The sequence below is a fragment of the Schistocerca serialis genome, chromosome 1 (assembly GCF_023864345.2).
Source record: "Schistocerca serialis cubense isolate TAMUIC-IGC-003099 chromosome 1, iqSchSeri2.2, whole genome shotgun sequence".
In the NCBI taxonomy this organism is placed as follows: Eukaryota; Metazoa; Arthropoda; class Insecta; order Orthoptera; family Acrididae; genus Schistocerca; species Schistocerca serialis.
Window position 1 is genome coordinate 543,607,085 of NC_064638.1, and position 288,358 is coordinate 543,895,442.

The window sequence follows — 288,358 nt, forward strand, 5'->3', positions numbered from 1 at the left end:
CTGTCCTTTGTTTGAGAAGGAACATTCATCAGTAAATAGAACACTGGAGAAGAAGTTCAGTTTGGTGAGGATTTGCTCCTGTGTCCACTGACAGAACTGTAAAAGATTCTGGAAATCACTGACATGCAATTCTTGATGTAGGTGTACATGGTATAGATTGAACCAGTGACATGTAAGAATACGATGTACACTGGTTATAGGAATGTTCAAGCTGTCACGTGCTCACGCGTGTATTTATAGCAACGGAAGTGAGAACAATAAGTTTGGCAGCTTCATCTGTGTGAGTGCTACGACGATTTTTTCATTGTTGTTGGTTGAAACTTCCCATTTCCTGAAGCGTTGCAACAAGACAAGAAAACATCCATCAGGAGGGTGGGTTCTTGTCAGGATATCACTCTCTGTACAGTTCTGCTGTCTGCATAGCATTTCGCCTACCTTCAACAACAGCAGCAACAACAACAACAAAAACAATAAAAGAAACGCTATGTTGACACAGTTTGTAGGAAGGACTGCCTTTACTGTATGCCTTCTCTAGACAACAGTATTTAAAAGGACTAACTTCTGGACTAAATGTACCCGTACATAATAAAACAGTATTGCAATTATTGTTCTACTAACTTACATTCCCGATAATGGATAGCATTTCTACCTTCTCTTCATTGGTGTACACTCTACTCTTACAACTCTTCAACTGATGATGGTTGACAGAATGATGGGTGTGCATTCTACTTATATTTACATTTGTCCTCTGTCAACGTCACCACATGAATGTGTTCCATTACCCCGAGTACCTGCACTGCTGGAAGTGTCAATGTCAATGTTGTGTGATGTAATTAATAACATTGTGTTTCAGTGAATGGTACACTGTGATACATTTTTGAATAGTTATTTAGGAGAGGAAATGAATCACCAAATAAAAAATACAGGTTGCCACATAAATAAGTCTTACCATTGTTCATATCTTCGTAAAAAACAAAGCTGCAATGAAGGCAATCATGCTGATTGATGTCCCCTTGACAGCTAAAGAACATTTTCTTGAAACATTTTGTAATTTGCATCTGGACAAACAGTTATTTATGGTGGTCAAGATAAATGGGACACTCTGTATACCACTCACAATTGCAGTCATAATGACAAAATCATATTAATTACACCACAAATAAAGGCATTCAGACAACATTACTCATATGCTCCCTACACAAACTGAATGGGAAAAAATCCTAGTAACAGGTAGAATGGGATATGCCATATGCATGCACTTCACAGTGGTTTGCAGAGTATATGTGTAAATATAGAAATATAGCCTTCTTAAATTAGCCAATGATTTGTAATGACTCTGTACAAATACTATAACAATTACACAATTATTATAAACAGCCAGAAGGATACAACTCTAGATGTTCTCTTGAAAATGTGTCACTGAGGATAGCAAAAACATACATTCGTCATGATGCGCATAGCAAACTCATCTTCCCCCTCCCTCTTCCCTTTGCATGCTAATGTCTTGACAAAGTGTTACAAAAAATAAATTACTGAAATTTAATGTAAAAGTATCTTGGATATATAGGGAGGCCAGAAGCAGTCTGAAAATCTTGTAAGATGGTTGAATAGTATGTTGCTCTGAGAAACAGCTCTTAAGAAAAAAATTTGAACCATTGTAATATTTCTGATTTAATCAGAATTGGCGCTAGCCTATCAGGTCATTGTGCGTGCCAATTCAAGCACTTGCGCATGCTAAAGTGCAGTAATGCACAGAAATCTGCAGGTCTGTAAGTTACCACTTGTTGAAATGCTCATTATCAGTTAAAATGTGCCTTTTTCAGAAGTGATGCGTTTCAGACAGGCTGCTTGAATCTGGGCACCCTTGCAGTGTACATTGAACTTTTTTCTTGACAATTATTTCTCAGCAGAACCTACTCTGCAACACATTTACAAGCTTTTCAGACTGTTTCTGATCACTCAGTATAGCACTGATGATGCCTTATAATCACATCATAGATATTTGAAATTAAACACATTTCTTTCTTATTTACAGTGTCAGCCATTACATATAGAGGATATAATAAAGTTTACTTATTTTGGAAATTTTCACTGATTAATGTGCTACTGTATAATGATATTAAGCAATTTTCTGTCAAAAAAGGTTCCATCTATTGTGCAGAACAAGAAAAACTGATTGGCTTTAATAATGAAACAATGGAAAATCCAGGATGGAATAACAAGAATGGTGCCCAACACAACGTACTTCACTTCATTGTATGCTTTAGAGCCTGTGTGACTAGGAACATTCCTACCAACACTAACTTTTCTGAACTGCAGAGGTGGAAACTCCCCATGCAATATACCCTACATTCCTGTAGCCCCCTGTGGCCTCAGACTTTGCTAATACCTGTCCTTCATGCATTTTTCCCCTTTCCTGCTCCTACTCCTGCTCACACAGGCATCTATCCCAACAACATGCCCACTGCTCTATCTCTTTTTCTCCCCTCCCCCCTCCTCTACTTCTCTCCTTTTCTGCCCCCCCCCCCCCCAAAAAAATACCTCACAATTGCATCTACCATCCCTACCCTGCCCCATCATACCCCTAAATGCTTCCACAAGCAGAGAAGAAGGCCTGTGGCCTGAAATCTCACTTGTGTAGCAGTCTGTTTGTGTGCCTGTCTGCAACTCAATGTCTACTTTATAAAGTTTCAATAACTGAATTTCTTATAAACATCTGACAATGGTGACTACAGTTGCAACACGATTTGCAGAAAAAAATCATTCACAGTTGGAAAACGATAGTAATGCTTGAAGGTGAAACACATTCAATTCAATTCCATTTATTAGCGTCCTTGTAGTACATCATCGAAATGATATAGGACTTGTCAATAAACATTACAATTTAAAATACATATACATGAAAATTTGTAATTGAATTTACATGTCACTTAGACATTACAATTTTAATAGAACTTTTAGAACATTAACATAAAAATACACAAGTAGGATAACAAAGTACAAAAAAAAAAGTTAGTGATTCTCACATCAAAGATTATTTACATTCTTACATTAACAGTTTCACACTTTCATAGAAACAGCAAGTATTTAAATGTGAGCAATTACACATATTTAGTACGTCAGGGAAATATTAACTGCGCTTTTATTGTCAATGATTCACAAACTCTTCAATACTGTAAAAACTATTGCTTAATAACAAGTTTTTTAATTCTCTTTTAAATATGTACAGTTTTGGTATTATTTTTAGTTCTTTGGGGAGAGCACTGTAGAGGATTTTGGGTTGGTATAGTACACTTTTGTGATACATAGCTGTTTTATGAATTTCTCTGTGGAAATCATTCCTATTCCTTGTTTCGTAGTTGTGAAATTCTCTGTTTAATGTAGAAAATTCCTCGCGTTCTTTTAAGAAACATATGCTTTCATATATGTATAAAGATGGTAGTGTCATGATTTTTAATTCTTTGAAAGCTTGCCTACAAGAGTCTCTATATCCTATACCTTTTATTATTCTGACTGCCTTCTTTTGTAGTCTAAATGAGTGTTTTGTTAGACTGATGTTCCCCCAAAACTGTACACTGTATCTTAATAAACTGTGCATGAATGAGAAATAAACACATAACACTGTTTTAATATTACATGAGCTTTTAAGCATTCTAAGAATATAACATGTTTGACTTAATTTTTTGTTCAATGATATTACATGCTTTTCCCATCTTAAGTGTTCATCAAACCATACTCCCAAGAATTTAGTGTATGATGCTTGTTCAATCTTACACTTACCCAGTTCTACTGCAAGGTTAGTTTTTATTTTATTTGTAATATTTCTGAAGTTGATCCACGTTGTTTTTTTGGCATTCACAATGAGTCTGTTTTCATTAAACCATCTGTCTGCTTCGTCTGTTGCTAATGTGACTTTTTCCTGTAAGTCAGCTTCACTATTTGCTTTAACAAACAAACTTATATCATCAGCAAACAGTACTGCCTCTGCTTCAGATAGATGACTTGGTAGGTCATTGATAAATATTAAAAACAGTAATGGCCCTAATACAGATCCCTGGGGTACTCCATACAAAACTCTCTCGAATTTGATGAATATGTCCTATCTGCCTGGCTTATCTCCACCTTCTGATACCTGTCTGACAGATATGATTCAAACCATTTGTGGGCAACTCCACGTTTCCCATAGGCATATAACTTCCTAAGCAGTAACTTATGATCGATGACATCAAAGGCCTTTGATAAGTCTAAAAACAATCCACAATTTAATTCCTTTCTGTTTATGGAATTTAGAACAAGTTGCAAAAAATTGAAGATAGCTGTTTCAGTTGATTTATTTTTACGGAAACCATTTTGCGCATTAACCAATATTCTATTCTTAATAAGAAATTTGTATAGTCTCTGATACATTATCCTTTCTATTATTTTTGAGAAACCTGACAAATTGATAAAGGCCTAAAGTTACTAACATCATATTTATCACCATTCTTGTAAAGTGGCTTTATAGTAGACATTTTAAGTTTTGATGGGAACACCCCTGTCTTAAAAGATTCATTTATAATTTCAGTGAGATGCGAGGCTATGTTTCTTGCACTTTGCTTAATGACTTTGTCAGGAATCCCATCACACCCACATGACATTTTATTTTTTAACTTATTTATAGCATTTAGTACCACTGGATCAGATACTGGATAAAGGAACATTGCCATGTCATTCATGGGGATTTTTACCTTGCTATTGGAATTGCATTTAGTTTTAATTAAATTTATGGCTATATTTGTGAAATGTTCATTAAATATGTTGGCAATCTGAATTCTCATCCGCAGCGAGATGCTAAAATGATTAAGTTGCATAAGCATGAAAATATTTGACCATTTTGTAGTAATCTGAATAAAAAATACCTTAAAAAGAAATTGAAATCATATCGCCTTGATAATATCTGTTACTAACCAGAAAAATTTCTCACCAAATACAATTATATATAACTACACAGCCATTTATTTCTTCAACTTGCAGTCCACAGCTAAAGTCATTTAACATTATAAAATACCAAACTGACTTAACAACAATTTTGCAAATGGCCAAAGTGTAGCCAGAAAAAAACTTGAAAAGTGTAGCATACGTATTATCACTACAACATTTCATCCTATTTCACATGAAAACATGTTATTGTGCAAATTTATAACAAATTAAATAGCAGATACTGGTAAACAAATAGTTGCATTGATTAATTTGTGGCATTCATTTTAAAGGGCAGCAAAACAGCTTCATAGGTTATTGGTTTTTGTGGAAGTGTAGGTGAATGGATACAGAAATAGCTTTCTATTGAAATATAATTATTCCGAGACTAAATGATAACTCATTTCCATTTGAGAACTGTTTTCATTATTTTCCAAATTTACAGACTTTTCCAGAGAATAATGAGGTGATGATACTATATAAGAAGAAAATCTTAAGCTGAAGAAATACAATGAAATATTATGAATCTTGTAAATTGCACATTGTTGAGGAGTCTATTTAAATAAACCCACAGAAGGTTACATAATAACCCAGTTATCCACTGTCAAAGAGTTGCACTGTACTACAAATTGTACAACAAGCATCAGACTATACATAAATAATTTATATTGTTTTAAGAATTCCTTTCAGAATCACTAACAAAATCAATACAGGCTACACCTCATGTTCCATTGTGGACATACCACTGATATCCTGCAACATGATGTGCAAATGTCCGTACTGCTTCAAAGAATGGAGTGACATACTGCCGTATATCCAAAGGAGATGGATGAAAACGTGTTGTACCAGCAGGAGGCATTTCTACAGTGTAAGCAAAAGAAATGTTTGCTATGCCCATTACCCAATCATCACTGCCACCAGCTGCACAATCTGGAAATAACACAGGCAAGCTGTGATACAAATAGAGTTGAATCTAAAATGTAATCAATTCATTAATTTATTTATTCATTCAACACATCCAATTGATTCCACTATGAAACTGATTCCTTAAGAGTATGCATTGTGTCAAGGCACACATCAACAAAGTGGCCTAGCTTCAAGATACTATGCAATGATTGTCTGGTAAAGGGAGGAGAAAGGTATCTATTCACCATATAGTTGAAACACTGAATAAATGGCAGGCACACACACATACACACACACACACACACACACACACACACACATTGTATCCACTACCCAAACTGCAGCCAATCATTAGTTAACAACTATTCCCCATGAACCAAATTCTGTATTGAATTATAGTATATGTAGCAATTTTATTAAGACATTTTTTCAAAGGTAACTGGATTCCTAGCATTCAAGAAAGTCTTCTGAAAATTACCTGTTCATCACATTAATTTTGATTATGAATCCACTGGTCTATGACAAAAAAACACAGGGCATATTCAAGGAGCTCATTTGTTAGAACACTTACAGGTAAGATTATTGGGCAGATGCAATCAATACTTGAAGAAACCAGAACAGATCTTTATACACGTTCAACATGTTAATTCCAGAAGTCTCAATTGCAATCAGAATATGTGAAATGCTGAAACTACATGAAGAGGTCTGTCAACTAAGTCTGATAGTAAATCAGATTAATTTACCATTACAGAACCAGAGAATAATCTTAAAACTATGAAATATCGTGGACAGTAAAACATTGTACAAAAGCAAGGTCCAACATGCATATGTAATGTCATGTAAATGTATTGGGGTCAACTTTTTTCAAGTATTTGGCATCCACACAAGATGATATATGAGATCTGTTCAAAAAATAAATGAACTTCATCTTTTTAAACTTTATTCTCAATTTTAAAGATTATTGGTTCTTATCTGTTTCAAAGTACTCTCCTTCCCTATTCAAACACTTTTCTCAGTGGTGTTTCCATTTCATAAAGCAGTCCAGGGTAGCTTCATTTGAGATGACCTTTAAAGTCTGTGACTAATTTGCTGTGATGATGTCAGTACTATGAAAATGGCTTCCTTTCAGTACTGATGTCTATTGCAAAATAAGAAGCAATTGCAAGGGGCTAGACCTGGTGAGTAGGGAGGCTGTAGGAGGACATCTGATTTTTGGCACAAAAATAATGAATTGACAGTGTGTGTATGTTTGTGTGGGTGGGTGCACTCTCATGGTGCAAAGTTCATGAGTTGTCTCACCTCAACTTTGGACTCTTTTTGTGGATTTTTTCATTTAACCACTGCAAAATGCCTTGATAGAACACATGGTTCATTAGTACACATGGTTCATTGTTTCAGCTTGAAGCAGAAATTCAATATGTACAATTCCGTAAAGGTAAAAAAAAAAAAAAAAAAATCAGTGAGCATCACATTGGACTGAGACTGACAAGCTTTCTTGGTGCATGGAGATCCTCTGCCAATTAGTTTCAATGTTTGCACTTCTGTCTCAATGTCATAGCTATAAATCCAGCATTCATCTCCCTTTAATATTCTTTGCATGAATACTTCATCATCATTGGTGTGTTCAAAAAATTACCGACATACATCCATTTGATTTTATTTCTGTTGCTGAGTCATAAATTTTCCAGGACTCAGTGCATGTTCAACTTTCCCATCAAAATTTCATAGGATGACCCTGTTGAGATACTAATCTCTTCTGTGATTTCTCTGACAATCAGCAATTTGCATGAATCAGACCATTGATTTTTTTCAACATATGAGTCATCAATTGAAGCAGAAGGCCTACCCATTGACTGGAAACTACTTTCAAATAATGAAAACCATTTGTAACATTGTATACAACTGGAAGCATCAGCTCTCTAAGCTTGTTTCAAAAGCTGAAACGTGTTCTGTAGAATTTCTCCCCAGTTTCATGCAAAATTTTACATTGTGTCATTGCTCCAAAAAATCACAGACTTCAAAAATCACCACTAACACCTAAAGTGTTGCACTCAAATAATAATATCATATAAACTAAAACAAATATAAATGCTCCAAAAACATATAATTACAAAGCATGTAATGTGCAAGGTGGTGCTACCAACTGCATATCACTAAATACCCCTGTTGGTGCCTGATTTCAAATGTTCTGTTATTTTATGAACAGACATCACAGTAGACAAAGCAGCAACTCCTCAACAATCTGCAGTACCATTAGAGAGCAAGTTGAAACACATGTAGTTGGTATCATCTCCTACTCCATGAACACTACACTATGTCACTAAGATACATGCCCACAGGTGGAACCTGATATAAAGGCTGCCACAGAGCCCATACCCCCTCACCAGATTCAATAGGACCCAAGTAAGCCAGAGAAATGGCTGTAAGGGTTTCATTAAAAATAAATGCTCTTCATCAGTCACCACAAAGCACACTGAGCATCCTTTGGCATGCCTCCAGAACTAACAACAAGGCTTTGAGTCCCATTGACTGAAGATTTCTGTTGATTGGCCATGCGCCACATGCAGGGAACTATATAGCTAAATGCCATACTGCTTCTCCTTAGCCATCACCCCATCTCACTAGGACATATACACTGGTTGAAACCTGCCCAAGCACTTGATATTATTCCAAAGGGGAGAGCCAATCAACACTACCCAACTTACATACTAAGAAAGAACAACTTGTACAGGTGCACTTGATGTTAAGTTCCTTCTCCAGTTATTTGTCTGTCCCCTGCCTGGTAGCTGTGAATTCTGTCAGCAAGTAGCAAAATAGCAATGTATATGACACAGTGCCATTTATTCCTAGGAATGATGCACTGCTCAAAAGATACCAAAGTACAGTGATCAGAAAATGAGAAAAAGATCATTGTAAACCAATTCAGTTCAATTCATGAACAAACTGACCTTTTCCTCTTATTTGTTCTCAAGATACTTGAAAAATATTGTGCAAAAAAAAAAAAAAAAAAAAAAAAAAAAAGAAATCCCAGAAGATAATTGTAAGGTTTTCTGCCTGAAATAGCTTTATTGAATTGCAGTTTTCAGTTAGTAAACTAGAAAGCAGGTAGTTCATGTGTGCATACTCTAGTAAGTAGACAACACCAACTACTCAGGGGGAAAGCAAAATTTCTTGAAGAACATGGCAATGGAGACCCATATTAGTTGATTACCAACAGACCACCTTATAGAAGCATTTATTGATATGGCAGTTCATGGCACACTGCTGCATCTGAAATATTGACTTTCTATATTGAGAATATTTTTATTGTTTAGCTCCACTGATTAATGGCATTTCACAAATTCCACCCATAACACAATAAACAGTGAAGAAGCATACAGATTATGATGGAAATAGAAAGGAACGGTGACCCACTATTTTTCTCAATGTGAAGGTGCACAGGTCATTACTTGCATACACAGCCAGCAGATATGAGCATGTATGTCCCAACATCACCCACAGCAGAAATTTTTTATTTATTTATTGTTCCATGGGACCAAATTAAGGAGAAGTATCCATGGTCATGGAACGAGTCATTACCCTTTTTTATTTAGAACCGCTCGGCCACAGCGGATGGCAAAAAGCAGTTATCGTCCTTCAAATAGTCAAGAAGATCACATAGCAGTTTTTATTTACTATTTATTTATTTATTATTTGATATTACATCCATTCACTAATAGGATTCACTGATTCTATGGTACAGACAACATTAAGTTAATATTACACTGCATTGAAGTTAATTAGTGTCTGTTTTATATTATATATGGAAGGTTTCACTCATTTCAAAGTATTTCTCAATAAAAACAAAAACATAGTATAAGGGCCGGTTTACGCCTACTTTAGCTGTAGGTTTACATACAAATTTAAGACATTTCTTTAAGTATTAAATGAAGAATTTAGGTTGTTTTCATTACACATATATTTAGTAGTGACATATCTACTTGGGGAATTAAATGTTTTAAGTTCTATCTTTTATTTCCTGTCAAAACGCATGAAGTATGTATCGCGCATACATGATCTTGGGTCTAATCTTTTGTGTATACAAGTTTTGATTTTTAATGTTAGTTTAAGTGCATTACATTACTATATTAATAGTATATATGTATATTAGTGGTCCACATAACTTTAGTGGCTTTTTGTGACCTGTAGTTAATAGAATATTACTGTTATTGCCTAGACAAATTTTGTAAAAAATATTGTAAACAACCATGAGCGAGAAGTGTTTGAGATGCCATAGGAAAGTCAGTTCTGTGGTTCTGTGCACCTGTTGTGGCAGATGATTACATTGGGGTGAAGGTAGTGGCATGGGAATCGGGGAAGTAAATGGGTCTCTTCCATGGTATTGCAGATTATGTTCAAGGGATTGGAAAGTAGCAGAACGGGAAGGGAAGACTAGAGCCCTTCAGGCTGAACTGGATAGTGCTAGGGAGGAACTGAACTGATGAGATTAAGGAGGGAGGAGGGTGAAGACAGGTGGGAAGTGGCAGTAAGGAACAGGGGCCACAGAAAGAGCACAGTATCAGACAGTTTTGTCATTGGCACAAAAAATAGATTTGCCTTGCTACCTCAGTCAGCAAAGGAAGAGGCTCAAGTACATGTAAGTGTAGTCAGCACTCAACAGACTTTCACTAGGAAACCAACTGTTGCAAAAAAAGTAGAAAGTAGGAGGAAAGTTCTGTTGTTAGGTAGTAGCCATGGAAGAGGTGTGGGTCAGATCTTGCAGGAAAAATTAGGTGACAAGTACCAGGTCACAAGTATTTTCAAGCCCAATGCATGTCTTAGCCAAGTGATAGAGGATGTAGAATGATTGTGCAAGGGTTTTACAAAGCATGGATCATGTTGTGGTAGTGGGTGGAGCAGGAAACAGTATTGATAGGGATAAAGGCTACAATATTAAGTGTGACCTGGTAAAAATAGCATCTGCAACGAACCATACAAATGTTGACTTGGTTCCTGCTTTCATGCGGCGGTATGACCAGTCCCAAGTGAACAGCTCTGTCAGGACGGTAAATATGGAGCTAGATCAGCTACTTTGGAAGCCTTCTTTGTCAGGCATAGCTTTGGTTCCCGTTGATGGTATTCACAAGACATGGCCTATATCTCAGTAGGAAAGGGAACGGTAAACTGGCTAGGATGATAGCAAAATCTTTAAGGGAGGGGGGGGGGGGGGCACTGAAACTCATGGGAGTACTTTTTTAGGCTAATATCAGCATACAATCATCCTACATTAATTGAAATTAAGCTTAATGAGAAGTTCAAACAGGCAGGTACTGGAGACGTGAAAATATCACAATATTCTCATAACAGTACAGTGAAAAATAATGTTAGTATTTCACAAGATTCACATAACAGCACAGAGGAAAATAATGTTAATCTATTGCATCAGAATATCAGGGGATTAAAACAAAAGTAGATGAGCTTCTTGTTTGTTTAGAAGATTTCGAAACTGAGGGTGGAATAGATGTACTATGCCTGTCCGAACATCATATATTCACAGATAAGGAAATGATAAATGTAGGTGGGTATAATCTTTCAGCACACGTAAGTAGAGACACTATGGAGAGAGGAGAAGTTGCCATATATGTTAAAATCAGTCTCAGTGTGAAAAATTTGGAAACTAAAAAATTTTGCATAGAGCAACATATTGATGTAGTGGCTTCAAACATATAAAGATGACCAAATGTAGTGGGAAGACACCAAATGTAGTGGGTGGAGCCAGGTGGTGCTGTATTAAAACTCGGCGAGAACTTTCCAAATGATTTATTTGCTTCCACTACAGTGCTCCGTTCAACTCGGTCTGCATCACAGGGCCCTGCAATGCTGAGGAAGCACCCCAGCAGCCTGTGTGACACAACACTGTGTCGTGCCAGCCTTGCATGCCAGCTGCAGAGATCCGATTATGTCAGGATGGCTGCACCAGCAGCCAACACAGTGGCCACTGCCCTCGTTGTTTCCATGCTGCTCTGCCGGGAGCCGTAGGCCAGCTCTGCTGCTGCTTCTTGACTCGCTGGCATAGCTGAGAATGCGACGGCAACAACTGCCCGCATCTGATTCTGTGGCCCACGCCTCGGAAGTCTCTGGCGTAAGTTGGGAGCCAAGACCACTGCCCGTGGTAGCAAGCCGAAGAGTGTGCGCCCTGGCTGTCTGGGGACCCCACGTCGGCCCCAGAGGGTCAAACCAACGACCCGCCATGGACTGGCACGCTGGTGCCCAATCTGTTGTTGTGTGTAGCCAGCGGTGTGTCATGCCTCGCGATCTAGGAGAGCTGCCACACTTGAATGACTGTCATTAGAAAAGAACAGCTATTTATACTCGGCTGCGCACCACTTCACATCACGAACGCATAACACTTAGGTTGGCCAGTGTCCCCCTACTGCCTATGACTTGCACAATGGAAACTGCTGTGTGTGCCCTCTCTGGCAGTTCTACATCCCCATGGCCTCTATTTGCTTTTGCAACTGCTGGTATGTGTAACTCATTGCAATCTGGCCCACACTTGGCAGTAACTCGTGCTCCGAATATCACAGAAAACTAACTTTCCCTATCCTGAACAGTGGTGCTGCTACAATATAGAAGCATGTGCATGTGAGCTAAAACTAAATAATGGCACTTTTATAATTGTAACCTTGTATAGGTCCCCACTGGGAAATTTTCAACTATTTTTGAAAAACTTGGACTCTTTGTTGTGCTACCTGTCAGACAAAAGAAAGCAATTTATTGTTTGTGGGGATTTCAACATAGATTTTCAGAGAGTCTGATAGAAAGCTTGACATTGAAGTATTGCTTGGTTCTTTCAATTTGACATCAGTTATTGATTCTTTTACTTGGGTGGTACAGGAAAGCAGCACTCTGATAGATAATGTTTTCATAGACCAAGATAAATTTAATCAAATAAAAGCTTTTCCTGTTAAGAATGGTCTGTCTGATCATGATGCACAGGTAGTTACAGTATATGATATAGCTCCATACAGTAATGCAAAACAGTCTTCCAAAATAGTGCAGTCTATTAACAATTAAACAATTCAGAATTTTAGGTAAAGCTTGCAACAATTAGACTGGGATGAGGTGTACAGGGAACATGATGCTAATTTAAAATTTAACCTATTTCATGATACCTTTGTGAGTATATTTGAAAACAGTTTCCCTAACAAAACAGTGAAATATAATTATAAGAAAATATGTAAAAAGCAATGGCTTATTAAAGGGATAACAATATCTTGTAATTAGAAAAGAGAAATGTATCTTATAGCTAGGAGAATTAATGCTCCTGAAACAGTGAAACATTATAAAAACTACTGCATTTTAAGTTATTAAAAAGTCCAGAAGTATGTGCATTATGTCTGAGATTAGCACATCTAATAATAAAATTAAAACATTTTGGAATATTGTGAAAAGGGAAACAGGGCAACCGAGAGCACAGGAAGACTGTATTTCTAGCTAATACAATGAAAAATATATCTAAAAATGAAGATGATGGGACTTACCAAACAAAAGTGCTGGCAGGTCGATAGACACACAAACAAACACAAACATACACACAAAATTCAAGCTTTCGCAACAAACAGTTGCTTCATCAGGAAAGAGGGAAGGAGAGGGAAAGACAAAAGGATCCTGATGAAGCAACCGTTTGTTGCGAAAGCATAAAAAGGGGATAGATCTGATGCTAACAACTACTGTCCAATCTCACTTCTGAGAGCTTTATCCAAAATTCTTGAAAAAGTAATGTATTGTATGTATGTTTGTGTTTGTTTGTGTGTCTATCGACCTGCCAGCGCTTTTGTTTGGTAAGTCTCATCATATTTGTTTTTAGATATATTTTTCCCACGTGGAATGTTTCCCTCTATTATATTCATATCATTAATACAATGAAAAGTTTGATAACATAAAGTCAGAAGTAGAAATCATTTTTAATAATCATTTTTTAAGTGTTGTAGAGAAAATAGGATCCAGCTATTCATTAGAAAATGCAAGGCAGTATATGGAAGAGGCAGTACCTATGCAATTTGATTTGAAATTCAACTCATCTCTCCTACTGAAATTAGGAAAATAATAAATTCACTCAAAAGTAAAAGCTCACATGGAATTTATGGCATTTCCAACAGAGTACTAAAAACTTTTTCCCAACAAATAAGTAGAATTCTTAGCCACATATGTAGTAGCTCACTGAAACAGGGAGTTTTTCCAGATAGACCGAAATACGCTATTGTTAAACCATTGCATAAAAAGGGGATAGATCTGATGCTAACAACTACTGTCCAATCTCACTTCTGAGAGCTTTATCCAAAATTCTTGAAAAAGTAATGTATTGAAGAGTAACATCACATATTTGTAAAAATGAAGTACTAACAAAATGTCGATTTGTTTTTCAGAAAGGCTTTTGAACAGAAAATGCTATATATGCTTTCACTGATCAAATGTAAAATGCAATGAATAACCGAACATCAACCATTGGGGTATTTTGTGATCTCTCAAAGGCTTTTGATTGTGTGAATAATGAAATTCTTCTAGATAAACTTAAGTATTATTGTATGAATAGGACAGTGCACAAATGGTTTAATTCATACTTAACTGGAAGAATGCAGAAGGTTGAAATTAACAGTACAGATAGTCTACATAAACCAGCAGAGTCCTCTAACTGGGATGGTATCAAGAATGGTGTCCCACAGGGTTGAGTCTTGGGTTTTTTATTCTTAATATATATTAATGACTTGCCACTCTATATTCATGAAGATGCAAAGTTAGTTCTTTTTGCTGATGATACAAGTATAGTAATCACACCCAAGAAGCAAGAATCAGCTGAGGAAATTGCAAATAATGTCTTTCAGAAAATTATTAAGTGGTTTTCTGCAAATGGACTCTCATTAAATTTTGACAAAACACAGTTTATACAATTCTGTACAATAAGTGGCATAACACCATTGATAAATATAGACTATGAACAGAAGTCTGTTGTTAAGGTAGAATACTCAAAATTTCTGGGTGTGTGCATTAATGAGAAATTGAATTGGACGAGACACATCGATGATCTGCTGAAATGGTTAGGTTCAGCTAGTTATAAATTTTGGTGATAAACATATCAGTAAATTAGCCTACTATGACTATTTGCATTCACTGCTTTCATATGGCATCATATTTTGGGGCAGTTCATCATTAAGAGAAAAAGTAGTCATTGCGCAAAAGCATATAATCAGAATTAATGCTGGAGCCCACCCAAGGTCACCTTGCAGACATTTATTTAAGGAAATCAGGATATTCACAGTACCTTCACAATACATATATTCACTTATGTAATTTGCCATTAATAACCCATCCCAATTCAAAAAAACAGCAAAGTGCATAGCTACAACACTAGAAGAAAGGATTCACTATTCTGGATTAAATCTCACTTTGGCACAGAAAGGGGTGAATTAAGCTGCCACAAAAATCTTTGGGCATTTGGCAAAAAGTATTAAAAGTCTGACAGATAGCCAACCAACATTTAAAAGCAAACTGAAAGAATTTCAGAATGACAGTTCCTACTACTCAATAAATGAGTTCTTAGATATGAAGTAGTAACTGTAAAAAAATAAAAAAAAACATTAATTAATTATTTTGTGTAAAGAAAACTTATGTTAAAGTGACACACTCCACATCATTATGAAATGTTGTATTCATGATCTATGGAGCAAGGATTGATTTATGTGTGTATGTAAAGAAATAATTGTATAAGATACGTACCAAATTCTGTGTTAATGATGACAGTGAAGAAGCCATTAGCAAAATGAGCTTCATAATGAACGAGAGTGACAAAGACAATGACACCTAAACAACCACACACTAATCTTTAATCATACTTACCTGGCAGTGCGAAAAAAGGCTTTTCCAATTGTGCACCATGCTTATCTGTCACAGTAGTACAATGATTAAAAACCTGATGGAGTCCACCAAAGATGCGGTTGATAAGTGGCACACACTGGGAGTTTGTGAATATTATGAGTGAAGATTAGCTCACACTGAAGAGGTATGATGACCTATCTGTACATCGCTAAAAGATTACAAACACCACACACTGCTTGGGCAGCATACAATAAGAAATCAGTAATTATACACAAAAAATTATTTGAAGAAGCAGTCACTTAGTTTCAGAAAGAAAATATGAACGGTAATTGAAATAGGCAGTCTGACTGCCACAGTAAATGGATGATGATTACATGCTTTCTTCATCTTCCTGACCAGCAATTATCTGCATCCTTCCATGGCTACCCCTCCATATACATCTGTAAATCTATCTGCAAAAGGAACACAAAATAGCACCCATCCTGACTGCCACCAGACAGTTCATGATAAACAGCCACAAGCCAGAAACATGTCCCTCCTGATTTTCCAACAAAAATGTTATTCTATGAGTAACATCAGTTCACCTCATTCCCACTCTGGGTCACTTCAGGAGTGCCTGAAACATTCATTCAACAATTTTGCAGTATAACAAAACATACAATCCAGAAGAAATTTTGTAATAAATCTGTGTCTGAACATACTGAATGACTCCCATGCCATGTTAGTTAGTTAGTTACAGGTGCTCAATTGTGTTGAATGATGCAGTCGCCATCCCTGAATTGTTCAACAGTGGACAGGAAGAAGGTGCTTAAAACATCAATGTAGGCCTGTGCTGTGATAGTGTCATTTAAAACAACAAGGGATGCAAGCCCTCTCCATGAATAACACCACCACAACATAACACCACTTCCTCCTAATTTTACTGTTGGCACTACTGGCAGATGACATTCACCAGGCATTCACCATAACCACACCCTGCTGTGGGATTCCCACGTTGTTTATCATGATTCTTCACTCCACACAACATTTTCCAACTCCCCTGCAAGGTCACAAAATGTGGGCCTACTGTGACTAATTCAAGTTTTCCAGGGTCACAGTGGCACCAGTCTCTGGGTTAGACGTAACTTTCACTATGTGGACCATTGGTGTTTGGTTACATCAATTAGTGTCCTGAGACGCCCTCAACTGAAATTCTCTTCACTTCTGCATGTTATTCGGCATATGTTTGTTACTTTGCTGGTCAAATTCCACTGTTATTTAGTTCTCTGTTATTGTTTTGCATTTGCCAAGCAACCAGGTGATTATTGCCGGTAGCTTGTGTCTGCACATATTGTACAGGCTGACCATACGCTACTTCTAATTGTTTTTGCTAATTTTTTTTCCTATTTCTTTTATATCCACCTTTGTATTTACGGCTTTCTCCATTGCCATTGTGATTATCATTACCATTAACATAGGTCTGTGTGGGGTAAGTTTGTCATCAGTGTTGTTTTATGAAGCCATTGTTTACTTGTTGGTCCATAACTCTCTGTGTTGCTACCAGCGTATTAACAGGCTTGGATTGTACTGGTCTCTCTTCATATATTAAATCTAGTGAGTCCAGTACAGATAGAAAGTATTCAGTGTCATGTTCCAGGATGGTAATGAGTTTTTTCCTAATGTGGGCAGCAAGATGGCTCTTTAAAATATTCAGCATGTCTACTTGAGATATTGGATTCATCCAGTATCTGGTTTTATTCAAATATTTTTCAAAATAGCCCCTTATGCTTCCATACTTACTATTGAATGGAGCTCGGTTGAATACTTCACATCTGAGTCTCTCTTGTATGGCCCCAGACCAATACTTATTCAGAAATGCTCTCTGAAACAGTTCATAATAATGGTAACATACTGCCATGTCCATAGCCCATAGCAGAATGTCACCCTGTGTGTGTCCAACAACAACTCTAATTTTCTGGGCTTCGGTCCAGGTATGAGGTTATTGACTGCAAGAGTCAACCGCCTCATCTTTGAGAACGAACTTCTTTGAAAACTGTTGATCTCAGTGTGTTCCAAACTCTGTATTCGAGTGGATGTGTTTGTACAGACATGATCAAAATAAAGTTAATTCATTATAAATGAGCGAATACTTAATGTTGGGTTCAAGATTACTGTACGTAACATCTCGATCCCCACACTGCTGACCCCAACACTCAAAAACGCTGCTTACAATGCCAGAAATGTGTACTGGAACATTGTCATTGACAAACAAAGCAGCAACCCTTTGTCGGATTTCTACGTCCATCGACTTCGCATCGTGCCGCATCTGGATGCAGTGTACAGGAAGTGTAATTAGTGTGTAAATTCCCAACTCTTGTGTGAATTGTGATTTTTGGTAACTTTCATCTCCTTCTCACACATCAACAACGCGACCAAGGTGCACACGTCATCCGCCGAAACCTGCTCAATGTGTCGGTAATTTCACTTCCGGACAGTGCAGTGCTCCTTCGCTGATTAATTTGGACTATTTTGACCTGCTTTTGTGTAATGAATTAACTTTGTGCAGTGCTTCAATATCGGTCAATCATGCTAAACAATGGACTGCAACAAACAGGGACTATGTTGCAAATCCCAGTTCACACGAACTCCGAACTACGGCTAAATCGCATGCCTGGTCGAATTCACAGGAACAATTTCATCAAGGATCAATGACAATGCACCAATTACACCAACGACAATGCCAGCTAGTTCTCAGTGCAGCACCGGATGTGCCACGCGTCCCTCTACACAGCACCTGAGCCGCACCGACTGTGCTCAACCGCTACCGACAGCAATGTCACGGCCGCCGCCTACTGGCTCACTGACCTCGACCCAGTCAAAACAAACAGCTGCATGAAATATGATCCCTTCTGCCTTCTGCTTCCACCATGCCATCAGCAGCATGGCACAGTCAACCTGTGGATGCCTTCCGTGCCTCCTTCCCTCCACTGGTCGTGCCTACCAAGACATCGAGAAACGGTCCAATCGTGCCTCGCACTAGCGCTTGCCACAACACTATCGGTCACGCGCAGCTGTGCCATCAGCCGGCCGGGTGCACTCACGCCTCTCATCATCCTTACCGTGCTCCGCACTAATGGGGCGTTCTGTGGTGGTTATCGACTGCAAGAGTCGACTGCCTCATCTTTGAGAATGAACTTCTATGAAAACTGTTGATCTCAGTGTGTTCCGAACTCTGTATTCGAGTGGATGTGTTTGTACCAACATGATCAAAATAAAGTTAATTCCTTATAAACGAGCGAGTACTTAATGTTGGGTTCAAAATTACCATACATAACATCTCGATCCCCACAAGGTAAAACATTTTGAAATGCTCTGATAAAGACCACAAGCAGTGTTCTTTTCCTTTCGGAAGTAAATATCGTAAATTGTTGATGCCTAAGTAATCCCCCATCTACAAGTAATGTTGACAAACATGCTGCACTGTCAGTAACAGGTGTGTTTATGTTTGCTTGTGGGGTAGCACATGGCAACTGTGCTTGCTCGTGAGGTGCAACTGCCGATAAGTGTTGTTGCATTGTGCAACCTTCGCTATTTTGCTTTGATGGGCTAACCCCACATTGTGGGTAACCAGTGAAGATATCTAACTTCTCTAAAAGCATAGGTTTGTTTCCTGTCATATGTTGTTTTGGAATGTCAGTTCTTTTAGCAATACTGCCTCATAACTTTTCCTCTGCTACCTAAGTCTACTTTAGCTAGAAGTTTGCTTTCTTTCCCTTTTAGAGCTTCTTCTACTGTATCTACATAAATTTTGCATTCTGACAATACCATTCCAGTTAGGGTGCTGCCCTCATTCAGCATCCTGGCTTAGTTTTTTTCAGTTATTTCCTTTATATCTGCACGCAACTTATCTCTATGTTTTTTGGCAAATTCTAATTCTAAAATTAACTGATCTTTTACCATTGTGTCCATTTGGGATTGTATTTCCTGCATTTGAGAATATGCTTCACTAAGATGGACCTATCCATTGGTGGGGAGGCTTGCGTGCCTCAGCGATACAGATAGCCGTACCGTAGGTGCAACCCCAATGGAGGGGTATCTGTTGAGAGGCCAGACAAACATGTGGTTCCTGAAGAGGGGCAGCAGCCTTTTCAGTAGTTGCAGGGGCAACAGTCTGGATGATTGACTGATCTGGCCTTGTAACACTAACCAAAATGACCTTGCTGTGCTGGTACTGCGAACGGCTGAAAGCAAGGGGAAACTACAGCCATAATTTTTCCTGAGGGCATGCAGCTTTATTGTATGGTCATATCATGATGGTGTCCTCGTATCCTCTTGGGAAAAATATTCTGGAGGTAAAATAGTCCCCCATTTGGATCTCCGGGTGGGGACTACCCAAGAGGACGTCGTTATCAGGAGAAAGAAAACTGGGGTTCCACGGATCGTAGCGTGGAATGTCAGATTCCTTAATCGAGCAGGTAGGTTAGAAAATTTATAAAGGGAAATGTATAGGTTAAAGTTAGATATAGTGGGAATTAGTGAAGTTCGGTGGCAGGAGGAACAAGACTTTTGATCAGGCGAATACAGGGTTATAAATGCAAAATCAAATAGGGGTAATGCATGAGTCAGTTTAATAATGAATAACAAAATAGGAGTGCCGGTAAGCTACTACAAACAGCATAGTGAACACATACCTGTGGCCAAGATAGACACGAAGCCCATGCCTACTACAGTAGTACAAGTTTATATGCCAACTACCACTCCAGATGACGAAGAAAATGAAGAAATGTATGATGAAATAAAAGAAATTAATCAGATAGTTAAGGGAGACGAAAATTTAATAGTCATGGGTGACTGGAATTCGGTTGTGGGAAAAGGGAGAGAAGGAAATGTGGTAGGTGAATATGGATTGGGGCTAAGAAATGAAAGAGGAAGCCACCTGGTAGAATTTTGCACAGAGCACAACTTAATCATAGCTAACACTTGGTTCAAGAATCATAAAAGAAGGTTGTATACATGGATGAAGCCTGGAGATACTGACAGGTTTCAGATAGATTTTATAATGGTAAGACAGAGATTTGGGAACCAGGTTTTAAATTGTAAGACATTTCCAGGGGCAGATGTGGACTCTGACCACAATCTATTGGTTATGAACTGTAGATTAAAACTGAAGAAACTGCAAAAAGGTGGAAATTTAAGGAGATGTGACCTGGATAAACTGACTAAACCAGAGGTTGTACAGAGTTTCAGGGAGAGCATAAGGGAACAATTGACAGGAATGGGGGAAAGAAATACAGTAAAAGAAGAATGGGTAGCTGCGAGAGATGAAGTGGTGAAGGCGGCAGAAGATCAAGTAGGTAAAAAGACGAGGGCTAGTAGAAATTCTTGTGTAACAGAAGAAATATTGAATTTAATTGATGAAAGGAGAAAATATAAAAATGCAGTAAATGAAGCAGACCAAAAGGAATGCAAACGTCTCAAAAATGAGATCGACAGGAAGTGCAAAATGTCAATGCAGGGATGGCTAGAGGACAAATGTAAGGATGTAGAGGCTTATCTCACTATGGGTAAGATAGATACTGGCTACAGGAAAATTAAAGAGACCTTTGGAGAAAAGAGAACCACTTGTATGAATATCAAGAACTCTGATGGAAACCCAGTTCAAAGCAAACAAGGGAAAACAGAAAGGTGGAAGGAGTATATAGAGGGTCTATACAAGATTGACATACTTGAGGACAATATTATGGAAATGGAAGAGGATGTAGATGAAGATGAAATGGGAGATACGATACTGCGTGAAGAGTTTGACAGAGCACTGAAAGACCTGAGTTGAAACAAGGCCCCAGGAGTAGACAACATTCCATTAGAACTACTGACAGCCTTGGGAGAGCCCGTCCTGACAAAACTCAACCATCTGGTGAGCAAGATGTATGAGACAGGCGAAATTCCCTCAGACTTCAAGAAGAATATAAATATTCCAATGCCAAAGAAAGCAGGTGTTGATAGATGTGAAAATTACCGAACAATCAGTTTAATAAGTCTTGAATGCAAAATACGAATGCAAATTCTTTACAGACGAATGGAAAAACTGGTAGACGCTGGCCTCGGGGAAGATCAGTTCGGATTCCATAGAAATATTGGAACACGTGAGGCAATACTGACCCTATGACTTATCTTAGAAGCTAGATTAAAGGCAAACCTACATTTCTAGCATTTGTAGACTTAGAGAAAGCTTTTGACAATGTTGACTGGAATACTCTCTTTCAAATTCTGAAGGTGGTAGGGGTAAAATACAGGGAGTGAAAGGTTATTTACAATTTGTACAGAAACCAGATGACAGTTATAAGAGTCGAGGATCACGAAAGGGAAGCAGTGGTTGGGAAGAGAGTGAGACAGGATTGTAGCCTCTCCCCGATGTCATTCAATCTCTAGATTGAGCAAGCAGTGAAGGAAACAAAAGAAAAATTTGTAGTAGGTATTAAAATCCATGGAGAAGAAATAAAAACTTTGAGGTTCACCGATGACATTGTAATTCTGTCAGAGACAGCAAAGGACTTGGAAGAGCAGTTGAATGGAATGGATTGTGTCTTGAAAGGATGATATAAGATGAACATCAACAAAAGCAAAATGAGGATAATGGAATGTAGTCAAATTAAGTGGGGTGATGCTGAGGGAATTAGATTAGGAAATGAGACACTTAAAGTAGTAAAGGAGTTTTGCTACTTGGGGAGCAAAATAACTGATGATGATTGAAGTAGAGAGGATATAAAATATATACTGGCAATGGCAAGGAAAGCGTTTCTGAAGAAGAGAAATTTGTTAACATCAAGTACAGATTTAAGTGTCAGGAAGTCGTTTCTGAAAGTATTGTATGGAGTGTAGCCCTGTATGGAACTGAAACATGGACGATAACTAGTTTGGACAAGAAGAGAATAGAAGCTTTCGAAATGTGGTGCTACAGAAGAATGCTGAAGATTAGATGAGTAAATCGTGTAACTAATGAGGAGGTATTGAATAGGATTGGGGAGAAAAGAAGTTTGTGGCACAACTTGACTAGAAGAAGGGTTCATTTGGTAGGACTTGTTTTGAGGCATCAAGGGATCACCAATTTAGTATTTGAGGGAAGCGTAGAGGGTAAAAATCATAGAGTGAGACCAAGAGATGAATACACTAAGCAGATTCAGAAGGTTGTAGGTTGGAGTAGGTACTGGGAGATGAGGAAGCTTGCACAGGATAGAGTAGCATGGAGAACTGCATCAAACCAGTCTCAGGACTGAAGACCACAACAACAACAACAAGATTTTGTAACTCACCTGCAAGTTTATAGTCTATGGATGTTACTTTTATGTTAATGTATTTATATTGCGGGACATGTCGGTAACTATTTCTTGTTTTAGTTGTTTACTGAGCTCTGTGAACTTACCTGGTAATTTGTCAGATAATTAAGTGAGTATAGTTTTGCTCACCTCACTGAACTGCTGACTAATACTATTCTTGAAATTGTTAAATGCCTGATTTTTCTGTGCAAACTGTTGTCCTATATTTTCCAGAAATTCCTGTTGTTTTGTAAGCTGTTGTGTTATTAGTTACATGAGTTGTGTCAAATTGTGGGTGTTACTAGTATATAAATTGCTTTTTTGAACTGTGTCCTGTTCTTTTATTTCTGATGCAATGAGTAAATAGTCAGAGGAGGTTTCACTGTTGCGCACTTCAGTTTCACTATTTGGAAGAATGTTTCCCGGTGAGAACTGAGAAATTGTCTCATCAAGTGTCATAAAAGTGACATTATGATTATTTATATCACGAGTGTCATCAATTCTTAATAGTGTGATGTAACCTGGTTGTTTGGTAGCCATGGGCCAGTTCATGAATTGGCGCATTACTTGCAACTGTTGCCAAGCTCGGATTTCCGCCATCTTGGCTTATGGCATTTTGTTATGAATTTGACTCCATTGTGAACGCGGGTAAGCTACTACAAACAGCTTAGTGAACGCATTATTGTGGCCAAGATAGATACGAAGCCCACACCTACTACAGTAGTACAAGTTTATATGCCAACTAGCTCTGCAGATGACGAAGAAATTGAAGATATGTATGATGAAATAAAAGAAATTATTCAGATAGTGAAGGGAGACGAAAATTTAATAGTCATGGGTGACTGGAATTCGAGTGTAGGAAAAGGGAGAGAATGAAACGTAGTAGGTGAATATGGATTGGGGCTAAGAAATGAAAGAGGAAGCCGCCTGGTAGAATTTTGCACAGAGCACAACTCAATCATAACTAACAACTGATTTAAGAATCATGATAGAAGGTTGTATACATGGAAGAACCCTGGAGACTAAAAGGTATCAGATAGATTATATAATGGTAAGACAGAGATTTAGGAACCAGGTTTTAAATTGTAAGACATTTCCAGGGGCAGATGTGGACTCTGACCATAATTTATTGGTTATGACCTGTAGATTAAAACTGAAGAAACTGCAAAAAGGTGGGAATTTAAGGAGATGGGACCTGGATAAACTGAAAGAACCAGAGGTTGTACAGAGTTTAAGGGAGAGCATAAGGGAACAATTGACAGGAATGGGGGAAAGAAATACAGTAGAAGAAGAATGGGTAGCTTTGAGGGATGAAGTAGTAAAGGCAGCAGAGGATCATGTAGATAAAAAGACGAGGGCTAGTAGAAATCCTTGGGTAACAGAAGAAATATTGAATTTAATTGATGAAAGGAGAAAATATAAAAATGCAGTAAATGAAGCAGGCAAAAAGGAATACAAACGTCTCAAAAATGAGATCGACAGGAAGTGCAAAATGGCTAAGCAGGGATGGCTAGAGGACAAATGTAAAGATGTAGAGGCTTACCTCACTAGAGGTAAAATAGATACTGCCTACAGGAAAATTAAAGAGACCTTTGGAGATAAGAGAACCACTTGTATGAACATCAAGAGCTCAGATGGAAACCCAGTTCTAAGCAAAGAAGGGAAAGCAGAAAGGTGGAAGGAGTATATAGAGGGTCTATACAAGGGCAATGTACTTGAGGACAATATTATGGAAATGGAAGAGGATGTAGATGAAGATGAAATGGGAGATACGATACTGCGTGAAGAGCTTGACAGAGCACTGAAAGACCTGAGTCGAAACAAGGCCCCCGGAGTAGACAACATTCCATTGGAACTACTGACGGCCTTGGGAGAGCCAGTCCTGACAAAACTCTACCATCTGGTGAGCAAGATGTATGAAACAGGCGAAATACTCTCAGACTTCAAGAAGAATATAATAATTCCAATCCCAAAGAAAGCAGGTGTTGACAGATGTGAGAATTATCGAACAATCAGTTTAATAAGCCACAGCTGCAAAATACTAACACGAATTCTTTACAGACGAATGGAAAAACTAGTAGAAGCCGACCTCGGGGAAGATCAGTTTGGATTCCGTAGAAATACTGGAACACGTGAGGCAATACTGACCTTACGACTTATCTTAGAAGAAAGATTAAGGAAAGGCAAACCTACGTTTCTAGCATTTGTAGACTTAGAGAAAGCTTTTGACAATGTTGACTGGAATACTCTCTTTCAGATTCTGAAGGTGGCAGGGGTAAAATACAGGGAGCGAAAGGCTATTTACAATTTGTACAGAAACCAGATGGCAGTTATAAGAGTCGAGGGACATGATAGGGAAGCAGTGGTTGGGAAGGGAGTAAGACAGGGTTGTAGCCTCTCCCCGATGTTATTCAATCTGTATATTGAGAAAGCAGTAAAGGAAACAAAAGAAAAATTCAGAGTAGGTATTAAAATCCATGGAGAAGAAACAAAAACTTTGAGGTTCGTAGATGACATTGTAATTCTGTCAGAGACAGCAAAGGACTTGGAAGAGTAGTTGAACGGAATGGATGGTGTCTTGAAGGGAGGATATAAGATGAACATCAACAAAAGCAAAACGAGGATAATGGAATGTAGTCAAATTAAGTCGGGTGATAATGAGGAAATTAAATTAGGAAATGAGACACTTAAAGTAGTAAAGGAGTTTTGCTATTTGGGGAGCAAAATAACTGATGATGGTCGAAGTAGAGAGGATATAAAATGTAGACTGGCAATGGCAAGGAAAGCGTTTCTGAAGAAGAGAAATTTGTTAACATCGAGTATTGATTTAAGTGTCAGGAAGTCATTTCTGAAAGTATTTGTATGGAGTGTAGCCATGTATGGAAGTGAAACATGGACGGTAAATAGTTTGGACAAGAAGAGAATAGAAGCTTTCGAAATGTGGTGCTACAGAAGAATGCTGAAGATTAGATGGGTAGATCACATAACTAATGAAGAGGTACTGAATAGGATTGGGGAGAAGAGGAGTTTGTGGCACAACTTGACCAGAAGAAGGGATCGGTTGGTAGGACATGTTCTGAGGCATCAAGGGATCACCAATTTAGTATTGGAGGTCAGCGTGGAGGGTAAAAATCGTAGAGGGAGACCAAGAGATGAATACACTAAGCAGATTCAGAAGGATGTAGGTTGCAGTAGGTACTGGGAGATGAAGAAGCTTGCACAGGATAGAGTAGCATGGAGAGCTGCATCAAACCAGTCTCAGGACTGAAGACCACAACAACAACAACAACATGTGAACAGTGTGTAACAAACTTACAAAAAAAAAAGGTTTTATAAACAAAATTTTGTTTGTATCAGTACTTTTCAATTATAGCAGATTTATATGCATAGTCATTAATGATCCTGATTATTCTCTGATATGGCTTTACAGAGTTTGAATGAATTATTTTGCATTCTTGTGACAGCATTATACAAATTTTCATCTTTTCTATAGAAATGTTCTGTCCATAAAGGATATTAATTGGAAGGAAAAGAGATTATCTACTGTGAGAGGGACGGTGCCAGGTGCAGCCCTGTAAGCATACAGCATAGCAGCTTCCTGCCTTAACCACTGAAATCCACATTTGTAGGCAGATTTTAATTTTAATTTGCTCCTTCGAGTTGTTAATAGAGCCAATTTCTCAGACATGTAACAAATGCAATAAAGGCCTCATTAGTTTCTTGCAATGTTAAAATGGATCATTTATCTTAAAAAAAATTTATCTCAATAAATGAATGGTCTGTTCATATTCCACTTGATGCCACCCTGTCACAGTTGCCATTGAACAGTAGAAAAACAGACATTTTTAAAGAATGAACTTTAGCCGGCATTAATATCAACAGACCCTCAACATTCAGTACATATATTCAGAGTTTAAATTTACGTACTTCTTTTACTTGTTACTGCCATTGTGCATATAGCTTGGTAGGACAATACTGGTTCCAGATTGCCCCTATTCTGCTCACAGAAATTATTCTTGTCTGGTTCGACCCTCTTCATGCAGGATTCTCAGCACGTTGAGGAGAAATGAACAGATGGGTACGGTTGTTGCTAATGTACAAATAAACTTTTCTGTCTAAATCAGTTTCCATTACACCTTTTAATCTGCATGGTTTTTACGAACAAAAAGCTCATTGCAATTCACAAGATAATTACCACACATTTTTGTATTCTTAAATGACTGGCAAAAATCAATTTTCATGTAAAGAACTTACAGTCCATGATAAAGCAAAATAATATACTGCTTTGTAAATTTATCTGTACTCAAATGATATGCTTAATGAACTGAAAAATCAAAAATTGTAATTGTAATTAACTTATTTAACAAAACTAATAAAATATTTCTATTTCTTTCCATTACAGAAATATATAAAATGCAGAGTTGCAGGCAGCTGTGGTTGTTGTACGTGAATAAAAAATTTTCTAGTAACCATGTCATGAAAACTTGTATTTTTATTGTGTCTGTTCAAAGTTATATGAATCTAAATTTTATTCTGTTCAAAGAAGTAATGGTAATAAATATGAGAAGAAGTTAACTGCAAGTCTGGTATCATCTACATTCTTTAGAACACTTATTCACACCATCAATTACCCAGACCAGAATCTGCAGATATAGTTGGTGTCACAAACGATAGCAGTCAAGTTTAGGCTCATTCTGCACATCAACATCACACATTCGCTGAAAGCTAATGAGTCTTCAGTAGCAGTGTGAGCACTCTGCTGTTAATGCTATTGTGAGCATTAAACATCATCATAGTAAGTTGTTTAGTGAATTTGTATTCCATTTGTTGTGAGTTGACACCACTGATAGCGGTGGTAAGTGATAAATTCTACAGAAGCAAGTGAAAGACATAATTTGCGGGATATATCCTTCCTTCAAGCAGAAAGCATGCACATGTACATATTGCAACTGTTGTTTGGAATTGTCAGTAGTGGAATCCCTGTCTATGCATTGACATGCACAAACGGCCATCATTCATGGATCAGACTGTAGACACCCCAGTTCTTCATGGAGGACAATACTAAAAATCAAAAAATCAGATGACTATCTATAATTTCAATTTGACTGTATATTCTGCTTTGTTAAACCTACCTGCTACATTATGTATACCTGTAAATCAGGTTTGTCACTTGTGATAGAAATTTTAAATTCTGAATCAATTATTAATCACATAACAAACAGACTATCACATTTGGTGAAGGTGAGCTGGGATTACGTTTGTATGAATTTGAATTTCCACACCAGGAATCCAATTTTCAAGTAAAATGTCTCCCATGTATGAGAATATACACAATGGATGTACAAGTTGTAGATACTGGGTTGATGTCATATGGAAGTTTGGGTCTGGCCCTGATTCATGTTCAGATAGTTCAGTAAGGTAACCACTCACAATAAACAGGAAATCTGGGTTTGAGTCTCAGTCCAGCAAAAATTTCATTGTTGTCGATCTGTACAGTAGTACAAGCTTATATACCTACTAGCTCTGCAGATGATTAAGACACTGAAGTAATGCATGGTGGCTTAAAAGAAATTACTCAGATAGTTAAGGGAGAAGAAAATTTAATTGTGATGGGGGACTGGAATTCAATAGTAAGGAAATGGAGGAGAAAGAAAAATTGTAGGTGAATATAAACTGGAGGAAAAGAATGAAAGAGAAAGCCACCTCACACAATTTTGCACAGACCATAATTTAATTGTCCCTAACACTTAATTTAAGGCTCATGAAAGAAGGGTGGATATTGGGAAGAGACAAGGAGACACTGGAAGATTCCAGATTGGTTATATAACGGTAAGACAGAGATTTCAAAACCAGATTTTAAATTTTAAGACATCTCCAGGCACAGATGTAGACTCTGACCACAATTTATAGGTTATGAAATGTAGATTAACCCTAAAGAAATACAGCAAGGTACAAAATTAAGGAGGTTAGACACGGATAAATGAAAGAACCAGAGATCATTGAGAGTTTCTGAGGGAGCATTAGGCAAAGGCTGACTAGATCACAGGAAAGGAAAGCAGTAGAAGACAAATGGGTAGCCTTTAGAGATTAAACAGTAAAGGGAGCAAAGATCAAATAGGTTAAAATTCAAGACCTAGTGTAAATCCTTCGATAACACAAGAGATATCATATTTAATTTATGAAAGGAGAAAATACAAAAATGCAGCAAATGAATCAGGTGAAAGGGAATACAAAGGTCTGAAAATGATATTGACAGAAAATAGAAAGTGGCTAAACGAGAATGCCTAGAGGACAAATATAAAGATACGAAAGTATATTTCAGATGGCAGATGGTAGATACTGCCTAGAGAAAAATTAGAGAGGCCTCTGGAGAAAAGAGATGCATCAGAAAGTAACCAGTTTTGTGACATATCACAAGTTTCTAATCAGGAGTGAATTATTGAGTCTCAACTGAGGGCTTTGGTAGTTCAGTTTCTGAATCTCTGCATATTAATCTAATTATTTGCACACAGTTCTTACATTTTCCTTCATGTCTACAATACAGGTCCATAGCACCTGTTGACTGTCCTTGTTCATCTGTGTAGTGCAGTTCTCCATGGTCTTTGGTATTGATAGGGACTGCAATTGCTATGTGCAGATGTGAGCTGAGTTGGTGACACTTTGCTCTCAGCTTCTGCAGCTTCAAGCTGTGTAACTGAAGTCACACAGCTTGAAGCTCCAGTGGACGGGCATCACTGTTGTGGGCCGACTGTGTGGATCCAATGAACGTCCATCACATCTAAGTCTGCTGATTGGTCCACGTCGGTGACCAGCCCAGTTGCTGCTCTATCTGAGGTTGACCACTCACATGTGGTCAAGTGAGAGGTCACTTTGGGGTGTGGCAGGCAGCAAAGGACTTTCCAGGGGGCTGCATGTAAGATTTTGATAGTTAGTCAGACAAACAGGTTCCAGCCAGATGCAGTCACTTGTCCTGTTTCAGAGGGAACCTCTCAGCCTGTTTGATCCAGGCAGTCACAGAGGGTGCAATTATTTGTCATTGGAAGCTCCAGTGTTAGGCATGTCATGGGGCACCTTAGGGACATGACTGCCAAGGAAGGGAAGAAAGCCATTGTGACTCCTTGCGTATACGGGTGGAGTCATTCCAGACATGGCAAGGTTCCTTCCAGATGCCGTGAACGGCACAGGGTACAGACAACTGCAGGTGATAGCTCATGCCAGTGTCAACGATGTGTGTCACTTTGGATCAAAAGAGATTCTCTCTGATTTTGAGTGGCCAACAGAAGTGGCAAAGGCTGCCATTCTTGCTTGTGTGATGAAAGCAGAACTCACCAGTTGCAGCATAGTCAACAGGACCAGTTGGAGGCCTTTGGTACAGAGCCAAGTGGAGGGTCTGAATCAGAGACTCAAACAGTTCTGTGACCATGTCAGCTGCAGATTCCTCAACTTGTGCCGTAGGGTGTTCGGGTTCCCCTGAATAGGTCAGAAGTTCTCTACCCACAGGAGGTGACTGCATGGGTAGCTGGGGCTGTGTGATATGGATTGGGCAGTTTGTTTAGGTTAAAGGGTCTGAGGGAAACACAAAAAGTGGTCCAGTCTAAAAAGGATACAGGTCAAGCAAAGAAAAAATGTAGATACAAGAGCCCTCCGCAAAACAGTTGTAAATTGTCGTAGCTGTGTTGGGGAAGTATCAGAGCTCCAGTGTTAATAGAAGGCACTTATGCTCAAATCAATATAGGCACTGAAAGCTGGCTAAAAGCTGGAAATAAATTCAGCCAACATTTTTGCAAAAACCCAACAAAGTTCTGAAAGAATAGGCCGAATACGTTAGGCGGTGGCATGTTTGTTGCTGCTGGAAGTAGATTACCTTGTAGCGAAATCGAAGCAGATAGTTCCTGTGTGTTAGTATGGCCAGAGATCCATCTTTGCAACTGGAATAAAATAATAATTGGAATCTTTTACTGGCCGGCCAACTCAGATGAAACAATTGCTGAAAGGCTCGAAGGAACTAGAGTTTAATTTGAAACGTACACCCAACTCATACAATTACAGTTGGTGGTGACTTTAATTTACCCTCAATATACAAGTGATAATATATGTTTAAATCCAAAGGTACATAAGTAACAAAGACAGGAAACCCTTCCCAGCCCCTTCCCCAGGATCCCTACTTCGACAATACTTGAGTGAGAAGCCGGAGGAGGTATGATGTTAAACATCTCCTGCAGAATGGACATCCTCACCTTTACCTTTGAGGTCCTTGAAGAAAGGTGTTAGCAACTCCTATGAAACAGAAAATGCTGAAGAATCAGTTACACTCATCTGCAAGGGTGGTTTGAAAGGTGTGGTGTGTGTGTGTGTAGTGTTAGTCACATTTGTATCTACACTACCCACCCCTTTCAAAATTGATATAAACCCTCCCCATCTACATCACCTCTCATAAAAGGTATAAAATTTTCTATAGTAAATAGACAATTATCCACTATGATCAAATAGTTATTTCCCCAATCACTTCATATTTCATTATTCTTAAATATAATACTCTATTCTGTTCATTCCTTCTTGATGTCACTCTGTTTACATAATACCATCATATTATTCCATCTACTAGAGTACTATTCTGTTTGTTCCATTTTATGTTTAGAGATCACTGTTTATTAATGATTCTCTTAAATTAGTCACAATCTTTTAGTCATATTCTGTCACTTAAACACTGACATTATAGGATAGTTTAAAGGTTGTGAATAGATTACAGAATAGTTGAAGATTTGAAGGGAATTTGGTGTAGGAAAACTAATGTGGAAATAACACTGAAAACAACTCAGGAACTGACAGTCGTTACTCCGCCCATTAACACAGAACGTTAACATACCTGGGGGACAGATGAGACTCCGCCTGGATCTCATGGATCTGACATTAACCTCTCTCGATTGCTTATGGAACAATACTTCTCATTAAAATTTATGTGAAAGTCTCCCCACAGCAAAACAATTACCATTTTACTATGAAGCATTATTCTATTTTTAAATCTGTCCTGGACAAATTCAAATTCTTTCCATGAGTCATCCCTAACTTTGTTATTATCATTAAGTTTGGCAGAAGCAATAGTCGAAACATTTCCAGATATGACACTCCCAGTAACTTTTCAATCTATAATTTGTTCAAATCGTTCTGCCAAACTACATACATTTATAATATCAAAGTTAGATATATTCTCTTGGAAGTATCTATCGTCATTATCCACTCAGGTACAGACACCTGTAATTTTCAACTGAATAATCAGCATTAATTCCTTAGGCTGATCGACACACTGTTTTAAAGTATTCATTCTCTACTTTTCAGCCTCGAACTTAACATTACATACATTTTCAAATGATCCTAACTTTTCATTGATTTTGGATATGATCATACTACATTTTTCCTCAATATTCAATTCTAACTTTTTTGTTGAATCCTGAAATGGCTCATCCTGTACCTGGTTAAACTCAGTAAATAGTTGTTCAACATGAGTATTCAAAGGACTGGTTAGTTCACTCTTTAAATCTAACTTAAGATTCTCGACTTTATTATTCAGAGTGTCAAATTCAGTCTTTAGCAGACTTATATTTGTTGCTTGACTGTTTAAGATTTCACTTTGGCTACTTAAAACCTCTCTCTGAGCATTTAGTTTGATGTTCAGCAGTGTATTTACTGAATCTAACTTAAGACTTTGAGCACTTAAAGTTTCATTCAATTCCTTTCTTAAAGAAATGCTCAGTTCCTGTCTTAGTGAAGCATTTTGAGCATTTAGTTCTTGTCTTAAATAAGCTAAATCTGCCCTCTCAGCGTCTAACTTAATATTTAGTCCTTTTCTTAAAGAAGTTTTTGATCACTTAGATCTTTTCTTAAAGCCACTGAATCTGATCTCTAGGCTTAAGTAAATTCACTATCTCAGGCCAATCTGACACCTCTGTAGTCACTGTCATAGCCATGGCTGGTTCTGGAGTTTCCATTTTTCTAAATGCTATCCATATCCCTATTGATTTTTGACGTAGTGATCATTGAAAACAACATCGCCTCTAACTGTAGTAGCTACAGTGCTATAGTTTTTGAACAGTTTCTTTTTATTTTAATTTCCTACTCGAACAATTATTGTCTTTCGCTCACCCGGGGTAGAGTTTTAGGCTGCATCGGTGAGCAGGTTTAGAATCATCACTGGTGAATAGCACAGGCGCCAGCAGTGTCAAACATTGGTTACGGTGTTGGTGTTGGCAAGCAGACACGAAGTCAGCAATGGTGAATGGCAGCTGTTGCAGTCAGCAATGGTGGTGGGTTATTGCGTCAGTGTTGGCGGATGATTACTGCGTCAACATCGGTGGCTGGTTACTGCGTTGGCATTGGCAGCTTACTGCATCACCACTGACGGCTGGTTACTGTATTGGTGTTGGCTGGTTGCTGCGTTGATGACGGTAGCTGGCTACTGCGTGTGTGAGAATTCCTTCCTCCCCACATCCAAATCTTCTTAATCGAAATATTTTCTTCATCTTCTTTTGTGTAGTATTTATTAAATCATTCATCCCTTTTTCTGTTTGGGCCACACCCAATTCTGTGGAACAATTTCTCAATCTCGTTACTACTGGTTGTTATGGCAACTCTCAATATCTTCTTGTCTCAATTTACTTCAAAAATTCCTCCTTTCTGAGTCCTGATCATGCCGGTCACCATGGTCTTGCAGTTTCCAGCGACTAGAGGAAGCAGTGTGGTGCTGGTGTGCAAGACTCACACGTCCCCTTCATCACTGGACTTACTTGGAGGTGCTTTTTCGATCTTCTATCCAGGATATCTGGCTGCGTCACTCTCCCCAACTTCTTCTCTGAAGATATGATGCTGTTTGGAGGAATTTTCTTTACTCTTAAAATGATTCCATACACTCAAGGTACTTTTAAATCAATCCCACTATATTTTCACTTCCACAAACTGAACACCACATAACATTTTTCACATAAATGAATCATATTTCGTAAGCCCAATGACTCGCACTCCATCAGAAACTATTAATCACTTTTACAATAAATAAAGTTCATATAAATGAATCATATTTCATAAGCCCAATGACTCGCATTCCATCAGAAACTATTAAGTACTTTTACAATAAATAAAGTTCCAGAAATCTCTCAAAGCTCTCACAAGTCCACCATCAGCATCTCTAGAGTGTCAGTAAGTAAGTAAGTAAGTATCTTTTTCTTTTCTTATAACATAATTCAACTGTTCACAATAATGACTGATGTAGCACCGTGATGGAGTAAGGTGTCCTTGCTCCTTGAGCTGGGCATGTAGCTTCTGTGGCAAGTGTGGCAACCACTTGCCCATGTAGATCAACCATCCACATTGTAGCATTCTCTTGATACACGTCCGCCCTGTGCACACAGAAAGCCGACACGGGGTAGACACTCTCCCATCTCTCACTCTCATGTGTAAAATATCGGGTGTTTGACACGGTGCAAGACTGAGGGTCTCTAGAATTTGCATCAAAATTCTCGAGGCTCTGCATCATGGATCAAAATGACCTGAGAGATTTTTCTTTTGCGTAACTTCTTTGGAACATGACCTTCTGAAACTCACCAGAGGCATATATTTTCCTTTATTGTTGAGCTGTTTCAGATAGTGTGTTCAAAGTCATTAGTGCTTTCATTGCTTCACCTTAAATTACCATTATTCAGCATTTGATCTGATGTGACTACTGGCATTCCACTGTTTTTGCACCTGTGACCTAATGTGTATGTGCATGTTTGGCCATAAAATAAAGAGGCTAAGAGAGATCAAATAACTGAATTTCTTCTTTTCTGCCTAAATAAATCAAATTGCTTACCAGTTTTATTTTTATATCATATTTTCTTCTCTTAGTCAAAAGGAAAGTGACATAGCTGTTTTTTTTTTCTGACACAAAATGCCTAAAATATTGACTGATGAATAAATTATTGCAGGATTTTTGGAAAGCTGATGATGAAGCTGTGGGACAGTTCTCTGAGTTTGAAGAAGACAGTGTTGAAGAAAGTGAACATGTTTCTGATTAAGACTTTCTGCTGCTTCAGCTGATGAAAAGGTGCTTCTGAAAAATAATCATTTTTTTCTGGACAGAGACAGTAAAAGTAAATGGAACCGTCATTTACTCAAAGGCTCTGTACTAGAAAGCACAGTATTACTACCACACATTTACCTGGATTTCAGGGCACACCAAAGGGAGCCAAGGCACCAGAGGAAGCCCTGTTGCTTGAGAACATAATTTGCAGACTTGTTATGACACTAACTTGTACATAGCCTGCCTGGCTAGCTGTATGGTCTAACGCACTGCTTCCCAAATGGGAAGGCATGCCGGTCCCCGGCACAAATCCACATGACAGATTAGTGTTAAGGTCCGGTGTGACGGTCAACCTGTGGGTGGTTTTTAAGGCAGTTTTCCATCTGCCTCGGTGAATGCGGGCTGGTTCCCCTTATTCCACCTCAGTTACGCTACACGAACACTGTCTCCACATACACGTACACCATAATTACTCTACCACGCAAACATTGGGGTTACACTCGTCCAGAATGAGACGTTTCTGAGGGGGTTCACTGGGGCGCTGAACTGCACAACAACCCTGGGTTTGGTGTGGAGTGGCAGTGGGGTGAGTGGACTGCTATGTCAATCCTAAGGGCCCGGGTTTGATTCCCAGCTGAGTCAGAGATTTCCTCTGCTCAGGGACTGGGTGTTGTGTTGTCCTAATCATCATCATTTCATCCTCATGAATGCACAAGACACCAAAGTGGCATCAAATCGAAATACTTTCACCCGGTGAACAGTCTACCTGATGGGAGGCTCTAATCACACAACATTTACATTTACTGATGTGACCTGTTGTGGAGTTGTGTACCACTGAGGCCTACAGTGGGAATGAAGCCTCTCCAGGTCCTCAGTTCAATACAGCACAATACAACTTGTACATTATGAAAATTGCCACAAATTTTGAGAAGAGCTTGACACTTAAGTTACAGATCAAGTTGAAATAAAGGCATTTCTTGACTTATCACTGTTTCCTGAAACCTACAGAGTTTCTCATTTCCATTTCATGGGTATGTGGTGGCAGAACAGACCTGACCATGTCTTCTCAGATATTTTTGTTCCTCTCCATTTGATTTGATAACACCAGTGAGAAAAAGAACTCTGACAATATGGCTGCTACTCATGAATTTTCTGGTACTAATACAGAAAAATTAACGAAAGCCTACACCCTAGCAGAAATACGTTGGCCAGAGAACAGGAAGATGGCTCCTTGCTATGTTCTTCCACTTTCTAAATGTATCTGCTCTGAACTCATATGTCATTTACAAATTGAATGCTAGTGAAAAGGTACAAAAAAGAATATTTCTGAAGGAGCTTGCAAACAGACTTATAATGGGGAGCATTTTCAGGGAGAGCCATACATCCTGCAGTGTTAGGGATCAAATAATTTTTTTCTGTTGGCCAGAGGTACAGAACTACTACAACAGCAGCAGCAGGATTGGTGGCTTGTAACACATGAGGAGACAGGATCTGGATTAACATTGCACTAATAGATGAGATACCCCATCTGCCAAACAACAAATGACAACAAGCTTCAAACAGAGTGTACTAATTGTATGGAACATGTATTCAGAGTACATTCCAAAGTTATCTACACAAAATTCTTAGCTCAATGAAATACTTTTAAGGCCCAAAAACTCTATAGAGGGTCATCCACAAAGTAAGTTCCATTTCTATTTCTATCCACAGGAGTGCTACAATAACAATTCTGAGCATGTGCGGCAGTTACTCTGACTCAAAGAAAAGACATGTGTGCCATTTTCAGATCGCTGCTGCTGATGTGGTTTTGTAGTGCTTCTTTATAATGTCAGCTGTAACTGAAAATGCCACCATGTGTGAAATCAGATCCGTGATTCATTTTCTAGATGCAAAGAAAGTTAAACCAAAGGAAATTCATTGGCAAATCTGTGAAGTTTATAGACAAAATGCTATGAGTGATTCAATGGTTAGAAGATGGGTCAGACTGTTCAATGAAGAACATCATCAAGTGCACAATGAAGAATGAAGTGGACAGGCGTCTGTGGTTACTGATGAACTGGTTCACACAATTGAAGAGAAGACTAAGCACAATCGTAAGTTTACACTTAGTGCCCTTGCTATGGAAGTTCCACAAATCTCATTATCACTAATTAATGAAGTTGTTACTGAAAAACAGAAATTTCGAAAACTTTGCTCACATTGGATACCCAAAATTCTTACTGAACAACACAAATAACAACAGATGGGCAGTGCACTTCAGTTTTTGACACACTACAATGAAGAAGGCGATGGTTTTCTTTCTCGGATAGTCATGGGGGGTGAAACTTGGGTATCATACGACACCCCTGAAACAAAATGGCAACCAATGGAATGGAGGTACACTTCATCCCCAACTAAAGTTAAGCCTAAGCAAATCTTGACCCCTAGAAAAGCTATGTGCACCATATTTTGGGACAGAAATGGCATTTTGCTGATTGATTTCTTACCAAGAGGCCAAACAATCAATGCACATGGTTACTGCAAGACCATTAAGAAATTGCATCATGCAATACAAAACAAGCACCGAGAATTACTGTCAAAAGTTGTTTTTTTCTTTTTATTCATTAGTAACACAGATTGTCCATAAGTCATAATATTTCTTTTTTCTACTCTGTCCACCATGATGAATAAACACTGTCAAACTGCAGCCAAGAGCAAAGGGGACATCCTATGACACAGATCCTTCCCTCCACCCCGAGATTCTCTGAACTGCACAGATGGGAGTTAGCCTTATAATGCAGTCTCCCTCCTTAAATCATACTGGCCTTAGACTACAATAACACCCTAAATCCAACAGTTTCCAGCCCTTCTGTCCTATCACCTCCCACTTCATGTCTCCTCACCCTGCTGCTCTCTGCCAATTCTCTCACCACTCTTTTCCCCTTCTCTGTTCCTCTCCCTTTATGCTTCCCATTTCTATACCCCTCTCCCCCACCCCACCCCCGCCCTTCCCCAAAGCCGTCCAACACCACACCTGGCAACCTGGTCCTACCACTATCTAGTCTACATGCTATACCTCCACCTTCCCTGTCCCACTCTGGATTGTTGTCTCATTGCATTCCGGCTGGATGTGAGGTGTGCTTGTTTGCAAGAATGTATGTTTGTTTTCCTTTCTGAAGAAGGCTTAGGCCAAAAGCTCGATGTGTAACAATCTTTTTGTTGTGCCTGTCTGCAAATAAATATCTCATATTTACAGTGAGTAGCAACCTTCCCCATTTCATAACACAGTTGATAATCTGACCTGAACTTTCCATATATCAGTTCAGTATATTTAGTAACTTCAAATCCAGGGTGATAGAAATTTTTTAATGTAGTACAGTTTTTGCATGAACCTCAGAAATATATGTTACAAAACTTCTGGAAAACAGTTTTCTAAACATCAAATTGTTCAACATCACTTTGAAGACTGCTCTATGTATGAATTAATAGTACCTCATATTTTGAATCTATATAAATGAAGGCAAGCAAAACACTTAAATATTTTGATTGTTATTTCAATATTTCTAAAGTCATTATTTAAACTCAAACTGTCAAGTATTTACATGGGCAAGTTTAATATCCAATGGGAAATGTTTTGCTATATATATTCTTTGTTTGCACAGAATATGTTTCATACTAAGTGTTTTGAATATTTAATTCTTCACTGGATACATTTAAATGTAAAAACAACAATTATGTATGATTTTTGTGTGGCTGTTCCTAAAATATTTAAGGAATAGTGTTTTGTGTGTTAGAGTTCCAGTTCAAGTCAGTGACAGTAGTTTTGTACAGCTTTGATGTTCAGTATGTCTTACTCTAGACTGTATTTGATAACATGAGACTACAAGGAAGGTATTGTTTCATTGCTTAATTGGTAAGCATACCTGTTCCTCTACCCATGCAAGAAGAAAAACATCACAATGATAAAGATGAGTATTTTGAAGGTCTGTATACTCCTACCATGAAATTATATGTTATGACATAATTAGCAGCATAATATTAATGTAAAACTGACTTTACCTACTGAGGGAAGGCATATCAGACTATGCATTAACTTTTGTGCCTCGGCCAACCTGAATACAGTACCAGAATTTATTTGGGTTTTGTGAGATTTATTTTGGTAAGGTTCTGCACAGTTACTAAAAGATCCAAGCATTGCCCATTTGACAGCCATTACATTCCATTCAGCATATTTCTGTCTATAGCTCTATGATTTGTTTATGCAGTAACCATTATTTCTTTAGAAGTTCCTCCAGAGAGATTACTTGTACCACAAAGAGTTGCTCCCCTCATGAACTGACCAATTATTCTTTTAAATTCCACTACATGCTCCTCACCAGAGCTAAATCCTTTGAATTCCCTTTAAACATGTCTGCCTCTTTATGTAGATTTTTTAATGAACATCTGAAATTTCCAACTTGATTTATTGGCATTTGTACTTTAGTGATCATTGGTGCTACAACTGCCTTTTTGTCACTGATACTAGTTTCACTGTGGACATTCTCACAGAAGTCAGGTCTATTTGATGTCATTAGATCTAATACATTTCTGTCATATTTTAGTATTTGAACTACTTGTTCCTAGCAGTTTTTCAGAGAAGACATTTACTGTTATCTCACTGCATGTTTTGTTATGTTGACCACATACAAAACCATAAACATCCTAATTCATTGTCCAATGATTGAAGTATCTCTAATGATGAATGATGTATTGGGGAACACTTGTACTAACAAAGTCAGGTTTTCTCTAAAGTTTTTGCCTTCATGCATGCATCAGTGGTGGTCAGTAGGAGGATTAAATTATGAATTTAGGCCCATCCTTGATACTACATCTTTCCCAAATAATCTTGCATGCAGCTTCGTTTCTGTCTCAGTGATTTTGATTATTATTTTTACTGTTACAAATACAAATATGCCACTGCCATTTCTTATCAGTTGATTCTTTTGAAACACTTTCATTTACTCCAAAAGTCTCATTGGTACTAATTTCAGGCATGAGCCAACTTCCTCTACCTAGTATTATTTGACTTCCATTGTTTCTTATTACTCCTTCAAAACCTTGATACTTTGCTGTAAATGCTTCAACAGTTGATAATAAGCTTTTAATCATTTCATCTGTTGCAGGCTTTCTTTGTGTATTACACTAAAACTTTGCAATCCCCTACAGCTATCATTATTTGGATTAGATTGGAAACCACCTAAGGTAAAAGAGAAACTTGTATTTGTTCCATATACGCAGCCGCTTGTAAAGGGACATCATTATCTAGCATTACTTTTCCTCACCAGAAGTAGTCGATATCAGAAATATTTTTGGAATTTTAGACAGGTCAATATTATCTCAGCTGTTTTTCTGAAAAATTTCATATAATTTTATACAAAAAATGTTTCATTTCAAGTTCAGAAACTATGGAACTGAATTATATTCATTTTGTTGTTACAATCAGTATGTACTGGCTCTTAATGTACAGTTAAAATTATTATTATTATTTTTTTTTTAGAAACATTTGAAATTATGAAATATTTCGCACACTTACAATTTCCATTATTAATTACTCAATCTGGTACTGTTCGTTATGTTTATTTCTAGATTCATTTATAAAATAATAGAATAAACTACTAGAAATTCATTTGTCAAGAAAAACTGTAAACCCTTTGGAATATTGTTATCACTGCAGATAAAAGAAAGTCATAAACATGTCTCTGATGCATTTGGATGTGTTTTTGTATTTTGAAAGAACAATGTAATTTTGGCTTTGTTAATGTGAAAATTCTAAGGACAGTGTGATATAGTAAAATGTGATGCAAATGAACACTGAAAAAAAAAAGTTTGCACAGGCATTCTTCAAATTTATTTACATCAATTGGAACATGAGAAACTTTCAGCTTCAAGAATCAGACCCCTAGACATGAAGAACTGGAGCCAACTGCATGAGAAAAGAAGATAAGTAAAAAGTTTATCATAAATCTCACTCCTCTTGAATCTTACCAGAAGACTTAGCCATAAAGACTGTTGTGACAACAAAGAATGGAGGGGTAGAGTACAAGCTCTTGATGTTTGGTGCACATTTAACATTTTAGGGGGAACTTACAGTTTCCAGCACTATGGTGCAAGTCCAGAATGTAATAGTCTAACTTAAAATGTAAACTTTCATGGCCTGAAATGTCACAATTAGTAAAATGTTCCAGATTATTATGTCATCATTGAATGGATTCCACCTTAAACCCAATGTTTCATCCCCGTCTATAGAGATATCTTCAAGGGGGTTGTAGCTTCTTTGAATATCCAATTCACACCCTCGCTGCTCACTACTGACTACAGCAAATTTCCACTTCCACATGCTTCTGTGCAATGGTGTGATGTCACATCTTTCGAATATGTGAGCACAATTGGTTGTTGTCAACTGTCGTCATCTGCCGTTGCAATCACCCCATGGTGAAAGACTTATTAACATCTTCTTCAGGACCAGATGTCATTCAATTTCATCCCCTCTTCCTTCCTACTGAAATTCCTGCGGTGATTTACAATCCCCTATGGCCTCTTTGTATAACCTTTCCTGGTATCCACTTATAGCTGCCAGTACTTGAGTCCTACCAAAATGAATGTGGTGGTCTCCTGGCTGCAAAACATGCACTGCAACAAGGTGGGGACAAAACATTGGGTTTTAAGGTGAAATCCATTCGACCATGGCATAATACCCTGGAAAATGTTACTAATTGTAATAGCCTATCTTGCCAAAGAGCCTTTGAAATTTATAGAGGGGTTGGCCAGTACTTACCTCAGCTCAGTACAGCCGATAGATACACAAAACAGAACAGAAAATTTATGTTCCTAGCTTTCGGAACTTTGTTGCTTCATCAGGGAGGAGAGAGGGGAAAGAAAGGGAAGAAGGGAAAGCGGATTCAGTTACTCACAACCCAGGTTATGAAGCAACAGGGAAAGGAAAACAGGGAGGGTAGCAAGGATGGAGGCATGGTTGTCAGAGGGAAGCCAAAGATATTCTACTGTAAGTACTGTGCCAGCTTCAAACCAAAGAGGATGCATACAGAAGTAAAGAGGTATATAGTATAAAGATAAACGCAACTATGTAGGATGAAAAGATGCGTGAATGGCTAAAGAGGAAAGGGAAAGACGAGAAGACTGAAAAGTAAATGGGAGTGAGGTTGTTTAACAAAGGTTCATTCCAGGGGGATGGCGGGATGTGTTGGAGTGCAAGTTCCCACCTCCGCAGTTCCGAGGGTCTGGTGTTGGGTGGGAGAAGCCAAATGGCACATACGGTGTAGCAGGTTCCTAGGTCACTAGAATTATGCTGGAGGGGATGCCCTGCTACTGGGTATTGGACATCTCCTAGGCGGACAGTTCGTCTGTGTCCGTTCATGCGCTCAGCCAGTTTAGTTGTTGCCATACTGATGTAAGAGGCTGTGCAGTGCAGGCATGTCAGCTGATAAAGGACATGTGTTGTTTCACATGTGGCCCTGCCTTGAATTGTGTATGTTTTACCAGTAGTGGGGCTGGAGTAGGTGGTTGTGGGGGGATGCATGGGGCAGGTTTTGCAGCGGGGTCAGTTACAGGGGTAGGAACCGCTGGGTAGAGAAGGTAGTCTAGGAATATTGTAGGGTTTGAGAAGGATGTTACAGAGGTTAGGGGGGTGATGAAAGGCAACTCTGGGTGGTTTGGGGAGAATTTTGTCAAGGAATGATCTCATTTCAGGGGTTGACTTGAGAAAGTCATATCCCTGGCGGAGTAATTTGTTGATGTATTCGAGGCCAGGATAATATTGGGTGACAAGGGGGACACTATTGTGTATCTATCGGCTGTACTGGGCTGAGGTAAGTACTGGCCAGCCCCTCTATCCCTTTGTTAGTATTTGTTTCACATCTTTATGAGATTTTCCATTAATCATTAGCCTTTGAAATTTCTGTTTCAAGCCTTTTCCTCAGCTCAGAACCATAGGGATATGATTAGTTCTGATGACAATACAACAGATTGTGAGCTTAGTTGAAACTCATCAAGTAAGACTGGTCCCCTCAAAATTCTCCATCAGCCACTGGAATGAAAAACATACAATCTCAGACCCCCGGTAACAGGCACTGTTTGTCTAATGTGCACCACAATATGCAATTGGTTGCTCCTGGTGTTCTCAATGGCTGCCAGGACAACCTTTCTGTCATATCAAATAAAACCCCCAGGTTCATACACAGAAGTAATCCTCCTCATCTTCTGCTTTCATTTCTGGGTGGCATACCATCATTTGTTGTACATTTGAACTGCCAACATTTTACAGACCCCTAATCTTCTGCACTGCTTTCCTCTGGTGTTGGTAAGTGCAGACTTCTCAACAGATAAAGTGTGTTTCACTGGTTCAGTTTCAGCTGAAGACATCATGTCAGACTTATTGTTTATGAGGATAGGAGTAATACTGTGGGATTTCCTGCATCCCAAAGCAGTATTTGATCTCAAACACGAATTAATTAACCAGTTTTGATCTGATGATCATCATATTGATCGATCCCCTTATACTTAGAAATAGATGCTAATAAAATTTATAGCCATTATTTACATTCTCACACAGTATAGAAACGTGATAAAGCAGGGATGAACACTCATTGTCCATAAGAACATAATATATAGTCATCACTAGCACAGTGTGTTAATGATAGACATCAAGCGTTATGAGTGTTCATCACAGTTCATCACAGTTCTGTCATGTTTTTATATTATGTGGCAATGTCAATAATTGCTATAAGTTTTATTTGCATCTATTTCTAACTTTAAGGACACTAGACCTATCACTGACACATCAGTCACAGCCAAGTAGAAATACAGTGACAGGCCCTGTGCTTCTTGCAGAAGAGACACTATCCATTCGTGAGCAGAGTACTTGAGGTATGTTTGGTACCTCTGGTATATGACTCTCAGCAGTTTGTTCAACACATCCATCTGGCACAGCTTCTAATAGCTTAATAGCAATCAGGTCCATTCCAGCTGCTTATAAATAGCAGTTAATTAATTCCATGCCTGAGAACAACAATCACAGTGGGACTGCTTTCTGACTGGTGCTATGTGTATATGAACACTAAACAATTAATTTTAAAGGAATCTCAGAGATGCTGTTCTAAATTCAGGTCTATTACAAAACGAAAATGGTTTGTATTATAATGAGAAAAAAAACTGAAGAAAATGTTATGGATTCCTTTAAGGTAATTTTGTGGCTTGAACTTCTGTCAAGGTAGCCCCCACATTTGTGTAACAACGTTCAAAACAGTGCTAATCAACAACAACCATTGGATATGACAGCTACAATATGCACAACATAACAGTGGTTGACTTTGAGAGCTAAGTTTATGCTGCAAGCATAAAATTTCAAATACTCACTAACAAGAAACGGGTCAATCAGAAGAAAAAGTGGAAATATTACACTAATCATGTAAGTACCTACACTACAATCAGAGAAATGACTTTCTAAAAATAATTTGCTCCTCTGTAGATTATCCAAGTGTAGTTACTAATTTTCTACTCATAAAACACTCATAATCATCATAAAAATACTAAAAATATGTTTTATCATATAAATACATACTAACATTAGGGGGCATCACTGAACAATAATACTGTTGCCAAAACTTCGAAGAAGCACAAATGTAGTTTACAGTTGTCAAAATAGTGCAAATTTAGCATGCCACATGCAGACATTTGAAAATGTACAAAATATCATGCTGTACAGACACCTTGACTCAATCAGTGACAGATAATGTGAAAATGACACAAACAGTGTAATATAAATGGTGAACCAGAACTCCCCTCATAAATTTTCAGAGGATGTTCAAGTCTAACTTCTGAGTATTGTTGTATAAGGGATCCAGGATCTCCAGTGGCTCACAACAGAGTTGTTTTTCATTTAGTATCTTGCCCCAGTTACCTTTGTATCTGTATTGCACTGGAAATAGTGGACAACAGGCCACATATTGATGGTGTGTGCCGTGTGTCTTGTTTCCATTTGCTCATGGTACCTGCTGTTGACAGCAGTAGTACCCATTTTGTTCTTCTTCACTTACAAGATTTTTATTTGTTTATTTCTTACACCATGGATCCAACTGTGAGAATATCATGTGAATGTACTGTGTGCCAATTTTTACATTGTCAACAATAAGTATTAATATACTATGTTTAAAAGTAAAGATTAGAAAGTTATGTAACTACTACAATGATCCATAACACAATATGATGAAATGAGAAAACTTAGGCCTACAGATTACAAAGTATAAAACATAGTAAATTAAATATGAAAAGATCATGTAACCCAGAGAGTTAAATATAAGCAGTTGACATTAAAAGAGTTACATATGTGACAAGAATCTGCAGCTTAATGTTCAATTTACATGATAATACACCTTATTTTATTTTAAGGCATTTTCTCACTGTGTTTCATAAACTCTTCCAAACTGTAAAATGACATGGCTAAAAGAAATTGCATTAGAAGCTCTTTAAATGTAGATTTGTTGGCTATTTCACATTTGATTTCTGGAGGAAGAGCATTAAATATCTTTATACCAGAGTACTGTACACCCTTTTGCACAACCTTCAAATTTTTTACCTATTTCATTCAATATTACTTGGTTCTGACTTACCTCTATTTCTTTGCAATGTTAGTTGTGCATTAACAGTAATACGCAGGAGTATGTATAGGTTCACTGATGAAGAATTGGCTGGGACAAATCTCATGTGTTGGTTCACTGAATTCCGTGGAAGAGTGAAGCAACAACACTATGCTGAGCTATTCTCATGGTGACAGAAAACACAACAGTACAGTATTTTGTCTGACAAAGGCATCTTCACTGTTATAAAGTATTTTCACATTAATAAGTGTGTCTGTGGCAACAAACTGAATGTGCCACAGTTACATTATTACTCTGTAACTGGCTGCTGGAAATGTGCGTTCCTTAAACCAAACTACTCAGAAGGTATTTCTGAACAACTTCTGTAAGACTGTAGGTGGAGTTTTGATTCACTCTGTATATGTAACCATATATGATTTGATGTTGTTGTTGTTGTTATTGTTGTGGTCTTCAGTCCTGAGACTGGTTTGATGCAGCTCTCCATGCTACTCTATCCTCTGCAAGCTTCTTCATCTCCCAGTACCTACTGCAACCTACATCCTTCTGAATCTGCTTGGTGTATTCATCTCTTGGTCTCCCTCTACGATTTTTACCCTCCACACTGCCCTCCAATACTAAATTGGTGATCCCTTGATGCCTCAGAACATGTCCTATCAACCGATCCTTTCTTCTAGTCAAGTTGTGCCACAAACTTCTCTTCTCCCCAATTCTATTCAATACTTCCTCATTAGTTATGTGACCTACCCATCTAATCTTCAGCATTCTTCTGTAGCACCACATTTTGAAAGCTTCTATTCTCTTCTTGTCTAAACTATTTATTGTCCATGTTTCAGTTCCATACATGGCTACACTCCATACAAATACTTTCAGGAATGACTTCCTGACACTTAAATCTATACTCGATGTTAACAAATTTCTCTTCTTCAGAAACGCTTTCCTTGCCATTGCCAGTCTACATTTTATATCCTCTCTACTTTGACCATCATCAGTTATTTTGCTCCCCAAATAGCAAAACTCCTCTACTACTTTAAGTGTCTCATTTTCTAATCTAATACCCTCAGCATCACCCGACTTGATTCGACTACATTCCATTATCCTCGTTTTGCTTTTGTTGATGTTCATCTTATATCCTCCTTACAAGACACTATCCATTCCATTCAACTGCTCTTCCAAGTCCTTTACTGTCTCTGACAGAATTACAATGTCATCGGCGAACCTCAAAGTTTTTACTACTTCTCCATGAATTTTAATACCTACTCCATATTTTTCTTTTGTTTCCTTCACTGCTTGTTCAATATACAGATTGAATAACATTGGGGAGAGGCTACAACCCTGTCTCACTCCCTTCAAAACCACTGCTTCCCTTACATGCCCCTCAACTCTTATAACTGTCATTTGGTTTCTATACAAATTGTAAATAGCCTTTTGCTCCCTATATTTTACCCCTGCCACCTTCAGAATTTGAAAGAGAGTATTCCAGTCAACATTGTCGAAAGCTTTCTCTAAGTCTACAAATGCTAGAAATGTAGGTTTGCCTTTCCTTAATCTAGCTTCTAATATAAGTCGTAGGGTCAGTATTGCGTCATGTGTTCCAATATTTCTGCGGTATCGAAACTGATCTTCCCCTAGGTCAGCTTCTACTATTTTTTCCATTCATCTATAAGGAATTCGCGTTAGTATTTTGCAGCCGTGACGTATTAAACTGATAGTTTGGTAATTTTCACATCTGTCGTCACCTGCTTTCTTTGGGATTGGAATTATTATATTCTTCTTGAAGTCTGAGGGTATTTCGCCTGTCTCATATATCTTGCTCACCAGATGGTAGAGTTTTGTCAGCACTGGCTCTCCCAAGGCTGTCACTAGTTCTAATGGAATGTTGTATAGACCCTCTATATACTCTTCCACCTTTCTGCTTTCCCTTCTTTGCTTAGAACTGGGTTTCCATCTGAGCTCTTGATATTCATATAAGTAGTTCTCTTTTCTCCAAAGGTCTCTTTAATTTTCCTGTAGGCAGTATCTACCTTACCCCTAGTGAGATAAGCCTCTACATCCTTATATTTATCCTCTAGCCATTCCTGCTTAGCCATTTTGCACTTCCTGTCGATCTCATTTTTGAGACGTTTGTATTCCTTCTTGCCTGCTTCATTTACTGCATTTTTATATTTTCTCCTTTCGTCAATTAAATTCAATATTTCTTCTGTTACCCAAGGATTTCTACTAGCCCTCGTCTTTTTAACTACTTGATCCTCTGCTTCATCCCTCAAAGCTACCCATTCTTCTTCTGCTGTATTTCTTTCCCCCATTCCTGCCATTTGTTCCTTTATGCTCTCCCTGAAACTCTGTACAACCTCTGGTTTAGTCAGTTTATCCAGATCCCATCTCCTTAACTTCCCACCTTTTTGCAGTTTCTTCAGTTTTAATCCACAGTTCATAACCAACAGATTGTGGTCAGATTCCACATCTGCCCCTGGGAATGTCTTACAATTTAAAACCTGGTTCCTAAATCTCTGTCTTACCATTATATAATCTATCTGAAATCTGTCAGTATCTCCAGGCTTCTTCCATGTATACAACCTTCTTTTATGATTCTTGAACCAAGTGTTAGCTATGATTAAGTTGTGCTCTGTGCAAAATCCTACCAGGCGGCTTCCTCTTTCATTTCTTAGCCCAATCCATATTCACCTACTACGTTTCCTTCTCTCCCTTTTCCTACTACCGAAGTCCAGTCACCCATGACTATTAAATTTTCTTCTCCCTTCACATCTGAATAATTTCTTTTATTTCATCATACATTTCTTCAATTTCTTCATCATCTGCGGAGCTAGTTGGCATATAAACTTGTACTACTGTAGTAGGCGTGGGCTTCCTGTCTATCTTGGCCACAATAATGCGTTCACTATGCTAGCTTACACACATTCCTACTTTTTATTCATTATTAAACCTACTCCTGCATTACCTCTATTTGACTTTGTATTTATAACCCTGTATTTGCCTGACCAAAAGTCTTGTTACTCCTGCCACCGAACTTCACTAATTCCCACTATATCTAACTTTAACCTATCCATTTCCCTTTTTAAATTTTCTAACCTACCTGCCCGATTAAGTGATCTGACATTCCACGCTCCGATCCGTAGAACACCAGTTTTCTTTCTCCTGATAATGACGTCCTCTTGAGTAGTCCTCGCCCGGAGATCCGAATGGGGGACTATTTTACCTCTGGAATATTTTACTCAAGAGGACTCCATCATCATTAACCATACAGTAAAGCTGCATGCCCTCGCGAAAAATTACGGCTGTAGTTTCGCCTTGCTTTCAACCGTTCGCAGTACCAGTACAGCAAGGCTATTTTGGTTAGTGTTACAAGGCCAGATCAGTCAATCATCCAGACTGTTCTGTTACCCCTGCAACTACTGAGAAGGCTGCTGCCCTTCTTCAGGAACCACACGTTTGTCTGGCCTCTCAACAGATACCCCTCAGTTGTGGTTGCACCTACGGTACGGCTATCTGTATTGCTGATGCACGCAAGCCTCCCCACCAACGGCAAGGTCCATGGTTCATTGGAGGTCATATGATTTGATATACAACTCATTTTCTCTACAGTATAATTTTTCATTCCATAAAATGAGGAAATCATCACAAAAAGCATACCATGACATAAATTTGAATTCAATAATTACATTTTTTTTCTGATAATGAAATATAAGCCAAAGAGCTGCTTGTTCTCAATAGTTCAGTACAATGGCAAACAATAACCACTTTTGTACACACAGTCCCCTTAAGAACACCCCATACCATAAATGTAATACAACATGTCATGTGTTTGACAGTTATCTCTAGCATTTATAGCTCAGCGGCAATTATATCATAATTTATTATTTATTTATTAATTTTTAGTCATTTGATGTGATTATGCATAGTAGATTGTTAATATTGAACTTATTAACTTTTAACTGTAAAGAAAGTAATTGGTAAAATGAATTTTAGATGCACCAATAGTAACACTAAAAAGCTTAATGTGACAGATTTTTGTTCTTCAAATATTGTGACTCATGCAAAAGTATGAGCCATTCCATTTTTCTTAGTTACATAAGGGTGTAAAAATAGTGAGATACTTACATAAAGTATTTTCTGAAGAACCAATCACAAACCTCGGGCCACCAGCTTTCATCTGAGCTAAATTTGCACTTTCTGCAATTGCTTGCTTTAGAAAAAGAATATCAAACATTAATACAAAGTAAGGTGCATGAATATACAATATTAAACATGACAGATTTCACTGAAGATTAGTCCTTTCAATATATTATACTAGTGTGTATTATGTGGGTCTATGCTTCCTGCATATTCACCAGAATAACAGATTTCACTGAAGATTAGTCCTTCCAAAATATGCTAGTTTGTGTTGTGCGGGTTTATGCTTCCTGCATATACACTCGTGGAAATGGAAAAAAGAACACATTGACACCGGTGTGTCAGACCCACCAAACTTGCTCCGAACACTGCGAGAGGGCTGTACAAGCAATGATCACACGCACGGCACAGCGGACACACCAGGAACCGCGGTGTTGGCCGTCGAATGGCGCTAGCTGCGCAGCATTTGTGCACCGCCGCCGTCAGTGTCAGCCAGTTTGCCGTGGCATACGGAGCTCCATGGCAGTCTTTAACACTGGTAGCATGCCGAGACAGCGTGGACGTGAACCGTATGTGCAGTTGACGGACTTTGAGCGAGGGCGTATAGTGGGCATGCGGGAGGCCGGGTGGACGTACCGCCGAATTGCTCAACACGTGGGGTGTGAGGTCTCCACAGTACATCGATGTTGTCGCCAGTGGTCGGCGGAAGGTGCACGTGCCCGTCGACCTGGGACCAGACCGCAGCGACGCACGGATGCACACCAAGATCGTAGGATCCTACGCAGTGCCGTAGGGGACCGCACCGCCACTTCCCAGCAAATTTGGGACACTGTTGCTCCTGGGGTATCAGCGAGGACCATTCGCAACCGTCTCCATGAAGCTGGGCTACGCTCCCGCACACCGTTAGGCCGTCTTCCACTCACGCCCCAACATCGTGCAGCCCGCCTCCAGTGGTGTCGCGACAGGCGTGAATGGAGGGACGAATGGAGACGTGTCGTCTTCAGCGATGAGAGTCGCTTCTGCCTTGGTGCCAATGATGGTCGTATGCGTGTTTGGCGCCGTGCAGGTGAGCGCCACAATCAGGACTGCATACGACCGAGGCACACAGGGCCAACACCCGGCATCATGGTGTGGGGAGCGATCTCCTACACTGGCCGTACACCACTGGTGATCGTCGAGGGGACACTGAATAGTGCACGGTACATCCAAACCGTCATCGAACCCATCGTTCTACCATTCCTAGACCGGCAAGGGAACTTGCTGTTCCAACAGGACAATGCACATCCGCATGTATCCCGTGCCACCCAACGTGCTCTAGAAGGTGTAAGTCAACTACCCTGGCCAGCAAGATCTCCGGATCTGTCTCCCATTGAGCATGTTTGGGACTGGATGAAGCGTCGTCTCACGCGGTCTGCACGTCCAGCACGAACGCTGGTCCAACTGAGGCGCCAGGTGGAAATGGCATGGCAAGCCGTTCCACAGGACTACATCTAGCATCTCTACGATCGTCTCCATGGGAGAATAGCAGCCTGCATTGCTGCGAAAGGTGGATATACACTGTACTAGTGCCGACGTGGTGCATGCTCTGTTGCCTGTGTCTATGTGCCTGTGGTTCTGTCAGTGTGATCATGTGATGTATCTGACCCCAGGAATGTGTCAATAAAGTTTTCCCTTCCTGGGACAATGAATTCACGGTGTTCTTATTTCAATTTCCAGGAGTGTATGTTAAAAATATTACTGTAAGCTAGTACTAAACATTCTGACAGTTGCCATCAAGTATTCATTTCTGAGACTGGGGATCAACATAATGGTTCAATTTTATTAAAACTAGTACTTGCACGACATCTGGGCAATTCTGAGCATGGTTCAATGGACTGACATTGGCAAGATCGCCTCAGACTCTGATGACAAGAAAGTAGAAAATATGTTTCCAGAGAATTCTTAGAAAGACTCATAGGACTTATAGGTGGTCTATTAACTTTACAGAGTCCAAAATGTATGGGTGATAGAGGGTCTTAAGCTAAGTATTTTGATGTAGAGAACCACTAGCTGAAAGCTGATATTTCATTACAAGGTCTTGAATGAGCAATGTATATGAGGCACATGTTTATAAATTGCTTATATTTGACAACTAATAATGCCCTTGAACATTGTAGTTGGTGGAACTACCTTGATAAATGATCACAATAATCTATGATACATTGAAGGAGGAGTTTAACACTGCTTACATTCCAAGAGTCTTTGTCAAAGCTAGAGTATCACTCACTACAGAGCCTTAAGTAAGGAGTAAATGAGTACTGGTAACAATGCACTGATGTTCTGAGTCACTGATAGGCTCATAAACAAAACTGAGAACATGGTTAGTAAATCCTCCAACAGAGCTACAGAGTACACAAACACAGATACTTGTATGGCTACATTGTCACAGCTGACTAGAATGTGCTTGAACTGCAATTCAGTCAGTTGCAGGGGATGTGTTGGGCGGAGTGAATAAGGGGAGAAATGAACCAAGGAATGTGAGGAAGGATTGGTAAAGGATGGCTGACAGATGGAACTGGAAGGAAGCATGTATGTAAAATAGGAATGTGGCCACAGTACATGATATGGGGGAGCGGCTTGGAAGGTGAAGACAAACAAAAGAAGAGGGAGAATGGAGGAGAGGAACCAAGTGCAGGTTGACAGAATCTACTGTTCTAGGGTGTGAAACAGAAGTTAGCAGAGGCTGAAGCCAAAATGGGTACAAGATTGAAGGAGATGTCATGAGGATAATTGCAGTCTACATAATTCAGAGAAGTTGGTGTTGGAAGAAAGGATCCAAGGGACATGGGTTGTGAAACAGCCATTGAAACTGAGCATGTTGTGCACTGAAACATGTTCTGCTATTGGGTGGTCAAATTTGTCCATTGCCACAGTTTGGCAGTGGCCATTCATGCTAGTGAACTAACTTGTGGTATTGTCCACATATAAGTAAAATGCTGTGCAGAAACGACAGAGCTGGTAAATGATGTGACTGCTGTCACAGGTGGTCCCACCTTTGATATAATAGCATAAGCTTGTCATGAGACTAGAATGGGATGTGCCGCATGGGTGTAACAGACTAAACTCAAATCTGGGTCTTCCACTGGTTTATGACTCATGTGATAAGGGATTGGGAATCAGTGTTGTGTAAGGATGGACTAAGATACACATCCTTGCCACAGGGATCATAATCCCATGAAGACACAGATGCAAGACTTTTCCACCACACCAACACTACTCCAGTCGAATCACAGGCATATCCTATTATATTAGAGGCAGGATTACCTGTGAAAGCACTCATATACTGTATCTGATCTGCTGTAATTCCTGCACAGCATTATACACTCTAAGATAAAAAAAAGATGTACCAAGAAGGAATTATCCAAATTGGATGGAAATCAGTAGATGTGATGTACATTATATATATGTACAGCAAAATAAATGATTACAATTTCAGAAAAATCAGATGACTTATTCAAGAGAATGAGCTTTACAAACTGAGAAAGCCAATAATGTGTTTGGTCCACCTCTGGCCCTTACACAAGCATTTAATTGGCTTGGCATTGATTGACAGAATTGTTGGATGACCTCCTGAAGGATATCATGCCAAATTCTGACCAACTGTAGCATTAGGTCATCAAAATCACAAAATGGAGGGCCCTGCTCATACTGCTTCAAATGTTCTCAGTTGAGGAGCCAAATTAGGGTTTGGCAAGCATGAAGTCAAGCAGTAGAAACTCTCACCATATGCAGGCAGGTACTATCTTGTTGAAATATAAGCACAGGGTGGATTGCCATGAAGGACAACAAAATGGGTCATAGAATGTCATTGACATACCATTGTATTCTAGGGTGCTGTGGGTTACAACCAAAGGGTTTAAGCTATGAAAAGAAATGACAACCACATCATCACTCCTGGTTGTCATAAAGTATGGCAGGTGACAGTCAGGTTGGTATCCCTCCACTGTCTGGAGTATCTTTAGACAGTTATAGGCATCTCCAAACATGTATTCACTGGTCATCATGGCTCAGTTTGAAGCAGAACTAATCACTGAAGACAACTGTACTCCAGCCAGTGATATTCCAAGCTGAAGACATGTCTGGAGGTGCCCCAGAATTCACTAGGATAATAACCTGAATATCACCCACTATAAGGTCTGACAACAGGAAATTATGGCCTGGGGTGCCTTTTCTTTCATGGCAGGACCATTTTGGTTGTCATCTGTGGCATCCATACAGCACAGTGGTATTTTGATGATATTCTATGTCCTGTTTTTTTGCTGTTCAAGGCAAGCCATCCCAGGCTTACATTTCAACAAGATAATGTCTTCTATTTGTCTTTGTACTTGCTAAACCCTACCTTGGCCAGCAAGGTCGTTGGATCTTCCACCAATTGAGAACATTCAGAGCATTATGGGAAGGACCCTCAACCCAGCTTGGGATTTTGATGATATAATGTGCGAGCTGGACAGAATTTGGCACAGTATCCCTCAGGAGGACATCCAACAACTCTATCAATCTATGCCAAGGCAAATAACTGCTTGCATGAGAGCCAGAGATGAAGCAATGCGATATTGACATGCTCAGTTTGTGAAGCTCTTTCTCTTGAATAAATCATCCATTTTTTCTGAGATTGGAATCATTTGTTTGTCTGTATATGTACATCACATCTACTGATATCCATCCCTCACAGATATAATCCCTTCGTGATGCATCTCTCTCTTTGCCTCTCTCCCTCTCTCTCTCTCTCTCTCTCTCTCTCTCTCTCTCTCTCTCTCTCTCTATCTATCTATCTATCTATCTATCTATCTATCTATCTCTATCTCTTTCTCTTTCTCTCTCTCTCTTTTATTTTTTATTTTTTTAGTTTTAGAGTGCGTATGAGCATGACCACAAACCAGTTATATGTATGGCCGCCACCAAGAGCAGAGTTGACCATCCAGTGACAGTATGTGCTGCTGAGCAAAACATTCTCTTTTTCAATGGATACTTCACATACCATGCCCTCTGGATTCTTTCCCACAACACTAAATTCTCTGGATTACATAGATGATAGCTGTCCTTGCAACGCACCTATCCACTTCATAATCTCCCTGGCCTCAATTCATGATAGATTCAGCCTCACATCCACCTCCACAGTCTTCTTTGTCCTCTCTCCTATCTCTCCCTTCCAATCCAGTTCACTGCATCACTGTGAATTTCATCCAACTTCCCCTGCCTATGGCTAAAATGAGCTCATAGTGTAGTCATCAAAGACAATGTAGAAATACAGGTGTAAGTTTATTTATGTGCATTCTACAGCCATCCAAAAAGTACCATTATTCTCAGTGTTGTTTATGTGCCATTGACAAATCAGCATCTCAACAGTTTGATGAGTTCTAAGTTTTACTCCTTCAGTATGTTACATTGCACCAAGAACTTTCCATTACCAATATCTTTAGAGGAATTTTTGGATATGTGTTTAATGTAACCTGCAGAAAGGTACAGAGCCTGGAAAGCCAAACAAATCCACAAAGATAAATTTCACAACAAACTAACTAGAAGAAATTTATGACTGTGGATAAAATGGACAAAAAACTTGGCTGTTAAAGTCATAGAACTGTACAAGGTTCTAGAAAAATAATTGTACGTACAGTAGAAACTGAGGAAATGCTGTTGGGTCAAATAAGCACACATCAATTGTCCCTTGTGGTGCACAGTTCAAAGAATGTAGTGGGGCACGTACTGGCTGAACAACCATTGTATGCTTAGTATAATCAGTATTTATAATCAATGTGGCCAAATCATTATGTACATAGAGTACAGTTCTGTCAATGTCCGCCCCCAGTAGCTGAGTGGTCAGCGTGACAGAAAGTCAATCCAAAGGGTCCGGGTTCGATTTTCGGCTGGGTTGGAGATTTTCTCCACTCAGGGACTGGGTGTTGTGTTGTCCTAATCTTCATCATTTCATCCCCATTGACGCGTAAGTCGCCGAAGTGGCGTCAAATCGAAAGACTTGCACCCGGTGAACGGTTTACTGGACGGGAGGCCCAAGCCACACAACATTTACATTTTAGTTCTGTCAATGGATTATTAGGTACCATTTCAAATTTTCTACAGTTTGCAGTACTAGGTTCATGGTCAAGTGGTAGCATCTTTGACTAGTAATCAAAACAACATGGGTCCTGGGTTGGAATCTACCCAAGCTAGAATACTGAATAAAAATCATCAGTAAAGGCACCTAGAAACTTCCAGCACTAGAATTCAGCCTCATTCTTCCAACTGCCATGCCAATGAGGCACAGGAGCATGCTGAGTTCAAGGTACCCCCTTGCCCTTTGGGTGCAAAACTGCCACTAAAAGGCAGAAGAATTGGCAATGGCCAGCATGAGGATGCAGAAGGCAATATAAACCACTACATTATAGATATATAAAGTGTATCTACCAGACAAGCAACCAGTAATTGAAAGTGTTATGGTGATCTTTCTATTGGCAAAAGATTCCTAAACTGGTATAACAAAAGTATGATTCAATATGAATAGGAGTATAGCATAGACACTGAGTTAATGTGAATGGTTCAGGGTTGTTCTCAGAAGATTTGACAGCAAACCAATGCCGACAACAATAGTTCAAGCATACATGCCAATGTCACTAACAGAAGATGAACAGATAGAGAAAATATAAGAAGATACTGAACAGGTAGTTCAGTATGTAGAGGGAAAGGGAAATCCAATAAATGTGGGGGATCCTTATGCAGGTGTAGGAGAAGGAATAGAAGAAAGAGTTAAGGGAGAATATGGCCTTCATAATGAAAAAGGGGAAAGGAGAAAGACTAATTGAGTTCTGCAATAACTTTCAGTTAATAATTACAAAAACACTGTTCAGAAACAATAAGAGGAGGAGATATAACTGAACAAGTCCTGGAGATACATGAAGTTACCAGTTCATCAGAGATTCCAAAATCAGATACTGCATTGTAAGATGTACCCAAGATCAGTTAGAGACTCAGATCACATACAATTTAGTAATGGTGAGGATTAGAGTGAAGTTTAAGAGAATGGTATGGAAGAATCAGCATGGAAAGAAGCAGGATACATGAGTACTGAGGAATGATGAGACACATTTGAAGTTCACTAAATATGTGAATACTTTGACAAAGAGTACCACAGTAGACAGTTCAGTTGAAGAAGCATGGATATCTTTAAAAAGAGCAATCATAGATGTTGGAAGGACAAAAACTGGTACAACCAAGTTAACCATGAAGAATTTTTGGGTAACAGATGATATCCTTCAGTAGATCAATGATAGAAAGAAGTACAAAAATGTTAAGGAAAAGACAAATACAGCAATATAAATCACTCAGGAATGAAAAAAATAGGACAGCAGGGAAGACAAGGTGAGATTGCTGCAGGAAAAATGTGAAGAAATAAAAAAAGGAAAGATTGTTGGTTGGACTGATTCAGCATATATAAATTCAAAAACAAGCCTTGGTGAAAGTAAAAGCAATATTGCCAACATTAAAAGTGCAGTGGTAATTCCTCTGTTAAATGCAGACAAGAGAGCAGATAGGTGGAAAGGGCACACTGAAGGTCTCTATGAGGGGAAGAATTTGTCTGATGATGTGATAGAAAAGAAACTGGAGACATAGGGGATCATGTATTAAATTTAGAATTTAAAAGAGCTCAGGGAGACTTGAGACCAAATAAAGTAGAAATGATACATAACATTCAATCAAAATTTCTAAAATCATTGAGGGAAGTGGCAACCAAATCACTATTCAGACTGGTATGTAGAATCTATGAGACTATCTATGTACAACCATACTTTTGGAAAAATGTGGCCTATTCAGCTCCAAAGATAGCAAGAGTAGTTAAGTGCAAGAACTATCACACTATCAGCTTAACAGCTTATGCATCCAAGGTGCTTGCAAGAATAACATAGAGAAGAATGGAAATGACATTTGAGGAACTTTAAATGACAGTCAGTTTGGCTTTACTAAAGGTAAATGTAGCAGAATGACAACCCTCATATTGCAATTGATAACAGAAGCAAGACTGAAGAAAAATTAAGACTAGATCATAGAATTTGTCAACCTGAAAAACTGTCTGACAGCTTAAAATTGTGCAAGATGTTTGAAATTCTGAGGGAAACAAGAGTAAGAAATATGGTAAGGCAAATAATACACACTATGCACAAGAATGAAGAGGAAACAAAAATATTAAAATTCAGGATGAAAGGATATAAATGATAAGATTTGCTGATGAAATTAGTATCTTCAGTGAAGATGAAGCATTACAAAATCTGCTGTGTGGAATGAATAGTCTGATGAGTATAGAGTATGAACTGAGAATAAACTAAAGAAAGACAAAAGTACTGAGAAGTAGCAGAAATCAGAATACTGAGGAACCTACATCAAAACTGATGATCGCAAAGTGCATGAAGTTAAGGAATTCTGATGCCTTGAAAGCAAAATAACCCATTACAGACAAGGCTAGGCGGACATAAAAAGCAGACTAGCACAGGCAAAGAGAGCATTTCCAGCCAAAAGAAAACTACTAGTATCAAACATGGGTCTTAATTTGAGAAAAGAAATTTCTGATAATGTATATTTGGAGTATACTATTGAATGGTAATGAATTATGGACTGTGGTAAGTGTGGAAGAGAAGAGTATCAAAGCATTTGAGATGTGGTACCATTGAAGAATGTTGAAAATTTGATGGACTTATAAAGTAAGGAATGTGGTGGTTTTCCCTGGAATTGGCGAAGGATGTAACACATGGAGAACAGTGACAAGAAAAAGGGACAAGATAACAGAAATGTCTTGAGTGCTTCTCTGGGATGTAGAGGTTGGCACAGGAGAACAATTCATGGTGCACAATATCAAAACCGTCAGAAGATTCATGATGGTCACTATCATCTGTGATGGACCAACTGACACGATAGCTGAGCTTGTAGTGTTGAAAATTCGTATGCAATGTTAATCTCAGATATCAAGCAATGATGCTTGAATAACTTATGGGAGAGAATTGTACAAGAAGAACAATTAGGACCTTGATTCTTGAGGATTTCTCAGTTCTTGGATTTTCACCAAAGTTGTCATTTTATCTTCCGATTGTATCTTGATAACTTCCCTAGTTGTCTGTCAGGATTAGAACAGTAACAAAATCTGTGTCCAACACTTAATAATGTCAACCAGGGGAGTTGTCAAAATAGATGTAAAGATGAAATGACACCTCAGTTGCAAATCCAAACATGTGTAAACCATAGCAGTTCTGTATTTGGTTCCACCCAATTTGAACAGTGATGCTACCTGAGTTCAACTGAGATAAAGATGAAATGACACCTCAGTTGCAAATCCAAACATGTGTAAACCATAGCAGTTCTGTATTTGGTTCCACCCAATTTGAACAGTGATGCTACCTGAGTTCAACTGAGATATGCTGCTACACTTGTTGGAAACTGTACATTTTGTTTTCTATAAGTGGACATAGTTTTGGTATGATGCTCTACCATGCCACTTTCATATGAATATCTGTGAGCACATGATTATGAAATATACTCGTAAGTGGACTAGGAAGGGATATCCTATGTCAAGGACATCATGACTCCCAGATCTCATTCCCATGGTTTAATTTCTGTGTTGTTCTATGAATTTCTTGTATTAGGGGCCTCAGTAAAAAGAAGAGAGTTACTTGTTGGTAGAGTACTAGTTGTATGTCTCATTATACAACAGATTATGGGCTTATTAGAGAAACTGCAGCAAAATTTTATGTATTGTTGTAATATGCACTGAGAATGGCTGGCATCTGTATTATGTTCAAGTTCTTGTATGCATTTCTTATGGTGTTACCATTTTTTTTTCAACCTCTTTACCTTCTATATAAGAGTAATTTAAGAAACACATATCTAAACTGAAACAGAAAGGAAGGTAATATATTCCAATGGTACTACAGAAAAAGGTACATGGACATCAAATCACCTCCATTTATAAAATTTACAATGGTAGTAGCTTAAAAATGACTGACAACATCTCTGCACTTACATAAATAATTATTGCTTCATTCTAGAATTTACAGAACACAATTAAACTGCTATGTTTATTATTTTCTGATCTTGCTTAGTGATTGTTTAGTTTTCTTCATATTTTGCTTTTGATATTACAAAACAGTACAAACAAAAGCCTGATGTACAAAAGAAATGTTAGTTTTAAGGCCAATTATTTTAATAAGAGCAGTGTCATCAGCAATCACAATTTTTATTAACTATCACAATATCTATCATAACAGAGATTTGAAAAAAAATCACTGTTGTTAGTATCAAATCTTTAATTGGCAGTAATTTCACTGAACAAATAGTTCATGTTAGTAAAACCATTTGTTTCACATTCTTCCTCTGATGGAAAACTTTTATGCAGTGTTTAACCATAAACTGTCAAGCCTGAAAAAAGAATAAGAAAAATGAATATGTACTTATTGTTAGTACCCCAATTACTGGGAAGAATGTTCATTCACTTAGAAATATTTCACTCTGTAGGGAAGTACACTGTTGTGAATGAACTAGACAGGTTAACTCTTACGTGCCTCATTGGGACCCTCGATTTACATAGGAATTTCTCTTAAATGATGAGATACCCAAAAAAGTCTTGTGAACTCCCTCACATCTTCCATCTGTTAACACCAAGCCCCTATCCTCCTAACTCCACAGAAGTCCTCCTGTATAGGCCTACTTTTCGTGATAAGCACTCTTGAATCAAAGAACATTACAGATGCTGACAGCTGTAACCTTCAGTTTATTTCTAGAACGAGTATTTCACTATGCAATAGAATGTATATTGTTGTGAAACTTCTGATAAGAGTAAAATATTTGTAACAGTGGGACACTGGTTTCCTTGGGCTCTGCTATCAACTGTGCTACACAGGCATCATACACAACCTTTTCCATGACTTATACATAACATTACATCCTTCCAAATACTTCAGAGGTCTTTCACAATAGCTCACTGGATTAACACCCCTAGGAAAGAGAAATTTACAGAGAATAACATATCTACAGTCTGTGATTTGTTTATGAGGAATTTGGAATTCGGTGATGGGAGTTGGGATATGAGATTTGCCTGATTACCTCTGTCAGTAAGAAATTTGCTAGTAAAAGACAAGGGCATTAGTTTGAGTCTTGATTCGCATAAAGGTTTAATTAGGCTGGAAATTCACAAAAGCATACATACTGCTGTAGAATGGGAGACTCATTTTGCAAACAGACTGTAGGCAGTTGCTAAGCCTTAAGACTAAAATGGCAGGAAGAGTCAACATGGCCACGGTCATACTGTTTTCTTCAATGTCATATCAATTTTTTTTTTTACTTCATTCATAAAACAAGATGCATTTTTATAATTTCTGCTCCTCTTTATGATGGTGTTTTAGGATTTACAAAACATTCATATTTTCTTGGCGATCTCTTTTGGTATGCCTACAACAGCAGAAGGGGTCAGTCTGACATTACTGAAATTTCTGTTCTGAATATATGTAAATAATCCAACAATGAAGAAGTAATCATAAGCTATCATACAGACTTGATGCTGCTCATTGTCGCTTCCTGGCACATGCACATTCCTGTCTGCCACAGTATTCCTTCTCATCCTATATGGTAAGTCTCCCCTGACATGCGGTTCTGGGTAACTTTCCCAAAATCTTCCCCTTTTCCTAGACCTCTTCAGTCCTTTTCCTTCACCCTTCTACCTTCCCCTTCAATCCTTCTGCCTAAAGGAGGAGCCACTGGCTCTGAAAGTTTACCAATTACAACAGTCTTTTAAGTGTGTGTTCTGCTGCCACTGCGAGTGAATTTTTTATCTCTCCAATTACATAACAGTATACTGTATATCATGTCATTCAGGTAATATTCTTTGTTCCTGAAAGATGTTTTTCAACATGTTTTGTCAGAATAGACATTCTGATGGGGGTTGTTTTGAGGGAAGAGACCAAACTACGAGGTTATCAGTCTCATCGGATTAGGGAAGGAAGTCGGCCGTGCCCTTTCAAAGGAACCATCCCGGCATTTGCCTAGAGCAATTTAGGGAAATCACGGAGAACCCAAATCAGGATGGCCGGACGCGGGATTGACATTCTGATGAAGAAATGTTATGCCTCTTAGAGAATTCTAACATTGAATCCAAAACTGACTTCACTGATGAAAATGAGGGTTTTTTATCAAGAATGACAAAGATGCAGACGTTGTGAATGAGGAAGGATTTTATTTTTCACAAAGCAATGCTATGTCTCCCAGAGAAATACACATAATGAAATGCTTAAAAAACAATGATCGGACAGTGTCAGTTGAGGAACTGGAAAAATTGATGCCCTTATGTTTGGGGCACCTGCAGATGTTCTTTGACACTTTCTTGGGGGTCTACTTTCATCAAGGATATTATTTCAAGCGACAGATTTCAGGAGCTTCTCAGTTTCCCCCATTTCAATTGAAAATCAGCTTGAGTTAAATGCTTGTTAGCCAACAAATTTGGGCTTGTATCTGAAATTTGGTGAAAGTTCATGGAAAACATTACTTGTCATTACTGCCCTGTATAAAACATAACCATAGAAAAGCAACTAGTACAAAGAAAAACAAGATGCAGGTCCACTCAATTTACACACAAAAGACTCGAAAAATGTGGTCTAAAATTCTAGGTTGCTGCCAATGTAGTGACAAAAATTATATGTAATACTTTCTGATTCTTCAGAAGAGAGGATATGTGTAGAGACGAGCAACTACTTGGAGAGTACATCATTCTGTGTCTCATGGAGCCATTTCTAAATCGACGAAGAAACTTGATGACAGATAACTTCTTTATGTCTCTTCAACTTGCTAAGAAGCTTAAGGGAAAGAAAACTCCATTATTTGGTATAATGAATAATGTCTGTCATGAAACTCCTCATGAGGCAAACAAGCCAAATGATGAAATACACTCCACCACCATCATGTGCAAACTGACAACACAAATTACACCATGAATGTATACGAATAAAAGAGGAGTCAAAATGTCATTCTCATGAGTACATTGCATACTGAAGTAGCAATAAGCACAGAAAACAGAAGAAACATGAAACCACAACATTATTCAATGCATCAAAGTAGAGGGTGGACATGGTTGATCAACTCACCTATAAATATACCAAAAAGGTTGCATGCAGGAGATGGCCAATGCATTTCTTCTACAACATCTTGGACGTGGTGGCAATAAATACATTGGTCATCTACAAAATACTGACAAACAAGAAAATGGAAAAGAAGGAGCTGTTATTTCAGGCAGCAAATGAACTCAAAAGAATGAAAGAAGAGGATGAAGAACAAACAAAAGAAGAGGATCCAAGATCAAAATCATCTAGAAAGCAGGCAAAATTAGTCTCTGCAATGGCAAAAAGATAAGCAAAAACTGTGGAAACTATCTCAATCCATGAAAAATGTCTGCATAAAACAGATATCACCTGTGTCAAGTGCATCTAGCAGATTCCAATGACTTGATTAAAGAGTATAACATGTTCATGTGTAGAACACATAGAAGTATAGTATGGACCATACATAGCGTATGTGACTTAAAGGCTTGAGTTATAGGAAATTGGGCACACACACCCTTCTGCTATGTTTTCTTCTCCCAAAATTTATTATTTTCTACCAAATTTCTTGTTGTTGTTGTTGTGGTCTTCAGTCCTGAGACTAGTTTGATGCAGCTCTCCATGCTACTCTATCCTCTGCAAGCTTCTTCATCTCCCAGTACCTACTGCAGTCTACAACCTTCTGAATCTGCTTAGTGTATTCATCTCTTGGTCTCCCTCTATGATTTTTACCCTCCACGCTGCCCTCCAATACTAAATTGATGATCCCTTGATGCCTCAGAACATGTTCTATCAACCAATCCCTTCTTCTGCTCTAGTTGCACCACAAACTCCTCTTCTCCCCAATTCTATTCAATACCTCCTCATTAGTTATGTGATCTACCCATCTAATCTTCAGCATTCTTCTGTAGCACCACATTTTGAAAGCTTTTATTCTCTTCTTGTTTAAACTATTTATCATCCATGTTTCACTTCCATACATGGCTACACTCCATACAATACTTTCAGAAATGACTTCCTGACACTTAAATCTATACTCGATGTTAACAAATTTCTCTTCTTCAGAAACACTTTCCTTGCCATTGCCAGTCTACATTTTATATCCTCTTTACTTTGACCATCATCAGTTATTTTGCTCCCCAAATAGCAAAACTCCTTTACTACTTTAAGTGTCTCATTTCCTAATCTAATTCCCTCAGAATCACCCGACTTAATTTGACTACATTCCATTATCCTCATTTTGCTTTTGTTGATGTTCATCTTATACCCTCCTTTCATGACACTGTCCATTCCGTTCAACTGCTCTTCCAAGTCCTTTGCTGTCTCTGACAGAATTACAATGTCATCAGTGAACCTCAAAGTTTTTATTTCTTCTCCATGGATTTTAATACCTGCTCCAAACTTTTCTTTTGTTTCCTTTACTGCTTGTTCAACGTACAGATTGAATAGCATCGAGGAGAGGCTACAACCCTGTCTCACTCCCTTCCCAACCTCTGCTTCCCTTTCATGCCCCTCGACTCTTACAATTGCCATCTGGTTTCTGTACAAATTGTAAATAACCTTTCGCTCCCTGTATTTTACCCCTGCCACCTTCAGAATTTGAAAAAGAGTATTCCAGTCAACATTGTCAAAAGCTTTCTCTAAGTCTACAAATGCTAGGAGTGTAGGTTTGCCTTTCCTTAATCTTTCTTATAAGATAAGTCATGGGGTCAGTATTGCCTCACGTGTTCCAACATTTCTATGGAATCCAAACTGATCTTCCACGAGGTTGGCTTCTACCAGTTTTTCCATTCATCTGTAAAGAACTCACGTTAGTATTTAGCAGCTGTGACTTATTAAACTGATAGTTCGGTAATTTTCACATCTATCAACACCTGCTTTCTTTGGCATTGGAATATTTATATTCTTCTTGAAGTCGGAGGGAATTTCGCCTGTCTCATACATCTTGCTCACCAGATGGTTGAGTTTTGTCAGGACGGGCTCTCCCAAGGCTGTCAGTAGTTCTAATGGAATGTTGTCTACTCCTGGGGCCTTGTTTCGACTCAGGTCTTTCAGTGATCTCTCAAGCTCTTCATGCAGTATCATATCTCCCATTTCATCTTCATCTACCTCCTCTTCCATTTCCATAATATTGTCCTCAAGAACATCACCACTGTATAGACCCTCTATATACTCCTTCCACCTTTCTGCTTTCCCTTCTTTGCTTAGAACTTGGTTTCCTTCTGAGCTCTTGATTTTCATGCAAGTGGTTCTCTTCTCTCCTTAGGTCTCTCTAATTTTCCTGTAGGCAGTATCTGTTTCACCCCTAGTGAGATAGGCCTCTACATCCTTACATTTGTCCTCTAGCCATCCCCGCTTAGCAGTTTTGCACTTCCTGTCGATCTCATTTTTGAGATGTTTGTATTCCTTTTTGCCTGCTTCATTTACTGCATTTTTATATTTTCTCCTTTCATCAATTAAATTCAGTATCTCTTCTGTTACCCAAGGATTTCTACTAGCCCTCGTCTTTTTACCTACTTGATCCTCTGCTGCCTTCACTATTTCATTCCTCAAAGCTACCCATTCATCTTCCACTGTATTTCTTTCCCCCATTCCTGTCAATTGTTCTCTTATACCCTCCCTGAAACACTGTAGAACCTCTGGTTCTTTCAATTTATCCAGGTCCCATCTCCTTAAATTCCCACCTTTTTGCAGTTTCTCCAGTTTTAATCTACAGTTCATAACCAATAGATTGCGGTCAGAGTCCATATCTGCCCCTGGAAATGCCTTACAATTTAAAACCTGGTTCCTAAATCTCTGTCTTGCCATTATATAATCTATCTGAAACCTTCTAGTATCTCCAGGGTTCTTCCATGTATACAACCTTCTTTCATGATTCTTGAACCAAGTGTTAGCTATGATTAAGTTGTGCTCTGTGCAAAATTCTACCAGGCGGCTTCCTCTTTCATTTCTTAGCCCCAATCCATAATCACCTACTATGTTTCCTTCTCTTCCTTTTCCTACTGTCGAATTCCAGTCACCCATGACTATTAAATTTTCATCTCCCTTAACTACCTGAATAATTTCTTTTATCTCATCATACATTTCATCAACTTCATCATCATCTGCAGAGCTAGTTGGCATATAAACTTGTACTGCTGTAGTAGGCGTGGGCTTCATGTCTATCTCGGCCACAATAATGCGTTCACTATGCTGTTTGTAGTAGCTTAACCGCACTCCTATTTTCCTATTCATTATTAAAGCTACTCCTGCATTACCCCTATTTGATTTTGTATTTATAACCCTGTATTCACCTGACCAAAAGTCTTGTTCCTCATGCCACCGAACTTCACTAATTCCCACTATATCTAACTCTACCCTATCCATTTCCCTTTTTAAATTTTCTAACCTACCCCCCCGATTAAGGGATCTGACATTCCATGCTCCGATCTGTAGAACGTCAGTTTTCTTTCTCCTGATAACGACGTCCTCTTGAGTAATCCCCGCCCGGAGATCCGAATGGGGGACTACTTTACCTCCAGAATATTTTACCCAAGAGAACGCCATCATCATTTAATCATACAGTAAAGTTTCATGCCAAATTTCTTATAGCTCTTATAATAATGTCAACACTGTTAGGTAGGGACACAGAAACTGCAAATCAATAAATAATCCTATTCAAATTTAACTTCATTACTCCGTACATTCTTTTGATCACTATGCATCCAGTTTGGCATCCTTACCTTATCAGAGTTTCCATGAGAGATCTTGTTTATTGCATGGAAACTATGTTAATTATAATATATTACTATAACACTACCAGATAGATTTGGGGTAAGCTAGGAGACACAAATATTTCAGCATAATGATCTATATTAATAGTGCAATATTCCAACATTATAGCAACATATTTTATTTGATGTAACACTAGTTACTTTCTGTGATAATTAGTATGGAAGTACTTGAACAGCTGCATTTTCTGTGTCAAGTTCTGCTCACATGCTTGTGTCATTCTGGGCTTTGAATCCATGCTTTTGTTGTATGAAGTTTTCTGTGACACATGGTATACAGCATTCATTAATTAATGTCTTAATTATTAATTTTGCATAAATTAATATAATTTTTAATGTAGCATAGATTTGTGTCAGTAAGGGGGTTTACATTGGATAAGCACAAATAGTTTCATGTGTTTTTCAAAGCTACTTGCCCATACTATTTTTCATAAACTAAATTCCAGTTGTGATTTGTAGCTCATTAAAAACAGTTGCAACTAACCTAGTCAGGTTTCAAAAGATTATATAGTGATGGAAATAGCAACTTATTCGTACACCAATCTTTATAAGACCCAACTCCACCACAAAATAATCAGTCTACCACAAGATTGTGATGAACAAAATCATTAGAGTCAGCAGTTGGAAATCATTCAAGTTACATCCTGTAACAGAGTCTGCTCATTATAATGAAAAATGTACTGTGTTCAGTTCAAATTTTGCATCCAAGATTTCATTCAGTAGTTATATAATGACTGTAACTGATTATTATCTTTGGTGGTGAAATTATGTGATGCCAGTGATTGTGTCAGTCTCTAACAATGACTTGTTACGGTAGTTCTAAGTATTGAGACTAAAGTCTTGCTGTGCACTCATAGCAAATTTTGATAATTCCACTCAATATGCCAAGCATTGTAATATCTGTTCTAGACCCAAAATATTTCTCAAGTTCTGTGGGACCCATACCAAACAGAAGCAATGGGGGTATTGAACATATACAGAGAAGGGTTGCATAAATGATCACATGTTTGTTTGACCCACTTGAATATATTGCACAGATGTTGAAAGAAATGAAGTGGCAGACTTGAAAATGAATGTAAACTACCCTGAGAAAACCTCCTTGCAAAGTTTCAAGAACTGGCTTTAATTGGAGTACACTAAAATTACTACATTTTGTTCCCATAGGAACTGTGAAGACAAGATTACATTAACTACAGCACACATGGAGGCAGTTAAACCACCATTCTTCCAACTCCATATATCAATTGAACAGCAAGAAATTCTAGTAACTGGTACAATGTGACATACCCTCTGTCCTGCACCTCACAGTAGTTTGCAGAATATAGATGTAGATGTAGAATTTAGTACTATACTAGTTATAATGTGAAGTAATTATTTGTATAGCTCACAATTACATACTCCAAAGGAAAGTACTGTTTCATTTATATATGAAAATATTTGATGCAAGTTCAAAATAGGAATATTAGGAACGCCACCATTCTAGTGTTAATCTGTGACATCCTTTATTCAAGGAGTCCAGCAAAGTATACAGGATATCTTGATGAGTTTAGAAGGTGAAATACAACAAGGGGGAATAACTTGACTTGCTCTGATTACACTTGTAAATGCTATTTTTTTTTCTTTTCATTTTTATTTTATGTACTTGATACATATGTAGATGTAGGTGTGTGAATGACCTCTACTTTTGATGGTGGAGCTGTAATTCTAGTGCACAGGATGGTGTTCAGCTTACGCCTCCTGGGTGCAGTTACAATAAGGCAGTGGATAAGGATGAAGTGGATGCCTTCTGATAAATCAAGAGTGTAAGACTGGTGTAAGTTTATTTCCAAGTTGACAACAATAATAACAATAATGACACACCAAGTGTCAACTATTGGTCGTGATGAATGTTGTGGTTGTCGATTTCAGTGAGCAGCCTCTGTGGCATAGTCGGTCCCTGGTGTAGTACCAGCATATCCCATTGGCAGGATGACACCTGTAACTGCCAAGTCATGGCTCCAACACTGACATCATATATCTGTGGCGGTCTCTGGGAGGATACCTTTGGTGGCTGGCATGGGTGGATGTCTCAGTGTGGCAAGTACCAAGGTGAACAGAGTCCAACTGTGAACCCCAGCGCATGTTGTAGTGTCAATGCTGGCAGCTGAGGAAAATGCCCTCACAGGGCAATGAGAAACAGAAGATTTACCCACACAGCACAATGACCCCTTGCAGGTAGTTGATACACGTGTGAGCCACACCCAAGTATGCAGCCTCCAGTAGATGGAACTCAACCAGCAGATCACCCTCCAGCTGGAATGTACTAAGTCAGCAGCAGTTGGTCTTAGGAGCAGCTGGTTGATCTGCAGCTATTGAAGATAGTGCCTAGTGGAGACAACTTGATGACTCATTTCAGGATGATGACCAGCACAGGCTTCACCTTCTAGCTGTCTCCAGGCAGTGACTAATACTGATGGCATAAAAAGGGCAGCATTTATGTGACACTGGTCTGCCACTATTTTTGAAATGGCGACACTGTCTCTCCATTCAGTAATGGCAGAATTGAGGACCAAGGCAAGGTTGTTAGGCAATCATGATATAACTAACATACTGTCCCAAACTTTCCACTGTTGTCAGCAGTGGCTGTGCCACAGCTGTGTAGCAACTGCACTTTGTACAAGACATTGGTGATGACTTCTGCAATGTCAGCATATTCTGAGTATGGCTTCTTGTGCAAAAACATACTGGTCCCTGTCCCTGAAGTTTCTTGTGACACACTGCAATGCTGATTTTCTGCTAAGTTGATCACTGGACTTTTCCTCTTGGCTAAAAAGATACAGTCCAACAGATCACGGGATACCAATTCGATTCTACACAGAGTACGCGAAAGAACTTGCCCCCCTTCTAACAGCCGTGTACCGCAAGTCTCTAGAGGAATGGAAGGTTCCAAATGATTGGAAAAGAGCACAGGTAGTCCCAGTCTTCAAGAAGGGTCGTCGAGCAGATGCGCAAAACTATAGACCTATATCTGTGACGTCGATCTGTTGTAGAATTTTAGAACATGTTTTTTGCTCGAGTATCATGTCGTTTTTGGAAACCCAGAATCTACTCTGTAGGCATCAACATGGATTCTAGAAACAGTGATCGTGTGAGACCCAACTTGCTTTATTTGTTCATGAGACCCAGAAAATATTAGATACAGGTTCCCAGGTAGATGCTATTTTTCTTGACTTCCGGAAGGCATTCGATACAGTTCCGTACTGTCGCCTGATAAACAAAGTAAGAGCCTACGGAATATCAGACCAGCTGTGTGGCTGGATTGAAGAGTTTTTAGCAAACAGAACACAGCATGTTGTTCTCAATGGAGAGGCGTCTACAGACGTTAAAGTAACTTCTGGCGCGCCACAGGGGAGTGTTATGGGACCATTGCTTTTCACAATATATATAAATGACCTAGTAGATAGTATCAGAAGTTCCATACGGCTTTTCGTGGATGATGCTGGAGTATACAGAGAAGTTGCAGCATTAGAAAATTGTAGGAAATGCAGGAAGATCTGCAGTGGATAGGCACTTGGTGCAGGGAGTGGCAACTGACCCTTAACATAGACAAATGTAATGTATTGCGAATACATAGAAAGAAGGATCCTTTATTGTATGATTATATGATAGCGGAACAAACACTGATAGCAGTTACTTCTGTAAAATATCTGGGAGTATGCGTGCGGAACAATTTGAAGTGGAATGATAATATAAAATTAATTGTTGGTAAGGCGGGTACCAGGTTGAGATTCATTGGGAGAGTCCTTAGAAAATGTAGTCCATCAACAAAGGAGGTGGCTTACAAAACACTCGTTCGACCTATACTTGAGAATTGCTCACCAGTGTGGGATCCATACCAGATCGGGTTGATGGAGGAGATAGAGAAGATCCAAAGAAGAGCGGCGTGTTTCGTCACAGGGTTATTTGGTAACCGTGATGTTTAACAAACTCAAGTGGCGGACTCTGCAAGAGAGGCACTCTGGATCGCAGTGTAGCTCGCTCGCCAGGTTTCGAGAGGGTGCGTTTCTGGATGAGGTATCGAATATATTGCTTTCCCCTACTTATACCTCACGAGGAGATCACAAATGTAAAAATAGAGAGATTAGAGTGTGCACGGAGGCTTTCAGACAGTCGTTCTTCCCGCGAACCATACGCGACTGGAACAGGAAAGGGAGTTAATGACAGTGGCATGTTAAGTGCCCTCCGCCACACACCGTTGGGTGGCTTGCGGAGTATAAATGTAGATGTAGATGTAGATGTAGATGTAGATCACTGACTGTATGTTGTTGTTGTTGTGGTCTTCAGTCCTGAGATTGGTTTGATGCAGCTCTCCATGCCACTCTATCCTGTGCAAGCCTCTTCATCTCCCAGTACCTACCGCAACCTACATTCTTCTGAATCTGCTTGGTGTATTCATCTCTTGGTCTCCCTCTACGATTTTTACCCTCCACACTGCCCTCCAATACTAAATTGGTGATCCCTTGATGCCTCAGAACATGTCCTATCAACCGATCCTTTCTTCTAGTCAAGTTGTGCCACAAACTTCTCTTCTCCCCAATTCTATTCAATACTTCCTCATTAGTTATGTGATCTACCCATCTAATCTTCAGCATTCTTCTGTAGCACCACATTTCAAAAGCTTTTATTCTCTTCTTGTCCAAACTACTTATCATCCATGTTTCACTTCCATACATGGCTACACTCCATACAAATACTTTCAGAAATGACTTCCTGACACTTAAATCTATACTCGATGTTAACAAATTTCTCTTCTTCAGAAACGCTTTCCTTGCCACTGCCAGTCTACATTTTATATCCTCTTTACTTTGACCATCATCAGTTATTTTGCTCCCCAAATAGCAAAACTCCTTTACTACTTTAAGTGTCTCATTTCCTAATCTAATTCCCTCAGCATCACCCGACTTAATTCAACTACATTCCATTATCCTCGTTTTGCTTTTGTTGATGTTCATCTTATATCCTCCTTTCAAGACACTATCCATTCCGTTCAACTGCTCTTCCAAGTCCTTTGCTGTCTCTGACAGAATTACAATGTCATCGGCGAACCTCAAAGTTTTTGTTTCTTCTCCATGGATTTTAATACCTACTCTGAATTTTTCATTTGTTTCCTTTACTGCTTGCCCAATATACAGATCGAACAACATTGGGGATAGGCTACAGCCCTGTCTCACTCCCTTCCCAACCACTGCTTCCCTTCCATGCCCCTTCTGGTTTCTGTACAAAATGTAAATAGCCTTTCGCTCCCTGTATTTTACCCCTGCCACCTTCAGAATTTGAAAGAGAGTATTTGAGAGAATTTGAAGGAGAGAATGTTTCTGGAAAGCTCTCAGCACTCTGCTTATGCTTTAAATACATGTACATTACTTTTGAATTTTTCTTATTCAAAGTATTTGCTGAATACTTAACTAATACCTACTTCCTAAGGTTCATCCATTCAACAGATGATGCACAAATGGAGCTCAGGTGGGTAGGCAGTAATTATCTTCAAATACATGCAAGATGCACAAAGATAATTCCAGGATGGTAGCTGAGAGATGAAGAGCTGGTCCTGAGACATCAAAAGTTGTTCCATTGATTAGCTAACCACTGCCCTGCAGGCACCTAGGTTGACCACACTCACAACAACTCACAACCACCACTTCAGGTTCATACTTGGAATATATACAGTGTGTCCCTACTTTTGTGAAATGAGGTTTTGGTGCCAGGTTGTCCCATGGGCACCCTTCCACTCCTGTTCCTCCTAGAAATAATTGTGTCACATGTACTGTGTCAGTGTGGATCTCTTGGGTTGGGCATATCACTACCAGCTCTTTATGACAGTGGCAGCATTAATCCACTGACATTGTCATACATTCTTCCCTTCTTTGGAATTTAGCTGTGCCCTTTTCATTCTAATTTGCATGTGTCTCACACATCACTGTGTAAGGGTGGACTATACAACATTCAAACTGGATGTTGGAATTCACTACAGGAAACTGGACCAGTACATACAAGTCGAACACTGTCATGTCAATTCCTAACATTGCAGTGTGGTAAAACAGTGATAAAAGTTCTTTCATCCTGTGTGGTGGTGAGCTATAATGCAGCTGGTAGTAATTCTGTGCCTTTGGTGGCCCAATCAGCCACTGTTTGGGAGGTAAGAGTGTAGGTCTCAACTGCCCATGCACTGCATGATCTATGGCCTCCTGAAGCTCTGCTATTTCTAGTTGAGCAACCCATATTTTGCTAGCCAGTGACTGCAAGAGTCTTGCTACAACTAACTTGGTGTCCAGCAAATCTAGCCAGGTCTGTATAATTTTTAGATCCTGATTCACTGCACCAATGTTCGTTTCATGTAGCCTGTCTGTTACACTGTTAGCTTCCATAGCACCTGAGTATTATTTAATACACCTTGGTCTAAGTATGTCAATTTTATAGCATGCCACTGTATTAGAACCTTATTATCATCTGATATTTCTCTCATCTGTAGCAAAATTTCATTCAATTCCTGGATATTGCTGGTATCTGCAAATGCCTCCTCCAGCCTTCACACTGAGTTCCACACATTCCTTTCCCCACTTCCCAAGCACTGTATGTTTGTTTTAGCATTCACCAGTGGCTGGTTAACAATGATGTGTTTCTGTCTGGAAAACAGGATCCCTCCCTCCAGTGTCATTGATCTTGTAATGTGCCTACTCCTTCCTTATTGAAGAGTTACAGAGCTTCCATAACTATAATGCACCTAATCGTCCTTGCTGGTGATGCTGCCTGAGGAAAAGAAGTTTTAATCATTCTCTCTCATCTACTTGGAATACCCATTGTCTGCAATGCACAACCATAAATACACTCTCTGGTGACCCTACATTACGTTACTATATTCTCTCCTGTCATTCAGAGGCCTTGATGTTAACTGTTTGCTTCAATTTCCAAGTATACTTCAATGTTCTTGTGAATTTCTGTAGAGATTCTCCATTCTTTCCCATCTTTGGTTTGATTACATCAGACTGTAAGGTATTTTGGTACCAAGTTGTATAACAACACATCTTGTGTCTCTGTATCACACACTGGAAAGTAGCCCAGTCATTATTATGTTTATCAATGTAGCAACTCAGCATCTTTCCCCTAGTTTGATGTATATATTCTATCCTTCAATTAAACTGTGAGGATAGTGGGCTCATCCTCAGTTGTGAATGTGTACTAAATGACAGCTTCATCAGCTCTGACATAAAATTGGTGCCAAGATGATTATTGCCAAGCTTCAACAACCAATTATTTGCCACTGCACATGATAACATGTCTGTCTGTTGCTTTGGAATACTAATAACAATAACAAAGCAAGAAAAAATGATCTATAATAATCAGGACATAGCGGTTTCCCAGAAGTATCTGTCTAAAAGGTCCTAAAATATCCATTCCGGTTATCTTGAAAAGTTTAGTTGCCTCAGAAAACCTCTGTAATGGCACCTGTTGATGGCTTGGATACACATTGTTCACATGGCACACAGTTTGTCATATACTCATCAATATCCAAATTTCATGTTCTCCACCAATGATGCTCACCTTCTCTGGTGTGTGGTGCTATGACCCTTAGCATCTAGACAACACATGATCATGCTCTTCCTCTAATACATCCTCGTGCAAAGCAGCAGCCACCAATGTGAATGGCCCAAAACTCGTCCTACGTAACTCCACATGATGAACCCTGAATTTTGGTTGCTCTGTGAAAATTTTGCAGCCTGCAGCAGTAGCTTGTGCTCTATGCCACTCTGCAATATTACAACCCACTCCCCATATTGTGCAAACCTTTCTGGTAAGCCTATCTGCATTACCATGTCTTCTACCAGGTTTGTGAATCCCTCAGAGTCTAACTCACTCAGTTTTAAGGTCCACAGTGTAATCTACTTCATGGATCCTTCAAACCTAACAACCACTTCTGTGCCATATCATTTGTTAATACCTTAAACTACTTTTGATGCCAACAACACTGGGAGTATATTACACTGCATATCATGCTTAAAATGTCTGCTTCTTAGCAGTAGAGCAATTTTTCTCAGTGTTTCTCAATTGTCAATGAAGCATAAGCAACTGGATGCTTATTAACCTGCATTTCCTAACTCAGACCACAACCTGCCACAAGATGGTAATATCACATGATAGTACAAATTTCTTTTCGTAATATGAAAAAATTAACACAGCACTAGCAGTTATTAACTCCCAATATTTGAAATGTGGCTTGACATTCTGCTGTCCATTGGAAACTGATGTCCTTTTCTACAAATTTGTGAGTGTCTATGCAGTATTTGGTAATCCCATCATGAACTTCCTATAGTAATAACCAGTTCCTAAAATTGACAATAACTCCTTGCTTGCTTTTGGTGTAGGAAATTTCACACTCACCAATCTCACAACCATTTTCACTCCATCTTAGCTAATCATATCTCCCAAGTAATCAACTTCTTTTTATGTAAAATGGCACTTTTGAATGCACATGTTCTTCCATATCCTTTGCAAATGTGACAGTATCACTGAGGTACACTGTGAGCGTACAAGCTGTGGCAGGAGATTAGAGCAGCAGTTTCCCGTTGCAGAGCACATGGCTGATGGTTGCTACGGGGCCATGGCGAGCAGCTAGCATGTATGTGGCATTTCAGAAACCTGAGTGGATACTTGGCAGGGGTGCTCTTGGAGAAATTTATATGCCACAGAAAAATTGATAAAATAGAAGTAAGAGTGACACAGAGGTGCGAGTTGGCACTCATGGATAGAAAAATGTGTACAGCTAAATTATCTAGACTTGCTACAAAAATATATAATAGTTTAAAAGTTATTGTTGTCTTAATAATTGTAAATTTATGAAAGTTCAAAAGCTAATATCTCAGCAATGATTCGGCCCATTAATACGAACAAAGTGTCTTATTGATGTGGCTAGTAGAGCTGCATCGAGCAATCATAGCCAATTTAGCAAAACATGTACCAATTTTGAATGAGAGGCCAGAATATGGGATTCGACTAAGAGTAACTGTGGTTTTGGTAATAAATAAATTTAACAGGACGAAACTGGAGGCAACATTCTAAAGTTTAAAAAGGTAAATGAGTGATTAAGTATGTATTTTTATTTGTTTATTTATGTTTAGTATCAAAAAATCCAGGAAAAGCAATACCCTGCCACAAGAACATTTTTGTGAAAAACAGTGGCAGACACAAAAAATTGGACTTTAAATTGTTATTACCCAGAAAATTTCCATATTTTTCAATGTATCATATGTGTTTTTGTGTTTGGTGTTAGAATATTCATAATTTTTGTCAAACACTGTTTTGAGTTAGACAGTCATTTCAAGGGTGCATAGGGCAGCCATCTTTGAGGACACTTGGGTTTGAGCATGAGCGATGCTGAGAAATGCATGTGCCCCCCACCTGGGGGTAGCAGTGGGTTGGTAGCCACATTTGGAGACAAGTATGTATGTAGCTACATTCGAAAGTGATCAAGTGGAGTGCAATATAGTGGATTAGGACAGCAGACAACAGTGTATTTTGTGAAATGTGAACAGACTGTCGAGTGTCATTATTGGGACAAATGAATTTTATACTGAACTGTTGTAGCAACGGTTATTAAAGGCTGCCCTTACATAAAAGTCCCACAGACTGCATTTTAAGTGTTTACTCAATACATTGAAGAAAAATAAACTACTTGTTCAAATTATAAATTGACAAGTGACTCAATATTTTGAATTTCACAACAATACCTGCCTGAATTGTGTTGTTATATTTTATTTAAGCTTAGAAACTGAGTTTATGACAGGTGTGAGCTGGCACCCAGTGACAAAAAATGTAAGCAAACATTGAGACCAGCCACATCTCTGGGCCACTCAGTTAAGCTGAGTGTAACAAAATATATATTTTCATGCCATAGCACATGGGGGCTTGATCCAAACTATTCAAACTTCAATGTGTAGTGCCCAGTACCGTCATAATGCCATACATTGTCTTAGCTTCAACCCCCTCAAAATTCCATACAACAACAGCTGAAATGTGGCTGGTGCATCCTTTAAACCAAACGACCTTCACCAACACTAGTGCTAATCCCAAGGAACTGTAAATGCAGTCTTTGCTTGCTCCTCTGGCACCATTCCTAGTTAATATTCATTGTCTGAAGTTACCTAGGGTCTCCATAATATTCAGTATCAGATACGTATCTATAAATGTCCTACTATTCAAGTAACAACAATCATAGCTGAATCTACATTTCTTTTTCCCATGAAAAAAATTTTTTCAGCTCAATGATAACAGGTGCACTCACAAACTAATGCTTTCCTCAGTGATGCCATCATTCAATTGTTGGTTAATGATTTCTTCCATATTTTGTAGTAAGTGATTGGTAGTACATTATTTTTATCCTGTGACCATGAGATTTAAAAATATACTCAAATTCTAACAACAGCTTCTTGATTGCTACTCTCTCCACTCCTACCAAATGTTCCATACCAACAAGTAATATGATTATATCATCAGATTGCTTATATTTAAGGTCCTAACTTGACCTATGTAGATAAGTCTTGTCCATAAAATCTAAATTGGCCACTAACAACACTTTCAACAAACTTCTATCATTGGCACCAAAATTATCCACACTCACTGATGAGCTCTACTTGCTCACAAGACATTTACCATACATGTATGACACTTCTGAGCAAAAAAAGAAAGCATCACCTCCTACCTAGCTCAACACTGTCTTCGAGTGGTTCTACCACACAATCAAGTGATTTTTTGACTAGGAGTTCTGTTCTCACACTCGCAAAAATTAATTTTCCTGCATCCCGTGGCACTTTATTACACAAACTGAGTCTAAATAACTTTGTATGCCATGTAACTGGTTTATCTTTTGTGACAGATGAACCATGCAACAGTACATCATTGACAAAGCTTCCCCCAGTTGGACCAATGCCTCGCCAAGCTCAGCCATGTGTTACTGGAAATAAGTTTTGCATGTTGTTTATGTAGGAAATATAACCCTGAGGTCATGCAGTACTCATCACCTACTTGAGACAAAACCGATACTTGCCCAGAACTGCTTTGTTACTACCTGAAAACTTAACATTGTCAAACTTAGTGACCCTGCATCATTATCACCAATGTCACATAACCTATATCATGGAGAATTTAACTACCTCTTTCCAAAGAGGTCTAGACTTGTCACAGACATATGAGCCCTTATGTCTAATAATAACTTTCCCAGATCATGTAAGAAACAGATTGCCCGATTGCTTGATCTAGCAGGCAACCCTTGTCAGGGAACGGCCACCAGACGGCAACAGCATTGCACCCTTACTTGTGGAATCAACCACTAGATGGCACTCCGTGCTGTGAAATATGTGGCAACATCGGCCGAACGCATGCAGCTTTCCACTATTTGGTGTCTGTGAAGTACAGCTGTTTCTGACATACCAGTGGTAGTGGATCGAGTCGTCATGTCGAGGGCCTGCGAGTATATCAACTGTGGAAGGAATAGACGAACAAATCCTGAATTAAAAATGTTCAGATTTCCCGTCAAAGATAAAGAAACGTTACGTGAGTGGATTTTAAATTCAGTTAAATCAATAAATTAGTTGTTGTTGTTGTGGTCTTCAGTCCTGAGACTGGTTTGATGCAGCTCTCCATGCTACTCTATCCGTGCAAGCTTCTTCATCTCCCAGTACCTACTGCAACCTACATCCTTCTGAATCTGTGTAGTGTATAGATCTCTTGGTCTCCCTCTACGATTTTTACCCTCCACGCTGCCCTCCAATACTAAATTTGTGATCCCTTGATGCCTCAAAACATGTCCTACCAACCAATCCCTTCTTCTAGTCAAGTTGTGCCACAAACTTCTCTTCTCCCCAATCCTATTCAATACCTCCTCATTAGTAACGTGATCTACCCACCTTATCTTCAGCATTCTTCTGTAGCACCACATTTCGAAAGCTTCTATTCTCTTCTTGTCCAAACTGGTTATTGTCCATGTTTCACTTCCATACATGACTACACTCCATACAACTACTTTCAGAAATGACTTCCTGACACTTAAATCTATACTCGATGTTAACAAATTTCTCTTCTTCAGAAACGATTTCCTTACCATTGCCAGTCTACATTTTATATCCTCTCTACTTTGACCATCATCAGTTATTTTACTCCCTAAATAGCAAAACTCCTTTACTACTTTAAGTGTCTCATTTCCTAATCTAATTCCCTCAGGATCACCCGATTTAATTTGACTACATTCCATTATCCTCATTTTGCTTTTGTTGATGTTCATCTTATATCCTCCTTTCAAGACACCGTCCATTCCGTTCAACTGCTCTTTCAAGTCCTTTGCTGTCTCTGACAGAATTACAATGTCATCGGCGAACCTCAAAGTTTTTACTACTTCTCCATGAATTTTAATACCTACTCCGAATTTTTCTTTTGTTTCCTTTACTGCTTGCTCAATATACAGATTGAATAACATCGGGGAGAGGCTACAACCCTGTCTCACTCCTTTCCCAACCACTGCTTCCCTTTCATGCCCCTCGACTCTTATAACTGCCATCTGGTTTCTGTACAAATTGTAAATAGCCTTTCGCTCCTTGTATTTTAACCCTGCCACCTTCAGAATTTGAAAGAGAGTATTCCAGTTAACGTTGTCAAAAGCTTTCTCTAAGTCTGCAAATGCTAGAAACGTAGGTTTGCCTTTTCTTAATCTTTCTTCTAAGATAAGTCATAAGGTTAGTATTGCCTCACGTGTGCCAACATTTCTACGGAATCCAAACTGATCTTCCCCGAGGTCCGCTTCTACCAGTTTTTCCATTCGTCTGTAAAAAATTCGCGTTAGTATTTTGCAGCTGTGACTTATCTGTCAACACCTGCTTTCTTTGGGATTGGAATTATTATATTCTTCTTGAAGTCTGTGGGTATTTTGCCTGTCTCATACATCTTGCTCACCAGATGGTAGAGTTTTGTCATGACTGGCTCTCCCAAGGCCATCAGTAGCTCTAATGGAATGTTGTCTACTAAATTAGTTACGAGTAAGAATTAATGAAGAGCCCTAAGCATTCGATCCTATCTACATTTTGTCGATCTTATATTCTGATATAATGTGGCAGCCCTTCCTGTACAAGAATCATATCATATAATTTTTAAATGAAATCTTTGCTGCAATTTGGACTTTTTTAAATGTTCAAAGACAAGTGTAGTAGAACTGTCTCAAAACAGAAAATTATAAAAAATATGTAGTTTATTCATATTGTATTTAAGTACCAAATAAAGATTCTCTGTTAGGCTGCACAAATAAGTTTCATTGCCTTTCCTTGATCACTCTACCACGTTTAACTAGAAAGAAGTAATGTGTTAAATCTGAGCAAAACAGTACTGCTTGTGACAATAGTAGATGTGCTGACCGCAAAGTTAAGATGTTTACCATCACAGAATTTTTTTTTACTCACGATATTTAAAGGTTCACAATTTTTTTTTTTTTTTCGAAGATATCATTGTTAAGTGCGAACATGAAATTATATTCGTTTACAACTAACAGTAAGCAAATGCAAAATGTGGTTATACTTAAGAGCGCTTACAGAAATACTTAGAAAGGAAGCAAAATTTGTTTCTTAAACTTATTTACAGTCTCAATGTGAAAAATATCTTGTAGTTATAACTCACCTAATCCCTATACATACTTTATGCAAAATAAATAATTATGTCGGTAATGTCAGGACGCGAAACCCACTGCTCAGTGCAATATTTGTCAGTAAATTAACGGATTATATTTCAAAGACGTTGAGGTTTTGAAAACTTTCTAGTGTTAACTTGCATGTGGAGATCTTTTTTACCACCATAATCCATATCAGAAGAGCTGTATGACAAAGAGGAAATAGACGGCATGGAAGGCGAGTGTAAAACCTATGCAACTGCAATACAGTCTGGATTTAAACAGTAACTCAGGAGAAATATTTGTGTGTTACTTTTCATTTATTTAATTTCGCATATGATTGTGAGAAGTATCCCTATAGTAGAAATAAACTTGGTTTGTAGAATTACAGGAGCTAATCTACATTCTTCGATTGAAAACTCGGGAAAAACCATAGCCAATCATAGTCTACAGTCAGCTGTGTGACGAATGCATTTTGCGCGCAACGCTCTAGCTGGACACAAATCAGCATCATTCATGTCACCAAATATACAGTGTTGCCAATTCCGCGAAATGGACAGGTCAGTTAGTGTTGTAGCATCACCTGCGACATCTGTTGACCGACGGGAAAACTATTTTTACGGTTGCCTGTTCCGCCGTAAGGACGGTCAATCTGTTTCTTACGTGATCTGGGAACTTATGCTCTGTACTGTCTTTTGTCAACTAAGCAACATACTGCCTCTGTACACATCCTCATAGCATTGAAACTTACTGGGAATGACATATGATAGATTTGGAGTTTCGCTTGGTGTTTAATGACCAATGCTACATCCACTCCCTTTACACCTAAAATTCTGCTCACAATGCCCATCAAGTCCACACATTTTACACTGTGGTTGTTTTCATCCCTTCTGAATGTGACCTGAACATTCAAATCAAAGCAGTAGATAAGATGTCCCTTCTGCCCCATATTCCCATTACTGTGTCTATCTCTCCAAGTTCTGCGCCACCCTGATGGCACCAGCTAGGTGCCTTGGCAATTCTGCCCACACAGTCTCAACATATTGGGTGGCAGTCCTCTTAGAAATGCACCTAGAGCCCTATGTTCTGCTTCTTGCAGAATAATTTTTTCTGATTCATAATTCCCTGACATTTCATAAGTACTTGCATTAATCTTTCACATTCTATCCACAAAACTTTCAACAGACACATTCTGCCTTCACAATACTCTATTTAATTGCTCAAAAAAAATCCGAAGCTTCTTACAGTGGTCCATCAGACCCTCAAACATCAGCACATTAAATCTTCATAATACATAACAAATGCCTCTGCTTCCCCTGTCAAATGCACCATGGTCACCTGTAACAACTGCTCATCTGTCCAGAAACTCAGCCTAGGAGCTGACAATAGGACATCCACAAAAGCTAACACATCCTCCATTACTCTGACCAAAAAGGGACTAGGCAAGCTGGGGCTACTGATTTTAATGATGGATTGGTAAGAATGGATGAGACCCTGTCCTCTCTTACAGCATTCAATTTGTGATACCCTTCCCTTAGTATAGTAATTAGAAAACGTGTTCTTTTTCTTCATGATATTGAAAAATAACATTGATCATTTTATAGCAATGTATTTCAGTTTTAAAAAAGGGACCATCACACAGTATATTAAAATTTTTACTTAACTTTAAGGTGGTGTTACCATCTAAAGGCCTTTTGTAGTGTGCAGTTTTGATATCATTTGTTAGGTACGGGGTGTTCGGCAACAAGGCATGAAGCTAATCTTTTCATTACACAATAAATTTGGCTTTATTCACAATCACATAGAGATGATCAACATTCATTTTCAGAGATTCAAGACACAAGAATAATACATACTAGTTAAGACCATTTCCATTCTTCCATATTGTGAAGAGCTTTATGCACATTTCCACTGTTAACCCCAAAATCACTCTGATACCATCAGCAACAAGAGACAATAATATAAGACATGCTATTGTTTCTCATACCTTCCAGAACATTCTACAAGCCAGTACTATACTAGTGTGTCTTCTGATTTTATATTCTACATCAGATTTAATTTGTTAAATTTTTCTTGAGAATATGTATTTCTTTCAAGACTTTTAAGTATGACAGTTGTTGGTAATATTTATAAAATGTTCACAATATTCAGCCTTTAAACTTCTTGTCATATTGGGATGTCACTTACCTATTGATATAAAATTAAAAAATATGAACATATATAAAAAACGAAGATGCTGTGACTTACCAAACGCGAAAGCGCTGGTAGATAGACACAATAAAAAACACACACACACACACAACTTTCAAGTTTTCGCAACCCAAGGTTGCTTCATCAGGAAAGAGGGAAGGAAAGCGAAAGACGAAAGGATGTGGGTTTTAAGGGAGAGGGTAAGGAGTCATTCCAGTCCCGGGAGCGGAAAGACTTACATTAGGGGGAAGAAGGACAGGTATACACTCACGCGCACACATGCGCACACACACACACACACACACACACACACACACACACACACACACACACACACACACACACGCACACACACGCGCGCACACACACACACACACACACACACACACACACACACACACACACACACACACACACACACACACAAAAAGTCTTTCCGCTCCCATGATTGGAATGACTCCTTACCCTCTCCCTTAAAACCCACATCCTTTCGTTTCTGGTAAAACTTCATCCGATGAGTGTGACTAAGCAAGCTGGGATCTCTTTACTTCCTCTCTTGTTTTGCCATCTGCCTCCTTAATATTATTTTACTTTTATTTTTGCCTAATTACCTTTAATATACATGAGCATAATCTGAATTTCCATAAAAGAGAAAGGTTGATGCTCAGTCTTAAAGAATATAGCACCAGGCCTAATTTTGTGATTAGTTTTGTGTATGTAATGTATTTCCTAATATATTTTGACCATTCCTAGTTAATACCTTTGTTATAGGGTGAAATCAGTAACTGTTTCATGACTTAGGTTCTATTGATGACTTATAAACAAACATAAATTGTGTACTAATTATAAACATTTGGAAGAAGAACTACTAGGTTTGTTAAAGTATTTGTCTCCATTTGAAAACGTATTAGCAAATCCAGCCCTTAATTAACTCTAAAATAATTACCAGGTTTGTCAAAAGTATTGTTTGTATAACTATATCTGTTAATTTCTTTATTTAAACAAATAATTCGGCCTAACTTTTGTGGTAGAGGAAACTGTTAAAAAGAAGGAATTTTTCAATGTATTCAGTTAATTGAATGAGTTATGTTTTAATTGTAATTTCTGTAACTTAAACACTGAAAATTGTATAGTTTCAGTGCCTATTATTGTGAGGATATATAAAGGCCCAATTTTTGGTCCAGCTGATTTTCAGAGGGAAATTATGTACTTTTTCAAGTAGCAACAATGCATCAACTTTAACAATGGAATTAGTGTAACACAAATAGGTCATGGATTAAAACAATGACAGTGTCTGTTCAATTTATTTGAGAAATAGTGTCACACATACCTTATTATTCTGCATGAACTGTGAACTGTGTGGTTACGTATTAACTTCTCATAGATATTCAACAGCAAACTATTGTAGTAGTATGCTGATGTTTGCCTGCAACCTATCAATTAGGCTTATCATTTGCTGCAGCACTGGAATATAAGATCTATTTCCATTCACACTTTCCTCTTCCTTATTGAAGCTGGCATCATGTTTGTGGATTTCTATGGCTTCCCTGAACAAGTGAGTGCTTCCTTACTGAAGCTGTCATCATGTTTGTGGATTTTATGGCTTCCCTGAACAAGTGAGTGGGGTAGTTCTTCACTGCAGCAAGAACTTCTGTGTTGGCAAATTTTATTATGTGGTCAGTCTCTCTCAGAGAGCCTCTGTGTCATATATGTTCAGTGATCTTGGTGTTGATGGATCATCTAGTCATTCCTGCACAGACTTTTTCACATAAAAAAAAGTCATGTGACTAGGGCCTCCCGTAGGGTAGACCTTTCGCTGGGTGCAAGTCTTTCGATTTGACACCACTTCGGCGGCTTGCGCGTTGATGGGGATGAAATGATGATGATTAGGACAACACAACACCCAGTCCCTGAGTGGAGAAAATCTCCGACCCAGCCGGGAATCGAACCCGGGCCCTTAGTCTGTCGCGCTGACCACTCAGCTACCGGGAGCGAACACTTTTTCACATGTACGGGGTGTACAGTACATTTCTGACAGAGCATGTGGATTGCTTTTGTCCTTTGCCAATCTTAGGCACACTTTGCTCTTCTTTATTGGTTTGAAAATGGTCTTTATGTCATGTTTGGACCCTATATGGCTGATTCTGTCCATCATCCTGGAAATGTGTGGTAGAAATACCTAGCTGATCTCCCTTCCTTCTGACATGTCACTTCTCTATGTATTTGATTTTGTGACACTTCCAGTCCAAGTGGTGGAGTACCCATTGCTCCTCAGAACATTTTCAGGTGTTGCACATTGCGTCTGAGGTCCTGAAACTCACATATTCATCTTACATGTATTTTGAGCATATTAATCATTCCCCTTTTTTGCTCAGATGATGATTTAATGGTTTGTGTAGGGCTGGCACGTGTGTGTGTGTGTGTGTGTGTGTGTGTGTGTGTGTGTGTGTGTGTGTGTGTGTGTATGTATGTGTGTGTTCAACGCATGTTGGTGGGGAGAAGACAATTTTCATTGTCATTGAGGAGAATAGTACATAATAAGCAGTTTTTAGTACATACATATCCTTACAATAATTGTTAATCATGTTTATGGCAAATACATTCTTTGACAGCTTACAGACTAAGGAATCTATATGCATATCCCATTTGAGGTTGTCCTGGATTATTGTTGCCAAGAATTATGTCCATTTTGTCCTTTTTACAGTGTCGGTTCCTATAGATAATTACATGCCAGATTCTTTTTGTTTCCTTGTGTTAAATTCCATTATTGCAGTCTTTGAAGCACTTACATTTAGATGGCTTCCATTGACATACTTGACTATTTCATTGGCTACACTGTTGCACAGCACCTCAAGACAATCATAGGCATTGTGTTTGTACACAATTAATGTATCATCTGCGTACTATTTTTTTCTTTTTTTTGTATTTAGGAGAACAATACTGTATATTATTAACACAAATCAAGAAAAGAAGGGGACCCAAGGCAGGACCTTGAGGCACTCCATATTCGATAGCAATAATTTTGGATTTGAAAGACACACTGTTTGTTTTAAGCAAGAGAAATCGTTTTCTATTCCTCATATATCATTTTATCAACTCATAGGCAGTTCCTCTAATACACAGCAGGTTCCACAGCTTGTCAAGTAATATGGTGATGTTAGCACAGTTGAAAGCTTTTTCTAGATCAAGGAACACTCCACCAACATATTCCTTGTTCTCTATGGTAGTTATTATTTTGTCTATTAATTGTGCTGCAGCTACTGAAGTTGACTCATTTTTCATAAATCCATTTTGATTTTCAAATATTAAGTTGTACTGACTCACAAATGTCATTAGTCTAGCATAAATAACTTTCTCAACTACCTTAGAAAATGCAAGTAAGATTGAGATGGGGTGGTCATTTTCAATTTTAGCTTTTTCACCTTTCTAATGAATCAGGGATACTTGTGCTACCTTTAGACCATCTGGGAAACAACATGATACAATTAATCATTTACCACTGTGATTATGGCATCAGATATTTTGTCTATACATCTTTTCAGTGTGTTGATAGACAATCCATCATAGCCTGCTGATTTCTCTCTATTGGCAAGTGAAACAGGAAACTAGTAGTGGTAGCACTGTGTGATGGCTTGCAAAGTATGTGCATAGTGTGAATCACCTAAAATTTGCAATGCAGATGTTATGGAAATGGAAAGTGCTATCGATGTGTGGTTTTCACAGAATGGGTTGGTAGTCATGAGCTCATATTGTTAACCAAAATAAAGATTGCAATAATGCTTAGAAAGTGTATTTTTTGTGCAAACACATACTTCTTTAAATGGAACAATGCCTATTGACATTAAGAAACTAAAGTAGGGCAAATAAGAATGTCAGTGGTGTTTGTTGCAGGATTATAATGCAAATCATTTATGAGATATCATACTTCGAAAAGTTCCCACACTGACATCTGTTTGTGCTATTCAGTCTGTGTAGTTGCTTGGTACAATGTTGTTACATTTGCTTACATTGTGTTTGCATGTTCCTTGAGTGCATTGTGACTTACTAGTTAGTTAGTGTGTGACATTCCAAGCAGGTGGTCATGAGTGGATGATGGCATTTACTAATGCAGACAAAGCACATATGCTCACAATGTATGGAGAACAAGAACATAGGAAGAATGTACTTCATTCTTCTATGTGTGTGTGTGGAAAGATATCCTAATATACATAAACCATCTCAGCAACCAGTTATGTGACAGCGGTAGTGTAACACCTACACAACATAACAAATGGAAGCAAGTGATGTTATAGCTGCTGGTGCAGCTGATCCACATGTTAGCTCTGTGCAATCACATGAGGAAGTGGCATGACTCAGGCAAGTATCCTGTGCATTCTCCATTAACATAGGTTCCATCCACATCACATCTGTCCCCATTAGGAACTGCAAGAAAACATTTATGAGAATAATGTTAACTTGCATACATGGGCATTATAACAAGATACTCCAGATATATCTGTGTCTTATTTAGTGATGAAGTCACATTTACCAATCATGGCCAGATAAAGGGCCGGAATATTCACTGTTGGCCAATTAACAGTCCCTGGTGGCTCTGTTAGGGGGAACATTACTTTCCATGGAGTGTAAATTTATGGTGTGGAATAGTGAACCATCAGCGCATAAGTCCATTTTTCAGAGACAGAACAATGAATGCACATAAGTATCACAACCCCCTATAGCCCATTTCATGTAGGATGGTGCTTCCGCACATATAGGATGATCTATAGAAAAACATGGAGGGGATGAGGTTTGTGCATGCAGAGCAGCAGAGAGTGGGCAATCAGAGTCCGTGTTGCGGAACTGCATTGTTGTGGACAACAATCATGTTCATTTGCCTTCGGTACATTGTATTATACCTTCAAATCTGTGAGGGAATAATACTTTTAAAATTGATTTTGATCATTCATCTACATGAGAGAAATCTTATCTGTGAGTCTTGAGGTTGTGTCCGCTGCTCCACAGCAATTGTCTGTGTGATGTTAAAGGTGAGAGCAGCTGATACAGCTTTGTGAAGACATCAACTACAATTTTTCTCAAAACAATAACTGTCTAACAACAAGAGTATTGAAAATAGTTGCAATAATTGCCATTTATTGCAATTTGGATTATATTCTAAGTAAAAATTAAATACATAAACAAATAAAGTTCAAACTCAAACAAAAATCATTTTATTCGTTTGACAACTGCTTCTAGTCCATATAATTTTGTAAATATGTATAATGCACATATGTTGGTGTGCTTTACTGCAGTTCAATGTAAAACACTATATGTATAAAAGAATTACTGGTAGCAAACACAAGTGCAAAAGACTATCATAAAGATCATCAGTGTGTTGCTGTATTTTTTGGTGTCAGCAGGCATAATGAGTTTAAACTAACTCATTTGACACTACAGAGGGAGAACACATTTATGATCTACTGAACAATGTAACAATTAACCATCATCTGTGAATAACTCAATGGAATGCTGACTGATAACATCAAAAACCACCAACATCTCAACACGTAACTCTCCATTTCATTTTAAGGTACTTTCAAATTCATGCCAGAAAAATGACAAGGGTTTGTGTGTCCAAATACTGGAGTTTTTTACGAATTCATATCCAGCCACATTCTCATGAGTAATACAACAGGATGGGAAAAGCTTAACTTCTCCTTGGGCAATGTGTTGAACATTACAGTCTGAATACTTCACAGGCTACATATTCATAATCAATAAAAGCTACGAAGTTCTCATGCATAATGTATGCAATTGATATGTTGACAAAAACGTTTTTAAACTACAAGTCTTTAAAACCAAGGAAGATCATTACTTTACTCTGTTTCAAAGGCTACACTGTAATACCATCTGCTTTCTGAGTCCATGTCCAAACTAACTGATTGTAAATTTAGGATGATGCATTCAAGGCTTTTATCCATCTTCACTTCCTTGTCAAAGTCTTATTTCTGAAACTGTTCAGTGTGACACACACAGTGTTCCAATGCAGTCTATTGTTTCATGCACAACCCTCTCAGAGTCTGTTATCTTGAATGTTTTGTTTTTTTTTTTCCCCCATGTAGCTTGCAACCTGTGCTCAGATTAATTGTATCAGATTATACTGACGGTAATATGTCAGGGTTCCCTGGTGCTCATACTTGGTAATTTCTCTGTAACACCCAAATGTTAACTGGCACAGTAATTAGAATGACTGACTGTGAAGCTAGGTAGGGCAAGAATTATTCAGTGAATCACTTCTTGAAAGTAACAGCATTCATTTCCGAATGGCTTTCCTTACACCTAAATACAAGTTTACTCTCAGGAGCCAAATGAGAAGAAGAGCCAGCATACAGAACAAGTATCCAAGAACCTTTTCGTAAAGGGAACTTTAAAATGGCCAGTACCATCACTGATTTTCCAGCTGATATTAATGACATGATTCTGATTCATCCATGTTTCATCTAGGTGATATACATAGAACTACCTCCTCCTCTTGTATCATGGATCTCTATAATGGAAATGGTTTGTGCTGCTTCTATGTCACTTCTTTCAATTAAAAACTCTCATCTTAACATATTTGAAACTAATATATTTTAAAATTCTTTGCACTGATGAAGCGCTACTTCTGAAGCCAATGTGCTCAGGTGTAATTGTAACAAGTTTTTGTGATGTTGGGTATCCCCTTCTTATATACATTTCAAATACAGAGCACTTTAAAACATCATTGTCAAAATCAGCTACTTGTGTTACAGGTTTCTTGCGATTTTGATGATTTTCAGACCACACGAAAACAATTTTTCTCAGGTTTTTTCAGCTCTGACACTTTTGTTTACTGTTCTCTATACAGTTCTCTTGCTGACATTTGCTGCTGCAGTTTGTTCTTGATTCTTCAAAATGTGAAAAATAGAAGTATCATTTCCAGAGACACATTTGAAAAAGTTATAAATGTGGGACATAAACCACCTCAACTGCTTGTGAAGCATCTACATTACATCTACTTGATTACTCTGCAGTTCACAATTAAGTGCCTGGCAGAGTGTTCAAAGAAACACCTTCAATCTATTTCTCTTCTTGCTTGAACAGCACACAGTAAAACAAGAACACTACAATATTTCCATGTGAGTTCCAATTTCTCTTATATTACTGTGATGATCATTCCTCCCTACGTAGGTGGGCACCAACAAAGTATTTTTCACACTCTGAGGAGAAAGTTGGGGACTGAAATTTCATGAGAAGATCATGTGACAACAAAAAACCTCTTTGCTTTGATGATTGCCAGCCCAATTCATGTATCATGTCCATGGCAGTCTCTCCCCTATTTGGCTAAAATACGAAATAAACTGCCCTCCTTTAAACTTTTTTGATCAATCCTATCAGCTGTGGGTCCCACACCTGACAGCACTACTCCAGAAGAGGAAAAAAAAGCATAGTGTAAGTAGTCTCTTTAATAGACTTGTCACATTTGCTAAGTGTTATACCAATAAATTGCAGTCTTCTGTTTGCTTTCCACACAATATTATCCATACAATAGTTGCATTTTAAGTCATTCGAAATTGTAACCCATAAGTATTCAGTTGAATTTACAGCTTTTAGAATCATGTGTTTTATCCTGTACCCAAATTTAGTGATTTCATTTTAGTACTCATGTGGATCACTTCAGACTTTTCATTATTTAGAGTCAATTGCCACTTTTCTCACCATACACATATCTTACCTGTCTTTTTCTAATTTTTTTTATCTCAGATGGCTTTATAAGACAGTCAATCACAGTATCATCTGCAAACACTCTAAGAGGGCTGCTCGGATTGTCTCCTAAATCGTTTGTTAGATCAGGGACAGAGGAGTACCTATAATACTTCCTTGCAAATGCTAGGTATCACCTCTGTTTCACTCGACTTTTTCCATCAGTTACTACATACAGTGATATTTCTCACAGTAAATCATGAATCCCATCACAAAACTAATACAGTACTCCACTGGCACACAATTTAGTTAAAGTTGCTTGTGAAGAACTTCACCTTTATTGCTGTCACATGACATTTTCATTTGGAAATCACACTAAAAAGTTTGCAGATACACATTTACAGCCATACTGCTACAAGAAAGTAACATTGACATCTGAAAGTATAATTCAGTCACCCTGTGAATGAAACTGCATTGTCGCAAAATATGGGAACAGTGCAGATGTAGGAGAGAGATTCTCACAGTCCAGTTTGTAACTTGTGGCTAGAAGCTCAAAAAGAGAGTGAATCTTACTGGCTGCTTCCAGTAAATGGTGGGAGATGTGCAGAACATCTGACAATAGGGCTGCCTTCCAACATGATGTGAACTATAACAGACCATCTTTCACGGATGCTACAAGATGGTCCTCGGTAGATGAGGAGGAATCTATGGTACCAACATGACAACTTTCCAGCCCATAGTGCACAAAGTACTACAATATGTCTTCACAAATGGTTTACCAATCACTTGATTGGATGTCGTGGACTTGTGTCTTGGCCAGCCCATTTTGCGGATTTGATGCCTGTAGACTTTTTCTGTGTCTAAAGCTGAAAGACACTGTCTACAATAACATATCAACTATACATGATGATATAAATATAATATAGGGAAACATTCCACGTGGGAAAAATATATCTAAAAACAAAGATGATGTGACTTACCAAACGAAAGCGCTGGCAGGTCGATAGACACACAAACAAACACAAACATACACACAAAATTCAAGCTTTTGCAACAAACTGTTGCCTCATCAGGAAAGAGGGAAGGAGAGGGAAAGACAAAAGGATGTGGGTTTTATGGGAGAGGGTAAGGAGTCATTCCAATCCCAGGAGTGGAAAGACTTACCTTAGGGGGAAAAAAGGACGGGTATACACTCGCACACACACACATATCCATCCACACATATACAGACACAAGCAGACATATTTAAAGACCAACAGCATTTTCTAATTTGTAATATCTGCAGTGCAGTTATAGGGTAGATGGATGCTGTAATGTTAATATCACATCAGGCTTTGATAGCTCATCAGGTAAGAGGATTGCGTGTCAAAAGAAAGGGTTATAGACAGAGGCTGCATCTGGTACATAGTTTTCGTCTACCAGGAAATTTTAATTCACTTCCCTCATTGTTTCATCTCTGGTTATATTTTACTTTTATCAGGCTAACTCCAATTTCTCTTTTCATATACTACTTGCTCCTCTAAAATTTAACTCCTGGCTGAGAATAAAACCTCAAAACTTTAGTACTCTGTCTCGTAGTGGACTGTTTACCTAGCCTTCTGTGTTTACACTATTTCAAAGTTGTTACGCACTAGAAAAAGTACACCTTATAGTTTCCATTGAGCTTGATGCTACAATTATTTCTGCATAAATCTGTTTTTTAAATCACCATATCTCGTGTTCAAAGTTTATGTTTCTTGTCATTGAAATTCATTTTATGCAGGTATTTTGATGTACCTAATTATGGATTAAAAAATAGAAAATATATTTTTTTATAACTTACCAACTCATCAGCATTATGTGGTAAGTTTTTTGTGAATCCCCATGGATAAAGGATAAACTGCAACAAATGAGGCAGACATCTGATTACATTACTGTTGCTCTAATATTATACTACAAACTAACACACAATAAATGTTTTAGTTGGAGATGTATCAGATTTATTGGTGATCTCTGTATCCCAGACTGTATTATATTAATCATTTCTGATCTCACTGAAGGAGCTCCTTGGGTGTGGAAAGGCAGCAAAGGTGTGTAACTGGTTTAAATCCAATGTAACACAATTGTTCAGTTTTGTGAAATATTACAACAATTTGTAAATATTAAAGGCCTATTCTGGGGGCAGGGTCAGTTGAGACTCAATATATAGGATATAGGTCACAAGGAGGTCTAAATGGGAGATCTCCTTGTAAAGAGGTGAAAAAATTAAGACCTTTAACAAATTTTTGGAGCATTCTGGTTGCCTCAATCCCTAGTTTCAATGGCACTTAAAGCTCCTACAGCATGCCAATTTAAGCCTGGATTAAAAGATATTTTGCAATTACTGAGTATGATAAGGTATGTAAAAAAAATTTAAATTTATAAATACTGTATTAGTTTGATTACTGAAACAAGTTTAAAAAAGTGCTAACCATTAATTCTTACTGCACAAGAGCTTATAGTATGTGTAATTAGTTAAGCTAGGATATATTTGTTGTTTGTTGAACTGTGTCTTTTGCTTCTCAAAAAATTTTGGGACGATGGTGGGGGAGGGTGGAGCAGAGGGAGGGGGGGGGGGGGGGGGAGGACACATCCACCCTGCCCCCCGGACGTTGATGCCCATGGATAAACCATATTTTTTGGTTTTATGGATTCATCTGAAATCATATGTACTTCTCACAAGACAGTTTGCTGAATACATGTTTGCTCATTTGACAGACTTTTTCCATACTAGTTACAGCCAATTCCTCATCTTATCACTGCATCACTGCTATGATTTCATGTTCTTGGGCAATTTTAAGGAGCACTACTAACATCAGATTAGCTAGTTTAAGGGCCAGAACTCAAACCTCAGGAACACTAGCAATGACAACAAAAGTGTCACATATTAGGGAATGTGGGTAAGAGTGAATGCATTCCACATTTTCACATTTGAACTGTCATCAATTTCATTGCATCAAGTCTGTTACATAAGCACTATAGTGCTGGCTTTCCCTCTTAAAGGATCATTGGAATTTTAGACTAGCAACCATCACATAATTTATCTATTGAAGTAGTGGGAAAAAACTCCATACTTCCTCATACATTGAGCTTCTACAATTGAAAAGCATGTGTTCCTTACAAACAAATACATAATTTGTGTGCTAAATGACAGCAATAATAAACATTGTACATCAGTATCAGTTTATATTGTACATCAGGAAATGGAAGCTCCACAGTGCTCGTAGATGTCCCGGTATTCATTCACTTTCATCTTGCTTATAACATACTATGTATACCCAAAAGGTTTACACACAAACTGTCTTATTGCTACTTCAGTTTTGAGACCAACATTAACATAACAGAAACAATAAAAAGAATCTTTTATGTGCTAACACATAATTAGCAAGTCCTGTCAGTGCAAAGTCATTGTGAAGTTCTCAGATTATTTGATACTCTAAGGAATGTTAAAATTTGTCAATAATCGTGTAGCAGACAATCAAAGGAAATCATGTACCAGAGTCCAGGAAGTACTACTATAGTTCATGAATGGGCAGTGCTGAAGATCATAAACCTAAATGCAGTATTGGATGAAAGGAGTACTAGACAGTCTTTTAGGCACAGCTAGTTAGCAGATGTTTAGCCCAAGTCGTATATCATTACCATTGTCAGTGATGGAGCTGCAGACCGCTTACTCATGGCACTGCCTGAATCACTCCAGCTGTCTGCCCATTGCAGCTCATATTCATATCTGATGGTGATTCAAGCAAATAATAAATAGAAGACCACTAAGTGCTTGATGTGAACATTTCAGTAATCCCACAAAGTAACAACAACACCTACAAGAACACAGCCAAAGCAATACACATGGCACCATCCGTAAACACTTCACTACATTACCAATGACACATCCAACAATGTACCATATTGGCCATGCCTATGATGACTAGATAGGGTTAAAAGATGGTCTGCCATTCTTCTTTGCCTCTGATGTGAATAAGTCTAAGCTCACCAATACTGCATTCTTACTGTTGGCTTGCTGTTAGGGTCATTCATTGCTTGATTATGGACATATCCTTGTGTTCCAGCATGTCTGTCTCACAGATTTTCAGAATCTATTTTTAAATTATGTTTAGACTTTGCAAACAATTATTTCACTCACACTACACAGAAGTCATTAGTTTTCCCACTTCTTTTTCAAGGCCCAATCTCTATCATTTTTCTTTTGAGAGGACCTGAAAACAGATTCAAATACATTCAAAATCAGCATATTAAAATGCCAGTGTCTTTAGTTGCTTGTACATATTCCCACCAGTCAGTAGGAATCCATGCAAGTCTTTATGTGTATGTATAAATTACAAGAGCACCACTGATCTTCATACTCTTGCTACTTCTTGGCCTGGTAACATATGACAAAACTGTCTGGAAGCCAAAACTTCTCCATAGTTTTCTTTGCTGAAGTCTACCTGCAGTTATCTCTAGACAAGGAAGACAAAAGTGTTACAGTGCTCAATACATAATACAATATCTGCCAATATAACCAACTACATTTGAAGCAGTGACATGACTGACACTGGGGCTGTGATGGAGCCATATCCAAACAACTTGCAGACATTGTTGCAAATACTTCCGTGTAATGGCTCCAAATAAAAATTAAGCAAATAAAGTAGTCACTAATCAGTGAGCCTCTATAAATCAGCATCAAATAGTTGAATCATATCCAGAAAAAGGAGGGATTAAGAACCGGAATATACCAGGATGAGGCAATAAATCACTAAATGGCATCAACCAACACTGAAGAACTCAAGTTCATTTTTGAAAAGGTAGGCTACAACAGGAGATGCATCTTACATTCTGTACAAATCACTCACACTTTAAATCAATTGCAGAACAAAGTAGCCTAGTTTTTGTGTTCTCAAGCATGCTGAAAAACAACTCCTAATATTTACAGACAGTATCAGGCACTCAGTGCCACCATATACATGTTAGGTTAGCAACACACACTTCACAGAATGGGATATGGCAGAAAATTCCAGATAGTGTTGAACAACTGATTGCTTCACATTAAATCTCCTCACATCAGCTCAATCAAATTATTATCTTGTTAAGAAAATAGGTCTTGGTGATAACTTACGGCATCAGAAAATTTTACAGATTACAGGCCTCTACCTGGTTCAGATCATGCACAAACCTCCCATAGAAAAAGTTGAAAAGTCTTCAAATATGGGTATTTTGCATCAGTACCTGTCATTATTCTGTTCAGTTCACTACTGGCTAATTACTCATCATATAAACACTGATGCCCTAGCTCATCTGTCAAAATGATAAGTCACCAAGCTTGATGCCTATGAAGTATAATTTAAGCTATATGAGGACTTCCATAAAATCCCACAGGATATGGCTACAAAGTATTTCAAGCTCAGAAGAGAACAATGCTGAACAACCTAACACAGAGAGCCAAAAATGTTACACACAAAAATTACCTGAGTTCTAAGATTAATCATTAAATGATGGTGTTCGAAAGGAATAGATATTGAATTTGTGGTATTAGGTCAACACAGTTGAGAACACTTAGACTTGTGTTGTATTGTATTGTATTAAACTGGGGACCTAGAAACAATGGAGAGGCTTTGTCCTGCTGCAGCCCTCAGTGGTTCACAACTCCACAACAGGCCACAACAGTCCACCCACCACCCACCCCACCACCGCCCCACACTGAGCCCAGAGTTACTGCGTGGTTTGGCCCCCAGTAGAACCCCCCATCCAGGAACATCTCATACCACATGAGTGTAACCACAAATGTTTGTGTGGTAGAGTAATTATGGTGTATGCATATGTGGAAATGGTGTTTGCGCAGCAATCGCTGACACAGTGAAGCTGAGGTGGAATAAGGGGAACCAACCCACATTCGCTGTGGTAGATGGAAAACCACCTTAAAAACCATCCAGAGGCTGGATGGCACACCAGCTTCGACACTAATCCACTAGGCAGATTCGTGCCAGGGACTGGCATGCCTTCCTGCTCAGGAAGCAGCACGTTAGACTGCGTGGCCAGCCGGGCAGACAAACTTAGACTTGATGCTGTTCAATTTGGCCAGCAAGACCAACAAATAATGATGCTTCCTTTATGTCGAGTAACAGTGAGAGAGATAGTCAGGGTCTTAAACAAGCAAGCAATGACACCAGTCTTCCAGCCACACAGAAAAATTAAAAGACTGCAACCTATTAAAGATAATATTGGACTGATAATACCAGGTATTATAATATTTCTTGTGAGTGTGACAGTAGTTATGCGGGGCAGTCAATTTGGACTACTGCGGATTGCTGTGTTGGACATCTATGTCACCTTAAGCACTGAAATTTTGAAAAATCAGTAATGGCCAAGCACAGTCAATGAAGAAACATAAGATTATATTCGGACACATGAGAATTTTGGCTGATGTTACAAATTACTGGAACTCTGTGATTAAGGAAGCAGTGAAAATTAAGACTATATTATAGCAAGTTCCCTAGAAACACTGTATATGCAGTTAGCAATACAAGAAAGCATGCACTTTTCAAAGAAAGATCATGGAGGAAGACTTCATATTATTTAACACCTGACATGAGTGGAGACAGCGAAAGCAATGGTGGGTAGAGGGGGCTACCTCACTATTTGCCAATGAGATGCTGTTCTCTGAAAACAAAAATGAAAACCTCAGCAGCAACATTAAGTCAGACTTAGCCCCCGACACCAACAATAAGGCAATCACTCAAAACTTGCGATTTTATCCAGATTTGATGTGGCAAGTTAAATGAGAACTTTTTATCCAAACACTGCATGAGTTCCCACATATGTCATACAAATTATCCAAGGCTATAAATAATGCTGCTCCAATATTTTCAGCAGGGATGGCAGGTACACCTGTCCTCTGGCACCACTCCAATGCCACATACCTTTGTAATCTGCTAATATTGTGCATGGAATCATCTTTCTGTCAACAGGAATTCCCAGTGCAGAGCAGTTATCTACAACAGCTTCCATCCACAAATCTTCCAACACCTGCATACTAGAGTACGTCAAGAATAAAATTATTAATCAGCTAGGCATCATCAATGATATTACATTTTCTTGTCTACAGCCAGTCAGCTCCTCCACCATGCTATCCATATTGGCAGACATTAGAAGCCTCATGAGACTGTCCACATTGATTTTATGGGGTTATTTCTAGGATCAGTGTAGCTCCTGGCCATGAATGCCCTCTCAAATTTTCCCAATACAGCCTTTACAACATCAGTTCTGGTGCATGTCATGTTCATGGTACAACTAAGGGTTTTCCACATACTGTCTCTGTCTATTTCTTTCCTCAATTTTTCTGAGCATCTGTAGGAATAAACATTCTACCTAGACCTACAAAACAAAAATGTGAAAAACTATGGAAATGGCTTATGTTGAAGAAGCTCTTATTATTTATATCAGCATTTTCTGTATCACCTCAGACTGCTGCTAAAGCTCTACTCAGATCCTGGATACAGACACAGAAATCTTAAAGAGTTGTTCCATCTGGTACTGCAAAAAAGGTCTCACAAAAAAAACATTTTGTTCTATACAGCCTCAAATGTTTATGTTCACATCTTCATCTACCTCAAATGTTTATGTTCACATCTTCATCTACCTCAAATATTTATGTTCACATATGTATCCATACTAGTAGTGGGTTCCAGATGTCACTTTGAAGCAAAGTTTCTGGCACATATATTTGTCAGGTTCTAAAAGATATATCTAATCTGTCTTGGCAACCAATTGTGGCTAGGCAACCAGACAATGTCATGATTTTAACCTTGCTTTTCTGAAATCTCACAGCCACAATACCAGACTCTTATCACAGCCTTCAAATCTGCAGTGGTATCACCTCCACCCATGCTGCATCCAATCAGCACTGTCAACATAACTATTGGATTCCCACGGGACGGTCTAAACTATATATATACTAAGATCGAAAGAACAGATACCATCTTAGTACATATATAGTTAAGGCTCACCAGCCACTTGACCATCTTCTTCTTCTGTGCAAATGACAAACCGTGCCCGAACTCTTACGGGAATCGGCAACGCGCCACGAGTAATGAGAATAATGGGCGGGGGGCACTACGAATGTAGTGAGGGGCAATATGTTGAGAATGTGGGTTTTGCAGGAGGCATGCCAGAGATAAATCCCTGCAGTCACACTATCCTCTGTGTCCTTGTTGGCTCAGAGGGATAGAGCCCCTGCCATGTAAGCAGGAGATCCCGAGTTCGAGTCCCGGTCGGGGCACACATTTTCATCTGTCCCCGTTGACGTATGTCAATGCCTGTAAGCAGCTTAAGGGTGTTCATTTCATTGTAAGGTATAAACTTCCATGCATTCGGAGTCATCAGACCAAGCCAAATGCATATGGCACCAGAATCTCTGGCTGTGATCACCAACTAGCCCTGCTACACCTTTGCTGTTGCTATATCAAGCCATCCCAATGCAATCTCTAGGGAGGATGAACGCTATTAATTATTCTCTGCTGCACAATTTCATGAAACAAACAAAACACTATGGCTCTTCTGGTTGGTCAAATGGTGGGAGGACTAAATAGCCCTGTGTAATGTAACAACCTGAAAATTGATTTGCGTTGTAATAGACTTAAATTTCTACTTATATTTAATTAAGGAAATGCCATATATACTCCCACAAGCAGTAGCTTGTGTGTGCCGCCATATTGGTGGGTGACCTTGAACGAGTTTCACTTGGCCGCCGCTAGAGCTCGGAGGATCGCGCTATAGTTTTAACTAAGCGCGATCCGCTGGAAAGGGTCTGCTTCCGGCCGCCATTGCGGTTTCTCAGCATGCGACTTCCTGCCGCGCTCAGTTTGGCGGCGCTTATCAGTACGAACTTCCGCAGTACAGGCAGCTGCACGCTCATTCCACTCGAGGCAGCCGCACTGAGCACACAGCCATGCCGTACAGGAGGAGAAGATATACAAGAAGATCAAGAATGCCTGTGTACAAGACTGTGGATACATTTACTCTTACTCCTAATAATGTAGCACAAGAAGAGCTACCCCTATCTTGCATTTCCTCACCCTCCCTTTCCTATCCTTCTCCTCAACCCCATGACCCACAGACTGATTTTCCTTTAAGAAACAGTTGCTTGCAGTTCAGCCCCAGAGACAGTGATCATGTGTATGTAAGATATGCTTATGTGGATATGTGAGTGTTGTCTGCCTTAGAAAAAAGTCTCGGTTGTCTTTTTGGTGTACCTGTCTGTAACTCAATGTCTCCTCTGTATGGTAAATAGCAATCTCTCTTTTCATAATATTGTCATTAATCCATCTGGCTTTTTCATTTCTCATACAGTAATTCTTCAGTTTACAAAGTTCTTCATATTAGATTCATACCTTTATCAGTATCAACAGACAATGTACAGGAATCATAGCTTCACAAAACAGATTTGAAACAAGACTTGAGCGGAGCCAGAACCATAACAACAACTTAACACAGGCTGCTTCACATGTCATCAGCTTACAACTAAAAACCTTAACATATCAAAGATAATTTTCAAAGAAAATACATTGATGTATGCTCTGACAATTTTGTACATTAGGAAACCAGAGATGCATGCACTATTGTAAAATGTAATTTGTATGTACATTAACAGTTAGTTTTATTCAATTCTGTATCAGTCAAATGTATAAATTCCTGAATGATTAGCTGTTTGTAATGTATATAATGTATACATTTCTATAAAAAGCATATTGGACATTTTCATAGCCATCCAGTAGGGGAAAGAAACAGGGATAGTGGAGAAATACGAAAAGAAACGAAGCTCCACAGAAAAAGCTGAGACTCACACAAATCTCAAGTGACATTGGAGACCAGTATTCATAGAATCAGTGTGTGAAGGAGAATATCACTCTTGAGTTGTTACAGTTACCCCCTCTCAAATAATGTGACACATAGCATATGTTTGACATTTTGTGACCTTAAATCTTGAGTGGATGCATCTGTGAATAAAGTCTGCAAACCACAATAACATTGTCTTGTTCTGTTTCATTGCTGTTTTATAATTGCAAGCCCATTCCTAGTCCTTCATTATTGAATCAGCTAACACAGTAATAAGTTGTATTGCCATACATCAAAGTGAATAGCAGTAGCATAAAGTAAACAGTGAGCTATATGAGAAAGAAATTTAATATCTGAGCAAGGAAAAGCACCCAGATTATGAGTTAGCAGCACAAAGCCATTAGAAGGCAGTTATCTACAAGATAATTAGTAATTGAATAAGAAGTTGGCTGGAATATGAAGCAACTGCACTGTTTAATGCTTCAAGTGGGTCATTACTGTGAGGTAATGTTAGTGTGCAGCAAAAGATTGATACAATGGAAGCTTATTTCATTATTGTTTCAGTAGTGCCTTCATAATCTGGCATGCTCAGAGATCTGTTAATGCCAGACTATCAGATATGCTTCGATTATCAAATATGACAGATTAGAAAGGTCATTTTTAAAAACCTGCTTTTAAAAAAGTTATACAAACAAAACCTATAGTTGCAATGTACAAAAACAAATACTGGTAACTGTTACTTATTAAACAGAGGAAATTACAGTAAAACAAAATTAAAGTTGCCATATGTATTACTTGTCTGTAAAGACAAAATTGATTTGAAAGCCGAATACTGTATTTCTCTATTAAATAAATTCAACACTCAAAGTTTTAGAAAAGTTCAATACAAACAAAAATTTTTGTTTAAGCCAGTTATGAAACAAAAAAAGAAATACTGGTCTGGAAGAACCAAGAATTATCTAATTGCTACCAAGAATTTCGTGCAGTGTAATTGGAATCACTGTATTCAGATACAGCACAAATGTCTGATGCTGTCAAAGATGTGGAATATGTAGCAATGATTTCTACAACCTACAGATTAGCTGAAATTTTCTTCTGAGCCCACTGGAACTATGCATAATGATAATTTGTTTCTTGGAGAGAACTCTTTTTTCACAAAATGTATTTCATAATTATGATGTGCAGGTTTGTAACTTCAGATGCTTCTACTGTTGTCTATTCTCAGCAAATTACACAAAAATATTAAGGTTTCTGAATCCTCAGCCCAAGAAATGAGAGTTTTAAGCATTTCTTCTTTATTTCTTTCAGTTTACTGTGCCTATGATTTGAAAACACATTGTAATATGACACTATCAATAGCTCTTCTTCAACAGCTAAATATCCAACAATGTTGATCTATTCCCCAACTTCTTCAGCTGAAAATGCACTTAGTTTAGTAGTAGATGCACTTGTACAACTTCACAGGGATCAGTTGTTGACTCATCCTCATTTACATCACATTGCATCTCAGCTTCTTTGACCAGTTTAAACCAATATTTATCAGTCACAACCGACAATGTACATACATAATAACTTCACAAAACAGATTCAAAACAAGACTTAAATAAGTGGAGCCAGAACTATAACAACAGCTTAACACAAACTGCTTCACAAGATGTCAACTAACAACTAAACACCAAAACACACCAAAGAAAATATTTAAAGAAATTGCCTTGATGTGTACTCTGTCAATTTTGTACCAAGTGAGGGGTTTGGAATTCTGGGTGGTTAGGAAGGATTCCACTAGATAACCCATGAATAGGTTGGCATAGGATAGTGCCAAATAGGTATCCATTGTTGTCCTTTGGATTTGTTTGTAGGTGATACCCTCAAAGGTAAAGTAATCGCTCAGTGTGACAGACAGTTGTTACTGATGAGGCACTGCATCAAATGGTTCCAATGTTTCTGTACTGTCAACCACGCCAAGATAAAAATATGCATTATGTGTCAATGAACATTTTCCTCCCCCCATCCTTCAATTTTGACTTTGATATATGGGCAACCTCACTCATTAAATATTTCCTTCCCTTCAGAATCTTCATATAGCAAATCATTTTCAGTTTCTTTAGAGCCCATTTCTTCTTTCTCAATTAATACTTTACATTCAGTTTTCAACAAGTTGAAAGTTACACTAGGATCTTCAAGCTGACAGTTACACTAGGATCTTCACTACAAGCTGTTCCCCCTGATGTAAGCTGGTTACAAGATTCATCTGTTGTTAAACCATTTTCCCTCGGTACACTTTTCATTTTTGCCACCAAACTGGATACAAAGTGTCACACATCTTCCCAAGATTCTTCCAAAAGTTTTCCATAATATTGTAACTCTCATAGTAATTACAAAGTAGACTCAAAAATCTTTTGCATTTCTCTTCTGTGTTCATACACAAATTCTAGTGAACTAAATCTATAACACTGTTCTCATTTGAGACCATCTTCATCATTAAACTTCATTACCTCTTTCATATTTATTTAAACATAAACCTCACTCTGATCTTCAGAAACTCCAATAGCACTTTCAATTTCAGTTAGCTCATTTTGCACTAACCTCAGTGACTATCTTCAACATGTAACCCCCCCAAGTATCAGATGATCAATATTATGTACATGGCATTAGTATCCACTGGTTCACTCCCATCCCCATTAAACAAGTCCCCTAATTCAGTTTCACTATTATTCATATTTTTCACTTCATTACTTTGCAAGTTACCTTCAGTCCAACTATAAAAATTTGTCACTACCTTGATATCCAAAGGTAAGTTCTTAGCATATTTTACCTATTGTTATATTCTAACATAGCACTCTTCCTCAAAACATTCCAAAACTCACTATGAAACTGCAGCTTTTTTCTTTCCTGGTGTACTGACTCAGTCTTACACACCTGCTCACCTGATATAAGCCACTTTTAACTTTCTGACAAAATTCAGTTGTCTGACTTTTAGTTGATTCCCTCATCCCAAAATGATGGCTCTTTGGTGGAAGGATCCTGAGTTCCCAACTGACTTCCCCTGTTAGTTGATATTTCATGTATTTGCACTGTGTTCACTCTTTCCCAGTCCCTATTCCTGTTATCAAAGTCTCTTCCCCAATTTCTGTCTCTATAATTCCCATTGTAATCTCTTCTCATTTTGCCACTATGATGTTTGTTGCTAAAGTTTCCAAATTCTCTTCCCCCTTGATTCCCTTCACATAAGTATGGGTTCCATCCTTCATGCTGATAATTTGCCTGTTTGAAGTTTTGTCTGTTTCTCCTCTGTAAAGCCCTATCTAGCTTCTCAACACACTTCAAAAATTGATCCATTCATTCATCAGGTCTGTGAACTAAAATCCAATACAATCTTCTGGGTAATCTATGACTTAAGTGCATCAGTTAGCGTCATCTCATCAAAAGGCCCATCTAAGTGTACTAGCTTTCTCAATAGGTCTTTGCAGCATTTCTTCATACCCTTCATTTCCTCCCCTGTAGTCTTCTCTATTTAAAACTTCACTCTTGATTGGAGCTTGTTCAGATTCTGACCAAACTTTATTTAAAAACCTGTTTTCAAATTCAGCAAATGCTACTCACTGATCAGAGAACTCATTTGCCCACAATAAAAATTCTCCTTCAAGGAATGTTGTAACAGATGTGTTTTATGAATTATCTGTCATGCCAATCACAAAAGTATATTTACAGTGTTGAAGAAAATCTACTGGGTGTAAGTTATCACCAGGAACGCTTCTCACTTGCAGCTTGGCCCATATAACACCACTGTTAGCACACAAATTTCTGGACACTATCACATGTTATCTCACTAGGCTTATCTCACTAGGGGTGAGATAGATACTGCGTACAGGAAAATTAAAGAGACTTTTGGAGAAAGGAGAACCACTTGCATGAATATCAAGAGCTCAGATGGAAACCCAGTTCTAAGCAAAGAAGGAAAAGCAGAAAGGTGGAAGGAGTATATAGAGGGTCTATACAAGGGTGATGTACTTGAGGACAATAATATGGAAATGGAAGAGGAGGTAGATGAAGATGACATGGGAGATGTGATACTGTGTGAAGAGTTTGACAGAGCACTGAAGGACCAGAGTCGAAACAAGGCCCCCAGAGTAGACAACATTCCATTAGAACTACTGAGAGCCTTGGGAGAGCCAGTCCTAACAAAACTCTACCATCTGGTGAGCAAGGTTTATGAGACAGGCGAAATATCAGTTTAATAACTCACAGCTGCAAAATACTAACGCAAATTCTTTACAGATGAATGGAAAAACTGATAGAAGCCGACCTCAGGGAAGATCAGTTTGGATTCCGTAAAAATGTTGGAACACGTGAGGTAATACTGACCCTACGACTTAACTTAGAAGAAAGATTAAGGAAAGGCAAACCTACATTTCAAGCACTTGTAGACTTAGAGAAAGCTTATGACAATGTTGATTGGAATGATCTCTTTCAAATTCTGAAGGTGGCAGGGGTAAAATACAGGGAGCGAAAGGCTATTTACAGTTTGTACAGAAAACAGATGGCAGTTATTAGAGTCGAGAGGTATGAAAGGGAAGCTGTGGTTGGGAAGGGAGTGAGACAGGGATGTAGCCTATCCCCGATGTTATTCAATCTGTATACTGAGCAAGCAATAAAGGAAACAAAAGAAAAGTTCGGAGTAGGTATTAAAATCCATGGAGAAGAAATAAAAACTTTGAGGTTCGCCGATGACATTGTAATTCTGTCAGAGACAGCAAAGGACTTGGAAGAGCAGTTGAACGGAATGGACAGTGTTTTGAAAGGAGGTTATAAGATGAACATCAACAAAAGCAAAACGAGGATAATGGTATGTAGTCGAATTAAGTCGGGTGATGCTGAGGGAATTAGATTATTAAATGAGACACTTACAGTAGTAAAGTAGTTTTGCTACTTGGGGAGCAAAATAACTGATGATGGTTGAAGTAGAGAGGATATAAAATGTAGACTGGCAATGGCAAGGAAAGCATTTCTGAAGAAGAAAAATTTGTTAACATCGAGTATAGATTTAAATGTCAGGAAGCCGTTTCTGCAAGTATTTGTATGGAGTGTAGCCATGTATGGAAGTGAAATGTGGACAATAGAAGCTTTCAAAATGTGGTGCTACAGAAGAATGCTGAAGATTAGATGGGTAGATCACATAACTAATGATCAGGTATTGAATAGAATTGGGGAGAAGAGGAGCTTGTGGCACAACTTGACTAGGAGAAGGGATCGGTTGGTAGGACATGTTTTGAGACATCGAGGGATCACCAGTTTTGTATTGGAGGGCAGCGTGGAGGGTAAAAATCATAGAGGGAGACCAAGAGATGAATACACTAGGCAGATTCAGAAGGATGTAGGCTGCAGTAGGTACTGGTAGATGAAGAAGCTTGCACAGGATAGAGTAGCATGGAGAGCTGCATCAAACCAGTCTCAGGACTGAAGACCACAACAACAACATCACATGCAGAAGTATGAAACTGGAATTTGATTGCAATAATTACATGTCTGTTGTTTGAAACAGATTAACAATATATTATTCAAAATAATCTCCATTGCTATTTATACATTTCTTCCACCTCTCTGGCAAACTATGAATGCCATGCCAAAGAAACAGTTCTTTTTCGAAGCAAAGCAGTCAGCGAGCCATTTTTGTACATTTTCATATGAACTGAAGTGTTGCTCAGCAAGAACATGTCACAGTGATGTAATCAGATGATAATTTTATGGAGCCAAGTCTGGAGAATTAGCTGCATGCCTTAGTATTTTCCAACTGAGTACCTCAATCGTTTCCCTGACCCATTTAATGGGTCATTATCATGGAGCAATATGAATTAGTGTTGCCTTTTTCCATATTCTGTTTGTTTTTCATGTGATGCTCAATTTCAATTTCTCATTTGTTGTCAGTGTTAATGGTTTCACCATGTTTCAGCAGCTCATGAAAGATGACACCCATCTGATCCCACCAAACACAGAGCAGCGTCTTCTTTCCATAGCAATTTGGTCTTGAAGTGGATGTTGATGGTTTGCCTGGATTCACCCATGATTTACAACATTTAGGATTCTCAAAATATATCCATTTTCATCACCTGTCTCTATTCGATGCAGAAACATCTTTCATTTGTATCTGGCGAGGAGCATTTCAGAAGTGGTCTTTTGATTTGCTTACTGTCTTTCATTCAGTTCATGCCGAACCCTTTTCCCACTTTCTGGACCTTTCCCATAGCTTTCAACCAAAGAGAAACAGATTTATGCATCATATTCAGTTGTTCTGTGAGTTCCTGTTGAGTTTGAGTATCGTCTTCATCCAATAAGGCCTGCAATTCATTGTCTTCAAACATTTTCAACGGTTTCCTGTGCCCGCCATTTCTCACATCAAAATCACCACTTTTGATTTTTTTGAACCACTCGAGACACTGTATTTTTGCAAGAGTGTGGTCAGTGAAAGTTTTGACAAGCATTTGATGCAGTTTTGCAGCAGTTTTCTTCAAATGATAACAGAAAACCAATGCTGTCCACAAATCATAGTTTGTAGGCACAAAACTTGACATGTTTATGGTTTTGAAACAGATAGCAATGTATGGAACTTGGGTAAGTAACTCAAGTTCTGTGTTGACATTCGTTGTCAGATGTTACAAGAAGCAGATGGTGCAGCAGACCCAGTCTCACGGGCCTTACACTAGCAGCATCTGTAGGGAAATTCCAGTTTCATACTTCTACACCTGGTATACCTTTCTGAATCCCACTAACTCTCTTGCCAAGATTACGCTGATCCTAACATGGTAATATGATTAGTTATATTCTTCTTAATATCATTTAATTTTACATCTAATTTGGTAATTTTCCCCTGTGTCTCACTAAATACTCATGTCATCTTCTAAGGTACTTTTTACATTCTTCAGTGCTACTTTTAACATCTTCTTCTTCAATAACAGAAATAACCTCATTTTCTTCTCAGTAGTGCCTGAAACATGAACTACTTCAAAATATGACATTTTACAGGAAGTCAATTCCATTATCCATATTGTAATATTTATTTGGTTGTATCTAGATATTTCTGCACAACAATTGTCTGTTTCAGCTCACAGGACCATTTTCAAGTACACTTGTGGGTGTTGTGAATAATGAATCTTATGTACATCTTACGTATGATCAAGAATATATTTTGAATATAATAGAGGGAAACATTCCACATGGGAAAAATATATCTAAGAACAAAGATGATGTGACTTGCTGAACAGGAACGCTGGCAGGTCGATGGACACACGGGCGGGCACAAGCATGCGCACAGGGGTTCGGGCTTTCGCGACCGACGGTTGCTTTGTCGGGGTGGGGAGGGGGGTGGGGGTGGGAGGGGGGGGATGTGGGTTTTTGGGGGGGAGGGTGGGGAGTCGTTCCGCCGGTCCCGGGAGCGGGGGGACTTGCCTTGGAGGGGGGGGGGGGGGGGGGGGAGAGACGGGTATGTGCTCGCCCACGCGCGCATGTCCGTCCGCGCATGCGCGGACGCGGGCGGACATTTGTAAAGAGCAGATGGATATGTGTGTGTGTGCGAGTGTGTGCCTGTCCTTTTTTCCCCCTAGGATGGGTCTTTCCGCTCCCGGGATTGGGGTGGCTCCTTGCCCTCTCCCTTGGAACCCGCATCCTTTCGTCTTTCCCTCTCCTTCCCTCTTTCCTGGTGGGGCGGCAGTCGGTTGCAAGGGCTTGAATTTTGTGTGTGTGTTTGTGTTTGTTTGTGTGTCTATCGACCTGCCGGCATTTTTGTTTGGTGGGTCACATCATCTTTGTTTTTTTATGTATATATATATATATATATATATATATATATATATATAGCATGTTGATGGATACACAAACATACACACAAAATGTATGTTTGTGTTTGTTTGTGTGTCTATCAGCATGCCAGCACTTTTGTTTGGTGAGTCGCATCATCTTTAAGATTCTGTGGCTTGCCGGGCGAATTCGTTGGTACATTGATAGAAACAATAACAATAACAAACACAAACACACACATGAATTTCGGGCTTTCGCGGCCCACGGTTGCTTCGTCGGGGGGGGGGGGGGATGTGGGTTTTGGGGGAGGGGGTGGGGAGTCGTTCCGGTCCCGGGGGCGGGGCAACTTGCCTTGGGGGGCGGGAGGGGGGGGGGGGAGGACGGGTGTGCACTCGCGCACACGCACGCGTGGGAAGTACTTTTGTTGGGAAGTACTGTTATTACGATCATCTAGCTGTTATAATACAAAATTTTTCATGATAACTATTTGACAGTTGGGATCCTTAGATGTGATATGTTTACACATTTTTCATCTTTGATGGTCATGGATGGTATGTTTGTTGCACAGATATCATATGGTTAAAAAATTTTATGTGTGTGTTATCTGTGATTTCATATGTTTATCCACTCTGAATTAATTTCAATAAAATTTTGTAAATAGCACTTGTGTTTCATAGTGACTCAAGTCAGTTTGTTCACTAAGTCATTCAGGAAATTTTTCATATGAGAGTATAGCTTCAGTTCTTTCAAAATATTCATAGTATGTCCTATAGATATTTTTATGTAAAATTTTTACAGTGTTTGCAATGTGTCCTGCTTTATGGTTTTCATTATTAAGATGCAGGTACAACACTGTCTGATAATTTTCACATGCTCTCTTAAATTCTTTGATACTGCTGTCGATATTTCTTACCATCTGTCTGATGTAGAAAATTTCGTCACAAGAAATTTTGTTGACACCTGGGTTTGAAAATTCTGTAAAGTTCACTTTTCCTGATCAAATTCATGGTTTTTAGATCATTAAATGTAAAAGTGATGAAAATTACAAAAGCAGAATTGTAACACATAAACAGACAGACAGAATATTGCACCCTTAACAGCATAAATGAAACATTAACCACTCAAGGTATTATAGCAGTTAAATCTGATAAAGGAAGTATTACAGTTATTATCAATCAAAGGATTTTATTTTTCATGTTAAGTTCATTTATTGAAAAACTCAAGGAAATTATAATTTATTTTTCCACTTAGTCTCCTGCTTTGGAAGTGCATTTGTCCCACCATATGGGCAGCTTTTTGATGCCCTCATCGTAAAATGAACTGGGTCATGTCACCAGCAAGTTGTGCATGAAGTCTTCCACTCTGCAAATCATCACCCTCCTAGAGCTTCTTTAAGTGGTCTGAATTAATGCAAATCGCAGGCTGGTAAGTCCAAGCTGTAAGGAGGATGGTCAAGTGTAGTCCAGTGCATTTCCTTTAGCTTGGCGGCAGTTAGAGCTGCAGTATGGGGGGTCGCATATTGTCATGGAGGACGATGACCTGTTGAATCAATTGGTCTTGTCTTTTGTGGCAATATGCAACCCTCGTCTTGTTCAACAGTTCATAGTAGTAAGCAGCAATGATTGTTCATGGAAAACATCAATCAGCAAAATGCCTCACTGATTGAAAAAAAAAAAAAAAAAACGCAGTTAGAAGAACCTTTCCAGCTGACAGTTGAGTCTTGGCTTTCATTGGTGCTGCTCCCCTTTCCTCCACCATTCCTTACTGGCTTGTTTGGATTTTGGAGTGTAGTGGTGAACCCATGTTTTGTCACAGGTGATGATCCGACTCAAAAATGCATCACCTTCTTGCACAAACCTTTCTGTAAGCCTCTGACAGACCTCCAAATGTCTTAACTTCAGATTTTCTTTCAAAAGTTTAGGGACACATCTGGAACACACTTTAAGGAACTGTAGGTTGTTTGTGATGATTGCTTGACAGCTCCCGTAACTAATTCTGACGTTCTGAGCAATTACTGATACTCTCACCTGTTGATCATCATCAGTAATGTCTTTAATCACACAAATGTTTTTGCCTGTAATGCTGGTCCAAGATTGGTGATCATGTTGCTGATTTTCCACATGTTCCTGGGGCTTTCTTGAACTTTGTATGCCAGGTGAACACACATGTCCTTGATAATATTTTATCACCAAACTGTGCAGTCAATCTTTAGCAAATTTGATAATCACGTGTTGAGCAATGGAGGAATGCACCTATTGCTCAGACATCGTGAGTATTACTGATGTAACTGTGGAAAATATCTAACAGCATGCTCTCCTCACTTCTAACGGTCTTGCCTAAGCATAACAGAAGCACAGGGCCAGTCCTATGAACTGTTAATGTTCAGGAACAAAAATCCTTTTTGTATTTGATGCCCCCTTGTAACAAAGGTAATGAGTTTATCCATGACAATACAGAAATAAAACATAACCCAACCGAAAAGTTTGTTGCCTACACTAAAAGAACTATAAAATTATAACTAATTTTCACTGACCAAGAAAAGAATACATACAATGTCATGAACCCACACACCCCCACATCACATGCTCAACTTGATATACATAAAACACAAATCCCTGTCCACCCAGTTATAAACTGCCCAATCTACCTATTAAGAAAAGAACTAAATAAATTGTCAACTAGCTTACAAACAATGAAAAATATGCCATGAGAAACTCATGAATCTTAGCCCATCAAAGACATACAAATCATACAAACAGCAACATTAATTTCATTTGATATTACAAATCTGTTCACCAACAGACCAGTTTTGAAAACAACAGATGCTATAAAAAACAACATTCTTCACTACAGAAAAAGATCTGTCACAGCAGCCCACAAATTCACAAATCTGTAAGGCTCATGCTCTCTCAAAGTTATTTTGAATTTAATAAGAAACTTTATACAGAAGCAGATGGTGTTTCAATGGGCAACTATAAAGCAGGACGACTGCAGACACATTCATAAATAAAAATTTTTTAGGTGCAGATAAACCAATATTTCTGTAGCTGTAAATGAACTTGTAGTTCTTAGATATGGTGATGGGTAAAAAACACACAAGTATGACTGGTATAGATGACAATTTATTATCGAGTGTAAGAACATACATGAAAGCATCCAGCATGTTACAAGTCATAAAGTGGACTATTATACCAGAGAGAGTCCACACAATACACTGTTGCTAGAAACCAGAGAGGCATTTTTCCCTCAGGGCAGTGGTGTTATTAGTTTTGTTTGAGTCCACACAGAGCTGCCTCCATCACCTTCCCCCCCCCCCCCCCCCCCCTTACATCTATAGTGATAGCACTGGATGTTGTCATGCTGGAGTGCTGCTTGTGGCTGTGCATGACAGCATGTGTTGCAGTTGGTCACATGGCAGGGCATGAGTGATGCATTTCAAGTTGTGACACATGCTGCAGAACAAAAGGCTGGAGCTGATTGATGATGCTAAGATGGTATTCTTGTAGGTGTTGGATTAAATGAAGAGGTCATCTGAAGCAAGACATACCAGTGCCAGACAGTGTTGCAGATGAGACCATAGAAGATGGGATCAAGATGCAATCTGATCTGAAGCATAGGGTGGAAGGAGTATAATCCTCAGCACTGTGGTGTGCAGGTTCCTCTCATAAAACAGGTGTGATGTGAGTCTGGCTCCACTGTCATCAGAAGGCAGTGGTATGGTACAAGAAAACTGGCATGTGATAGATCCGTTGTCCATCTGATGGGCATAGTGGCAGATATTGGGAGTCAATCTTGAATCTGAAAGCTGGCAGTGAAAGTTTGGCAGTGAAGAAGGCACATCAAATATGAGCTCACCACCATTGATGTCTGGTAGTTTCCACGCAGGCTTTAATCTGTTGATGGAAATGGTGAACTGTGTACCATTAACAATGACATCAAATGTATTCATGCATGTCAGATCACTCTTTGCAGGCCAGAATAGGGGGGAGAATAGAGTGGATCTGATGGTGTCATCATGGAGCATGATGTGGGAGCATGAGGCTAATATCTCATGAATAAACACTTGAGGAATGGAGTGTGGAGTGGGAGCGGGAATATTCTGGCTGCGTGTTCAGCTGTATAAGCTCATATTGATTAAGGTTTGTGGATCATACCTCTGATTCATTTTCTCTCTTAATTGGTGGTCTGTGCTCTTGCATCATATTTTTTGGTTTGAAATGTTTGCAAGGTGGGCAACTGTGGAATGGACAGTCACCAGAGACGAGGAGGAAGGAAGTCATGTGAAGGAAATGTGTGTTGCCAATGAGTGGTGTTTGCTCTGAGGGAGCCATTGCAATGGAAATGACTTTGATTGTGATTAGCTGATTCCACTGCTCTGAAAGGGCACCTCTTACCTGTTGTTGGGCCATGTTGTGTGCTCTTGTTTGGTGGCATAACAGGTTCTGTCATTACTGTCCTATCCTTTGTGATTCTTCCCTGACTTGTGAATTTTTGCTTTCCAGAAAGTCTGGATCTGCCATAGAGTGGTCTGTATCACTTATAGAAACTCTTTGAGCCTGCCTGTCTCTGTGTTCACTGAGTGCCCTATATTGCTTTCCTGAAATATAACTTAGTTGTGATCCCCAGGAGTGACAATTGTGACAATAGTTTTTTATTGTTTGGTTTAAGCATTTCTCCTTGCCAAATGATGCCTAACATTATTTCTGTCACTATCTGCACAAGCAGTGGGAATGTGATGATGATCACAGGTGCTACTGGTGCTGTCATGAACGTTTATAATTAATGACCTCTATTATTTTATGTTTTAGATTCTGTTCTACCCATATCTTTTAGTATATCGGATGCAGTGCTGGAGCTGTGAAATTTTCTGTGTTGGCACCTATAAGTGTTGTAAGACAAGATTCCTTAATTGATTCTTGGAGCCTGATTGGGTCTGCAAGCCATCTTGTACTTGCATCTAATCATTATATTTTTAATAGAACCAACCTAGAAGGACAGTTCAAAAATGTTATTTAAAAATTACTTAAATTATGTTTTAGCTTGGTTATATTAATGTATCTATTCTTGGCTCTCACCACTGTTTAAACTGGAGCCTGATTGCGTCTGCAAGCCATCTTGTACCTGCATCTAATCATTATATTATTAATAGAACCAACCTGGAAGGGAAGTTCGAAAATGTTATTTAAAATTTACTTAAATTATGTTTTAGCTTGGTTATATTAATGTATCTGTTCTTGGTTCTCACCACTGTTTCAACTGTGCTATTCTTGGAATTCTTAGTTTAATCTGTTAATCACTATTTGCTGGGTGTTGTACCTTATTTTGGATTGCCTTTTCAAGCAGCAATTTGCTGAAAGTGTATTATCATACCATTTGCCCTTTTGATATTTCTAGGTAGCTTATTGTTGCATGATGCTTGTTTTACAAGGGCCCTACTGTTGTCCGATGGGTCAGCTACTGTTTCTGCAGTTTATCTGTGCAATTGGCACAGCCTGACGAGGGTGAGTGCACCAGCGGCGTGATATTACTGGACAACATTTGAGGTTTGCCACTGCCGTTACTTTGTGTGAAGCAACTCTATGGCACAGCGACTGCTGTTGGAGTTAAGCTTTCTTTTCTTTGGTTTGTGTGGACCTAAATCTTTTCAGAGTTCACATATTTTTGTCTTTTGGGTTAGATCCCTTTTGGTGTTGTGCCCCTTCTGTGTCAAGTTTATCCTAGGCAGTTGGGTCATTTGCTGGCCCTTGTATCACTTAAATTTGTCACCTTTCTCAAAAGACCTTGTCAAATTTTGATGTGTAATTTAAAACCATCCTGTTATCTTGGGACATTTAAATTTGCTTAAAAATTTTACCTGTTACTAATTTTGTGCTAGTAGTTTCTACATTTGACCAAAAATTTTGCTTTAAATTTGTAAAGTCCCTTAAAAAACCATGTTAAAACTTGGGTCCTTAACTTAAAACCATGGTGTTAGCCTGGTATCATTTTGCTATCATTGTTAAATGGTTAAGCAATGGTGCTTCTTTGAATCCAAAATATACAACTCATTGTTCTAAAACCTTTTGATTTGTAAAAGATTTTTTTATTGTGTTTTACTATTGTGTTGTTTTGTTAAAAAAATGTTTAATAGAATGAACCACTTGGAAAACAACAAATTATGTCATAATTTGGGGCCAAGGCCAACCATGAATTTCTGATAATCTGGCTTGCTAGAGCTCAAATGGTAGCAATGGAGTTTTTACAATTAACAATGACATCAAAATGTTTGTCTACATCAGACCACTCTATAAAGGCCAGAATAGGGGAAGTGTAGAACAAGCCTGATGGTGTCATCATGGAGCATGACACTGGAGCACGAGGCAACTATTTTGTGAATGAACACATGAGACATGGGATGTGGAGTGGGAGGGTGAATATGCTGGCTGTGTGTAACTGGTGTCAGAAGAGTCGTCAGGGGATGGGGATTTGAGTGACAATATTGGCAGGGAGGGATAAAGGTTTGCTGTACAGGAGCTCTACAAGTGAGGTGCAAAGATCTTCTTCGTAGGCTGAACATACCCCCAGCAACACCCACAGAAGGGCCTCAGTCCATTACTCAACACAGCACATCAGAGTGGTCTTGAGTGTCCAGCATCAGCATTTGACCAGTCCATTGTTCTGCTCGTATCTGTGGGCACCACATAGGTTACACAGTTCTGTAACTAAGATAGACTTGAATTGGAGTTCCTGATCACTCATAGTGGAAACCAGGCAACCAAATCAGGATACCCAAATATCAATGAATGCTTTGATGATAGTTCCTTCTGCAATATCTCTGATGGATGTGGCTTCTACCCATCACATTACTCCATGTATCATGGAGAGGATATATTGGAACTTCTCTGACTCCAGGGGCCTGACAAGGTCTACATGGATATGTTGGAAATAAACATGGGGAATCTCAAACATGTCTGGTGAAGGCTGGTCTAATTGACAGCCAAATTCCAGGTTGAGAAAGATATTTCAGGTGGTCAAATGCAGCTTTCCAGAAAGTGCCGGATATATAATGGATTGATTTGTTCTGGAAAACACCACACAGTACATATTTACTGGAGCCTGGAAAGCAGTACTGTTCGAAGTGCAGTCCTATGTTTGGGTCATGGTATAGGGTGGTGATCTGCTGGTCATGGGACTGCATGTCAGCAAGTTGTTCATAGTCAATGTGTAATGTGATCATGGGTATTCCAGACAGGTAGTGACCAACAACATTTTGACAGTTTTTGGTGGCATTCACGAGAGGATGTTGATCTGCGTAGATTGTGAGGGGTCAGGCTTTGATGTCATCCTGAAAGTAACACTATGAGCAGTTCATGGTCAAAGACAGACCACTTTCATTGGTGTTACACAGTTTCTGTTAGAGGAAGTGAAGGGGTTGTGTAATTCCCCCAAGTTCATGTCGAGAACACCCCTAATATCTGTGGTGATTGAAAGGTGAGTGTTAGGAGAAGAGTAGGCTACAGTAGTGGTATTGGCAAGGTTATCTTTGATGCTGTTGAATGTTGTTGTACACATGTAGTCCACTCAAGCCAGTGCTTACCAGTTTTATTTTCGACCGATAGTACCATGATTAGATATAGTAGGGTGGCAGCAGTATTAGGGAGGTGGTGTAAGTAGAAGTTTACCATCCATAAGAAATGGCCTAATTTGTGATAGTCTGTGGGTAGCAAAAACAATTTGATTTAGTTGGTTCTTTCAGAAATGAGGTAGACACCATTGGTGTCAGTGAGGTGGCTGATGAAGGTTACCCCACATTGTTGCAACTGGCACTTGGCATCATTAATGGTCACTCTGTTCTTTGCTAGCATATCAAAAACCAGTCTGAGATGGTGCTCATGCTGTTCTGGTGTTGTGAAGAAAATGAATTTATCGTTGAGATACACATAACAGAAGGACAGTTTGAACAGGATACCATTGATAAAATACTGACAAGATTTTGCTGCACTTCTGAGTCCATAGAGCATGATCAGAAATTCAAAAAGGCTGAATGATGTAATGATAATGGTATTAGGAATGTCCTTCTCACTCACAGGAATTTGTAAGTACAATTTCTTGCAGTTTACCACAATGAAAATTGATTCACCCATAAGAGAGTGTGTAATATCATGAATGTTAGGAATCAGGTAACTGTCAATTATGGTGCATGAGTTTAAAGATCTGTAATCACCACACAGACACCACGTACTGTCTTTCTTTAAGACATGTTTAATAGGTGATGCCAAAGCACTATTGAAGAGGTAGACAATACTTGCTTTTAATTGTTCAACTATGACAGCCTTTGCTGTATATGGATAAAGTGGCATGGTTGGCACCAAACAGGCAGACCTGGGGTGGTGATGATTCAGTGTACTGTTCCATTACTGATAACACTGTACACAAGGGGCTTATGGATATGTGAGGGTGGGATGTCAGTTGTGCTGGCTGGGTCATGCACTGTATTTGATAGTGGCAATTCACTAACCACATTTATGATATCCAGTGAACTGTTGAGTTGGTCTGTGAAGTGCACTGTGGCTTTGTTGAGAGAGAGAGTGGTGTCGATGCACTGCAGATTCAACTTGACATAGGTGTCATGTGATGTCAGTGAGACCATGCCGTGCAAGTCACAGTGTGTCAGTAGCCACAGTAATATTCTGGCAAACATATTTGTTTCTGTCACAGTTATGAGTGGTGGAGAGGAGTACATTAAAATACTGAGTCTGGAGTGATTGAATCTCATTGAGAACAGTGAGGCACTGGAAGAGGTGTTTGTGTGGACTGACGGCAAGATGACTGTCAGAGACTGATATGGATCCTCATCGGGGTGAGGGGAGTTCATCACTGATGGCATCAATGATGGGTCGACCGCCATCCTGCCAAATTAAGATACCACAAGCCAGGTCCGGTAACAGCCAGTAGTATCATAAGAACTCTGCGCCAAGGGCAGGTTATGCAATATTGGTGAGGAAGATGGTCCATGGAAGCAGGTCATCAGGACCCAGATTGATGTCAAGGGTATTTGAGTGATACATAGCAACAGTAATGTTGTTCATCAAGTGAAGCTGAACATACAACATAACAGCAAGAGAAAGATGTGCCAGTCAGGGGCATGGTGCTGATGCCAGCCCCTGTATCAACAAGTAGGCAGTTTTGTGTTGTGCAGGCAAACACATAGAGGTGAGAGCTGCAATTTCAGGGTTGATAGTGCTCATACGTCACAAACATGGTGGCCAACAGTTGTATGCTGCATTCCTGAACTGAGAGTGAAGACAGCAGTAGCATGGGGCATGGCTGGAGTTGCAGGTAAGGCTGTGTTACCAGGTGGGTGGGTCTGTGTGTCAACACACTAAAGGTCATTGTCCCTCATGAGGACTGGAGCTAGTAGCTCGGACAAAGATGGGTAAATTCAGTAGGCCTCAGTAGTATCATGGTGGGTCACATGACAAAATGGCTGATTCTTTGTTGGTGTTGACTTACAGCAGGCATTCTATCTGCAAGATGTAGTTTCATATCAAGGGGTTCCTGTTCATGCAAAATCATTGTGAGTTGCACCTGTGATGGCAGTTTCTTGACCCACAGATTCGGGTCAGGCATAAGACTGATGTCCACCAGGGTTCAGAGGCAGCACCATAACTGTGATGGAATGCTGTCATTAATGGCTTCCTTATAAATAACCTGTCTAATATATTAATCTGGTGTCCATAAAAGATGCTGGAGCAGCCAAGGGGAGTGCAAAAAATAAGTCATTAATCAAACCCACCTACTCGTTGAGGTGGCTCAAGGTGATGGAGAATTTAGCACCATCATGTATTACTCCATGTGCAGCCATGATGCACTCACTGACAACAAAACAATTGGATGGTCAATTGTTGTGGAATGGTGGAAGCTTGAATATTGGATAAAAGGTAGTTGAGTAATCATCAGGTTGTAGTCATGGAATAGGCTGGTGAGTGAGCAAGCTGGTATACCAAAATCCATCATGGCAGGTTCAGCAGCAGCACCATTAGCTAAAAGTTCATTCCACTGTATCAACTGTTGTGAGATGGGATTGTAGACAGACACAACATGGAGTGCATAATGTATGTGGACAAAGAAAATGGAACAGAACATCGCACAGTCTGTTGCGTGGAAAACACTGTAAAAGTCGTGGGTGCAGTAGGAACATCCTGCACACTGGACAAAATGTCTGCCTGATGCCACTGTTCAGGCAGCAGTGTACACACACACACACACACACACACACACACACACACACACACACACACACTCACACTCACACAATACACACAATGCAGTAAGCATGACATGCTCAAGTGGGAAATGTAGACTGGAACATTGTGCAGTCAGAGAGTTGGAAAAACCAAAAATGCCATGTGTGCGATAGATACTCCATGCGCACTTGAGAAAGCATAGGTCTGATGCCTCTGTTCAGGTACGAGGTCAACATTGTTCACCTTTGGCACATGGCACTGCTGCATCACAGGAGAGCTTCTGTAAAGTTTGGAAGGTAGGAGACGAGATACTGGCAGAAGTAAAGCTGTGAGTACCGGGCGTGAGTTGTGCTTTGGTAGCTCAGTTGGTAGAGCACTTGCCTGCAAAAGGCAAAGGTCCCAAGTTCGAGTCTCGGTCAGGCACACAGTTTTAATCTGCCAGGAAGTTTCAGTATACAAAAGTTTACAAAAATTGCAAATGACAATTTTGCACAATTAAAAGAAGATGCAGGTACTTGTTTAGACGAAATTTGAAACTTCAAATCAAAGTTCTGAGAAATCGAACACTCTCTTGCTACAAAATCTTTCAGTAATTACAATCCATTGTGGAACAATGTCAATGTTAAAACATTTTCAGGGGAAGGGAATATACATCCAGTTGATTTCATGTGCCAGATAAAAGATAATTTTGGCAATGAAATGAGTGATAATTTGAAAATCAAAATTTTTGAAAGAATTTTGGATGGGGCGGCTTTGTCATGGGTGAACCAAGCAATCAAAACTGAAACGTCATTTAATGAGGTAGAACATGCTTTCATGAACAAATTTTGGTCAGAGATTAGAGAAGCCATAATTAAGTCTGAATTTTTGAATGGCCCAAACTTCAAGCAGAGTAGTGATCAAATGAAAACCTTTTGTGAACAACAGTTAAGAACTTTAGTATATCTTGATAAACCATTTGATGAAATGATCCAAATAGATGCCTTAAAATGTAGATTGCCACACAGGGTACAGAGGAGTCTGATCTATGGGCATGACAACACTACTGAGGAATTTTTAAGATTTGTAGACAAATTAGATTTAGCCTGGGAAAGAAATTAAAGCCAAGATGACAGTAGAAATGGAAACAACAGAGCTTCCAATGATCATTTCGAACATAAGGATGTTGCTGTTGTTGTGGTCTTCAGTCCAGAGACTGGTTTGATGCAGTTCTCCATGCTACTCTATCCTGTGCAAGCTTCTTCTTCTCCCAGTACTTACAGCAACCTACATCCTTCTGAATCTGCTTAGTGTATTCATCTCTTGGTCTCCCTCTAGGATTTTTACCCTCCACGCTGCCCTCCATACTAAATTTGTGATCCCTTGATGCCTCAGAACATGCCCTACCAACCGGTCCCTTCTTCTTGTCAAGTTGTGCCACAAACTCCTCTTCTCCCCTATTCTATTCAATACCTCTGCATTAGTTATGTGATCTACCCATCTAATCTTCAGCATTCTTCTGTAGCACCACATTTCGAAAGCTTCTATTCTCTTCTTGTCCAAACTATTTACCGTCCAAGGTTTAACTTCCATACAAGGCTACACTCCATACAATACTTTCAGAAACCACTTCCTGACACTTAAATCTATACTCAATGTTAACAAATTTCTCTTCTTCAGAAACACTTCCCTTTCCATTGCCAGTCTACATTTTATATCCTCTCTACTTCAACCATCATCAGTTATTTTGCTCCTCAAATAGCAAAACTCCTTTACTACTTTAAGTGTCTCATTTCCTAATCTAATTCCCTCAGCATCGCCCAACTTAATTCGACTACATTCCATTATTCTCGTTTTGCTTTTGTTGATGTTCATCTTATATCCTCCTTTCAAGACACTTTCCATTCCGTTCAACTGCTCTTCCAAGTCCTTTGCTGTCTCTGACAGAATTACAATGTCATCGGCGAGCCTCAAAGTTTTTATTTCTTCTCCATGGATTTTAATACCTGCTCTGAATTTTTCTTTCATTTCCTTTACTGCTTGCTCAATATACAGATTGAATAACATCGGCGAGAGGCTACAACCCTGTCTCACTCCCTTCCCAACCACTGCTTCCCTTTCATGCCCCTCGACTCTTATAACTGCCATCTGGTTTCTGTACAAATTGTAAATAGCATTTTGCTCCCTGTATTTTACCCCTGCTACCTACAGAATTTGAAAGTCAACATTGTCAAAAGCTTTCTCTAAGTCTACAAATGCTAGAAATGTAGGTTTGCCTTTCCTTAATCTTTCTTCTTAGATAAGGCGTAAGGTCAGTATTGTCTCAGGTGTTCCAACATTTCTACAGAATCCAAACTGATCTTCCCCGAGGTCGACTTCTACCACTTTTTCCATTCGTCTGTAAAGAATTTGCATTAGTATTTTGCAGCTGTGATTTATTAAACTGATAGTTCGGTAATTTTCACATCTGTCAACACCTGCTTCTTTAGGATTGGAGTTATTATATTCTTCTTGAAGTCTGAGGGTATTTCGCTTGTCTCACACATCTTGCTCACCAGATGGTAGAGTTTTGTCATGACTGGCTCTCACAAGGCTGTCAGTAGTGCTAATGGATTGTTGTCTACTCCCAGGGCCTTGTTTCGACTCAGGTCTTTCAGTGCTCTGTCAAACTCTTCACGCAGTGTCGTATCTCCCATTTCATCTTCATCTACATCCTCTTCCATTTCCATAATATTGTCCTCAAGTACATCGCCCTTGTATAGAGCCTCTGTATACTCCTTCCACCTTTCTGCTTTCCCTTCTTTGCTTAGAACTGGGTTTCCATCTGAGCTCTTGATATTCATACAAGTGGTTCTCTTTCCTCCAAAGGTCTCTTTAATTTTCCTGTAGGCAGTATCTGTCTTACCCCTTGTGAGATAAGCCTCTACATCCTTACATTTGTCCTCTAGCCATCCCTGCTTAGCAGTTTTGCACTTGCTGTCGATCTCATTTTTGGGACGTTTGTATTCCTTTTTGCCTGCTTCATTTACTGCATTTTTATATTTTCTCCTTTCATCAATTAACTTCAATATTTCTTCTGTTATCCAAGGATTTCTATCAGCCCTCAACTTTTTACCTACTTGATCCTCTGCTTTCTTCACTACTTCATTCCTCAGAGCTACACATTCTTCTTCTACTGTATTTCTTTCCCCCATTCCTGTCAATTGTCCCCTTATGCTCTCCCTGAAACTCTGTACAACCTCTGGTTTAGTCAGTTTATCCAGGTCCCATTTCCTTAAATTCCCACCTTTTGCTGTTTCTTCAGTTTTAATCTACAGTTCATAACCAATAGATTGTGGTCAGAGTCCACATCTGCCCCTGGAAATGTCTTACAATTTAAAACCTGGTTCCTAAATCTCTTTCTTACCATTATATAGTCTATTTGATACCTTTTAGTATCTCCAGGTTTCTTCCATGTATACAACCTTTTTCCATGATTCTTGAACCAAATGTTAGCTATGATTAAGTTATGCTCTGTGCAAAATTCTACCAGACGGCTTCCTCTTTCATTACTTACCCCCAATCTGTATTCACCTACTATGTTTCCTTCTCTCCCTTTTCCTACTCTCAAATTCCAGTCACCCATGACTATTAAATTTTCGTCTCCCTTCATTACCTGAATAATTTCTTTTATCTCATCATACATTTCATCAATTTCTTCATCATCTGCAGAGCTAGTTGGCATATAAACTTGTACTACTGTAGTAGGCATGGGCTTTGTGTCTATCTTGGCTACAATAATGCGTTCACTATGCTGTTTGCAGTAGCTTATCTGCACTCCTATTTTGTTATTCATTATTAAAGCAACTCGTGCATTACCCCTATTTGATTTTGTATTTATAACCCTGTATTCGCCTGACCAAAAGTCTTGTTCCTCCTGCCACTGAACTCCACTAATTCCCTCTATATGTAACTTTAACCTATCCATTTCCCTTTTTATATTTTCTAATCTACCTGCCCGGTTAAGGGATCTGACATTCCACGCTCCGATCCGTAGAATGCCAGTTTTCTTTCTCCTGATAACTACATCCTCCTGAGTAGTCCCTGCCCGGAGATCCGAATGGGGGAGTATTTTACCTCCGGAATATTTTACCCAAGAGGATGCTATCATCATTTAATCATACAGTTAAGCTGCATGCCCTCAAGAATAATTACGGCTGTAGTTTCCCCTTGCTTTCAGCCGTTCGCAGTACCAGTACATTAGGATAGGAGGGGAGATTTTAGAAATGAACATTATAGGGGAAAATACCAAGGGAATAATAGATTCGGAAAGGAAAATTATGGGGAAAGAAATGACAAACAGAGACCTGAAAACATAAATTTTGAACTAAGAAATAGGCAGTGAAGACAAGTTCAAGGCAATAATGGTGACAATTGTGAAGGAATGGTCCGGAAAATTAAGGCCTGCATCCTTCGGAGTCTGGCAGAGTGAGGCAAATAGAAATAATAATTATAAACAGGCACATTGTGGTAATTTCGGAAGGGGAAGGGTTAGAACAAATAGGACATACCAAAATTTTGTTTCCAGAACATAACCTGAAGTAAATGGAATGAAGTTTGATAGAGCATTTTGGAAACTTTTTTATGTGAAAACAAAGATAAACAAAAAAGTAGAAGAAAATTTGAATTTAAATTAGAAGAAAGCATTTTGACAAATTTCTTTGACAGTAGTAATGCAGTAGTAGCTACTAATAGTGTTGAAAACAGATTTGCTGAGTATGGATTAGTGAAAATGTTGGGTTATTGTGGAATGAGTGAAAAAGCTGATACTGGTGTTGTATGTTTGGAAGTGGATGATCATGTACATGGCAATGGAAGTGAGAATGACAGTGTAATTCCAGATGAAATTGCAGTAGACAATAGACAAAAAATGAGTATGTGGTAGAACAGAATGGTCACAGTGTTGAGATTGTTGAAGAAGTGCGTGAAGAGAGAAATGAGTTTGGTGTCGAAAATGGTACTAATTGTGATGATGGTGTTTATAATGATGATGATGATGATATTGATGATGATGATGATGATGTTGATGATGATATGTTGCTTATAGAATTGGACAGAATGGTGTATGCAGAAGTGAAGGTTGATGATTGTGTGCTGAATGATTCTGGAAACTTTGATGTAAGCTAGAGTGATGATTTTGAGACAAGTAGAGAAGTGCATGATAGTTTATTGTTGCCAGTAGATATCTGTGATGTTGTGGCTGAATGTAGTGACTATAGTAACAGATGTAACCATAGTGACCAAAAGTTTGAAATCATAAAAGAAATTTGTCAAAATGTGCATTTAGGAAAGGAAAGTTGTTTTGGAAGTTTGGAACAAGTACCTAAAAGTAATTCAATCAGTGAATGTGCACAAGTAGTTGAGGAAGGGAGTGTGTCTGTTGAAATCAGTTGCTTGCAGACAGATTAGAGGGACAGTTGCAAAAACAATCACCCAGTTAATGAAAGTACCACAAAAGTGAATAAACAACCAGCAAATAGTAAATTTGTGTTGAAGAATGTATACTTGATGCCACACAGACAAATCCATGTTGTACACCACGCCATGACACATTATGAATATTCTGACCCAGTAATAATGAAAATAACTAATTGTAAGAAAATTACAAATCATAAAAGGTGCAATTAATGTTCACTGCTTTCTGTAAATTCAAACACAGATAAGTAAGAAATCAGATAACTTAACACATTTGAAGCTAATACTGTAAAATATTTTTTGTAGTTTATATTCATATTTCTTTTATGTGTAAATATTTGCATATTTTTACCTATATTTTGTCTATTCATAGAGTGGGGGTGAAAAGTGTATATTTCAACATTTATGTATGCTTTTACCTAGCATAGATTGGAGGTTGTTTGATATTTATGTAGGACCATTTGAATCTGTTATTTGGACTCAGGAATGTTACTCAGCTAAAATTATCCAGAGAACCTTGATCACTCATATAACATCACAAGAATTGTTTTTCCTACTCAGCATTTGCACGATCTAGAAGGAAGACCTCAAAGGCACAATAGCTGAGTTCATATATGACAGAACATTGTTCTCCCTGTTGAACTTGTGAGCCCTTCTGCTTCTCTCCCTCAGTCTGGCTTACCTTCCTTCGTGGCCCGTGTCAGACGCCATTTCATCAACCTCCACATCCCTCCACCCGCCAGCTATTCCTGCCCTAAGGTCATGTCTCGATATCTCTGAAAAATTGCGAGTACATCATTCTCCAAGATGACACTGTCCGTGCTCCCCTCCAACTTCCATATACTGGCCCGTACGAAGTTCTCCGGTGCTCAGCCAACACCTATGACATCCAGATAAAAGATTCAGCTGTTACAGTCTGTCTCAACAGACTTAAGCCTGCTCATGTTAAGCCCGTTTCTACTCCCCTTCAGGCCATGACCACACCACTCACTGTCATGGCTCATGACGCTCCAACCACTCCCTCCACGTCGGACTTACTCATTCAGTCGAGTGACTTCCAGCTCCAATTCTTGAGCTCTTCTCCAACCTCGCCCTCTACTCTGGTCTTATGCACTCCATCGAGTGATCACATGCTCCGCATGTCGAGCTTGCCTACGATCACACCCTCACCGCCGGGCCCTTCTCCAGTCCCTTCGACCTCTCCCCTGTCACCTGCCTCACCCTGTCGAAGTTTCTCACGCCCCCCCCCCCCCCCCCATCTTGAACATGCCCTCCCTTGAGGTGTTGGTGCCTGTCTCCCTGGACATAATCCACAACATCTCTATAATACTACGCGTTGACGCACTGTTCGTCATGTGTTTCCCTTCATCAGGTGCTCATGGCACAACCTCCGCCATTTCCTGCCACCTTGTGAAGTGTGTTCCCCTCTCGCCCAATGTCAACCTGGACATGTTTCATGTGTTCGCCATGCCACGCCCACCAGAGACATCATCGTCATCGCTCCGTTCCTCCTGCAAACCATCGGCCTACCTTTCGCCGCACGACCAGCACGCCCAGTACGATGGCCAGCGGGGCTTCAACGACTTCCACGTTCGGTGGCCAGACCTTCCTTGACGACATATACGCACACAGTTCCCCGACGATGCACCACCCCTGCCGACGCCTTAGTCATTCCCCCCCCCCCTCCCCCCGGCCTCTCAGAAGTATCTTTGTGTAGTTCCGCCATCCAGTTCTGTGTAAGCATTACTTGTGTGAAGATGTGAATAAATGAACTCCTGATTATAAGATGTTGTTTGGTGTATCTCTCCTGAGCATGCACCTCACCTTGAATGGCTCTGTCTGTGGAGCATGAGGAAGATAGAAATTTATGGTGAAGATAGCTATTGGGACAGAAGTGTTTCTGATTCCCAGGTTTTGAGATTCATACAGTTTTTCTTTTCATGTTATTTCTGGTGCTTCAATGAGCATTATGATCAGCCATTGGTAGTCTTGTTTAATAATTCTTTTACGCTTTAGTACTATAAGATACAGATGATGTTTGCTACATGTCTGGTATCTGAATATATTACGCTATCTGTTTGATATAGATATAAGATGTTCTGCATATTACTCTTGTCATAATGTCTGCTCAAATTGGCAAACTGCTTAGCTATACATCTCATGTGTTGTAGGAAGTTTGAACGGAAATTTGTAATGGTGAAGGAAGTAGAATAGGTGCTGTATGTTACAGCAAGCCATTGCTTTTCACTAATGTGATGTAATTAATGAAAACAAGTCCAATTTTATCTTATTATATCATTTATGTTCTGACAGTCATAAACAATCGCTATGTAATGTGCAGCAAAATGCGAAACTATGGTAATATGGTGTTTCAAAGATTAGGTATTTGTCTGAAGCCCATGAGGATTTGTATTTCTGTAAAGCTGTTTTTCTTGTAGATGTCTGCTTTCAAATGGAGACTAGGTCATTCATTATTCTTTACTTGATATGGGAAAGTTTAAACCATACCTTTAGAATGGCTGAACTAACCATTTCTTTATAACATTTAACCTGTTCAGATGTAACCTGTAATACTTCACCCTTTAACACCTATGTTGGAATTTTCCTTTATCTGTGCCCAATTTTATTTGCTGTCTAATCTGATGTTGGTACATCATGTCTAATGTGGTGAAGATCATTGAGAAGTCTGTCAGCTGGATATTGAGCAGTATATATTCTGGGAGTGCCTTGCTGGTACTTAATTTACCAATGTAAATCTGATTCTATGGTGACATGTGGCCATGGTGGCTCTCAGTCTCTACAAGAAGATGCTGAAAAATTTGGGATGACAACTTTTAAGCTACGAGAACAAGATGCCTTTGACAGTTATTGTGGGCAAATCCCTCTATCTGTCCTTGTGTTTTCCTGACCTGAAACGTGGCTTGTAAAGAAGTAAAGACTTTTGGTCCTGCAAGTGGTACAGTCATTATGTCTTGGTGTATTTCAACAGTTGAAAACTGACATAATTTTTCAATGAAAATAGATGTCTGAAAGGCTAACAATTACTGTTTCTTGTAAGTTGCTTGACAACTACCTTTACATGATGCAATGCACACTATAGTCATCTGTTTAATCTGGTCTATCTAGACTTAATACAATGATATACCGTTAAATGTAATATAATTCTCTATAATCACTCATTGACAATGTAGTCTCAAACTTACGACTGTTTATTTATACATGCTGCTGCTTGAAATATCTTTTACCTCTGCCTTGTCAATTGGAAAGGGAATGTATACGTCACTTGGCTGAGATTTTGGTAACTTAAATTTTGTATCTCAGGGCTGCCTCCTGCTTAATTTTGAAAATGTGTCAATTTTTTCTCATTTTCACACTTGACTTTATGGTGTTTAGCAAATATAGTGATGCATGAGAAAGTTCTTCCCATAATGTGAACATTATAACACTTGCATTATCTGCGCAAAGAGGCATCTCACTTTGTTGATTTATTGACATAGGATATGCAGTAATTTGATATGATATTTGTGTACCTTATTTCTATATTTTCATGTTTATGTACAAATTATGTTTGAGCTGGAACATATATCAGAGGAAAACAGTAATTCTATGCCTCGCTTTAGTTTTTCCATATTTATGTATCAGTTATGTCACAGGTTTCAATATTTTCATGTTTATGTAATTAATTATGTTTAATCAAACTCAGATATTAGAGGGACTGCTTGTAAGTCAGCTGGTTGTATCTAGCATTTGTTACTTGAATTAACCAACACAGTGTTAAATATGTCAATTACTCTGTCTTGCAGAATGTTAATTGTTTACCCTTCATTGATCAGTCAATAGGGAGTGTTGAGGTTAATTTTTGGGGACTGTGAAGGTCAAGCTGTGGCAAGTCCATTCTATAAGGAATGCCAAGCACACTTCTCCCTCTGGCGCCTCAGTGAAGTACTGGAACAGGAGGGATCCTGGGGAGGAGGGTAGGGGGGGTAGGGGTGTTCCAATCTTCGGGGTCTGTCATCTTTCCTTCTTCAGCTCCAACACTCTGAATCTTCTGTTTCATTTCTTACTTCTCATCAGAGTACCAAGCCTTCCTTCCCTCTGTCCACACGCGTTTGTCTATATTGCTGAGACCCTTCTCATTTACCATGTCAACTCTTGTTGTTGTTGACTAAAGTCTATTTTATAGGAGGATAAGGGAAACAAGCTAGTATTTCTGCACTACTGAAGATAATTAATTCACTTAAATATGTTTTATATATAATGCTCAAACCAACTTACCAATGTATAAAGCCTGTTCATATTTCTGTCATGATGTACCAGTCACTTATGATTCATTTATTGTGTATTCACACCCAAGTGGTGGTCACTTACCAATGTATAAAGCCTATTCAAATTTTTGTCATGATGTACCAGTCACTTATGATCCATTTATTGTGTATTCACACCTAAGTGATGAACTCTTACCAATGTATAGCACCTAACCATATTTTGTCATGATGTATCAGTCATTTCTGATTCATTTATTGTGTATTCACACCCAAGTGGTGAACACTTACCTATGTATAATGCCCAACCACATTACTGTTGTGATGTTCCAATCACATATAAAACACAACCAATATGGTGTATTAGTCACTTATTTAAGTTATTGTATGTTGTTACTCAAAGCAACATGCAACCACATTCTTGATATCTCAATACCACTATATGTTGGCACTTACTCTGAAGGAAAAAGCAATGACTGAATTGCATAAATATTTTATGAAAGTAATCACTATATGTTTGTAAGGACAGAAGTGAAACATTGGAAGTGTGGGTCAGCCAAGTTGGCATGGGGGTCAGTACTTCGTGTGAACTTGCACAGAAAACATGTAGCTTGTTGAGTAAGCTTCATTTCATTATTGTAAGTATGTTACTACTTATTTCAGTTTTGTAAAGATGCTTTGATTTTTCGTGAATAAAATAAACCACACATTGAAACATAATACAGAATTAAATATTCATTTAATCAAATAGTTAAATGTTACAGCAACTGTCTAAGAATCCAGGACTATGGCTGCAACAGATCATCTGCAACGATGAGTACATGACCTTACGTCAAACTAATTGATAGATACGTTTTATGGCAGAAATAGACAGGATGTAAAATGTAGACTGACAATGGCAAGAACAGCATTTCTGAAGAAGAAAATTTGTTAAAGCGGAATACAGATTTAAGTGTTAGGAAGTCTTTTCTGAAGGTATTTGTGTGGAATATGGAAGTAAAATATGGAGGATAAACAGCTAAGACAAACAGAGAATGGAAGCTTTCAAAATGCACTGCTACAGAAGAACCTTGAAGATTAGATTGGTCAGTCATGTAACCAATGAAAAAGTACTGCATAGAATTGGAGAGACAAGAAATTTGAGGCACAACTTGACCAAAAGAAGGGATTGACTGGTAGAACACATTCTGAGACATCAAGGAATCATCAGTTTAGTACTGAAGGGAAGTTTGTATTTGAAAAAATTCTAGAGGGAGACCAAGAAATGAATACAGTAACCAGATTCAGAAGGATTTGGGTTGCAGTAGTTAATCAGAGATAAAGAGGTTCGCACGGGATGGAGTAACATGGACAGCTGCATCAAACCAGTGTTCGGACTGAAGACCACAACAACTATATAACTGAGGAAGGAGACAGAAATATTCTATTTATATATACAGCACCAGAAAAGCCGAGAAGAAAAGAAATGAAACTGCCACAAGTATTTGCAGTTGGTCAAAATGTATTGAACTGATACCCAATCAAATTTCAGTTCAAGGCCTGTATGAAATTTTGCTCCACCCCAAAGAGTGGCAAAAATACAAAAGGTTCTTGATGACATTAAATTTATAGTACTGCTGAGATGCACCCAATAGTTTTCTTCATCCTCCCACAAATGAAACAGCCAGGTATGGACATCATCAATTTCAAGCAAATGTTTGTGTTCACCTGTTATCCAAATCTGAACTGTGTTCCTATGGCTGCACTTTTCATTCCAAACCAAAAAATACAAAGATTATAATTAGAATAGATGTCAAGTAAAGTTTAAATAGGAGAAGAATTAATAATGAAATAGCATCTAAGACATTTTAACTCTATGTGATCAAAAAGAACATAAAAAAGTTTGTACTTAAGTTATAAATATAATGGAAATTCCTGGATGGGACAATACATAACATAGCGGAAAGCAACCACACACCTATAAGCAGACTGATGTGTAGTGCATAGACACACATAACAGGAAACAGTATTCACACTAACTTTGGAGCTGTTATACACACATTCAAATTAACACAACCACAGCTATGGTGAGACACATTATCATCAATTATTGAGAGCCATTGCTTGAACTAGTGGAGATGGGGTGGAAATAATGAAGTATACATGAGGCAAGGAAGCCATAGTGGGACAGTGTCAGGTCTTTCACCAGATGACTCAGCAGTTGCACAACAAGGTGAAAGGAGTTCAGTGAGCAGAGTCTGCCTCTAAGCTGAATGGTAACGTGCTTGCCTCTCATGCAGTAGGCCTGGGTTTTATTCCTGGACGGGTTGGAAATTTTCTCCACTCGTGGACTGGGTGTTGTGTGGTCCTCATCATCATTTCATGCTCATCACTGGCACATGAGTGCCCAATGTGGTGTCGACTGCAATAAGACTTGCATTTGGCAGCTGAACATCCCTGGACAGGGTCTCCTGGTCAGTAATGCCATATAATCATTTCATTCCCATTTCCAAGGATTAGAGCGTATAAGAGACATAAAAGAGAGGCAGAGAGGAAGGGAGGAGGAAAGAGAGGAAGTGGAGATGAAGAGAGAGATACGAAGGGGAGAGAGGAAGGAAGAGGGGTAAAAATTGGAAGCGAGGAGGATAGAATAAGGGGAAGAGAGGGGGGAGAGAGAAGAGAGAGAGGAAAAAGGTGGGAGGGAGGGAGCAAGGGAGAGAAAGAGAGAGGGGGGGGGGCAGAGTTGTGGGAGAAGGCAGTAATGATCTGTCTGGGGAAGGAGTGGTGTGAACAGAAGAGAGAAGGAAAAAGATAGGGCAAGACAGTGGGAATCGGGTTAGTGGAGGTAAAAGGGCAGTGGGATTGTGAGAGCACAGGATATGTCTTGAGAGGGTACAGTTTGGTCTCAGTGTGGTTATGTGTGTGAATGTGCATACTTTTGCTAGAAAAAGAGTAAGAGCTTGAAAGATAATGTGGTTATTCTTTTCCATTATGTGCTTGTATATTCCAAATGTTAAGTCCACTACACATCAGTGATTGCTTTTCCTTATTTTATGAGTTGCACTTAAATAAAACTTGTACTTACAGGCCCATAGCTATGAAACGTAAGGTAGAGCTTCAGGCGATCTCTAATTGACATGACATAAGCCCTAAATGCCTGTGTTTCCACTTCAGAGAAGGGCTTTTCTCCTGCATAACAACCTGAGCATGGATCACTGCTAGCACCACATTCTGTCACAAAACCAAAATGATTTTTAGGATAGTACCACAAAATATTAAATTATATCTCAAGAGCAAAAGACTACAAAAATAATGTTATTGACAATATTTACAAAAGTAAAATAACTGTATTTCTTATATTATTTTCCACAGAGACCCCACTGCAATTTGATAACATGAGCACAATCATTTTATTGCACACTTCATTGACAAGTTTGAAACTGAAAAATGTCACAGTTCCAAATCAATGAAAGATACACATACCAGCATCATCTATTAGGAAAGGAATATTTGGCAATGTTGATAAATCTGGATATGGATTCAAACACAGAAAAACGTACATCTCAGAAGACAATGAGAGAAACATCCAAAAAGCTGAAATTACTGTTTTCAGTGGGGAAAGAAGAGAAAAAAAACAGGTAATTGTTGAGTAATATTATCATCTTCCACATCATAAAAAGCTTCAGTATTGTACTAAATTGTGACAATTACAAAAGGAACAATTGTAATAAACAGATTTAACACTAGTAATTTAAAGTGCATCAGAAGGACTCCTAGCCTTAACTTAAATAAGCATTTTGTTTTCATTTTGTTTATTTTGTTGTTTGAACTGCATCATTTGATTTGTGTAGACTCTGATAGTGAGAGCAGCTGCTGCAGAGAGGAAACTCTTTCACTAGCAAAAGCAGCCAGGCCTGAAATATCTGAGGAACTATGATTCATTGTGCTTTACAGCTGATGTGAACTTAGACATGTATTTGCCCTGTGTCGAATTATAGAATAAAGTGCAAGTTATACATAACTGTGTCATTACAATATTTTACCTTTATCCCATCCCATGGATAAAATCCACATTGGTGATCCATGAAGACCATGTACACCTCATCTGAATGCTTCTATGTCCCCAGATTGAATACTACATACCAACAATGGAACTATCTTTTAACTGTCATACACCACAATTTCTAAAATGAGACAGTCACTTTTGTATACTTTTGTATGGATGTGTTTAGCACGTCACAAGCAGGAAAATTATCATTCTCAGTGCAGTGTCAACAATGCTGACAATGCTGCTTATGTATCCCAACAGACAGTCTATTGGGCGATTTTATTCTGTACTTTACTCTGTGCACATATTATTCCAATACTGCACATCAGCTTCTTGGACATGCAAATACTTGAATATCCATTGACACTGATATGTCTACCTCCATACATTCAACCGTGATAAAAATCTTTGTCCTACATCACATTGTTCAACCAGCTGAAATGTTTCTGGACATTGATACTGAACTTATACCTGCACCACATATGGATACTGTGAACTAATCTGTTGTGGCTCACTGTACATTGTACTGCCCATCAGCATAACCACGGATCAACAACTCCACCACCCATTTCAGTTCACAACTTATGCTGCCTCCATTCTGCCCACACCAACCTGTGATGTGGTTCTTGATTACTGAGGGCATTCTGACCACCCATGGCTTCTTGGATGACAATGCAAAATTTGTCACTTTTCTCAGGCTCTTGGCAATCATGCAAACATAATCAGTGATATAATCTGGCTCTGGCTCCTTCAGAGAGCAATAAACAAAACACCACAAAGTTTGCACTAGATTAGTGCCTTTCACAAGTACCAGGGAAGCAAGTAAAACAAGTCATCTATGATGAATGTCTGAGCTACAGGATGCTTTCACAGCCTTGGCACCAGTTACATACAGTGATGGATATTAACCTCATGCCTGAACACACACTTAGGACTTTGTCGATTGTAGAGCTCCCACATCAAGCACAATTGTGCAAGAACACAAATCACTGTAAAGCAAATTAATATTGGCAGACAAGATTTTTACTGTTTTGCAGAACCAAAAATGTACACTCCTGGAAATTGAAATAAGAACACCGTGAATTCATTGTCCCAGGAAGGGGAAACTTTATTAACACATTCCTGGGGTCAGATACATCACATGATCACACTGACAGAGCCACAGGCACATAGACACAGGCAACAGAGCATGCACAATGTCGGCACTAGTACAGTGTATATCCACCTTTCGCAGCAATGCAGGCTGCTATTCTCCCATGGAGACGATCGTACAGATGCTGGATGTAGTCCTGTGGAACGGCTTGCCATGCCATTTCCACCTGGCGCCTCAGTTGGACCAGCGTTCGTGCTGGACGTGCAGACCGCGTGAGACGACGCTTCATCCAGTCCCAAACATGCTCAATGGGGGACAGATCCGGAGATCTTGCTGGCCAGGGTAGTTGACTTACACCTTCTAGAGCACGTTGGGTGGCACGGGATACATGCGGATGTGCATTGTCCTGTTGGAACAGCAAGTTCCCTTGCCGGTCTAGGAATGGTAGAACGATGGGATCGATGACGGTCTGGATGTACCGTGCACTATTCAGTGTCCCCTCGACGATCACCAGTGGTGTACGGCCAGTGTAGGAGATCGCTCCCCACACCATGATGCCGGGTGTTGGCCCTGTGTGCCTCGGTCGTATGCAGTCCTGATTGTGGCGCTCACCTGTACGGCGCCAAACACGCATACGACCATCATTGGCACCAAGGCAGAAGCGACTCTCATCGCTGAAGACGACACGTCTCCATTCGTCCCTCCATTCACGCCTGTCGCGACACCACTGGAGGCGGGCTGCACGATGTTGGGGCGTGAGCGGAAGACGGCCTAACAGTGTGCGGGACCGTAGCCCAGCTTCATGGAGACGGTTGCGAATGGTCCTCGCCGATACCCCAGGAGCAACAGCGTCCCTAATTTGCTGGGAAGTGGCGGTGCGGTCCCCTACGGCACTGCGTAGGATCCTACGGTCTTGGCGCGCATCCGTGCGTCGCTGCGGTCCTGTCCCAGGTCGACGGGCACGTGCACCTTCCGCCGACCACTGGCGACAACATCGATGTACTGTGGAGACCTCACGCCCCACGTGTTGAGCAATTCGGCGGTACGTCCACCCGGCCTCCCGCATGCCCACTATACGCCCTCGCTCAAAGTCCGTCAACTGCACATACGGTTCACGTCCACGCTGTCGCGGCATGCTACCAGTGTTAAAGACTGCGATGGAGCTCCGTATGGCACGGCAAACTGGCTGACACTGACGGCGGCGGTGCACAAATGCTGCGCAGCTAGCGCCATTCGACGGCCAACACCGCAGTTCCTGGTGTGTCCGCTGTGCCGTGCGTGTGATCATTGCTTGTACAGCCCTCTGGCAGTGTCCGGAGCAAGTATGGTGGGTCTGACACACCGGTGTCAATGTGTTCTTTTTTCCATTTCCAGGAGTGTATAAATGCCACACTTACCAATGCCTCCAACAGTGACTCACAGCAGCTATGCCATGCCAATTGTGTAGATGCAGCCAAGCAGGCCAATCACACCTGTGTGTAATGTATCTCCCTCACAGGGGGCAGTTACCTTCAACTGACCACAGCAAACATTCACACAATCGTAAACCATGCCTTGCACATTGAGATTTCTGTATGGACTCCTTCCACACTCAATTTGTTGATATGACATATAAATGCCAACCATCATGTGATTCCTCAAACTGAAGTGCGATCAGAAATACCGGGTGATCAAAAAGTCAGTATAAATTTGAAAACTGAATAAATCATGGACTAATGTAGACAGAGAGGTACAAATTGACACACATGCTTCGAATGACATGGGGTTTTATTAGAACCAAAAAAATACAAACGTTCAAAAAATTTCCGACAGATGGTGCTTCATCTGATCAGAATAGCAATAATTAGCATAACAAAGTAAGACAAAGCAAAGATGATGTTCTGTACAGAAAATGCTCAATATGTCCACACATCATTCCTCAACAATAGCTGTAGTCAAGGAATAATGTTGTGAACAGCACAGTAAAGCATGTCTGGAGTTATGGTGAGGCATTGGCGTTGGATGTTGTCTTTCAGCATCGCTAGAGATGTCGGTCGATCACGATACACTTGCGACTTCAGGTAACCCCAAAGCCAGTAATCGCATGGACTGATGTCTGGGGACCTGGGAGGCCAAGCATGACGAAAGTGGCGGCTGAGCACACAATCGTCACCAAACGATGAGTGCAAGAGATCTTTCACGCGTCTAGCAATATGAGGTGTTTTTTTTTTTTTTGTTCTAATAAAACCCCATGTCATTCCAAGCATGTATGTCAATTTTTACCTCTCTATATACATTATTCTGTGGTTTGTTAAGTTTTCAAATTTATACTGACTTTTTGATCACCCGGTATTTGCACCAGAAAAATTGTCAATTTGAGTCTTCCTTAATTTGTAGCTGAATGCTGCTACTAAGAATAATGTTTATTGGTAAGTATCCCAACTGTGAGTTGGCAGTTGTTAATATTTCAGGAATGAGGTAGCAGGTACTTACAATTGCAGAGAATATTTTTATTAGTTATTAGTCAAAAATTAGTTTTATGTAATGCATTACAAAGTAGCAGTAAAAGAATACAACTTTATTTTAGTTTTTATAGGTTACATTTTTTGTGTACTACTATCAGAGAATTCTTCTATGCTACATAAACACATGGGTTTATTAATGTGTTCTGCAATTAATTTGAATGATATTTCTTTGATAAGTGTCCCACGGCTTTATTATTTATTTTTTATTCACTGATATATTTATCCTGGCTAGGTAACCAGGTATTCTATGTGTTTTACAAGATGTTCATCACCACACACTTGTTATAGGAAGTCTTACACTTAATACGAGACACTACACATAGAAGTAACTATAAGACAAACAGTGGACACAGTAGTAGTTATAGTACAATGGTTGGCAACAATTTATTTACAGCTGATACAAAACAGTTACATGTTCAAAGGCTTTACTGTCCTTCAAAGTAGTCACCTGCATTGTGTATAACTTGTTGTCAGCAATGTGTCAGTTGTAAAATACCTTTAGCAGTGCCAGTTGTGTTGATAATTCAAATGGAGTGATCTATTGCCCAAGGAATCTCTCTAACAGTTCTGAAGCAAATGCCATGAAGTGCTTCCTTCAATTTGGGAATGAAATTGAAGTCAAAAGGGAAACTCAGGGGATTGTGGTGGGTGGCACAGCACTTCCCATCTCCATGGATTGAACAAATCACTCATAAGTTGTGTGATATGTACCTGAGAATTGTCATACAAAATGGTGGCAGGACCTGCAGAAAGTGTCACCACTTCTTTCTCTAATATGTTCACAGGCAGGGTTCCAGAAACGAACATCTGAGAGAAAGAAGCAGTGATGCTTTATGCAGAAACCCCCCCCCTCCCATTATTTTGCAGGCAATAGACCACTCCACTGAAACTATGAACATTACTGGCCCTGCTAGGGCTATTCTATGACTTCCACATCATTGGCAACAAGTTATACACAATGTTGGTGACTACTTTGAAGGATGACAAAACTTTGGAATGTGTATCTATTTTGTACAAGTTGTAAATAAATAGTTACCAGTAAATTAAAACCACCATAAAAAACACAAAGTTTACATTAATTCACAAAAAGTAGAACAACAAAGGCAAAATACCGACAGAGTTTAAGCTGGTGGCAGTGGCATCAATTGATGTGAAACAAGAGGGAGAGGTAACTAAAGAGAAATATGACAGAAAAACATAAGAAATGGGGATTGAGGGAAAGAAAATGATGTAACTGACTGAAAAAAGTGTAAGTAGAGTAACTATTAGAAGATAAGAGTATTTGCCTTACTGTTTAACAAAGAGAAACTGGCCCTACAAGAATTTTCTGTTGGTTCTGCGGTTAATGAAAGGGAGAGCTTCAGCCTTTTTCTTAGATGCAATAGGATACTGAATTGAGCACAGAGTGCTGTGTAGTTTGTTATAGAGGTGTACAGTTGCAACAGAGAAGAAATTTGCAAACGTTTTATGGATCGCTAAGATATTAGATAAACAAGACATCATGTTATGACTACAAAGAGATAGCAGGTGCTTGATATCTGATTTACATATTTATTTATTACATGTTTCATGGATACATACAGTGATTAGTGCCCATGAATATGAAATGTGTGACGATAAAGATTACTATACATCGGTATGCCAGACTTAAGGACAAAAGTAAATTTTGCATTATGCATCACTGCCAAGTAATGTAGCTCAATGACACTTGGAAAAATCCAGTATGGAATGAAACAGTATAATGAAAAGAATGGTTGCTACCCACCATATACATTGAAGCACGAAAGAAACTGGTACAGACATGCCTATTCAAATACAGAGATATGTAAACAGGCTGAATAAGGTGCTGCTGTCAGCAGCGGCTATAGAAGACAACAAGCATCTGGCGGAATAGTTAGATTGGTTGCTGCTGCTACAATGGCAGGTTATCAAGAGTTAAGTGAATGTGGTGTTATAGTCATCACATGAGTGAAGGGACGTAGCATCTCCAAGGTGGCAATGAAGTGGGGATTTTCCAATACAACCACTTCATTTCACGAATGTACCATGAATACCAGGAAACTGGTAAAACATCAAATCTTCGACATCACTGCAGCCAGAAAAAGATCCTACAAGAACAGGACCAACAATGACTGAAGAGAATCATTCAATATGACAGAACTACAACCCTTCAGCTAATTGCTCCAGATTTCAATGCTGGCCCATCAGCAAGTATTAGTGGGCAAATCGTTCTATAAAACATCATCAATATGGGCTTTCAGAGCTGATGGCCCACTTGTGTATGCTTCATGACTACATAACATAAAACTTTATGCCTTGCCTGTACTTGTCAGCAGTGGCATTGGACTGTGACTGGAAACTTATTGCCTGGTCAAACGAGTCTCATTTCAAATTGTATTGAGCAGATGGATGTATATGGGTGTGGAGACAACCTCATGAACTTATGGCCCCTGCATGTCAGTAGGGGACTGTTCAGGCTGATGGAGGCTTTATAATGTATGGGGCATGTGCAGTTGGAGTGATATGGGATCCCTGATACATTTAGATATGACTCTGTCAGGTGACATGTAAAAAGCATCCTGTCTGATCACCTGGAACTATTTATGTCAATTGTGCATTCCAATGGACCTGCGTAATTCTAGCAGGGCAATGCAAAACCCCACACATTCAGAATTGCTACAGAGTGGCTCCAGGAACAGTCTTCTGAGTTTAAACACTTCTATGGGCCACCAAACACCCCAGACCTGAACATTAGTCAGCATATCTGGGATGCCTTGCAACGTGCTGTTCAGCAGAGATCTCTACCCCCTCACACTCTTATGAATTTATGGACAGCCCTGCAGGATTTATAGTGTCACTTCCCTCCAGCACAGTTTCAGGTATTAGTTGAGTCCATGCCACATCATGTTGCAGCACTTCTGCTTGCTCGTGGGGGGCCCTACACAATGTTAGACAGTTGAACAAGGCAATTGTCAAAAATAGACAACATACAAACATGCACACACTCACACAAACACAAATCACCCACACATGGCTCCAGCTGTCAGAGACTGTGGTCATGTGTCTGTGTGTGAGAGTTGCATTCATGTGAACATGTGCATGTGAGTATATTGTCTATTTTTGGCAAAGGCCTTGTTGGCTGAAAGCTAAATTTATGACAGTCTTTTTGTTGTGCCTTTCTGTGACTTTGCATCTCTGCTACACTGTGACTTAGCATCTCCACTATATGGTGAGTAGCATCTATCCATTGCATTATATTGTTCAATGAAACTTGGATCATACATAGAAAGAACTGCTACAGAACAGTACACAAGGTAACTGAAAGACATACTCAATGAAATAATCAGAAATGATACTTTTATTCAAAGACAAGAATTACAGTGAAGTCACTGCAATTTACGACAGTCCCCTGAACATTACAAAATATGGTACACAGGTCTTAATATGGTATGTGAACACCAAGGGTGGCAATGTATGCTCTGCAATGTGCTCCCATGCTGTCCAAAAGTTTGATAAGGAGCTCTTGTGGCACTGTGTCCCATTCCTCCACCAGTGCAGCTGACAACTGAGGGATGATCACTGGTTCATGAGGATATGCTGCAATATATGTCCCCAGCACATCCTACATATTCTCGATGGGTCTTAAGTTGGGAGAATGGGCAAGCCAATCTATTCATTGAATATTAACTCATCTCAATCAATTCTCCACCTGTGCATTTCTGTGTGGTCATGCTTTGTCATAAAGGAAAATGAAGTCAGGGATGACTGCACCCTTGGAAACAAGAGCACTGGGAAGGAGTACAGTAACACAATAGTGCTGAGCAGTGAGTGTACTATGTGCAAAAATTTGGAGATCAGTACACCCATGCCTCTGCGTACCGTAGCACCTGATCACAAAAATGATCATATTCGACAGTTAGGATGTACCTTCATATTGCTTGAGACTGGAACACATAATGCGCCAAGCAACATAGTTGAATATGATCATTTTGGTGGAGTAAGTGTTATGGTGTTGGGAGGCATAATGTTGTGTGAGCAGTCACCATCACCAGTCAACATTATTGTGCCACTGTATTCCTTTCCTGTGAAAATAAATTCATTGTTCTGGAAAAGGAGTTTATTGCCAAGGCTGCGAATCAGAAGAAGAATATTAATGACATCAGTGTTGAACAGAAGGCTGTAGCAAAAAAAATGAAACAGAACCTTAGCAGTTTAGGTCAAAAAATTTGAAAAGTTAAAAACAGTATGCAAACTAATGTGAACAGTTTTAGATGAAAACATTTTAGTTCAGAAAAATTGTATTCGCAAAAATCAGTATTCAATCACGCCAATCTAAAGTTTTCCAGCAGACAATTTACATCCAGTGATTTTCTGAAGCACTATACAGATAGTTTTGTGTCAAGGCATGAGGGATGATCAAAACACTAAATTCGTTAAAAGATGTCTTGAAGGCAAAGCTCTGTCTTGGATAAATCTAAATTTAAGTCAGTGGGATGCATATCAAAGTTTCGGAAAAATGGTTGGACTCTGAACAGGGGAGAATTAAAAGTGAATTTCTGACTGGTCCTAATTACTATAGGAATAGGGACAGTACTCTGAAAGAATTTTGTAAGAATCAACTTAAGAAATTAACACACCTTGACAAACCATTTGATGCAATGACATTGATTGACACACTCAAAATGAGATTACCAGAAAGGTTGCAGGGAGATTTAGTACATGGACCTGATGACTGCCTTAAACAATTTTTGTGGTATGTTGACAGGCTCACAGTAGAAAGAAGTATGTACCATAACAATCAAAATGATAAGAGATCACAATGGCAATGACCACAGAATCAGAGATAATGATAACATCTATCAGGGTCAACATGTTAATAGAGAAAGAAATTTTGAACATCAGCAGAATATGAATAATGGGGATAACCATGGGCAATGTAATAGGAGAAAGAATCATAGAGGTAAATACTCAGGAAACAGCAGTCCACCTCAATGAATGTCCACAGTTTTGGGGCTAGGAAATACAAGTTCAGGGCCCCAAATTTACACTTTCAATTAGACAATAATAACAGTGTTTGTAATGTGGCACAGGTATCTGAAGTTGAATAGAAGGAATATCAGATTTCTCATTTATGTTTTGATCAAACGTTTTGGGATACTATGTTTAATTATAGTTCAAATGGTTCAAATGGCTCTGAGCACTATGGGACTCAACTGCTGAGGTCATTAGTCCCCTAGAATTTAGAACTAGTTAAACCTAACTAACCCAAGGACATCACAAACATCCATGCCCGAGGCAGGATTTGAACCGGCGACTGTAGCGGTCTTGCAGTTCCAGACTGCAGTGACTTTAACCGCACGGCCACTTCGGCCGGCTTTAATTGTAGTGATGTAGATACTAATCACAAATCAGAATGAGAGTACTGAGAATTTTGATGTACTATGTACTAGAGATTTCTTCAACTGGTCAGGAAACAGTGTTATTGATGTACGTATAACAGGTAATGACTGTATTGGATCTGACCTAGATGGTATTTTTGATGCAAATATGAATCAGAGCTGTGCAATAACTGACGTTTATAAGTCTGAGACTGCTAGCTTATTGCAGATAAATGGAGGTGTTGATAGAAATGAGACTTGTGTTGTTAATAAGTTTGTTGATGAAGTAATTTTGGAAGAATATGATGATGATAATGATGATGATGATGATGATGATGATGATTAGATTAGATTAGTTTTTCGTTCCATAGATCCGTGTTGAGGAGATCCTCATGGATGTGGACCATGTCACCTTTTTTTTTTTTAAAAAAAAAAAAAAAAAAACTGAAATAACAATACTAACAGTATGAATATATACAATACATCATTTGTTTCTATTTAAAAATTCATCAATGGAGTAAAAGGAGTTGGCCACTAGTAAGTCTTTCAGGCTCCTTTTAAACTGATCTTTATTTGTAACTAAATTTTTTGTGTTTGCTGGCAAATTATTGAAGATGTGTGTTCCTGAGTAGTGGACCCCTTTTTGAACTAAAGTAAGTGCTTTTAAGTCCTTGCGCAGATCATTTTTGTTCCTGGTATTGTATGTATGAACTGAGCTGTTTGTTGGAAAAAGACAAGACTCTAGGACAAATTTCATTAAGGAGTACCAGGTGTTTGTGGAGTTTAAGAATAATGAAGTTTCAGAATTATTTGTGAGTGATGTTGACCATACAGATAAGGTAAGTGATGATGTAAGTGAGGGCCATGGAATATCAGTCCAGTCAAAGCAGCTTTTCATTAACGTCATGCAGAGTAGTGAACCAAATAGTAAAGGTGAGTTATCTGTAAGCCTAGAGAATACAGGTGAACATTTTTTGAAGTGTGTTTGGGACCAGATTGATGTCAACATACATAAATGTGCATTCTGGAATAAGTTAGCTGTGGTTAGTCAAAATTTGTATCCAAATTGGTGGAATGAAGTGAAAGAAGATCTAAGCAGGAAGTGTAATTTTGACAGTAATATATTTTGTGTTCCTTTTGTAATAAGTGATGTTAGTTCTTCTATGAAACCATTGTTTTGTTCAAACTCTACCTGATAACTTGAGTAACCAAAGTAATGCTATGATACCAGTAAAGTTGATAAAACCCAGTAAAGATAGTGTGGATACAGCGTATGATGAAAATGAAAGTGATCTTTTACATGAGGTGGTTAATAACAGGAATGATGGTTCAGATTTTGAATATCCTTACATTACCATTAAGATTCATCTGCAGGAAGGAAACTGTTTGACTGATACAGGTAACCCAATTTGTGGTATATTTGAACAATTTAGGGACAAGATATAGTATAGTACGAATTTTGTGGAGAAGTCCACTGCACATGTAAAAATAAGAAGGGCTAATGGTAAGCAAAGCAAGTATGTAAAATGTCAAGTACTGTTAACTTTTAATATAGAGGACTAGATCTATGAAAACGGATGGTTAATGATCCCAAGTGTAGAAGAAAATATTCAGGAGAGCTTCTGTAAAGTTTGGAAGGTAGAAGACAAGGTACTGGCGGAAGTAAAGCTGTGAGGACAGGGTGTGAGTCATGCTTGGGTAGCTCAGTCGGTAGAGCACTTGCCCGCAAAAGGCAAAGGTCCCGAGTTTGAGTCTCGGTCCGGCACACAGTTTTAATCTGCCAGGAAGTTTCAATATTCACTATGTTTGTAGATTCATAATACTATATAATTTTGCTTTGTTTGTCGGGTATTCAGTACATAAGATAACATGATCTCTAGAGTTTTGTCTTATCTACTGACTGAGTTAAAATCTATGATACACTATATAATTATGTTCTGTAATAGATTTGTGGTTTAGAATTTGATACGTATATGCCATGGGACTAAATGAGTAGATCCTTTTACAGTCTTGATGTGGGACAATGTTCTTAATTTGTACTGTAAAAATTAGGAATAATATCTTAGCATATCTGTGTGTAATGCCTTATTAGTCCATTATTATTGTTTTTAACTCTGTTTATTAATGTTTCATATGTGAACAACTTTTAATCTCAACTGACATAAATCCCACATAATTGATTCTGGAACATTAATAGGAAGAGCATATGCCGTGAGATGTGAAGAAGGTATTGAACAGCATATTTAGTACACAAAACAATGTTTCAGGATTTGATGTGAATGCCAGACAGGAAGTTACCTATCCACTTGAGTGTGTGATGAGAACTCTAGCGAGGAAACTGAAAGATGTGGGCAGATTCACTCCCCATAATGCTGTATGGGTGTACTCTGCTGGACCAGTCAACTTGCAAGAGATCTAGGTGCTGGGTAATGTACTCAAGCATCTGATAAATACATCACTGTTGTGACTGAGATTTGTAAATTGTTAGCAAAGACTGCTACAGACAGTGTTCACATAAATGTATATCTTTCATGTAGGGGGATTAACTTCTCAATACATTATCTAACTTAAAATCAGTATTTTATTTATCAGTTTTAAACAAATCATTTAGGCTCTTTTGTATGTAGGTTAGTTTGTATGGACAATTAGTAAATAGTGTGTAAGACATTTACTAGTATAAACAATATAACAAGATGTCTACATCTGATTTCATATACTGATTTTGGTTCTCAAGCTACTCGATTATGTCATCATTCAAAGCTGTTTATGACTCTAGTTACCTGTATTTATCCTGAGTATTACAATATTGTACCTGACACAAACTTGAGTTGTGGACAGACTTGAGGAGTAAGTTCGGCTCAGTTTCACCAAACAACACTCCCATTTTACAGTAGTTCATTTATTCACCTCTTTACACAAACAAGGGTTACACAGAACTGAATGGCGGAACTGCACAAAGATAATGTTTAGCTTAATTCAAAGATGATACTTAGATCGATACCGGTGTCGACACCATTGGCGCCACATAGCCCCCCTGCACTACGGAGTACATTTGGCAGGCCAGGGGAGGGGGGAGGGGGAGGTGTACTATGGCGTTGACAGGGGTGGTCCGTGGGAGCCGGACCACAGTCAGCTCGACAGCATCGTCAGGGAGCTGAGTGGGTAGGTGTCATGACGGAAGGTCTGGCCACCGAACCTGGAAGTCGCTGAAGCGCGCCGGGCATCGTACTGGGCGTGCTGGTCGAGCGGCGACAGGTCGGCCGGTGGTTTGCGGGAGGAACGCTGCGATGATGATGATGTCTCCGGTGGGCATTTTGAACACACGAAGCATGTCCAGGTTGATGCCGGGTGACAGGGGAACACATTTCACCAGGTGGCAGGGAATGGCAGAGGTTGTGTCATGAGCACCAGATGAAGGGAAACACACGACGGACAGTGTATCATCGCATAGTATTATAGAGGTGTCATGGAATATGTCCATGGGAACAGGCACAATGGGGGGCATGAGAAACCTCGACAGGGTGAGGCAGGCGAAGGGCCCAGCGAAGGGCCCGGCGAAGGGCTCAGCAGCGACGGCGTGATTGTAGGTAAGATTGACGTGGGGAGCTCAACGGAGTGCGTGAGACCGGAGTAGAGGGTGAGGTCAGAGAAGAGCTCGACGATTGGAGCTGGAAGTCACTCAACCGAGTGTGTAAGTCTGACGTGGAAGGAGTGGTCGGAATGTCATGAGCCATGACACTTAGTGGCGTGGTCGTGGCCTGAAGGGGGGTAGAAGCGGGCTCGACATGAGCAGGCTTAAGTCTGTTGAGAGAGACTGTAAGAGCTGAACTTTTATCTGGATGTCATAGGTGTTGGCTGAGCACCGGAGAATTCGGTACGGGCTGGTATATAGATGTTGGATGGGAGCACGGACAGTGTCATATCGGAGCATGACGTACTCATAGTTGTCCAGAGATTTCGGGATGTGAACCTTACGGTGGGAATGGCTGGCGGGTGGAGGGATGAGGAGGTTGATGAAATGGCATCTTACCCAGGCCATGAAGGAAGGTAAGTCAGACTGAGGGAGAGAAGCGGAAGGGTTCACAAGTTCACCAGGGAGGACAATGTTCTGCCGTATACAAACTCGGCTATTGTGCCTTTGAGGTCTTCCTTATAGATCGCACGAATGCCATGTAGCACAAATGGAAGGGCCTCCGTCCATAGAGAGTCATGGTATCAAAGAGCTGCCTTGAAAATGCGGCGCCAGCACTCCACTAGCCCGTTACTTTGCGGGTGATATGCTGTGGTATGGATGCACTGGATGCCGCAAATGTTACAAATCTTGTTGAACAGGGGCAACTCACATTGTCTGCCCTGGTCAGTCATAATGATAGCTGGACATCCGAAACGCGATACCCATGATTCGATGAAAGCTCAAGCAACAGTTTCTGCCGTGATACTGGGGAGGGGCACAGCCTTGACCCAGCGAGTTGTTCAGTCGAGAGAAGAGAGAACATAATGAAAGCCGTTAGAGGGGGGGAAAGGGCTGACAACGTCAATGTGAATATGTTGGAAATGCCCAGGAGGGATCAAAATGGAGCCGAGGGGGGGTGAAGTGTGCTTGTGTACTTTGCAGTGTTGGCACGCGATGCAGGAGCATGCCCATTGCTGGCAGTCCTTGTTGACATTTCTCAACACAAAACGCTCTGCTATGAGGCGGGCAGAAACACAAACATCGGGGTGGGCTAAATTATGCAGTGAGTTGATGACAGTTTGACGGAGCGTGGTAGGGATGAGGGGGCATAACGTGCCCGTACTCTTGTCATATCAGATCTCACCAGAAATGCCAGGGAAGGTGGTGCGGATGAAGTGTAGTGAAAAGGTGGAGTCTGAAATCAGGTTTTGTGTGTCCTCGTCAGCGGGTTGGAGGTTAGGCAGTTCAGAGAAGTCTAACAGCGATTGAACGGCATCAACTCATGAAAGGAAATCAACAGCAATATTGTCAGCACCCTTTATGTGTCTGGCATCGGTGGTGAACTGAGATATGAAGTCCATGTATCCGAAGCGGCGAAGAGACGGGTCAGCTGGCGGGTTTGAAATGGCCGCAGCCAGGGGCTTGTGGTCTGTTAAAACACAGAAAGGGTGTCCCTCAACATCGGTCTTAAAATGCTTGATCGCTTCATAGACTGATGGCAGTATCACTCGCGTCTGTGGTGATGAAAAGCTGCGCATTGGGATGAGGATGCGCAATGGTGCAGGCCTCGGCAAGAAGATTTTTGAGGGCAGTGAAATAGGCAGTCATAGCAGGGGTCCATGGAACGGACTGAGATCCAAAAGTGTTGGTGCCTGCCAAGGCATCTGTCTGCAGAGCCTGAATCTCTGCAGCCCGAGGTAGATGTCAGCGATAAATAACTAACCGTCCCCAGAAAGCGTCCAGGCTCTTTGAATGACGGAGGTCTGGGTAGGTTTAGTATTGTTTGTACTTTGTCAGGGGGCAGTGAAATGCCATCGGCAGAGATCCAAAAACCAAGAAAAGTGACAGCGGTTTGATGTAGCTGCAATTTTTCCTGGTTGCTCTCGATGCCTGCTGCCACGAGAGTGTTCATAGCAGTTTGCACATGTCGGATGTTGTCCTCGATGGAGGAACTGAACACAAGAATGTCATCAAGATATGTAAAGCAGAATTTTAGTTTGGATAGCACTTCGTTGATGAAACGTTGCCTGGCCTGGGTAGCGTTTTTCATACCAAAGGGCATGAATCAAAACTGAAATAACCCAACTGGGGTGGTGATAGCTGTCTTCTCGATGTCTTCAGGTGACATGGGGATCTGGTGGTAGACCCGTTTGCAATCAATGACAGAGAACCTGGTCGCACCTGTGAGGGAACTAGTAAAGTCGGCAATGTTGGGAATGGGGTAGGTGTTCATGCATTTAGTCGACAGTAGTCTCCGCACATGTGCCATGACCCGTCTTTCTTGGATGTCATATGTATGGGCGTGGACCAGCTACTGGCAGAGGGGTCAATGACGTTGGAGCTTAGAAGTTCAGAAATCTGCTTTTTAAGGTCAGAGAGGTGCTCAGGACAAAGTCGACATGGTTTACTGGAGATCGGGGGGCCTGGTGTGAGTCGAAGCTTGTGAACAGTGCTGTTGGTGATGACGGAAATGTTGCCGATGGCACTGGAGGTGGTTTGTTTACAATGTGTAGTGGGCAGGGCAGGCGAGACGTGGTCGTGGTGTTCGGAGCCACTCGATGGATCCAACAGGAGCCAAGGTGGTGAAGTGTCCCAGGAGTCAACGTGACAAGATAGCCGCCGGCCTGAAGCAGTGGCACCGTCGTCAGGTGAGCTTGGTAGAGCTTGTGAAGCGTTAGTGAGTCCATTGTCCGAGGTCACCGCCTGTGGCAGCATGGTCACGGGCGTAGCCCTAGGGGCGAGTGCACTGCCAGTGGCAGTCACATGGCGGCACTCAGGAGCCAAAGTTGCACAGTTTGAGGTGCTGTCCGCGAGGATAGGGGTAGGAGCTATCAGTTTGGCAACACATGACGCTCGTCACGCATGCGCACTCGTGTCTGGCCGAGTATCAAATGCTGCCGCATTAGAGGGGTGTGGTCCTGTGGAACTGTCAGTACATGTTATGGTAGAATTGATAGCACCGTTTCGAAATAGGGCAGTGATGCATCGGGTTACTTGTCAGAAATTGTCACTGTTTGTTTGACAGGTTCGGGAGGCCTCTGAGCCAGAGCAAAGCGGATGTGAGGAGATAGTTTATCTGATTAGATGGTGAGGAGAGCTGTGTCAGAGAGTAGATCGGTGCTGACCAGGGCGCGTAGCCATCTCCAGAGTTGGGAAGGTCTGTCGTTGCCTAGTTGCTTGACGTGGAGCACTTGCTGTATTGCTGCCACAGTTGAGCTTGCAAGCCAACATAGAACTGTCTCTTTGGCTAGAGTGTACCAGGTAGATGAGTCTGGAGCGTCGACCAGGTCAGCAATCAAGTCCTCTTGGTAATGCAGATGGGTGATGCGGCACAGAAACCTGGGTGACTTGTCGAGTTTGTAAAGGTTGAACACTTCTTCCACAATTTGGAACCAGGTTGTTGCTCTGTTGGGATTAAACGGCGGCAGCGTTGGTAAGCGTTGTAGAATGCTCGGAAGAACAGGTTGAGTTGAATTCGTCGCAGCACTCCCTGAAACAAGCTGTTGTTGCTGTAGTATTCCAGGAGAGTGTGACTCCTGGGGATGTGGCGACGACGGCTGGTCGGGTGGCGACGCGGAGTGCCGATGTGGGTGAGACACTGTAATGTGTCGATTGCATTTGCAGAAGCTCAACACGTTGCGGTTGTGTGCGGATTGACGTGTCACGGAAGACCAATTTGGATGAGGCACATGGATGTGCCGAGAACAGTAGCGGAAGTGCGACTGCTGCCGGCTGTCCACAAGCACAGTGTGCAAAATGATGTTGAACCTTGGACAGAATGTGTTAATGTTCACTGTTCGTAGTCACTCCACTCAAAACGGTGTGTGGATAAGGTGAATGTCGTGGCACAAAACACTGAGGCGTATCAGCAGGATGATGATGGAGGTCAGGCAGAGATAACAAGTTATTGTTCCTGTTGCAGGCTGAGGTATTGAGGCAGGAAGGCATGTGCTGATGCTTAACCGAGGCAGGTGTGGGCGTGGTCGGATACTGAGGAGGTTGACCTGTGAACAAAGCAGTTCCGGCCATATGTCAGGAATCCGCGTGGTACTGCACGGATTGTGGCATGGCAAATAGTTGTCCCGGCGGTGGTAGGTTGTCCAATGAAGCATTTTCAGGAATCGGCATTGGTCCCACATTGCACGGAGATCCATAAGAGGTAACTGCACCGTCAATGAGGGCGGGCACATGTAGTGGGAACAAAGGTGTCAGATAGCCGGAGTCGTGTGCATTCGTAACCTCACTTATTGTTGCAGACTCGAAAACATATGGCGAAATCGGCGTAATCATCGAGTGAGAGGCATCGTGTGCAGTCCTGGTGGGTGTACATCGCCCGCAACATAATGCATGTCAACCACAAAATCCGGGGTAAAGCATTGGGCCTATGTCATTGTTAGAATGCTGTGTCAAAGTAATACATGTGATCATAACTGACGCGGAGGCTGCGAACACAGTAAAACGGCAAAAATGGAAGACGTTACAACTCGGGTCGGTTTCACCAAACAACACTCCCATTTTACAGTAGTTCATTTATTCACCTCTTTACACAAACAAGCCTTGCACAGTACTGAATGGTAGAACTGCACAAAGATCATGTTTAGCTTAGTTCAAAGACAATACTTAGATCGATACTGGTGACGATCTCATCAGCGCCACAGACTCATGGATAACTCTGTTTTGGGTACCCCTGGTCACCACGACTGTGTGTGTGTGTGTGTGTGTGTGTGTGTGTGTGTGTGTGTGTGTGTGTGTACTCAAGGAGAGCGAACAACTATTGATTGAGGCAAGATGTTTCTTACACTTACTCTCTATGATTATGAGTTTAATTAATTTTGTTGTGTCAAACATTTTCTGCTGGTTTGTACCCAATGTGGTTTGGAATCAGGGGTTGGTCCTCACACAGTATACTTAGACCCTAACACTTTTTCCATTATTTTTTACTTTCATGAGTCAACATATCCTTAAATACTCTGGTTTATATAGCTAACTGACGTTGTACTATATTCCTACTCATGAATCTTGACTTTGTATCAATTATCTTGTGACAGTATGTTCCACAGATCTGAAAATCTGAATGCCATATCCTGATACATGTATGTACTATGACTTCTATAGTAGATATTTTTCTTATGTTTTGTGTAATATGTTATCTATCAGATACTTCTATACATCTGTAACCTTTGTTTTGGCCTCAATTTGTACACTATTTGGCAGACCTTACAGTCTGTCACACAATATTGTAGACACACTGTTTCCAAATTCTGTGAGGGGGATACTGTAAAGGGACACTATCCTCTAGCATTACCTTTATTTAACAGAAATAATTGAAACCAAAAAGTATTTTTCAAATCTTGTACATCTCAGCAGTTTTACTAAATGAATTTCATATGATTTTCTATATGGTGTATTATATTTTGGGATAAAATGTATAAAAAGAAATTAATTTGTTACAATAGGTATGAGCTAATTCTGTATGTACAGCTAAAATTATTCTTCTTTTAGAAGTATTTGAAATTATGAAGTATCTGGCACACTTTAAGTTCCTATTATTAATTACACAATCTGAAGTAATTATTGAACTTATCTCTGGTCTCATTTATAAAATAGTGATATAATTTGGTGGAGATTTTTCTTTTGTCAAGAATGTTTGTAAATTCTTTTTGTGTTGTAAACTCTTTGGAATATTGTTAGTACTGCAGCATGTAGCATGAGTAGTGGACATGCCTCTGATGGAATCGGATGTGTTTTTAATTTTGGCAGTAACAATGTAATTTTTGGTTTTACGGAAGTGGAGATTGTAAAGACAGTGTGATATAGAAGAATGTGGCATAATAAAAACAATAGCAGTGTATAGACACACTACTGGGAAATTAGTTAAGTGATACAATTATGGTAAAATAGAAATAGACATTACGCAGTGCCTGAATGAAAATAAGAAGATCTATATAAAATAATTATATTAACATTTGACAAATATTGTAAAATAGTGATGTATTTTTGTAGTTTTGTAGAAGTTCTCATTAGGCAGACAATTCTGTAACACATGTGCAATAAATATACATAAACATACTACGCAATAACTGAATGGAAAAGCTTAATCTACAAGAAATACTTGTATTAACATTTGACAATCATGAAGCTGTTATCTGTTTCTTAGCTTAAGTAAGTTCTCTTTCACAAATACATCAACAGAGTAGAATCAATGATGCAATAGAAACTGTTGTAATCTAGCTTTGCACAGGGATTCACTATTCCTTAAGTTTTTAATCTCAGTGTGAAAGAGGGTGAAAAGTGTTGCACCAGCATACTTAACACAGCTCTGCATGAGGGACAGATTTTTTGACTGACACAACTAATTTCAATTTACATTGAAGAGCTTCAGAAATTATTTTCTGCTTCCTGTTAGTAAAACAGAATTTCAGCACGCCGCCTAATGGGCCCCTGATGCCATGCTGCTGGGCTTTCTATAATGGTAGATGTTGATACACACAAGTAAGATCACAGAAGATACCCACCGGTGAACGGTTCTTGTTTAGGGACTCCAAAACATCTCTCACAAGTGTGAAGACTGCCTGTTCAGTCAATATGTTTTTTGAAATCTAAACACTCTTTTATTTAAATTATTAAAGTGAACAAGTTGTTTGACAATCATGGAATGCAAATTTTTTTGAATAGTTTTGAAAACACAGTAAGAATTAAACTGTTCTGTAATTTTCATGTCCGAAACGTATTCTTTTGTGAAGATGTTTTAAAGTGGAATAATTTATCCTCTCTGGGGATATGCATTGGTACATTGCTGTGTTAAAATTTGGGTCAGTATTCCTCATATTTCACCTGAGCAGTATTTCAGCAGCTTGCTTGAGATATTGGCAAATTCAGATGGCGCTCTATTTTTTGATGAGATGATCTTTGTTAAGTGTAGTGATGTATAGCGTTCAAGTGAATAAAAGTCACAGTTCTATCATGAAAAAAGGAATTTGTGAAAATTGTAATATGGAAAATTGTAAAAGTGAAATTGTAAAACTAAATGAAGGCATTTGAAGTTCACAAAAATTTTGAATGTTCAAAGATGTGATATTTCGCATCAAACAAGTGAAAATTCTGAGCTAAAGAAATTGCATATTACAAAACATAAAAAAAGTAAGCCACAACTTGAGAATCTGCTGAGTTATGAGAAGCAGAAGGAAGTGTCAAACAGGTATCAAACACAGTAAATTGAATTACATTTGCAGATAAAAACAGGTGCACTCTACTGTCAACTGGTAGTAAAGACTGCAGTAAGAATGGACTTCATAAACCCAGTGTGTGAACAGAAAAATAAACCACTCCACAAAAGAAGAATGCAACAGAAATCAATGGCCAGTGACTAAAAGCAGTGAACCTCTAGAATCAGATGAAAAAAGACTATTAATAAACTTTATAAACAACATGAAGTTAATGGCTACTCCACTCCAAAAGCTGCCATAAAAAGCAATGTACTTTTGCTTGCTGAAGGCCATTGAAGAAAGTTATCTGATACTCTACAAAGCATAAATCATAAAATCCACATTAGCAGCATAGTGACGCCAGGAATAACAGAAAACATTGTAGCAGACTTAGCTCTTGACCAAACTAGAGCAGTGTTTAGCACAAACATCCAAGTTTACATTTTCCCTTAATTGCTGCAGCCAAATGTCTGGATGGTTCGTTTCATAGGTCACAACCGATTTCCTTCCCCATCCCTGAGACAATCCAAGCTTGTGTTCCATCTCTAATGACCTCACTGTTGACAGAACATTAAAGCCAATCTTGCTTCCTTCCTTCCTTCAGCTCCTGATGGCAAAATGTTCCATGACAATGAGTTTGTCATCTGTACAATGAGTACAAATAGTGTGGCTTATAATGAAGCTGATATTTATACTGGAGGTTTGTCTAAGTTTCTAGAGTGAAACAAATTAAACAAATTGAACAAGTTGATGAGATTCTAGGAGAAAGTAAACAACACATATATGTTGTGAATGAACTTGGATTCAAGAAATTTAAACAATTACTAAATCATGAGTGCATATTACGGAAAGATAGACATGGGTGGTGGTATATGCATTTACATTACAATAACATTTACTGTGAAAAGAGTGAGTGGGTTGATAATCTTGTAATGGAGATGTCCTTTGAGGTAGCAACAGTTAAAAATGAAGGTAGGCAAAAACAGCTTAATAATTATTGGACAATGGAAAATACAGGATGGAATGTAACAATATAATGAAAACGAGTTGATGAAATTCTAGGAGAAAGTAAACCACACATATATATTATGAATGAACTTGGTTGCAAGAATGAAGTGGTGTATATTGCTATAACCATATCAAAATAAATAAGGAACCAATTGGAATAACACCCAACTCACAATCCAGCATTGACCATGTTGTTACGAATCTAGATAGGAAAGATATGCTGGTAAGAACTATAGAAACATATCTCTGAACCATAGAGCTCTATCCATTGAGATTAATACAGACCATAAACTATTTCTGCATAGTGATCTACTCACTTATAAAAGGAAAATTAACTATAACAAACTTAAGAAGGAACTTGCACAGACAGACTGGCAGAAGATATACAGATCGCATGATATTAATGAAAAGTGGGTCCTTTTCTATGAAATATTTAACCATAGTTTTAATTGGGCATGTTCAATAGTGAAAAAAGATATCAGATTACACAAATCACTTTAACATCCTCTCAGAAATACACAAAATAAAAAAATATATGAAAGACCTACACATGCTGTTCGGAGATACAAAACACCAATACTTTCTAACAAAGCACAAAAGCAGCAGTAAAGCATACAGGGAATCCGTGAAGAGACTAAAAGCATACCATTATGCTGAACAGATAAGCAAATCCAGTAATGTTAGAAAAGCTGCCTGGCATAGGCCTTCTGTAAACAAAGAATGTGAACATAGAGAGAATCCATATTGCAGCAATACAGCACAAGAAGAAAATGGAATATTGCTAATTGAGTCAAAGATGGTATGTAAGGCCTTCATTTTAGTAAGGCATTGAGAGAAGAAACTGATGGATGAACACTACAAATAAATTCAGTTAAAATGAGTAACTCTTTTTTCCAAATGACTGTAAAAGAATACTGGTATGTAGTTATGAAAATATCAAAATGCAAAATAAAAACATCTAGTTGAAACATCTGTTAAACATAAGCTTTTAGGCACTTTGATTGATGAGCAGCCCACATGGAAAGAGAATATCAGCTACATCTGTAAAAAGATTGCCAGTAATATTTACTTACTAAAATGTCTTGCAGATATAATATGCCCCCTGTGTACTTAAACAAATGTACTATTGTTTAATCCACTCTCATTTGCAATATGGGATTAAGATTTGGGACAGGACATCCACAGTCTACATGGAATAGGACTGTCAGGCTTCAAAAGAGAGTAGGGACTACCGTACTACAAAAATTATAATTTACTGACTGTGTATTCATTGTAGGTCCTTAAGACTATAATGTTTGTAAATGAGAATGGTGAAATAAGTGCAATGAACAGAGACATCCAAATTACAGTACATGCACCAGATGTGACTATCATAGAATAGTAACTAACAAAAGAGGTAGAGACCACAGTCCCTCGAAACTGGGAGACACTTCTATGATAAATTGCCAATAATATAAAGCAATCCTTTTAAGTTCAAGTTGAAACAGTTGTTAAATGAAAGATGTTTATACTTTCTTAAAGAATTTTTGGTTGCAATACAGATAGTTCTGCTTTTATGTTATTCAGTATGTTAGTGGTAGTTTAGATTAGATTAGATTAATTATCATGCCATAGACCCACAAAAGAGGGGATCCTCCTGGGTGTGGAACATGTCAGATAAACACATTACAAAAATGTAATTAGAAAACTTGAGTTTCATTAATTTTTATGATCCTCAGTCAATAAACAGTAAAATTATGTACATGAATTAAAATTAAACTAATAATATTTACAGGTTTAATACTTACATCTGCTTTCATTAAATCCATCATTCACCCAGTAACTACGAGATGCAACAATAAAGTAATGAGACTGATGTGAAAACAAATGTTGCTTACTATTTTAGTCAAGTTTAGTGCTGTCTCCTTCAAAGTAGTTCCCTTCTCATTCACACACTTTTTCCAGTGCTTCTGCCATTGATGGTAACATTTCTGGAACTCATCTTCTGTAATATCCTCCAAGACCCTTGACACAGCTTTTTGGACATCTAGTGTTGTTGGAAAATGGTGTCCCTTGACCACCGTTTTGACTCTTGGCAATAGAAAAAAGTCACACAGAGGGATATCTGGTGAATAAGGTGACTGTGGTAGTACTGAAATTTGTTTTGAGGTTAAAAATTGCTGTACTGACAGAGCAGTATGGGATGGCGCATTATCGTGATGCAGAATCCAATTATCAGCAATGTTGGCATGGACACGAAGAACTCTTTTATGAAGTCTTTCTAAAATTTCTTTGTAGTAATATTGGTTAACTGTTTGTCCAGGAGGTACCCACTCTAAATGACACCCGGTCTGGGAGGTTGATGGTCGTCCACTGTGGTCTTCATCTTCAACATTCATTCTGCCTTCACTAAACATTTTATGCCAACAAAAAACTTGAGCTCTTGACATAACCTCCTCTCCAAAAGCCTTCTGAAGCTTACCATAAGTTGTCATTGCATTTTCACCCAATGGCATACTGTAGCACAATATTATGCTGTTCCATTTCTGTGATGAGAGAGACAAACGCGTGTTAACTTATTACAGCACAACTCACGACTGAGCAGTTGCATCGATGTGCTGCTTGGACTAGAAGCAGCTTATATACCAAGGCCAAAGTTATTGTGCCTATGCAAGCCGGCAGGGTTGCCACATCTTGCAAAGAAAATCAGTCTGATTACTTTATTGTCGCACCTCATGTTTACTTGGCTATTACAACCAAATATTGTCAAAAACTAAAGTAAATTATTCATCTGAATGATCCTCAGTTAAGAACAGTCAAATAATGTACAAGATTTAAAATTAAACTTCCACTATTTACAGACTTAAGACATACATCTGCTTTCCATACATCCATCATTCACACAGTAGGTAGTTACTAGGCTGCTACAACCAAGTATTTTCAAAAATCAAAGTATAATAAATTTTCATTGAAATGGTCTACTGCAATTGTTGAGAAATTCATGGATGGAATAGGAGGAGTTGACCACCAAAAATTTTTTTTAAATTATGTTTAAATTGTGCCTTGTCTGATACTCAACTCTTAATGGATGCTGGTAACTTATTGAAAATATGCACTGCTGAATACTGGACTCCTTTCTGGGAAAGAGTAAGCGATTTTAAATCTTTATGTATACTGCCCTTATTCCTAATGTTGATACTGTGTACTAAGCAGTTAGTTGGAAAAAGAGATGTATTATTTACAACAAATTTAATTAAGGAATAAATATACCGAGAAGCTATGTTTAGTAAGCCCAATTCTTTGAATAGGTTTCGACATGATGTTCTTGGATTTACACTACACATTACTCTTATTATATGCTTCTGTACACTAAAAAATTTTCCTCGGTTTGTGAAGTTACCCCAAAATATGATACCATATGACATAATGGAGTGAAAACAAGCAAAATATGCGTTTTTTTAAAAATATTTATATCTCCTATGTCTGACATCATTCGCATTGGAAACACAGACTTGTTCAGGTACTTTAGCAGTTTGTTAGTATGTCACTCCCAACTGAATTTATTATCAAGTTGTAATCGCAAGAATTTTACACTCTTAACTTCTCCTATTTCCATGTCATCATATTTTATACACTAGAAGGAAATCTCTTGGAAGTTCTGAACTGCATATAGTGGAACTTTTCAAAGTTTAATGGCAGTGAATTGGTTATGAACCACTTATTAATGTCAGTAAAATTTTGATTAGCTGCCCTTTCTAAATTTATATTTGATTTACTATTCAGTGCACTATTTGTATCATCTGCAAATAAGACAAACTTGGCATCTGGTAATGTAACCGATGACAGGTCATTAACATACACAAGAAAAAGTAATGGACCTAGTATGGAGCCTTGGGGAACACCACAGTCAGTTGATGTCTGATTGCCTAGTGCTGAAGTGTTATGTAAAGACACCCTTTGTTTTCTATTAGTAAGATATGACCAAAACCACTTTGCAGCACTACCAGTGATACCATAATATTTTAATTTATGTAAAAGAATGCTGTGATTCACACAGTCAAAAGCATCTGACAGATGACCAAATATGCTAGTTGCCTCTAATTTGTTTTCTACTGAATTAAGGACATTTTAAGTGTAAGTGTAAATAGCCTTCTCAATGTCAGAACCCTTATGAAACCCAAACTGTGACTTTGACTGTAAATTATTTTCACTTAAATGCTTAAGTAGATGCTTGAACATAACCTTTTCAAAGATTTTTGAAAAAGCTGGCAAAAGTGAGATCAGTCGGTTATTTGATGGCATTTCTTTGTCCCCTTTCTAGTGGAGAGGTATAACTTCAGCATACTTAAGCCAGTCCAGGAATGTTCCTGTGATAAGTGATTGATTACACAAATAACTTAAGATATGACTAAGCTCACATGAGCACTCTTTTATTAACTTTGTTGATATGTAATCATAATCACTAGAATGCTTTGATTTCCAGGACTTTGTGATGGATTCTATTTCTTTGGGTGATGTAAGTGTCAATTCCATTTTACTGAGATTGCTTGTGTGCACTGGTCTCACATATTCCATTGCATTTGTGGCGCCGATGAGATTGACACCAGTATCGATCTTAGTATCATCTTTGGACTAAGCAAAACATTATCTTTCTGTAGTTCCGTCATCCAGTTTTCTGTAAACATTACTTGTGTGAAGATGTGAATAAATGAATAACGTGTTCTTTGGTGTATCTCACCCAAGCATCCACCTCACTGGTGACCCCGAGTTCTAACGTCTTCCATTTTTGCCGTTTTACTGTGTCCGCAGCCTCCGCATTGGTTATTTTCATGTGTATTACATCGACACAACATTCGAATAATGTCTTCAGCCCAATGCCTAACACCGGATTGTGTGATCAACATACATCGTGTTGCGGGCAATGTACATCCGCCAGGACAGCAACACGATGCCTCTCACATGTCAATTATGCCAATTTCAGCGGACGTTTTCGTGCCTGCAACAATAAGTGAGGTTAGGAGTGTGCATGACTCCAGCTATCAGATGCCTTTGTTCCCGCCACATGTGCCCTCCCTCATCGATGGTGCAGTTACTTCTTACAGATCTCTGTGCAGTGCGGGATCAATGCCGATTTCTGCAAATGCTTCGTTGGATAACCTACCACCGCCAGGACAATGGTTTCCCATGCCGCAATCTGTGTGGTACCACATGGATTCCTGCCATGTGGCTGGAACTGCTTTGTTCACAGGTCAACCTCCTCAGCATCTAATCACGCCCGCGCCTGCCTCGGTTCAGCGTCAGCACATGCCTTCCTGCTTCAATAGCTCAGCCTGCAACAGGAACAATGGCTTGTTATCTGTGTCTGACCCCCATCTCTATCCCAATGCTATGCCTCAATGTTTTGTGCCACGACATTCACCTTATCCGCACACCGTTTTGAGTGAAGTGACTATGAACAGTGAACATTCACACATTCCACCCAACATTCGACATCATTTTCCTGACTGTGCTTCTGGACAGCCCAAACCTCCGCAGCCTCCCTGCAACACAGGTGGCTCCGACTCTGATTGGACATTGAGTTTTCCGCGGACTGGTATGTGTTTTCCAACTTTGAACTTTTTCTCACCTGTCGCCCCCGCGCCGGCTCCGGTCGAGCTTCCGCTACCATTCTCAGTACATCTCGGAGCCTCATCTGCATCGGTATTCCATGACACGTAATCTGAACACGCCCGCAATGTGTCGAACTTCCACAACCACAACTGACACATTACAGTGTCTCACCTACGTCGGCGACGGATCGCACTCAACCACAACTCGTCACCTTCACACTGCCACCCGACCAGCTGTTGTCACCACATACCCTGGAGACACACTCTCCTGAAATACTGCAACACCAACAGCTCGTTTCAGGCAGTGCCCTGATGAATTCAACTCACCCCGTTCTTCTGAACGTTCTTCAACGCTTGCCGACACTGCCGCCGTTCAATCCCGACAGGGCAACAACCTGGTTCAAAATTGTGGACAAAGTCTTCAACCATTTCAAATTCGATGAATCAACCAGATTTTTGTGCCTTATCACCCACCTGCATGACCAGGAGCACTTGATTGCTGACCTCGTCGACGCCCCGGACTCAGCAACCCGGTACACTCTAGCAAAAAGACAGTTCTACATCAGCTCAACTGAGACAGCAATATGACAAGCACTCCACATCGAGCAGCTAGGCGATGACAAACCTTCACAACTTTGGAGATGGCTGCGGGCCCTGGTCAGCGACGATCTACTCTCTGACACAGTTCTCCTTGCCATCTGGACAGATAAACTACCTCCCCATATCCGCTTTGCTCTGGCTCAGAGGTCTCCCGAACCTGTCGAGCAACGAATAACAATTGCTGACAAACAACATGATGCATGACTGCTCTAGTTCACCAGCAACTGCCTACCTTGCAAGTCTCAGGTTCAGGCTCCTCATCCCGCGGCCAGACGCGGCAGTGGCCGCACTGTACTGACTGTTCCGCTCGCTACGGGACACAGTATACAAACAGCTGGGACGTCACTGGCTGCACCCTCGGTCATGCCCTATCCTGCAACTGAACCAGCTGTGGCCCCATACCTCATCCACCGACTCTGGCAATGAACTTTCCACAGGAAATGCAGCCGCACTACCCATACTGTTACTTCCACAAATTGTTTGGTGAGGCGGCACGGAACTGCAGACCACCCTGCTGCTTCCCAAACACAAATCGCAGGTAGGTCCGGGTGCCACCTCCTGTGCACAACATGACAGGCACCTCCCAGTGCTCCATTCTGTCCAGAAAATATCGGATAATTACAGACGATTTTATATTAAAGACATTTCGTCGGGATACTTTTTTCGTAGTGGACACAGACGCCGATGTTTCACTGCTGCCTACATCCTTAGTGTTGTCAAACATCTGCCCTCATCATACTTCACTGCAAGCTGTGAATTCTACTAAACTACAATGCTCGGGTTCAACCTCCCACGTCATCTCACTCTCCGCAAACTGCAAATTTGAGTGGAGTTTTTTAGTGTGCAATATTGAGGAACCTATACTAGGCATTGACTTCTTGCAACACCACAAACTTTCACCAGACATAGTGCGAAACACTGTGTTTCACCATCCATCCAAGACTCACTTCCCCTGTTCTCCGTCGAACAAACCCCCCCATGCCACGTCGGTCAGGGCTCATCTCATCCGTACATGCTTGGCTCTGTCGATGATGTTACAAGAAACAATGCTCAAGTACCTTGTCAAGCTTGAAAACAATGCTCGCCTATGCTAGGAAAACTTCAAGCTCTCCCAGCGGCTCCACGAAACTTAGCTCCAGCTCTCCGATGCAGCAAAGGAATTACAGACACTGCAGCAAGGACAAAGTAAGGTCAGTAGGTGTGCAGAATCTGCTTGTAGTCCCAGCAATCGGGTGTCTGTTTGCTTACCTCTCGCTACCCTCGTAACTGTGCTACCAAGTCTACCATAACATATACTGAAAGTTCCACGGGAACACACCCTCCTAACAAGGCGGCATTTGACACTCGGCCGGACACGAGTGCACATGCGCGACGCGTTCCCGTACTGATGACTCCTAGCCCTCCCCTCGTGGACAGCACCTCAGACTATGCAACTTTGGCTCCTGCGCGCCACCATGCGACAGCCACTGACAACACGAACAGTGCACCCGCGCCTAGCGCTTTGCCTGCGACAGGGGTGCCACAGGCTGCGCCCTCGGACAATGGACTCACTAATGTTTCACGAGCTCTACCGACCTCACCCGACAATGGTGCCACTGCTTCAGGCCGATGGCCATCTTGTCACATTGACTCCTGGGACACTTTGCTGCCTCAGCTCCTGTCGGATCCCCCGAGTGGCTCCGAACACCACGACCTTGCCTCACCTGTCCCGCCCACCTCACATTGTAAACAAACCGCCTCCCGTGCCGCTGGCAGAATTTCCAACGTCACCAATGGCACAGTTCACAAGCTTCGCCTCATGCCAGGCCCCCCAATCTCCAGTAAACCATGTCGACTTTGTCCTGAGTGCTTCTCCGACCTTAAAAAGCAGATTTCTTAACTTCTAAGCCCCAACGTCATCGAACCCTCTGCCAGCAGCTGCTCTATGCCCGTTCATATGACACCCAAGAAAGATGGGTCCTGGCACATGTGCGGAGACTACTGTCGACTAAACGCATGAACAATTATGGACACCTATCCCGTACCCAACATCGCCAAGTTTCCCAGTTCCCTCGCAGGTGCGACCACGTTCTCTGTCATTGATTGCAAATGGATCTACCACCAGATCCCCATGGCTCTTGAAGACATCGAGAAGACAGCAATCACCACCCCAATCGGGTTATTTCAGTTTCGATTCATGACCTTCGGTGTGAAAAATGCAATGCAGACCCGGCAACGCTTCATCATCGAAGTGCTATTTGGACTAAAATTCTGCTTTGCATAGCTTGATGACATTCTTGTGTTCAGCTCCTCCATCGAGGACAACATTTAACATGTGCAAACTGTTATGAATGCTCTCGCAGCAGCAGGCATCGAGACCAACCTGGACAAATTGCAGCTACATCAACCAACTGTCACTTTTCTTAATTTTTGGGTATCTGCCGATGGCATTTCACCGCCCCCTGAGAAAGTACAAACAATACTAAACCTGCCCACACCTTCGTCATTCAAAGTGTTCTGGCGCTTTCTGGGGTCAGTCAATTATTATCGCCATCACCTACCTTGGGCTGCAGAAACTGAGGCTCCACTGACGGACGCCTTGGCAGACACCAAGACTTCTGGATCTTGGCACATTCCATGGACCCCTACTATGACTGACTCTTTCACTGGCCTCAAAAATCTTCTTGCCGAGGCCTGCACCATCGCGCATCCTCATCCTAATGGACAGCTTATCATAACCACAGATGTGAGTGACACTGCCATCGAGCTGTCCTCAGCCAGACAGTCGATGGCCAAACTTCGCCTCTGCAGTTCTTTTCGCACAAGCTCATCAATGCACAACAGAAATATTCCACGTTTTACAGAGAGTTGCACGTGGTCTACGAAGCGATCAAGCATTTTAAGACCGATGTTGAGGGATGCCCTTTCTATGTTTTAACAGACCACAAACCCCTGGCTGTGGCCATTACAAACCCGCCAACTGACCCGCCTCCTCGCCATTTCAGATACATGGACTTCATATCTCAGTTCACCACCGATGTCAGACACATAAAGGGTGCTGACAATATAGTTGCTGATTTCCTTTCACAAGTTGACGTCGTTCATTCTCTGTTAGACCTCCCTGAACTGCCTAACCTCCAACCGGCCGATGAGGACACAAAAAACCTGATTTCAGACTCTACCTCTTCACTACACTTCGTCCGCACCACCTTCGCTGGCATTTCTTGTGAGATCTGGTGCGATGACAGTACGGGCACGTTACGCCACCTCATCCCTACCATGTTCCATTGAGCTGTCTTCAACACACTGCATAATTTAGCCCACCCCGGTGTTTGTGAGTCCACTCGCCTCGTAGTGGAGCGCTTTGTGTGGAGAAATGTCAACAAGGACTGCCAGCAACGGGCACGCTCCTGCGTCGCGTGCAAATGCTGTAAAGTACACAAGCACACTTCACCCCGCTCGGCTCCTTTTGGATCCCTCCTGGGCATTTCCAACATATTCACATTGACATTGTCAGCCCTCTCCCCCCCCCCCCCCCCCCCCCCCCTCTCTAACGGCTTTCATTATGTTCTCTCATCTCTCGACCGAACAACTCGCTGAGTCAAGGCCGTCCCTCTCCCCAATATCAGGGCAGAAACTGTTGCTCGAGCTTTCGTCGAATCAAGGGTATTGTGTTTCAGATGTCCAGCTATCATCATGACTGACCAGGGCAGACAATTTTAGTCACCCCTGTTCAATGAGATTTGTAACATTTGCGGCATCTGGCGCATCCGTACCACAGCGTATCACCCACAAAGTAATGAGCTAGTTGAGCACTGGCACCGCACTTTCAAGGCAGCTCTTTGATGCCATGACTCTCTTTGGATGGAGGCCCTTTCCCTTGTGCTTCTTGACATTCGTGCGATCTAAGGAAGACCTCAAAGGCACAATAGCCGAATTCGTATATGGCAGAACTTTGTTCTCTTCTTTCGTGGACCACGTCAGATGCTACTTCATCAACCTCCACATCCCTCTGCCTGCCAGCCATTCCTGTCCTAAGTTTCACTTCCCACAATCTCTGAACAATTGCGAGGACATCATGCTCTGAGATGACACTGTCCGTGTTCCCCTCCAACCTCCATATACCAGCCTGTATCGAGTCCTCCGGCGCTCAGCCAACACCTATGACATCCAGATAAAAGATTCAGCTGTTACAGTCTGTCTCAATAGACTTAAGCCTGCTGATGTTGAGCCCGCTTCTAACCCCCTTCAGGCCACGACCACACCACTCACTGTCATGGCTCACAACACTCCGACCACTCCCTCCACCTTGGACTTACTCACTCAGTCGAGTGACTTCCAGGTCCAATTGTCAAGCTTTTCTCTGACCTCGCCCTTTACTCCAGTCTCATGCACTCCGTCGAGTGATCACATACTCCCCACGTCGAGCTTACCTATGATCACACCCTCGCCGCTGGGCCCTTCTCCGGTCCCTTCGACCTCTCCCCCATCACCTGCCTTGCCCTGTCAAGGTTTCTCATGGCCCCCCAAATGAACATGCCCTCGCTCGAGGTGTTTGTGTCTGTCCCCCTGGACATAATCCATGACATCTGTATAATACTACGCAATGACACACTGTTCAGTGTGTGTTTCCCTTCATCAGCTGATCATGACACAACCTCCACCATTCCCTGCCACCTGGTGAAATGTGTTCCCCTCTCGCCCGACGTCGACCTGGACGTGCTTTGTGTGTTCGCCACACCCACCGGAGACATCATCATCGTCGCTCCGTTCCTCCCGCAAACCGCTGGCCTACCTGTCGCTGCATGACCAGCACGTCCAGTATGACGCCCAGCACATTTCAACAACTTCCAGGTTCAGTGGCTGGACCTTCCTTCACGACATCTACCCACGCAGCTCCCCGATGTTGCTGTCGAGCTGACCGTGTTTCGGCTCCCGCGGACCACCGCTGCCGACATCTTAGTCATTCCCCCCCCCCCTCCCCCCCGGCCTATCAGAAGTACTCCGCACTGCGAGGAGGGGGGGGCGGGGGTGTTTGTGGTGCCGATGAGATCGACACCAGTATCGATCTTAGTATCATCTTTGGACTAAGGAAAACATTATCTTTGTGTAGTACTGCCATCCAGTTCTGTGTAAGCATTACTTGTTTGAAGACGTGAATAAATGAACTCCTGATTATAAGGTGTTGTTTGGTGTATCTCACCCGAGCATCCACCTCACATTATTTACTGAACCTGACAACCCCATGCTATTAGTAACAGAGACAAAATACTTGTTTAAATGATTTGCAACACAACATGTATATGCTATCAGGGTTTCATTTATTTTTAGAGCTATTTGTTCCTCCTAATTTCTGGTCCTACCTGTCTCTGACTTAACTATGTCCCTTATTGTTTTTATTTTATTGCTGGATGTATTTAGCTCCTGCTTATAATGCAGGTGTTTAGATTTTTGGATAACTTTCTTCAGTATTTTGCAGTAATTTTTGTAATGAGCTATAATGCTAATAGCAAAGGTGTCCCTACATATCAGATAAAGTTTCCTTTTTGTCTCACATGATATCTTTATCCCATGTATGATCCATGAATCTTATTAGACTTTTGCTTAATTTGAGTTATGTGCATGGGAAAACAATTTTCAAATAAGGTTCTAACTTTATTAATGAATGTTTTCTATTTTCAATTTGTGTCTTGGATGCTGTAAACATCCATCCAATTAATTTCTTTGAGCAATCTCCTAAATTTCTTAGTTTTTGACTGTTTTATTGGCCTTCTGTACTCAGTTCTGATAGATGTTTTACCCTTACAGTTCTCAAAATTTATGTTAGTTGTTGCATGTCATGGTCAGATAGCCCATTTACTATTGGTTTTGTAATGTGGCTTAGTTGCCTAGGACTGTTGATAAAGATATTATCAATGGCAGTCTTAGAACATTTGTATACCCTAGTTGGGAAATTTACAGTAGAAATTAAATTGAATGATAACATAACTGATTTTAGTAACTGTTCACTGACAGTGTTTTTTAGGACATCTATATTAAAATCACCAGCAACCACAAGTTCTCTGTTTTTTTTTAATTTTAGATGAGGTAATACATCTTCAAGACTGTTTATAAACAGGTTGAAATTTCCTGAAGGTGCTCTGTATATGGCTACTATTATAAAGGACCTGTTGCATGTGCTTCTAAGTGCTGCTCTAAGCCAAATTTATTAATGTCAATATTCTTTAATTTAAAACTGTTTTAACAAATGTGGCAACTCCTCCTTTCTCCATATTTTGTCTACAGAAGTAACAGACTATTAAAAATTTGTAGACCAAGAGCATATAATGTGCAATGTGATGTATATATTAATTACATGTATGGCATGATATCATTGTTATAAACTGACAAGAGATGGCAGTGTCCAAGGCTGTAAAGTTAATATGGACAAATAAACATTATTATTATTATTATTGTGTTATTAAATTCTCTTATGGTTATAGGAAATAACATTATTTAATCAAAACAATTTGGAATTTGCAGCTTGAAAATATCCATTGTCTCACGCAGATCAGACCTGAAGCCTATATGTTCAGCGACACTTTGGAAGTGTTCAGTGAATACCTTGGCAATCGTTTGCTTATCATTAACTTAATTATTTTTGTGGTTAAGGATAATATTGGATGCCTCAAAGGAGAGCAACGTATGTCTCACATACTTTTTGTTTTGGTTTCTGAATTATTGATTTGTCTAACAAGTACATATTTTCTACTTTTTCAAACACTTTGTTTAGATTTTACAACATATATTGCAGAATATCTGTTAATCAGGGTTATTTAAAGTCTATATTCACTGAATAGGTCTCACTTCCTTCTATAGGATACTTTGATGCCAGAAGTGCTCCACAGCTTCTTCACCAGTTGTTTGGTGTGCAACCTTACTTTCTTATCAGAAATATTCTTTCGAATAGTAATGGAATTTCATTACTAAACACATTAAATTTAGTATTGGCTTTAGGCTCTTATTAATATGATCCCAGTCAACTTTCTAAAGGACTGTTTAAGTTTCTGATTGCAATGTCACTCAAGAGCCTGCTTGTTCTCAAGGGGGTTTCATCTGCACTCCAAGAGGCACTTAGAATGGTGACCATCAGCATTTCTCCATCATGGCCACAGAGTCCATTTATGACTCAAGTGACAGAAAGGTTCCCAATTTTATGAATATCTGCAAAGACAATATCAATTAGTGTGATAGGACAGGCAGTAACTCTTGTGGGGAATCACCTAATGGTACCAGATTAAGAGAATGCATCAGGTGTTGAGGATCAGATTTGTGAGCCTGACAGAAAATTTACATTTTTTACTTTGTCAGTCTTATTCTATGCAAGTAAGTGATAATTTACAATACAGCTTCATGCTATGGTATTTCATGCTACTTTTGTGTTTTCAAAGAATCGAAAGTCTGGATTGCAATATCAACAATATTATGAGAAACATAGATTGATACCCACCATAAAGATGACACACTCAGTTGAAGACAGGCACAATGAAAAGATTGTTACACACTGAGCTTTTGGCAAAAGCCTTCATCAGACAAGAAAAGAAAACTCTTCCACATTCACACAAGCAAGCATACATGACAGTCTCTCTAGCTGCAACAGCCAGATAGAGGGGTTATGGGTGTGTAAGGTGTGTATGCTTGTGTAAATGTGTGTGTGTCTGTTCTTTTCTTGTCCACAGAAGGCTTTGGCAAAAAGCTCAGTGTGTAACAGTCTTTTAATTGTGACTGTTTGCATCTCAGAGTGTCATCTTTTCATAATAATTTTGCTGTTACCTGAGACTATGTTATTCCACATTTACATTATTTCTAATCCACAAATTTTTTTCAAAGGAAAAAGAAAAAAAGAAATAAGAACAGTGGTCAGTGCTCCTGCAAGGTAAAGCCTCCAGTTGCCCTTTTATTTAAAGGAAACGGGCTTTAACATGCAGTGAAAATACTATTTTTTACTTCTCGAACTATGATTAATGTAATTTCTTGTTTGTAAAAAAAACCAAGGAAATAGGCATAGCAGTTAAAGACACCAAGATCAGATATGAGAGGTGATGGTTCTAAAGTTAAAGTGGGCATCACAGTTTAAGGTACTTTTATTTCCATGAATCATTTATGGAAAATGGCTTGAGTTCATATGAAAAGGAAACAACTGCCTTCTTTCCAACACCAAATGAATCATGTTCAATATCTCTAATAAGCTCACATCAACATAAAAATTGACTTCCTTCTTTCCCTGTAACACTTGTACTTTCCTCGCTCCTTTCTCTTGCACTGTAAACACTTTACTTGGAGGATGAGAGTTGCCTTGCAATGTAATTCTGTGTGTTAAGTAGTAATCTTGTCTGAACAAAAGCAATGGTTCCCTACACTATTCTGTGCTGTGTTATATACAGGGTGGTCCACTGCACTATCAATGGACCACCCTGTATATATATCTGTGTGTGTGTGTGTGTGTGTGTGTGTGTGTGTGTGTGTGTGTGTGTGTGTTTGTGTGAATGTGTGTGTACATACTTCAACCACCACACTTCTGTCCACGCTTAACAAGCCACGTACAGTCCGCACGTCACCTACATGGTAGATGATGCATGGCAATGTCTACAGTGGAGCCACCAGCAGCTGCCACATCATGAGAAGACTCTTACAAATTGAGCTTTTTGTCAAAACCTTCTTCAGAAATCAAAACATACACATATTCAAACAAACAAGCACAACTTACGGACATATTACAGCTATGTTCAGCCACTCTGGCCAGAGCAGCCAGAGATGGCAGCTGTGTGTGCACAAGATGTGCTTGCTTTTGTGAATATGTGTGCATACATATTTGTGTGTGTGTGTGTGTGTGTGTGTGTGTGTGAGAGAGAGAGAGAGAGAGAGAGAGAGAGAGAGAGAGAGAGAGAGAGAGAGAGAGAGAGAGAGATAGTGTGCTTGTGTTTTCTTTTCTGAAGAAGACTTTGGGTGCCTGTCTGCTGCTCATTGTATCATCTTTACAGTGAGTAGCAATCCATCCTTTTCATGATACTGCTAATATCTTTCTTATCTGTATATAATTAATGAAATAATTTTTGTCATCACAACACTTTACCAGAATATTTCTCAAAGTTTATCATCCTATTCTTTTAAAATTTTGAAGAAACTGTAATGGAAAGTAATAGGTAACAATTGTATTAATTAACAGTGGACTTTCTTTATTTTCCTTTTCAATAAGCACAATCTGGAGTGTTTACAACAATCAAAATTTTATATAAAAAGTTATCAATTGCAATGTAATGTTGAGTACAACATATCTGCTGTGTTAATAAACACAGTGTGAGAAAATTTACAGAAAACTACTTATTTAAGGAAATGTTCTTGGAAACTGTCATGATACAACAATACTAAACTTGATAAAATTATATTGTAAATTACACTATAAATCAAAGAACTTAATGATATTTTTGTTGCATTTAAATTTACATTTCAGAATATATATACATTTTCTGTAAGTGTTCTTAAAATTTAAGAAAACTTTTTTTTAAATTTTTAATGCCTGTCTATCCACGACCTATTTCCCCAGTTTTTTTATGCTGAAAATTTTCAATTAACCCAGAAGTGGTCACAGGTCAATGATAGTCTCACATTATAGCATGAGTAAAGGAAACAATGTGCTGCTCAAACATGGCAGGAGTTGGACAGTATTTGGTTTGAAAGTAGTGAAAGGTAATGTGAAATCTGCTTATACTGTATTCATTGTAAGGGTCAAATTTTTACATATACTATGACGTTTAAGGCAAAATTTATTGCAAGCATTAGTGAATGATTATAGCTATGATACTGTAATTAATTTTTGTTCTCAAAGAACTCTAGTACATTACTGCATACTTTAACTGCATATTAGCAGTGAAATTGATAATCTGCAGTTTTCTAGTGCTCCTTAACTGCAGGTAATCAAGAGTTTACATTATTGTTTAGATCATGTACAGTATAAAACATTAAAGTGTGATGACTATTATCAGTTGACTAAGCAACTGTCTTCAGATTACTCATGGCTAAATGATGTCAGCTTATATTTTAGTGAGAACGCTGCATCAACTACATGGCTGGCAGCATGAGTAAGTGAGTAACACTTTCAATAAACAACTGATTAATCCGCAATAAACAATTGATTAAACCATCAAAGTGAAACCATAATGTTGAAAACAAACAGCTGCCTGTAGTTGAAGAACTGATGAAATTTGCTGCTCTACATGTATTCAGAATGTACTTATATATTTACTTCTCATGAAATGTTTCTCCATTACCCAACACAGAGCATGGGACATAGAAAAATCATCAGTATTTTAACAAACTTTCTGGAAGTTCTGGTCCTGAAAGTTCATGCAGCAGATGTGAAGTTATGTAAGATCAAACAGAATGCTGTTCATATTTTGGCTGGTTTGTTGCTTTGAAATGCACATCTATGCTAGTTGATAACTTGATGCCTGTAACTCAATTGTGTTGCACATTGTGACATCTTTTATGAACTGTTCATTCAAGGGTAAGTCAAAAATTATCTGGAGTGTTGTCATAAATCTTTTTACATTGTTCATACTGACCTCTGTCATTATTTCTTTCATCGTTATGTTATTGCAGCCCTTTGAAAGCTTGATCCATATTCCTCCACTTGTTCTTCATTTTGTTGCAGATAGACCATGGCCACTCCATTATAAGTTTGCACCAAAGAGGAACAATGAGCAGTTATCCAGGTCAGAAGATGTATTGCAGAACAAAGTCCATCCAAAACTTTCAGAATACTATACAGTGTAGAGCCTCCAAATGGACTGAAAAATTAAAAAATGACCACACAAAGACATGCGGAGTGAGTTGGACAACCATCCACAGCTACAAATGATGACAACATTAAGCGTACATGTGATGTGGTTCTAGTAGATGAATGGATGACTATTGATGAAGTGGCACATCATTTGTTAATTAGCCATCCGCAAATCAGCTGTTGATTCACTCTAGATCAAGGAGTGATGGACACGATGCGTGCATAACTCATTGCTCAGCTGGAAACCTTCTTTTCTGAGGGCATCAAGAAGCTGGTAAAACAACAGACCATATGCGTTGAAAAGCAGGATGAAACCTGGTATATCCACACTGCATATAATTTTTCACTTACCCTTGTACCCGTGATCCAATCGTTTGTAACTACTTTTACCAAGCACACTGTATACAGTATACTGGTGAATCAAGATGTTTGAAAACAGTTACAAAAAATGAATCATTAAATAAAAACTAATGAAGAAAATGGACACAGATGTTAAACACATGAAAATACTCATTAGACACTGAAGTCTGAGCGGAAGCAGTATTTCTGTTATCACACTGCTTACAAGAAAATCGCCTTTTACATGCAAAAATAGTTTTTATCACTACAAGTTTACGCATGTGATATGTATTTTGTCTTTTCTAATTCTCATTAAGGGCACTGTAACAGGAACCCCAAGACCACAGATGGCTGAGGGTGATATGATAATAGCTACATCTGAAAGGTCACAAATGGCTTCAGTGCAAATGAAAAAAATCAGTTTTCATTATTGTTGTTGAACTTTTTTTTTTCTTTTTTTTATGTGAAAGTGTTACAGTCATCAAACTGTGAACTAAATGCATGAAAAAACATTGTGAACAGCTCCTGTATTTTGACTTTAAAAAATTCTACATGAGGTTGGGCAGGCAACAATTTGTAGAAACCTCAGTGTTGAACAGCATATGAAGATTTAGGAATCGAGTAATGAACACAATATTTATTTATACACATTATATGGACAGATACAACTTAAACACTTGGTGTCTCAGAACACACTAGCCAAGGTCCAGAGATAATGTATTTGCAGCGATATTCTTGGAGACAGAAGTCCATAGAGCTTGCATCCCCACAGGGCTCCCCCTCCAAAAGGCATGGAGTCCTGAAGTTGCATTGTGGTGTGGTGCAGGTCATCTCTGAAGATGCTGTCTAGCTCATAATTGTCTAGATGTCTTGGTCAGAACAGTGGTCTGCCTGTTCATGATGTCAGTACTGGCTGAGTAGGTGGTACTGGAGGTGCCATCATTAGATCATCTGCTGGTGGTTGAACAAATGCTGTGGTGTGGTTGTAGGCTCATCCTGTGTCCAGTTTTCCATGTTGTGGTCTTGGGCTGACACATGTTGGATGCCATCTCTGGATAGCACAGATAACAGTGCAGCTGTATCGGCTGATTGCAGTATTTGTGCGGAGTAGTACAATGACCACAAAACCATGCTATTGCCGACCTGTCAGTTTTCATATGTGGCAGATACCAAGATCGTTATGTCACATAGAGACTCTGTGATACCTTCAGGAAGATAGTGCTTGACATCGACTGTGATGGAAAAGGGAGCTGTGTCATGGCATGGAGTCAAAGGGATGGCATTGTTCCCCTGCGTCTACACCAAAATCCGTGCTGGCTTCAGTCTATTGATGGACACAGCAGTGGGTTTGCTGGCTAGCATGATTTTGAATGTACTGGGTCCCCATCTTAGTAATTTATGCAGTCCACTGCATACTGGGTGCAGTACTGGCCTAATGGCACCTGTGCATAGCATTACATGTGTGCAATTCTATAGGTTTTTTGTGCACAAATACAGTGGGCACTGTGTGGTGCGACGGAGGTGGGACTCTGATGCTGTGTATTCATTCTCTGACCTGTCATATGAAGTCTGGGAGGTCCTCAATGCCTTTGTCCATTATCTGTGTGACTAATCCCTCCAGGAGGCTAATCGCTTCGCTGTATAGGATCTCCACTAGTGAGGTGTCGAGGTCCTCTTTGTGGGTCATTCTGATACCCAGCAGCAGACAGGATAGGGCCTCTGACCATTCATTATCGTGGCACACCAGCACTGTTTTCAGCATGTGTGCCACTGTCCTACTAGGCCATTTGATTGTGGATGGTAGGCTGTGGTATGGAATTGGTGGCAGCTGCAGAGATGGCACACATCTATAAGCGGGGTTGATTTGAATTGTCTGCTGTGATTGGCTATTTCTGATTCAGGGCAGCCAAATCTCGCTACCCACAGGTCGATGAACAATCTCGCCACTGTCTCCACTGGTAAGTACCTGAGCGGAGGGGGTTCCATCTACCGAGTCATTCAGTCGATGACTGATACGATATAATGAAATCCATTAGATTCAGATATTGGCCCCACTAAATCTACAAGTGCATGGCAAAAACAGCACTTCAGGGTAGGGAAGCTCCCTGATGGTGGCTGGTTGTGTTGTCCTGTCTTCACCCTCTGGCAAGGAATGCATGCTCCTGTCCAAGTGCCACAATCCCTCTTCATATTCAGTCACACATAATGCTCCAAAATTAGTTTCATGATGGATCGCATTCTGGGGTGAGCTAAGTTATGGAGCAAGTTGAATATTGTTCAGCGATAGTTGGCAGGGATGAAAGGTCATTGTCTCCCTGTTGACATGTCACATCAAACTAATTGTTGGTTCTGGGCACTGGGCATTGTTGTAGTTGTAATCCCATATCCCCATTAACAAGAATCATGCCAGGTCCGTATCTGTTGCATGTGCATCCATGAGGTTGCTGAAATCTAGTGGAGTGGTCATGGCCGCTAGGCGGGACGGGTAGTCCGTAACCATTTTGTCCACTCCGTGCACATGGCGAATGTCTGTTGTGAACTATGAGATGTGATACAAGTGCATAACCTGCATGGTGTGGCATTGGCAGATGGATTCTTTACTGCATCAGCTAAAGGTTGATGGTCTGTATAGACAGTAAGTGTTCTTCAATGTCATTGCGGAAGTAGCACACCATTTCGTACATGGCCAGTAGTTTTCAGTTGAAGGTCAACCACTTCCTTTGAGAGTCTGTCAGTTTCCTTGAGGAAAAATGCAGAGATTGTGTCATCCCTGGCACTTCCCGCTGTAATACAGCATCTATCACTCACTTGTTTGTGTCTGACGTAATGATAAGATGAGTGTCCAGTGAAGGTAGTGCTACTATGATGGTGTGGGCTAGTTGAGCTTTAATGTTGTTGAAGACAATCTGTTGGCTGCCCATGTTAGCTTCCTCTCTTCTTATGAATTCCCCCCCCCCCCCCCCCAATAGAGCATCTGTGATGGGAAGTAGAGCTTCAGCTGCATGGGGTAGGTGTCATTGGTAGAAATTGATCATGTCAAGAAATTTACATTTTTCCTAGTAATTTTTGAAAGGGAGCCAGTTAGTAATCTGCTCAGTTTTTCTGTGTGCGGGCCATATGCCTGTTGTGTCGCCTAGGTGGCCAATAAACATGATGCAAGGCTGTCACAGTTGGCATTTGTCAGTATTAATTTCCACCCCGTGTTGTTGTAGCGGCACCACCATTTAGGATAGGGAAAGTTAGTTTTGTGCAATATTCTGAGCACAAGTTACAGCCAGGTGCAGGCCAAATTGCAGTGAGTTATGCATACCAACAGTTGCGAAGTAGAATAGAGGCCACAGGGCCATCAAATTGCTGAAAGAGTATACGTAGCAGTTTTGCATGTCACAAATCACAGGCAGAAGGGGCCCACTGGCCAACCTAGCATGTTATGAGTACGTGACGCAAAGCGGCATGTATGACAAAACAGAGGTGCACAGCTGCATATAAATAGGTGTGGGTTTCTAACGAGATTCATTCAAGTGTGGCAGCTCTCCTGGACTGCAGGGCATGTCACGCCACCAGCTACATGCAGCAGCAGATGGGGTGCCAGAGTTCCAGCTCACGGTTGGTCAGTGGTTTGACCCTCTAAGGCTGAAGTGGGGTCTGTAGCCAGCCAGCGGTGGGCCACTTCACGGCTCGCTACCGCGGGCAGTCGTCCTGGCTTCCAACACATGCCAGAGCCATCCAGAGGTGAGGGCCGCAGATTCGGTGGCCGGATTGCAGGTGCTTGTTGTCACTGCGCTCTCAGCCATGATGCCAAAGAAGGACATAGCTGGCTGCCTGAGGTTCACACTGAGTGGCGCTGAGTCAGCAGGGACACAGACCACTGAGCTGACTGCCGGCATCCTGACAATGCCACAACTGTGCTGGCATACCAGGCCAACACACAGGGGTGCATGGGTTGCTAAGGCAGCCATTCTGCACCAAGCCATTTTCAAGACAGTGAAGTGGTGTCCTCAGCATTGTAAGTCCCAGTGACGTAGACAGAGGGGAACACTGCACTGTAGTTGGAAACAATAAATCACTTGGAAAGCTTGGATGAGTCTTAATATGGTGTCTTCTACCTCTTCCCGCTACATTTGGTCATCGTCATCCTGATACATTTGGCAGCATAAGTTGCCACTACATTGTGGTAGTTTGTCGTATACTCCACACAGGTGTTGTTCGCATTCTTCTGTGGATTTTAAGAATACAATTAAATCATCTAAATAGTATTAACAGTGTGGAACATTGAAAAACAACCCATCAATGAATCTTTGCCATGTCTGTGCAGCATTTTCCAATCCAAATGGCTTCAACAAGAATTTATGTAAACTGAATGGAGTTATAACGGCTGTTTTTTGAATGTCCTCCAGGGCCATAGGTATTTGAGAGTACACTCCTTTACAGTCAACTATGCTAAAGATGGTTGCCTTGCCAACTCGTGCAAAATCTTGAATATTGGGGACTGTATTGTATTGTATTGTATTAAACTGTGGACTTAAAAACGAAGGAGAGGCTTCATCCTGCTGTAGCCTTCAATGGTTCACAAGCCCACAACAGGCCACAGTAGTCTACCCACCCCACCACCGTCTCACACTGAAACCAAGGCTATTGTGTGGTTCGCCCCCCAGTGGACCCTGCCAGGAATGTCTCATACTAGACGAGTGTAACCCCAAATGTTTGTCTGGTAGAGCAATTATGGTGTACACGTACATGGAGACAGTGTTTGGCAGCAATTGCCGACACACTATAACTGAGGCGGAATAAGGGGAACCAGCCCACATGCATCAAGGTAGATGTAAAACCTTCATCTGTAATCATTCTTGTGTTGAATTGCCATTATTCACCGCAGAGACACCATGTACTGTCTTTCTTTGGCCGCATAGTGATAGGTGATGCCCATGCCCTATCCGAAGGTCTGATCATACTCTCATGGAGAAATTTTTAAATGGCTGCCTTGAGTTTCTGGGGATGGGGGGGCACATTGGTCGGGACAGCAGTGTACAGGAGGTCCCAGAGTCGTATTAATTATGTGGACAGTGCCATCCATAACAATGCTAACTGCTTTGTTTGGTAGGGGTGGTCCTGAGGGCAATATCCTGTTGTCTGATCTGTCCGCAGGGCTGGTGGGTAACTCACTCATGAGAGCAGAAACACTTATGCTATTTGACCTGCTCATGAGAGTGTAAAGACTGTCACTGTCCAACACGCTTGTGAGAGCTGCATCACTAAGTGTAATAGACACTTAACTAACGTGTGTCTCCATGCTAGTGGTTGTACAGTTATCCTGGGGCTCTCGGGTGCACTGGGTCATCTGTAGTTGCTACTGAATTCATTGCAGTTGTCTGTCCAGTTCATGATTGCGGCTGCTCAGCTGCTCATTCTCTGTACTCATTTTGCTGTTCTCTTTGCAGATGTTTTCATAGGCCATGATACATTACTGGCCATTGAAATTGATACACCAAGAAGAAAAGCAGATGATAAACGGGTATTCATTGGACAAATATATTATACATGTGATTAGATTTTCACGCAATTTGGGTGCATAGATCCTGAGGAATCAGTACCCAGAACAACCACCTCTGGGCATAATAACGGCCTTGATACACCTGGACATTGAGTCAAACAGAGCTCGGATGGCATGTACAGGTACAGCTGCCCATGCAGCTTCAACACGATACCACAGTTCACCGAGAGTAGTGACTGGCATATTGTGACGAACCAGTTGCTCGGCCACCACTGACCAGACGTGTTCAATTGGTGAGAGATCTGGAGAATGTGCTGGCCAGGGCAGCAGTTGAACATTTTCTGTATCCAGAAAGGCCTGTACAGGACCTGCAACATGTGGTTGTGCATTATCCTGCTGAAATGTAGGGTTTCGCAGGCATCGAATGAAGGGTAGAGCCACATGTCATAATACATCTGAAATGTAACGTCCACTGTTGAAAGTGCCGTCAATGTGAACAAGAGTTGACAGAGACGTATAACCAATGGCACCCCATACCGTCACGCTGGCCAGTATGGCGATGACGAATACACGCTTCCAATGTGTGTTCACCACGATGTCACCAAACACGGATGCGACCATCATGATGCTGTAAGCAGAATCTGGATTCATCCAAAAAAAATGACGTTTTGCAATTCGTGCACCCAGATTCGTTGTTGAGTACACCATCGCAGGCACACCTGCCTGTGATGCAGTGTCAAGGGTAACCGCAGCCATGGTCTCCGAGTTGATAGTCCATGCTGCTGCAAACATCGTCAAACTGTTCATACGGATGGTTGTTGTCTTTCAAACGTCCCCATCTGTTGACTCAGAGATCGAGACATGGCTGCATGATGTGTTACAGCCATGCAGATAAGATGCCTGTCATCTCAACTGCTAGTGATACGAGGCCATTGGGATCCAGCACAGCATTCCGTATTACCCTCCTGAACCTACCAATTCCATATTCTGCTAACAGTCATTGGATCTCGACCTATGAGAGCAGCAATATTGCGATACAATAAACCTTATTCGCAATAGGCTACAATCCGACCTTTATCAAAGTAGGAAATGTGATGGTACGCATTTCTCCTCCTTACACGAGGCATCACATCAACAATTAACCAGGCAAAACTGGTCAACTGCTGTTTGTGTATGAGAAATCAGTTGTAAACTTTCCTCATGTCAGCACGTTGTAGGTGTTGCCACCAGCGTCAACCTTGTGTGAATGCTCTGAAAAGCTAATCATTTGCATATCATAGCATCTTCTTACTGTCGGTTAAATTTCACATCTGTAGCATGTCATCTTCATGGTGTAGCAATTTTAATTTTATTTATTTATTTATTTAACCTGGCAAGATAAAGGCGATCAGGCCCTCTCTTACATCTAACCAGGCATTCTACTTATTTTACATTCATATGTTTTGGTAGGCATGCTAAACTATATCTAGTACAAAAAGTGAAATAAACAATTACAAAGGCACACTTGGAAAAATACATACATATAGAGTTTATATTCGTAGATGATAAGTACTGTTATAATTAGACATTATGAAAGAGACAGATTTTAGATAGAAGTGCTAGCAGCAGGGAGTATAAGGGAGACTGATGGTGAAGGGAAGAGAAGATAAAGGAGCAAGATAGGAGACACTAGCTTTGCTATTTGACAGAGCAGAGGATTGGCCTTTTACATTAATTTTGTGGAAAACGCTATGAGGATGATTGTAGGAAATGCTTCAACTTCTTCTTAAAAACAGCTGGGGATTGAATTTTGCGCAAGGTAAAGGGCAGTTTGTTCCAGAGGTGGACAGCGGTAACTGAGAAGGAGTTTGCAAAAGTTTTTGTTTTGTGAATGGGCACAGTTAGGATACCAAATAAGAGTGACTTCATGTTTCAATTATGATGGCATGAAAGGTGTTTAATCTCTGAAGCAAGATACTGGGGTGCTTGCACGATGAGGAGTCAGTGAAGTAGACATAGTGTGTGGTAGTCATGCAATTTGTCTGGCTGCAGCCACCCTAGCTGGGAGTATGAAGCACTAACATGATCATATCGGCAAATGTTGCAGGTGTAACGCACACAGGCATTCATAGTTAGTTCTAGCCGTCGGTTGTTTTCACTACTCATGCATTGTTGAATTACTTCACAACAGTGAAGGTTCAGTAGAATGAGTGCTTGCATGAGCTGGTGTTTCAAGTCCTGTGGAAATACGTTCCGAAACTTTTTGAGAGCATAGAGACAAGCGGACGTCTTCCGGCACACTGCGACTGTATTCTCCGCCCAGTTGAGATGCTCATCCAAAGTTACACCCAAGTTCTTAACTGTTTTTGATATGGTATTGGAATACCATCGAGCAGAATAGGAGGCAGCCGTTCGTGGAAATCTGAACTACTTAATTTCTGATGCACTATTAAGATTACTGTGTCTTTTTTGCATTTAGTTTAAGCCCCAGGTTTTTCACCCATGTCACTACTGAAGACAGATCATCATTCATCTGAGTGATGGCAGTGTTTATATCTTCGGGTCTGATGCTTAGGTAGAGCTGGAGGTCGTCGGCATAGAAACGATATTTACAGGAGGACAGAACCGATGAAATATCATTGACATATAAAGAAAACAAAAGTGGTCCTAACACTGATCATTGTGGCACTCCCAAGGAGACATGTTTCCAGGAAGATTTTCCATTTACGCAGACAACACATTGCTGTCTGTCTTTTAAGTAGCTTTCAAACCATCTCATTGCACTATCTGAGAAATTAAGCTGTTGCATTTTTGTGAGCAATATCTCGAAGTTAACAGTATCAAAAGCTTTGCTGAAATCTAGTAGCATCAATATTGTTGCCTTTCGGCTGTCGATGGCATATTTCAGGCCATCAGTTAATTTAATTAGAGCAGTGCTTGTGCTGTGATGTTTACGGATACTGGATTGAAATTTGTCATATAGGCTGAATTCAAGTAGGTGTTCAGTGATTTGATGATGAACAATATATTCAAGTGCTTTGGAAATGGTAGGCAGTATACTAATTGGTCAGTAATGACTAGGCAGTTGTGGGTTTTCGATCTTAGGGATGGGTCGAATTACGCTTCTTTTCCATGCAGTGGGGTATATTCCGCACACAAGGGAAAAATTAAATATGTCAGTTAAGACAAGTACTAAGATATTGTGAACATTCTTAATCATGGTTATACTGATACTGTCATTGCCTATTGCATCAGAAGAGACTCTCATTATTTCTTTTCTTGCCGTATTTATTGTTACATGTTTTAGGTGGAATGTATCATTGTCAGTTATCCAGTTAGGGGATTCTTGTAGCATGTAATTATGAGCCATGTGGGTATTCAGAGGTGCAGAGAAGAATTCATTTAATTCGTTAGCTGAGACATGGAAAGCTGTTTCCAATTTTGCCTTTCCGACCCCCAAGCTATGTAGGTTCTTCCATAGAGTCGCGGGCGTCGGATCGCTGCATACAAGGAAGCGACCGTGCCTGATTTTAGAATTGTGAATGTATTGTTTCACTCTGTTCCATAGTTTTCTATATTATTTGAAATGCTCGGGTTTCAGATCTGCCTTGAAACTCCTGTGTGCAGCATCCCTATTATTCATCATTTGACGTAATTCAGCTGTCAGCCATGGAGCAGGAGATTTTCTTACGCGCATTGTGCATACAGGTGCATGTTTGTTATAGAGGGCAGTGAGTTTATCATCAAGTTCATTACTTTTGCCATCGATTGTAGGTTCTCTGATTATTTGATGCCATGAGATTTCTGAGCAATCGGCTGTTAGAGCATCAAGGTCAATACATTTCACATTCCTACAAGTTATGTAACGTGATTTGATCCCTGAGGGCTGCACAGATTAGGCCAGGAATATTACATCATGTGCTGAGAGGCCTGGAACCAAAGTTTGACCAACATCTCTAACTTTGTCAGTCTGTTTCATTGCGATTATTTCTATAAGAGTATGACTGAGCACCATATGGTATGTAGGTTGTAATGGAAGAATGTTCATGCTATTGCAGCTAAACAATCTTCTTAGGTTTACTGGGGAGGGGGTGTCTCTTAGCAGGTCTACGTTCAAGTCACCCATTACAATGGCATGTTCGTATTGACACTGAAGTGAATGTATTTCTGACTGAAAGGAACTCATTGAGCTTATTTTTGGCAGCTTGTACACAACACCAGTCAAGAACTTCTGACTTTGTATATTTATTTCAGTGAACATGAATTCAGCCTCTTTTTCTTCAGCAGGATTTGATGTACATAAGACTTCCGCTTTGAGATCTGTTCGTATATACACACCGACCCCACCACCTCGCTTTTTCTATCTGTCTGCCATAAGAAATATGTACCCTGGGAGATGAATAGATACAGAGGATATGTGTGGTTTTAACCACATTTCAGATAAGAGGATTATGTGGTAGTTTAGTTGGTTGAAGAAGAGGCTAAGTTCTTCGTAATGTGCAGGTAAGGACTAGATGTTGCAGTGCGCTACTAAAAGCTCTGACGCATTCTGCTGGGTAGCCTGGAGTAGGGTGGCAGACTGGTTTGTCCCTTTGTTAGGCACTACCTGCTGCGAGGGGCACTGACCGCTGCTTCCGTGAAGTGCCATAACACAGGGGTGTCCGAGATTTTGCGCGCCCTGTTTGCGACTCCGCGAGTGCCGGAAGAAAGGTGATCACAAGAGATTTCCTGAGGTTGCAGGGGTATAGAAAATGGAGTAGTGGTATTTGGTGCAATGAGAATATGACCAAAACAGTGACAGCCGTGTGTCGCTGTGTATCCTCTGTCGTAAGAGGTGAAATGTAGTTACTGTATTTGAAACAGCTTAGGGTGGACATAAGGAAAAGGGGAGTGATTTAAAAGGCCAATGCTGCCAGCAGAGAGAAGTAAGCTTAATAACTAATTGATTATCATAGGAAGCTAGAATTAAATTGAAATTTACTAAAGTGATACTGATAGTGATTATCATAGAAGCTACTGTTAGATTGAAATTTACTAAAGTGATACTGATAGTGATTTTTGTTATAAACAATTTAAACCAAAGAGATGAGTGATTAATGGCCAGTAGTGTATTTTTGTGGAGTTTGTTGGACAGTGTTGCACATTGTAACGAAAGATCCACTGTGGTCTCCATGACTAGCAGGGAAAAGGGAGGGTCTGTGGTGGACTGGTGGACGGCAGACTGTCACTGCAGACACCCCCAATAGAGGGTAGTATGTTGGCTTGTAATAACAGAGTCCTACTGAGGTCCAGGATGAGGTGATAATGATGGCATAAGTCTGCTCCAAGCACCGGTTCCAGCATTTCAGCCATAAAGAAAAGTCCTTGGATGTGGTGTGGTGTGATATTCCAGTTGAAGCTATGGTCCGGCATGTGGCACAGCCAGCCAGGCGGTGACATCACACCCTTGGAGTGGCGAGTGTCACAGTGCAGCTGATACCTCTATGCCATCACCTGCATGACGTCAGAGGCATTGGCGGACTGTGGAGAAATATCATGCAATTGGATATCACAGTTTTCTGGCAGTGTTAGTCCACTGTGAACACTCTTCTGTTGTGGTTACGTCGGTGTAACAAATCATAGTGCCGGCCGAAGTGGCCGTGCGGTTAAAGGCGCTGCAGTCTGGAACCGCAAGACCGCAACGGTCGCAGGTTCGAATCCTGCCTCGGGCATGGATGTTTGTGATGTCCTTAGGTTAGTTAGGTTTAACTAGTTCTAAGTTCTAGGGGACTAATGACCTGAGCAGTTGAGTCCCATAGTGCTCAGAGCCATTTGAACCAAATCATAGCGCATGGCAGGAGTGGTGTAGCAAGTAAGTCCGTGTTAATAGCAATACTGCCCTCAGTTGTAAAACACATTGCAGTAGGTAAGGTGAAGTCATGATCGATCAGAAGCCATCATGGCGCAAGAGGATCAGTGAAGTGTTGTGTAATCATCGTTGACTGGATAAATTTGTGGCAGGTGGTTGACTCATGTGGCACAGGGTTTACTGTTTGTGTGGTATTGATGTCTGGCTCAAATTTGACGCCCTTCATTGTTGGTGCAGGTGGTGTAGCAGTCAGGTTGTAATTCTGATATCCATCTTGTGGTCGTAGTGCTGTTATGCGAATGTTGTGGCATCCTGGTAGCTGTTGATGTGTGGTCATGGTAAAACAGTCATGCCATGCATCTGTACCAGCACGCAGCAGGCATCAGTGTATCCCTGTGCGAGCTGGGATGTGGGGAGTTGTGTGGCCGGCGGGGCCGTGATGTCATGCCTGAGGTGTGCCATGGTACACGCCGCGGCTGCTGTGATGTCACCCACGTGACACGACAGAGCAAAAGCGGTTTGCAGAAATATGCCATTCTGTTCATAATCACTGTTAACTGGCACTATCTGTCCCTGAGATAACTAAATACACTGACCTGCATGTTTGTTTGTTGGCACTGATTGTTCAGCGTTTCTTACGTCACCGTGGTTGGTGTCCGTAATTAACCTGTCAATGCCTGACATCTCAGTAGTGGTAAAGTCATTCGGTTGATAGGGAGACTTGCAGGTAGCATTAGTACTAGCTAAATGTATATCAATTGGAATACTGCTCTCGAGAATGGCGGGGGGTGGCAGGATAGCACTATTGTTCATTACTGTCGATCGTCATTGTCCCTTTGTTATGTAGTCTGACGAGGTTAGTGTCCACATAAGCACTCATAGCGCTATTTTCAAGTGTTCATCAAAGGCACTGTGGTCAATGGAATTTAAATTTTGTAGTCCTTATGTGTGCGCTGATGTGACAATGATTTCATTGTTGTGCGGTTAAAACACAGAAGTATTGCAATTTCTGTCTTGCAACAGTGAAAAGTTGTTAAATAAACAATCACAACACCTGCTATCATTGACTGTACCTGGCAGACTGACATTGGGTGTAGGATTCACGTTGGCATGGTGTTGGATTCTCACATTGGTGGAGATGGAGCAATGTGTCGCAAAAAAATGCCGTAGCGCAATAGTCAAAAAACTAAGGTTCACCAATGTAGGAATTGAGTAACAAACATGATGTTCATAATATGTAAAGACTGTCAGCATTACTGATTCACATACACAATATTTATTTATACATATTATACAGACAGATACAATTGTCTCACAACACACTTCCAAAATCTTGGTTTTGCAGCGATATTCTTGGGGACAGAAATCTGTAGAGCTTGTGTCCCCACAAAGAGTATAGGAACTGTTGCCAATACATTTACATGGAGAGACAGCAGTGTAACTGAAGTTGGAAATGCAATGAAAGTATCTATAGATTAGTAGCAGAGAGAGTGATTTATACAAGACACGTAATTATTCACTCCCTTTTTGAAGACGGTATGTGGAAGGCTATTTCATTCATGGAGGCATATACTGCAGTCTCTCTTCAGTCTAATATGCATCATGAGTTTAATCCAGAGTTTTTGATTCATTTCTCTATTTTTTTGTTATTTATCCACATACATACAAGTTATTGTGACTATCTGCAACTTGTTGAAATTCATTATGAAAACTTAGCTGATATATGCATGTGAACCCAAATAATCCTAATTTATTAAGCCAGTTGAAGGATGAAATTTCATGTATTGAACCACATAAAATATTTGTGATCTTTATACTAGATGAGATTAATATCAAGACATATGTATCTTATAAAGGAGGAAATATTACTGGAAAGGCTTTGGATACATACTGCCGATATAGTAACTAGTGTGAATATAGATTTTGCGAGAAGAAAATGAGTCTGACACTCTTTGAAATATCATGAAATATCACTGCCATCAAGCTGGAAACCAGAGAGCTTTTCATCATCAGCACACATATGGTTGTGATCCACAGTACATTTTCTCTGTACAAAAATGAAGTACATACACAGAGTGTGAAGAAATTAAATGTAGAGAGCCTGTTTAATGCATTAAGGATATTAGTAACAAGTGCCAAAGCTATAGGTTTTCAGATTTTTCCAGTTGTTACCAATAAAAATGGCGTCCATAGAAAATCTATTACCCATTTCTCTAATCCACCACAAGCCAGTTTTGTGTACCTATCTCCTGCAGGTAGTAAATGATCATTGGTTTTTCTGCATGAGACTGTTCACATTTTCAAATGTATTTGAAATGACTGAGTAATCTAAAAAAGCAAACATTTTCTTATCTAGATCCTAATACTGTCAGATACACATCTTTTATTTCAGTTGGCAAAATACTGCTAATCATACAACATAAGCTTTCACGGCTGGTATTGTCTTCACTTAAAACTTGTGGGCTGATAGGCCATAGTCGAAGTATAAAACTCTCTCCTGACGTTTCGTCTCCGACTGCGGGAGACATCCTCGGAGGTAAAGCGGCGAACTGCGAAGAGAACTCGACGAAGCGCTGATTATATAGGCAGTACAGGTGGCATCACAGTCGATCACGTGGCGTCGGCTATGAGATTGTCTCTGGTAATGCCAACATTCTTGATTGAAAGTAATCGATCGTCATGCTTGCGGTGCAATGGTGACATCCAAATTTTATCCAGTTTAACACCTTCGCCTTTCCTGTTAAAATTATTACGATGTTTATCAATCTCGATAGCCTCTCTATACAAGCGTGCATAATAATGTGAGGTTTTCGATATGACGCTTGTCTCGCTGAATTTTATTTCATGATCACCTTCCTGGTAAACATGTTCCGCTACGGCCGATTTATCCGTGTGACCCAGGTGGCAATTCCTCTTATGTTCAACAAGACGGGTGTTCACACTTCTCTTTGTGGTGCCGATGTAAACCTGTCCACAACTACAAGGAATTTTATATACCCCCGGTGTAGCCAAAGGGTCTCGTGCATCTTTTGCCAACCTTAAAAATTCTTTTATTTTTCTGGTGGGTCTGAAAATAGTTTCCACGCCATACTTGCCTAAAACTTTCCCAATGCGGTCTGTGATCTTACTAATGAACGGAAGAAAAACTTTGCCCTTGGACGACTGTTGTTCGTCGTTACTCCTGATTCTCTGCCTAGAGCGAAGTGCTCGATCTATATCCTTGCTAGAATAGCCATTCTTCACGAACGTTGACCGTAGATGTTCAATCTCTTCTTTTAAATAAACAGGTTCACAGAGTTTGTACACCCTGTCTACCAAAGTTTTCAGTACACCTCTTTTTTGTCTAGGGTGGTGGTTTGATTCTTTGTGTAGATAATGATCAGTATGTGTGGGCTTTCTATGCACCTTATGGGCCAACGTTCCGTCCCGTCGTTTAATCACAGACACATCCAGGAAGTTCAATTGCCCATTCCTTTCCGTCTCCATAGTGAATTGGATTTTCATATTAATGCTGTTTAAATGTGTTAGGAAGGCATCCAACTCCTCCGCTCGGCCCAGGCACATCGTATTTACAACCGTATGGAGTCTGCAACGCTACGTGAGAGGATTCATCAGACGCGGCGAGCACTGGCGGTAACCAGCAGTAATCTTTTTCATCTCCACTTGTTTCTTAGTAATACTATGCAGTGTGGTGATTGGAATAAGATTGACGGTGTAACACTCAGAACTATGGAAGTTAGTGCAGAAATGTCAGGAAATAGGCAGAAGAAGAAGTTCAATAACTTACAGAACAACATTTCTGGAGGTTCAGTTGAGGACAATTCTTGAACTGTTATTAACCCGTCTGATAAAGATTTGTCAAAAGTTGAAATTTCTGTACTAGCGAAAGGAGGCAATTTTGCTGTGATGCCCCAAAACGTACCCACAGAGGATATTGTAGCAAATATTGAGGCCGGTATCCGTCAGCTGCCACAGCAGTCCACTGACGTAATTAGGATGGAAACGGCTAGGATTTTACGTACGTGTAAGCCACCTAAAAGTAATTTGTCGCAGGCTCAAAGGAAGGCGCTGAGGGATATAAATGGAGATGAAAACATTATTGTTCTTAATGCAGATAAGGGTAATGCCACCGTCATACTGAACAGTGAGGACTTTCATGGAAAAATCAATGACATTTTGGTTCCCTCCAATTACAAAAAACTCCAGAAAGATCCGACTATAAAGATTTTAAGAATGACAAATCGACTGGTGAAAGCGCCTTCATTTGGCTCTGACGATAAGAAGCTGCTTTGTAAAACAGAAGCATATCCACCTAGACTTTTTGGCTTACCCAAAGTTCATAAACCTGGGATTCCGTTGAGGCCAATTGTCAGCGCTATAGTAGACCAACACACGAGTTAGCTAGACACCTTGCCTCAATGCTGCAGCCTTATGTTGGTAGGACGGACAGTCATATTAAAAATTCAGCTCATTTCATTGACAACTTATTTATGGAGACTTTTGAACAACAGGCATTGCAGACTGCCAGTAAGAGACCAGCCAGATGGTATCGCTACGTCAATGACACGTTCGTAGTATGGACACACGGAGCAGAGGAGTTGGATGCCTTCCTAACACATTTCAACAGCATTAATCCGAAAATCCAATTCACTATGGAGACGGAAAGGAATGGGCAATTGAACTTCCTGGATGTGTCTGTGATTAAACGACGGGATGGAACGTTGGGCCATAAGGTGCATAGAAAGCCCACACATACTGATCGTTATCTACACAAAGAATCAAACCACCACCCTAGACAAAAAAGAGGTGTAATGAAAACTTTGGTAGACAGGGCGTACAAACTTTGTGAACCTTTTTATTTAAAAGAAGAGATTGAACATCTACAGTCAACGTTCATGAAGAATGGCTATTCTAGCAAGGATATAGATCGAGCACTTCGCTCTAGGCAGAGAATCAGGAGTAACGACGAACAACAGCCGTCCAAGGGCAAAGTTTTTCTTCCGTTCATTAGTAAGATCACAGACCGCATTGGGAAAGTTTTAGGCAAGTATGGCGTGGAAACTATTTTCAGACCCACCAGAAAAATAAAAGAATTTTTAAGGTCGGCAAAAGATGCACGAGACCCTTTGGCTACACCAGGGGTATATAAAATTCCTTGTAGTTGTGGACAGGTTTACATCGGCACCACTAAGAGAAGTGTGAACACCCGTCTTGTTGAACATAAGAGGAATTGCCACCTGGGTCACATGGATAAATCGGCCGTAGCGGAACATGTTTACCAGGAAGGTGATCATGAAATAAAATTCAGCGAGACGAGCGTCATATCAAAAACCTCACATTACTATGCACGCTTGTATAGAGAGGCTATCGAGATTGATAAACATCGTAATAATTTTAACAGGAAAGACGAAGGTGTTAAACTGGATAAAATTTGGATGTCAGCATTGCACCACAAGCGTGACGATCGATTACTTTCAATCGAGAATGTTGGCATTACCAGAGACAATCTCATAGCCGACGCCACGTGATCGACTGTGGTGCCCTCTGTACTGCCTATATAATCAGCGCTTCGTCGAGTTCTCTTCGCAGTTCGCCGCTTTACCTCCGAGAATGTCTCCCACAGTCGGAGATGAAACGGCAGGAGAGAGTTTTATACTTCGACCACGGCCTATCAGCCCGGAAGTTTTAAGTGAAGAAAATACTGCTAAATATGGTTATGGAGTCTCATTGAAAGCTCCATGGCCTCTATTATAAAGACATAATGTTTAACTGACTACTCAAGTGTTCAGTGTATATGTCGAAATTGGCTTAGTTGAGTTGAAGACAGTTCACAATGTAGAGTGTACAGCCAAATTTCTAAGTTTGTTTATGTTGGGGGAGGGGGGGGGGCATAGTGACTGTAAAAACATATCTGAATAGCTTTCAGCATGAAGTAGAAATAGAGGAGCCTCTGAGTAATAAAGCAAGAAATGAACTTACTATTTGCTTGGAGAAGTAGAGAAGTTTAAGCTTAGAGAATGATAAATTGTCCGTAGAAACACACATAGTGCTTTGGTTTACTACATGTGAATTAATGCAGGTAACTGAATATTATAGCAAGAATCTGAGTGAGTCATATATATCCTGCCAGGCAAGATCGAGACCAATGCCCTGGAAGCTGGATTTGGTCTGGATAGGCAATTATCTGGATGCCAGTATCATATCTCACTTAGACAGAATAGAACAGACGTTACAGCATTCACTATTTTTTGGTCATCACTATACGAAATAGCAGCTTAGACAAAGCAGTTGAAGAACCCATAATTAACTGGTGGTTCCCAAGGTTTTGGTATGCCTGTTGCAACAAAAGGACTGTTTATGCTTTGGAAGGTGAGCCATGCTGAGCGCCGCAATCTTGATGATGGAGCAGAAAGACAGGACATGCTGGGTGGTTACTACACCAAGACACAGATTTTTGTTTCATACATGGTTGGAACCAGTGCACAACAACAAATGAGCTTCTGACCAGACCAATATAAATAGCCATCAATTCTAGTGAGTTATTATCAATCCAGCAGCAACTACTATGATGACAGGACTATAGCAGGCACCAAAGCAATATGAGCCAGCAAGCAGCCATGATGAGTTGGGGCCCCATCATCGCTGGGCCATCTTCTCAATATTAAGCCCTCCTCCTTTGATTTGGCACTTTTCTATTGGTGAACTGTCTCTGTGATTACCTCAGCAGAAGCCAGTCTCCTGCCCTAGAGAGCAACAGAGCGTGACTGGGGTTGTACAGCCACTGAGCCTTCTATGCTGGTGTGAGCACCCTGGTACCTTGCACCTCAACTCACAAGGGTGAGATCCACATCCAGAGGATGACACCTCAAATCAGGGGTGAGGTCCAACACCAAAAGCTCTCATCCTCTGCAGTATTTCTGACTGACTTACATTCTGCTGGTGCCTACCACAGGCAGCCACACTATAACTGGGGCATACGCCACTGAGTGGGCTACTGGGTGTCAGCACTCTTGTGTGCCTACATCATGGTCGGCTTCCTGGCTAACAGCAGGCAACAGAGTGCACCTCAGGTCATCTATGCCATGCTCTAAAGGGAGGTGTGTCCAGCGCATCAAGCACTATGAATGTAGCAGCATATATCTGATACTATTTCATGAAATAGACTCACCATAAAACACCGACACAACCCATCCATGTACAGTATTGACCATTCCCCCCTGGCCACTACAATAGTTTATTTTCTCATAATGTACAAGGGTATGCTGAAAAGTAGTGCCTGCCATTCTTTATGTTAAACCCTTCAGGCTTTTTAAATAAAACAAATACGAGGGCCGTTCAGAAAGTAACCTCCGGTTGATTTAAAAAAATACACCAAGTTAAATAAAAATATTTTAATATATACATCTTACAACTACATCTTTGCACTATTTTTCTACATAGTCTCCATAGCGATTGAGGCACTTATCGTATCTCTTCACAAGCTTTGAAATTCCTTCTGCATAAAAATCACCCGCATGTGCCTGGAGCCAGCCTGTGACCGCATCTTTGAGCTCGTCGTCGTCATCAAACCGCTGTGACCTGAGCCATTTCTTCAAATGCATGAAGAGGTGATAATCACTTGGCGCCAGGTCTGGGCTGTAAGGTGGATGGTTGATAACGTCCCACTTGAAGGACTCAAGAAGGGCCGTTGTTCTGCGAGCAGTGTGAGGACGGGCGTTATCGTGCAAAAAAACGATACCGGAAGTCAGCATACCACGGCGTTTGTTCTGTATAGCCCGTCGTAACTTTTTTATTGTTTCACAGTACACGTCTTGATTAATGGTCGTACCACGTTCCATGAATTCAACCAACAACACCCCTTTGGCATCCCAAAACACCGTTGCCATCAGTTTTCTGGCAGAAAAATCTTGCGAGGCTTTTCTTGGTTTGGTAGGCGAATTTGAATGTGCCCACATCTTTGATTGTTCTTTTGTCTCAGGGTTCACGTACTTAATCCAGGTTTCGTCACCGGTCACGATTCTGTTTAACAATGGTTCTCCTTCGTCCTCATAACGTGACAGAAAGTCTAATGGAGAGGCCATTCTTTGAGTTTTGTGGTGGTCGGTAAGAATTTTGGGCACCCATCGTGCACAGAACTTACGGTAACCCAATCTTGCTGTCACTATCTCGTACAACAGAGTCTTAGAAATCTGTGGAAAACCAGTAGACAACTCCGACATTGAGAAACGTCGATTTTCACGAACTTTTGCATCAACTGTCTGAACGAGTTCGTCAGTCACCGATGATGGTCTACCACTCCTCTCTTCATCATGAACGTTTTCTCGTCCACTTTTAAATAAACGTACCCATTCACGGACAACTCCTTCACTCATAACTCTTGGTCCGTACACGGCACAAAGCTCACGATGAATAGCTGCTGCAGAATATCCTTTGGCTGTAAAAAACCTTATGACAGCACGCACTTCACATTTGGCGGGGTTTTCTATTGCAGCACACATTTCAAACTGCCACAAAAACTAAACTAGCGTAGGTACGACGTTCACTCGACCACGGCTTGATGCCGACTGACCTGTTGAGTGCGTGAACGCACAGATGGCGTCGCTACTCCCCCCACAACCCGCACTGTGACCAATCGGAGGTTACTTTCTGAACCGCCCTCGTATTATTAACTTTCTAAATCTTTATTCTTCATGTCTATGTATTTGTAACCCTCTGCTGCTAGAGGGCTCTGAACTGTAGTGTGTAACATGGTAGTATGTAACATAACTATGTCAGTACATGAGAAACAGAATGCTGTAATCGAGTTTCAAATTCAAAGAGTTTATCCACACAATGGCACTCTCTCCTTTAGCATGACTATGACAGACATGAGTGCTGTGACATCTGCAACAATCCAACATCCTGAGTTCACTCTCATTGCCAATCCTCCATACAGTCCCAACTAGGCCCCATTGATATTCATCTGTTTCCAAAACATAAAGGACACCTTCAAGCACTTTACTTGGACAGTGATGACATGGTGCAAGCAGAAGTGAGGCTGCTGCACACTCTATAGTGATGGCATTAACATTACCTTACATTTAACTCTGAATATCAATGTTTCAAATGTTAACACTTTTTACACTCAACTGACTTAAATCCCATATAATTGATTTTGGAAAGGTACTAAGAAGAACATATCTCATGTGATGTGAAGGAGGTACTGAAGAGCATATTTAGAACACAAAACAATTTTTCAGGATTTGATGTGATTGCAAGACAGGAAGTTACCTATCCGTTGGAGCATGTGACGAGAACTCTAAGGAGGAAACTGAAAGATGTGGGCAGATCCATTCCCCACACTGCGGTATGGCTGTAACCTCCTGGACCAGTCAACTTGCAAGAGATGGTGGGTGCTGGGTAATGTACTCAAGCATCTGATAAATACATCACTGTTGTGACTGAGATTTGTAAATTGTTAGCAAAGACTGCTAAAGACAGTGTTATTTGACATAAATGTATATTTTTTCACATAGGGGATTAACTTCTGAATACATTATGTAACTTTAAATCAGTATTTTTCTATCAGCTGTAAACGAATCTTCTAGGCTTTTTTGTATATAGATTAGTTTGCATGGACAATTAGTAAATAGTGTATAAGACATTTACTAGTATAAAGAATATAACAAGATGTACACTTCTAATTTCATACACTGATTTTGGTCCTCAAGCTACTCGATTATGTCATCATTCAAAGCTATTTATGAATCTGTTTACCTGTATTTACAATATTGTATCTGATTGAAACTTGAGTTGTGGACAGACTCATGGTTAACTCTGTTTTTGGTACCCCAGGTCATCGTGACTGTATGTGTGTGTGTGTGTGTGTGTGTGTGTGTGTGTGTGTGTGTGTGTGTGCGCGTGCAACTTATCCTTGAATACTACAGTTTATGTGGCTGATTAATTCCTCTCATGGTTGAGTACATTCTTCTGGTTTTTGCCCGTCATTGTGAGTTTTTTGTGTTGGCTCCTTGTCGTACATTTAAACTCTGAAATCTTTTCTCTTCTCTTTTGAAGGTTTTGGAGGTTTAATTGTATAGATCTTAACTTAAAAAATTTTAAATCTAGTAATTTACATTGTCTCTGTAATTATTTCTATAGTTTAATGGTGTAATGTTATAGTTTTGATCTGCTATTATCTGTCTTGTGATAGTATGTTCCACGGACCTGAAAATCTGAATGCCATATCCTGATATATGTATGGATTATGATTTGTATAATAGATATTTTTCTTATGTTTCCTGTAATACGTTAGTTATCAGATACTTCTATACACCTATATGCAATCCTGGGCACCATTCTGTTCACTGTTTAGCAGACCTTATAGGCTTGTCACAAAATATTGTAAACATTCTGTTCCCAAATTTTGTGAGGGGGTATTGTGGTGGGTCACGCTCCTTTAACATTACCTTTTTTTTATATAGAAATAACCGATACCATGTATACAATCTATTCTTGTATAGGTGAACATTATCAGCTGTCTAACTGAATGAACTTCATATGATTTTGAATCAATATGTACTTACAGTTAAAATTACTCTTCCTTGAGAAATGTTTGAAATTAAAAAATTTGTGGCATACTTAAAATTACTATTATTAATTTGCAGAATCTGACAATAATTATTAAATTTATTTCTGGACTGATTTAGTTTTAATGATATAACTTGGTGATGATTCTTCTTTTATCAAGAAATTTTGTAAACTCCTTTGCTTTGTAAACTCTTTGGAATGTTGTTAGTGCCGCAGAATGTTAGGGAGAAGTGGGCATGACTCTGATGGAATCAGACATGTTTTTCAGTGTGTTACTAATAATGTAATTTTTAGTGTTATAAAAATGAAAATTGTAAAGTCAGTGTGATTTAGAAGAATGAGATAAAATAAAAGATATTCATGGCAACAGGCAAATCTTTATCAGTTATTCAGTTATCAGGAATCTGTTAAATCAAAATTTCAGCCACAGGAATGTACCCCTAGAGACAACAAGATTTGGAGCCAACAACAACTACAACAACGAGATACAGAACATAAGAAATAAGTTTTTCTTTTGTGTATCTTATGTCTCTTGGATCTTTCAAAACTTTTATAGACAGAGAATTTTAATAATGATGTGTCGAGGGTAAGATTACAGTACCACTAACAATACAGGGTAGGAATGATTGATATTGTTCACGAACCAACTGATGATAAGCAAGCAAAGATGCACAGACGACCACCTGTTGATTTTTGTGATTTTGACTTAGAGCTAACAGTGCCTATAAATGCAATTTTTTAACCTTCCTAATTGTATGCCAATGTCACGTGATGGTGGAGTGATCATAGTTCACTGCATTTGCCAGTTCTCAAAGGCACTGGTGTGGATCATTTTTGATTAATGTGTTTAAATGATCATCATCAAACTCTGATGCAGGTCTTCATGCATGTGAACAGTCACTAATGTCAAAACGATTCTCCCAAAAATGAGAAAACCATTTTCTTGCCATGCTCTGTCCAGTGACATTATCCCCATACATGGTGAAATTGTTTATGGCTGTCTGTGCTGCTTCCACCCCTTTAATGAACTAAAACAGAGGAATATGTTGGAAATGTTCCTATTTCTACACTTGGAACTCCATTTTATAGCATCCACAACTCCACTTTCTATCTCCAAATGACAAAATGATAATATGTAAATGCAAATAGCATTGATTACCTACAAATAAAAAATGACAATTGATGAATAAACTCATAGCAATTGGTATAACACCACACAAGACAAAAATGCTACAAACTTATACATCAACCTAATATAATAAACATTAAGTTAAAAATAAATTAATGATATGCCCAGTGATGATGTGTGGAAGGAGATGATGATATAGAATGAGAACTGTGGATACTAAACACTGATGTCAGCTGCTGAGTATATGGTGGTGACATGGAGTTAAACAGCAAATGCCCCACCCCTTACCTGTTACCATATATCATCTTTGGCTAATAAGATGCAACATGAACCATGGACCTTGCCATTGGTGGGGAGGCTTGCGTGCCTCAATGATACAGATAGACATACTGTAGGTGCAAACACAACGGAGGGGTATCTGTTGAGAGGCCAGACAACCGTATGGGTGAAGGTCACAGTTAAAGCAGGCTCAGACATGGTAATTGGATGTCTCTATAGGCCCCCGGGCTCAGCAGCTGTTGTGGCTGAGCACCTGAAGCATAATTTTGAAAATATTTCGAGTAGATTTCCCCACCATGTTATAGTTCTGGGTGGAGATTTTAATTTGCCGGATACAGACTGGGAGACTCAAACGTTCATAACAGGCGGCAAGGACAAAGAATCCAGTGAGATTTTTTTAAGTGCTTTATCTCAAAACTACCTTGAGCAGTTAAACAGAGAACCGACTCATGGCGATAACATATTAGACCTTCTGGTGACAAACAGACCCGAGCTATTTGAAACAGTTAACGCAGAACAGGAAATCAGCGATCATAAAGCGGTTACGGCATCAATGATTTCAGCCGTAAATATAAATATTAAAAAAGGTAGGAAGATTTTTCTGTTTAGCAAAAGTGACAAAAAGCAGATTACAGAGTACCTGATGGCTCAACACAAAAGGTTTGTCTCAAGTACAGATAGTGTTGAGGATCAGTGGACAAAGTTCAAAACCATCGTACAATATGCATTAGATGCATATGTGCCAAGCAAGATCATAAGAGATGGAAAAGAGCCACCGTGGTACAACAACCGAGTTAGAAAACTGCTGCGGAAGCAAAGGGAACTTCACAACAAACATAAACATAGCCAAAGCCTTGCAGACAAACAAAAATTACGCGAAGCGAAGTGTAGTGTGAGGAGGGCTATGCGAGAGGCGTTCAATGAATTCGAAAGTAAAGTTCTATGTATTGACTTGGCAGAAAATCCTAAGAAATTTTGGTCTTATGTCAAAGTGGTAGGTGGATCAAAACAAAATGTCCAGACTCTCTGTGACCATAATGGTACTGAAACAGAGAATGACAGACTAAAGGCCGAAATATTAAATGTCTTTTTCCAAAGCTGTTTCACAGAGGAAGACTACACTGTAGTTCCTTCTCTAGATTGTCGCACAGATGACAAAATGGTAGATATCGAAATAGATGACAGAGGGATAGAGAAACAATTAAAATCGCTCGAAAGAGGAAAGGCCGCTGGACCTGATGGGATACCAGTTCGATTTTACACAGAGTACGCGAAGGAACTTGCCCCCCTTCTTGCAGCGGTGTACCGTAGGTCTCTAGAAGAGCGTAGCGTTCCAAAGGATTGGAAAAGGGCACAGGTCATCCTCGTTTTCAAGAAGGAACGTCGAACAGATGTGCAGAACTATAGACCTATATCTCTAATGTCAATCAGTTGTAGAATTTTGGAACACGTATTATGTTCGAGTATAATGACTTTTCTGGAGGCTAGAAATCTACTCTGTAGGAATCAGCATGGGTTTCGAAAAATATGGTCGTGTGAAACCCAGCTCGCGTTATTCGTCCATGAGACTCAGAGGGCCATAGACACGGGTTCACAGGTAGATGCCGTGTTTCTTGACTTCCGCAAGGCGTTCGATACAGTTCCCCACAGACGTTTAATGAACAAAGTAAGAGCATATGGACTATCAGACCAAATGTGCGATTGGATTGAAGAGTTCCTAGATAACAGAACGCAGCATGTCATTCTCAATGGAGAGAAGTCTTCCGAAGTAAGAGTGATTTCAGGTGTGCCACAGGGGAGTGTCATACGACTGTTGCTATTCACAATATACATAAATGACCTTGTGGATGACATCGGAAGTTCACTGAGGCTTTTTGCAGATGATGCTGTGGTGTATCGAGAGGTTGCAACAATGGAAAATTGTACTGAAATGCAGGAGGATCTGCACCGAATTGACGCATGGTGCAGAGAATGGCAATTGAATCTCAATGCAGACAAGTGTAATGTGTTGCGAATACATAGAAAGTTAGATCCCTTATCATTTAGCTACAAAATAGCAGGTCAGCAACTGGAAGCAGTTAATTCCATAAATTATCTGGGAGTATGCATTAGGAGTGATTTAAAATGGAATGATCATGTAAAGTTGATCGTCGGTAAAGCAGATGCCAGACTGAGATTCATTGGAAGAATCCTAAGGAAATGCAATCCGAACACAAAGGAAGTAGGTTACAGTACATTTGTTCACCAACTGCTTGAATACTGCTCACCGGTGTGGGATCCGTCCCAGATAGGGTAGAGAAGATCCAACAGAGAGCAGCGCACTTTTGTTACAGGATCATTTAGTAATCGCAAAACTGTTATGGAGATGATAGATAAACTCCAGTGGCAGACTCTGCAGGAGAGACGCTCAGTAGCTCGGTATGGGCTTTTGTTGAAGTTTCGAGAACATACTTTCACCAAGGAGTCAAGCAGTATATTGCTCCCTCCTACGAATATCTCACAAAGAGACCATGAGGATAAAATCAGAGAGATTAGAGCCCACACAGAGGCATACCGACAATCCTTCTTTCCATGAACAATACAAGACTGGAATAGAAGAGAACCGAAAGAGGTACTCAAGGTACCCTCCGCCACACACCATCAGGTGGCTTGCGGAGTATGGATGTAGATGTAGATGTAGTAGATGTAGATGGTTCCTGAAGAGGGGCAGCAGCCTTTGCAGTAGTTGCAGGGGCAACAGTATGGATGATTGACTGACCTGGCCCTGTAACACTAACCAAAATGGCCTTGCTGTTGTGGTACTGCGAACGGCTGAAAGCAAGGGAAAACTACAGCCGTAATTTTTCCCGAGGGCATGCAGCTTTACTGTATGATTAAATGATGATGGCGTCCTCTTGGGTAAAATATTCTAGAGGTAAAATAGTCCCTTCCTCTTGGGTAAAATATTCTGGAGGTAAAATAGTCCCCCATTTCGATCTCCGGGTGGGGACTACTAAGGACGAAGTCGTTATCAGGTGAAAGAAAACTGGCATTCTACAGATCGGAGCATGCACTGTCAGATCCCTTAATTGGGCAGGTAGGTTAGAAAATCTAAAAAGGGAAATGGATAGGTTAAAGTTAGATATAGTGGGAATTAGTGAAGCTCGGTGGCAGGAGGAACAAGACTTTTGGTCAGTGAATACAGGGCTATAGATACAAAATCAAATAGGGGTAATGCACAAGTTGCTTTAATAATGAATAAAAAATAGGAGTGCGGGTAAGCTACTACAAACAGCATAGTAAACGCATTATTGTGGCCAAGATAGACATGAAGCCCACGCCTACTACAGTAGTACAAATTTATATGCCAACTACCTCTGCAGATGATGAAGAAATTGATGAAATGTGTGACGAGATAAAAGGAATTATTCAGATAGTGAAGGGAGACGAAAATTTAATAGTCATGGGTGACTGGAATTCGACAGTAGGAAAAGGAAGAGAAGGAAACGTAGTAGGTGAATATGGATTTGGGCTAAGAAGTGAAAGAGGAAGCCACCTGGTAGAATTTTGCACAGCGCATAACTTAATCATAGCTAACACTTGGTTCAAGAATCATGAAAGAAGGTTGTACATATGGAAGAACCCTGGAGATAGGTTGATTGGTTTTTGGGAAAGAGACCAAACAGCGACGTCATCGGTCTCATCGGATTAGGGAAGGACAGGGAAGGAAGTCAGCCGTGCCCTTTCAGAGGAACCATCCCGGCATTTGCCTGGAGTGATTTAGGGAAATCACGGAAAACATAAATCAGGATGGCCGGACGCGGGATTGAACCGTCATCCTCCCGAATGCGAGTCCAGTGTGCTAACCACTGCGCCACCTCGCTCGGTCCCTGGACGTACTAAAAGGTTTCAGATATATTATATAATGGTAAGACAGAGATTTAGGAACCAGATTTTAAATTGTAAGACATTTCCAGGGGCAGATGTGGACTCTGACCACAATATATTGGTTATGAACTGTAGATTAAAACTGAAGAAACTGCAAAAAGGTGGGAATTTAAGGAAATGGGACCTGGATAAACTGACTAAACCAGAGGTTGTACAGGGTTTCAGAGAGAGCATACGGGAACAATTGACAGGAATGGGAGAAAGAAATACAGTAGAAGAAGAATGGGTAGCTTTGAGGAATGAAATAGTGAAGGCAGCAGAGGGTCAAGTAGGTAAAAAGACGAGGGCTATTAGAAATCCTTGAGTAACAAAGAGATACTGAATTTAATTGATGAAAGGAGGAAATACAAAAATGCAGTAAGTGAAGCAGGCAAAAAGGAATACAAACGTCTCAAAAATGAGATCGACAGGAAGTGCAAAATGGCTAAGCAGGGATGGCTAGAGGACAAATGTAAGGCTGTAGAGGCTTATATCACCAGGGCTAAGATAGATGCTGCCTACAGGAAAATTAAAGAGATCTTTGGAGAAAAGAGAACCACTTGCATGAATATCAAGAGCTCAGATGGGAACCCAGTTCTAAGCAAAGAAGGGAAAGCAGAAAGGTGGAAGGAGTATATAGAGGGTCTATGCAGGGGCGATGTACTTGAGGACAATATTATGGAAATGGAAGACGAGGTAGATGAAGATGAAATGGGAGATATGATTCTGCGTGAAGAGTTTGGCCGAGCACTGAAAGACCTATGTTGAAACAAGGCCCCGGGAGAAGACAACATTCCATTAGAACTACTGAAAGCCTTGGGAAAGCCAGGCCTGACAAAACTCTACCATCTGGTGAGCAAGATGTATGAGACAGGCAAAATTCCCTCAGACTTCAAGAAGAATACAATAATTCCAATCCCAAAGAAAGCAGGTGTTGACAGATGTGAAAATTACTGAACTATCAGTTTAATAAGTCACAGCTGCAAAATACTAATGCAAATTCTTTACAGACAAATGGAAAAACTGGTAGAAGTCGACCTTGAGGGAGATAAGTTTGGATTCCATAGAAATATTGGAACACATGAGGCAATACTGATCCTACGACTTATCTTAGAAGCTAGATTAAGGAAAGGCAAACATACATTTCTAGCATCTGTAGATTTAGAGAAAGCTTTTGACAATGTTGACTGGAATACTCTCTTTCAAATTCTGAAGGTGCCAGGGACAAAAAACAGGGAGCGAAAGGCTATTTACAATCTGTATAGAAAGCAGATGGCAGTTATACGAGTCAAGGGACATGAAAGGGAAGCAGTGGCTGGGAAGGGAGTGAGACAGGGTTGTAGCCTCTCCCCAATGCTATTCAATCTGTATATTAAGCAAGCAGTAAAGGAAACAAAAGGAAATTTTGGAGTAGGTATTAAAATCCATGGAGCAGAAATAAAAACTTTTAGGTTCGCCGATGACATTGTAATTCTGTCAGAGACAGCAAAGGACTTGGAAGAGCAGTTGAACAGAATGGACAATGTCTTGAAAGGAGGGTATAAGATGAACATCAACAAAAGCAAAACGAGGATAATGGAATGTAGTCGCATTAAGTTGGGTGATGCTGAGGGAATTGGATTAGAAAATGAGACACTTAAAGTAGTAAGGGAGTTTTGCTATTTGGGGAGCAAAATAACTGATGATGGTCGAAGTAGAGAGGATATAAAATGTAGACTGGTAATGGCAAGGAAAGCATTTCTGAAGAAGAGAAATTTGTTAACATTGAGTATTGATTTAAGTGTCAAGAAGTCGTTTCAGATGGTATTTGTATGGAGTGTAGCCATGTATGGAAGTGAAACATGGACGATAAACAGTTTAGACAAGTACAGAATAGAAGTTTTCGAAATGTGGTGCTACAGAAGAATGCTGAAGATTAGATGGGTAAATCACATAACTAATGAGGAGGTGTTGAATATAATTGGGGAGAATAGGAGTTTGTGGCACAACTTGACTAGAAGAAGGGATCGGTTGGTAGGACATGTTATGAGACATCAAGAAATCACTAATTTAGTACTGGAGGGCAGTGTGGATGGTAAAAATTGTAGAGGGAGACCAAGAGATGAATACACTAAGCAGATTCAGAAGGATGTAAGCTGCAATAGGTACTGGGAGATTAAGAAGCTTGCACAGGATAGAGGAGAATGGAGAGCTGCATCAAACCAGTCTCAGGACTGAAGACCACAACAACAACAACATATGTAATAATGTCTGACAGCATAAATACAGACCTTAATACTATGCAGGATATTATTTTAAGTTATATCTAAATGGCAGTTTAAACGTTATACAGTTAAAATTTTACATATTATACTGCAACATAGAAAAGTATAATTGACCAGTCGATGACATCAGTTAACGCATTAGTAGACTGCTCTCTGCATGACTTTGTATACACCAAAGATGGGCTGTAGAACACAGCAGGTTATTTAGCAACTTAGATGACTTGCTATGCTGCTGCAGCAAAGCATTCATTTCACCTCATACGACCTTCATATTTGCATCGGTTGCAAGTCATCCTTCAGCACACTGCATTAACATTGCATGCTGTGTTACACACAGTAGAAAACTTATGTGAATAGAATAGAATCTTTATTTGCCTTTCAGTATGTTTTCCATACAAATGACATCGTCAGTATGTGACCATTGACCAGCATCAACAGTAACAAAGACACCCTAATAATACCTACAAAATACTGTGGAGTCAATGTTTCCAATTTAATTACAAATAGCTGCCCAGTAATGTTTTCTGCACTGGGGTTAAATATATAGGAAGTATATAGGATGTATTCAAGTCTAAAAAATTTCAAAATATACTACACTATTTCAAAATATACTAAAATATAAAATAAGTAAGCACCTGTAAAATATCTTCCTTTGAAATATATTTGTTTATTATTCCTCTCTTTAATGATGTGCTGTAAAAATTGCTTGCTCCTTTTATGTTTTACTATATAGTGACTATCACTTTTTTCATGAAATATTTTTAGACTTTTATATTAAGTTACATCCCACATATTTTAGCCCCAATGTAGAAAAATTTTTCCAATAGATACCTGTAATTAAATTCAAAACAGATTCTAATGGTATTCTGTATGTGTTCTTAAGGTGTCTATATTACTGATGCTGCTGGGCTATGGTTATGCAAGTTTTCTACAATGAATAACATGGCATGCAATGTTAACGCTCAGTTTATTTGGTTTTTTCTCCATTTTGCTCTCTGTAGTATATAATTTATGACTCATTCAAGGAAGGCTTGCAGAGAGAGAGAGAGAGAGAGAGAGAGAGAGAGAGAGAGAGAGAGAGCGCGACGAAATTTGACATTAATTTTTTTCAGTAATGTATAAAAAAGAGATAGAAGGAGAGAGAGAGAGAGAGAGAGAGAGAGAGAGAGAGAGAGACAGGAGTAATTAACTCTGAGACTGATGCTCAGGTCAGTTACACCAAACAACACCTTATAATCAGGAGTTCATTTATTCACCTCTTTACACAAGTAAGGCTTACAAAGAAATGGATGGCAGAACTGCACATAGATAATGTTTAGCTTGACTATGGCATCGGCAGGGCTGGTCCGTGGGAAGCGGACCACGGTCAACTCGACAGCATCATCAGGGAGCTGTGTGGGTAGATGTCGTGAAGGTAGGTCCAGCCACCGAACCTGGAAGTCGTTGAATTGTGCCGGGCGTCGTACTGAGCGTGCTGATCATGTGGCGGCAGGTATGCCAGCGGTTTGCGGGAGGAACGGAGCAAGGATGACAAAGTCTCCGGTGGGCGTGGCGAACACATGAAGTATGTCCAGGTCAACGTCAGACGAGAGAGGAACACAATTCACCAGATGGCAGGGAATGGCAGAGATTGTCTCATCAGCACCCGATCAAGGGAAACACACAATGAACAGTGTGTCATCGCGTAGTATTATAGAGATGTCATGGATTATGTCCAGAGGGACAGGCACAAACGCCTTGAGCGAGGGCACATTCAAGATGGAGGGTGTGAGAAACCTCGACAGGGCGAGGCAGGTGATGGGGGAGAGGTTGACAGGACCGGAGAAGGGCCCGGCAGCGAGGGCGTGATTGTAGATAAGCTCGACGTGGGAGGCATGTGATCACTCAGCGGAGTGCGTGAGACCGGAGTAGAGGGCAAACTCGGAGAAGAGCTCAACGATTGGAGCTGGAAGTCACTTGACTGAGTCTGTAAGTCCGATGTGGAGGGAGTGGTCGGAGCGTCGTGAGTCACAACAGTAAGTGGCGTGGTCGTGGCCTAAAGGGGGGTAGATGTGGGCTCAACATGAGCATGCTTAAGTCTGTTGAGAGAGACAGTAACAGCTGAATCTTTCATCTGGATGTCATAGGTGTTGGCTGAGCACCAGAGAACTCGGTATGGGCCGGTATATGGAGGCTGGAGGGGAGCACGGACAGTGTCATCTCGGAGCATGACGTACTCGCAATTATTCAGAGATTTCGGAACGTGAACCTTAGGGTGGGAATGGCTGGCGGGTGGGGGATGTGGAGGTTGATGAAGTGGCGTCTGACGCAGTCCATGAAGAAGTGTAAGTCAGACTGAGGGAGAGAAGCGGAGGGGCTCACAAGTTCGCCAGGGAGAAAAATGTTCTGGCAGTATACGAACTCGACTATTGTGCGTTTGGGGTCTTCCTTATAGATTGCACGAATGCCGTGTAGCACAAGGGGAAGGGCCTCCATCCATACAGAATCGTGGCATCGAAGAGCCACCTTGGCATTGCGATGCCAGCACTCCACTAGCCCATTACTTTGCGGGTGATATGCTGTGGTATGGATGCGCCGGATGCCGCAAATGTTACAAATCTCATTGAACAGGGCCGACACAAATTGTCTGCCCTGGTCAGTCATGATGATAGCTGGACATCCGAAACACGATACCTATGACTCGACAGAAGCTCTAGCAACAATTTCTGCCGTGATGTTGGGGAGGGGGACAGGCTCAACCCAGCAAGATGCTCGGTTAATAGACGAGAGAACATAACGAAAACCGTTAGAGGGGGGAGAGGGCCGACAATGTCAATGTGAATATGCTGGAAACGCCCAGGAGGGATCGAAAAGGCGCCAAGGGGGGGTGAAGTGTGCTTGTGTACTTGACAGCATTGGCACGTGACGCAGTCCTTGTTGACACATCTCCACACAAAGTGCTCCGCTACGAGGCGGGCGGACGCACGAACACCAGGTTGGGCTAAATTATACAGTGCGTTGAAGACAGCTCAATGGAGTGTGGTTGGGATGAGGGGGCGTAATGTGCCCATACTGTCATCACACCAGATCTCACAAGAAATGCCAGGGAAGGTGATGCGGACGAAGAGTAGTGAAGAGGTAGAGTCTGAAATCAGGTTTTTTGTGTCCTCGTCGGCAGGTTGGCAGTTAGGCAGTTCAGAGAGATCTAACAGTGAATGAACGGCGTCGACTTGTGAAAGGAAATCAGCAACTATATTGTCAGCACCCTTTATGTGTCTGACATCGGTGGTGAACTGAGATAAGAAGTCCATGTATCTGAAGCGGCGAGGAAGCGGGTTAGCTGGCGGGTTTGTAATGGCCACAGCCAGGGGTTTGTGGTCTGTTAAAACATAGAAAGGGTGTCCCTCAACATCAGTCTTAAAATGCTTGATCGCTTCTTAGACCACGAGCAACTCCCTGTAAATAGCGGAATATTTCCGTTTTGCATTGGTGAGCTTACGCGAGAAGAACTGCAGAGGCCAAGTTTGGCCAACTACTGGCTGGCTAAAGACAGCGCCGATGGCAGTATCACTCATGTCTGTGGTGATGAAAAGCTACGCATTGGGATGAGAATGCGCAATAGTGCAGTCCTCGGCCAGAAGATTTTTGAGGGCAGTGAAAGAAGCAGTTATAGCAGGGGCCCATGGAACGGGCCGAGATCCAAACGTGTTGGTGCCTGCCAAGGCGTCCGTCAGTGAAGCCTGAAACTCTACAGCCCGAGCTAGATGACGGCGATAATAATTGACTGTCCCCTGAAAGCGCCAGAACTCTTTGAATGAAAAAGGTCTGGGTAGGTTTAGTATCGTTTGTACTTTCTCAGGGGGTGGTGAAATGCCGTAGGCAGAGACCTGAAAACCAAGAAAAGTGACAGCGGGTTAATGTAGCTGCAATTTGTCCTGGTTGGTCTTGATGCCTGCTGCCGTGAGAATGTTCATAACAGTTTGCACATGTCGAATGTAGTCTTCAATGGAGGAGCTGAACACAAGAATGTCATGAAGATATACAAAGCAGAATTTTAGTTCGAATAGCACTTCATTGATGAAGCATTGGCAGGTCTGGGTTGCGTTTTTCAGACCGAAGGGCATGAATCGAAACTGAAATAACCCGATCGGGGTGGTGATTGCTGTCTTCTCGATTTCTTCAGGTGCCATGGGGATCTGGTGGTAGGCCCGTTTGCAATCAGTGACAGAGAACGTGGTCACACCTGCGAGGGAACGGGTAAAGTCGGCAATGTTGGGTATGGGGTAGGTGTTCATAATTGTTCGTGCATTTAGTCGACGGTAGTCTCCGCACATGTGCCATGACCCGTCTTACTTGGGTGTCATATGAATGTTCGCAGACCAGCTACTGGCAGCGGGTTCAATGATGCTGGAGCTTAGAAGTTCAGAAATCTGCTTTAAGGTCAGAGAGGCGCTTGGGACAAAGTCGACATGGTTTTCTGGAGATCGAAGGGCCTGGCGTGATGTGAAGCTTGTGAACCATGCCATTGGTGACGACGGATATGTTGCCGGCGGCACGGGAGGTGGTTTGTTTACAATGTGTGGCAGGCGGGGCAGGTGAGGTGACGTCGTGGTGTTCGGAGCCACTCGGCGGATCCGACGGGAGCAGAGGCAGCGAAGTGTACCAGGAGTCAACGTGACAATATGGCTGCCGGCCCAAAGCATTGGCACCGTGGTCGGGAGAACTCGGTAGAGTTCGTGAAGCGTTAGTGAGTCCATTGTCCGAGGGTGCGGCCTGTGGCAGCACAGTCGCGGGTGAAACACTTGGCGTGAGTGCACTGTTTGTGTTGTAAGTGGCGGTCACACGGTGGCGCACAGGAGCTGAAGTTGCATTGTTTGAGGTGCTGTCCACGAGGGGCAGGGTAGGAGCTGTCAGTTCAGGAACACGTAACACTCGTCGCGCATGCACACTTGTGTCCAGCCGAGTTTCAAACACTGCCGTGTCAGTACACGTTATGGCAGTCTTGATAGCACAGTTGCGAGGGGTAGTGGGAGGTAAACACACGGAAGCTTGATTGCTGGGATTGCCAGCAGATTCGGCGCACTTACTAACCTTGCTTTGTCCATCCTGTATTGTCTGTAATTCCTTTGCTGCATCGGAGAGCTGGAGCTGTGTTTCGTGGAGCCGGAGGGAGAGCTCGAAATTTTCCTTGCGTAGGCGAGCGACATGTTCAAGCTCAACAAGGCACTTATGCGTGGTTTCTTGTAATGTCATTGACAGAGACGAGCATGTACAGATGAGATGGGGCTGAACCGATGTGTCATGGGGTGGGATGCTCAACGGAGCACAGGGGAAGTGAGTCTTGGACGGATGGTGAAACACAGTGTTTCGCACTAGGTCCGGTGAAAGTTTGTGGTGTCGCAAGAAGTCAATGCCTAGTATAGGTTCGTCAATATCACACACTAAAAAAGTCCACTCGAGTTTGCAGTTTGTGGAGAGTGAGACGACGTGTGAGGTTGAACCCAAGCATTGTAGTTTAGTGGAATTTATGGCTCGCAGTGAAGTATGATGAGGGCGCATGTTCGACGACGCTAAGGACGTGGGCAGCAGTGAAACATCAGCGCCTGTCTCCACTAGGGGAAGGTATCCCGACGAAATGTCTTTAATGTAGAATCGTCCACAAATATCTGGTCGTTCCCAGACAGAATGGAGCACTGGGGGGTGCCTGTCATGTCGTGCGCAGGAGGCGGCACCTACCCCTACCTGCAATTGGCGTTTGGGAAGTAGCAGGGTGGTCTGCAGTTCCGTGCCGCCTCACCAAACCGTGTGTGGAAGTAACAGTACAGGTAGTGTGGTTGCATAGCAGTGATTCATCATGTAGCTTGTCAGCAATCGTCATTCTTTGCTCGACAGGTTCAGGAGACCTTTGAGCTGGAGCAATTCAGATGTGAGGAGATAGTTTATCTGACCAGATGGTGAGGAGAGCTGCGTCAGAGAATAGATCGGTGCTGATCAGGGCACGTTGCCGTCTCCAGAGGTGGGAAGGTTTGTCATTCCCTAGTTGCTCGACTTGGTGCACTTGCCGTATTGCTGCCTCAGTTGAGCATGTAAGCCGACGTAGAACTGTCTCTTTGGCTAGAGTGTATCGGGTAGGTAAGTCCTGGGTGTCGCCCAGGTCAGCAATCAAGTCCTCCTGGTCATGCAGGAGGGTGATGAGGCACAGAAACCTGGTTGACTCGTCGAGTTTGTAGTGGTAGAACACTTCGTCTACAATTTTGAACCAGGTTGTTGCTCTGTCGGGATTAAATGGCAGCAGCATCGGTAAGTATTGTAGAATGTTCGTAAGAACAGGTTGAGCTGAGTTCGTCGGGGCACTGCCTGAATTGAGCTGTTGTTGCTGTAGTATTCCAGGAGAGCGTGCCTCCAGGGGATGTGGCAACGACGGCTGTTCGGGTGGCAGCGGAACGTCGACGCGGGTGAGACACCGTAATGTGTCGATTGCGGTTTCGGAACCTTAATACACTGCGGGTGTGCTTGAATTGATGCATTGTGGAAAACCGATGTGGATGAGGCACTGAGTTGTGCCAAGAACGGTAGTGGAAGCTCGACTGGAGCCGGCACGTGGGTGACAGGTGAGAAAAAGTTCAGAGTTTGAGAACGCATGTTAATCCGCGGAAAGCTTGATGTATGATCACAGCTGGGGCCACCTGTGTTGCAGGGAGGCTGTGGAGGTGTGGGCTGTTCAGAAGCACAGTGTGGGAAATGATGTCGAACGTGGGACAGAATGTGTCAATGTTCACTGTTCATAGTCACTTCACTCAAAATGGTGTGCGGATAAGGTGAATGTCGTGGCACAAAACACTGAGGCGTAGCGGTGGGATGGAAGTGGAGGTCAGGCACAGATAACTAGTTATTGTTCCTGTTGCAGGCCGAGGCATAGAAGTAGGAAGGCAGGTACTGATGCTGAACCGAGGCAGGCGTGGAAGTGGTCGGATGCTGAGGAGGTAGAACTGTGAACGAAGCACTTCCAGCCACATGGCAGGTATCCGCATGGTACTGCACAGATTGCAGCATGGCAATTCGTTTTCCTGGCGGTAGTACGTTGTCCGATGAAGCATTTGCAGAAATCGACATTGGTTCCACACTATATGGAGATCTGTAAGAGGTAACTGCACAGTTGATGAGGGAGGGCACATATGGTGGGAACAAAGACGTTTGATAGCCAGAGTCATGCACACTCCTAACCTCACTTATTGTTGCAGACTCGAAAACGTCCGGCAAGATCGGTGGAATCTTCAAGTGAGAGGCATCGTGTTGCAGTCCTGGCGGGTGTCCATCAACCGTAACACGATGCATGTCGATCACAAAATCCGGCGTTAGGGTGCTGGGCTGAAGTCATTGTTCGAATGCTGTGTTGATGTAATATACATGAAAATAACTGAGGCGGAGGTCACGGACACAGTGAAACGGCAAAAACGGAAGACATTACAACTCAGGGTCACCAGTGAGGAGGTTTTTTCGGGTTGGTTACGCCAAACAACGCCCATTTAGCAGTAGTTCATTTATTCACATAAACACATGCAAGGCTTGCAAAGAACTCAACATGGTGGAACAGCCCAAAGACAATGCTCAGCATCCAAAGACAATGCTCAGAGTACAAAGATGAACACATATCGATACTGGTGTCGACCCCATCGGCACCACAACCTCAATTTGAGGAAGAAATTTCTAGAAATGTATGTTTGGAGAACAACACTATATGGTAGTGAAACATGGATTGTGAAAAGGCCAAAACATATGGAGAATCAATGCTTTTGAGTTGTGGTGCTACAGATGGATGTTGAAAATTAGGTGGACTGATAAGATAAGGAATGACAAGGTTCCCACAGAACCAGCAATGAAATGATTGTATGGAAAACACTGATAATGAGAAGAGATAGGGCAACAGGACATCTGTTAAGACATCAGGGAATAACTTCCATAGCACTAGAGAGAGCTGAAGAGGGTAAAAACTATAGAGAAAGGCAGAGATTGGAATACACCCAGCGTACAATTGAGGATAGAGTTTGTAATTGTGCTCTGAGATGAAAATCTTGAACAGGAGAGGAATTCATAGCAGGCTGCATCAAACCAGTCAGTAGGCTGGCGACTCAAAAACATAAAAGAAAATATTTGTAAACAGCAGTAGAAAGTAAATAGATGCTATTTAACAAAACTGATGAAGTGGCAGACCTGATTAAAGTAATAACAATTTTGCTAACTTTGTAGTGTTACATTTAGCTTATGTAAGCAGAATAATTTCATGGCAGTTTCATAACATTAATTACTAGTGCAATTTTGAATAGCTGTTTCTCTTTGTTGGTAGCTTTGCTATTCTTCCCTGAAGGTTTCCCTTAATGCTGGGGTATGAATTATACAATAATTATGTGAACAAATTAAGTAATACCAATAAAAGCTCCATGAAAATCACTTAGTACATGCTACTTGATCAGAAAATCTATCTGCTAAGATCCCTTGTTGAGAAAGGCTTTACTTGTATCTTCTATTTTTTATGTAGTACAATGTCTGCACTGAATGAACTGTTGTTTGGAGTACATGAAATCTGTGTTTTATGATTTGAAATATTATGTATGAGGTAAAAAGTCGATATTACTACTAATGTTTGCCAAAATTTTTATTGTTACCTGCAGCAGTAATTTGCATAAATCTACAGTAGAAGTACCCAGTATTTTCTCTGTCATTTATAGTTACCCACTCAAAAAGTTCATCAGTCCAGAAATTAGAACTGCCAGTTCTTCCCTCTTAGCAAATGTCTTAAAAGTGTTACTGATATTTCTGCTCCTCAAGGATATGTTGTGGCCATTATTATGTGTAGAAAACAGAAGAAAATGGTTGAATTGTAATTTTTCTCAAACATAGTCTGAAATTCACAAGAGTTGATGTAAGCCAGTTTTGTTCTGAAGTAGGTTGTGAGTAAAGCTACATAAAGCAGAGAGATGAGAATATAATAGTTCTAAGTCTCTATAGATCACCAAATGGAGTGGTAGAAGTTTTCTTGAAAAATTTTGAACTTGTCGTGAAAAAAATATTAAGGATAAAGTAAAATATTGCTATCTGTGCTGACCTCAATATAGAAATGTCAGACTGTGACAAGCAAGTATCAGGAACTTTTTCAGTATCTTAAGGTCATTAAATTTATTCTGTGCAAATAAGAATGTTACTTGTAAAGAATCCTGCTTAGATAATATCATTGTTAAATTCTCTAGGGAGATTTTTACTGTTAGGCGGGTGGATGTTTCTCTGGTCATGAAACATTACTACTCACACTCTACAGGTAACTGTCAGGTCAGGTCAGTGATATAACCCATGATGAAAATGAGGTGATCTGGGTGAGAAGTAAGCTGATAGACTAAGTTATATAAAATGGGACTTTTTGTATGAAACACAGATTGGACAAACTAATAGTGTAACTGTGTTTGACAGGTTCTTTATAAAATATATTGAAGTGTGGTACACTTGTTCAGCCCCAAGGAAAACTAAGTTTAAAAGTAAGCCTAAAACAAAGTTAACAAATTGGTATACTGAAGAACTTGGAAACATTAGGGAACAAATGTTATTATTGCAAAATAAACATAAAAAGAACACTAAACTTGCTGATATAGATTATAGGAAGTATCTGAAGTAGAGAATATTTATAAAATTAAGTTGCTTAATGAGAAAAAATAAGCATATGTGAGGTTTATAGAAAATGTACCCAACTGCACAAAGGAAATATCCCTTGAACCAGAGCAACTGAATGAGTTCTTTGTCACTTCTTTTCAGTGGAAAATTATCACATCCACAGATGTGATAAAACCAGTAAAAAATTCTCCAAGTCTGAAACTATCCAAACTGTCTATCCAACTGCATTATCAAGAAAATTATTTGTTTTATCTGTGAACCTTTAGCTTTCATTTTTAACAAATGTCTTCCCTGCATCATTAAAAATTTCAAAAGTTATACCGAACTTTAAAAAAAAAGGAGACAAAAATCTCCCTCAAAATTATTGCCCAGTCTCAATCGTTTCTGTAATTTCTAAAATATTTGAAACTCTTACATATAATCAATTAAATGATTTTTTTGAAGAAAATCTCCTTTCGAACAAACAGTTTGATCCCAGATGAGGAAAAAATACCACATCCACAGATCTTGAAGTTGTAAACCAGATGATCACTACTTTTGAAAATAGGGATAAAGCCTCACTGATTTTATGCAAACCAAGTAAGGCCTTTGATTGTACCCCTTATGAAATATTGATTGAGAAACTTGAATTTTATGGAGTACTAACTACGGCACAAAAAATAATTGCTTCATACCTAAGACACAGGAAACAAAATGTTTCAGTGAGATACAAACATTCTTTAATGAAAATGGGAGAGACAGGGGTACCACAGGGATCAGTGCTCAGACCATTCTTTTTAATAATTGACATCAATAATTTGCCACATCATGTTACTCAGTCTGTAGTTTGCTATGTGGATGACACGAAAGTCATTGCAACTCACCTTGATGTCAGCATTACGACAAATGTCACTGGGATCATTAAATGCTGCAGTAAAATGGTTATCCTCTAAGAAACTGCTGTGTAACCCTGACAAGACCCAGAATCTTCTATTACGAGAATGTAATAAGACAGAAACTAGAACAGTTACACTTTTAGGATTCCACATTGAGTCCAAAGTGAGTTGGGGAGAACACATCATTCACATTTGCAAAAGAATATCAAGGGTACCATACCTAATTTGGAAAGTGAGAGATTCAGCTACTCCTAATGATTTAAGATTGACATATTTTGGGCTGTTCCAGTCTCATATTTCTTACGAACTGTTAGTATGGGGCCACTCCACACATGTTGTTGTTGTTTTGTGATCTTCAGTCCTTAGACTGGTTTGATGCAGCTCTCCATGCTACTCTATCCTGTGCAAGCTTCTACATCTCCCAGTACGTACAGCAAACTTCATCCTTCTGAATCTGCTTAGTGTATTCATCTCTCGGTCTCCCTCTACGATTTTTACCCTCCACACTGCCTTCCAATACTAAACTGGTGATCCCTCGATACCTCAGAACATGTCCTACCAACCGATCCCTTCTTCTGGTCAAGTTGTGCCACAAACTTCTCTTATCCCCAATCCTATTCAACACTTCCTCATTAGTTATGTGATCTACTCATCTAATCTTCAGCATTATTCTGTAGCACCACTTTTGAAAGCTTCTATTCTCTTCTTGTCCAAACTATTTATCGTCCATGTTTCACTTCCATACATGGCTACACTCCATACATATACTTTCAGAAACGACTTCCTGACACTTAAATCAATACCCGATGTTAACAAATTTCTCTTCTTCAGAAATGCTTTCCATGCCATTGCCAGTCTACATTTTATATCCTCTCTACTTCGACCATCATCAGTTATTTTGCTCCCCAAATAGCAAAACTCATTTACTACTTTAAGTGTCTCATTTCCTAATCTAATTCCCTCAGCATCACCCAACTTAATTCGACTACATTCAATTATCCTCGTTTTGCTTTTATTGATGTTCATTTTATATCCTCCTTTCAAGACACTGTCCATTCTTTTGTTTCCTTTACTAATTGCTCAATATACAGATTGAATAGCATTGGGTAGAGGCTGCAACCCTGTCTAACTCCCTTCCCAACCAATGCGTCCCTTTCATGTCCCTCGACTCTTATAACTGCCATCTGCTTTCTGTACAAATTGTAAATAGCCTTTCGCTCCCTGTATTTTACCCCTGGCACCTTCAGAATTTGAAAGAGAGTATTCCAGTCAACACTGTCAAAAGCTTTCTCTAAGTCTACAAATGCTAGAAACGTAGGTTTGCCTTTTCTTAATCTAGCTTCTAAAATAAGTCATAGGGGCAGTATTGCCTCAACTGTTCCCATATTTCTATGGAATCCAAACTGATCTTCCCCAAGGTCGGCTTCTACCACTTTTTCCATTCATCTGTAAAGAATTTGCGTTAGTATTTTGCAGCTGTGACTTATTAAACTGATAGTTCGGTAATTTTCACATCTGTCAACACCTGCTTTATTTGGGATTGGAATTATTATATTCTTCTTGAAGTCTGTCTCATACATCTTGCTCACCAGATGGTAGCCACCACATATCACTGATATACTGAAGATACAAAAGAAAGTCATAAGAGAAACATGTAGGGCTGGACCAACATATCACTGCCATCCTCTGTTTAGAAAACTCAATATACATACAATTGTAAATCTGTATATATATGTCTCATCACTAAACATTAAAACAAATACGAAAGTATTTCATATAAGGGGAGATATACACCAACACAACACCAGAAGAAAAATTAACATGGATGTTCCAAAACACAGACTAGTAAAAACAGCCCACTTAGCCATAGTCAGCTCCCTAACAATTTTTAAGAATTTACCACTGTCAGCATGGTCCATGCCTTCTAAACCATTTCAAAGAAAATTGTACAGCTCACTGGCTGAAAATCCATTTTATAATGTAAGAGAATTTTTGATGAAAAAAGTGTGCACATATGTTAAAATTCAAAATATATGGCTAAATGTTTGTAGTTGTGTAAGTAATTTAGTATAAATGATTGTAATTGTTTTTATAATCAAGTATAAATGTCTGTGATTGAGCATGTAAAATTATTCATTTCTATCTATTAATCTCTATCTGTATATCTCCATCTATATACACGCTACATACTAGGAAAACTCCTGAGAAGTGCTTAGCAAATGGTACTTAGCACACAACCAATTGTTAGTGCTTCTTCTCATTCCATTGCATATGGAGCATGGGCAGAATGCTTAAATGTCTCTGTGCACACTTAGATTAATCTGTACAAGTCACAGTATTCCAACACATGGTAATGACAATACAAACACCTTATGTAAAATTGGACTTGCCAAGAGTATTGAACACATCCAATTCGTCAATCTAGTCACCTAGTCATTCAGTTATTACTTCCATAATTCACACAGAATTTACCAAAGTTGTGCTTCTCCCTGAATAAGTCCAGTTGTGTTAATTTTTTATAATGATGAGTGTAAAAAAGAGGATAAAAAGTATGCTCCACAGTCAGAACAGTCTTGTAGTTGGATCAGCATGCAGCAGCTGGAATATAGGACTATGATGCAAAAACAGAAACATAGCAAGCTAATGAAGTTAAAGCCATGTCTCTGCAGTCATGAACTTGAACAGGAGACTGATTAAAATCATGGTAGGGTTTATAACTGGACAAGAAAATGTTAAGGAATATCTACAAATGATGAGGATGAACCCACAACATGTATAATATTTCAATACAAAGCTCTGGAGGATGTAATGAATCATCCTCCTCTAACATTACCTTCCTTTTTTTATAGAGATAACTGACACCATATATAGTCTTGAATATCACATAGGTTAAAATTATCTCAGCTGTTTCATTAAAAGAATTCATATGATTTTGTATATGATGTACTATATTTCAGGCTAAAATGTATAAAAAAGAAATTAATCTGTTACAGTCAATAAGTACTTAAAGTTAAAATTACTCTTCTTTTAAAAATAATTGAAATTACAAAATTTGTGGCATACCTAAAATTACATTATTAATTATACAATCTAATGGTAATTATTAAATTTGCGTCTGGATTTATTTATAGAATGATGATATAATTAGATAAAGATTTCCCTATCATTAAAGTCCCCCCATGAACCATGGACCTTGCCGTTGGTGGGGAGGCTTGCGTGCCTCAGCGATACAGATAGCCGTACCGTAGGTACAACCATAACGGAGGGGTATCTGTTGAGAGGCCAGACAAACGTGTGGTTCCTGAAGAGGGGCAGCAGCCTTTTCAGTAGTTTCAAGGGCAACAGTCTGGATGATTGACTGATCTGGCCTTGTAACAATAACCAAAACGGCCTTGCTGTGCTGGTACTGCGAACGGCTGAAAGCAAGGGGAAACTACGGCCGTAATTTTTCCCGAGGGCATGCAGCTTTACTGTATGATTAAATGATGATGGCGTCCTCTTGGGTAAAATATTCCGGAGGTAAAATAGTCCCCCATTCGGTTTTCCGGGCGGGGACTACTCAAGAGGATGTCGTTATCAGGAGAAAGAAAACTGGCCTTCTACGGATTGGAGCGTGGAATGTCAGATCCCTTAATCGGGCAGGTAGGTTAGAAAATTTAAAAAGGGAAATGGATAGGTTAAAGTTAGATATAGTGGGAATTAGTGAAGTTCGGTGGCAGGAGGAACAAGACTTCTGGTCAGGTGACTACAGGGTTATAAACACAAAGTCAAATAGGGGTAATGCAGGAGTAGGTTTAATAATGAATAGGAAAATAGGAATGCGGGTAAGCTACTACAACCAGCATAGTGAATGCATTATTGTGCCCAAGATAGATACGAAGCCCACACCTACTACAGTAGTACAAGTTTATATGCCAACTAGCTCTGCAGATGACGAAGAAATTGAAGAAATGTATAATGAAATAAAAGAAATTATTCAGATAGTGAAGGGAGACGAAAATTTAATAGTCATGGGTGACTGGAATTCGAGTGTAGGAAAAGGGAGAGAAGGAAACGTAGTAGGTGAATATGGATTGGGGCTAAGAAATGAAAGAGGAAGCCGCCTGATAGAATTTTGCACAGAGCGCAACTTAATCATAGCTAACACTTGGTTTAAGAATCATGATAGAAGGTTGTATACATGGAAGAACCCTGGAGATACTAAAAGGTATCAGATAGATTATATAATGGTAAGACAGAGATTTAGGAACCAGGTTTTAAATTGTAAGACATTTCCAGGGGCAGATGTGGACTCTGACCACAATCTATTGGTTATGACCTGTAGATTAAAACTGAAGAAACTGCAAAAAGGTGGGAATTTAAGGAGATGGGACCTGGATAAACTGAAAGAACCAGAGGTTGTACAGAGTTTCAGGGAGAGCATAAGGGAACAATTGAAAGGAATGGGGGAAAGAAATACAGTAGAAGAAGAATGGGTAGCTCTGAGGGATGAAGTAGTGAAGGCAGCAGACAATCAAGTAGGTAAAAAGAAGAGGGTTAGTAGAAATCCTTGGGTAACAGAAAAAATATTGAATTTAATTGATGAAAGGAGAAAATACAAAAATGCAGTAAATGAAGCATGCAAAAAGAAATACAAACGTCTCAAAAATGAGATAGACAGGAAGTGCAAAATGGCTAAGCAGGGATGGCTAGAGGACAAATGTAAGGATGTAGAGGCTTATCTCACTAGGGGTAAGATAGATACTGCCTACAGGAAAATTAAAGAGACCTTTGGAGATAAGAGAACCACATGTATGAACATCAAGAGCTCAGATGGAAATCTAGTTCTAAGCAAAGAAGGGAAAGCACAAAGGTGGAAGGAGTATCTAGAGGGTCTATACAAGGGCGATGCACTTGAGGACAATATTATGGAAATGGAAGAGGATGTAGATGAAGATGAAATGGGAGATACGATACTGCGTAAAGAGTTTGACAGAGCACTGAAGGACCTGAGTCGAAACAAGGCCCCCGGAGTAGACAACATTCCATTGGAACTACTGACAGCCTTGGGAGAGCCAGTCCTGACAAAACTCTACCATCTGGTGAGCAAGATGTATGAAACAGGCGAAATACCGTCAGACTTCAAGAAGAATATAATAATTCCAATCCCAAAGAAAGCAGGTGTTGACAGATGTGAAAATTACCGAACAATCAGTTTAATAAGCCACAGCTGAAAAGTACTAACACGAATTCTTTACAGACGAATGGAAAAACTAGAAGAAGCCGACCTCGCGGAAGATCAGTTTGGATTCCGTAGAAATACTGGAACACGTGAGGCAATACTGACCTTACGACTTATCTTAGAAGAAAGATTAAGGAAAGGCAAACCTACGTTTCTAGCATTTGTAGACTTAGAGAAAGCTTTTGACAATGTTGACTGGAATACTCTCTTTCAAATTCTAAAGGTGGCAGGGGTAAAATACAGGGAGCGATAGGCTATTTACAACTTGTACAGAAACCAGATGGCAGTTATAAGAGTTGAGGGACATGAAAGGGAAGCAGTGATTGGGAAGGGAGTAAGACAGGGTTGTAGCCTCTCCCCGATGTTATTCAATCTCTATATTGAGCAAGCAGTAAAGGAAACAAAAGAAAAATTTGGAGTAGGTATTAAAATCCATGGAGAAGAAATAAAAACTTTGAGGTTCGCCGATGACATTGTAATTCTGTCAGAGACAGCAAAGGACTTGGAAGAGCAGTTGAACGGAATGGATGGTGTCTTGAAGGGAGGATATAAGATGAACATCAACAAAAGCAAAACGAGGATAATGGAATGTAGTCGAGTTAAGTCAGGTGATGCTGAGGGTATTAGATTAGGAAATGAGACACTTAAAGTAGTAAAGGAGTTTTGCTATTTGGGGAGCAAAATAACTGATGATTGACGAAGTAGAGAGGATATAAAATGTAGACTGGCAATGGCAAGGAAAGCGTTTCTGAAGAAGAGAAATTTGTTAACATCGAATATAGATTTAAGTGTCAGGAAGTTATTTCTGAAAGTATTCGTATGGAGTGTAGCCATGTATGGAAGTGAAACATGGACGGTAAATAGTTTGGACAAGAAGAGAATAGAAGCTTTCGAAATGTGGTGTTACAGAAGAATGCTGAAGATTAGATGGGTAGATCACATAACTAGTGAGGAAGTATTGAATAGGATTGGGGAGAAGAGAAGTTTGTGGCACAACTTGACCAGAAGAAGGGATCGGTTGGTAGGACATGTTCTGAGGCATCAAGGGATCACCAATTTAGTATTGGAGGGCAGCGTGGAGGGTAAAAATCATAGGGGGAGACCAAGAGATGAATACACTAAGCAGATTCGGAAGGATGTAGGTTGCAGTAGGTACTGGGAGATGAAGAAGCTTGCACAGGATAGAGTAGCATGGAGAGCTGCATCAAACCAGTCTCAGGACTGAAGACCACAACAACATCATTAAAGTTTGTAAACTCTTTGGAAAGTGTGAGTATGGGAGAATGTACGTAGTGGTGGGCATGCCTCTGATGGAAATGCAAGTATTTTGCTAAACTTGTCACCAAAAATGTAATTATTTGCTTTTTGAATGTGGAAATTGTTAAGTCAGTGTGATTTAGAAGAATGAGATAAAATAAAAAGACATTCACAGCAACAGACAGCTCTTCAACAGTTATTTTGTCATCATGAACCTAAGAAATTGAAATTTTCAGGTGCAAGAAAGTACTCCTAGACAAGACTTTGAGCCATCAACAAAAAAAAATGAGATAATGAAGATAAGTAAAAAAGTTCTTCTTGTGTAATCTTACCCCTCACAAAGTTTTCAACATTTGTGCAGGGAATGTGACTTTAATAACGATGTGCAGGAGGGTAAGATTACAAGGGCAAAAGACACAGAATATTTGGATAATTAGAATCTGAACAAATTGTGTCTCATAATGAACTAGTAAAGAGTTTCCCACTACTTCTTAATGGTACCAGTTGCCATTACTAGAATCAAAGGGAGTGGAATTGCACAATACACTTGGTTTCATTGTGGGAAACTGTGGGCTAAGACCACTGTTGTTTTTCTGTCTCTGCTGTAATCAAAACAAATCAAATCAAACCCACCTCTATCACTTGAATGTTCCAATACATCCATTATCCCATGCAAACTTGGTGGTATATCTTGTTCTTAATTGCAGCACAGGAAATTAAAGGGACCACAAAAGCATTACAACAATAAACTTGATGCAGGCTCACCATTCCAATGGAAATCAAAATTTCTGTTTCCATCAACACCGCGACAATGTTTGTTCTTTGTATGTGATCGTGTCTTTCGCCACCACATGTCCTGCAATAAAAATTGTTTCAAACATAATACTTCATGGATTTCGCAGGACCTAAAAATTGAGATATTTCTTTGCAGTTAACTTTTAATTATAGTTTCTGATTCTCTCAAATAGCTGGAACACCATGCAAGCAACTCAGTGAATAAATATCAGTTGCCTTTAACTGTATAAAATAAAAATGTTTGCAGACTTTATGTACTGTTGACGTACTGACTGATAGAGCTACACTTACATGACAAGTATTGTGTTTAATAATGTAATGGAAGTATTTACATGAATGTGATTCAGACATTAGTTTGCTCATTCATGATTAATATCCCCTGCTGGTGACAAATGGCTTGAATTTAAATCCACAACTAACACTTTTCTTGAAATGTTATAGTACCTTTAATTCTAATCATAATTAATTCTAATGTATAAAAGGGGCTTAGCAGACATGATGCTATATGTAAAATAAATTCCTGGTTCATACATATCATTTGATAAAGGTTTTAGAAACTGCTTTAGAGACACTGTTTCTAGTTTAATATCAACAGACTGGTGATAAATGTTTACCATGCCTCTCCATTATATAAAAATTACATCTTACTGTATCAAACAGAAAATTCTCTTGGGGAAACACTGACATTTTGTGGTCTCCCAAACTCCCAGAAACTACCTACTTACTTTTAATGAACAATGTGATTTCTTCATTAACAATGAGGATCAGTCCTTGGTGTGAAGGCAAAATTTTCATTGGGTTTTGCATGCAGCTTTCTATCATGTTGTCTAACTGGCTTCAAGTTCAGGGTTACAAAGTTTTAAACAATATCAGGGTATGAGCCTCTGTTTCATGCATGAAGGGATGTAGTTTCTGTAAAAACATTTTTTGTGCCAATGTGCCTTGTCAATATTACCATGAATGCAAATTCTGTTGCTTTACTCAAAACAGCTTTCAGTCTGTCATTGAATAACATGATCCATTCACTGCAACTCTGGGGGCCTTGTTAGCAAAAAAGTTACTTACATTAGACACTATACTATATACCTGTTATCCTATTTATATGTCACAAGGTATCTGTTCTTTGTAAATTAGCATATAATAATAAAATCCCTGCCTATATTGAGATCAGTATAGGCTCTTTAACAGTGACTTGATGCTCCATAATAGCGATTAGGGATATACATGTCACTACTTTCATATCTGGCAATTCCTTCCTATTAACAACTACATGATGGGGAAGTTCTCAGTCCCATCAAAGGGCTAACACAATATTTCATAAGCTCATATTTTGTTCACTAACGAACTATATAAAATACTTTCCAGAAGTCTGGCAACAAGACATACTCCTGCATGCCACAATGGACAGTATTCTGAATCTCACAGATGAAAGAGTAAGCTGAGTTTCATAAGGCTCTGTTTGCATAATCCTTGTTGATTCCCATAGAGGAAGTGCCGTGTCCATAAAGTTCACAATATATGACCACAAAGCACATTACATTATTTCTCTACAAATTAGTAATATTACTTTGGAGTTACATTTGTCTAAAATTTGTTCCTGAAAATGATCTGGACTGTTTGGAATGCTTCATCAAACCAACAATCTATAAGAAGGAATTTCTTTTGGATAATTTTTAGGGAACTACCCCTTCAAATCCAGTTGTCTGTCTATTTTGTTGATTCTTTAGTTCACGATAACTGATTTCAGTACAGTATATGTAATTTTCGCATTTTTTCAGTGATTGAAAGGAGCTCCATATTATGAGTGTATTTTTAAGACACAATTCAGTGTCATCCTTTGATTTGATACATTATGGCCATTGAGTGCTTTACAGATGATTAATCATGTTACTAACATTAAATAAGACCAGAATTGCACAATACCTTCCAGCAGATTAACAGACAGAATTTTATTTTTCAGTTTAGTGTCCGTTTTTCACAGTGTTGCTCTTAAGCTGAATTTGGTTTCCTTCAACTTCATCTTTTTCATTGTAAAAGTAAGGTGTAATATACTGTTAGCAGAGCCTGTTCTGTTGATGGTGCGAATGGACCGATCTACTGCCTGTCAAATCACTGGAACAGTTCTGAAGCGAATGCCACAAAATGGTTCCTTCATCTTCAGAATCAAATCAATGTCAAAAGGACTTAAGTCTGGGGAGTATGGTGGATGGTACAGTACTTCCCAGTCCCATTTACCAAACAGAGCAGCCACAACTTGCGCTGTATGAGCCCGTGCATTGTCATGCAAAATGATGGGCAGGTTACACAGAAATGCTGGTCACAGATGATGCTCCAAAAATGTACAGTAATACTGTATGGTTTGCCATGGAGAAACGTAATGGATTAGGATAACACCATCACAGTCATACGTGAGAATCACCATAACTTTCACCATACTGGGGCTCTGATGCAATTTCAGCTTTAGCAGTGTCCCATAATGACACCATTCGTTGGATTGGTGTTTCAGTTTTGGCTCATATGATGTGGCCCACATCTCATCCAGTGTTACGATACGACATAAGAAAGCCTCTCCTTCACATTCGTAGTGCTCCAAGTGCATCTGAGCAACATCGTAACGTATCCATTTCTGCATTTCCGTCAAGTCATGTGGATCCCCTTGTGATGCGTTTTTTCACATGTCCAAGCATTCCTTCAGGATAAAAAGCACAGTCGAATGCGCTAATCTAGTTTCGTGGCTGAGCTCACGAATCATATTGTGGAGATCACTGTCCACTATCGTGGCAACAGCACGCACGTCTTCTTCAGAGAAGCTAGAATGACCTGCCCAATGCATGTCTGCCACAGTCTGTTGACCTTCATTGAAGGCTTTTACCCAATGTGAGACTGTTCTGTATGGCAATGCCAATTCCCTACACACCTCTTGAAGACCTTGATGACATTGTCGTGCTGTATGACATCTGGCATATTCAATCTTGATCCAACTCTGTTGTTCCTGTTTCAATAACATAGTGTCACCATTACTTTATAGTGCTCACTCACAAGTGACTGTGTTTCCCTCGATTGCGTGCATGCTGGTGACATGGGATGGGTGAGTCCATTTGCTCGGAGGTAAGGTAGGTATGTCAGCAACGTGTGCTATCAGTGACAATAGTAGATTCCATTGCATTATGTCTCCACAGCAGTGTTGCCACTAATTAAGTTCCAACCCAAGTATAAAAGCTGACTTTGGTATTTTCTTTTGAATGAGACCATGTGCAAAAGATTTGTGTGTGCTGATTTGAAGTTCTAGATTCACATATTTTACTGCTTGCATCGCTTCTGCATCATATTTCATTGATTGTTTCAAGTACCCATTTCTATTGTGATATATTGTGAAATTTCCAACATTCATGAGTGTCTTGATAACCTCGTATTGTTATTGACAATTATAGGCTTAAATGTAATTGCGATATTTTAAAATTTTTGAGAACAGTATGGCTATTCTCATTCAAAAAATCATTCTCTAATTTCCTTGTAGAGTTGTGTGAGAATAAGATTATTTTTGAGAACTTTCAGATGCTTACAAAACCATATTTTTTTAATTACCAGTATGAGTGATCTGGACAAGTAATTTATTTTATACCAAATCAGCATTTGTGGATCACAGTTCTGCCAAAGAATATGTCACCTCCGAATTTTATTGTATATCAATGCAAATAAACTTGAATTTTTAAGAATTTTCAGAAGCTAACATTGTCCTTTGTACAATCTATGAGCTATTTGTGGGAAATCAGCGTTTGTGATTTAGTTATGTAGCAAATATTGTAACTAACATATTGTGTTACATCTAGTTTCTCTTAAAGAGCAGTAGATCTATACATTGTTTGCATTTATCATAAACTGACTCTGTTTCTGAGTTTGCTAATAACTGTAATCAACCTCAAAATGTTTTAGAATGCTAGTAGTTTTTATCACAGCTTTCTGTATTGCCTTAGTAGAAATCTTGTTTACTGTATTTTCTTCAATTCTTATAGGGAATTAGAAACTTTTTAGCTCAACAGATTAAAAGATAATCAGCAGACTTAATTTAAAGTTCACTGTCTTGTAACACATTGCACCAGCCAAAATGTAGCCCCACTGTCAATGCTGTTCTTGAACATGGGACGAATTGGTTGACATTCATAAGCAGCTGGAAATCACCCTGACTACTCTCAAACAATTGGCAGTTGCTACGAACTGGTGTGCTGGAAGAGATCCTGAGAGTTGTATGATACTGGTACCAGAGGTACCTCACATACTATCCAATTCTGTGGATCCTGTCTCCTCTGCAGAAAGTACAGGATCTGTCATTACTCGTCCACTTGACTGCGAGTGTCATGTCAATGGTAAGTCTAGGTGTTCTGCACAAGGTGGACTGGGACCAGGGAGGACTCAGGATGTTGTACCGATCTCCCAAACCAATAAGTTTAAGCTACAGCAGGACAAGATTGTCAGGTGCAACTGTGGGTGAGAGGGTGCAAGAGATGGGGAGTGGAAAAGGTGTAAAACAAACAAGAGATCAGTGTGTGAAGACTCCAATAACTGCAAAAAGGAATCTTATTGAATGATCTAATAATGGAAATTCCAGGTTGGAATAGCTACAATATAATGAAAAGGCTAGATTTCTGCTCATCATAAAGATGTCATGTTGAGTTGTAGACAGGGACAACAAAAAGACTGTTTCACATTCAGTTTTTGGCCAAAGCCTTCTTTAGAAAAGAAAACACACACATTCACACAAGCTAGAGCACCTCACACACATACATCATAGCCAACTCCAGCCTTTATGCCCAGAATACAACTGTCATATTGACTGAAGGCAGCAGGGAAGGATGAGGGAAGGATTAGCAGTGCACAGGTGGGGGAAAGAGAAGTTAGCACTGCCCAGTGCAGCGTGCATGGACTACATGACAGCAAGACAAGGCTGACAAGTGCACCTGTGAGTGAGAGGGCACAGTGGATGAGGACTGGAAAAGGAGAGGCACAGAGAAGGGAAAAAGATGGTTGGTGCCTTGGCAAAGAGTGGAGAACAGTGAGAGTGAAGGGATGTGAAATGGGATGATGTGATTGGTTAGAGGGGAAGGAAACTGTTGGATGAAGGGTTTGGGGGTAGTACACCATTAGTGATTGAAGCTGAGATAATTTTGGGAGCAGGGAATGTATTGTAAGAATAATTCCCACCTGCACAATTCAGAAGAGCTGGTGGTGGAGCTGAGGGTCCAAATGCATTGGGTTGTGAAGCAACCATTAAAATCAAGCATTTTATGTTTAGCTGCATGTCATGCCACAGGGTGGTCTCCTTTGCTCTTAGCTACAGTTTGATGGTGGCCATTCATCCTCATGGAAAGCTGGATGGTAACCATACAAAAATAACAGTTTGTACAATGATTGCAACAGAGCTGGTATATGACATGGGGGTAGCCCAGCCCATGATGGTGTAGTATCGGCCTCTGACAGGACCAAAATAGGAACTGCTGGGTGAGTGTGTTGGGCAGGTCTTGCACCTGGGTCTATCACAGGAATATGATACCTGTGGCAAGGTGTTGGGATTGGGAGTGACGCAGGGATCAGCATAGTGTGCAAGGCAGTTCTTGTTGCTGTAGATACCATACTCAGGTGGCCAGGCTGTATGGGAAGGATTTTTTGACATGAAAGGGATGACAGCTGTCAAAATGTAGGTACTGTTCATGATTGGTGGGTTTGCTGTAGACAGAGGTATGGATGGAGTCATCAAAAAGGAGGAGGACAGCGTCCAGGAAGGTGGCACACATGATTGAGGAGTACCACATGTAGCAGATGGGAGAAGGTGTTAATGTTGTGAAGGAATGAGGATAGGGTGTCTTCACCCAGAGTTTATTTTAACAAAAATTCTATACCCTCACAAATGCTGCCCCATTTAAATTATAATTTGTTCATATTTTCTTAATAATTTAACTCAAATATTAAACTTTATAATATGAATCTTTTTTTTCATATACAACAAATACCTAAAAATTAATTATGTTTGCCTTTTTTTTTCCTAGTTCAGTAATCATTATTTAACTCAATATTTTTGCACTATTTCTGCTTTGCTTTTTAAAAGCTGTTAATCTGAATTCCCATTTGTTGACTTCATGAACTTCCCCAACTGACAGAGTCTGGTTCAGTGGAATGATACTGCTGTAGGTGGGATTGGTACCAGTTGCCTGGAGGTGATTATGGGATGAGCTTCTGCTGCTGTCATTCCTTACAGTGGCTCAGTTACTGTGTAGCAAATCAGTGGGGACCTGGCCAGTGATACTTGCATCTGATACTGTCTGGAGTCTTCATGAATCACAGGTAACCAAATGCTGGATGTTAGGGAAATACTTCAGGACATCTGGACATTGGTGAGCTGTGGTGGCAAAGATCTTTTTCCACCCAACTGGATCATAGTTCTCCTTACACACTGCTCTATTTATTAACTGGACTCCCCCTTTGGGCAGTTCCTCCTTCTTCAAGACTTATGTAGTTGGGGTTGGGGTTGTTTTGGGGAAGGAGATCAGACAGTGAGGTCATCGGTCTCATTGGATTATGGAAGGATGGGGAAGGAAGTCAGCCATGCCCTTTCAAAGGAACAATCCCAGCATTTGCCTGGAGTGATTTAGGGAAATCACGAAAAACCTAAATCGGGATGGCCAGACGCGGGATTGAACCGTCGTCCTCCCGAATGCGAGTCCAGTGTCTAACCACTGCGCCACCTTGCTCGGTACTTCTGTAGTTCTCATCAGTGCTGGATCTTCCCTCCATTTAGCACATACATCATTTTATGCAGTGATGATGGATATTTCATCCATTGTGCTGTGTTCTATCAAAGGATTCCTTGAAAGGCGGTTGGCATCCTTTGTGTTCACTTTTGTATAACACTTTGATGTTCTAGTTACGAATCCTCAGTGAGTGAGGCAGCACAGTGGTTAGCACAGTGGACTTGTATTCAGGAGAATGTTAGTTCAAATCCGTATTCAGCTATCCAGATGAAGGTTTTCCATGACATCCCCATACTGTTCCAAGTAAATACTGGGCTGGCTCATTTGAAAGGGCATGGCCAATTTTCTTCCCGGCCTTGAAACATATCAGGCTTGTGATCTGTTACTAATGACCTTGATGTCAGTGGGACATTACAACTAATTTCCTTCTGAAGCCTTCCCATTTCACCAGTCAACCTGACAAGTCCATCAGGCTAGAGAATAGTGATCCATCACAATAGTGAATGGCTTCACAAATAAATACAGTTGGAAGTTGTTGATGGCCTAAACAACGTATTCTTATTTGCTTGCATAGTAGTTCAATTTGGACTTGGGGAATACTCTGGAAGCAACTTTCCAGCCTCTTCTTGAACCTGCATTAGAACTGCACCTGTCCCAAAACCACCAGTGTGGAGTTCTGTCTTGACATTCTCATAATACAATGCAAGGACTGGAGAAAATGTTAGTGGTCTATTAAGGAGAAGGAAAGATCTTTCTGGTACCTCATTCAACAGAAATTTGCTGTTACCTTGTGGCAGTTCTTGCTGGGGACACACCTCAGTACTGACGCCCTTTGTGCATCACTGATAGCATGAGCAACTTCTCAAATTGTGAATGTGCCATAGAGTCAGACAGTCTATGACTGCTCTATTTTCTTTGAATTTGGATGCACTCCATTCATGATTTCCTAGATGCCTCCAGAATTTTATTTCTTGTAAGCAGAGATTCACTTATTTGGCTTCCATAGAAACCTGAAGTCTGAACATACTTCAACAGAATTATCAGGCAGCTTAGTATTGTTCAAAAGTCTTTGAAAAATGACTATGTCATCTAGATAGCAAAGATGTGTTATCCATTTATGTTTCAAAGGATTTTGTTCAAATAAATTTGAAGGTTGCTCAAACATTACACAGCCAAAATGGCATAAATCACATAGAACATTAGCAGTTGTGAACAAGTATTTTCCTGGTCAGCCTCATCAACTTCAATTTCACAGAAGCCTGTCTGCAAGTCCATATCTGAGAAATACTTTACTTCTTTCAGGCAGTCAATGGTGTCATCAATGCATGGGAAATGACAGACATCTCTCTTCATGATTTGGTTCAGTCATTGATAGTTGTTGCAGAAACATCATCATGTGTCATCCCTCCTTCTCCACAAGGACCACAGGAGAGGCCTAAGGACTCTTTGAAGTTTCAGCGATGTCATCTTGCAGCATCGTCTCAACTTTCTACTGGATTATTACCTGTCTTTCAGCTGGCAACATTATGTATGTGCTGGCTAATTGGTGAACGCTCCTGTGTTGGTAGTATTTTACGATGGGCAGCTGGGTCAGTCTTTTCTCTACTCTGGATTTGAAAAGATCTAAAAATTGAAGGACAATGTCTATTGCTTGCCAGTGCTGTTTCTCTGTTAGACTACTGACATTCTGATAGCAGCTTGCTCCCCTGTGCGAGCATGATTTTTTGTCAATGACACCCTGTTGCCACTCCGGGAATGGTTTGGCTGTCTCCATGCACATACCTTTATGGATGAGTTGTGGCTGCTCATGATGGATAGTGATCCAAAATTCTCCTTCACCATTTACAGTGCTTATGATCTTGTTGGCAGGTAGCTTTCTTTAGTTAGCCTGAGCTTTAACAATTGACAAAAGCTTCACAATTTAACTGAGGATCTTAACTGATGCTGGGAACTCTTCTTGTTGATAATGCAGAATATTCACTTCTTCAGTGGCAAATAACCATCCAGAGCGATTTTTGTTATGTGTACTTGGAATAGCTTTGTCAATCTGGAAATTTGTGGTAAGTTCCTATGGGACCAAACAGCTGAGGTCATCGGTTCCTAGGCTTACACACTACTTATTATAACTTAAATTAACTTATGCTAAGGACAATACACCCACCCATACCCGGGGTAAGACTTGAACCTTTGACGGGGGAAGCTGCATGAACCATGGCAAGGTGCTTCAGACCGTGCAGCTACCCCACACAGCTGTCAATCTGGAGCTCTAATCTCCCAGTCTATGACTGCTTGTAATGCCTGCAAGAAGTCTCATCTGAGAATAATATTGTGACTACATTCTGTTGAAACAACAAATCCTAAGGGCTGTGTTCTGTCATTCATAGTTTCTTCTGTAATATATTTTCCTGTCATCTAGATATGTTTCCCATTTGGACTTTCTGCACAATCACTTTCATATCATGCAACATAGTCTTCTTTAGCTGATGATGATAAGCATTCAACATTACAAAAAAGAACCCCTGAGTCAACTAGCATCTACACATGTTGTCCATGGATGTTGACATCCATGATGTTCCTGACATCTTGACGGAAATCATCCATGGATTGTTTGCATCTGTGGCAGCCTCAGTTTCATAGGTGATTGCCTCACAAAGATTTTCCAAAGTTGGTGGCTAGGCAAGCATCTGGAATGTCTGTGCAGCAATGGAGAATATCTATGGCATGTTAGGGAGTAACCTTGTCTAGGGTATAGTGATGGGCTTCATCCCACAGGTCAACTATAACCATCTGCAGAAGACTGGAATGTATATAAATGTTGTGATTGTGGATATCTGGCAGCATAAAGCTTCTCAGAAACTTGTATTCCTTCTCTGTAGTGACAAATAACATGTTCAGGGCTTCCACAGTGGAAATGCACTAGCACATTTTCCTCTGTCTTCCAACTGGTTGTATTTCTATAGGGTTTTATTTTTGGTGTAGGAGCTGGTTGTGCTTGTGTTGGTCAGGTGCTGGGTTGTTGTTTGATTGCTGCAATGTAGCTATCAGCTGGCCTAGTCAATTCTTCCTGGTACATCTGTTGTTCAACATTCTTTTCTGTCATCTGAAGGACATGTTAATATTCATGGCTGTTATCTCTTGATTACTCAGTCCAACAGTTCTGGCTGCCACAAAATGCTGTACCTCTTTTCTCACTACCTGGAGTATGAGAGGTAGCGGTAGTCATCCACAACTGCCATAGGGACCACATTTGAGAGTCAGTCATACTTCTGATGTCACATTCTTTTCTGTTGCATTTCCTTGATGAAGTGTGAGATTTTGTTAGCTTCTGTCATATTTCGGTTCATAATGAGGCCTATGGAAAATATTCTATATGTATGATTGTGTCATTTCCCTGTGACATTTGGTGCTGTTCTTCAATTTTCCTTTTTCTAAAAACACTAGCTTCTGATTGTCACCAAATGTTTTCCTCAGTTTAGTTTGGAATTTATTCAAGCTATTCAGTTTCTCTTTGTTGATGTTGAAACACTGCTGGGTTTTGCTGTCCAAGTAAAAATATATACACTCTCTCCCTATGCCCATTCATCCTAACTGATAACTTGGTGGTAGTAATGATGATGTAAAAGATGGAACAGTTTCTGCGGTACAGCAGGTAAACAACATGTCATTTAACATGTGTCCCTCCCTTTGATTGTATACGTCTTGCCAGTTACAGGGCTTTTACAGGTGGTGGTAGGAAGGTGCACATGGCAAGTCTTGCAGGGGGGATGGTCACAGGGGTAGGAGCCATAGGATAGAGAGATGGCTGCAGAAGGAGTATAAGATCTTACGAGGATACTGCAGAGATTGGGAAGGTGAAAAAAAGCTACTCTAGGTATGGTGGGCAAAATATCAGACAGAATGGATCTCATTTCAGGGTATGATTTTACGACGACATTGTCATGTCAAAGTAGCTAATTAATACATTCAAGACTGGATAATATTGAGTGACATGTGGTGTGCTCCAAAGCTGTTTTTTCGGAAGGATCAGCAGTACCAAGATTGGATGTCATGGCCCAGAAAATCTGCTTTTGAACTAGGCTGGTGGGGTAATTACATCCAGTGAAAGCTGAGGTGAGAATGGCAATGTTTTTCTGGAAAGAATCTGCATCCAAACAAATACATTTGCCTCCAATGCCAATTCTTTATGCGAGGGAACATTTGACATGGAAAGGATGGCAGCTGTCAAAAAGTAAGTACTAATGTTTGTTAGTAGGTTTAAGGTAGACAGAAGTGCGTATCTGGCCTTCAGTGAGGATGAGATTAACATCAAGGAAAGTGGCATGGGATCTGGAACAGAACCACATGAAATATAGTTGGGAGAATGTATTTACAGATTCCAGAAATTTTAACTGGTCAGCCTCACCATGAATCCATATTGCAAAGATTAAAAAAAAAGCACTTCTTCTGCCAGGTGTGTACTGTGCAACTCATTGCCAGTTCAGTGCCACCTGTGTTGTTGACCTGGCTTGTTCTGTTCATCTGCAGTGACTGTTTTTGCTACTGCTGTTTTGTTTTTGCCTCATTTTTTATGATGACAAGTCTAAGTGAACAAAGTCCAGCTGTGAAATTTTGATTTCTACTCTGTAAAAATGCAGCTGAAACTCTTATAATTTTGAAAATGGCTTACCAAGATGCTATGGGAGAAACTCGAGTGCATGAGTGATTTGCTTGATTTAAAAATGGCAACACATTGACTGATGAAAACCTCATCCTGGACATCCATCAATAGCCCGAATCGACGAAAATATTGAAAAAATTTGAGAGCTTGTGCTCACAGACTGTTGACAGACAACTGATTAATTGTCAGATACTAGTGGGTTATCTTAGAGATTGGTTCAGTGAATTTTAATGGAAGATTTGAGTGTACAGGAAACTGGTTATTCCACCATGACAATGAGCCTGCACACAGCCATCCCTGTTAAAGACAGTTTTTGGCTAAAAATGGCATGGTTCCCCACACCACACATCTTACATACCTGACCTGGTTCCATGTGACTTTTTATTATTTCTTTCCACACATGAAAAAAAAAGAGGAAGGAGCTGTCAGCCATTTCTAAATATGACTACAAAAAATGTTTTGAACAGTGTCTGCACTGGTGGGACAAATGTATTAATGTATTAGTTGTAATGGGGAGTATTTTGAATGGAATAGGGTTGTTTTGTAAACAATTTGAAAATATATAGCTTTTAAAAAATAATTTTGATTTTTTTTTTATTTTGTTTTGGATACCCCCTTGTATCTAAACCAAACCAGGGGTTGAAGGCTTATGGATCTCAGGAAAGCCCCCTCCAAGCAACCCATGAAAAGGTTGGCACAGGAAGGAGCCATCCAGGTTTCCATCACCATATTCCTGATCTTTTTGTGTGTCTGCCACTCAAAGATGAAGTAGTTCTTGGTAAGTATAAAGCTGATTAAGGTGAGCATGGGTTTGGAATCAGGTGGGCACTGACTGAGGAAATGTTCAGCAGTAGACAGACGATGTACATGGGAGATGTTGATATAGAGGGAGGTGGCATCAATGGTGACAAGCAAGGTGTGGTGGGAAACGGACAGGCATGGATTTCAGATGATCTAGGCCTTAGTTGGTGTCTTCAATATAGGAGGGAACTCTTTGTACTATGAGTTGCAGCTTCTGATCAGCTAAGGCAGATATACCTTCAGTGGATGCTTTGGGTTTGTGGATCTTAGGAAGATGGTAAAAGGTGTGTGGTTTGGGGTGGGGTAGGAAGTTCTATGGATTGAGGTGCTAGTTCTTGTGAGGATGTGAGGTTTTAAGGAGGGACTGCAGTTCAGTTTGAATCATGGGGATAGGATCTAGATGATAGATGCTGTATGTAATTATGTCAGATAGCTGGCATAGACCTTCGCTAACATACTCCTTTTGGACAAGTATGGCATATTCTTTGTCTACTGGGAGGATAATTATGGAGTCATTAGCTCTTAGGGAACAGAGAGATTAGAGTTCTGCAGAGGACAGGTTAGGTCAAGTTGTAGAGACCTGAGGAAAGGAAAAGTTTTCAGATTGGATTGTGAAGTGTTATTTCCAGTTGACATTATGTGCTTCACCAAAACAGCATGATTAAATGCACATTTAGGGCTGAAAGTGAGACCCTTGGATAATAAAGATAATTCAGGAGAGGAGAATGTTTTAAACGAGAGGTTGAGAACAGTGTACTGTTGTGACTAGTACTTATGATTATGAGTTATTATTGGTCTGGGAGGCAGTGGTAAGTAAAGACTGTGGGATGCTAAGGAGCTCAGTTTGTAGGAAAGGAGTGCTGGTTGATGGCATGGCTCTTTAGGAAGCTGCAGAGGGACAGGAATGGAAACAATGCTATTGATGTAGTTTAGGGGAAGAGAGGATAGCTTTTTGAGGTGAAATCAGGTGTGTTGTTGCAGTTTGAAGTTGGATTGGCTGATGATACCATCTAAGGAAAAATGAGGGGCAGATAAATGCAGCATTTTGTAGAAGGAGAGAAGTCTGGTGGAGGGGAAACTGGCAGATTAGGTATATAGGTCATAGATTAACCAGGTAAATGCAAGAGATTTCTGTATTCGAAACTAGAAAAAGAGCCTGGTGTAGAGTAGAATTACACCAGAAAGAGGGACTTCCAATGTTAGGCCTTTTGGAGTAACTACAAGTGACAAGCAGGTTTCAAGAAACAGAAAGTGAGACCTTAGTTTTTATAGTGTAAAAGCATATCTTCAAAAGAATGGATGTAATTTGTGGTGGGATTCATAATGGCAACAGAGGATAGTTTGGAGTGTTAAAAATGGTGGGAGTTGCAAAAAAGAGAAGCAGAGGATGGAAAAAGAAAAACAGAAGCAAAAACTCGAAAAAAAAAAATCAGGAAAATTCATACAAAAATCATGACAACAGACAATGGTTAAGATGAGGCAATGAGTGGGCAAGAATTTCTCACCAGGAAAGTGGTCTATATGATACAAAAAACTCATTGAAAAAGAAAAAGATCAATATGGAAAGTAGTGAAGAGAGACAAAATTTTAAAAACTGGGTAAACATAAAGGAAAAGTCATAGGAGGAAATTTGTTAAAGCAATGTAGGTGATGGCAGTGAAAGTCAGTCAGAGTGGTTTGGCGAAAAATAAATGCACAAAAATGTGAAAGAATTATGTATAAACCAGTTAAGTGGAGGATGGGAAAGAAAATAGCTGTCAAATTTGCAAATAAATTGGCGAAAGATGATCAGAAGAAGGCTGTCCAATGCAGTGAACCGCAAACAAATTGTTACAGGCAAATTCATAAATAAGAATGGAATTTTTACATGTAACCCCATAAATAACAATGGACCAATCTACATTCACAGAAATCAGCACTAGAAAATATGTAGTGGCAAAGTATTAACTAATCTTGGTGATTCAGATAAGTAAATGAACAGACAGGCACGTAAGGTAGAAAACAGGAGACAGTTTGAACAACTGCACATTTTTTATTGATTTGATGCATCTTTCTGAGATAATTCTAAATAAAATAGAGTTCTTCCCCAATTTTATTTTTTTCTCGATTTCAGTCCCATCTGTCAATGGTTTAAAAAATGTTTCAGACCTAACTTGATTACATTTTTCTGGAGAATTCAAATCTACAATAAAAAAATGGGTGTTTCCATTTAAAATTTAAAAGTTGCTCCCCAACCCATCCAAGGGGGCGGGGGATGGAGGTCATGTGTAGTATTATTTGATGTCCCCCTTTGTGCTTAAGAACTTGTCTTACCCATGATTTTTACATGATGTATAGCTTTTGATATAATCTCATCTGAAACTTCAGATGCACCACCCTGATCAATTTGATGGAATGATAATATTTGATATTGATATGAGCTTTAAATGTTTTTGATAAGAAGAGAGGAGGATATGGTATAATCCACCTGTTGTCAATTTCAACGTCAACATTTCTCATTCTGGTTGTTGCTGTATGACCTCCATCTTCTCATTTTTCGAATGTATATTGTGAACATTCATCATCATCATGTGTGTTTCATGGACTAAGTCTCAGGGATATTTTTCCATACATCTGTTTTCTACCACACAAGGAGATTGTGGATTCATTGCTCCACATGGTCCAAGCACCATGATTCTCATCACAATACCAAACAACAATGGATTACCTTCAAGATTATATGTTTCTGCACAAATTATATTTTGAGTTTGAGCTGCATGTATTTTTGTTTAGTGCCATATGAGAATAAACGGTTGTGGAAGTCCTCTCTTCTACCATTCAGTCACATACATCCAGCAGTACGTTTTACCAAAAATGTGGTGCTGCACAATTAAGTCCAACAGTTCAGCGAGTTTTTGCTTGAATATTCTTGCAGTCAAACTGAGTCAGTTAGATGGATACTGACAGGCCAATGGAAGCTCTTATATCTTGTCCTACGCTGGATTGAACGTAAATGTGATGTAAAAGTAAGGGCAGCCATATTAATGTATTTGTGTCACAGCATCTTGTGCATAATGATGCAAATACTGTGGGCTGCCATTGAACATTGCTAGAAGTATGACCATTTTGCCACTGTTGGAAACATTTTCATCATTTGCAATTACATCTCATAAATAAATGTATTCTTCTGAATGAAATGATGTTTGATTTAAGTGAATGAATAACAAATGTTATGATTTAGTTTTGTTGTACATGTCTACTACATACTGATGAAATACTTGATGGCATTGCAAAATATGATTTCTTCCATTCTGAGGTATCATTATGCAGTATGAAAAATAATTCACCATTGATACTTTTTATTGAGTTGTTCACTTGTAAGAATAAAAAAAAAGAAGAAGAATGTAAGTTACACTTACAAATATTTGTAAGTAAAAATGAAAACCAGTTTTTACCTGAATTGAACTAGTTTGCATAATATTGAAATCATATTCATCTTGCCTGTCCCAGAAAATTGAGGGGTACTGCAGTGTATTGCATGATAAGAGTGTTTCAACTACATGTGGAATTATATTATTCTGTCACTGAAGAAGTATATCACACATATCTTGTTGTTCACCAACTATGATAATACCAGCTTCATTGATGGTAGGTGCGTTGTAGCATTTGGCATGCTGTCTGAGTGATGTTAAGTGAGCTCATGTTTGAAATGCATAAGTATCCACCTTTAAGATGTCAACTGAAGTTTGAATAATTTTATCAGTACATTGAGTTGGTGAAAAATGTTTGCAAATAGGATATTAATGTGACACTTGGGGCCTGGAATTGCACTGCAGTATTGATCAACTTATGCATATCATTACCCATAAAGTAGATTTGTAGAGACTTATGTTCAGCATCAGAAAAGGGTACAAATGAACCAACAATGTAATATATTTGTCCTAGAATTTTGAAAGCAGGCATGTAATGATCCTAGAATACTTTGTCACCTCCAAAAGATGACAGCTGAAATGGTGATATGTATTTGCAAATTTTCTGCAAAAAATGTTTGGAATCAGGTGATGCCTGAAAGCAATGGCAGCAATGGATCAGGTGCTGTATGCAATGTAAGCAGATTACCTTTGCCATTTGCACAGCACATTCCTGGTATTTCATAGTTGAATGTAAGTCAGTTGCAATGTGCACTCACCTTATCCACTTTGCTGATATTTACACTGAGCTGCAAACTGTAATCATAATTAACATCAAACTGATGTGAAGCAAAATTCAAATCAACATGTACCAGTCATCGAGACTAAGAAGCTCATGAATGTTCCCTTTCAATTCTCACTGCATGTTGGTCTTCTGACTCTGATTGCATGATAGGGTGCCTCATGAGCATTCTCTTTCAATTTTTGATGCATGTTGTTCTTCTGATTCAGATGCACGTGACTGGAAGTATGTAAACATTCTCTTTCAATTTTTGCCACATGTTGATCCTGAGATACTTGCAATTCGTAAACAATCTGCTTCATTGCTCACTGGTCATTCCTGGTTTACTTGAGAAGCTCGAATTCATTTATTTCTACATTCTGCCTAAATGCTGCAATCTTAGAGCTACTAAATGACGAATGTTTGGGAGGCATATTTTTTGATAAATTAATCAACTTGATATACACTTATATAAATAAAATATCATGCACTGATTCGCTGAAAAAATTGAAAAATTACTATTTCCACTGGAAAATTTTGATTAGGTATAACTCACACTTATTGGCTTTGAAATCAGTAGACACAATAAAATGCTGATTTGTTTGTCTTTCATCACATTAAAATATATCACTTTGCCAGTATGACATGCTTTTCATGCGCTGTAAGTTAATTGTACATACTCTGCCTATAACCCTCGTGCAAGTGCAAGCAATAAGTTGACAAAGTTTTATCACAATCACATGAACAGTATGGCAGTTCATGAAATATGAACAAACAAACATCAATTTTATATACTAGATTGTATGCACCTACAGATCAACCAGCCGTTTCAGCAAAATAATCTACTTAACTTATCACAAATGGTTTCGGACCTCACCTTTCCACTGTCAAAGTAGGTTGTGACCTTATCACAAAAATATATGATTCTTTCAAGACTAAGAAAAGCAACCTGCACAACTCTTCTGGTATTGAGGAAAGCTTTTGAGACTGTCTCCCAAGGTATACCTATCAAAAAGCTCCAGTACTAAGGAGTTGGAGGAAAAAATCTACATCTCATTGAGTCATACCTAAGCAATGGAGAGCAAATGGTAACCATAAACGACAAATAATAAGACTCATTAAATATTATCTCATTCAGGGTACATAAACTCTAAGACATAAGAAGAAGCATCATGTATAAATTATCCAAATGGGATAGAAATCAGTAGATGGGATGTACATGTAAAGACAAACAAATAATTGTAATTCCAGAAAAACTGGATGATATATCCAAGAGAAAGAGCTTCACAAATAGAGCAAGCCAATAACACATTGATACACCACTGGTCCCAGTTATTCAGCTTGGCTTTGATTGACAGGGTTATTGAATGTTCTCCTGAGGGGTATTGTACCACATAATATACAACTGGTGTGTCAAAATCACAAACTGGTTGGATAACCCTGTTCATAATGCTCCAAATGTTCTCAGTTTGAGAGAGATCTTACTATCTTCCTGGCCAAATAGGTTTTGACAAGCATGAACACAATCAGTAGAAACTCTCACTGTGTCCAGGTTGCATTATCTGCTGAAATGTAAGCTCAGGATGGTTTGCCTTGATGAGTAACAAAACGGGGAGCAAAATATCATCGAATACCGCTGTGCTGTAAGAATGTGATGGATGACAACCAAAGGGGTCCTGATGTGAAAGTAAATGGCATCTCCAGGCCATAGTTCCTGGTTGTCTAGTCATGTGGTTGGGTGACAGTCAGGTTGGTACCCACTGCTGTCCGTGGTGTCTCCGGACACATCTTTACAGGTCATCAGGGCTCAGTTTGAAGTGGGACTCGTCACTGAAGACAATTCTCCTCCAATCAATGTGATTCCACTCCCCAGTGACCAGTGAAGACATGTCTGGAGATGCTCCAGACAACAGTGGGATACCAACTCATAAACACCCACCATACGGTCACAAGTAGGTGTAATGGTCTGGGTGCCATTTATTTTAATAGCAGGGCACCTTTTGTTTTAATCTATGACACTCTTCCAGCACAGTGGAATGTCAGTGCTATTCTACAGCCCATTTTGTTGCTCTTCAGGGCAGGCCATCCTGGGCTTACATTCCTAGCAAGATAATGCCGCTCCTGCACATGGAGAGAACTTCAACTGCTTGTCTTCATGCTTGCCAAAATCTTCCTTGGCCAGTTGTGAAGGTTTGGATCATTAATTAGGGACTAGGCCCTCCAACCAGCTCAGGATGTTGACAATCTGATGCACCAACTGGACAGAATTTGGCACAATATCTGTCCCCCATGAACCATGGACCTTGCCGTTGGTGGGAGGCTTGTGTGCTTCAACGATACAGATAGCATCAGCAGTATCACAGGTGCATCTGTTGAGAGACCAGACAAAAATGTCATTCCTGAAGAGGGACAGCAGCCTTTTCAGTAGTTGCAGGGGAACCAATCTGAATGATTGACTAATCTGGCCTTCTAACATCAATCAAACCAGTCTTGCTGTGCTGGTACTGCAAACAGCTGAAAGCAAGAGGAAAATACAGCCATAACTTTTCCTGTGTGCATGAAGCTTTACTGTATAGTTAAATGATGATGGTACCCTCTTGGGTAAAATATTCTGGATGTAAAATACTCCTCCATTTGGATCTCCGGGCAGGGACTATTCAGAAGGACATCATTATCAGGAGAAACAAAACTGGCATTCTATGGATTGGAGCATGGAAAGTTGGATCCCTTAATCAGGCAGGTAGGTTAGAAAACTTAAAATGGGAAATGGTACGTTACAGTTAAATATAGTGGGAATGAGTTAAGTTGGTTGGCAGGAGCAACAACACTTCTGGTCAGGTGAATACAGGGTTATAAATACAAAATCAAATATGGGTAATGCAGGAGTACATTTAATAATGAATTTAAAAAAAAAAAGGAAAGTTAACACATTATTGTAGACACAATAGACACGGATTTGCACACCTACCACAGTAGTACAAGTTTATTTGCCAAATGGCTCTGCAGATGATGAAGAGGTTGAAGAAATGTATGATGCAAGAAAAGAAATTACTCAGATTGTTAAGGGAGACGAGAATTTAATAGTCAGGGGGACTGTAATTCGATAATAGGAAAAGGAAGAGAAGGAAAAGTAGAAGGTGAATATGAACTGGGGGGTAAGGAATGAAAGAGGAAGCTGTCTGGTAGAATTTTGCACTGAGCATAACTTAATCAAAGCTGACACTTTGTTTGAGAATCACGAAAGAAGACTGTATATATAGAAGAGGCCTGGAGACATCAGAAGATTTCAGACAGATTATATAATGATAAGATAGATATTTAGGAACCATATTTTAAATTGTAAGACATTTCCAGGAGCAGATGTGGACTCCGACGACAATTTATTGGTTATGAACTGTAGATTAATAATGAAGAAACTGCAAAAAGGTAGGGATTTAAGGATATGGGACCTGGATAGCCTGAAAGAACCAGAGGCTGTAGAGAGTTTCAGAGAAGGCATTAGAGGACTATTGACAAGACCAGGGGAAAGACAGTAGAAGAAGAATGGGTAGCTTTGAGAGATGAAATAGTGAAGGCAGCAGTGGATCAACTAAGTAAAAAGGTGAGGGCTAGTAGAAATCATTTGGTAACAGAGGAGATCTTGAATGTAATTGATGAAAGAAGAAAATGCAGTAAATGAAGCAGGCAAAAAGGAATACAAACATCTCAAAAATGCAAAAATGAGAGCAACAGGAACTGCAAAATGGATAAACAGCAATGGCTGGAGGACAAATGTAAGCATGTACAAGCATATATCACTAGGGGTAAGATAGGTACTGTCTACAGGAAAATTAAAGAGACTTTTCAAAAAAGAAACTACCTATACGAATATCAAGAGCTTAGATGGAAAACCAGTCCTAAGCAAAGAAGGGAAAGCAGAAAGGTGGAAGGAGAATATAAAGGGTCTGTACAAGGGCAATGTACTTGAGGGCAATATTATGGAAATGGAAGAGGACATAGATGAAGATGAAATGGGAGATATGACACTGCGTGAAGAATTTGATGGAGCACTGAAAGACCTAAGTCGAAACAAGGCCCCAGGAGTAGACAACATGCCATTAGAACTACTGATAGCCTTGCGAGAGCCTGTGATGACAAAACTCTTCCATCTGGTGAGCAAGATATATGAGAGAGGCGAAATACCGTCAGACTTCAAGAAGAATATAATGATCCAAGTTCCACAGAAAGCTGGCATTGACAGGGTGAAAATTACCAAATTATCTGTTTAATAAGCTATGCCTTCAAAATACTAACACAAATTCTTTACAGATGAATGGAAAAACTGGTAGAAGCCAACCTCGGGTAAGATCAGTTTGGATTCCATAGACATGTTGGAGCACACAACACCGTACTGACCCTACAACTTATCTTAGAAGATAGGTTAAGGAAAAGAAAACCTACACTTCTAGCATTTGTAGACTTAGAGAAAGCTTTTGACAATGTTGATTGGAGTACTCTCTTTCAAGTTATGTAGGTGGCAGCAGTAAAATACAGGGACCAAAAAGTTATTTACAGTTTATAAGAAATGAGATGACAGTTATAAGAGTCAAGGGCCATGAAAGGGAAGCAGTGATTGAGACAAGAGTGAAACAGGGGTGTAGCCTATCCCTGATATTATTCAATCTGTATTTTGAGCAAGCAGTAGGAATTAAAATCCATGGAGAAGAAATAAAAACTTTGAGGTTGTCAATACTGTAATTGTGTCAGAGACAGCAGAGGACCTGGAAGAGCAGCTGAATGGAATGGGCAGTGTCTTGAAAGGAGGATATAGGATGAACATAAACAAAAGCAAAACAAGGTCAATGCAATCTAGTTAAATAAAATCAGGTGATGCTGACAGAAATTAGATTAGGAAATGAGACACTTAATGTAGTAGATGAGTTTTTTATTTGAGAAGCAAAATAACTGATAATGGTTGACTTAGAGACGACATAAAATGTAGACTGCCTATAGCAAGGAAAATGTTTCTGAAGAAGAGAAATTTGCTAGTGTCAAGTATGGATTTAAGTGTCAGGAAGCCTTTTCTGAAAGTATTTAAACAGAGTGTAGCCATGTATGGAAGTGAAACATGCACAATAACTAGTTTAGACAAGAAGAGAATAGAAGCATTTGAAATGTGGTGCTACAGAAGAATGATGAAGATTAGATGGGTAGATTGAGGAGAGGAATTTATGGCACAACCTGAGTAGAGGAAGGGATCAACTGGTATGACACATTCTGAAGCATCATGGGATCACCAATTTAGTACTGGAGAGGAGTGTGGAGGGTAAAAATTGTAGAGAGAGACCAAGAGATGAATACACTAAGCATATTCAGAGGGATGTAGGTTGCAGTAGTTACTCGCAGATAAAGAGGCTTGCTCAGGATGGAGTAGCATGGAGAGCTACATCAAACCAATCTCTGAACCGAAGACCACAGCTACTACAACAAACTACAACACCACATCCATCAGGAGGACATCTAACAACTCTATCAAAACCAAGTCAAATAACTGCTTGCATAATAGCCAGAGGTGCACTAATGTCTTGCTCAGTTTTTGAAGCTCTTCTTCTGAAATTGTAGTCATTGGTTTGTCTGGACATGTACATTGCATCTACTGATTTCAATCTCATTTGGATAATTCATTTGTGTGTTTTTTTTCTTTAAGTGTGTATAACTGGGGATTCTACCCCTACCATGTATCTATATACTAGAAGTTGTAATGTTCCTAAAAAAGCATGCTAAAAAATGGAAATGTATTTATTCAAAATAAATCTGTACATGAACACCATACAAGGGCAAATAGTGACATACACAGACATCATTGTTATACCACACTGTGCAAGAAAGGTGTATATCACTCAGGTTCACATTTGTTTAATAAGCTGCCAAGTAACCTAAAGGCCATAAACAAAATCCATAGCTTTAAAAAATCTGTAATATCATATCTCTTGGAAAACTGTTTTTACTCAGTAACACAGTATCTTGAAAAATAAGTTGGTTGTAACAATATAAAAATGTAATGTAACAATATAGCAATATAAAAATGTAACAATTTATAAATGTAATGTATACACCAATGTAACAGTATATTATTGTAATATCATTTTGTCCTACATCTAAGGTATGGTATATGTACCACAAAGATTCAGGACGTAAATAAATAAATAAATAAATAAATGACTTACCCTCACTTTTGCTGTTTGAGTCAGTATTACACACAGATGATAAACTCTAATCACACCAGTCGTTGATCTGGAGGAGCTGACACACAATGTAAATATAACAATGGATTGATGCACTAACTAGTTCCAGGGAATTTATTTACAAATTAATAATAATAGTAAAACTGAAGACATTGTATCACTGAAGACAACAAAATAATCAAACTCTTAGGTATCTACATAGATCAGAAACTCCGCCAGGTGAGTCAAGTGGAAAAACAGTGTTCCAAACTGTCATGAGTGATTTATCTGTGGTACAAACTGAGGAATAATGTAAGCAAAACACTACTAGTATATGCATACTTTGCATTTTTCCACTCTCACTTAAGCTACAGAAATCTTCTATGTGGTTATCTGCCACAGCTCAAAAACTGTATTGAAGTGGCAAGAAAAGGCTATTAGATATATAACAGCACTCACTCCAAGAGAATCTTCAAAGAGCTCAATATTATGACAGTTCCTAGACTCTAGTTACCTTCTAAATTTTGAAGAATACTTAAAAAAATTTAACCTTAGGATATCTATACATGAACACAACAGAAGAACTGGCCAATCAATTGATATACTCTTCAGTAGGGTTCACAACAGCCACAAACACCTAGGCCCCAGATTTTCCTGTACACATCCAAAAGCTGCACATTCTGTTCCCTACAGTACATTTGAAATTGTTTTAGCAGAGTTGCTTAAAAAGAAAGCATACTTCTCCATAAAAGAGTATGAGGAATCTGATTTAAGTGACATAAAGTTCTGACTATTACTATCATACTGAGTCATAACAAATCCTTGGTTAAAAGTTTCCAGCATGTACAATTTTCACACTGTATATAACAATGTGTCACTGATGTAAATATCATGAAATTTTGTGTACCTCATGTCTCTTAGCTTTATAAGCAAATATTTATGCCAATATCATGTAAAATGTTTGAAAGTGAGTGAACTCTAAACTCTGTTCTGTTCCATCCTTACTGTATTACTGCTGAAACTTTGAGCCTCATTGGTCATATCAATTGTCCCAGACCTCCATCCAGTACATCATACTCCAGATATGCTACTGGTGTATTCCATCCTACCAGAGGCAGTCATCTGTGAAATCAGCCTTTTAACATATCACTTCTGCAACAACAACAGCATGACAACGCAAGTGGGACACACCAATTCACCGTTTCAAAAGACAAGTCTGACTACCAAGTAGCAGAAGATGGTGAATGCCAACAACAGCTTAATGACCTATGCTGTCTGGATCATTAGCTGCATATATGAAAAATGGTCCTCCATTGCATCCTTTCATGCCACAATCTACTTGACCTCAATTTCTATTAGCCCCATTGCTTCACCAAACTCTCTCCTTTTTTGGCCAAAATTTCCATTAGCCTACAACAAACTCTCTACTTGTTCATACTCCCTCTGGCAATTTGTTTCATTTCTGCAACTAATTCTGAATTTTCCAGCAATACATAATTTTTTTGTTATTGATGATTCAGTATGACAGCACTATTAAACATCTACTAAAAATGTCATAACCTCAAAAATTTAATGGCACTTACGGTTTTCCGTGAATATTCATAGCCATCAGGATTGAGAAGTGGACAGATGTGCCACTCAATTTCTTCAGTGAGATATCTATTAGTTTCATTTTCAGCAAGCTGGTTGATAATAAATAATGCCATTGCTGGGGCAATCCATTCTCTGGCATGAATACCAGCATCTATTAGTATGATCGGCTTTTCAAAACCACTTTTCTCAGTTGATATTTTGACCATGTCAAGTCGCCGTTTCTCAAAACTGGTACCAAAGGCTTGTACATGGACTAAAGGTGGATATTTTTTGGCCAATAGATCCAAGTAGTTGCTCATCTGGAATATTATCATTAACAAATGTATATTTGTCAAAATAACTAGATTATAAATATTTTAGCAGAAGTCACGAATGATGGCAGTTGAGTTTAGTCTTGTTCTGAGCATCTGATGTTATGCATTCTCTGTCAGTCAATGAGCATTCAGTGGCGTTTTGAGCACTCAGCTATGAGCACCTTAGCCAGCATGAGTGTTAAACATGCTATAGCAAGTTCTATAGTGAATATTATTCCATGTCTGATGGTAGTGGTAAGCAAAAAATTCTACATTAGTAAGCATGAGACATAATTTGCATGGTATAAGCTTGCTTTGAGTGCAACCCCCTCTATAAGTGCACTGCATTTGTTGTTTGGAACCAACATTGCAATCCCCATCTGTGACTCAACCTGCACAGACCACCATCATTCGTGAATTGGATTACAGTAATTCAACAGAATATTACAGCAAAAATGTTCAGGTGTATTCACTCCCTACTCCCTCCCACCCCCCTCACCAATCCCCCTCCCCCCCCCCCCCTCTCTCTCTCTCTCTCTCTCTCTCTCTCTCTCTCTTTCTCTATCTCTCTTTCATGCTCTCTCTCATTCTGTCTCTTTAAGCAATGGAGGACTCATGATAGAATAACAACAACATGAAATAGGATAGATTGCTGCTCACCACATAGAGGAGGTACTGAATGGCAGACAGGAACATTCAAAAGTACTCTGGTTTTGTGTGAATATTTATTCTTGTGGTTCTCAAATAAAGCTAGTGTCAAAATCCTATCATTAAAAATCTGTTGTGAATGCAGCATCTCACAGATGCTGGAGAATGAATGGCAGGGTACTCATACAGCAAACAAGATTACTGATGTGAGCTCTCACATGATCAGATAGGCTCAGTTCTTAGCAGGAAAAAGAGGGAGACAGACAGACAGAAAAAACTGAGAACATGAAGAAGTCTTGTTGGTGCTCATGTACTTATCAACACAAGTGTCAGACTGTGTTAAGACTTATGGTTTGGTACCCAAGATTCTCACATGAGTTGGACAGAAAATTTAATGAGCTAAGCCAGAGGCTCACTGTGCAGCAATGACAAGTGGTTCACTCACATAGCTCATTGTAGCTTTGCTGCATTCAAAAGTGGTTCCTACTGTGACCTATACATTTGTGTATCCAGTGGAATAGTAAAGTAGTAGCAAGGAATGTACTCCAAATACATTAATATGGAACACTAACTGATTGATATGTGTCACCAGTAGTTAACATTGCAAAAAAAGATGGCTACAGTATAACATCAGCAAGAAGTGGTGTAAACAACAGCTGATACAGCAGAATTTGCCAGTATCAATCTTCTCTTTCATGCTCATTTAAAATACTCAGTGATTCTATGGAGATTAGGGAAATTTATTTACACCATTTGCTAATATTTGCAAATGTACAACAATGATTTGTGGAAGATAGCTAGTAAAAAACTGAGACTAAAGAGTGTGGAAATTTTTTATTGCAAATGCGTCCTTTAAGTCTTCGATCATGTCCAGTTTTTGTATGGCATGTTCTTCCTGTTAGTTAAGAGATGTAAGATAGTGAAAGTAGAATTAGACTGGTTGCAGACAATGGGTATTGTTAATCCCATTACATCTAGCAGATGGACACAACCAAAGGTGATCATAAAGAAACCGAGAAGGCCTATATATTTAAGTGAGATTTTAAACACAATATTAATGCACAATACTACAATGATCTTTATCCTCTTCCACAGATTGAAGAATAGCTAGCAAAGTTAGCTGAGTGCCAGTATTTCTCTGAAACTGATTTAGCAGATGCTTTCTGGCTAGTATCAGTAGATGTGAGAACCCAGCAGATCTTAATCTTATGCACGCTTTGTGGACACTTTTACATAGTTGGTTACCTTCTGGAGTAACAAATGTGGATGGTGTCCTACAATTTAATACGTCTGTATCACCATGACGTAATCCAGCTGGAATGTTCCCATGTCTCCAGGCCTTTTTCAATTGTATCTCCCATTCAAGTGTTTTTGAAAAGTGTACAAGATTTACTGCATAACTCGAGCAGGCTTTCTTATCTTTTAACCTCTGTCTGTAAACCTGTCTTCTGTCCCTTCCTCTCCTACCTTGAGCATATTCTCAGTAAAAATAAGTCTTAAGTCAATGCCTGTACTATCAGTAATCTGCCAGAAACTAAAATTTTAAAAGAACTGCAACATTTTTTGAAAAAAGTGAGATACTGCAATATAATTCTATCGATTATCCAAGATGGCATCGAAGGTAAAAGTTCGAAATGTGTCTCTCCACAAAAACGTAAATTTTGCACAAAAAAAAGAAATCATGTGAAAACTGCAAGGGCGAAATTACAAAGCTAAATGAATGAATTAGTAGCCTACAGTTCATAATCAATGCCCTGAAAATGGATATTACTAAAATTCAAGAAAGAAAAACTGAAGTGAACATGCCACGTTTTCTGCAAGATAGTTCAACAGTTTCCAAAAAGTGGACAAAGGTGAAGTGCAGCGGCCGCAAACAAAAAGTACAAGATCAAGAGAATTGTGAAATAAATGTAAGTTTCATGCACGACAACTTATTTCAAGTACTTTCCACAACAGATTGTGGAAGTGCAGTGTGTAGTGATAGTGCTCATGAACCATGTGAAAAGCAAAAGGATCTTGTAAACAAGCCAGAACAAAAAAATTCATTGATGCAGAAAAATAATAAATCCGACATAAATATCTGCCAACCTTATATAGTTCCGATGGATTATCGGCTTGTGTGAAAAAGAAAGAGGAAATAAACAGCGCAGTTAGCACTACATTTTGTAGCTCCAAAGCAATTACAAAATTCGAAATACATTCAGACAGCCAAGGGCGAAACATAGCTACTGACTTTCATAATAAAAGCAATGTGAACTTAACTTCCATGGTGAAACCAGGTGCGAAACTCTGCACAGCAACTGCAATAAGCCACGAAAAAATTCCCACATTAAGCAATGAAGACTTTGCCGTTTTCCTGGCAGGAACAAATGATGTCACAAGAAACGAAAAACAAGATCTGTTGCTTTCACTAAAAAGGCGACTGTATGAACTAAGATGTACTAACGTCATTGTATTTTCAGTACCACATCGTCATGACCTAGCGGAATGGTCCTGCATTAACAAAGAAGTGGAAAGTGCAAATAGTGAGATGAAACAGATATGCAGACAATTTGAAAATGTGACTTTCATTGATATAAGCAAACTAGGAAGGAGATTCCACCTAAAAAGATTAGGAAAAAATTTCGTAATTGCAAAAATAATAGAAATAGTAAATGCCAAAACGAAAGTAAGTTGTGTCACTTCAAACGTAATTCCCCTCAAGGACAAGGCCCACAAATTATTTGGTGAATCTGAAAATGAAGCATCACCACTACAAGACAAGTGTGATGTTCTGACATTGCAAGAAAACACCCTAAGTGCTAGCAGTTCACAAGGAAGCATATCAATAACAACAGAACCAACACCTGAAGTATCAGAAACAGCTACATCATCATCATCATCATCATCAACAACAACAACAACAACAACAACAGCAACAACAACAGAAATGACAGCATCAATGACACCGGGAACTACACCAGCAGCAAGCAACTCACCATTTTCCGTGAACGACTTACAAGGTGCAGAAAACCTGGCCTTCTGGAGGATGTTTGGTACCTCACCAGGGCAAGGAACAGAGTATGACACCACAAAGTGTAAATACAAATGTAACCAGTTCTCTTCCTCATCACCTGCAGAGTCTAAGCTCAAACATTCAGTGTCTTAAATCATTAGCTATGAACAGTGCAAATATTGACTGCATGTGCATTGTGGAGCATTGGTGCAGAAGTTTTGAACTAAGTAGCATTAATATTCCATCCGTTTAAGTTGGCAAGCCAATAGTGTAGAAAAAACACCAAAAATGGAGGTGTATGTATATTTACCAAACCGAGTATAAGCTATAAAAGAAGGTGTGAAGCTGAATCATTGAGTGTGGAAAATCATTTTGAAGCAGCAGCTGTGCAGTTGAATGAAATACAGGGAAAAGTCATAGTCATAGCAATATACAGACCACCTACTGGTGATGCAGACATATTCTTTAAGCAATTAGAAATATTGTTTAACACTCTGTTCACTGATAGAGCCACTGTAGTTGTGTGTGGTGACTTCAGTATTAATCTTATGAGTGAAATTAGGCTAAAAGACCAGTTCCTAAATGAGCTGCTCGGTGGAACACAATGGTAAGCGCCATCGCCGTGTATTTTGCGGTAGATGGCTGATGCCACCACCTGTGGGGTGCACAATGCAGTAAACTTACTAGTAGTTCCAAATTCACTCAACAGACGTCAGGGCCAAGCTTAATGGTAAGCGTCACTGTCAATATGTTGCGAAAACATAATGGTAAGTGACAGAGAGAATGGCGGCAAGTAAAAACATCTCCGAGATTATGGCAACAGTGAACATGGCAGAAGACGAGAAATATACTTCCAATGATACTAATACCTTCGAGAGGGATCCAGAATACATTCCTAACGATTTAAATGACTCAGAGGTATGTTATTTTGTAGATATACTGTCTTTAGTACGTTTCATGAACATAATGGTAAGTGCATGCACATTCCATTATGTTCCTGAAGTACGTTAATTTTGAGGTCATTTTAGAATGGCTACATTTTTTTGGCTAAGCGGTGTGTGAAAGCACATTTTTCATTTATATTGTTACATGTAATAATAATAATAGTAACGGTAATAGTAGTTTTCGTTGTTATACAGGTTAATAGCGAATCAGATCATATTGCCCAAAACAACAAACAGTGTATTGCTCCTACAGAAACCATTCAGGAACAGACAAAGACGTCGTCTCGGAAAAGGTGCTGCTGTGGCCAAAATAAGAACTTGAACATGGTACTGTTTTGGAAATATTTAATTTCAACTGGTAGATTTCGTGTGATTGAACACCACTTCCTCATGAGCGGGCACACCATTTTGCCGTCCGATAGAGATTTCACGACAATTGAAAATTACATTCGCCGACAATTACAAGATGTGTACAGTCCAGATCAGTGGTGCGAGATCATCAAGAAGTCGGCTAAGAAGAATCCATTGCTTGAGTATAATATGAAAAGAGAGGATTTCTATCAAATACAATACTTTAAAGAAGCGTTTGTCTTCAGAAAGAAGACAGTTGATAGTTGAGATGTCAACCCAAGGAAAGTATGTAGGTGGAAGGTGACCTCCAAATATCCATCATCTTTATTCATCAGCAAGGGCATGAAATAAGCTTCAGGAAACGTGGAAGACAAGGACCAGCTCCTATGCTTCCACTTAAATACAATGGGCAAATGCTTATTGAAAAGAAGAAAGTTGCTGTTGTCCTGTCGCTCCTAAATTACATACCTGCTGTCCACCATGGATTTATCCTGTCACTAAAGCCAACAGTTTTGGATGAAAAAGACATTAGTAATGAGAGTGACGAATGATTTTGCAGTTTCAGTAAAGTGTTGAAGACTTCTTGTAAAATTTTATATGTAATGTTCTATCACTATGTGTTGTTAATGGTGTATGGTAATGTAATAATTTTTGTATATTTCATTTGTTTTGGTCAGTTCTGAGTTTCATTTATGTCTGTATAGTAGAAGGTAGATGTTAGAATCACTACAGAACAAAAGTACTGTTCAAAAAAAATTATTCAGATTTGCAGATCAATTGAAACTTTAGATACGCTGTATCCCGAAACTGTGATTTTGGTGCTTACCATTTTGTTGCCCCGAGCAGCTCAAATCTGTTATGTAGTTTCAACCTGCTTCCACACATACACAAACCCACAAGTATAACAAATAATACAGTCAGTCTTATTGATAATATATTTTCAAATGTAGGACGCACAGAAGTTGAAGTAACAAATACTGATTTGGGATTATCAGACCACAATGCACTTGTCCTCAAAATTCCTTCAAGGCCACTGAAAGAGAAAAAAACACACTTCATGAATAAAAGAAATTTTTCTACAGAAAACTGTGTAGAATTCATAAATATGCTAACTAATGAGGCTTGGGCAGAAGTACTATCCCTAACAAATACAAATGATGCATATAATACATTTTCTTCCATTTTCATGGGATATTTTGAAATGTGTTTTCCAAAAAAGCTTTCAAAAATCAGGTCACATGGCAATACAAAGCCAAGTTCTTGGATCACAGCTCACAGCTGGCATCAGAACTTCCTGTGGAACTCTAAAGAGACTTATTTCTAAAATGAAAACATCCACAGACCCACAATTCATAGAATATGACAGGAATTGAAAGAGGGTATATAGAAAAGTAATTTCTACAGCAAAATTCATGAGTAATGATAGTTTTATAAGACAGTCTGAAAACAAATCAAAAGCCACATGGGGTATTGTGAAGACTGAAACGGGGAATAGTTGTGAAAACCAGGACATTAGCCTCAAAAATTTGAAAAATGTCAATATTAATAAACAAGATTTGTCAAATTATATTAACAATTATTTCATAAATGCAACAACTTCATTAAGCTTAAAATTTACAAACGAAGAAAAACCTGAATATCCAAAAACAGCTTGTAGGATGAGGGTAGAGCCAACAAATGAGGGTGAAGTGTTGAAAGTGATACAAAGCTTGAAACCCAAAATGTCGGCTGGCATAGATGAGGTGCCTGTGTCAATCATAACAAGGACAGCACCACAAATTGCAAAGCCCTTGGCACACATAGCCAATTTATCATTCAGTGAAGGAGCTTTTCCAGAAAGGCTAAAAATTTCAAAAGTGAAGCCATTATTTAAAAACGGCAACAAGTATAAGGTAAAAAACTATCGTGCCCAATATCTCTCCTCCCAGCATTTTCAAAAATATTAGAAAAACTGATGAAGCGCCAAATCAACAAATATCTAAATGAGCATAATTTACTAAACGGAAATCAACATGGCTTCCAAGCATGTAAAAATACTGAAACAGCAGTAATGTGCTACACTGAACAAATAATCAAAAATCTAGAAAAAGATTATAGCGTAGTAGGAGTAAATTTAGATCTCTCCAAAGCTTTTGACACTGTGAACCAGGACATTCTTTTAGAAAAATTGGAAGCGTTGGGTATAAATGGGATAGGAAAAAAATCGTTTGAATCATACCTAAAAAACAGAACACAGGTTGTAGGACTGACATCAACTTACTCCAACCACAAAATAAATTTAGTATCAGAGGCAAAAAATGTAGAGCACCACAAGGCAGCATCTTAGGGCCCATATTGTTTTTTGTCTATATAAATGATTTTCACACCTCAGATGATGCAGCCAAAGCAATAATATTTGCAGATGATACTAGTGTGATAATAAGTGCAGCAAAGCAATTGCTACCAACAACTGCTGATAAAGTACTAAATTACATCCACTCTTGGTTCAATCCAAACAAGTTGACATTGAATGTAAATAAAACAAATTATATGCAGTTTGGGAAAAGATGTCAAAATGTAAATCTCGATCTGGTGTGGGGTGAAAAAGCCTTAGACAGAGTGACATCCACAAAATTGCTGGGGATTCATGTGGATGAAAACTTAAATTTTAATGACCACGTAATAAAACTTGCACAGAATCTTAATTCAGCCTGTTTTGCCCTCAGAATTATTGCAAATGTTTGTACCTCAGAGGGTGCCAGAATGGCATATTTCAGCTATTTTCAATCTCTTGCCACGTACGGAATAATATTTTGGGGTTCCACAACAGGGTGCCTAAAACAAATTTTTTTGTTGCAGAAGAGAGCCATCCGAATAATAACTCACAGTCATCCACAGACACACTGCAAACCCATATTCAAAAAGCTTAGAATACTTACTATACCATCATTATACATATACAAGTGTGTATTGTATGTCAGGACCCACATTGCAGATTTTCAGACAAATGCTGACTTTCATAACTACAATACCTGTAACAGCGCAGCACTCCATACTCAGCGAACAAAAAGAACGAATACACAAAGGCATGTGAGCCATTTCTGTGCAAAACTGTACAACACACTGCCAGTCAACATTAGGCAGTTAGAAGATGATAACAAATTTAAAACAGAATTTTAAAAAATTCTAACAGAACAATGTTCTTATTCTGTAAATGACTATGTAGGTCAATAAATTATTTCTGATGACATTTATAAAGGCAAAATGGAAAATACTCTATCTGTACCTAACCATTCATTACATTTACATACTTAAAGGACAGCTGTTGTGTGATGTAAATATATACTTAAGCAGTGTTGTGGATATAAGGACTTGCCGTTTAAGGAGGACAAAACTAAAGCCTTATGAAAAACAGACTATGCATTTAAAATAACAAGCAGGAATGTATATAGGCTATATTAATTTCATTGTATTATTATTAACTTCATTGTATTATTTTGTTTTGTACTTTTTTACGTATATATTGTTTGTGTCCCATTTCTTTGAAATGGTTTACATGTACCCTTGACAACATCCATAAAATATTTATTGTCAACAGATGGATAAATAAAATAAATAAATAAATAAATCTCTCTGCTCTTTTGTAAATCCAAGATTATGGCAACTCAATTTATTCCTAATAGATTGCTTCCAAAATAAGATATTTCATTCAGCATAGCATAATATTTCAGACATTATAAGTTGGTTCCAATGCAACATAACGGACACTTTTGAGAATTAGACTTACATAAAATTGCCCGATATTATCCATCTCTTTCTAAACTGATCTTTTTACTTGTATTTACTTTATCAGTTTTCTTCATCTGGTTGAAGCTTTCATGTATGGTTTCTTTTTTAGAGATTATTCCCAGCATTACTAACATGTACTGGAAGTGAGGGCCGCCTTTCATTCGCATTGTCATAATATGTTTTGTGGCTGATAGTTTTCATGAACTAATCCCACAAAGCCTGGTGTAAGAGCATTGCTGAGCTTATTTCTGATAGTCTTCAAACACATTCTGAAGTAAAAATGGAGTATTACAGTCAATGTACAAGATCCATGTGCCTCAATACTGTTAATTTGTTTCATCCAAATGACAATGTTCTTATTGATATTAATTACTTAAAATAATGGCACTTAAGTGAAGACAAGTTATGAGATATTTTGCCTTGGAAGAATTCAAGTCCATTTTGTACTATACAATTAAGATGCAGTCTTTTAATAAATGTATATGAACCATATTCAGCATAATTTCAATTCTTCACTTTGGTAGTGATTTTAAATTTTTATGTGTTTCCAGACCTTCTATCACTATTTAAACCAAGTTCAATCAATCAATGGAAAATCCTGGATGGAATAACAAATTTTCACCGCCCGTGTCTGCCCCTCAACACGTCTTCTATGTAGAGCAATCAGTATTTTGTAAACATCATTTGTATGCAGACAGAACAGGCAGCCTGTGAGAATTTCTGAATAGTATTTTTATCCCCTGAGTCACATTAAAAATTAGCTTTAGTGTCATTAACGATTACACAAACTATCTATTAAAGGACATCTTTTATACACCAAGAGATGCGCTAGAAATGTTTATTTGTCAAAACCTGTTTTCATATTTATAACACATCACCAGTGGTATCTGATACAGGGCAATAAACAACTGTACGTACATCAATTTCTACAAAATGACATCTGTAAATATTACTGCAGTCACCACAAATGTCTGCTGCAGCAGCAGCACCACAGATAGACCAGCAATGTGGGTTGCCGACTCTGCTGTGAGGTGTAGCTGGCACAAGAGTGTTTACAAGCAAGTACCACAACTGACAACAAACATGTAGGTCCCGGCCAACTTCCATCAGAGGGCATCAACCAGCAGCAAAGTAAGACAGCATGATGATGAGTGAACTATTTCCAGGCAATCACATGCGTGCAAATAGTCCATGAAATATCCTTCCACCTAGGGCTAGATAAGCCTGCACCCGGCCGTTCAGCAAGCAGTTCTCAACTCGCTGAGTGCGGAGATGATTGGCCGATCCAGTGGTGTGCCACCTCAACCATTCTCTCTTCCACAATGATTGTTCTACATTGCTTCCATCGTGTAGGCTATTTACCAGCTGCTAACAGCTGACTTCAATTTGGAACAGTTGTTCAGGTATACAGTCGCAGGGAACTCTCATTATAGGAATTAGCTGTTATTAGCTTGATCCACAGAAGGGATCTTTATTGGTTTTTTGGTTTTGAAGAGTTTGTTATTGTTGTTGGTTTATTGTAGTTTCCTTAATAAGGAACAAAGTTGGTAAAATGATTTGGTTCTTACTCTATAGATTTAGCAGTGGTGACAAGTTTGTTTGAATTCTTGCATCACTCCATTGTTTGTAGCCATTGCTGGAGGTATTCCAGGTTTAGATGCACCATTGGCTCATGTCCTTGAGCTGTTGGATCATATGCAACACATGAATGAACTTCTCATTCAGCACCTGCAGGCCTTGACTAGTGTTCCTCTGGGGTTCCAGCATTGGTGGCTCCTGCCACATTCCCGCCATTTGACAAGTCTATCGAACCGTGGAGTAATTATGCTGCTCGCTTTGAACAACATTTCATTGCCCATGGCATCATTGACAACTGGCCAATAGCATGAGTTTTTTCTTGCCTGTGTGGGTCCTGCCATTTATTGCTTAGCACAGTAGTTGCATCTGGAGGTTGAACCCCATTACCTCCCTTATGAAGAGTTGACTGCCAATTTAGCCGAGTATTTTGATGCCCAGGGCCATGTCATGCCAGCTCATCACACATTCTTCAGCTTTCAGAAGGTTCCATCACAGTCTTATGAGGAATGGATTGCTTGCCTTCAAGGGCTCTTCTGAGGCTGCCGGTTCTCTTGTGCCAACCTGGGGTGTAAACTGTCGTATGGTTCACCCGTCATTCGCAACATGATTCTGGTCCACGCTCCTGATGATGCCCTGCGAGCAAATGTGTTGAAGCTGAAGGATCCTTCCTTGGACACGGCTGTTGATCATTCGTGCCCATGAACAGTGTCCCTGTTCATCTGCGGCGCTCAATGCCTCACCGAAGGTCTTTGCCCCATGGCTGCCCCATCATTACCTGGAGCTACAGTTGCCAGAGCAGCAGCCACATCGATGGCCCCTGCCAGGTACCTCGCCACTGCCTCCCCCTCCAGACCAGGTAACGGGTTCTCGAGCTCAGCAACGTCAGAGGTTGCCCTCTAGTCATTAATACTTTGTTACGCACCTGCACTGTGATTGCTGTTTCCAGGGGATGGTCTGTTCTGCCTGTGGGATGAAGGCTCATCAGGCCAATGTTTGCTGCTCCTCTTTATCAATGGAGGTGGACCTCGTGGTGCTGGACTCTACGGGCTCAAACTTAGAGGATTCTGACCAGCTGCCAAGCATCTTCTTTGTCCAGAGGGTCCTTCCACACATGGTGGGGCCCATCACACTGATGATGGTCCAGATCAATGGGATTCCTCTCTGTTTCCAGATGGGCACAGGGTCCTTGGCTTCTATTATTCACAGCGATTCTCACTGCTGCTTGGGTGCTCCGACACTCCACTCATTCCCAAGCCCATTTAAGACCTATAGTAATGGCATTATCTTCATGCAGGGGTGGTTCATGGGGCAGGTGTGGTATCTCTCTCATGGTGTCACTGCCCGAGTTTTGGTCCTAGCTGCCCCCACAACCACTAATCTGTTGAGGATGGATCTTTTTCATTCTCTTGTCCTCGAAATCTATGATTCGGCCATAGTGGTCCACTCTGTGTTCCCTGACGATCTTTTACAGGAGCTTTTCAATTCCTTCCCTGACATTTTCTCCGATTGTTCTTGGGGGTTGTCTGGTTTCAAAGCTCTTGTTGAACTACTTCCCTCAGCAGTTCAGAAGTTTCATGAGGCTTGTCCAGTGGTTTTCACCCTGTGGGATGCTCTTCACAAGGAACTGCATTGTCTTGAGGAGGCGGGAGTTCTGACACTGTTTCACCAGTCGCTGGGCTTCACCCATTGTCATCCTCGAAAAACCAAATGAGTCCCTTCGGGTATGTGGCGATTTTAAAGCCACTGTAAATGGAGAGTCTGTCATTGACTCTTGCACTATCCTGAAGTTCAATTATATTCTGTCCAAGTTGGCGGGTGAAAAGATCTTCGCCAAGATTCATCTTCGGGAAGCATACCTCCGTCTACTGGTTGATGTTCCCTCTCAAGAGGTGCTTGCCATCAATACTCCCTTTGGGCTCTTCCAGTACAACGACCTGTCCTTTGGTATTGCCAGGCTCCAGTCATTTTTCAATGCTTTCTGGAGTCTGTGACTAAGGAGGTCCCCGGCACTGCCAATTACTTATATGAGATCTTAGTCACGGTGATCTCGGCCCCAGACTTATTGCAGAATCTTCATTGACTTTTCAACATTCTGCAGGCTGCAGGGTTGCAGTACAACAGGGTCACATGTCAATTTTTTCCGCCAGAAGTGACCTATCTCGGCCATGTCTTGAGTGCCATGGGCATTCACCCAGCGCCATAATACCTCGAGGTCATTCAGCAGCTTCCAACTCCTACAAACATCTCCCAGCTCAAGTCTGTCATGTGGCAACTCACCTATTATCGGTGTTTCATCCCAAATGCTGCAGCTCTGGCGGAGCCTCTGTATCGCCTGCTCTGGAAGAAGGTTCCCTGTACCTGGTCACCGGAACGTGACTGGGCTTTCCAGCATCTCAAGTCTGCTCTTCTCGCTCTACCGTGACTCGTCCCATACGACCCTGCCAAGCCTCTCATTTTGGCCGCTGATGGTTTGGATTATGGGTTAGGGGCTGTGTTATCTCATATTATTGACAGTGTTGAGCACCCAGTGGCTTTTGCCTTGAAAACCATATCACATGCACAGTGCCACTACAGCCACATTGAAAAGGAGGCCATAGCCATCGTACACTCCTGGAAATGGAAAAAAGAACACATTGACACCGGTGTGTCATACCCGCCATACTTGCTCCGGACACTGCGAGAGGGCTGTACAAGCAATGATCACACGCACGGCACAGCGGACACACCAGGAACCGCGGTGTTGGCCGTCAAATGGCGCTAGCTGCGCAGCATTTGTGCACCGCCGCCGTCAGTGTCAGCCAGTTTGCCGTGGCATACGGAGCTCCATCGCAGTCTTTAACACTGGTAGCATGCCGCGACAGCATGGACATGAACCGTATGTGCAGTTGACGGACTTTGAGCGAGGGCGTATAGTGGGCATGCGGGAGGCAGGGTGGACGTACCGCCGAATTGCTCAACACGTGGGGCGTGAGGTCTCCACAGTACATCGATGTTGTCGCCAGTGGTCGGCGGAAGGTGCACGTGCCCGTCGACCTGGGACCAGACCGCAGCGACGCACGGATGCACGCCAAGACCGTAGGATCCTACGCAGTGCCGTAGGGGACCGCACCGCCACTTCCCAGCAAATTAGGGACACTGTTGCTCCTGGGGTATCGGCGAGGACCATTCGCAACCGTCTCCATGAAGCTGGGCTACGGTCCCGCACACCGTTAGGCCGTCTTCCGCTCACGCCCCAACATCGTGCAGCCCGCCTCCAGTGGTGTCGCGACAGGCGTGAATGGAGGGACGAATGGAGACGTGTCGTCTTCAGCGATGAGAGTCGCTTCTGCCTTGGTGCCAATGATGGTCGTATGCGTGTTTGGCGCTGTGCAGGTGAGCGCCACAATCAGGACTGCATACGACCGAGGCACACAGGGCCAACACCCGGCATCATGGTGTGGGGAGCGATCTCCTACAGTGGCCGTACACCACTGGTGATCGTCGAGGGGACACTGAATAGTGCACGGTACATCCAAACCGTCATCGAACCCATCGTTCTACCTATCCTAGACCGGCAAGGGAACTTGCTGTTCCAACAGGACAATGCACATCCGCATGTATCCCGTGCCACCCAACGTGCTCTAGAAGGTGTAAGTCAACTACCCTGGCCAGCAAGATCTCCAGATCTGTCCCCCATTGAGCATGTTTGGGACTGGATGAAACGTCGTCTCACGCGGTCTGCACGTCCAGCACGAACGCTGGTCCAACTGAGGCGCCAGGTGGAAATGGCATGGCAAGCCGTTCCACAGGACTACATCCAGCATCTCTACGATCATCTCCATGGGAGAATAGCAGCCTGCATTGCTGCGAAAGGTGGATATACACTGTACTAGTGCCGACATTGTGCATGCTCTGTTGCCTGTGTCTATGTGCCTGTGGTTCTGTCAGTGTGATCATGTGATGTATCTGACCCCAGGAATGTGTCAATAAAGTTTCCCCTTCCTGGGACAATGAATTCACGGTGTTCTTATTTCAATTTCCAGGAGTGTATTTGGATTCAAGAAGTTCCACGACTTCATCTACAACTACCGGTTCATGATCTACATGGACTAAAAGCCCTTGGTCTCTGTGTCTGGTGCCTCATCCTACATGGACTGCTCGCCACCTGTAGCAGTGGGCATTGTTCCTTGTAGGGTTCATCTATGACATCCGTTACCAGGATAAGGCTCTCCATGCCAATGCTGATCTTCTTTCTTGACATCCTGTAGGGGTGGATTCCGACTTCAATTCTAATCCAGTTGCTTGCTTTTATCTTGATGACTTGGCTGCCTCCGCCATCACCACGATGCCACTGAATGCCCATACATGACCTTGGACCTGGTTCTCCCGACGATTTTGCACCACATTCAACTTTGGGGGCCCTCTGATCATTGTCAGGTGTCACACCTGGAATTTTGGGCTTACTGGACTCGCCGCAACGACTTTTCTCTGATGGGGTTCTTCTTATTTTAGGGGATGCTGATCATTGGCGTGTCATGATACTGTCATCCCTCTGTTTGTGGGTCCTCAAGCTCCTACATGTCAGGCATTGGGGGATCATCCTGACTAAGCACCTCGATTGCCAGCATATCTATTGGTGGGAAATGGACAATGACATCACCCACATGGTGGGTTCCCGATCCTCCTGTCAGCGTCAGCAGTCGGCGCCACTATGATGCCTGTTTCCATGGCCTCCAATCACCGCCCCATGGTCACGGCTCCATTTGGATTTTGTGGTCCCATTCCTAGGGTCCTACAGGCTCATTTTGGCGGCCACCAGCAGTGGTTTTCCAAATGTCACATGCATGTCCTCGACAACCACCGCTAACACCATTCGAGCCCCCCTCTCATATTTTCAACGTCAAGGGTCTACCAGAGACAATTGTGAAGGATAATGGCCTGCAGTTCACGTCGGCAGAGTTTACTTCCTTTTGTGCTACATTGGGCATCCAGCTGATCCATATGGCACCATCCCATTCTGCATCCAATGGACTGGCTGAAAGGTTTGTCTAGATTTTTAATTTATTGTTCTTCTAGTCCCAATGGGTCATCTCTGGTGGAGAAGCTGCACAGCTATTCTCATTGGATGCCCTTGTCACTTCTGTTTCCTGCTTCCCCTCGCCTGGTTGTTCTGGTCTCGGCGTGGCTGTGGTTCTCTCTGGGCACTGGTGTTTTCCTAGGGCTGCCCTTGCTAGGTTCCCGCCTTGGTCTCCACAATTCACTGCTGCACCATGGCAACTGAGAACCTCGACAACTGTTCCCTCTGTCAGAAGCACTTCGACCAGCTACGGCAGCATCAGGGGCCAGGCCCAGCACTGACATTGTCTCCTATGCTGTACCTTTGGTCTAAGGTCATCCGGGAGGCTGGGGGCTAATCAGATGGCCCTTTGCCACTACTGCAATCGCAGCCTACACTGTTGTCTCTGTCACTCATGGTCTCATTCCACCAGCAGAACCTGGGACCAATGTCAAGATGTGCCTTACCTCACCGCTGGGATGGGTGGGGGGGGGGGGGGGGGGAGGACTGCTGCAGTCACCACAGACACCTACTGCAGTGGCAGCACCACAGACAGACCAGCAATGTGGGTCGCCAACTCCACTGTGAAGTCTGGCCAATGCAAGAGTGTTTACAAGCAAGTACCTCAGTTGACAACAAACACGTAGGTGCAGCCATCATCCATCAGATGGCATCAACCAGCAGGAGAGGAAGGTGATGCAATGATCAATGAACTATTTCCTGGTGATCATGTGTGTGCAAATAGCCCCTGGAAATATCCTTCCACCTAGGGCTAGATAAGCCTGCACCCGGCTGTTCAGTGAGCAGTTCTCAACTCGCTGAGTGCGGAGATGATTGGCCAATCCAGTGGTGTGCCACCTCAACCATTCTCTCTTTTGCAATGATTGTTCCACTTTGCTTCAGTCGTGTAGGCTATCTACCAGTTGCTAACAGCCGACTTCGATGTGGAACAGTTGTACAGGTATACAGTCGAAGGGAATTCTGATTATAGAAATTAGTTGTTATTAGCTTGATCCACAGAAGGGATCCTTATTGGTTTTTTGGTTTTGAAGAATGTGTTATTGTTGGTGGTTTATTGTAGTTTCCTTAATAAGGAACAAAGTTGCCAAAACAATTTGGTTCTGGCTCTGTAGATTTAGTACACTAAGTGTCACTAACATAAGTCTACTTAGATTATGTACCATTATAGCAGTTATATTCATGTCAGTTGATACAGCAGTATCTGAAATCTGTACTATTAGGTAGTACACAGTTTGTCATGTATGACAGTTATGTCAAATGTTATCAAGAATTGTCACTGCCTAAGATTTGAGCAAGCAGTAAAGGAAACAAAAGAAAAATTCGGAGTAGGTATTAAAATTCATGGAGAAGAAGTAAAAACTTTGAGGTTCGCCGATGACATTGTAATTCTGTCAGAGACAGCAAAGGACTTGAAAGAGCAGTTGAACGGAATGGACGGTGTCTTGAAAGGAGGATATAAGATGAACATCAACAAAAGCAAAATGAGGATAATGGAATGTAGTCAAATTAAATCGGGTGATCCTGAGGGAATTAGATTAGGAAATGAGACACTTAAAGTAGTAAAGGAGTTTTGCTATTTAGGGAGTAAAATAACTGATGATGGTCAAAGTAGAGAGGATATAAAATGTAGACTGGCAATGGTAAGGAAATCGTTTCTGAAGAAGAGAAATTTGTTAACATCGAGTATAGATTTAAGTGTCAGGAAGTCATTTCTGAAAGTAGTTGTATGGAGTGTAGTCATGTATGGAAGTGAAGCATGAACGATAACTAGTTTGGACAAGAAGAGAATAGAAGCTTTAGAAATGTGGTGCTACAGAAGAATGCTGAAGATAAGGTGGGTAGATCATGTAACTAATGAGGAGGTATTGAATAGGATTGGGGAGAAGAGAAGTTTGTGGCACAACTTGACTAGAAGAAGGGATCGGTTGGTAGGACATGTTTTGAGGCATCAAGGGATCACAAATTTAGCATTGGAGGGCAGCGTGGAGGGTAAAAATCGTAGAGGGAGACCAAGAGATGAATACACTAAGCAGATTGAGAAGGATGTTGGTTGCAATAAGTACTGGGAGATGAAGAAGCTTGCACAGGATAGAGTAGCATGGAGAGCTGCATCAAACCAGTCTCAGGACTGAAGACCAAAACGACAACAACAACAATATTTGAAAGCAGTAACATATAAGACAAACTGTATACTATTTCAGCTCGTGGAGTATAGATGATGTCCTTTAATAAATATCTGCTGTGGTATTTTTTTTTTTTTTTTTTTTTTTTTTTTTTTTTTTTTTTTTTTTTTTTTTTTAGATTACCACTACCAGTCACAAACTTTGTTAACTATTGTGTTACTTATTTATCTAGTGACATGTTTCAAGGGTTAAACCTCATCTTCAGGCTAAATGACATTATAAAAACAACTTTACAGTAAGGTCATACTGATGTTACATAGTCTTTTTGTAAATGCTGTGGTCATCCTGTGGAAGAAGAGAAAACTTAGTAAGAGGGGATGTCACTTTGGTAGCTGGACTGATGTTTGTACAAAAATGTTTTGTAACGGTCACTCACTTTGTTCTTCTGGCATGGCAGTCTCGTTGTGACACACTGTGGTGTTTCCATTTCCATGGCTCTCTTGGTCAAAATGGCTTCAAATTCCTTTATTCATATACATCATCAAAAAGCGCTTCAGTGTTGATACCACAAGAATGATGTAACAAGCAACCGTAGTAAAAGAACAGGTCACCCAAGGAGAAGGTGACAGTGGTGATGGAAAATGATGGGACTGATGGGTCATTTCATCAACTGGCAAGAAACATGATACTTCATGTTTGTGAGTGTTTTAGGCTTTATACAAAAATAAGAAACTTCTCTGATTAAATGTTAGAAATCAAAAGAATCAGGATCATGGCCTATCAAAACTGACTTATTGACCTGCAGTATTGGCTCTTGTAATGGCAGGGATCCCGCAACTGTGATGCAAATATGGAACTGATGGGTTCAGGAAGGCCACACCCAACATAGTGCATGATCTCAATTGTTTCACGCAACTAGTGTCTTAGAGAGCAGACCAACTATTCACTCAGCCCTCCAGGCTCATACAGCCAAGTCACATACCTTGAGTCAGGAATTGGACATGTTTACAACAAGTCAAATCTCCACATTGATAGTCTGATTCTGGGGCACCACGGACTTGAAATGGTGACAACTGTTTTAGACTGCATTGTTGCAGCATCAGAGAGCTGCAACATCATCAATCCTGTACACGTGAGTGACAACATGTTGTCTCTTTTAGATGAGTCCCAGTTCTTGGTATGGCATCATAATGATAATATCAATAATAGACATTTATCCATGTGTGGAGTCCATAAGGAGTACAAACATTGCTAGATTGTATTTGTAATAATCATATGGACAAAGCACCTGGTGTGATGGGCTGAGATACCATTGGGTACACAATACAATCATCTCTGGTTTGCATAGCCAGTAATGTGAACATCAGCCATTACATTTCTGACATCTTAAGACAGACTTCAAATTCTCCTTGACCTTATCTTTCAAGAAGATTACATTACACCAGATGTTGCCCATGCTGTGCTGACTACCACGGTACATATGTGTTACTGTTGCCTTGTACAACACATTCTCCAGATTTCTCTTTCACTGAAAGAATTTGGTCATGGAATGCTGAGAATCTGGCACATTACCACTTACCAAGCCCTTACAACAGATAGATTCTGGCATGAGATGAAAGAGCATGTCACCATGGAGTGATGCACTGATGTCTAGCATCAAAACACAGTTCAGCTTGATTCCCTATCAAGTTAGAGACTTTGTTTCTGCGAGAAGTGACAGCTCTGTACTAAATTTTGCACTCTGTGTACCCTCAAATGTCACTCAAATTTTATCATTTATTGTTTATACTATACTGTGTACAAATGCTAGAAAAAATTTCCATCTTTTCTATCCTTCCCTGTGTTGTAATTTTAATGACCCCAGCCATGATGTAGCCTTTGGTGTGTCTAGTCCGGTATTCTATTATTCAACTGAAACCAAACAATTGAAGAATGATAGGAAATGATTAATGCAAATTTTATCCCATACTTGTGAAATATTTTATGGAAATTTATATGCAATGATAATGAGCACTTATTTTTCATCTGCAGTTTTGTCTACAACCAGAGTTTTGGGTGCATACATCATGGTGCTGTTAAGTCCCTCCCGCATCTCTTTGGGAAATAACTGTTCTGATAGCATGTCGCAAAGCAGAAGGTGTGGAAGCAAGCATTTTTCCTATCATGCTAACTTGGGGGCTACCTAAGACTGATAAAATGCCTGACTGTGGACTGGTTTTCAAACTTATTTTTCACCTTTCCTATCCAGTTGATGTAATGGTTAACCTACATCAGCTGTGATAGGATTAAACTTGGTATATTAATCAATTTTTCTCAGAAATGATTCCAACTCCTCCAGTAGAAAGGCTGAGGCAGTTTTTCAAAGATTTCCATGAGCTGCTTTGTGGGTGAAACTCTTTGAATCTCAACAACTGAATACTGGAATTTTTGGAAGTTAACTACAAGACCTAGTGCTTGCAGAACTGAAATAGTAACATGGACCTATATGAGATACTATCTGTTTGTCCAGGTTACTTTCAAGTCAAACAATGGAAAATCTGGGATGGAATAACAGCAATATGCACACACACACACACACACACACACACACACACGGCCACTGTTGTTTCCTGTCAGCAAGGGGTGAGGGGTGTCTGTGGCTGTATCTGTGGTGAGTAGTGAAGGTACAAAGGAGATGAAGGGTGGGGTAGAGTTGTGAAAAGATGCTACTGTTGACTGCGGGAGCATGCGTGAATGAGGTGGGGCTGGATAGCAGGCTATCAGTTGTAGCGCTGGGAGGCAGCTGTGCTTTGGTTGCAAAAGGATGAGAGGTGAGAAGCAGAGAAGGGGAATGGGGAATGGACTATACAGGCTGAGATGTAGCAAGTTTAAAACTCTCTATCTGTTATTTCTTCTACTTCCATCAATAAATATTTTTTTCTAAATTTTGTTCTGCTTGCAAAGTTGTTAGTTACATAATATATGACAGTTACTTAAATGTCTCCAGTGGTTAACTGGGTTTGTTCACACTTAAATTTAACATACAGATTATTATTTTGATTACGCTGTTCATTACAACATCATTAATTAAAATACATTAAGGTTGTATACATGGAAGAAGCCTGGAGATACTGACAGGTTTCAGATAGATTATATAATAGTAAGACAGAGATTTAGCAACCAGGTTTTAAATCCAGAATGAGATTTTCACTCTGCAGCAGAGTGTGCGCTGATATGAAACTTCCTGGCAGATTAAAACTGTGTGCCAGACCGAGACTCGAACTCGGGACCTTTTCCTTTCGCAGCCAAGTGCTCTACCAACTGAGCTACCGAAGCACGGCTCACGCCCGGTACTCACAGCTTTGGAAACATCCCCCAGGCTGTGGCTAAGCCAAGTCTCCACAATATCCTTTCTTTCAGAAGTGCTAGTTCTGCAGGGTTCGCAGGAGAGCTTCTGTAAAGTTTGGAAGGTAGGAGACGAGGTACTGGCAGAAGTAAAGCTGTGAGTACCGGGCGAAGGTCGTGCTTCGGCAGCTCAGCTGGTAGAGCACTTGCCCGCGAAAGGCAAAGGTCCCGAGTTCGAGTCTCGGTCGGGCACACAGTTTTAATCTGCCAGGAAGTTTCAGGTTTTAAATCGTAAGACATTTCCAGGGGCAGATGTGGACTCTGACCACAATATATTGGTTATGAACTGTAGATTAAAACTGAAGAACCTGCAAAAAGGTGGGAATTTAAGGAGATGGGACCTGGATAAACTGAAAGAACCAGAGGTTGTACAGAGCTTCAGGGAGCGCATAAGGGAACAACTGACAAGAACGGGAGAAAGAAATACAGTAGAACAAGAATGGGTAGCTTTGAGGAATGAAATAGTGAAGGCAGCAGAGGATCAAGTAGGTAAAAAGATGAGCGCTAGTAGAAATACTTGGGTAACAGAAGAAATATTGAATTTAATTGATGAAAGGAGAAAATACAAAAATGCAGTAAATGAAGCAGGCAAAAAGGAATACAAACATCTCAAAAATGAGATATGAGATCGACAGGAAGTGCAAAATGGCTAAGCAGGCACGGCTAGAGGACAAATGTAAGGATGTAGAGGCTTATCTCACTAGGGGTAAGATAGATACTGCCTACAGGAAAATTAAAGAGACCTTTGGAGAAAAGAGAACGACTTGGAGGAATATCAAGAGCTCAGATGGAAACCCAGTTCTAAGCAAAGAAGGGAAAGCAGAAAGGTGGAAGGAGTATATAGAGGGTCTATACAAGGATGATGTACTTGAGGGCAATGTTATAGAAATGGAAGAGGATGTTGATGAAGATGAAATGGGAGATACGATACTGCGTGAAGAGTTTGATAGAGCACTGAAAGACCTAAGTCGAAACAAGACCCCAGGAGTAGACAACATTCCATTAAAACTACTGACAGCCTTGGGAGAGCCAGCCCTAACAAAAATCTACCATCTGGTGAGCAAGATGTATGAGACAGGCAAAATACCCTCAGACTTCAAGAAGAATATAATAATTCCAATCCCAAAGAAAGCAGGCGTCGAAAGATGTGAAAATTACCGAACTATCAGTTTAATAAGTCACGGCTGCAAAATACTAATCCGAATTCTTTACAGACAAATGGAAAAAGTGGTAGAAGCCAACCTTGGGGAAGGTCAGTTTGGATTCCATAGAAATATGGGAACAGTTGAGGCAATACTGACCCTACGACTTATTTTAGAAGCTAGATTAAGAAAAGGCAAACCTACGTTTCTAGCATTTGTAGACTTAGAGAAAGTTTTTGACAATGTTGACTGGAATACTCTCTTCTAAATTCTGAAGGTGGCAGGGGTAAAATACAGGGAGCGAAAGGCTATTTACAATTTGTACAGAAACCAGATGGCAGTTATAAGAGTCGAGGGATATGAAAGGGAAGTAGTGGTTGGGAAGGGAGTGTGACAGGGTTGTAGCCTCTCCCCAATGTTATTCAATCCGTATATTGAGCAAGCAGTAAAGGAAACAAAAGAAAAATTCGGAGTAGGTATTAAAATCCATGGAGAAGAAATAAATACTTTGAGGTTTGCTGATGATATTGTAATTCTGTCAGAGACAGCAAAGGACTTGGAAGAGCTGTTGAACGGAATGGACAGTGTCTTGAAAGGAGGATATAAGATGAACATCAACAAAAGCAAAATGAGGATAATGGAATATAGTCCAATTAAGTCAGGTGACGCTGAGGGAATTAGATTAGGAAATGAGACACCTAAAGTAGTGAAGGAGTTTTGCTATTTAGGGAGCAAAATAACTGATGATGGTTGAAGTAGAGAGGATATAAAATGTAGACTGGCAATGGCATGGAAAGCATTTCTGAAGAAGAGAAATTTGTTAACATCGAGTATAGATTTAAGTGTCAGGAAGTCGTTTCTGAAAGTATATGTATGGAGTGTAGCCATATAGAGAAGCAAAACATGGACGATAACTGGTTTGGACAAGAGGAGAATAGAAGCTTTCGAGATGCGATGCTACAGAAGAATGCTGAAGATTAGATGTGTAGATCACATAACTAATGAGGAGGTACTGAATAGGATTGGGGAGAAGAGGAGTTTGTGGCACAACTTGACCAGAAGAAGGGATCGGATGGTAGGACATGCTCTGAGGCATCAAGGGATCACCAAGTTAGTATTGGAGGGCAGCATGGAGGGTAAGAATCGTAGAGGGAGACCAAGAGATGAATACACTAAGCAGATTCAGAGGTATGTAGGCTGCAGTACGTACTGGGAGATGAAGAAGCTTGCACAGGATAGAGTAGCATGGAGAGCTGCATCAAACCAGTATCAGGACTGAGGACCACAACACCAACAACAACAATTAAGTTTACCATAACAACATAGAGTGAAAAAACATTTTGAGCCAATCAGCAGAATCTGAAGTATTGTTACCATTCATTCAAAAACCATCATTCAGTTCTTTCTGAGAGCATACTTTCAACTATCTGAAACTAACTTACAAGTTAACTGACAAAGAAAGTTAGATATATTATAATTTCTATTTCTGATTTTGCCTGTATGCTACTTAGGTTCTGACTTTTGACTCTGTGCTTTTGTTGTCATATTTTTTTCTGAATCAGATGATGCCCCTCAGTAACTCATTTAGTCTTCAACTAAGATTATGAATAATTTATTATAAAGTAAAATAATTTTTGAGATGAATACTATACTCTAAAATAAGCAGGGTATTCCCAACGTGGAAGCATAAGATTCTTCTGTATGCCGTTATAATTTACTAAATTTCAACATAGTACATAAATTGAACAACTGTTACAACTTACAGTCTTTTCAGAACAGAGGAATCTAATCTAGCCATTTTTCAAATCATTACATAGTTCCAAGATCAACAAATATCTGTACGTCAGTCTTTAAATAGCCAACCCCAACCCAAAATTGCCAGTCTGCAATCAGAAATCATATGAGTAAACACTATTTCTGTTAGAATGAAAGAGTCCCAGGTGCACTATCAACCACATAACTTCTCTTAAGTAGGTTTGAGTAAAAAGTTGGCATTTGGGAAGTAAATGCATAACATCTATGTATCATACCTGTGAACATCTGCTCTGACTGCAAAATATCTCTTTATCTTAAAAACTGGGGCACACAGTAAACACACAATACCTAAATGTAACTGTCCCATAAAACCTACTTAATTGATATTTCAATTATGTTGTTGACTTTCTATATGACAGTAACATGTCCACTGTCTTTTTTATGACGATACCTTGCCACTGTGTCAAGTTTTCACTGTGTTAAATGAATAGTGGGTCAGTGAATGATAACTGAAGTATTCTCTTCTGGATAAGTAAATGGCTGAAAAGGAGAGAGTTCATATAGTTGTATAAACTTTGCATTGTGAACCTAGAACTGGCCACCATGATATTTATAGTGTTAGTAAAAGTGGGAAAAGTCACTTTAACTCAACAGACACATAGTGCACATTATTTGCACTATCATTCAAAGGTCAGTTTTTAGTGTAATTCAGCAAATATATGGGACATCAAGAACACAGAATTTAAGGGTAGTACAGGAAAAAGGAGAACATCATATTTGGTCCCTCAGGTTTCAAAGAACATCTACCTGTAGAAGCATTGTGTTAACAAACTCCCATACATGTGAAAAAAGTGCCTAGCAAACCTCATAAACTGTTGGAATCAAGGTCAGAGATAACTTGGAACACATGAACTGGGGGGTTACAGTGGCCGTAAATAGTGAATGATAAAAATATTTTGAGTGACAAAATGTATACACAAACAGTGAAAAGGACAAAAGTAAATATCATTGATAAGAAAAACAAAGTTTCATATGATGTTGCACAGCTAGCAAAGAAGAACAGGAATGGATGACATTACAGAGTGGCCATACTTGAAGATGCGTGAAATTCCAGATTTTTATATGCCCTGTGTCTTTTGAACTAACTAAAATCTGTGTGTCATATTGTGCAAGGCAGAACTGAGAACTGAATTTTTGAAGGGATTGAATTATGGAATATCTGAGCAAGCATTCTGTCATAGACAATCTGTTTTGTAATGTTTTTTGTGACAGGTTTAGTTAAAGACCATAAGCTGGCTCTATGACTGTGATTGCATGTAAATGACTAAAACTGTAAATTTTGCTTAGCATGGATGTGGCAGTTATTCTGTAACCATGAAGTGAGAATATAGTAGAATTTTTATTTGAAGACATTCCTTTCATTCAATCGCTTGCAAAGACCTAAAAATAAAAATTTTAATGTGACCTGTAGATACTTGCAGTGCTAATTGTTCTGCTACAGATTTTCCGGTAGAGAAACATTATTCATTTTCTCTCAGGGCAGGTGTATTCACTGAACTGCAGAAGAAGAAAGTACTGCAAGGGGAATGGACATTTTCTACAGGTGAGAAGCATTTTAAACACACCATTGGACAAGATGTATTAGTGTCTAGGAAATGAAAAGCTGTAGTTCTGAAAGAGGACAGTCCAACACAATTAGTGAAGGATAACATGGGGCAGCACAAAAGGAAGACAGATGTTAAGAGGAGTGGGCAGCACGAAAAGAAGACAGATGTTAAGAGGAGTGGAATTTTATGACAGGAAATGGATGACAAGCACCATCGAGATGAAGGAAGACATAGCGTAGAAGTGGACAAGATAACGGCAGTTGTAGTCAGCAGCCAGTGGAGTAGAGCAGCACTGACAACATGCGGCAAACTGAAACTGGTATAGTTTATGTTGGGCATTGGTCCTGTATACAGGGTGAGTCACCTAACGTTACCACTGGATGTATTTCGTAAACCACATCAAATACTGACGAACCGATTCTACAGACCGAACGTGAAGAAAGGGGCTAGTGTAATCGTTTAATACAAACCATACAAAAATGCACAGAAGTATGTTTTTTAACACAAACCTACGTTTTTTTAAATGGAACCACGTTAGTTTTGTTAGCACATCTGAACAGATAAACAAATACGTAATCAGTGCCGTTTGTTGCATTGTAAAATGTTAATTACATCTGGAGATATTGTAACCTAAAGTTGATGCTTGAAACATTGTCCTCACTTCATTGCAGGGGCCCAAACAGCTGCAACATACATCGCATTTCTACAGAACGATCTGCCAACATTGCTCGAAAATGTCCCACTGGAAATGTGTCGATGTATGTGGTATCAGCATAATGGTGCACCTGCACATTCCGCAATTAAGACTAGGCTGACCCTTGACAGGATGTTCGACGGACGTTTCATAGGACGTGGAGGACGCATAAATTATCCTGATCTTACACCTCTGGACTTCTTTCCGTGGGGTACGTTAAAGGAGAATGTGTACCGTGATGTGCCTACAACCCCAGAGGATATGAAACAACATATTGTGGCAGCCTGCGGCGACATTGCACCAGATGTACTGCGGCGCGTATGACATTCATTATGCCAGATTGCAATTGTGAGCAGCAAATGATGGCCACTACATTGAACATCTATTGGCCTGACATGTCGGGACACACTCTATTCCACTCCGTAATTGAAAACGGAAACCACGTGTGTATGTGTACCTCACCCCTCATGGTAACGTACATGTGCATCAGTGAAAAAGACCAATAAAAAGGTGTTAGCATGTGGACATAATGTGCTGTTCCAGTCTCTTCTGTACCTAAGGACCACCACTGTTCCCTTTGGATCCCTATGTAATTCGGTGCTCTCCGATACACACGATCAAACAGCGGAGGAGAGGTACTCAAGCGTCAACTTTAGGTTACAATATCTCCAGATGTAATTAACATTTTACAATGCAACAAACGGCACTGATTATGTATTTGTTTATATGTTCAGATGTGCTAACAAGACTAATGGGGTTCCATTTAAAAAAACGTAGGTTTGTGTTAAAAAACATACTTCCGTGCATTTTTTTATGGTTTGTAGTAACCAATTACACTAGCCCCTCTCCTCACGTTCGGTCTGTGGAATCGATTCGTCAGTATTTGATGTGGTTTACGAAATATATCCAGCAGTAATGTTAGGTGACTCACCCTGTATACAATGCACAGCAACCACAGCAGATAACTGGAGATAAGCGTATTTTATTTACTGTGTGCTTGCCTTAAAAGTTAGTTCTGCAATGGTGAGACTAACAAGGGGGACCCTCCATACCGTAAATCATGGATTTTGATGCGCTTCAAAATATGTTGTAGAAGCACTTACCCTGTGTACCTGGCTGTCCGGCTTTTTAGCGGCGGGCCTTGGTTTTTGAAAAAATCAATTTTGAAATTTGTTGCCTGCTTTGTATATCTGTAACATTTCACATGTACTGAACAGTTCAGCATGGTGCAGGGTAAGGTTAACAGCTACTGCCATGAAGGTACCATGTTTGGATCCTGCTACTGTACTTTATTTTTTTTCAAAATTGACCAAATTTTTCAATTTTATTTGAAAGAATATCAACAGTGTAAAGTGTGCAAAATTATAAAGATATATGCAGCTATTAATTTTTTCTAATATTCATTCCGTTTGTGGTTTGCAGTTGAAGTTCCAAATGTTCGTACAACGGTCACTTCTTGTATTACCTGAAATCGATCTTCGCCCATTATCGTCCCCTCTCCCGTGAATACTGTTAGCCCTAACATGAACCCCAGCTCCTAGTTTCAGCCAATGAGGACACGAGTTGCATATGTGAACAGTCACATCTAACTACAGCGTCAGTTGCTCGCAAAGCATCTCTAGTGCTGTGTGTTAAAAGAATTGTGTGAAATGGAAGAACCAAGTATTTCTGCAGTAGTGCAGCCAGAAGAGGATAAACAAGTAGAGGAGTTGAATGAAGAATCAAAAGGCAAAATCGCAAATGCGATTAAATACGCCAAAAATCTACTCTGTGATTTGACTCTCATAACGAATACACAACCTAGCGTGATCTCTGCCAATTCCGTTGCAACTGGTGATGAGATATGTATGGCAATACGGGATCTCTTGGCCGAAAGACAGATATTTATTGATGATGAATTGATAGATTTCAACAAAGAAGATGAATTGGGAGAATATGATGTGGTAAGTTTTACTTTTTTATTAATATTTTCTCTTTCGGATGAATGAAAAAAAAAAAAAAATCTCTTCACTTTGCAGTGTAGGGGGATAGAGGAAGATGGTGATTACATTCCCAAACAGTTTGTGTCAGAACTGACATATTATGTGCCTCTGTCCTACAAGAAAAACCAGTCACTTTTGCAGCAGCTCATCCTAAATGGAGCTTGAAAAGTCTGCAGTCTCACGAAGTTTTGCAGTTGAAACATAAATCGATACTATATTGATGGAAAGATGATGTAAAACAAGGTGGAACTCGTCTTGATAAATGGAGAACCATTCATTGTGAGACTTATGAAAGAATTTGGAACACAAAATATATGTCTAGTATATCGTAAAAAGGAGAATGGCTTGTGAAAATAATAAAAAAAATTTCCGAGATCAGGTGAAAACGAGAACTCTACAGCAGTGGGCGATGAATGCTGCTCTTCCCTTTTTATCAGAAAGCTTCAATTTCATCACCAGCCATGCTTGCGTTGAGCAGTTCAAGAAAAAACATAAGATTCAGCAAAGAAAAATCACAAAGTTCATCAGCTCTAAAGAATTTGCGACGATAGATGAAGTTTTAGCAGCTGCCAAAAAATTCCGCATACAAACAAGAATACTTATGGAGAATTTCGACCTTGATTTCGTAATCAACACTGATCAAATTGGCTGCCAGTATCAGGCAATGTATAATAGATCACTTTCAGAAAAAGGAACGAAAACTGTTCTCATTCAAAAAAAAGATTTAAACAAGACTACGCATTCTTATACGGACCAGTATACCATAACAGCCTCAGGAAAAGTTAACAGATGAAAGAGAAATCTTTTTGAATAGAAAAGAATTTTGTTTCCCAGTATCGCTTATGTGCCTGAAAGACGGTTGCTTTCATAAAATGCGCGTGGTGCTGCGAAAATATGTGCTTCGGTTGTTTCACCCACATTTGGACGCTGAAAATTTTGTAATACTGTATGACAGAAAAAATTCATAACTGAAGAAATCTTTATAATTTTGTGCACCTTACACTGTTTGTTGATATTCTTTGAAATAAAATTCAAAAATTTGGTCGATTTTGAAAAAAAAAAATGAATAAGTAGGAATCGAACACAGTACCTCCAGCAATGAACCCTTACCCCTGCACTACGCTGACCTATTCGGTAATGATGCATTGTTAGGGATATACAACACATGCAACAAACTTCAAAATTGATTTTCTCAAAAACCAAGGCATGTCGCTAAAAAACCGGATAGCCAGGTTATCAGGGTAAGTGCCTCTACAACATATTTGAAGCGCATCAAAATCTGTGATTTACAGTATGGAGGGTCGCCTTGTAAGTGTTGAGGTTCAGTTTGATGTGAGTGTCTCTCAAAGAAGCACTTCCAAACAAAAACAAGCTGATGATTTAGTAAATAATGATGTTTCAGTTGACAATGTACCTCAGTTGTCTCCAATTTTAGGGATACAACTGAAACAAAATATTTCAACAGATGCAACCACTGCACATGGTTCAAATTTTAACGGTAGTCTTCTGAACAATTTTAGGGAGACTCATTTGTTTGATATTGGTCCATTTAATGTAAATGAATAGGAACATCGGAAACAGATGCCAAACTTGGTCTAATGCCTGCTGAGAACAGAAAACAGCAAGTAGATTTGCATTTGTATGACACTAAGGTTGATCAACAGTTTTCTCAAGATGAGAACAAACGTAGGTAGTCTTCAGAAAGTGCCCAAAACTCAATTAAAAGGTATTGTTGAAAAGATAGCTGTTGAAAGCAAACAAAGAATATATCAGGTTGAAGGGGATGTACTTAAAATTAAGCAGAAAGTTGCTGATTTAGAATTTGGTTTTGAAAACGATCATAAATCTTTGCACAGAAAAATTAATACTAAAAGTGCAAATTGTTTGAGATCTGTCCCTGATTAAGTGGAAATGGTGAAATCTTGTACAGATCAGTTGACCAGACAAGTTGGGACAGTGAAATGAAAACTACATGAGCATGATAATAGGTTGATTAAAGTAGAGCATAACATTAGAATTTCTGCTAGCAGTGCATGTTGTAATCTGCTGACAGAATCTTCTTATGTTGCTTATGACAATTTTTATGTTTTGATCCTTTGGTAAATGTGCATAAAAGAAAATTTTGGAACTATTTTAAAGATGTTTTACCTAGTGTGGTTGAATTATGTCAAAATTCTTGGAGGAAGCTGGGATGTGGGGTTTGACTGCAACTGAACAATATTACACTAAATTATTCAAAAGAAGCCTTTTTCAAATAATACTGAGGCAAGCAGAAACAGATGGAATTATAAAACAGTTTCTGGGTTGGTGAAAAGTTTAATCCCAGAAAAGAGAGTGTGGAACGATCTGCTTTAAGTTGGGTTACTAACCTATCATATTTGATGAGTAAGATTATCACGGGGTTGGATGGAAAGCTGCCCATGAACTGTAAAAAAATATTGTTGCTCCTAGGGATGATGATGATAAGTTTATTAATTATTTGAAAATTGTTGAAATATTACTGCAGGGAGAGGAGCAAGCAAGTAGGAATTTTAGGCCCCAGGAAATGTAGAAACATCTCAAAACATTAATGCAAATAGAGTGAGTGTGTACTGAAATAATGGCAGTAGAGGTACAAGTGGCTGACACCAAGCTAAGGTAAATAAACTAGTTAACAGAGAGCAAAGGCATATGTATAGGTTGCATTCTCCAATTTGTGATGATAATGCGTTTCAAAACAGACAGCAAGGGGAGTGTCACAGACAGGCACTATCCTCCAGACCTAGTCCACAAACAGATCTCCCGTGTCGTTTACCCTCACATCCCCATTCCCCCCCCCCCCCCCCCCCCCAGAAGAGATGAACCACATCCTTTGCCAGGGATTTGATTATCTATCACCAAGCCATGAAATGAGGATTATCCTGCCCGACATCCTTCCCACCCCTCTTAAAGTCGTGTTCCATCGCCCACCCAACCTCCACAACATCCTAGCCCATCTCTATGCACTCCCAACCCCTTGTCACTAGGATGATATCCCTGTGGAAGACCCCGGTTCAAGACTTGCCCAATCCACCCACCCAGCACTTCCTACTCCAGTCCTGTCGCAGGTGTATCCTACCCCATCAGGGGCGAGGCCACCTGTAAAAGCAGCCATGTCACATACCAGTTCCATTGCAATCATTGCACAGCTTTTTATATTGGTATGACTGCCAACCATCTGCCCATCAGGATGAATGGCCACTGCCAAACAGTGGCCAAGAGCAAAGTAGACCACACCGTGGCATAGCATGCAGCTGAACATAACATACTTGATTTCAGTACCTACTTCACTACCCAAGTCACCTGGGTCACCTGGCTCCTCCCCTCCACCACTGTCTTTTATGAACTAAGCAGATGGCAGTGAGATGCCCACTAAACATGCTTGGCAGAACAGGTGATTAGGATTGTGGAAAGGGCCAAATAAGGTTGGGGTCAGTTTCACCTTAAAATTGTAATTTATTGTAATTTAATAACACATTTACAACCATAGTGGCATATAGCCAAACCTTTACCAAATGCAACTCTTTCATGGCTGAAGGCCTCCAAAGCAAGAAATCTTAAAAATCAACAAGATAAAAATACAATTAAAATAGCAAATGAAATAATTTAAAAAAACATATATCACAGCTAGGTGGAAAACCTCAAGGCAAGCTAGACAAAATAAACATATGCAAGGTGAAATACAAATGGCTGAAGGCCACAATTAAGTTTCAAAATTTTAAAATATATTACCATAATCTTTAAAAGATAGAAGGTTAAAATGTTTAAGCTTGGAAGGTAATTTTAAGAACAAACTTGCAAGGCTAAAAGCCCACAATTAATTTTCCAAGATTTTTAAAAACATATAACCATAAGCCTTAAATTTTAAGTAGCTGAAAACAGATAATTAACACCAGTGGGAAAGACAATAAAGACAACGGCACTCAGAAGCCTCCAGGGAGGTCAGTCTGCCCTCATTCACTTAGGTGAGACAGGTGGTGAGCCCAACTACACTTGATCTGTCGGAACCCAACCAGGGGACAGCCACAGACTGACCAACACAACGACTTGCATGCCGTCAATCAGTACATCAGAACTCAAACACAAAAGGTTATGAACGTGATAATCCACATTGAAGTAGGCATTAGCTGTCAAAATTACACACCATGTTGGACAGAAACAACAGGTGAAGGAAGGACGCAGCCTGAAGTTATGTTAGTGGCCAGGGCAGGTAACTGCAACACTAATGGTCACAACGCAGAAAATTCCGCTGGTACACTTGAATTTGAAATACGGTAATATAGTTAACTTCATACCAAAAGACCACTGCCTGAATTTACGTCAGTGGCCAGGGCAGGTAACCAGAACATTAATAGCCACAAGGCAGAAAATTCCGCTGGTGCACTCAAATTGTAGTCAGCCAATGTAGTTAATTGCACCACATGGCCGCTAAATTTCAGCAACAGAAACACTCGATGTTGCTCACAGGAAAACCTCCCCAACAGCGAACCACCAAAGTGAACCACCACAACATGAATGGACGTGGGTTGGGTATTTGAAACTACTACTCAACTTTGACATCCTGGGTCGGTGAACCACAAAGCTCGTAGCGATCGGACAGCTCCACACATGCTCGGACACTGCGCAAGGACCACCAGCAAACCCAGCTGACTGCACTGCATAGAGATAACTTCCCTGGTCTGCGGCAACCAACCAACTCCTCTCAGAATGCAGACGACATCTAAAATAATTGCCAGTGGTAGTAATGCCAACTACACACACAGTCTGAGAAACAACTGCACAAAGACCTGAATGATACACAACAGTAACTAAGCGTGCCAAAGACAAATCAGGAGTCAACACACACACACACACACACACACACACACACACACACACACACACACACACACACACACACACACACACACACAGCTGACTCATGAATGATCGGCGAGCCAAAACGCTTCATCCAGTAAGATGACCAACCGACAATCAACCAAGACTGTGTCCGGGCTCAGGTGATGCGTGGCGGCAACGGTCGGGCGAGCCATGTCGGCGCAGACCTCACTGCTCCAACCTGACTGCACTAGTGACGCACTGTATCTCCCCAACTGGTAGGTCCAGACTGTGCTCCAGATGCGTTCCAACTGACTGGCAGCCTGAACTCACGACCTGAATTGGCTTATGACAGACAACGACCGGGAAGTAATAGCAGGCGAGCAAAGATACTACGAGATGGAATATATCGATACGTGCTGCTAATGCCACTCATGGTCAGGCAAAGCAGCAACTCAGTGACAGTAGTAATTAAATTTAACATATTGAGGTGTAAGTACATTAAAAACAGGGTGTAAAATACATAATAGTGGGAACACAAGCCATGCATGGCTCAGGGAGTTATCCTTACTATACATTCTCCACTTCCGTAATGATCCCAACCTCAACCTACAGTAACATACTGCCCCACCCACTACACCCAACAGTTAACACCCCTCTGTCCCATCGTCCCCTCCCCATTCTTGTCTCCCACATTCTTTGTTTGCTCCATCTGCCTATGCACCCACCCACCTTACCCCACTACTTTTTCACTCTCATCATTCATGAAAGTGACGGGATTGGACTGAGCATAGGTTGGGAATTTGTGTGGGCACTGATAACTGCACAGTTGAGCACCCCACAAACGAAAAATCATCATCATCCTTTTTCACTACTTTTTTCCTCACCTCCCTGCCCCACAACCTAGCCTCACAACCTCCTGATGCTGCACCTGTTGGTATTTTAGTCCATGTATGCTCTGTCAGACAGCATTTGACTCTCCCTCCACCCATACACTACCACCCCTCCCCCTCCCCCTCCCCCTCCCCCTCCCCCTTCCCCTTCCGCTTCCCCTTCCCAGTTGTTGCTTGCATCCCACGTGATAGTCTGAGCTGCTGGCGTTGGTAGTCATGTGTGCCTGATGTGTGCTTGCTTCTATGTATGAATGGTGTGTGTTTCTCTTTTGCTGATGAAGGCTGTGGCTGAAAGCTTTATGTGTCTATTGTGCCTTTTTGAAACTTAATGTGCCCTCTTTTTGTAAGCAGCAATCTCTCTTTTCTTGCATTGTTTATCCCTCCAGTGATAGCCTCATGCTGGTTGGTATCAAGTCTGATGAGTGTCGTGTCCTCTGCATATAGCACTACACCACAAGTAATAACTCTAGGTAAATCATTTATATCAATAATCGTAATGATATGTCCAATAACAGATCTCTGACATCCTTTACAACTGGGAGACATTCTAACTTTTGATCAATTACCTTCCCAAAGTTATTTTCTATTGCCCAAATAAGATCCATTAGACACAGAGCATTCTCCCTCAATGTGAACGATGGAACTTTCTGAAAAAAATATTGTGGGAGATGATATCAAATGCTTTCCTGAGATTCAACAGCATTACATAATTTATCTGTTAATTTATTTATTTTTCCTTAACAATTGTATACCTTTGCTGTTATGCTCTTGTCTGCTTTGGTTGTAGAAAGGCTGCATCTGAACCCATACTGTGAGAAGCTAAGTATGTTGTTAGATTCAAAGCAGTGGCTCGTCTGTTTATATATGTGGTATTCTATTATCTTCAGTATTAGAGGTAGAAATGATTTAGGTCAATAGCTATCCAGAGCTGCTATATCTCCTTTCTGATGAAATGGTTTAGCCACAGACATTTTAACAATTACATTCAGTTAAGATTTTATTGATTATTTTAATCAGCTCCATTACAATTTGTTTATTGATGTGTTCAGTAACATAATTTGGGAGACTGTAGTAACCCACAGCTCAAGAATTACTATGTCCATTGAAATCTGTCTGTTAGTTCACTTTTTATTTATGGCAGTAGAGCCTCTGTCTTGCTCACTTCCTTCATGAGATTGTCATCTGAGCAAGGACTGTACAACGGCTTAGTTAAAATGCTTCTTGCCTGCAGAAACTGTCCACTTACCTCACAGTGATCTCTACTTCTGCAGCCCAGTCCATACTCCTGTACTGTTAGAACATGAACAATGGTTCTCTATAGGAAAATCTGTAACAGAACGAGTAGCACTGCAAGTATCTACCCTTAACATTGAAAATTCCAGTTTTGGATCTTTGAAAACTATTGAATGAAAGGAAAATCTTCCAATAAAAGTTCTACTACGTTCTCACTTCTTGGTTATAAAGTAGTTGCCAATTCCATGGTAATCAAAAGTAACAGTTTTATCATTCACATGCAATCAGTCACTTTTGTTTAGCAGTATATGGTATGTAACCAAGAGTTACCAGAAAAGTTGTGAACTGGATTGTCTGTGACAGAATACTCACTCAAACAATCCACAACTTAATCCATTTGAACATTCAGGTCTCTGTCCCAACCTGTACAACATGCAGCCTATGATCAGTCAGTGTGCACAATCCCATGTATTTTACTATAAACAAATTGCAATGTAACAGCTTTTCAGAGTGATTTATAAAATGAAGAAATTTAGAAAGCCCACGAATATCAAAATAACTCCCTCTTTAAATAACTGAATTATTGTAAAATGTTTCTTGTTCCCCAGTAACATAACCTGGCAAATTATACATAATAATTTCCCCCGGACAGTATGATTCATTCTCTCTATATAGATACTGCTTACTCAGTAAACAGATATAACAATATTTATTATCATATTACTTCACATTCAGCCTTCATTTGTGCTAATAAATAAACATACCAAATCAGTAATATGTAATGGAAGTCATAATATTCATAAAAGATATAGTTTTATTTTCAAAATAAATTAGTTTGACTACTTAGAATTTCATAGTTTGGTACTATACTGACATCTTATGGCCAAAGCTTTTACTAGTTGCAGGTAGTTTAAGGCATGTGTCCACTTGCAAGTAACTTATACAAGTAACTTCTGCTAGTACTTGCTGAGGTGTTTACATTAGAACAAGAACCTGTGTAAGTTTACTTATGCAAGTTACTTTGCCAAGTTAATTTCAGGGATTTGCTTCAAGTACCGGTAGCAGTGTTTCCACAAGAATGGTGTCCTGAGATAGGCAAGTGTAAGTTTACAGTGTCATGATTAAATACAGAGCACCCAATGACCATTGTTGCATTTCTAATGTTGAAGAAAAATCTTTATGGCGAAATAAAATAATAAAAAAAGAAATGTCTGGGTGAAGTAATGGATTCAGAGGTGTACAGATTTAAACTATCAAGAAGTACTATTGAATTAAATAAAAATCAGAGGACTTTGTTGACATTAAAAACTTTTTCATACTTAGTTTCAAATAGCTCTTGTCTGTCATACAATCAAATACTCAAAAACAGGATACAAAAATTCAGCAGGCTATACCACCAACAGATGGCCTTTTAATTATTCTTTGATTTTTGCAAACAGTTTTATTACTTTATTGTAAATGTAATATGTTTATGTTTATGGCGCATAAAAAATCAGCTTTTAAAGACATCTGTATTGCCGTTTTACTTTTCCTAGTGGTTGTTGTTGTTGTTGTGGTCTTCAGTCCTGAGACTGGTTTGATGCAGTTCTCCATGCTACTCTATCCTGTGCAAGTTTTTTCATCTCCCAGTACCTACTGCAACCTACATCCTTCCGAATCTGCTTAGTGTATTCATCTCTTGGTCTCCCTCTACGATTTTTACCCTCCACGCTGCCCTCCAATACTAAATTGGTGATCCCTTGATGCCTCAGAACATGTCCCACCAACCTATCCCTTCTTCTGGTCAAGTTGTGCCACAAACTTCTCTTCTCCCCAATCCTATTCAATACTTCCTCATTAGTTATGTGATCTACCCATCTAATCTTCAGCATTCTTCTGTAGCACCACATTTCGAAAGCTTCTATTCTCTTCTTGTCCAAACTATTTATCGTCCATGTTTCACTTCCATACATGGCTACACTCCATACAAATACTTTCACAAATGACTTCCTGACACTTAAATCTATACTCGATGTTAACAAATTTCTCTTCTTCAGAAACGCTTTCCTTGCCATTGCCAGTCTACATTTTATATCCTCTCTACTTCAACCATCATCAGTTATTTTGCTCCCCAAATAGCAAAACTCCTTTACTACTTTAAGTGTCTCATTTCCTAATCTAATTCCCTCAGCATCACCCGACTTAATTAGACTACATTCCATTATCCTTGTTTTGCTTTTGTTGATGTTCATCTTATATCCTCCTTTCAAGACACTGTCCATTCCATTCAACTGCTCTTCCAAGTCCTTTGCTGTCTCTGACGAAATTACTATGTCATTGGCGAACCTCAAAGTTTTTATTTCTTCTCCATGAATTTTAATACCTACTCCGAATTTTTCTTTTGTTTCCTTTACTGCTTGCTCAATATACAGATTGAACAACATTGGGGAGAGGCTACAACCCTGTCTTACTCCCTTCCAAACCACTGCTTCCCTTTCATGTCCCTCGACACTTACAACTGCCATCTGGTTTCTGAACAAATTGTAAATACCCTTTCGCTCCCTGTATTTTACCCCTGCCACCTTTAGAATTTGCAAGAGAGTATTCCAGTCAACATTGTCAAAAGCTTTCTCTAAGTCTACAAATGCTAGAAACGTAGGTTTGCCTTTCCTTAATCTTTCTTCTAAGATAAGTCGTAAGGTCAGTATTGCCTCACGTGTTCCAGTGTTTCTACGGAATCCCAACTGATCTTCCCCGAGGTTGGCTTCTACTAGTTTTTCCATTCGTCTGTAAAGAATTCGTGTTTGTATTTTGCAGCTGTGACTTATTAAACTGATAGTTCGATAATTTTCACATCTGTCAACACCTGCTTTCTTTGGGATTGGAATTATTATATTCTTCTTGAAGTCTGAGGGTATTTCACCTGTTTCACACATCTTGCGCACCAGATGGTAGAGTTTTGTCAGGACTGGCTCTCCCAAGGCTGTCAGTAGTTCCAATGGAATGTTGTCTACTCCGGGGGCCTTGTTTCGACTCAGGTCTTTCAGTGCTCTGTCAAACTCTTCACGCAGTATCATATCTCCCATTTCATCTTCATCTACATCCTCTTCCATTTCCATAATATTGTCCTCAAGTACATCGCCCTTGTATAGACCCTCTATATACTCCTTCCACCTTTCTGCTTTCCCTTCTTTGCTTATAACTGGGTTTCCATCTGAGCTCTTGACATTCATACAAGTCTTTCTCTTATCTCCAAAGGTCTCTTTAATTTTCCTGTAGGCAGTATCTATCTTACCCCTAGTGAGATAGGCCTCTACATCCTTACATTTGTCCTCTAGCCATCCCTGCTTAGCTATTTTGCACTTCCTGTCGATCTCATTTTTGAGACGTTTGTATTCCTTTTTGCCTGCTTCATTTACTGCATTTTTATATTTTCTCCTTTCATCAATTAAATTCAATATTTCTTCTGTTACCCAAGGATTTCTACTAGCCCTCGTCTTTTTACCTACTTGATCCTCTGCTGCCTTCGCTACTTCATCCTTCAAAGCTACCCATTCTTCTTCTACTGTATTTCTTTCCCCCATTCCTGTCAATTGTTCCCTTATGCTCTCCCTGAAACTCTGTACAACTTCTGGTTCTTCAGTTCCTAGTGGTGAAACAACATAATCTGTAAATTAATTTCATGCTTCCTTGGCTGTGGTGACGAATTATTTACATTTAGGGGCTCAAATGGTACATTTGTTTTGGCCCATCTGTTTTTTTGCGTGTTTCTTCTTTTAGACACAGACATTTTTGTACTGGTACTGGACACACAACTTCTGCAAGTATAAGAAAAACTTTCAGAAACTGGCATGTACAGTGTGTACTTGCAGTAAGATGCAAAAAGCTGTTTCCACTAACTTTTGGAAGCTATTTCTGCAAGTTGACAAAACTTGCAAAAGCCAGATTTCTGGGGTTGTTTCCACATCAAACAACTTGTAGAAGTAGCTTCTGCAAGCAACTTGTGGAACTTTACTTGCTAGTGGACACACAACTTTAGAATACACATCTCTCACAAGATAGCTATGACTGATTGTCTATATGAAGCTGCTTGCTACCATTCGCTGTATAGGAGTTAGGTAGAAGCCTCATACCACCTCAATTATAAAAAAATTGCAAACAATTTTTTAATAATTATACAACATAACAACTATTTTTCAAATTTCTGATAATTTTCCAAAAGCAAACTTAATAAATGAAGATACATAATCCTTACTTCAGACCTTGCAATTCTAAAGCTAATCTAGCTTATTGTTTTGCAAAATCTCATCTTTTCTAAAATTATTTAAAAAGTCAAGTTATATACAAATTTTATTTCCAAAAACAAATTTACTTTTCTTTTTCATAACACTTCAGATTGTTGTTTTGTTGTTGTTGTTATTGTGGTCCTCTGTCTGAGGACTTGTTTGACGCAGCTCTTAATGGTGCTCTATCCTACTCTTCATCTCTGAGTAACTACTGTACTCTGTATCCTTCCAAATCTGCTTACTGTATTCATCTTGTGGTTTACCTCCATGATTTTTAGCCCCCCACACTTCTCTCCAGTACTGAATTGGTGATCCCTTGATGTCCTATAACCAATCCCTTCTTCTAGTCAAGTTGTGATACAAATTTCTTTGCTCCCCAGTTCTGTTCAGCACTTCCCCATTAGTTATGTGATCTACCCAACAACAATACAATAAAACTGAAGACACTGTATTTGGATTGAATGATCCCAGTCATAATAACAAAACAGCAAAACTATTAGTATTTAACACAGACCAAAATCTTAGTAGGGACAAACACTTAGGGAAATAATGTGACAGGCTAGCCTGTGCATCTATCTTCTGTACAAGTGGAGGAGCAGTGTCAGTAAAGAACTTGCATTCTTCTGCAACCACCTGAGTTATAGAATAATATTATGAGATAATTCTGTACGTTCAAAATCAGTGTTTAAATGGCAATAGAAAGTTAAAAGGTAGTAGAAGATGGCCTAAAATGACACTGTAAGGGGAAAATTCTGCTTTGGGTACGTTTTTTAATTATAAGTTTTATTTCCTGTAAGTTAACATTTAAAAACTATTAGCTACACAACAATTCATGAAAGGAAACTATATTACACATTAATATTACAATGTATTATTACTAAGTTTCCACAGTGTCATGTCATGAGAGTGGCTAGGCAAAGTGATATACTCTAATATCTTTCTGTAGATATTCACTTTTGTTTGACCTGCCAGGATAGCCAAGAGTGCTAATGCACTACTTCCTGGACTCGGGTAGGGGTGCCGGCCTCGGATTAAATCCGCCCAGCGGATTAGCAGTGAGGGCCGGCATACCGGCCAACCTGTATGTGGTTTTTAGGTGGTTTTCCATATCATGTTAGGTGAATACTGGGCTGGTGCCCATGTTTCACCTCAGTTACATGACTCACAAACATCTGGAAATGTTCACACTATTTCATGGCTTACGCTAGAAGCAGACAGACTACTTACGTCCCGGGGGGTTCGGGGTGGCAGCAGGAAGGGCATCCAGCCACCCTCTGTAACTAACACTGCCAAATCTGTACTAACAAGGCCGACCCTGCATTGAAGCAGGACTAAGGCCCAAAGAAAGAAAGAAAAAAAGAAAGATATTAACTTTTTTTGCAAATGTCACATATAAACATGTTTGCTCTTTGTGAAATCCCAGCACATCTACTTTGTGCCCACACTTGACACTTAACACACACAAGTCTCTTTTGGTTTGGAGGGACTAAATGAGTCATTATAATATAAGCAAGGAACATTATCGTAATAATAATAATCATCTTCATACAAAAGGTTCATGTCTTGGCAGCCTCCAGTAGGCCCATCAACTCAAAGTACTTTTTTCCCCTGTTAGGCAGCAAATATGCATTTCAACATTCTTCCCTTCATGACTTTGGCTTTTACTCTTCTCATACATGGACTGCTAGTCAGAACTTATGAACTCTCCGGGTGCCATTTTTAGAGACAATTTGTTAGAAATAGCCCAACATATGTCAAAATAGCCCAAATTCAAGTTCCGTAATGTGAGGTATAAACTCCATTTCTTGCTCTGTTGGAAGCATTTGCCAGAACTGACTAAATCCTTTATCAACTCCTACAGTCTGCTACTTCAGGCACACTGCCAGCCCGTTTGCTTGTTATTAACAATGTCATTAGCTTGCTACTTGCTCTCTTATTCTCATGACTGATGACAATTGACTCTCTAATTTCTAACCATTATTACTGAAATACACTGAGGTGATGAAAGACATTGGATAGCAAAATGCACATGTACAGATGGCAGTAGTAACATGTACACAAGGTATAAAAGGGCAGTGCTTCAGGCAGAGCTGTCATTTGTACTCAGGTGATTCATACAAGATGTTGTCCACCATGATCATGGCCAAATGATGGAAATCAACAACTCTGAATGCCATCACCCTTGTGGCTGAGGTCGCTACACATGTTTTTGTGATGATGCCCGACTCTGGGGAGTAAGCCAGTTTGAATCTTGGTGGTGGAAAAATTTTCATTGCCACTATTTTGTTGGCAAGGGGAGGAGAGGTGGTGGCATATAGTTCCTGATCACTAGACTTGATGGAAGTTCAGCAGTTGGGTACAAGTCTTATTTCAGGTGATGCCACACAGAGTGACTTGTGCATTAGTCATGATGAGATGAAGATGACAACACAACACCCTGTCATCAGATGGAGAAAATCTCCAACCAGGCCGGGAGTCAAAACTGTGCCTGCTGCATGGTAGGCAAGCATGTTATCACTCAGCTTGCCAGATGGACAGCCTCTCCATAGTGTCTCATTAGGTGAGGGCTTGTGACACTGTTGATCATGATTCGTCTGTCAGTTGGGGACATTAAGCTTAATGGCCCCTTGGTGCTATTCACAAGGAGTAGGCTGTGTACCATGTAATGTAATTAACTGTCAGGGATAAAGTTTATCTCTTGCAAAAAGTATGATGCTCACAGTAAAAGGTTAAGGTAATTTCATTATGTTGCCAGAAAATGTGTTTAATTTATTTAATTATGAATATTTTCTTTTATGATAAATAACGGACTCATTTAAGATGTTAAATGCTGTATCTTTGGAGTTTATTAAGGTCAGTAGACCAAAGAATCTAGAATGCAGGAATGTCTGCAACTTCCGGGCACATATTGGCTTGCCCACCACTTCTTTGTCAGTATTGGAGGGAGATGGACGTGTTTATGTGACAAGTGCAGTATAATCGATTTAGAGTATCAATGTTCATAGTGAAAATGGTGTAGTTACTAACAAAAAGTACGAATAAATATAATTTTTAGCTGAAAGTATTTCAGATCCAGTGGTGTCTATTTCAAACAAGAAGAAAACCCAGGCCATGTTTGTTGGAATGATTATTTTGCAGACAAAGCTTTGAGACAAATGAGAACTGCAGTGTGTAATCTTTCAGCAGCTACTAAAAAATAAGTCTTGCTGAAATTGTGCTCGAACTAGTCGTATTATTCTCATTCAAAAACACGTGGTGAGATTGTGGTCCTACCACAATATACCGCATAAGATTCCACAGTTTTTTAGTCATCTAAGAAACAAGATAGATAACAAACAGTACAATATGGTGGTGTCATGGGGGTTATTGAAAATATTACCAAAATAAATTACCACTAAGATTGCGAAGAATAAAAGACAGAATTCATACATCCTGGATGAAAATGTTCAAGGAAGCCATATGCTGATATCTTCAAGGCAAAGAAAGTCATATGCTAATACCTTGAAGACAACAGAATGCAGTTACTGGAGCAAGAATAAAGGTGCAATAAGTCAAGAAAGAAGAAAAAAGTGTTGTGCAACAAAAAAGCAATATTCATATAAGTGTAGTGTTTCGGTGTTGTGAATTCCATCATGCACCAATCAACAAAGAAGATGTTATAAGATAAGAAAATAAGTAAACTGTGAGTAAGATAATTTAGTATCCTCCTGAAAAGATAAATTTATTGTGTTTTGTTTATTCCTGTGTAAAAAGATGACTATTGTGAAGGAGGAAAGTATTGACGACGGTGTTGCCAACGCTAGTACTGATGTAATTAATATGGTTAAGATCATGGGTAAGGTCAATTATGTCGTGAGAAAGGTTAAAAATGTAGGTGCAAAAGTAAAAAATCTGAAAACTGAAGTTAGCACAGGTAGAGAGAAAATCCATAATGCGTTTAAAGTTGTGCATGCAGATATCAAACATGTAGAAGAAACAGTATGTGATTGTATTTCTGTTTTAGACGATAAAATTGTTCAAGTAGAAGGCAAATTTGAACAAAAGATAGGAATCATTACTGAAAAAATAGATGTAAATAACCAGATAAGCAAAAATGAAGTCAAGAGTTTAGAAAATAGTATTAATGACATCACTAAAAAACTTGAAAGTGTTAGTAGCAATATAGTCACCAATAGTTTGGTGAACAATATTGGCACTATGCGGTGCAACATTCCAGTAAGTGACATAATGAGTAATTATTTTAAAGAGAATTGTTATCCCATTAATGTGATATCTGTTTCAAATAATACACTCCTGGAAACTGAAATAAGAACACGGTGAATTCATTGTCCCAGGAAGGGGAAACTTTATTGACACATTCCTGGGGTCAGATACATCACATGATCACACTGACAGAACCACAGGCACATAGACACAGGCAACAGAGCATGCACAATGTCGGCACTAGTACTGCGTATATCCACCTTTCGCAGCAATGCAGGCTGCTATTCTCCCATGGAGACGATCGTAGAGATGCTGGATGTAGTCCTGTGGAACGGCTTGCCATGCCATTTCCACCTGGCGCCTCAGTTGGACCAGCGTTCGTGCTGGACGTGCAGACCGCGTGAGACGACGCTTCATCCAGTCCCAAACATGCTCAATGGGGGACAGATCTGGAGATCTTGCTGGCCAGGGTAGTTGACTTACACCTTCTAGAGCACGTTGGGTGGCACGGGATACATGCGGACGTGCATTGTCCTGTTGGAACAGCAAGTTCCCTTGCCGGTCTAGGAATGGTAGAACGATGGGTTCGATGACGGTTTGGATGTACCGTGCACTATTCAGTGTCCCCTCGACGATCACCAGTGGTGTACGGCCAGTGTAAGAGATCGCTCCCCACACCATGATGCCGGGTGTTGGCCCTGTGTGCCTCGGTCGTATGCAGTCCTGATTGTGGCGCTCACCTGCACGGCGCCAAACACGCATACGACCATCATTGGCACCAAGGCAGAAGTGACTCTCATCGCTGAAGACGACACGTCTCCATTCGTCCCTCCATTCACGCCTGTCGCGACACCATTGGAGGCGGGCTGCATGATGTTGGGGCGTGAGCGGATGACGGCCTAAAGGTGTGCGGGCCCGTAGCCCAGCTTCATGGAGACGGTTGCGAATGGTCCTCGCCGATACCCCAGGAGCAACAGTGTCCCTAATTTGGTGGGAAGTGGCGGTGCGGTCCCCTACGGCACTGCGTAGGATCCTACGGTCTTGGCGTGCATCCGTGCGTCGCTGCGGTCCGGTCCCAGGTCGACGGGCACGTGCACCTTCCGCCGACCACTGGCGACATCATCGATGTACTGTGGAGACCTCACGCCCCACGTGTTGAGCAATTCGGCGGTACATCCACCCGGCCTCCCGCATGCCCACTATACGCCCTCGCTCGAAGTCCGTCAACTGCACACACGGTTCACGTCCACGCTGTCGCGGCATGCTACCAGTGTTAAAGACTGCGATGGAGCTCCGTATGCCACGGCAAACTGGCTGACACTGACGGCGGCGGTGCACAAATGCTGCGCAGCTAGCGCCATTCGGCGGCCAACACCGCGGTTCCTGGTGTGTCCGCTGTGCTGTGCGTGTGATCATTGCTTGTACAGCCCTCTCGCAGTGTCCGGAGCAAGTATGGTGGGTCTGACACACCGGTATCAATGTGTTCTTTTTTCCATTTCCAGGAGTGTATATGTCATACAAATAAACCAGAAACAAAAGGTAAGTTATTTAAGGACACTGATTGCTTAGAGAATGGAGAAAAAGAATTAAACTTAGACTCATTCTATGAGTGGGCTGAGAGGGGTACCTTGCTGGAAAATAGTTGTTCAAATTATCAAAGTGTGTTAGGAATTAGAGAACTTATGGAAGAGTCTGGTGGGCTAGGAATGAAAATTGCACCTAGTAATGATGATTGAAATGTGTATCTGCATACTGAAGGTAAGGGTGCAGAGGATCTAGAGGATAATTTTTGTGATGTTGATTGGGATGAAAAGGAGATTGAGGATAGTAGTGAAGGAAGATGTTTTATTGGTGTAAGTGAGGAGTTGGAAGCTTTAGGGATTACTAATACAAAAGAGGATTGTAATGAAGTTACCAAGGTACACATGAACACAGTTGACAACTTGAATGATAAGGAGGCCAGAATTTTAGTCAATGAGCTATTTTATCTTAATACATGTAATAAAAACAACAAGAGGGAATTGACAGCAGGTAATCTTAACAGCATTAGGGGAGTAGATGATGAAATGTCAGATAGTGAGTAATTTTTGTTTAACTTATGGGTTAACAGTAGTGCCATTAAGGATGATGAAAATTTCAGAAAAATAATGTTGTGACTCGCCGATCTTTCAAAGTGTCGCCGCGCAGTTATGAGTGTCCTCTACATGCAGCGCTGTCTGCAGCCATGCAGCAGCAGCACTACCTAAGCAGCCAGCCAGCCAGCGGCCGCTAGACTCGAACTCAGTTATGATTTGACTGTTAAAGTGTACACACGTCTTACTCTGTTTACTTGATCTGTGACTTTCATGTATTGCGTCTTCCTTGAAACATATTTGTTCAACTTGAAGTTATAACAATTGGCGACGAGGTAGTGATTTTTCTTTTCCATCATTGACCCACACGTTTCCATGGCTACTTTAGAGCAACTATTGCAAGGTCTCATAGAACAGCAAACGCTTCTCACAAATGCGATTCATGATTTCGTCATGGCATCAAATGTGGGGCATCTCTCATCGTTGTCTCTACCTCCTTTTCTTCCTTAGGATGAGATGACGGAAGACTGGTCTGATTACAAAAAATGTCTACAACAGCACTTATTGGCATTTCATGTTGCGGATGTACAAACATGTAACTCTCTGTTCCTTTCATGGATTTCACCTCAAATGTATCATTTGTTGTTGCAATTGGCTCCTTTGAAAGATCCTGCATCTTTGTCCTTTGCTGAAATGTGCGCACTTCTATCCGTCTATTTTCAAAAGAAAACACATGTGGTAGCCTCTCGTGTTGCCTTTTATAGTTGTCAAAAACAACCGAATCAATCCTATCGCGCTTGGGCTGCTGAATTTCAGAGTCTCAGTAGAAAGTGTCAAATTGTTACTCAAGTTCACAAAGAGTCCTATGCCGATTCCATGGTATGGGATGCTATTATCTGATCGGCACCCGACAAAGAAGTCAGGCAACATGCCCTTCAGTTGGCAAATCCGACTCTAGATGAAGTCCTATCCATCACTCAGTCTTTTGAAATTTCTCACGCTCCTGGAGCAAAAATAGAGGCATGGGGTGACGTCGGGGAAATACAACCTCTGTGCAATGTTGACGAAGCGTGTGGCATGTCCCAGCCAG

The 288,358-nt window shown here is 39.9% G+C and overlaps 1 protein-coding gene across 1 annotated transcript; it reads right to left on the reverse strand.

The window, feature by feature from the left end:
* Positions 1–5,829: 5,829 nt before the first annotated feature.
* Positions 5,830–241,745, reverse strand: LOC126412383 (carboxypeptidase B-like). The gene is made up of 5 exons (XM_050081999.1): positions 241,437–241,745; positions 217,250–217,340; positions 130,879–131,024; positions 92,079–92,135; positions 5,830–5,886 (listed from the first exon to the last, which is right to left on the reverse strand). The coding sequence occupies exons 1-5, from the start codon at positions 241,743–241,745 to the stop codon at positions 5,854–5,856; spliced, it is 636 nt and encodes a 211-aa protein (XP_049937956.1). The 3' UTR covers positions 5,830–5,853.
* Positions 241,746–288,358: the final 46,613 nt, after the last annotated feature.

Coding starts and splice junctions, on each gene's coding strand:
- LOC126412383 (XM_050081999.1), bottom strand. CDS start 241,745: ATGAGCAACTACTTGGATCTATTGGCCAAAAAATATCCACCTTTAGTC. Junction 131,025..217,249: donor TTTTGATTTCCATTGGAATG/GTGAGCCTGCAT, acceptor GTTTTGTGACAG/AATGTGGTGCTAGCAGTGAT. Junction 92,136..130,878: donor CGTTTCATAGCTATGGGCCT/GTAAGTACAAGT, acceptor CATTTGTTGCAG/TTTATCCTTTATCCATGGGG.